This window comes from Xyrauchen texanus, chromosome 33 (assembly GCF_025860055.1).
Source record: "Xyrauchen texanus isolate HMW12.3.18 chromosome 33, RBS_HiC_50CHRs, whole genome shotgun sequence".
Lineage (NCBI taxonomy): Eukaryota > Metazoa > Chordata > Actinopteri > Cypriniformes > Catostomidae > Xyrauchen > Xyrauchen texanus.
The window spans coordinates 35,043,186-35,331,543 of NC_068308.1; the positions used below are offsets into that span (position 1 = coordinate 35,043,186).

General features: G+C 36.9%; 1 protein-coding gene across 1 annotated transcript; it reads left to right on the top strand.

Annotated features, from left to right (window-relative positions):
- Positions 1 to 96,461: 96,461 nt before the first annotated feature.
- LOC127626438 (cadherin-18-like) lies at positions 96,462 to 236,270 on the top strand. The gene is made up of 12 exons (XM_052102208.1): positions 96,462 to 96,601; positions 122,595 to 123,247; positions 148,090 to 148,384; positions 159,161 to 159,280; positions 176,753 to 176,920; positions 182,506 to 182,693; positions 189,833 to 190,086; positions 202,741 to 202,877; positions 206,171 to 206,292; positions 209,015 to 209,132; positions 225,331 to 225,582; positions 235,402 to 236,270. The coding sequence occupies exons 2-12, from the start codon at positions 123,005 to 123,007 to the stop codon at positions 235,965 to 235,967; spliced, it is 2,463 nt and encodes an 820-aa protein (XP_051958168.1). The 5' UTR covers positions 96,462 to 96,601; positions 122,595 to 123,004; the 3' UTR covers positions 235,968 to 236,270.
- The last annotated feature ends 52,088 nt before the right edge of the window (positions 236,271 to 288,358 follow it).

Sequence of the window (288,358 nt, forward strand, 5' to 3'; positions counted from 1 at the left end):
CTGAGGCTGCCATGTCTTGGTGCGGGTGGACAATGCAGCGGTAGCCTCTTACATAAATCATCAAGGAGTCCCACGTTCTTGTCAGCTGTATTTCTGACATGTTGGGTTCTCCTTAGGGCCCAGGGCAAGCTCCTGTCACTCAGGCAGTTATATCCCTGGATGCCCGTATATGGGAGCAGATTTACGGTCCAGACAGAAAATACCAACGGGGGAGTTAAGAACTCCACCCTAAGGTAGTAGTTGCCCAGAGTTCACCAGCAAGGGTTTTTGCCTCTAACTGATAGCACCGCGCCGGCCGAACAGGGCTTGGTTCTCGGAGCTAATCTCTTCCCTCGACGGCTCGCCTTTGGCGGTGCCGAACAGGAAGGATCTTCTGTCTCAGGCACAGGGCAATGTTTCATCCCTGCCCCAAATTGTGGAATCTTTCATGTTTGGCCCCTAAGGGTACCAACTGAGGGACACAGGGCTCTCTCCTGAGGTTATCGAGACCTTTTTTTAAATGCCAGGCTTTTTCCACTTGGAACAAGTTTGGGTGAGATCTTAGGGCAGAAGAGGACCTCTTCGCCTCTATGAATAGCGCAATGTCTCCTCGACTTCTCCCTGAAATCACCCAGCCCCCTTGGGTCTGGACGTTAAAACACATATATGACCCAGAATGCGTCTGTATGCGTTTCTTTCCCTGGTTTCTCTGCTCCCGGGAGTCTTGGCAATGTTCACCAGCAAGGGTCTTGCCTCCTATTAATGGCGCTGTGCTGGCTGAACAGGATATGGTTCTCGGAGATAATATCTCTCCTCGACGGTTCGCCTTTGGCGATTCCGATCAGGTAGGACCTTCTTTCTCAGGCTCAGGGGGCATATTCATCCCCGGCCCGAATTGTGAAACCTTTCATGCTTCGCCCCTGTAGGGTACCAACTGAGGTTCACAGGGCTTTCTCCTGAAGTTATCGAGACCATTGCAAGTGCTAGGGCTCCCTCCCTTGGAACTGATCTGGGTAGATTTTACAGGGCAGAAGAGGACCTCTTCGCCTCTGTTGATAGCGCAATGTCTCCTCTACTTCTCCCTGAGTCACCCAGTCCCCCCCCCCCCCTCGGGGGTGCTGTTCGTGGTGCCGCATACATGGCACAAATGCGCCTGCATGCGTTTCCTTCTAATAAGTTCAAATTACAGAACCAGCTAACTGCCAGTTTGCTTCAGTTCTGGATTTTCTGTGGAAAGAACTGTCAACGGGCACTTGCCTCGCCACTGCCAGGTTCTATGTGGCCTCCACTTCGGCTTGCCACGCCTTGGTGGGCGGGGTGCCCTCTAAGAGGCATCCTTGCTAGGACCTCTTCATAGGGTAAGACCCCCCTTTTTTAAAACCTCTAGAGTCAGCGTTTGGTAGACTTCTGACTCTCAAGATGGTTTTTCATATGGCAATTACGTCTCTAAGGAGACTTGGGTAACTACAGGCTCTGTCTCTTTTGCCGGCCTGTTTTGAGTTGTCCCAGGTAGGACCAAGAGCATTCTTTGCACCCTCACCCTGACTGCCTGCCCAAGGTGCCTTTCTCGACCCTTGGCCAGTCATTCTCTAAGCCTTCTGCTCCCTGCCGTTTGTAAATGCCGGAGCAGCTAAAGACTACTCAGAATTTGTCCAGTCTGTGCCTTCAGAATTATGTCCACCGCATTTGCTAGTGGCGTAAAGTCAGGGCAGCAGTTCTTCACTTTGAAGCCGTGACCGGGTTGTCACTTTGGGTGAGGGACCTTACTGCCCGGGCCTACTAGACGCGCGGTCAAGCTTCGCCAGTAGATTTTAGGGCGCATTCTACCAGAGGGCTCTCCTCCTATAAAGCCTTTGCTAGAGGTCTCCCTCTGCAGAAAGTTTGTGGTGCGGCAGGTTGGTCCTCTCTGCGCACATTCATTAAACTTTTATGGTCTGGATGTTCTTGCCACTCTAGGTTCTTACGCCCTTGAGTTGACACTGAACAAGTCTGTGATGCGGAAGGCTGGTCCTCTCTGCACACATTAATCAAATTCTCTTGGTTTAGATGTTTATGCTACTCTGGGCTCTTACGCCCTTGAGTCGACATCTCAAGCTCATGTCTGAGACCTCTCGCGTTTTTGTGAGCACACCACAACCGTAGGGGTCTGGACAGCCCCAAGTGTGGCGGCGTGGGTATTGCATTCCCCGTAGCGCTTAGCAGCGCAACATCGTAGTGAAGCCTTTTGTAAAGGGAACGTCCCGGGTTACATGTGTAACCCTTGTTCCCTGAAAAAGGCGGAACGAGATGTTGCACTGCTTTGCCGCACTGGGACGTCCCAGGACTGCTCTTCAGACGAAATATCTGATGATGCACCTTGTGACGCATCTATTTATAGCCACTGCTCCAGGTGCGTCCAATGATTCCAGTCAATGTTCATTGACGTGTTGCATACATATTCAGCTGGTCACACTAAGACGTGTCTCCCCGTAGCGCTTAGCAGCACAACATCTCGTTCCGCCTTTTTCAGGGAACAAGGGTTACACATGTAGCCCGGGACGTTTTAAATGGATAGTGGAAAACTGTTTTAAAGGGATAGTTCACCCCAAAATGAATTTTTTTGGCAGAATGATCAGTCACCATTCACTTCAATTGTATGGAAAAAAAAAGATGCAATGAAAGTTAATTTGTGTGTTCCAAAAAGGAAATAAAGACATTCTGGTTTGGAAGCAACGTTTAGGGTGAACTATTATTTTAAGTGGTACTCTGAAAAGTCTCATGATTATATTCATAGCTATTGTAACTCTTCTCATTACTGTTGTTGGATGGAAAGATAATTTTTTTAGGATAGCAGTTACAGTAAGAGTTTTACTTTACAAAAAGCTGATAAGCTCATAAGATTCTCTGTAATGCACTGACGTTAATGTTGCAGAATGACTTCCACAGTCATGAAGTCTTTATTTCAGTTATATGTTCCGCTGTGCTTCTCTGCTGCTAGTTTCAATGTTCTTAGATTAGTAATTAAAAAAGACAAAAAGACGAGCAAGATTTCCATCAAACCAGTAGTTTAATGAGGTACTTACTTACTCAAGACACTTTTTTGATTCCTGCTAACAGAGACACATAAACTGAGTTACAGAAATTCTGTGTTTGTTAGTTTTTTGGTACAAGGGGTACTAAAGTCTGAGATCACTTTTAAAAATGCTTTTGTTTTGTATTAATTTCTTACGGGGCGGCTGTGGCTCAGATGGTAGAGCGGGTCAGCCACTAATCGCAGGGTTGGTGGTTCAATTCCTGCCCACAGGACTCCACATGCCGAAGTGTCCTTGGGCAAGACACTGAACCCCCAAGTTGCAACCCAATAGCAGGCTAGCACCTTACATGGGAGCTCTGCCGTCATTGGTGTATGATTGCGAGTATGAGTGTGAATGTGTGTGAATGGGTGAATGGGACACAGTGTTAAGCGCTTTGATAACCTCTAAGGTTAAAAAAGGAGCTATATACCGTAAGTGCAGACAATTTAAAAAATCTTATTATCTGCATTATCAGCACCATTGAAAACTTCCATTGAAAATTGTACAAGAATTTGAGAATTATTTGGTTTGTCCATCTTTTGCTTTAATGACAACATGCATTGTTGGAATGTTATCCAGCATAATTTGAGAATGTTTTAATTGGTACGTTAATTGGCAAAAAGTGGCATTCAAATGATCACAAAGTATAGTCAGGACATTACTGATGTAAAAAACAGCACCATCACTATTTGAAAAAAGTAATTTTTTGATCAAAACGAGACAACAGCCATTACTCCAACACCTTATCCTTGAGAAATCATGCTAAATTGCTAATTTGGTACTAGAAAATCTCTTGTCATTATATCAAACACCGTTGATTTGGTTCGTTAAATGAAGCTTAACATTGTCTTTGTGTTTGTTTTTGAGTTGCTATAGTATGCAATAGACTGGCAAGTCTTACGGTCAATATTAGGTCAAAAATGCCAAAAAAGAAACAGCTTTCTCTAAACTCATCAGTTAATCAATGTTTTGAGGAAGGAAGGTTATACAATGCTTGAAATTGCCAAAAAAAAAAAAACCTGAAGGAATCATCCTAATATTCCCCATATCATTAACTTTACCATATTAGCAATAGTTTAGGAAGTTAGAGGAGATGGACTTCGACCTGACTGCAATATAAAATACTAAATGCTAAACAGGTTTGTTTTGATATGGGGAAAATGCATAATACAATGCAGAAACGCACATTATTACTTTAAATAACGTTTGGTACTGGGTTAGGTCACCACTTGATGTTCAATGTAACATCTGGTTTCCGAAGCAAGACTACTTGAGATCTAGTGTTATAGGGCATGACTAATACACCAAAGGTACATTCCAACTATACCCTCAGGGGCTTCAGTGCTCTTCTGAGGTACATAGCTGTTGAGATTATGGATTGCCTTAACGATACCTTTGCTTTGAGGGGGCATCAGGGCCATTTTCTTGGAATCAGAAAAGCACTTTCAGGCCTAGACCCTATATGACCACCCTACGTGCCTGTGACGCTCCCACCTCCTCAAGCTACGCGAGACACGTTATCTCCCTTCAGTCTGCAATTACTGAGAGGTAATTGTGTTTCTCCTCACTGAAACTGTGGGGGCCCAGTATACACCTGTTGTGATAATTCAGTGGCATTGATTTTTCACACTATAGGCCGTAAAACCTGTCTGTCACTAACGGCACAATCTTGATCTCCACGGAGGGAGGAGAGCTGGTGTCATTCCTGTGACCTAAAAAACCCTATTTCTCTCTCTCTCTCTGAATTTTTCTTCTCTCTGTAAAGTGGCAAACAACAGGTGGGTAGAGGGTCTTCGTTCTGTGCCTCGACCGAATCCATTTACGGAGTCCTTAAAGACCTCTGACACACCTGACAAAAGTCTTTGGAGAACTTGTTGCCATGGATACAGTTAACTTCAGTGACAATAGCAGCACCCTCCCAGTAGCTACAGAAGTCTTGTGCACTTTTAGAGTGTAGCGAAAAGTATCAAAACTACTAACTTAAAGTTGAGTCGTGTGGCTTTTAGTACATGCGTGTTAGTTTGAGGTCATATACAGTATATGCTATTGTACTCCTAAATGTTGACAAAATTTACTTTGCAGATATATACACATTTCAAATTTGCAGACTCTCTCTTGTGGAATTAGCATCTCTATTTTAGATGTTTATAGTGCTATTCTGTTCTGTTCTGTGGTGCTGCTTACTAACTGCTCTCGACACTGCATAATAGCTCCTGGAAAACTCTTTGACAGCATTGTTTTTTTCCTGGCAGTAATTTTCATTTGATGTCAGTGTTACATATTCAAGAGGGATGAGCCAACCTGTAAGTTCACACTATGTCCTCGAGGCAGGAAAAAAAAAACGGAGTAGAAAGCTGAATAGAAAGAAAGAAAAAACACTGCTGTTGTTGACCTTAGTATTACTCTGTTACCTGTTGGGTCGAGAAACTTCTTGCAATTATCAATATTATGTAACAAGACAGACCACAATGTAACCTTAAAGGAATAGTTCACCCAAAAATAAAATATGTTATCATCTCCATGTCATTCAAACCTGACATAACATGTCTAAAGGTGCCATTGTTTTATTAAACACAAATGCCAATGAGATTTAAGAGGGATATAATGACTTCTGAGTAAATAACAACTTACAGTTCAGCCCGTTCCTCACTTAAAGCTCTTGAGTGGCTTGTGAAGAATTATATGGTGTAGGAATTATGGACTACTTTTTTATGTTGCTTCAATTGTGCTTTTTTTATCCACTTTGTAGCTTGGAGATATAAATCAACATTCACTTTCATACGGAAAACAGAAGCTTGGATAGTCTCATTTTATGATTTTAGGAAAAAAGAAAATAATGCATGATTGGAAAGACATGATGTTAAAAAATTATTACAAAATGTACATTTTTGGGTGAACTATCCTTTAGTTGCTTTGCTTTTGTTTCATCAGCTGCTTTTCGATTCAGTCATTGTCTCTTTTCATCCTCTGTATTCATTCTCTCTCTTCATCTATCTTTCTCTGTTGTTTTTATTCTGACTAGTGTGTGAGATCATATTTACATTTTCATACATGTTTATTCATATGATAGAGGTCCCAGAGAATATATTTATCTCCATCTTTTAGCAAATGCATTTGATTTGAATAATCACATTGTGATGTTTATTTACAGGTAGATGTAATACAAAATAAGGGATTGGAGTCCATAACTTGATTTGTTTAAACCAGACCATTGTGTCCTATGAATGCAAATAACATTATTGAAAATTAGATTTAATGACACAGCAGCCTCATAGCAAATCTGTCAATCAAAGGTTAACATTGAACACGGTATCATGCAGGCAGACTGTTGACTATTGGCATACAATCTGGGCCCATATTCACAAAGATTTTTATCTTACCACTAGGAGTTCTTCAAAGAGCTCATAGATAGGAGTTTTTGCTTAAAACATATTCACAAAACTGCTAAGAGCAAGTTTTACTAAGGACATTTTAAGATAACACTAAGGCTGACTTTAACCCATTGCCATGGGTGACATCACGTTTTATTTGCACACTCTTTTAAATCGCCACAGTGACTGGTAGACAGGGAACCGCTATTTGAAAGATTAGATAGATAGATAGATAGATAGATAGATAGATAGATAGATAGATAGATAGATAGATAGATAGATAGATAGATAGATAGATAGATAGATCGATAGATCAGCAACTTAATGCAGATTAAATGCTTTTGTTGGTTTGTATATGGTAGATTTTTTCACAGTTTGAAGTTTGAATAGCATTGGCCCATTTAGCATTCCATTAATGTAACACCCTATCTACACCGTGCGCATTTGTTGACGCGACACAATGCTTAAGGCTCTCTACACTGGATGCATCAAGCAAACATCCTCTTCTAAACCATTTATTTGTCTTGTTGGCAGGAGTAGTGCCAACAAGTGCTACGCAAAATGGAACAGGACTTCCATCGACGCGACACGCCGAAATGGATACTTCCAATGTAGACAGCTTCATTGATTATAAATGGATCTATTTGATTTGATGCGACATGACGCCAGAGATTATTTAGCAGAGAAGGGCAAGTTCTATTAAAATGAAAGGCAGAAACTGGAATGGTCAAGGGATGTAGAAAGGAAGTCCTGCCTAACAGGTAAAAGAGAAAATCACCTTTTAGATAAAGACATCGCCTGTCAATGAACTTTAGAATGCACATGCGCATTCGCTATACAAGCCGGGAAACTTTAGATTTTTAAGTGTAATCTGAGGTATAAGAAGCACAATTTATGATACCCGTGTTCTCAGATTTTACTGCTCATTTAAAATATGTTCTTTGATCATAATTTTGACCAACCATTTTGGAGATTTTGGCTTTTTCCCCATTTAAGTTGATAGGAGCTGCCCTTGTATGACACTTGTTTACATAGAAAAATAGCTGCCGAGAGCATTCCAAAAATGGCTGCCAGTGGACTGACTTGCTAAAATACTTAAGCTGTGTAGACAGGGTGTATGTCTATGGGATTTATTTATTTATTTGTTTGATCATCCGTTGTACTAAAACTGTAATTCTGACAAGTTAGAAAAGTCATAACAACCTGAGTCAGAACTGTCTGAAGATCTGTACCAAGATTGGTGGATGTAGAGTTACAACTGATAATTCTGTAGGGATTTTGGAAAAGTCAGTAGAATAACACAGTATGTTGGCATTGTCAAGCTAACATAAGAAGTGACTAATTAGGAAACTCTTTGAGTATCTTTCAAAGTTTTAATGCCATTAACCTTCTGTTTCCAGGTAACTGGCAAATCGAATGACTAGTTCTTCATCAATAACGCATATTGACTAGTGACTTAGAAGTTGTGTAGCCAACTAACAGTGTAGGAATTATACTTGTATGATGCTTTAATTGCTCTTAGTTTTCTCCTCTTTGGAGCTTTTCAGATATAAATTACCATTCACTTGCACACGGAAAATAGAAGATTGGACAATCTGCCAAGATCTCATTGTGTGCTTTTAGGAAGAAAGAAAATAATGCATGACTGGAAAGACCTGAGGGTGATTAAATTATTACAAAATGTCAATTTTTGGGTTCACTTTGCACCCAAAAATGGTGCATAGTTGCTTTGCCTTTGTTGCATCTGCTGCTTTTTAATTCAGTCCTTGACTCTCTTTCATGCTCTGTTTTCAGTCTCTCTCATCTATCTTTCTCTATTTTTTCTGACTAGAGTGTGAGCTCATATTTAAATTTTTTATACATGTTTATTCATTTGGTGGAGGAAACCGAGTTTAGGGCATGAAAGGTTTCCCAGAGATTCTCTTTAGCTCTAGCTTATAGCAAAAGCATATGATTTAAATAATCACTTTATGGTGGGTTTATTTACATATAGATTTAAAAAAAGAATAAGGAGATGGATTCCATACCTTGATTTGTTCCAATTTTTCAGTCTAATTGATCTGGCGATTTTAACCAGCTTTTGACATTTTCTGTGCAATATGCATCAGACTGTCAGTGAACGGGCTTTGTGCATTTTGTGGCCTTGTTGTTTGATGTTGAGACTAATTAGTTGAAATACTGATTCAGTAATAAAACTGAAATACACAGTCTTCGAGCAGTAATTTCTGCGATATCTCGCATTTGAAGTGCACTTTTCTTGACCTAACTGTAATGTCTGTCCAAGCCAAAAGTGTATTGAATTACTGACAGAAACTGCTCAAAGGATCTGTATGTGTAAAAAGAAATGTTCTCTGCTCTGTAGCGGGTGATGCATTGCACTGGATGACTGATGTCTTTGTGTACTGTAATCTTTTGATATCCGCTGTCCTGCTCGCAGCCATGCCCCATCGTGTCAGTGTCAGCCTAAAATATTAACATGGCAGCAATCCCTCTTCTCCAAGTAATAAAAGGGTGACACAGAGAGGAGAGTGAAAGAGAGAGTGAGATATTTGACAATAATTCTTAGTCTTCCGACACAACTGCTTTGGACTTGTAGTTAGGTGAAAATTCCCCAAATTGTCCCTCTCTCTCTCTCTCTATATATATCTCTCTCTCTCAGCCCTGAAGCTGAGAGAGAGAAATTAGAGTGATAGAGTGTGCTGCTGTGATCGTAGAACTACAGGACACACACACAAAGGAAGTATCAAACAAAAGCAAATAATAAAATAAATTAAATAGAATATTATTATAATAATATATGTATATAAATATTATATGTAATAATATAGATGTGTAGTATATTGTTGATTAATGGATAAAATTAATACAATAATATCATAAATGAATATACAGTAGAGTATATTATTAGAAATTCAAATGTTGAAATTTACTGTGAGGTTCACAAGTCCACTTGAGAAAATTCTTCTATTTTACAATAATTAAAAAAATTGACATGAATTTACATTTTTTTTTAATATTTAAACTTTGTTTATATCCTGGTTTAAAATGCATTTTTAATTCCAGATTTTCAGTGTTGACTGAAGTTTTCATCATTTTATAATGTTAGATTTTTTTTTATGTCACTAATACAGTCATCACTTAGTTTTGTTATGATCATTTTCCAGAATCTGTTTTACATTTATTGAAAAATTAACATGAATTTGAACATTTCATAGTATTGGTATTACATTTTTCAAAATCTTTAACTTTTCTTTTTTTTTTTTTTCTGGATTAAAATCGATTTTTGATTCCAGATTTTGAACGTGGGCTCTGTTTACTATTAAACGTTTTTTTTTTCCTTCATAATTTTATAATATTAGATTGCTTTTAATTATGCTAATACAGTCATAATTAAATGTACTATGACCATTTTCCAGAATTAAGGCCAAAAGCATGTTTTTTTTATTATTATTTTACTTTTATTATTACTAGTTATTATTATTACTTATTTGTATATATATTTTTTGGCTTAAATTGCCATATATGTAAATGCCTTCATTGCATGTGAAATAAGATGTGAACTCTTGATCTCAACTCATTTGACCCCTTTATACATAAATTCATGAATAATTTACAAAACTTCTTTTACTTCTATTTAATGGTTAAGTGTGTCATTTCTGAGCCAATTGTATCACCAAACAGAACTGCAAAGTTAATAAGTTTTGTGTATGTTGCTAAGGTAACAACATAATTTATAAAAAAGTATACACAATATTGGGTAATTAAGTGTGTAATTTCTGTGCCACTAACCTCAACAAATGCAATTGCATAAATAATATTTTTTTCAAACGGGTTTGTCTAATGACAAACAGATAGTCCCACCCCACACTCATGAAACACTTTTTAGGGAAATTAATGTATGAATGGCAAAAATATATTAATCTCTGCTTATTAAGATTAAGGAAAATTACACCCTTCACCTTTAAAGAGTATTCACAGTCAGCATCACATTCATATCAGTGAGCTGTATATAATGGAGCTGTATAAAAATCAATGAACCTAATGTGTTTTTGCCCTTGGATTATTGGAATGTAACAGTCTGTTTGTACCAACTGCATTGTTGTTCACTGTGAATCATTTGTATGGAAATTAAATGGCGCAGTGGCACATACTTATATATATATATATATATATATATACACTGGTGGCCAAAGTTTGGAATAATGTACAGATTTAGCTGTTTTGGAAGGAAATTGGTACTTTAATTCACCAAAGTGGCATTCAACCGATCACAAAGTATAGTCAGGACATAACTGATGTAAAGAAACAGCACCATCACCACTTGAAAAAAGTCATTTTTTGATCAAGCCCCATTCCCAGCAGCCATCACTCCAACACCTCATCCCTGAGTAATCTTGCTAAATTGGTACTTTAAAATAGCTTGACATAATATCAAACATAGTTGAAATCTATTTGGTTCATTAAATTAAGCTTAATATTGTCTTTGTGCTTGTTTATGAGTTGCCACAGTATGCAATAGACTGGCTTGTCTTAAGATGAACATTTGGTAAAAAATGGCAAAAAAGAGTCAGTTTCTCTAGAAACTCATCAGTCAATCATTGTTTTGAGGAACGAAGGCTGTATGAAATACCAAAAAAATGAAGATTTCATACAAATGTGTACAATACACTCTTCAAAGACAAAGGACAACTGGCTCTAACAAGGACAGAAAGAGATGTGGAAGGCCAGATGTACAATTAAACAACAGGATAAGTGCATCAGAGTTTCTAGTTTGAGAAATAGATGCCTCAAATGTCCTCAGCTGACAGCTTCATTGAATTCTACCCTCTCGACACCAGTTTCATGTACAGCAGTAAAGATAAGAATCAGGGGTGCTGGCCTCATGGGAAGAATTTCAAAGAAAAAAACAATTTTGAAACAGAAAAACAAAAAGACAATGTTAGAGTGGGCAAAGAATCACAGACACTGGACAAAAGGTAATTGAAAAAGAGTGTTATGGATCTTAAAACCATTGAGCTTTTGTGGGATCAGCTAGACTGTAGGTGCGTGAGAAGTGCCTGACAAGACAGTCACATCTATGGCATGTTCTACAGGAAGTGTGGGGTGAAATGTCACCTGAGTATCTGGACAAACTGACAGCTAGAATGACAAGGATATACAAAGCTGTCATTGCTGCACATGGAGGATTTTTTGATGAGAACTCATTGAAGTAGTTTAAGAAGTTCTGGAAAAAAAAAACATTCAAATTGTAACAGTAACTCCCCGTCTGTTGCTCACTACACGGGACCTCCTCCTCATTCACTAACCCGCCCCCTATCGGTTGCGCAGAGCAAGGTAAGTGCTTCGAGTCTTCTCTCAGCACCAAAGCCTCGGGACGCACTTTTGCCTCCCGACGCGACACTACCAGCTCCGCCCCGCTGCAAAGCCTCGCCAGGTATGTAAAAAGCGAACGTCCCCCTAGTGCCCCTCGCACGGAGCTTGGATGTGTGGCTTTCACTGGCCAGGACCATTTGACTCGGCTACGCGATTCAGTTCGCCAGGCCCCCGCCCCCTTCCGGCAGCGTCTGCTTTACCTTGGTGCATGGCAAAGATGCCAACACCCTACGTGCAGTGATCGTGACACTCTTACTCAATGACGAGATAGAGCCTGTCCCTCCATCCAAGATGAAGAAGGGTTTCTACAGCCATTACTTCATCGTACCCAAGAAAGGCGGCAGCTTACGACCTTGTTTTCTTACCGGGTCTTCCACAAATGTCCGTTCAAAATGCTCAAGCATAAACACATTCTAAATTGCGTCGAGCATCAATCTATCTTGCCTCGACACCGACCCTTCCTACGGTTTGCATTCGATGGCCACTCAATTACCTCGACGACTGTCTCATCCTAGCCCAGTCTCGAGAGTCAGGCACCTCAGCCATCTTGGGCTTCAGGTCAACTGGGAAAAGAGCAAGCTCGCCCCGGTTCAGAGCATCTCTTTTCTTGGCATTAAGTTAGACTCAGTCTCCTGGGGTTGATGCATATGAGACTGCTTCAGTACTGACTTCAGACTCGAGTCCCGAGATTGGCATGGTGCCGCGGCACATACCGTGTGTTCATCACCCCACCTGCACTTTCAACCCCTGGAAAGACCTCTGTTTTCTGCGGACAGGAGTCCCCCTACAGCAGGCGTCCCGACGCGTTCTGGTCACCACAGACGCCTCCAAAAAGGGTTGGGGCGCTGTGTGCAACTCATATCCCGGGCAAGCTCAGCAGAGAGTGGAGGCTTCACCCCCAGTCAGTCCAGCTGATTTGGGAGCGGTTCGGCAAAGCACAGGTAGACCTGTTCACTTCCCAAGAGACTTCCCACTGCCAGATCTGGTACTCCCTAGCGGAGGCTCCCCTCGGGACAGACGCGCAGGTACACAGCTGGCCCCGGGGGCTGAGCAAGTATGCAATTCCCCCAGTAAGCCTACTTGCACGGGTGCTGTGCAAGGTCAGGAAAGACGAGGAACAAGTAACTCTGGTGACCCCCTATTGGCCCACACAGACTTGGTTCTCGGATCTCACACTCCTCGCGACAGCCCCTCCCTGGCAAATTCCCCTGAGGAAGGACCTACTTTCTCAGGGATGGGGCCCCCTCTGGCATTCGCGCCCAGACCTCTGGAACCTCCGCATCTGGCCCCTGGAGGGGATGTGGAATATCTAAGTGGCCTACCACCTGCTGTCGTAGACACAATCAACCAAGCCAGAGCTCCCTCTACCAGGCAACTTTACCTCCTGAAGTGGCGCTTGTTCGCAAATTGGTGTTCTTCCCGATCTGAAGACCCGCAGAGATGCGCAGTCGGGTCAGTGCTCTCATTTCTGCAGGAGAGGCTGGAGGGGAGGCACTCCCCCTCCACCTTGAAGGTTTATGTAGCCACCATATCGGCTCACCACGACGCAGTGGATGGTAAGTCATAGGGAAGCACAATCTGATTATCAGGTTCCTTAGAGGTGCCAGGAGGATGAACCCTCCCAGGCCATGCCTGTTCCCCTCATGGGATCAATCCGTGGTCCTTTCAGGCCTTCAGAGACCCCCCTTCGAGCCGCTAGAATCAGTCGAGCTCAAATCCCTCTCCTTGAAGACGGCCCTCCTGATCGTGCTCACTTCCATCAAGAGGGTTTGGGACCTGCAAGCTTTCTCTGTCAGTGACACCCTTGCGGGTTCAAGCACACTCGACGAGAAGTGTGGCATCCTCTTGGGCACTGGCCAACTCCCTAGCAGACATTTGCAGAGCAGCGGGCTGGGCAACATACAATTCTTATACGAGATTTTACAATCTCAGGGTTGAGTCGATCTCGTCCCATGTTCTCTCAGGTCCGAGCACGTAGACCTCTGACAGGGTGTTCCGCTTGCACATATCACCTTTCCCCTCCATTGAGGTGATCATAAGATTAAGGAAATTATATATATATTTATATGACCCTAAATCAGATGTAGTGCCATATTGCACTCTTGCTTGCGTGATATTGCTTTAATATATATATATATATATAAACTACAGATTCTGATTTAACTTTATACAGTATATTCAGTTTTACAACTATATGTCTGGCTATTTATTAGGTTGTGATTTGAACCATTGCATGCTAAATAAAAATGTTACTTCTCTAGACTTCTTCATCATACAGTTATGTAAAGGGTTAGTTCACCCAAAAATGTATTCTCTTTTTTTTTTACTCACCTCAATGTTATTCCAATTCTGCATGATTTTCTCTCTTTCATGGAACACTAAAGGAGGTGTTAGGCAGTATGTCAAGAAAAACAAAAACAGGTAGGTAGAGAGGTAAACAAAACAGGCATCATTACCCTAAACATAATTTTAAAAATAACCGATAGTTAGCAAATATGACATAAAAAGCAAATATCCAAATATTTGTCACTTCTATGACACTTTCTGCTAAAGTGTAAAGAGTGTTATCTGTAAAGTGTGTAAGTCGGTCTGTAATACAAGCGTTAAAATTTGTCATTTTTAAAATGAGTAAAATTGTTTCGATATCTCAATATAGCAATGTATGAGTTATAGGGCGAAACAATAAGTGCTTTTAAAGTCATAATCAGCCATCGTACACGTGATTTGTGTGAAATTGAATAAAACGCACAGATTTAGCACCTCTAGTGTTAATTTCACTAGCAAATTGTTGCGAAGAACAGAACGTTGCGCGTAAAACTCAGTTTGCAAAAAAAATGTATTCATTCTATGGGGCTAGGTTGTGTTTGGAACAATATGAGGGTGAGTAAATATTAGCAGAAATGTCATATTTAGGGAAAACTATCAAATTAAGTCACTACTAAGCTACTAAAAATGTATTTTATATATCTTACCTAGGGCACCAAGTTAGCCAGGACTTCCACTGTTGCCCCCTCAAAAAAAAAAAAAATATGTGCATGACACCTCTACACACTTACACACACATTCTCTCCCTCTCTCATTCGGTTTGTCATGTTCACACTTCACCAACACACGACCCACTCAGCTCGGAGAGTGTTGACAGACACTGGCAGTCTGACGGCTTCATCCACGGGAGGTTTTCAATCCCTGTCTCGCTCGCTCTCTCTATCTGCCTCTTTCGCCTTTCTATCAAGACACATCCAACATTCAATTAGCAGACACTTTGCAGTCATTCTCAACTCTGCTGTGAAGCCAAGGTCACTGTGACATTTCATGCATATTGAATTTGACTTATAGATTTATTAATCACCTCATCTGATTCCTGATGGAAATACAGTATTACTATTTAAATTAAAGTATGGAGAGGGTGAATGTGACACAGTGAGAAATATGTTTGGGATTTCCCTTTTGCTAATGCAGTTTTTATTGATTTTTTTTGACAATATTGGATTAGGCAAGTTCTGTTTTTTTTATTTTTTATTTAATGGAGCATTAACCTTAAAAAATCTGTTTGGGAGAACATTTAACTCGCTATTAGCGCCACTCAGTGGACATTTGGGTACTGCCACAATACATCTAAGAACCACATAATGTCATTTTCTACCAATTTTGTTAGTCACGTAATATTCATGAGATCAGTCTGGCCAAACTTACCAGCCAAACCATGATCCATTATATTCCAGTCTAATGATAAAAAGGCAAATATCAATCAAACTAATATAAATCAACCTCTGAAGAATGCATTCTAACAGTGTCTCCTCAAAAGTTCCCTGTCACTTTTCTAATGATAAAAGGCAAATATAAATAAAGCTTCTATCATATACCATCTGCAAATATGCTGATATTTTGTTTAAATAGATGTTTCACGAACCTCGCGAAAATCCAGAGTTTTCTTCCTGTTGAGCGCTCATCTAATATTTTCCTCTGAAGCACGTATTCTATCAGCCAGAATAAAAACATCAGAATCGGAAATTCCTCTGATTCACAAAACATGACGAAAATCCAAGCAGGCTATCCAGGCTGTTTTAACTGTAAGGGGGTTGCTGCTTGAGCTGGATACACACGAGTGCAAGTCAGTCCACTGTCAGCCATGTTTGAATGCTCTTGGGAGGCTATTTCCAGTCATGAAAGTGTCTGGAAAGACCAAAATCTACAAAATGGTTGATCAAGATTTTGATCAAAGAATATATTTAATATCAGCAGTAAAATCTGTCACATGCCATTCATGGGTGCTGGACTACTGTGTGAACTGTTATGTCCTTCTTCCTAATATATTAACAATTTATTAATATGCAAATAAATTACTAAAATTTGACAACAGAAATCAGAAGAAACTGCTATCTACAATTTAAAACACAATATAATTTGTTGTATTATTTTTTACAAATTAAAATTTTGTGTGAAATTGAGTAAATATAGTGCTAAATAAGAGTTTATTATTATTATTATTATTATTATTATTATTATTTATTATTTTTTGTTTATGTTATTTACTATATTAAATTGTATTATATATTGGCATTGTATCGGACACACTGCTCTCTGGATATTGGCATTGTGCATTAAAAAACAATCTCGTTCGACCACTATTTACATGATTGCTCAAGGGTTGACTGGATTAATCTTAATATGGCTTCCCATATTGTGATTCACTCATTCGAATGTGGTGTTGAGAGGCAGGTGCACTTTTGAGTGGGGAAAAAAGTCACAGGACGCATTTGGCTGGTAGGTAAAGTTTGGCACTCAGATTAAAGATTGATAGCAGGTGTGGCTGTAATTAAATGGTTACAAAACAGCTTTTAGTCCATTTTTATGTGGCTGTGCATTTTAGACATTTAACAAAATGTAAAAAAGAATTTTTATTTAGGAGTTATGGGCACATTATTGGGATAGTTCCCAAAGGTGAACATTTTCTCATGATTTACTCAATCTCATGCCATCCAAGATGTGTATGACTTTCTTCTGCATTTTTTTTAGAAGAATATCTCAACTCTGCAGGTCCACATAATGCAGGTGAATGATAACCAGAACTTTGAAGCTCTAAAAAAGTAATCTATAAGACTCCAGTGATTTATTCAATGTCTTCTGAAGTGATCCAGGTGGTATTGAGTCAGAAAAAACCCAAATATAACTCCCTTTTCACTGTACATCTTTCCATTGCAGTCTCTAAGCACGATTATGATTTCAAGCTTGAATACACTTCCTAGTGCTTGCGTATGCACAGAGCGCTAGATGGCGCTGCAGAAGGTGTAATCCAGCTTGAAATGACCGATAAGGAGACTGCTGCCAAGATGTACATTGAAAAGGGAGTTACATTTTGGTATGTTCTCACCCAAAACGCTTCAGAAGACATTGATTAAACCAGTGGAGTCGTATAGATTATGTTAATGCTGTTTATGTGCTTTTTGGAGCTTCAAAATCCTGTTGTGTTTTTTGTTTTTTTGCAGTTTATTGGTTTTGTACCGTTTAGGTAGCGTTCTGTTGCTGGTTTGTTTCGCTTTGCTCTGTCCAACTGTAATTGTGTCTAGCCACGTGAGACACATCCTTGGCATCTGACATTTTGTGCTGCAATGTCTTGATTGGCAGTTCCATGTGCTAGGCAGTAGGCACATGGATTAGCATGTTAATTTAGAGCACAGGCTTTGGTTCTTATTGTCACTACTAGTAAAAGACTGATAAATCAGCAAGGCTGGTTATTCTGATTATATTTTGCCTTTTTGTTATTATCAGCATCGGTCAAAAACTGTGCCTGATTGGTTGATTAACATAATGAGGGTGTTGGTTGTTCTGCCAAGTGTCAGTTCCAAAATCAGGGCTGTACGCTTAGTTTTTGAGGTGTGAACTAATAAATTCATTAGCACAAAGAGTGCAGTCGGAATTGTTTTATTCCAATTTTTAAATGATTACTATTTTTATTATGTATTACTAGAATTTACGAACTTCCACCTACTTCTACTACTACAATTTTAATATGTCATATATTAAATGAGATATATATATATATATATATATATATATATATATATATATATTACTATAAATATTTGTCTCAAGACAAATCATGGTGCTGCAACACCCTTATAATTTCCTTAAAGGGATAGATCACCCAACAGTATCTACGTTTCCATCCAAGGATTTTTTGCGAAAAAAGTTTTAGCGTATCAAAATAAAGCTGATGGAAATGCACATTATCACTAAAATGTCACAAATATCAAAATAATATTTTTCCATTTCGATGCATCAAATGTCGCAAAACATTGTTTGGTAAAACATTTTGTCAATAAAATTGCCATTAACGCAAAAATGCAGTGTCACATTACAGAGTTTGCCCCAATTGTTAGCCTGTGTTAATCATGATAACAGTATTGAAAGTCAATTTATTGTCTGTGATTATGGATTGATCTTTACGGCATATAGAGCCGATCTGCAAATGTGACACTTCCAGGAGTGCCAACACAAATATCTCATGAACATTGAACAAATTAATGGCCACTGTTTGTGATTAATTAATCACAGTATCCATCCGTTTATTTATTTGTACGTTTCTTTTCCACACCATTCAAAATAATAGACGGCAGCCATGGAATTATCCCACAGTACAAAAAAACATATAATTTCTGTGCCTAAAGATGTTTTAAATAAATACACAATACTAGGTGAAATGCTTCAGCGTGCTTTTTTTTTTTTTTTTTTTTTGTGTGCGCATGTATAGATTTAACTAGACACATTTTTACAGATATAAGTCTTTTATACAAATATATTATGAGTGAACATTCTGTATTAAAAATTTGGGCAACACTTACAGCCCAATTCTATTAAATTGTTGTTTAGTTTTACTTTTGAAAAAATCCCAGCAAAATCCCCTGTATTAAATTAAATAAATAAAATAATGAAAAAATTACCAAATGAAAAAAATATCTAGATTTTTATACCTATATATGCTTTTTATTTTCTCAAACTAAATTAGCTTTACCCTGTTCTGTGGATGAAAAAAGTCGGCTGAATGACGTTCTCAGAATGTTCTGCACTTTATTCAAGACATTAAACTATCAGAATTATTTGTCCAATACTGAGTTCACTTACAGAAAGTGAAAACTAGATTTTGAACATTTTAAAACGTTGAAATATTTTAAATCTTACCGTCTTTACCTCAAATCGCATTTACTGCTTCTTCAGAAAAATTTTATTTGCATTTTTAAGCTAAAATAAATTTTAGATGATAATCAAGTTCAGTTGGTCCTTAAAAGTTGCTGGAGAAATATTCGGGACATAATGCAGTCGTGCTGGCAATGCTTTAGATTAGATGATTGTTCCAAATATTGAATATCAGGAATGTATCAACCCTGATATTACACCACATCATTTTTTTTTCTTCAATAGCTGTGCACACAGCATATACACATCGATTGATGGTCCTTATACTGAGACAGAAAGTTTCCGCCACTACTTGGTGCAGGATGCCAGCTTGAACAGGGCCATGAAGATCCGCTTTCAAGTGAATGGGTACCAAAATTGTGAAGTCGTGACTAGCTAGATAGTTAGTTTATCCAATGATGCATCAGACCATGATGGTTAAGCAGTGAGTTACGTGGTTGTACGGAAATGCACCCCTGCGAAATCTGACATTGTGCTGTAAAAATTGTGTTCATCTCAAATGTTTGCACTGTTAATTGATTTGCATACTTCCTTTAGTGAACTGGGCACTAAAACAATGCAGACATGTGCCCATTATTACCATAATTCAGCAGTTCTGCTTCGTCATTGTGCCGTAATTGTTTCGAAACAGAAGTTGTTGGGTTCTCTCTTTCTCTCTCTCTCTCCCACCACATTGTCATGATGGGCAACGTTAGCCTTGAGAGGCTGCAGGGAAGCAAGCTAATGTAATGAATTTTAGTCCTGCCTGTCAGTTTGGGTGAAACTTACATCCGTCTATGTCAACTAGTGGCACGTCACGACTGGCCTCAAGGTTTGGCCGCATAACAATCCGCAAACATTAACGTCTTACTTAGGTGTTGTGAGACATTTTGGAGGGGAGTGGAGAAGTGACTTAAAGGAAAGTGACAAGGTAACACTACCTCTGAAACCCTGGCAACATGCTTAGAAAAGATCAGGGCATCGTGTTTCAGTTAATATAGATTGTGCAGTTCAAGTGTGGATAGTGCTTGTATTGTAATAAGTTTGTGTCTAGTTTAGATCAGGGGTCTTCAACAGCTTTTAGTCCAAGGACCCCTTGTTGGATAGATGGAGCAGGGACCATTATATCTTGTATAAAATTATCAAACATTTAGCACAAGATAGCTTCTCAACTTTAGCTTTGGTTGTAGTTAACTTTATATGGTATGTTTGCTTAACACATTACAATGTCCTTTTGTCTAGTGCAGATACCGTATATGTTTGTAAAATGGATAGCTCTGACTCTACCTCTGTTTAAAAGTCATTAAATACCAATAAATGCACAAATGTAACTGCATATTTGGCACATAGTAATGTGTCAAATATATGTTGCTTGTCATCTGTAAACACGCTTGACTTATGAATTATCTTAATTGGTGGATGAGTTATTTTATTCAGATTTTCATTAATAGCTATTTAACTTTTTATCGTATTGTTGTTGTCATTGACTTATAAAAGCAATAAGCCATCGTGGCACGGCGGAGGGCGGGGCCGTGTCTTGATTATACACATCCGGTCCCGCCCTCCATCCTGCCACAGCCATTTACCTGAACAAAAGTTGCTTATAAGTATTAAAACGGATATTGTGTTATTATATTTAATACAAGATTCCCTGAACAAATGTACATATGCTGGATAACGAAAAGATGCTTTAACCAAAAGCGTTTTTGGTTGACTATCCAATATGTCAATCACTTTTCAATATGAAATTAAAACTGACCCTATTAACTTGATTATTTAATACAAGTACACTAGGTTAGTATACCATTTGAAATTGTATGGCATATTGCAGACTAAAAATGGGTTTTGAATGGCATTTCATATTGACTTTACATGCAAGGTTTACAACTTGTTTGAGGGAAATCTGATTGAGATATGAGGATTTAGTAACAGAAATTCCCTTGTGAGAGTCAAGCTGGGGTAATATTGGGAAACGAGAAGGTATAAAAGGAGGCAGGAAAGGTTTCGGTGACATTTTAGTACATCTCAGAGTGACATCTGTGACTGTAATGAGCTCATGAGGCCATGAGAGAGAGAGAGAGAGAGAGAGAGAGAGAGAGAGAGAGAGAATAAAAAACCTTCAAAGGCCTCACCTGGCTTTCATTATGAGAGAAGCTGTGGCAATTAAGCAAACCAATCAATTAAAGAAAATTGCTTCTCGTTAAGAGAGTTCCCTCTGATGTCTCTTGATGTTCTCCTTTCCTTATCCTTATTTACACACATTATTATTAAATAAAAAAAGAAAAGAAAAATGAAAAACTGAGGAGGTTTCAGTGAATTGTTTGGAAATTAAGCTGTTGGTAAATAGCCACCAGAACACTGGTAAAGGTGTTTATCTGCAGAGCGAAATCAGGGTAATGGGTAATCGCTTTTTGCTTAACTCCGATATAGGGAAACTATTTAAGACATTAAATGAGCATAACCACAAGCATTGTTGTCTTATTTAGTATCATCATATGGAGGACTTTTATGGTGTTTTTTGGGAGCTGCTGTTGAATGGGAAATAGCAGTGTAGAGATTCATTTCACAGAAGAAATTAAATAAAATAACAGCATACATGCTCGGAACAAGGGTGTCGTCAACTGTGACAGAATTTCCATTTTTATGTGAACTATTCTTTATTCTTAGGTGAACTATTCCTTAAAAGACTGTCTGGATTTTTCATTGTGAAGTGTAAAGTCTGTCTCAGTGGTTAGTTTGGTCCCGTCTCCAAATGTCTTCATCCATCCTTCTGTTCCCCTCATCTTGCCTGTCATTCTTCAACTTCCTGCTACTTTCTTTTTCCATTCCACCTTGAACTTGTTCCATGGCCCACACAGCAACGGGAAGCAGATTAATGCCCGCTCTTCTAAATCTCAGTCACATCGTAGCCGCTTTCTGCCTTCTTCCACTCGCTAACATAAATCACACACTTCCCATCTGTCAGACCTGACTAATGTCCACTGCCAGCATCCAGACCGGATCCTCTACCTGATTCCAGTACAGAGGTAAATAGAGAAGCCGTTAGTTGGCACCTACAGGACAACTTATTGTGATGTGTGTAATTTAAATGTTAAATTACTTTCTCCTTGCCCAGCTTGACCCTTATGTGGTGTCCAGATGTGTGGGACCCATTTGTTAAAATATTCATATTTGTGTGTGTGTGTGTGTGTGTGTGTGTGTGTGTGTGTGTGTGTGTGTGTGTGTGTGTGTGTGCATGTATAGATTTAACTAGACACATTTTTACAGATATAAGTCTTTTATACAAATATATTATGAGTGAACATTCTGTATTAAAAATTTGGGCAAAATGGTGTTTTCTAGTGGACTTTTCTCAAGTGGAGTTGGTTCAGATGACAGTGAGTGAGCATTTCCGGCCTTGCGAGGAGATACGGCAGATTGCCCGTATCTCTCCCACACATGGCTCACCACTAAATGATGAAGTCTCCATTCTCAAGAAAGTAAATCCGCTCTTTTGTTTATTATGCCCGGAACATGCGGCATACAGTTGTGGCCAAAAATATTGGCATCCTTGGTAAATATGAGCAAAAAAGGCTGTCTTTATTGTTTATCCTTTTGATCTTTCATTCAAAATATTCACAAAATATTCACAAAAGTCTATCCTCTAATGTATATCAAACAATTGCAAACTTTTATCAAACCTTTATCAAATTTGATCAAAAAACTAATATATGTGTGGCACAATTATTGACACTATTATTCAAAACTTTGTGCAATCTCCCTTTGCCAAGATAACAGCTCTGAGTCTTCTCCTATAATGCCTAATGAAGTTGGAGAAACATGGCAAAGGATCTGACACCATTCGTCCATACAGAATCTCTCCAGATCCTTCATATTCCGGGGTACACGCTAGTGGACTCTCTTTTGTTCAACCCACATATTCCCTATGGAGTTCAGGTCAGGGAACTGGGATGGCCATCTTGATGTGTGTTTTGGATCATTGTCCTGCTGGAAGATCCAACCAGGTCCCATTTTAAGATTTCTGACAAAGACAGTCAGGTTTAGATTTATTTATTTGTTGTTATTTCCATGATGCCATGTATCCGAACAAGATGTCAGGGATCTCTGGCATAAAAACAGCCCCACAATGTTAAAAATCCACCACCATATTTAACCGTGGACACAAGATACTTTTCCCTATGGCTACCTCTCTGTGTGCGCCAAACCCATCTCTGATGTTTACTGCCAAAAAGCTCTTATTATGTTTTATCTGACCATAGAAATCGGTCCCGTTTGACGTTCCAGTAGTGTCTGGCAAACTGAAGATGCTTGAGTTTGTGTTGGATGAGAGCAGAGGCTTTTTTCTTAAAACCCTCCCAAACAACTTGAGGTGATGTAGGTGCGTCTGATTGTGGTTTTGGAGACTTTCTGACCGAAAGACACAACTTATTTCTGCAATTCTCTAGCTGTGACCATGGAGAATTTTGGGCCACTCATACAATCCTCCTCACCATGCGTGGAGACAATATAGACACACGTCCTCTTCCAGGCCGATTAGTAACATCTCTAGTTGATTGGAAATTCTTAATTATTGCCCTGATGGTGGAAATAGTCATTTTCAATGCTTTAGCTATTTTCTTAAAGACACTTCCCATTTTGTGAAGCTAAACAACATTTTCATACATTTTTCTTTGGCCTTACCCATTGTGATGGATGACTGAGGGCAAATTCCAATCAAAAGTTATCATCCCTATGCCCTACTCACTACAAAGGACAAAGCTCTTGATGTGGGCTCTCTAAACAGAGCATGGCATTACAGTTTGAATGTACCCTTCACTAAAATCTTGTAAACTTTGGAAAAAGCCTTGAGGGAATTTGGTTGTGTGTTACCTCATATTTATACCCATGTGAACAGGAATGTCATGTTCCTAGTCACCCAGGTGTACTAAAAAATGGGAAATATGCAGATATATTTTACTGATAAGAATTTGTAGGGGTGATAATAGTTGTGGCAAACGTGTTATCGAGAAAATATTTATTTAATTAAGCAATACTGCCATAATACATTTCCCTAAAAAGTGTAAACACTGCGGCTCTGTAGCACTTTCAAAACATTGCTCTGTTTGTTTGAGCATGCCGACCAGCCCAACATAGTAGTATTAGCTTACTAATTCCGTGAGTATGGGGGTGGACTATCTATTTTTTCGACCAATGGAGTGTTCAGAAAACCTGTTTGAAAATTCCTATTTGCAAATCCATTTGGTGATGCAAGTAAGGCAGAAATTACACACTTGCTAATTGTTGTAATTGTAACAAAAAAAATGTCCAACACGCTGTTAAAGGAATGTTCCAGGTTCAATACAAATGAAGCTGAATCGAGAGCTTTTGTGGCATAATGCTGATTATCATAAAAAAATATTTTGATTCATCACAAAAACATAAAAATCGTGGTTATGGAAAGAATATTATAATGGAAGTGAATGGGGCCAGTCTATGTTAAATAACATATTGGTTTAAAGGTATAGCCACAAGACGGTAACATAATTTGTAATAAAATCACTTGCTATCTTTATTTGTTTAAAGTTATATCCAACAGGATAGCTTTGTTGCCATGACAACGTAATGCTGTAAATCCAGTCATCAATTTTATTACATTAAAATTATGCTTAGATGCATAATGTTTATATCTTGTGGATCTACTTTTTAAAGTGTGTATTTTAACATGTGTGGTCTAGCCCCAGTTAACTTCATTTTTGTTGTTGTTGGTTTTTAAATTATTGATAGACAAGGTTTTTCAACATATCAACATTATGCTACAAATTCTGTTGATGTGGACTGGGGATGAATTTATGAGTTCTGACAGTAACTGTATGTTTTCATAGTACAATAAATCTCAAAAGATCAATGAAACTTGATATGACCCCTTTAAAGGAGTTATTTTCAAGACCCAAATTTTCCTTTCTATTGTAAATTCAACATAATTATTTGCTCCTCTTAGGACATGTTGTGCATCAGATCACTCCAGGCTTCTAATTATGCATGAGTGCTATGAATTCCTCCTTTAAACTGTTGCTTTTGTATGTTAATATGCTTGAGCAGACATGTGGGCGACATGCTCAGAAATATATTCCAGGAACTTACGTCATGCATGGAAACAAAATCAATGAAAAGAAGGATATTTTTGCCCACTCAAATGTGTCATATGACTCAATTTCGAAACATACTCCCTATATTTGGAATTTTTTAGGACATCTGCAATGCTAGAGTTTTCTTAATTGGACTCGATATGGAGTAAAGAATACAAGCATTGATATCATGTTTATCAATTTTGCCTCATAACTCCAGAAGATACGAAGATGCCAGTTGCATGTAAATTCTAAACTGATACATTTTTTATCATATTAATGAGTTATTGTCAGATATCTGTGCCATGACAATAATGAGATGCATATTGAGCTTGTCACAAATTATCAAGTGTATCAGGTTATAATTTAAAAAATAATAATTGAAAAATGGGTGACATACATTTCACATGCATTAATGAGCCTTTAAATTCGTGAGGTGCATTTAAAGGGACAGTTCGCCCAAATATATTATTTTATTTCTTTCATTAAACAGAATGTCCCAGCTTCTGTTTTCCATACCAAAAAAGTGGATTTTGATTTATACTGCCATGCTCCAAAAGTAAAACACCTCCACTCCGTGTCTCTTGCAGGATGGAGAGGAGATTCCATTGATCAGCAGGGAGAGACTCTTGCAGCTAAGCCTGAGATTTGTGAAAAGGTCAAGGAGACTCATTCGAGAGGTGAGTTGCACCATTCTACCCATCTTGGATATTTTTAGAGGATGGAGTGGCCTGTCTTTCTTGGTCTTTGGAGGATGCCTTTTCATTTATTTATTTATTTATTTATTTTGGCTGGGATGCCTGACCATTAGTTTAAACAGTAGACAGTCACACGTTCTTCAAATCTAGGTCGAGCCCAGCCACAACAGGGTTCTACTAAAACAGGGCTAGTTTAGATTTCAAAGTACATTTTTGTATACACACATACCCAGACATTTGCCCCAAAAATGCCCATAGATATGTCTTAGATATGTCATGTTATGAGATGTATATGTTTGTTTTTTTATTTATTTTTATATTATATATATATATATATATATATATATATATATATATAATTTAAGAGTTAAAAACAGTGAACAACAAATTTTTATCTTGTATTTAGTGAAATGCCTTTGGATCCTCCACAACAATTAATAAATTAAATTGTAAAACTTGTAGGCCTATAATTGTTTTTATGATTGTTTTTAGCCAGGGTTTTTTTAGGTGGCTTCTAGGGCATTGCTAAATTGTTTCTAGAAGGTTTCTAGGGCATAACTTATTGATTGCTGGATGGTTGCTTCAAAGAAACCATCCCTAATTCACTATGACATCCTCTGTGGGAACTTTTTTTAAAGGGATAGTTCACCTAAAGATGAAAATGATCTCATCATTTACTCACACTCATGCCATCCCAGATGCTTATTTTTTCTGCTGAACACAATTTATTTTATTTTTAGAAGAATATTTCAGCTCTGTAGGTCCATACTATGCAAGTGAGTGGTTACCATCACTTTAATGCTCAAAAAAGGACATAAAAGTATCCATAAAAGTAATAAAAAAGTATCCAGCCTAAAAGTAATCCATAAAACACAAGAAGTTTAATCAATGTCTTCTAAAGGAAGTGTAATCGAGATTGAAACCATCATCATGCCAAAAGACTGAAATGGCAAGATGTACAATGAAAAAGGAGTTACATTTTGGGCTGATATCACCCAAAACTTATTGGATTGCTTCAGAAGTAAAGGATTAAACCACTAGAGTCTTATTAATTTCTTTTATGCTGACTTTATGTGCTTTTTTGGAGTTTCAAAGTTTTGGTCTCCATTCTCTTACATGTATACTGTATCTACTCTTGTCTACAGAGACTTTTTTGTACCAAACAAAAACAAATTATGGAATCTTCTCACAAAACTGTAGGGTTAAGCAGGTTTTGAGCAACATAAAAACACACATTTGTGTAATTCAACCCAAAACCTCATAGATGTTGAGAAATAACCCTCCCCAGTGTGACAACTAACCCGGTCTCCTTTATACTCATACTGCTTTTGTTGTGTCCAGGTTGTTCCATTGCTTTCTTCATATGCACTTATTTCACAGTTATTTTCATCCCAACAGGAATCATGGTTTGACCCGTAGGGGTCTGAAAACATATCTTAGAATGCCAGCATGTTTTTGATCATATTTGCGCTATCTGTTGCTTTTTGATGTGTGTGTCGCAAAGTGTGACTCCCACCAAATCGATAAAACACTAATGTGCACCTCCTTTTTAATACAAACAAACCCACCTTGAGCACTCAATGTGTGGCTGGCTCCTGAATTATTTATCTGCCCTGCATTGATGTCATGAATTAATAAAGAATTGCCAGGCCTTGAAGGTAACTGAGAGTTGGAAGGAAAGGAGAAATCAAGAAAATGTCCAAGATAGGTGGAGGTAACACATGCACTGTTGTAAAATAAAATAATGATGTTAGCTAACTTTTCTTAAAATGCCTGATTGAAATTGTTGGTCTATTATAATGTTGGAATTCATCATCAAAGGATACAATATATGGTTCATACAAAGATATTCATTCCGTCAATACTGAGTCACCCGACATGTTTTTCCATACCTGAAACAGATGTGGTCAACATAACTGTCACCGTATGGAAAGAGCAGAATCCGCGATAATTTTTGTTCCACTCGAAAATACCAGCATACGGATGTGGAACGACATAATGGTAAATAATGACAGAACTGACATTTTTTCCTGAACTATCTTTTAAAGACCTCGCACACTCATTAAATTTATATTGAGAAGAGAGTAAAATAATCTGCAAACCACAGCACATTATAATGCTATTTACGAACTGAATGTGCACTGGGAATACAATATGTTCATCTGAGGACAGATTCAGATTAGTCATTCTGGCACAGGACAGAATTAGTCATGATTAGATTAGTAATGTGTAAAAATGAATGGGCTTAAAGGACAAGTTAATAAATGTTCAATTGCAGAAAGCGAATCGTTTTTACAACAATGTAGCTGTACAACTATAATTTTCTACTGGAGGTCGACCGATATGGGTTTTTCAGTGCAGATGGCAATGGCGATATCAACAGAGCACAGTGACAGACTGTCCTGGATGCTGATTGGTCAATACAGCATTCCACATTTTTTTAAATACACAATATAGTAACAGCTGTGATGCAAAACACCTGTTTACCAACTAGTGTGTATATTTGGAGCACACATAGAGGCTTGGTCTTAATATTAACCTTAGTTTGCATGGTAAGTACTTTATCTTCTAAAGGAAGAATGACACTTAAGGAATGTGTCTAATGAAAATGTATGTCCTATACATTTTCTGTGAAAATAATAACCGCAGAAGAGGTTCCAGGCAGTGTTTGTTGTTCCAAACCATAATAAAAGACAGTCTCTTGTAGCTTATTGCTTGATTGTCATTATTAAATTGACTCTTTTCACAAAACTGGGTTTGGAACACAAAAGTAAACAACTGCAGGGTATAACCTTGTGTTGATCGGAGACCATGGCAAGTAAATGTTTTTCCTTCACCATTGAACCAACAGCAAAGGAAAAACTCCACTCCAACATTATGTTTCGTCAACTTTCCAAAAATAAAAATAAAAATAAAAATAGTGGGTGGTGGATTACGACAGTAAATTGAGTGAAGATGCAACATTTTCTGTCACTCCCTCAGCAGCTGTATTAGATACCTCTCTCTCGCATCTGTGGCAACATATTTTTTTAAATAAAAAAAGTTTCTGGTAGCTAGATTTACGCCGCTAAATAAGAGGGAAAACCATCATTACAATCTGCAAAAAGGGATCATTTGGAACTGATACTTCTGATATTTTACCTTGCATATACGGTTATCAGCCGATAGTATAAAAATTATCAAATATTGGCTAATTAATCAGCCTAGTGAATATATCCAAACTAGCTCCAAGCCTGGGTCATTAACAAATAAGGATGCACACATGTCACATGTAATGGAAATTAAATTCTTCTGTTATTATTGGTTTATTTTTTTTTAAACATATATAGCATTTTCTACAAAATAAGTTATTTGATGACTTTAAAAGTGTCATGTGGTGTAACCATCAAGGAAAAGGTATTCCTTGTTCCTTGATTACATGTGTGTATGTAAAGGGAGCCAGCTGGTAGAGAGCTGTGCATTGTGTAAACCTCACTCTCCTGACCTCAAGAGGTGCACTAGCGACTTACGCTAGAGCATTTAGCCTCCTTGTTAGAGCACCCGCCTCCCACGCCGGAGACCTAGGTTCGAGTTCCGTACGGAACAGGTAGAACAAGAGCGTCACATTGGTGCCGTGACCCGGATGGGAGTGAGGTTTAGGGGGATGAGTGTAACGGGAGCCAGCTTGTAGATAGCTGTGCATTGTGTAAACCTCACTTACAATATATAGACTTTTAATTATTTTTTAGATTAAGATAACAAAATTAACTCAGGTTGAAAACATCAATATTCATGAGTATGTATTAAAGTAAATATTTTGTATTATGATTATTTAGTGTGTGTGTGTGTGTGTGTGTGTGTGAGCGTGTATTTATCACTTTGTGGGGACCAAATGTCCCCATAAGGATAGTAAAACCCGAAATTTTTGACCTTGTGGGGACATTTTGTCGGTCCCCATGAGGAAAACAGCTTATAAATCATACTAAATTATGTTTTTTGAAAATGTAAAAATGCAGAAAGTTTTCAGTGAGGGTTAGGTTTAGGGGTAGGGTTAGGTTTAGGGGTTAGAATATAAAGTTTGTACAGTATAAAAACCATTATGTCTATGGAAAGTCCCCATAAAACATGGAAACACAACATGTGTGTGTGTGTGTGTGTGTGTGTGTGTGTGTGTGTGTGTGTGTGTGTGTGTGTGTGTGTGTGTGCATATGTAAATCTTCACTGACCTGCCTATAAGCCAACAAGTGTAAGAGAGTACATATGGTGATTGGTTGAAAATAATGAGCTGGATTATGGTATTAATTCCAATCAGGTTGCAGAACGTGAATGTCACCAGCTGCTATACCAAAAGGAGTGCCGATCACCTGCATACATTCAATTAACACCAGACTGTTCCTGTAGAAACAAAACAGATTATGGATTATTACATCCTTTTTTCGAACCACTTCTCACAAGGACACTTAAAAGTAAGCAGGAAATGGGCAGCCAGACACACATGTGCTATATATACCACACAGAACAAGAAAAGATGTTTACGTGAAATATGTTGGCCATTTAACAAAGACATGATGGCTTTGATGTCTGTACATCTTCATGCAGGTGTATATAGAAATCAACTTTATGGCATATTTGATTGGCATCAACATATGGTGACATTAGTCATTCATTTGCAGATTTCTTCTTTTATTCATGTAATTATTTATTTATTACCCATTAAGCAAAGACAAAGGAAAGTCAAGCTCAAGCTCTAGGATAAGTGATACATAAACTATGACTACATATGCATCTTGAATCAGTGCTTATGTAATCGACCAGTAATAACTGAACAGAGTTTCTGAAAACATTTGTGCTGAGATGTCTGACCATGTTAAAATGCTAAATGGGGGGACATTAGTCTTGTCCAGGTGTGAAGTTTAGAGGTCACTCACTATCTCTGGGCTTGATGGTTATCACTGGAACAACCTGGGTTTTGATGGCACTTAAGATACATTTAAGAAAGTAGAAAAAGTTTGTGAAAGACAGTGGCTCTGTTCCAAAACCTAGAAAGCTGCCTGGTTTACTACAGGATTACTACAGACCTGTTCAAGATGGCGTCGCGGATGGCAGCCACGGTGTGGAGCTGTCCAATTCTTTTTTTTTTTCGTCTCGTGTTTAGTAATCTTTTTCCAATCAGGAAACAGGGACAAACTGCTGAACATTCGGCAGCGCATACCAGATAATCTTTTCCCAGACTATTTGTAAGCTTGCTGAATATTTTAGTTGGAGACGCAGCTGTGTTGTTTAAGAGACGCAGGTGAGGGGAAACGAGCTGGCGCGCTGGTCAGGCTTTGGCAGTCCAGCTTTCGAACAGTGCTACAGGGTATTCATCTAGCGAATCTCTGCTCACTTTCTAACAAAACAGAGGACCTACATAATCTTACCTGTACAAAAAAGGACTTTTCAACCTCTGCTGCATTGTGCTTCACAGAAACATGGCTGAGTGAAGCTATCCAAACAGCGCATTATATCTGCCGGGCTTTCTGGGAGTTAACGGGGAAAACGAGAGGCTGTGGAACATGCTTTTACATCAATGAAAGTTGGTGTACAGATGTAATAATGTTAAAAAATATGTGCTTTCTTAATTTGGAATCGCTTTTTATTAACTGTAAGACTTTCTACTCACTGTAGGAGTTTTCCTCGTTTATTCTGGTGAGTGTTTATATTCCACCACACGCTTGCATGAATGCAGCGCTGCAACAGCTGGCTGATCAAATCACAGACATGGAACAACAATACCCTGACTCAGTTATTATTATTCTTGTGGATTTTAACAAAGCAAACCTCACAATACAAACAGCACATTACTTCCCCAACGAGACAGAAATATACTGGATCATTGCTACATAAAAATAAAGGATGCATATCGTTATGTCTCTCTCATCACTGTCTGGTTCATCTTCCAACCTACAGGCAGAAATTAAAATCAGATAAAACTGTAGGAAAGATTTTAAAGTGTTGGACCAATGAAGCAGAGCTGGAACTACAAATCTGCTTTGATTGCACTGAATGTGAGGCTGCAGACACCAATCTGGATGAGCTCACAGATATTGTGACATCATATATCAGTTTCTGTGAGGATATGTGCATTCCTACTAGGACTTTTTTAACATACAACAACAACAAACCAGGCAGCTTCGTCAGGCAAAAGAGGATGCTTACAGGGGTGGGGAAAAAGTTTTGGACAATAAGGAAAGGAACACACTAAATAAAGAAATCAGAGTGGCTAAAAGAAGCTATTCTGATAAGCTGAAATGCATATTTTCAACTAATGACCCTGCATCAGTGTGGAGTGGCATGAAACAACTTATTAACTACAGGACTCCTACCCCCAACACTGTAGTGGACCAACAACTGGCTGACGACCTGAATGTGTTCTACTGTGGATTTGAAAGGCCCAATCTCATACCCCACACCCGCTCTGACTTTCACTTCACACAAACATCAACAAATCCTGCAACCCCCCTCCTCCTCCCTCCTGCTACTCAACCTGCACTTAAGATCTGTGAAGAGGAGGTGTGCTGTGTCTTCCAAAAACAAAAGACAAGGAAAGCACAGGGCTCAGACCGTGACACCAACTAGAATCCTGTGCTAACCAGCTGGCCCCCATCTTCACAATAATCTTCAATAGATCACTGGAGCAGTGTGAAGTCCCATGCTGCTTCAAATGCTCAATCATCATTCCTGTCCAAAAGAAACCCAAAATCACAGGAATTAATGACTACAGACTCGTCGTTCTGACATCTGCTGTCATGAAATCATTTGAGAGACTGGTGTTGGCCCACCTGAAGGACATCACTGGACCCTTTCTAGATCCCCTTCAATTTGCTTAATGAGCAAAGAAGTGTGTGGATTATGCAGGTGTGTGGATTGCATCATATCTTGCTTCTTGCATCATAACATCTGGACAGACCAGGGGCATATGCAAGGATTCTTTTTGTGGACTTAAGTTCAGCTTTCAACACCATATTAACAGCTATTCTTCAGACTAAATTACACCAACTCTCTGTTCCCACATCTGTCTGTCAGTGGATCACCAACTTTCTGATGGACAGGCAGCAGCTAGTGAGACAAGGAAATTAACATTGAACACATGTACAATCAGGGATGTGTGCTCTCCCCACTACACTTCTCCTTGTATGCAAATGACTGCACTACCAAGGACCCAAGATGATGATGAGTCTGTATACAGAAGGGAGGTTGGCTCATTGGTGTAGTCAAAACAGCCTGGAGCTAAACACGTTCAAAATGGTGGAGATGATTTTGGACTTTAGGAGAAACACCCCAACATTGACCCCCTCACCATTCTAAACAGCACTGTGGCAGCAGTGGAGTCATTGAGGTTCCTGGGCACTACCATCTCACAGGCCCTTAAGTGGGAGACCCACATTTACTCACAAAAGAATGAAAAAAAGGCCCAGCAGAGGTTGTACTTCTTTTGCCAGTAGAGGAAGTTCAACCTGCCACAGGTGCTGCTGATACAGTTCTACTCAGCAGTCATTGCGTCTGTTCTCTGTACTTCAGTAACTGTCTGGTTTGGTTCAGCTACGAAATCGGATATCAGAAGACTACAAAGGACAGTTCAGACTGCTGAGCGGATTATTGGTTGTCCCCTGCTCTCCCTTCAAGAACTGCAGACCTCCATAATGAGAAAAAAGGCTGGAAAATTCACTCTGGACCCTGCTCACTCCACATTTTTGAACTGTTGCCTTCTGGCAGGCGCTACAGAGCACTGATCACCAGAACTGTCAGGCACAGGAAAATCATTTTTCCCTCAGGCTATACATCTCATAAACAGTTAAAACTGCTCCATTGAGCAATTATTAATGTGCAATACACGGCTAAGTCTATTTATATTTATCCAACAAACCACACCTCTTCTGCCATTACATTCCCTTGCTTCTGTATATAACAGGCAAACAGGCAAGGTCAATAAACACTCATAAAGGTCAATACAATGCTCACAGCAATGACTCAAATGCACTACATCAAAGGTAGTGCCTTCTGCACCTTATCTTGTTCAGTACCAAGCTGGTGCTTTACATTTACAAAAGAGAGTCAAACAATGTGCCTGTAGTGTCTTCTAAAAAAAATAGACAAAAACAAAACTAAAGAGCTGCTACTTTTCATCAAATACCAGGCTTGACTTTCATCCATCTATAGTAAAAAAAATTGAAATAAAGAATACATAAATTAATGACCAGTTTTTGTTATGTCCTTAAATGGTGTTAGGAAAACTATTCAACTATTTAGTTACAATGTGCATGGAAGTATTGTCTTTACATTATGCCATTTAAAGGCATAATATACATTCAGCCCTGACACAGGGTGGAATGTACCCTGTAGTGGTTTATTTTGCAATAACGACCAGATGACTGTTCATATCCCATCTATAACATGGCTACTTACCAAAGAATTCATTAATGGATATTAAAAATTTGAGTTTAAATAATTTGATATGCTTACTTGTACGTACATATCAGAATGTGATATAATAAGTAGGAAAGATGACTCACAATACCCGGATGACCAGAAAATATCACTGCTGTTCGGTCGTTATTCAGATATTTCAGACCGCTGGATAATGTGATTGAACAATCAGAATTGAGTAATGATCACATTTAACAATTACATGATGGCAAATACATACAAAGGCAAAACACAGTAACTACAGCAATGCTGAAACTGAGAAAAATGGCTTCAAAGTTACTTGGTTTTTTGTGGATTTTGTAGTTATTGTCTTCTCTAAATCTGAGCGTAGTTGAGTCCATATGTCTGTCAGATGATTGAACATAGTCTAAGAATACCTGATTTTGGTCATTTCTTAATATCTCAATTAAGGAATGTGATGTTATTGTGTTGTGATTTTGCACTACATTACGGTTATCAGACATTTTTACACACTCATCGTAGCGCTTCACTGTTTTCAGTGCACTGCAAAAAACATACCCCTTCCGTTCAGTCGTTGTCACTCGGCAGATCCTTGTTCGTCCATGAACAACATGTCCCAGTTCTTTCACAAATGACAAGTCCCAGTTTTCTCAGTTCAATCATAAATTATATGCTTTGTTAATATACAAAATTCATGTCCCATTTATTTCAGTTTGTTCGAGAATTACGTTTCAGTTAGTTTACATATGTGATGTCTTGTTCAGTCTCGTTCATACTCAAAACACTGACTTTTTCAGTGAAGGGGCATATTCGTTCAGTACGGTTAGTATACTACCTTTTAAGCCCCTGGAAACTGATAAAAACAGCTTCAATGTTTTATTGATTGTCTGGCCAAATGTGCATTATCCCATTTTGAATGCCATTTTATCTGAATCTGTGGTCATAAGCAAAGCCCATCTGTCCCAGGACAGATCATTGACTATGAGACCGATATTTTCCCATATTTCCCTCCGTCCCAATTTCATTGAAGTCACTGGTTCCATTTTTTTCCCATAATAAGCAATTCATGAGCAATTAATAATTGTATTCCCAATTGTACAACAAACAATGATTTTCGAATATCTTCAATTTTCCGTTCAACACTACAATGCAAAGATCCCGTTTTCAAATTTATCCACTTGGGAAAGCATTTTTGAAAAACTCATTTTCAGTGTGGACAGAAGGCAAAAACATAGTGAAATGAATGCATTTTCGCATGAAAATGGGACCCTCTTCATGTAGAATAAAACAGCTTTTATAAGGTTACCAACTTTTGATATGACTCGTGTCTTCATCTCATCATTTCTTCATCACGTGAGTGCTCTGGATTTCAGACAGAGATTTCAAAATTAAAATTATTTTTGCAGTAACTAACTTTTTTTTAATGAGGAAAAATGTATTGAGTGCACATTTAATATTAGTTTAAGAGAGTAAAAAATCTGTAGACAACTACCCCTGAAGTGGATATTTGTGTTTTTGATTAAATGAGGCCCTCAGTGCCAGTTCTGCACAGATTCAGCCTGGTCGAAGTGATTCAACATTCATAATGTAATTAGGTCAAGACCTTGTCTTAATCTATGCCTCCGAAGTCGTAACTCAGTGTAACATACAGGCACCATTAAATCTTTAAAAATAGGACATATTAAAATTGTAGTAGTAGAGGTATAGAAGCACATCAATTGTAGTAATACATCAAAAAATATTAATCATTTAAAAATTGCAATAAAAAAATTCTGACTGCACTCTTTATTTATATAGGAAAGCAATTGGTACTTTTATTCACCAAAGTGGCTTTCAACTGATCACAATGTATAGTCAAGACACTAATAAAATGAAAAAATACTATTATAACTAAAAAAAAATAAAAAATACAGAACTTCTTAAACTACTTCAAAGTTTTCTCATCAAAAAATCCTCCACATGCAGCAATAAGAGCTTTGCAGATCCTTGGCATTCCAGCTGTCAGTTTGTCCAGATACTCAGGTGACATTTCACCCCACACTTCCTGTAGCACTTGCCATAGATGTGACTGTCTTGTTGGGCACTTCTCACACACCTTACAGCTAGATACACACACACACACTGGCAGCCAAAAGTTTGGAGTAATGTACAGATTTTGTTGTTTCGGAAGGACATTGGTATTCATTTAATTCACCAAAGTGGCATTCAACTGATCACAAAGTATAATCAGGACATTACTGATGTAAAAAACAGCACCATCACTATTTGAAGAAAAAAGTAATTTTTGATCAAATCTAGACAGTACCCATTTCCAGCAGCCATCACTCAAACACCTTATCCTTGAGTAATCATGCTGAATTGCTAATTTGGTACTAGAAAATCACTTACCATTACATCAAACACAGTTGAAAGATATTTGGTTCATTTAATGAAGCTTAACATTGTCTTTGTGTTTGTTTTTGAGTTGCCATATGCAATAGATTGGCATGTCTTATGGTCAATATTAGGTCAAAAATGGCAAAAAATCAACAGCTTTCTCTAGAATCTCATCAGTCAATCATTGTTTTGAGGAATGAAGGATATACAATGCTTGAAATTGTAAAAAAAAAAAAAATTCATACAAAGGTGTACACTACAGTCTTCAAAGACAAAGGACAACTGGCTCTAACAAGGACAGAAAGAGATGTGGAAGTCCCAGATGTACAACTAAACAAGAGGATAAGTACATCAGAGTCTCTAGTTTGAGAAAGACACCTAACATGTCCTCAGTTGACAGATATCACACTCACAATCGTGCAATATTGCCCTAAATCAGTACTGCCCTGAGGGCCATATCGCACTCTTGCTCATGTGATATTACTCGTATATATGTGTGTGTGTGTGTGTGTATATATATATATATATATATATATATATATATATATATATATATATATATATATATATATATATATATATCATTATTTTTTTTTTTTTTTTAACACCACAGCTAAAAGAACATGGTAATGGTCTGTATTTCAAGTTTATACTCAAGAATCTCTATTCTGAAGAGTCAAGCTATGCCTCTGACCCAGCGTTTTAGCTATCTTTTTTCATCCACTGATTATTTATTCTTTTATTTACCAAGGCTGTGTCAGCTCTGATGACAAATTAGAGTGCAAGAGGATAAAAGTAAGGCGAGAGATGTCAGCTGCATTTTCTTAGCAATTAGACTTCCTCTCTAAAGTATGTTCCTCCAGATGGAAATAATTGCTCAAATAAATTCTGCCACAGACACAAGCTCTTTCTTCATGGTGAGCACTTGTTGTTTTGGTTTTACTTCCTCTTTTCTGTCTTTTTCTGTTTTTCGTTTTCTTTATGGCTGATGACATTTCTTTACTTTCTATTCTTTCTGAGAAGTTCACCTTCTCTTTTTTTAACGTCTTATTTGTCTTTTAAATCTGAGAAAACACAAACAAACAAACACATACACACTTCACTTTAAATTTTACATCCTTAATTAAAAATTACAATTCTGCATCTTGTTTGTCACCTCGATTCAGATTCAGAAATTGAAGTGGTATTTCAAAGACAATGTCAGTTCAGTTCAGAATGCCGCACAACCCTGCTCTCTTCTGTCAATTATAGTTGAATTGCTTTTCCACAGCTACAAACACACGCAAGCTAGCTCAGTTTTATTAATGCTGGCATGCACATACATGTGCTAACAAGACACATATAGCTTTCTATACCCTCATGAGCTCACAGTGTTTCTACAGAGTGCAGTCAAGCAGAGATTGTGCATAGGCAATAAAGAAAGATGTAACACACACACAAGCAAACGCACACACACACACACACAATCAAATGTTTGTTTCATTATAATAGTTAGAATATCTCATGTACACAATATTTTTTTATTTAAAAAAAAATAATAATAATAAGATTTAAACATTTCAATTTCATAACAGAATTCCATCAAATTGAATTGAGTAAACAAAAAACAAAAAAAATTATAATATTTTAAGTTTCATCAACTACATAAAATATATATATATTTTTTTGTTTTTTGTTTACTCAATTCAATTTGATGGAATTCTGTTCTGAAATTGAAATGTGTAAATCTTATTATTATTTTTTTTTTAAGTAAATGTCATAGTCTTTATGCTACTAATAAATGTTTACTATTATTCATAAATAATGTAAAAGTATGGTTCATTGTGAGTTCATGTTAACTGTTGAATACCACCTTATTATAAAGTTTTACAATTATTATTATCATTTTTTTTTTTCTTTAACAACCCGGTCTCATGACAAGTCATAATAACAGTATGAGTTGCGTAATTGTACAAGTTGTCTCTGAAAGAGGAAAATAAACTAACCAGTGAACTGTGCGTTTATGACTATCAAACCTAAACCTAATCATGACTTTAATATGAAAATAACTTGTTTATTACTATAAATTCCTATGGAAGAAATAAAACATCAGAATTTTGGATCGAGACAATCAGTCTGTTATATAAAAAATGTAATGAGTAATCAAATTTCTTCACTGATGTTTCCTTTCTTAAAATAATGTGTTGAATAGGAGGCTAGCCGAAATTGTATGCCTGTATTGTATAGATTAGAAATTCTGTTTGTTGTTGGATTGGTCTCTATGGGAATACAATTTGTACCTATTCGTACAAGGAAAGTTTTACAAAATCTTAATTATATTGTGTGGTTATGAGACTATATTGACCCTAACCCTAATCGTAACCCTTACAGAACCATCTGTTGATTATCTGTAAAAGAGAAAACATGATTTAGCCAATTTATAAGTCTTTTTTTACTAGTAAGCACCCCTTCAAATGTCATTACTGCTCGGTTTTCATCACATTTCACTATATTTCTGAGGACATGGTCATTTGACCCTCACAGGTTTAGCCAAACCTGTATATACAAAAACAGACACACAGGCAACGTATTCCAGACATCACTGGGGTCTTATTTTCCTTATTTACCCACTCTGCCTTCGCCAATGCGCTCTGTATATAATCATGGAGGCCTGATGAAATGTCAAGAGCAGTTTCTGTTGATCAGGAGAGAATGTTTCATTGTGTTTTTGCTTGTTTGTGTCTAGACATGGCTTCTATCACTCAGGTAAACTCGCCATTAGAGGCTGATTGCTATGTTTCCTTTGTCGGCTGATGTTCCAGACGGTCTTACCTTTCTGCGACTCCTTACCTTTTTACCGCCTTTACAATTAACCCTCTGATGTTCCTGCTTATTTTGAGGGTAAAATGGGAGTCATTTTTCCTTTGAAGTGAAAAGAAACATTTTAACATCCTTTTTTTCACTTTGTGATTTAATAACTCATGCATCAGAGGATTGAAATAAAAATAGGAATTTAACTAGCACCAAATCAATCCCATCACTTCACATCCAAGCAAAGCTTCCTCATTTAAACGATTTGCTTATTGATTGTCAGGTAGATTTAAGTGTTTTCAACCATTTATAGTTAATCTCTGTGATAACTTGCCCCAAATGACCTTTTGTGCATCAAGGAGGTCAATTGAGAGGAGCGAATGACCTATGAAGCATTCAGCTGCAATGACTGCACATGCATTAGTGCCGCATGACATCCTATAATGTCAGGCACACATACCGTCCACAATACCGGAATCAATCACCATGTCAAATTGCCCATTCACAACGTCATAAGCGGTAAAGTCCTACTGATAGGCCATTGCTATCCAAAACACATTATAGGAATAAAAATGGCATCGTTCAGTCTTAAACGTTGAGGATCTGGTGTGTGCTGTATTTTTGATGTCAAAAGGGGACTCATATCCGGTGGATGGATGTTTATTATTAGTGTGGCTTTGGCAGTCATAAAGCACACCTGAGAAGCACATCTTAGATTGCATCTACTCAGAATACTATAACTCTTATGTGAGATCACTGTGGATGTTTCTGCATTAATCGTTTTATTTTGAAAAGGTGTGCTGGTCATGTTAACAGCATCTTTTGTCATCACTCATGGGTTATTTTTACGTGTGCGTGTGCATACATGTAGGTTTAAAGGGGTCAGACTGTCTAGTCTTTTGAGATATTTTGAGTTAAAAAAAAAAAAAAAACATATTTGCCATTATTTTTTATTAGCCCTCTGGGAAACACAATTGTGTTTATAAAACAAATACATTGTAATTGGATACGTTTTTGTAAAATTCAGATAAATGCACACTTGCAACCACATTAAAATGGATACATTGCTTTGCAACCATAAACATTTGGGCTGGGAATCGAAAGTCGACTCTGCTCAGGGGCATGACATGCTCTGTTGTCATTCATACCATGAATCACACATTGTTTGAAGTTTGCTTCATATTCCCTGTTACACTGTTTATTGTTAAATTAAAATGTGCCTCCCTTTGTGTGGAATCGATATTATGCCGCTAATTCTTTCAATTGAGCCCAGAATATTCCTTAAATTATATATGTAATTGTTTATTGAATATTGCAGCATCTTTTGAAGGTACTGCTGTTGCCACCGATTTAGTAAAGCAATAAGCCACTTGAGTTACAGTGATTTTACCATGCCTAAGGGTGGTTTAGTATTGAGAACCCCCTACAACATGGTAAAATCATTGTAATGGCTGGTCTCCAGTGGCCTATTGGTTTATTTACATCTACATCATTTTAACAGGTATCAGGCAGAATCTTTATAAAAGCCTGTTGTAAATGGTACCATACTGTATTCATATTCCACATTAAAATACTTAGGATGCAAATATAGAGGTATATAGTCAACATTACTATATACAGTACATAATCAATATAATTTTACTGAAGCATTGCATGCATTATTTATAGTAAAGACAATGTTGGTTATAAATATTATTAAATCAATTGATATTAATGAAATCCTTACATTTATATAGTGCTTTTCTAGGCACTCAAATCACTTTACATAGTATAGGGGGAATCTCATCACCCACTACCAGTGTGCAGCATCCACCTGTATGATGTGACGGCAGACATAGTGCGCCAGTACGCTCACCACACACCAGCTATTTTTGGAGAGTAGAGTGATGTAGCCAATTCAGGGACAGGGATTATTAGGAAGCCATGATAGATAATGGCCAATGGGGATGCGGTGGGGGTTGTCAGGACACCAGGGTACACCTCTACTCTTTACGGGAAGTGTCCTGGGATTTTTAATGACCACAGAGAACCTCTACGTTTTTACGTCTCATCTGAAGGACAGTGCCTTCTTACAGTATAGTGTCCCTTCACTATACTGGGGCATTAGGACCAACACAGACCGCAGGGTGAGCACCCCTTAAAACCACTTCCAGCAGCAACCTTAGTTTTCCCCAAGAGGTCTCCCATCCAGGTACTGATCGGGCTCAACCTTGCTTAACTTCAGTGGGCAACCAGGCGAGAGCTCCATGGTGATAAGACTGCTAATAGTTCTAATTAATGCTTATTAAGGGTATTGTGTTAAGCTAACACCACCCTCTATTCAAATAAATTGTGAGTCGAGTCTCCTTTGTGCTTTGTATGAGGAGAGTTGTTATTTTATGTCAGTTAGGATACTGTCTTAGAAGGCAGTTACCTATGTGCGCAGTAGACAGCTAGGCAGCTCACTAAGTTTGGAGAAAATGTTTTGTTTTGCTTTGCTTTACAGTCACATGGGGTCCAAATATAGAGCCTGATTAGGATTTCATGTTTCAGGCAGCAAAACATCTTTCTTTTTTGAAAAAAAAAAAAAAAACTTCTATTCATCCTCTGTGACAGGTTTAATGCAGTCTACAACTTGAGAATGCAACTGTATTCAGGAATCCTCCATTCCTTTATGCTTTCAATGCAGGCAGGCACGTTATCATTCAAATCTAATTATATTGAGAGTTCAAGAGACCCCAATGCTATTGATATTTAAGTGCCTCATTTTATTTCAGATAAGCACATGCATATTCATATTTACAGTAGCCCTTTTTGCATTTGCAAGTGGAATCTCATTGGATTTTCAACAGGAGGAAACTTATGCAATGGACATAAAACTATACATTTAGACTGGGTTTCACACTTGGTTTGATTTCATTGTCTAAATTAGTGTTCGATTCTACCCTTATCCTTTGCCCTCACAGGTCTCTTTTCACATTATTATATCCAGAGTCCAAACTCCTGTACAATTGTATCATTACAATTAGTACCATTGTACATACTAGCGGCAGTTTTTCACCACTATACTGTATGTATCAAGATAATGACTAACGAGGATAAAATTCCATTTTCACTCTTATTGAAGCATTTGTGTCTTTGGATTCACCTTCAAAACTTAACATGCACCACATTCGTCTTATGTGGATACATTGCAAAAGATGTGAAGAATGCAAGCTGCTATTCAAATGCATTTTAAACATGTACTGTATAACACTTGCAGGGTTGGGAGGGTTACTTTTGAAATATATTCCACTACAGATTACAGAACACATGCTGTAAAATGCAATTTGTAACGTATTCTGTTAGATTACTTAAGGTCAGTAACATATTCTAAATACTTTGGATTACTTCTTCAGCACTGGTAGATTTTTTTCACTTGTTTTGACTGTAAAAACTGCCAGTACAGTAAGACAAAACTCACATGTTAAAAATACATTCTCTGAAAAACCTAAATGTCTTATGCAGTGTTGTTTCTAAAACAAGTTGGTCGATATTTTTACAGGAAAACAATAAAAAATGATTACCAAGAATACGATTTTTAGCATTTTAGCTTAGCGTAAAGCTGACAATTTACATAAGGTTAATTTCTATTTCTTGTGCTAGAAACTTCAAATGTACTTCTCTGTCTGCTTGTATGAATGTAACACATCATAAGAAAGTGTTTCACTGCTGTTCAAAAGCATTTTTGATCGCATCATTTATATGTATAAAGGGTTCCATTCAAAAGGATTAAATTAATGAAACAAATGACAAAAAAATCTAAGTAATCTCTTCAGTAATCAAAATATTTTTTGAATGTAACTCTATTCTAATTACAATTATTTAAATTGTAACTGTAGTGGAATACAGTTACTTATATTTTGTATTTTAAAAATGTAATCCCATTACATGTATTCTGTTACTCCCCAACCCTGAACACTTGTGACCGTGAGCATGCAAACATGCAATTAAACATCATCAGTATCGGTTGACTTCCATAACTTTGGACGGATTGTGCTCATACTGAACCATACAGGATTTCATGTAACTATACAGAGTTCTCAAAATCGTTATTACACCAGCCAAACAAACCAATCTCTTAAATGGATTTAAGAACAAAAGCTCTATTGTTAAAGTGCATTTAGGGGCCGTTCACACTGGATGCATTATTGTGTTCAAAAACACTAGAGAGAGCGCAACAGAATGGAGCACAACAAAGGTTTTTGGGGCATATTTTTCACAATTGAACACAGCATCTTAAAAACATGAACTAATGCATGTTAACATAGCACAGATGGAAAACAAGAACTCATCTTGTGCGGATGACCCCCTTAAGATTAGCTGCTTTAAATGGTTAATATGTGATCTGTATTGTGAGCTATAAGACGGCATTATAATGGGACAATTAAACAGCACCAGCATATCATGCTTTTTGTGGTTTTAAGAGTCATTAACCACCAGTTTGTTAGATTCATGGTGTAGTGCAAATGACTCAAAGTAGGTGTGGTTGGATTGCACCTGTTTGTTTGTTGTGTGTATTATCCAGATTATTTATAGATTATTATTGTTTGCAAACAGAGCAAGACTGATTACAGGGGATATTATAATGGGTATAATTATGGTAGTGCTCAAGACACCTACTTTCTTCTGTTCTTGGAACACATGCTGCTTATAGGCAGTGTGTTGTTCTTGTGTATCTTTTTGTGTCAAATTGAATCCATTGAAGAGAGGTTTTGGGCAGTCAATGAATTCAGACTTTTAGCCACCAAAAAGATCATGGGTGTAGATTTGGGTATGTAGAGTTTCTACTAAAGTTAAAGGAATAGTTCACCAAAACCTCACCTTCAACTTGTTACAAGCCTGAATGCTATATATATTCTGTGGAACATGAAATGAGAATTTTTGAAGAAATCTTTATGCAGCTCTTTTCCATACAATGACAGTTGATAGTGTTCACTGCTGAACTACAAAAAGTACAAAAACAAACAAACAACCATAATAGCAGCCCATGTCACTTGTACGCTAAGTTTTCTGAAGCCATGCAATAGCTTTTTGTGAGGAACAGACTGAAATTTAAATTGTTATTCACTAAAAACGTTCCCCAACTTTCTCAGAACATTCAGAAGCTCTCAAATCTCCTTTTTTCTGCATATTCGAACTGGTGCACTCATGGGCGTAGATTTGGCTTGAACATTTTGTAACATCTCTTCTTACCACTCATGAAAACTAGGACAGTCAACACCATACACTTGTTATTTTCTTTATATGGTGTATCGAGTGAAAGACAATGTCTTTTATGAATCTCTCTGTCTTTGATCGATTGTGGATTCAGGAATGCAGAAAGCAATGGTGAAAGATTTATCTCTACTCAAGCGCTCTATGGAATTCAGTGCTGGTTTATGAGCTGAGAAAGTGACACTGCAGGGAATTTGTTTCAGGTTGTTTTTCTAAGTTCTTGAGTGCCACCAGTAAAGAATGTTTGACTACAGAAGGTTAGAGGAATAGATGTTGCCTGGGGCGTTTATAGGTCAAGATCCGGAGCCCGTTGTCTATTCATCTCTCTCCAAAGTGGATCTGATGTAATGTCTACTGGGCAAGGCCCCATTACTCCCAGTTGCCATAGATGCAATACAAAAGGTGATTTTTTTCCCCCTAAAGTATGTTGAATACATCATCAGATTAAAAATAATCAAAGTCATCCTCAAAATTGCTTCTACTGACTTTGCATTTCCTACAGTATACTGTAAATTTACTGTGGTTCCAAAGCATATTTGGACACCTAAGGCTTACGGTAAAAATGTATGCATATCATTGGATTAGCAAAAATTTGTACAAAAATTAAAGTGGCTTTCATTTTCAAGAAGCATACTTAAAGCACACTTTTCATGCTAAATATTCATAAGTTTGTCAATTTTCAAATGATAAAACAATTCACATACTGTTGAAAATGAATACCAATTAAGACAAGATGTATTTGGATTTTCTGGAAAGTGTATAATGTCTGTGCCACTAACATTACCAAACTGAGTTGCAAAAATTTTTTCAAGCAGGTTTCCCAAACACTCCCCATCTTGCATTGGTTGGTTATCTATTTGCATGCACATGTTTATTAAGCAGACATTTTGTTATCCAAAGCAAGCCATGCAAATCACCTTTGGACCAGTTGGTTAAAGTAATTGCAAAAATGACTGTTATGTGACTCTAGTCCTGATAAAAGTTCTAGCATCCTTTGTTTGCAGATACCATTTGGTTTAAAGGGATATTCTGTGTCCAATACAAATTAAGCGCAGTCGACAGCATTTGTGGCATAATGTTGATTTACCACAAATATTCATTTTTACTTGTTCCTCCATTTCTTAAAAAAAGAAAAGAATCTGGGTTACAGTGTGAAGAGCTTACAATGGAAGTGAATGGATTTTATGATTCACATCTCTGCCTTTAAATCCTCCAAAAATGGTCCCCATTCACTTCTATTGGAAGTGCCTCACTGTATCCTGTTTTTATTTATTTATTTTTTGCTTTTTAATTTTGTTTTGTTTTTTATTGTATTTTTTGCTCGCTTTTTTTTTTTTTTAGAAAAGAAGCAACTAATATTTTTTTTATTTTCTTTTTGTGGTAATCAACATGCCACAAATGCTGTCAATTGAACTTAACTTGAACCCGGAATATTCCTTTAATATTTTGTTTTGTAATGGAATAAATGCAAAAATCTGTCCAAATACTGTTAGTAGTGCATTTAGTTTTCTCACATTCAGTTCCCTTTTCTGAGCTAAAATAATACTTTACAAATGACTTTACTTTTGCCAAAAATCGGGAATTGTTTCCAGTTTGATTTGATCACATTAAACTCAGCTGCCCAGCACTTTTGGAGGCAAATTTCGAATTTTGCACACTCCCGCTATGAACTGCTCTACCCTTGTGTGATCAAGACAAATTGGTGAACAAAACAGAAAAAAAAGTTGCTAAAACAATGGTACTGTTGCCGAGAATGTCTGGCTCTGAATATTCCTTTGTTTTGTTCATACCTTAATGTTCACAACTGAGAAAGAGCGAGAAAGAGATTTTGATTTAATGTCTCCAATAGGTCACCTGAACAAACTGTACCAGATCGACCCTAAACTAATTCCATTGAATATGAGCCTTATCTCAGCCTTGGAAAACTATTTCCAAAACTCTTATCAAAATCCTCTTTTATTCATTTATCATTTGCTATGGCCTTGGTGCCAACAGTCAGCAAACTCCGCTCCACAAGGCTCCAATTACTCTTTGCCTCCCTCTGTTCCTGCAGCTCTGTTGTGCTGAGGAAAACAATTTACCTCCAGAGGATCATGTCCCCTGCTATTTGTTCCTTACAACTGAATCCAGTTTTGTTTTATTAAAGGGATAGTTCACCCAAAATGTAATGTTTGTCATCATTTACTCTGCCAAATGTGAGTCTAAACCTGTATGGGTTGTTTTCTTCAGTGACTTTTTTTATTTCTTTCCAGTGACTGAGGCATTCTGTCTGTTGCATTCCACTGAAGAATGTCATTCTGGTTTGGAACAACATGAGGTTGAGTAAATGATTACATAATTGCAATTTTTGCTTGCACTATCCCTTTTAAATGTAATTTGTGTGTGCGTGTATTCAAATATGCTGCATGAATATGTGTCACGCTAGTCACTGCTGTATGCCATAACTGAATGCGGAAAATATTACATTATATTATAGATGTTTTAACAATTCCCCTTTTTTGGGGCTTTTTAAAAGCAGTAAACTGTTGCCTGTCTGCTGTCTTTTAAGGCAGGATAGTCACTAGAAAGGTGTTTGGGACTGTGTGCATTTTTGTGATGCCATCGGTCTATCAGCATTTCTGAATGTCACTTTCCTATGGCTCTAGAGTGAATATGCACAGAGTGTGTAGGACTCAGGTGATCGGGCCACAACTAAACTAATATGGCAGATACACTAATGCCTGTGCCAGCCGAGCAACTGCCTTTGAGATGAATGGGAACACTAACCAAGAGCTCTCTCTAGGTATTGTAGGAATTCTTATGTGTATGTCAATGCTTATGCAGATATTTTATCAAATTGTTTGCATTGAACATATGGACTGGGATGTTGTCAAGGGGTTCAAATGGTAAAGGTCGATTTATACTAGTTATACTTAATTTATCAGCAGGATAATTGTGTGTACTCCAGGTAGGGAATGAGGTTTTGCCCCATGTGAAGGAGTTCAAGTACCTCGGGGTCTTGTTCACGAGTGAGGGGACAATGGAGCGGGAGGTTGGCCGGAGAATCGGGGCAGCGGGGGCGGTATTGCACTCGCTCTATCGCACCGTTGTCACAAAATAGAGCTGAGCCGAAAGGCAAAGCTCTCGATCTGCCGGTCAATTTTTGTTCCTACCCTCACCTATGGTCATGAAGGTTGGGTCATGACCGAAAGAACTAAGTCGCGAGTACAAGCGGCCGAAATGGGCTTCCTCAGAAGGGTGGCGGGCTTCTCCCTTAGAGATAGGGTGAGGAGCTCAGTCATCCGTGAGGAGCTCGGAGTAGAGCCGCTGCTCCTTTGCATTGAAAGGAGTCAGCTGAGGTGGTTTGGGCATCTGGTAAGGATGCCCCCTGGCCGCCTCCCTAGGGAGGTGTTTCAGGCACGTACAGCTGGGAGGAGGCCTCGGGGAAGACCCAGGACTAGGTGGAGTTTATTTTGTGAAGTGCACCAGTCCCTCCTGCAGCAAAGCACTCCCACAAAATGATGCTGCTACCCCCATGCTTCACGCTTGGGATGGTGTTCTTCGGCTTGCAAGCCTCACTCTTTTTCCACCATACATAATGATGGTTATTATGGCCAAACAGTTAAAAAAAAAAAATCATCAAACAGGAGGACATTTATCCAAAATTTCAGATCTTTGTCCCCATGTGCACTTTAAACTGTAGTCTGGCTTTTTATGGTGGATTTGGAGCAGTGGTGTCTTCCTTGCAAAGCAATCTTTCAGGTTATGTTGATATAGGGCTCGTTTTACTGTGGATATAGATACTCCTCCAGCATCTTCACAAGGTCCTTTGCTGTTGTTCTGTTGATTTTCACTTTTCACTCCAAACTACACTCATCTCTGGGAGACAGAATGCATCTCCTTCCTGAGCGGTATGATGGCTGCATGGTCCCATGGTGTTTATACTTGCTTACTATTGTTTGTACAGATGAACGTGGTACCACATGGTATATATTCCACGGGTCTGTTGATTTCTTGATGGACATTCTAAGGTGTGCAATTATTTTTCAAGTAAACAAATGTCTAAGAAGTAGTTCCAGTTCTTGACCGCATAACAGTTCCATATCACTTTGCCAAATTATTTCAGTTATTTAATAGAGCCCTACAGGCTACCACAATTAACCAATTAAAACAAATTACATCAGACAAGAATGACAAACATTGTCTATAATATCTTAAATTTATTACAATTGTGATTGAAAAGGACCCTTGTGCACCTTCTCTTTCATTCTCGCTCTCTCGCTCTCTCTCTCTCTCTCTCTCTCTCTCTCTCTCCCTCTCTCTCTCTCTGTCTGTGTGTGTGTGTGTGTGTGTGTGTGTGTGTGTGTGTGTGTGTGTGTGTGTGTGTGTGTGTGTGTGTGTGTGTGTGTGTGAGCGTGTATTTATCACTTTGTGGGGACCAAATGTCCCCATAAGCATAGTAAAACCCGAAATTTTTGACCTAGTGGGGACATTTTGTCGGTCCCCATGAGGAAAACAGCTTATAAATCATAATAAATTATGTTTTTTGAAAATGTAAAAATGCAGAAAGTTTTCTGTGAGGGTTAGGTTTAGGGGTAGGGTTAGGTTTAGGGGATAGAATATAAAGTTTGTACAGTATAAAAACCATTATGTCTATGGAAGGTCCCCATAAAACATGGAAACACAACATGTGTGTGTGTGTGTGTGTGTGTGTATGCTGGAGTGTTTGGGTGAGAGTGGTGTCTAGTGAGAACTGAGCTGCAAAGTTTATTTCTCCTTCCTTTTCTTTTCTTTTCTTTCCCATTCTTTTTCTTTTCTTTTCTTCTCTCACGTCTTAATTTTTCTCTTTTGCATGTTCTGGGTGTTTTATTTTTTTTTTTTAGATATCTTTTTTTTTGTAAGTGTTTTATTAGAGTGTAACAAAAGTTGTGCAATAGGATGGCGTCTCAAGAGATGCTCATCTCTGTCGTTGCAGCATGGTGTGCGGTGTGTACCTGATGATGGTGTTATGGTGGAGGATGTTCTCGTGGTAGTGGGAGAGGAGGTAGGTTTTGAAAGTATTTTTATCTGCGTCCCGAATGAATAAAGCAGTTGTTGTGTTTGTAAAAGAGAAAACCACTGCTAGCAGGTTGATTGAAAATGGTATTGTCATACGTGATAATCTTGTGCAAGTTACTCCGCTTTATGCATCTTCCAGCAAAACCATAATTTCAAATATCCCACCTTTCATTTCTAATGATGCGTTGGAATGTGAATTGATGAGATTCGGAAAGTTTGCTAGTGCTTAGAACGATCTATTTAGGTTGTAAACATCCTTCTTTAAAACATGTTCAGTCTTTTGGAAGACAAGTGTATATATTTTTGGACTCTCCAGAAAATACACTGGATGGAAGATCATATATGATTTATGCAACTACTGGTATCTTGTGATGTTTTGACTGTGGTGACATAGGGCATAAATGGCTTGCTTGTCCACATAGGGAGCATGGAGGAGCAGAAAATGCTGCTTTAGAGGGGGGTGCTGATGTTGTGATTGCCCTCGCAAATGTTGCTGAAAAATAAATTCCAGGTCCTTCTGGATTTCGAAAATCAGACACTGACACGGCATCGCATGTCATCTCTGAGCCAGTACCTGATGTGCAGATACAGGCAGATGCGACAGAGATTACTGAGTGCAGTGTCGGTGGTGTTAGGGATGTTACTCGCAGTGGTAATGCTGAGAACATTATACCTGTAACTAGTGTTGTTGAATGGAATAGCATTTCTAAATTTGAAGTACCAGGTAACAGCAATGTTGAGCAAAGTGACTGTAATGTTGAAGAATCTGATGGAATTAACCAGAGTGGGTCATTAAATTGTACAAATAATGACATGATTCTATTGAAATTGATAGTTCACAAGGAGATCTTCAAAAGGAATTTACCTCACATATCCTTTAGGAAATAAATAATTTTCTGGATGATACTTTTGGCAAACAGGTGAATGTTAAAGATTTTTTCCCAGACATTGAGAAGTTTGTTAGGTCTGTTACAGTTCTTCAAAAGGCAGTTGGCTTTGATCTTTTGAGTGAAAAGAAGCGTTTTCGGTTAAAGAAGTATCTCACCGCATTAAGAAATGAAGGAAAGGGTAAAAAGTTTTTGAGTGACTAACCAGAAATCACATGGGCTTTTCATCTTTCCTTCTTTTTGTGATATGTCTGTTGTTCTTCCTCTTTAATATATATATATATATATATATAGATTAATGTTAATGGTGGGAGGGATAGACATAAACGTGATTTGGTGTTGGAAAGCATACAGCTAAAAAGACTAAATGTTGTAATGCTTCAGGAAACTCATAGTGATGTAGATAATGAAGCTGATTCGAGAATTTGTTGGAAGTGGCAACAGATACTTAGCCATGGGAAACATTTTTGAAACTGAACTTTTAGATATGTGGAGGATCAAAAATTATTTTTCCTGACAATAAGCTTGGGTAAAAATATCTGATAATTGAGTGAGTGCTGCCAGAACAGAATTTGGACAGAATTTATATATCCAAGTGTTTTAGTATTCGGGTCATTAAGTGCTCAATTTTTCCAGTGTGGTTCTCAGATCATCATATGGTTTTTATGTCATTAAGTTTGTCTCAATTTTCTAAGAAATCTTCATATTGGCACTTTAATGCTAAGTTATTGCAAGATGCTATTTTCTGTAAAAAAAATTTTTTTTTTTTTTTGGGAATGTTGGAAAATTTGAGACAATGGTGAGAAATTGGGAAAACACAAATACAAATGTTTTGTCAGAAATATACTGTTAACTACAAATAGAATAAAAAAAAAAAGTTATTTCAAACTCTTGAAAGATCTATAGATTCAATAAAGAAAGAATTGTTGGACCGATACGATCCCGGTTTGTTTTATTGTTTACAACAAAAAAGAGTGAGTTGGGGTCCTTCTTAAATGAAAGGGTGAAAGAAGCCTTGGTGAGGTCTTGTTTTATTTCTGTTAATGATATGGATGCCCTAAGTGCATATTTTTTTTTAAATTTGGAACGTTCAGTAGCACAGCACAAACAAATGGTTTGTCTCTGTCTGCCTGATGGAAGGGTTACAACTAACATTGCAGAGATGCGTCATCATGCAGTGGATTTTTATTCCTGTTTATATACTGCAGAACATTGTGATTTGGACTGTGCTGAACAGTTATTTCAAGGCCTCCCTAAATTGGACTCTGTTTCAAAGACTGCCTTGGACTCTCTTGTATCTTTTGAGGAGCTCACATCTGCAGTTGCACAGCTCAGCTCGGGGCGATCCCCTGGTGTTGATGGTTAGACATCAGAGTTTTATAAACACTTTTGGAACCATCTTGGTATTGATCTTTATGAGATATTTTGTCAATGTTACAAAGATGTTTTTTTTCTCCATTACCTGTCGTCATGCTGTTCTTTCTTTACTTCCAAAAAAGGGAGATTTGTCTTTATTAAAGAACTGGAGGCCTGTTGCCTTATTGACCACGGAATACAAGATTTTATCAAAATGACTTTCTAAAGAAATATATACATATAATAGTGCATACATATTGTGTACCAAATAGGTCAATAATGGATCATTTGTATTTAGTACGAGACATTTTAGACATTTGTAGAACTTCTAACATAGGGGTTGGGCTAGTTGCCTTAGATCAGGAAAAAGCTTTTGATCAGGTACATCACAATTATTTATTCAACTTACTTAAAGTTTTTGGTTTTGGGGAAGGTTTTTTAAATTGAATACAACAACTGTTTTATGCTGGTGCTTCATGCATGGTAAAAGTGGGGGGGAGGTTAAGCAAACCAATTTCTGTCCTAAGAGGAATCAGGCAAGGTTGTCCGTTGTCTGGTTTGTTGTATAGTATTGCGATTTAACCTCTACATTTTAATATAAAGACATTATGTGTTTTTTCAATACCAACTGTGTTTCCAAATTAAAATGTTACTCTTACTGCTTATGCTGATGATGTGACTGTGTTTGTTAGTCCTTGGTTAGTGACAGGCTGCCCTGTCTGAAGTTCTTCAGTTATATGAGAAGGCCTCATCAGCAAAAGTAAATTGGGACAACAGTGAAGGTCAAGATACTCTACATTGTTTACCATCAATGCCAGGAAAGCTTAATTGGGGCAAAGAAGGGTTAAATTGGGAGGGTGTAATGGAGAATGTATGCACCCGATTGTCTCGCTGGACCTGGTTGCTACCCAAACTATCTTACAGGGGGAGAGTCTTGATTTTCAATTATTTGGTCTCTTCCACCTTGTGGCACAGATTTAATGAGCTACAACCACCTGCTGGATTAGTGCAAGAAGCCCAAGAAATTTTGTGAATTTTTTCTGGTTGGGACAACACTTTGTTTGTTCCTCTGTACTGTTTCTTCTAGTACAAGAAGGGGGGCACTGTTTGGTGGATATCAGGTCCAGGCTAATGACTTTTCGTTTACAAGCTGCCCAGAGACTATTATACAATAAGGACAGTGTTTGGTTTGACACCGCAGTGGTACTTTTGAAAAGAGCTGGTGGAATGGGACTTGATAAACATTTGTTTCTGATGAAGCTTGAAGAGGCTAAGCTTGCAGATCTTACTCCTTTCTACAAATCTGTTCTGGAAGCCTGGAAGGTTTTTGCTTTTTTAAGATCACCTGAAGTACCTGCTGGGATGTGGCTGTTGGAGGAACCATTGTTTTTTAACTCTTTCATGCCTTCGAGACTGTTGTCCTCAGCATTTTTGCGTTCACGTTTACTGTCTGCTGGGTGCAAAAAGCTGGGTCATATACTGCATACCAGTTTGGAAACTTTGGGCAAGAAAGCTGGGGTGAGGTCAACTCGACTGTTACAAAAACTCACCACAGAGGTGTTTGAGGAACTGGATTTTAAATATCATTCTTTCTTGGACAATCCAACTATTATTGATTAAAGGAGAAAGGGATGTGAGTATCTTTTTCCCTCTCTGGTTGTAAGAACTGCTGTGGGGGACTGGCAGGAAGAGGAGAGATGTATATTGTCATTCAGAACTCCACAAATGGATGATTTTGAGTCAGTAGGAAAGAAAGCCTGTCACCTGTGTAAAGGTGTCTAATTTACATTCTTTAGCTGGGGTTCTTTCAACAAGATGGACAGAAGATTTTGGCACTGACTCTTCCCCTAAAGGCAGTTGGAGTATCCTGTACAAACAGCCGATTGATAAGCGGACTGGTGACCTCCAGTGGAGGGTTGTACATGGATCTATAGCTACAAACAGACATGTGATGCATCTTAATCCTAGTGTTAGTATGGGTTGTCCTTTTTGTGTTAAACCTTTTTGTGTTAAAAGTGTATGTTAAACCTGAAACCTCTCTCTCTCTCTCTCTCTCTCTCTCTCTCTTTTTCATTCTTGTCTCACCCACATGCACACATATGTTGTTGCGGCTACCCTTAAAAGGACTCTCCGTAGACAAAATTATTTTTATGCTTTACGAACTATAGATTATATCCCCTAAACCTAACCCTCACAAAAAACGTTCTGCATTTTTACATAAAAAAAAACAAAACAACGTTTAGTATGGTTTTTAAACGATTTGAAATATGTGGGCCCCCAAACCCCCCACCACACACACACACTCACACATGTACCATGCATGCTACCACAACAAAATTACTTTATAAAAAAAGACACTGGTTAAAGTAAATCAGTTAAGAATGTCAAATAATGTCTATAATATCCTACATTTATTTCAATTTCGGTTGAAAAGCTCCCTCGTCTACCCTGCACTTACACACACTCACACACATACATATGCACATGCATGCACAAACACATTGAGACTCATTTCGTGACCAACAAATAGAGCCACATCCCCGGCAACTTGATCAATACAACATGTAGCCCTGCTAAAATATTTGTGTAGACCTGTTCAAATGTTATAGTGTAACCTTGGTAAAACATTAAGTTATCTTAATTGATTGTTAATTTATTTTATTTTATGTATATTATGTGTAAAAGGTGTATATATGGTTATTTGATGTTGCAATAAAAAAGAAACGAAAATTTTGATGTGAATTGAAGGTTTACCTGTACATAACTGTTAGGATGTCTGTGATTGGTTAAGTAGGAGGGGCGGGGAGGAACGAAGGAGAGAGCGAGAGAGGAGATGTGAGTAAAGTTTAGACGAGTGCTAATGCTATTTTTTAAGCTACTGTAAAGGACGCTTTTAATAGATTAGTGTGTGATTGTTTAAGCAGTGAGAGATAGCAATTTCTCTCATAAGTGTCAACAAGCAAATCGAGAGGCTGTGTTTGTTTTTTCCAGAGAGATCCCTGTGTGAGTGTTATAGACCATAAATTCGCTTAATGAATAACAAAGTAAATGGAGTTGACCACTTCTTGCCAAAGAGTCATAGGAAGAACCAGATAGTGCCCTGAGATCCAGGAAATTCTCAGTGGTTCCTCTGGCAACAATGTTTGTTCGTGATATCTGTGTTCAACGGACCGATCGCTCGTGAATTCCTCGTGGAGCGTTTGAAGAAAAACTCGGATTGCCAACAGTGAGGTATCCAACAGGCCTGCTCTTTTATTTCAAAGACATTGAGTGTGAGTTTCTATACTATCACTAAGTATTGACATTCCAAAGGGTGAAACATATTGTTATAATTATGTTTATGAGTCACATTTAAACGATGTGTGATGTGATATTTTAGTGTTTATGTTACTATGAGTCTGAAGTGAAATGTGAATAGGGTATTGTGAATACTGTAAACACTTAATGTGTTATATTTGATCATTTAAGGGTTATTTAAAAATTCTAAAAGGCTATTGTTTATTTTATTGATTTAATTGATTTAATTTGATTAATAAAAAAAAAATGTATATTTTATATATGACATTGTATTGTGTTTTATTGTCTTTTGAGGTAAAAGGTATATTACTCGAGAGTGAGAAACATGTCAGTCACCAGCATCTCAATTGGGTTGAAAACAGTTGTTACGGTTACCATCAGAAATATGGCAACACGCTATGCTGCTAAGAAGTTCTTAAACATACATCTTGGCAATTTTGAAGCGATGTTACTTCTGACAAGAGCTGTATCAAATAAAGTTAATCCAACAGCTGATCTCTCAGTTTCATAGCTTCTCTTTTTCGATCCCTCAAAAACAAACTCACAAACAAACTCTTACACACACGCCCAAATGCACTAACTTGTTGAAATATTAACCAGCCTTAACATTATCCTGGACCTTAGATGAAGGGGGCCCACTAAATTCCTCTTTTGTAACCTTTATAGTTGGTGAGAGCCGTCCCATCTTTAGACATTTTCTCTCTGGGCTTGTGAATTTAAGCAACAGCCCATTCCATTCACCCCATGAGGTTGATAATAAGTGAAGCACTCTGCATTTATTTTAGTGATTGCGATATTCTCACAGTGCTGAATTAGAGCAGATGCTATGGGGCACCCATATGTGTTAGGTCGTAAACCTCAGCTTACTAGCAAATTCCACCGGTGGCCGCCATATGGCAGCATATAGAGGTGAAGCAGAGGCTTAAATCCACCAGAACCAAACCACTGTACAATTAATATTCCAGGATTCAATTAAACAGAGCACTCAAATCATTAGTGCTTTGACGTTAATTTTCTGCTAACATAGTCAATGGCACTTTTCTGTATCAGCCTCTCTCTCTCTCTCTCTCTCTCTCTCTCTCACTGTCTGGTTTTCCGGTGTGACTGTTGAGCGAGGGTGTGTGAGCGTGGTGCAGAGGGGTGTGAGTTTTTTTTACTCTCTTTTTCTGCTTATCTGGTTTCTTTTTTTTTTGGTGTTGTTGTCTGTTTTGTTTATTTGTTTAGTTATTTGGAGGGTCGGGTACGCGCTGTCCGTCAGTCGGAGGCATGGCGGCCCAACAAACACAGGGTTTGAATACACTCAGCTGCTGATCCAAGATGGCGGCGCGGTAGCACGCAGCGGCCACTCCGGATCCACAATGGTGCTATTTTTGTTAAAAAAGCCCGACTTTTGCAACACATGGACATCGGAGCAACCAGTGTTCGTGTCTACCATCGCCAGACACTACTCAAATATAAGACTCATGCAAAAACCAAGCTGCATGATGACCTGCAGGAGGCGCTACGCGTACTCGGCTTGCTGCGGAGACCAGGCCTCCAGCCCTCGGCGTCGCCTGATGCCGGTGGCCGGGGAGAGGACGTCGTAGCGGTGTGCGAGAAAGCGGAAGTCGCGGAAAGAGGGCGGGGGTCCATGCTAGGCTAAAAACAAACCCTAGCCGGCCGGCTCTCCCGTCTATCCTGCTCTCAAATGTTTGCTCCCTGGACAATAAACTGGACTATATCCGACTCCAGCAGGCTACGCAGAGTGAGTTTAGAGACTGCTGCGTCTTTGTTTTCACGGAGACGTGGCTCAGCGACAGAGTTCGGATGCCGCCATTCAGCTAGACGGGCTCGCCTCGTTTCGTGCCGACAGAAATACAGCTCTCTCGCGGTAAGACTCGCGGTGGTGGCTTGTGTGTTTACATCAACACGGAATGGTGCAAGAACTCTATGCTAGTCTCTAGTTACTGTTCATACGCTGTTGGAGCTTGTGACTGTTAGATGCAGACCTTTTTATCTACCACGGGAATTCACCACTGTTTGCATAACCGAGTTTACATTCCCCAAGCTAACGCTAAGGAAGCGCTCTGTGAACTGTATGGGGCTATGAGCGAACTGCAGAACGCTCACCCCGACGGACTGTTTATTGTCGCCGGAGATTTCAACCATGCAAATCTCAAGACAGTGCTCCCTAAATTCCATCAGTATGTGGACTTTGCAACGAGAGGGCTGAACGGCTTGATCTTGTTTACACAAACATCCCAGGCACGTACGGGCGGAGCCCCGCCCCACCTCGGCTACTCAGACCACATCTCTGTTATGTTAATTCCAGCATACAGACCGCTAGTCAGACGCACAAAACCGCTTCAGAAGCAGGTGAAAACCTGGCCAGCAGGAGCCATCTCTGCTCTTCAGGACTGTTTTGAGTGTACTGACTGGCACATGTTCAGGGAGGCTGCAACATATGGCGATTCTACCAACTTGGAGGAATACACAGCATCAGTGACCAGCTACATCAGCAAGTGCATTGATGATGTCACTTTCTCCAAGACCATCACCACACGCTCCAACCAGAAGCCGTGGATGACTGCGGAGGTGCGCACGCTGCTGAGGTCCCGAGACTCCGCCTTCAGAGCAGGCGATAAGGCAGCCCTAAGAACAGCTAGGGCCAAACTGTCACGGGCAATCAGAGAGGCAAAGCACGCACACGCCCAGAGAATCCACAGTCACTTCCAGGACAGCGGTGACACGCGGCGCATGTGGCAGGGCATCCAGGCCATCACCAACTACAGGACAACATCAGTTGCCTGTGACAAAGATGCCTCCCTTCCAGATGCGCTGAACGACTTCTACGCTAAAGGGCATTTAGTTCGGAATTGCCCAACCAAAAATGTTGAGGGAGAAAAAAGTAATGAAGTAGTTGTACAGGGTAAGGAAAATGATGGAAAAGAAGGTAATATGGATGTTCAAGAAGAAGGTTCGGTAGTGGTGGAGAATGTGGTAGATCCTTCGGTAGAAACTGAGGCTGAAGTAGCTTCATCTCAGATTGAACAAGCAGATCCAATTCCTAAGAATTTACCTACAAGTAGTGTTTTAAGTGTTTCTGATAAGGTGGTTAATCCTTCAGAAAGCAAAAAAGGTGCAAATGGTGAAGAGTTTCAAATCAGTGTAATGGCTGAAGAAGCACAGTTGACACCAGAACAAGAGCAGTTTTCTTTTAAGACACCACAAAAAAGAAAGATGAAAAATAAAGCGCTAGATGCAAAAATCAGTAAGACAACTGAACTACGAGATGAGGATACTCAAGAGATGGAAAGTGACAGTGATTCGTCTGAATGCAGTGAGAGTTTTTCGCAGGGTGAACTTAATGTACGTAGTTATGATCTTGAGGACATTAAATTGTTTCTCAGGTCAACAAAAAATAAAAGAGGTGTAAAAGTGCAAGAATATTTTCCTGATTTGAAACAATTTGTGGATCGGGCAAAGAGTTTGATGGCTAGTAATTCATTTACCAATAAAGAAGCGTATAGGTTGAAGAAAATAGTGAGGAACTTAAATATCGCTCACAACAATGATGTTGTATAAGTGGAAGAAAAGGAATATTTTTTTCCTGTTGGTATGGCGTATTGTGTTCTTTCTCTTTCTTTGCCTTCTTTATGAATGAAATTCATATTGCATCTATGAATGTTAATGGGGCGAACAATTTAAAGAAAAGAGCATATATTTTTGAGGAAATTGAGCAGAAAAATATAGACACAACTTTTTTACAGGAAACTCATAGTAGTGTAGAGAATGAGGTTGACTGGATGAAGGAATTTAGTGGATTATCCGTTCTAAGTCATTACTCCAATATAAGTGGTGGGGTGGCTGTTTTATTTAATAAAAAGTTTAAACCAAGTTCATTTGATGTAGTTGAAGTTGTGAAAGGCAGACTGTTAAAAGTTAGAGCTTCTTTTGAAAATGTTGTTTGTGTTTTTATTTGTGTTTATATTCCAACGGCACCTATAGAAAGATTTCTTTTTTTGGATACTCTTTGTGCAACACTAAAAGATTGCGTTTCTGAAGATTTTCTTTTTTTGGGTGGTGATTTTAATTGTACTGAGTTTGATATGGACAGGAATCATGTTGAACCTCATATGGCTTCACGTAAGAGGTTAATTCATCTGATTGAGAAATATGATTTATGTGACATTTGGAGAATGATAAATGGTAATGAAAAACAGTATACATGGGCACACATGCGTGATAATTATATATCACTGGCGAGATTAGATAGATTTTCTGTATTTAAACATCATTTAAATTTATTTAACAAATGTTTTATCACGCCTTTGTCTTTTACTGATCATAGTATGGTAAGTTGTACGTTTATTTTAAATTCAGTGAAATCCAAAAGTGCTTATTGGCATTTTAATACAAGTCTTTTAAATGATAAATTATTTATTGAATCGTTTAAATTTTTTGGGAAATCTTTTAAAGAAACGAAAACGTCTTTTAAATCCTTACAGCAATTGTGGGATTATGGAAAGGTACATATAAAGCAATTCACACAACAATATACTCGGAATGTTACAAAAGAATTTAATCGTTCTGTAGAATTTCTTGAAAAACAATTAATAGATTTACAAAAGTTGTATCAATCCTCGGGTGATAGTAATATTTTGGAAACTTGTTTGAAGAAAAAAGCTGAACTTAAAGAGCTGTTAGAGTTTAAGGCACAAGGTGCTTTAGTTCGTGCTCATTTTTTAAATATTGACCAAATGGATGCCCCTTCCAAGTATTTCTTTGGTCATGAGAAGAAAAATGGGCAGAAACGTTTAATTCATGCCCTACATTCTGAGGATGGAAATTTGTTATATAATCCCAGACAGATTTGTGATGTAGCAATGGTTTTTTATCAATCCCTGTACAAAAGTGAACTCAAGCCAGAAAAAAAAGGAAAATCTCCTTTTCTAGAGGATTTACCAAAGATCTCAGAGGAGTCCAGTGAAGAACTGGAATGTAGCCTAACCCTGGGAGAGCTGTATAAGGCACTCCATGATATGGAGTCTGGGAAAGCTCCAGGTATAGATGGGCTTCCAGTGGATTTTCTGAAGGCTTTCTGGTCGGAGTTAGGAGTTGACCTGCTAGAGGTTTTCAACGACAGTTTGCTGAAGGGTGGGCTGCCGTTGAGTTGCCGAAGGGCAGTAGTTACTCTCCTTCCGAAAAAGAGGGATCTTTCGGAGATCAAGAACTGGAGGCCGGTATCACTTCTGTGCAGTGACTATAAATTACTTTCTAAAACATTGGCTAAGAGAATGACTAAGGTAATGGGACAGGTGATCCATTCAGATCAATCATACTGTATACCCGGTAGGTCAATATTTGACAATATTTCTTTGATTAGAGATGCTATACAAGTTTCCAAATTATTTAGTATCAACTGTGGTTTGTTGTCTCTTGACCAAGAAAAAGCTTTTGATCGGGTTGAGCATGAGTTTCTATGGAATATTTTAGAAGCTTTTGGTTTTAATGAGAATTTTCTAAACATGATTAAAATTCTTTATAGTGACATAGAGAGTATAATTAAGATTAATGGTGGTTTATGTGCTCCGTTCAAGGTCAAAAGAGGTATTAGACAAGGTTGTTCGTTATCTGGAATGTTGTATTCTCTTGTCATTGAACCCCTTTTACAAACAATCAGGAAGAATTTAGATGGTTTCAAGATACCTTTATGTGAAATTGATTTTTGTTTATCAGCTGATGCTGATGATCTCATAATAGTAATTAATAAACAAAGTGATATACATGTTTTAGCTAGACTGATAGAGGACTTTGGAAAATAGTCATCAGCAAAAGTCAATTGGAAAAAAAGTGAAGCGTTTTTATTAGGAGATTGGAAGGAAGGGAAACCAAGACTTCCTGAAGGTTTGTGTTGGAATAGGTGGGGTTTGAAATATTTAGGGTTTTTTTTGGGAGATGATAATTTGTTACAAAAGAATTGGGATGGTGTTTTACAAAAAGTTAAAGGACGTTTAGATAAATGGAAGTGGCTTCTACCCAACATGTCTTATAGGGGTAGAACGCTTATTGTATATAATTTGGTTGCCTCTTTGTTATGGCACAGACTGGTTTGTATTGATCCTCCTGTGAAACTAATAGCCGAAATTCAAGCAGCTTTTGTTGATTTTTTTTGGGACAAACGTCACTGGATTCCACAGAGTATTTTATTTCTACCTAAGGAAGAAGGAGGCCAGGGGTTGATTCACTTACAGAGCAGGATTGCAGCTTTCCGACTACATTTTTTACAAAGATTTCTTGACGGACCGATGAATGTGAGTTGGAGGGCAATCAGTTGTGCCCTACTTAAGACTGTTGGAAATTTCGGAATGGACAAATCTCTTTTTCTAATGGACCCTCAGTGTTTGGATCTCTCCAAATTGCCGTTTTTTTATCAACACCTTTTTAAGATCTGGAATCTTTTTCACATTGAAAGGACTGAAAATTTTCACTCAATTTTTTGGTTATTGAATGAACCCTTGATACTTAATGCAAGACTAGATGTATCTGCACCCAATTTCCTACCAGGATTTAGTAGGAGTTTAAAGGACTCAGGAATTTATGTTTTAAATCATTTATTGTGTTTAACTGGGCCTGGTTTTCAGAATGTAGTAACTTTTACTGAAAAGATTGGAATTCGATCTGTTCGTTCAGTTTCTCGTTATCTGAATAAATTAAAAGAAGTATTTACGGTTGAAGAAAAATTTATGTTGGAGGAATTCTCTTTAGGGACTAATATCCCTGATAGTGAAGATTTGTTTCCTTGTTTGTTAATTCAACCAAAAATTGAAGAGTGTTCGGGATGGTTTATTCAAAAAAGGAAGTTTTCATCTGTTGATTTATTTTCATGTGTTGGGAAAGAACTGTATAAAATGTGTGTGCTCGTTTTAAACAAAAAATAGTTGAATAATAGAGTTGATACCCCTTGGCGTGCTGTGTTAAAGTTGGGTGATGAGGTAAGACCTGTATGGAGAGTGTTGTACAAGCCACCATTATCAAAAAGAACAGGAGATTTACAGTGGAGAGTCTTGCATGGAGCGGTTGCAGTGAATTCTTTTATTTCCGTTTTAGATTAGAAGAATAACTCAGGTTGTCCTTTTTGTTTAAAAAAAAGAGACCGTGTTTCATGCTTTCATGCAATGTATCAGACTTGAACCTTTGTTTGAAATGGTAGAAAGACTGTGTAATAAGTTTAAAGAGTGTTTTTTTCCTGAGACTTTTATTTTTGGTTTTAAATATGATCAAAAAAGCGAGTTGTTTTTCAATTGTTGAATTTTATTTTGGGACAAGCGAAGTTGGCAATATACATGAGTAGGAAAAACAAAATTGAGCAAAAAAGCAATGATGATGTTATTTTTGTTTTTAAATCGTTACTTAAAGCAAGAATTTTGATTGATTTCAGTTTTTACAAAGCTATGTGTGATCTTGGTACTTTTAAATTGAAATGGTGTAGTTGGGAAGGTCTGTGTAAAATCGATGATGATGATGCGTTATTCTTTTGTTTTTAATTTAATGTTTTTTTCCCTCTAATAATTATGATGTGAATTTATAGAATAATGTGTGATTTGGCGAATTGTAAATAAAGTTTTGTTTAAAATCAAATCAGATCTCTCTCTCTCTCTCTCTCTCTCTCTCTCTCACAAGCGCACTTTTAATGTGTTGAATGTGGTTAATTTCTCCAAGGCTTTGCTGTAGACACTGTAGAATAAAAATTCATTAAACACATTTGTTCCTTAACATTTGCATTTGATCAGATTTTAATCAGCCTACTTATTTAATGTACTTTAATACAGGCACATTTACATTAAACAGACATTTATATTTAATAATGGTGGGCCAGGTCGTGATGCTGCACACCCGGCCCCTAATCAGGCTAATCAAGCCCACGAGAGGGATAAAGGCAAACAGAAGTGGCAGTTCCAGAGAGAGAGAGTTACAGGCAGGTGCCCGGCATGTGTTTGTGTTTGTCTTTTTGTTTAAGTTTGTTATTAAAATATTATTTACATTGTTAAGCAGTTCTCACCGCCTCCTTTCCATTGAACTTCGTTACTATGGTTTCTAACAATATGTCTCATTACGTTAGTGGATAACACCAGGAACTATTATTTGTTCTGAGAAAAACATTGTTATTTAACATCTGAACTTGTTGAATTGACACTTTTTAATAGTCTTTACATTTTATTAAAGCTACACTATGTAACTTTTGGCCATCTAGCAGATAAAAAGTAAAACTGCATGCGTCTTGCAGAAGAACATTGTTTTGGTAATGACGCAAGTTGTGCTTTGGCTCTGCTCCTCTGCACGGATGAATGTGGTTTGAGGCACCGGTGTACACATTGATACAGGACATCTTATCAGAGCGAATGGACAAATACATAGCGAAAGAAAGGAAAAAAAAACATTATCTGAAAAAATGTCATCTGAGCAGGTAAGTGCCATATCTTATGCTGTTGTTTTGACTTTTTGGAAACATTGATGTTTTGAAATAAATGACGTTACAAAAGTGAGGCAACGTTCGTTAACATTAGATATAACGATTGCTAGTCTGATAAGTTCAAACGTTGTAAACTTTTTACAACTGCAGGATTTTCTGGCCAAATATATCACGGTAGTAACTAATTTATAGATTGTCATTGTTACCAACCAGTGGTCAATATCATTTCAAGACTCATATGTTCTTGGCTAAAGACTAAAGGATTTATTTATGTAAATGATTGCCGATATAAAGAAAAATACACAGGTGTGCTATCAAGTGAAATGTTCTACACCGATTACAGTATAATTATTGTATTTCACTATACGTAAACCATATCAATAAAATATACCTGTTGAGAAAAAAAAAAAGTCATCTCTGGGTCACTTTTAAATCCTTTCAGATCTCGGAGTTGCCGCCACCTCAGAAATGCCAAGCTGATATTGATTTGGGTTTTATTACAGACTCTGTTGCTTTCACTTTTTCTTTGTAGACTCTGCTCTGTTCAGGGTTTCTATGTTTTTACAGCCAGTGATTCCCCGGAGGTTTGCCGTTTTGAATGATCCATGGTACATTTTTCTCATTCGTTGTGACAACAGACTTTCAGCTTCACGCTACTCCCACACCATACATGTGCTACAGTAGCCAGAGCTTATTTTCTCTGTGTACAGATTTGATGTGAACACACATGGGCGAATTACGTATGTACACAATTTCCTGTCAACCCGTCTTATCAGCTCTACAATTTAAAAATTATTATAGGTTTATCAAAGTTTATTTGTGTAAAGACATTTTTTGGAAGATTGATTTTTGTTGCACTCACTCATTAATAACATTTTGATATTTTTAAAAAAAGGTTATTTAGTGTAGCTTTAAAACCATTTTATGTAAAGTATTTGCATGCTTATTTAGCATTTAGGTACTTCCTTGAAATTATTGGCCAGCATCATCCATTCACTGCCAACCATGTTAAATTAATATTATACATTATAAATTCTGAATCTGTGTACTTATTACCATTGTGCCATGTCTGCCAAACATGTTGAGTGGTCCAAACATCTGCAACCTGAAACTTGAAATAGGAAGTTTGGATTGAATGCACAGAAAGCCATAGGATGCTCCCTTCTCTATTGCTCCCTATTTAGTTAATGACTTAACCTCTTGTGTGCTGTCTGCCTGCACTGGTCTCAGAACAGTTTGAAATTCTGCTTATGTTCATCCTAACTGCATATAAAGCCTCTGAAAGCAACATTTTCTAGTTTGTGGATGCATCCATTGATTCTCAATGTGATAATGCACAGTAAATTATAGGATATTTTAACTGAAACTGAGCGTACAGTCCACAAATGTGACCATTGTGTTTAACAGCGTGCCGTTTTACAAAAAATCTTGATTTTATTTTGAAAATGGCATATCGGATGAAACAATATTTTGACTCAAACAGGTTCCAATGTAAAAACTTAATTCGTTTTCTTCCCAGATTCAGTTTTGTTGGTGTTTCAACCAAAGACCAACTCCTTTGTGATTGCCGCCATGTTGTTTTGTCACATGCGAAGCCTAAATACAATATCCATACATGTGGACAATGTTAAAGGAACATTTCACCACAAAATTATTATTTTAAATCTCATGTTATGCCAAACTTGAATGACTTTCTTTCCTCCATGGAACATGAAAGGGGATACCAGGTAGCATGCCAGGTATCCTAAGTCACCATTTACTTTCATTTCATCTTTTTTTATTCTCCATTCTTCATTTTTGTGTTCCAATGGAAGAAAGTATGTCATGCAGGCTTAAATCAACATGAGGGTAAGTTAATGACACAGTTTTCATTTTTTGGGTCAACGCTGTCCATTTGATGGTGAACTATGTAATTTCTGCACAATTAGCGCCATGAAATGGAATTGCTAAATATGTTACTGTTTTCAGACAGGTTTCCAAACACTCCGTCCATCTACCAATGGTTGAAAACAAATAGTCCTAAATCTCTTCCTCTTTGACACAGCTAACTCTTCTTTGCTCACAGGTAAATGGTTTGTTCACAGAGGCTGCAAAGACCTGCTAATCTCTTTGTATGTATATGCTATCTGCACAAACCACACTAGATATCAGGCAATCAAATGGCCACTGTGAATTATTTGGCACAAAGAACAGTGGCTGCAATTATATCTGCTTCTAAAAACTCCATTATTTTACTGCTTGACCTCTACTTTGAAAAGATCAGAGTGTTTATGATTTATAACACAACTGCGAGTCTTTCTGAAACATCAGAATTTGGTGCAGAAGCATTCTGGGTTGAGAGAAATGCAAGTCTGTTTGCCCAAATGCAACACAGACGCTATTTGCTTTCAGGCGCACACACTGTGACTTTGTTTAAGCCTAGTTGTGTAACAACTCCAAAAGTGGAATTTTACCCAGGTCTACATGCTCCAGGGGCTTTCAGTGGCAGTTTGACCCCTGGAGGGTTAACTCTGCATGGAGACAAATGCTGCTGTGTCCTCCTCGAAGCAAAGGGCAGGGGAAAACCTGGAGAAAGACCTGAGACACCACAGAGGTAGATAAGAAGCAACACCAAAGACTTAAAGGATTTATGTGGCCTGGACTGCGAATTAACAACACTAATGATGGGGACAGTTGGCATGGCAAAAGATTGAAATATCCTTTAATATGAAGTCAATACGGACCCTATTTACTTTCCAAATCTATGTTCCTGGTCTAATTTTGCACATTTTGTTTTTGGTGCAAATTATTCCAAACTAAAAAAAAAAAACGTTTGTTCTTCATGGTATTTTAGCAGAATGTAATAACGTGCTCCACCTCGGAAAATACTTTCTTTTTCTGGATTAAATCACAAATCCGTCTTACTTTTCAACCCCAAGCCTTCAATCACAGTAATCAATTATGGCATGTTTCATCAGTTTCATGATCCAATCAGTTAGCAATGGATCAAATCAAGGCCTGTCCTGTCCCTTGTAAATATGCGTGAATAGTGATTTGCATTGTCTTTAAGGGCACTAGAAATATTTAGAACATATTTAGAAGCTACAGCACACGTATCCTCAACAAGCCGCATGATTTAAGGTATCATTTATGTTTTACTCTATTCTTGGCCATTTTTTCTGTTATAATATTGACATTCTAGAATTATAGAATGTCAAAATGTATTTTTTGGCTCTGACTTGAATTGTTTTCTCTTAGTTTTGACCTGTTTGACCTCACCAAGCCCACCTGAAAAACATCGATCCCAAATCCTTTATGAACCACTTCAACTGCATTTTAACACCCCAAAAAGCAACTATAAATGTGCATTTGAGGAAGAAACTGGCAGCTCTTTGAATGTTTGTACACCATAAAGCTCATAATTATGAGCTCATACTAAGTGCTGTGACATTAGAGGCTGTGCTGTTAAATTTAGCTGTTAAGTGCAACTTTTACACAAAACACTGGCTGCATAAAAGAAAGCTCAATAGATATGGTGAGATCTGTAAAATACTGTGACATCCAAAGAAACTGCAGGTCTCTCCACAGGCAAATGTGGAACGAGCGGAAAAATAAAACAAGTTCTCTGATTATAATGGTTGTAATGAAGACTGAAGTGGTAAGATATAGCATGTTAAAGTTTCAACACATGTAACTAGGTGAACATTTCAGCTAGGGCTGCACAATTAATAAAAAAATATCAAGATTACGATAATGGCTGATGGAATTAAACAACTGTGAAATCTTTTCATTTAGGTCTACTCCTAGACCAACTATGTTTACCCTAGTGTTGTCACATTTTATCCATTCTTCTTGTACAAAACACTTTTTTTTTCTTTATAAAGCTAAGGTTTTATTAGCTTTAACCTGCAGGTGGTGTAATTCAAAATGACATGGCCCAGACGCCTCAGCCGAGCAGACATGGTGAAAGTCATCTATAAGTGACGCAATCCATTTAATGTGATTTGTTCTCCTTAAGATGATAAATAGGGATTACTTTAAGAATTAACAGCCAGTCTTTCTGCAACATGTCACTTCCCAGAATGCACTCCTGGTCACCTCACCAGCTAAATCAGGCCACCTAACTAGCGTAAGATTTATCAACCTCTCTAAAACTGCTGTTATGGTGGTGATGGAGGAACCCACATTTTGCTAGTTTGCCCCATATTATACCCTTTACACAGGCTAATGAGGTAAGTGATTAGCATGTCACACTTCCTCTCAAACACCTCGTTAGTATGCACTGAGATTTACAACAAAAGTTTGCGTCAAGCCATCGTCGCCTGTGCCTGTAATTCATCTGAGGCAGATGCCAGCGATGGCTGAAGGGTAGATGCTAATGACTGCAATTCACAGACATTTTACAGTTGTTGTCACAGAGTCACTCTTGTTGATGATTTCAAGCTCAGATCACAAATTTGATTGGGTCATAATGGTAAAGAGCATCTTCATGAATATTAGACCTGCACGATTTGAACTAAAAACTAAACTGTGATCATTTGCACTGAACTGCAATATGATAAACATTTAACATCCCTTATACATCAAAAATGAAACATCTCCAACATCAAAACTGAAAGACGCAAAAGACATTGGCCCTGCTGCCAATAGAAATAGATGTTCAATTTTAGTTGCTAAATGGGTGTTCTCAATTGAGTCCTCTTTAACTAATTTATAAAAGTAATATGGTTCTAATGGTTCTGAGCACATGGAGTAACGGTTCCAGTAGCATTTCCACCTGAACACAGTTTGTTATGGTACAATTACAAACAGAGAATTTCTAAGCTAACCAAACAAGACAGAGAAACATGCTGGTGGAACATATTTACCATTGTGGTGACTCAAGATTGGTCACTTGATTGGTCACTTAGGTTAGACCCTATATTTTATTTCTCGTAAATGAAAACAAGACTCTGAGGGAAGGGAACCGCGTGGTGAAGGTGCACTGGTGATGTGAGCAATGCTGAAGTATGCTGTACTTTCCCTCTGAATCTCTTACCAAATCTTGCAGTTACAATTGAGCCTGGGGAAGCTGTGGATGTGTGTCGTCAAATTGTTTGATTAGAGAAGGAGATATCATGGCATCTTTTAACAAGGCTGGCAATAATTATAATGTTTTGATTATTATTGAATTGTACTTGATATTTGGATCTGATTAGAATAATTCATGCCGATGGACAAAGATCTGCTTTTGTGGTGGAAAGAAAATCCGAAGCAGTACAAGAAACTCTGAAGCTTTTCAGACCAGTATGTATCTGTGTATGTGTGTTAAATTCTTGCCGCTAGACAGCACATTTTATAAAAAGCCCATTTTCACCACTTGTTTTTCTGAATAATAACATGTGAAGTGAAAAAAAGGAGAGTGCCTTTATGTAAACTCAGAGATTAAATATTTAACCGTAATCGTAATGCTGTCATGTAAGCTCTGTGTGAGTGCAAAGGTTTTGCTGGAAACTTTAAATATTTTTTTATTTATTTATTATTATTATTATTATTATTATTATTATTATTATTAATGAATATTGTAATTTCATTAAAAAAAAAATTATAAGTAAGCTTAGTTGGAACTTTTCTTTGTAACTTTTGTGAATAAAACAAAATATAAATGTTGCAAATGTGTCATTGTTATTTTTAATGTACATTTTAATTAACGAGTAATTGATTACTCATTTTTTGTGGTATAGAGTACTCAAAATTACTAAAATTGTAACCAGGTTTAGCGTTCTTTCATCACTGTGGCAAAAACAAACCTTTGTACTCAAGGGGGGCGATTGTAACGGTTACCCTGTCTTGTCTCACTGTTGCCCTTTGTTTGTAATTTTGTCACTTTTGTTATTCCTTAGTTTTCACTTTTGTCACCCTTGTACCTCCATAGTCTTGTTTTCCCTCGTGTTCACTGTTCATTGTTTTCACCTGCCCTTGTTAATTTGCCTGTGGTTTCTGTTAATCACCTTGTCACCTAGTTTGTGTTCTGTTTGTTCATTGGCCCCTTTTTCCCATGTTTTTGTATTTATATCCTGGTTTTTGGTTTAGTCCTTGTCTGTCGTTGAATGTTGTTGTACGTAGTTTGTGCTCGCTCCCATGCCTGTGTTCCGTGTTCCAGTGTTTTCGTGTTTTGTTTTCATTTGCCCATCGTGGTAGTTTTGTTTATTCCATGCCTGTGTTCCCGTGTTCCAGTTCCTGTGTTTTCATGTTTTGTTTTCATTTGCCCATCGTGGTAGTTTTGTTTATTCATACCTGTTTGTTTCCTTTAATCAATAAACCCACATTTGGATCCTCATCCCTTGTCTGACTCCGACCTCATTCGTTACAGCGATATAGTTACCTTCTAAATATTTGTTTTTGGCACCTTTCTGCATAAAATCTAGAGAATGTTGTGTGTGAAAATCCCAGGAGATCCACAGATATAGAAATACTCAAACCAGCCCATCTGGCACCAACAATCATCCATGCAATTATCTAATCAGCCAATCGAGTGGCAGGAGTGCAGTGCATAAAATCATACAGATACGGGTCAGGAGCTTCAGTTAATGTTCACATCAACCATCAGAATGGGGAAAAATTTGATCTCAGCGGTTTGAAATGTGTCATGAAGGTTGGTGCCAGATGGGCTGGTTTGACTATTTCTGTAACTGCTGATGCAGTGTGCAATGCATACTTGTAATTAGTTATGAATTGCAGTCTGGCGTGTTTCGGAAAGCAACACTATAAGAAGTTTAGCTTGCTTAGCTACAAGAATCTGTGTTCACTTGAGTAGAGTATGTTTTGTTCTTAAACAGTACAACCTATTGAACAGATTGTACATCCATCTTAACAATTGTGCATGCCATTAGTTTGCGGAGGGGCCTCACAGATTTGCGGTACGCCACTACAAAACTCAAACTATTTTCTCATTTAATATTATGTAAATCACCTTCAAAAGCATCTTAAATTTTATTTTTTTTGTGTGAAATTCATGGATCTCAGTAGTTGAAGAAGAACTGTACAGACACCGACTACAAAGCTTATCTTGTTTACCAGGTAGCCTCTATCAAACAGTCAAGTCTCCATGGATCAAAACATTTTCCACGTCTGTTTGCTTTGAAAAACAGCATCACTCCACCTCACAAGTTATAGCAATACGAAAGATTTATTAAATATTTCATACTCCTTAAAAGAGACCAGGGGAGACTGTCAATGAAAAACCATGGAGCTCGCAGACGCGCTATCGCAAGGACGTACTGTAACTAAATAATGATGTTTTATGATGTGTGAAATTATGGGTGTGCTGAGACAGCAGGGAAGGTCCCAAGGTTATGTGTTTTTGCTCTAGATAAGGTGTAATGCTATGTTTATCGGCAAACCAATTTTGTTTGAGTTGGGAGGCAAATGTATGTCACAAATAATTACCTGTCTACAGCTATGTTCACATAAACCCCTTTCATACAGAGATCCCGGTATTAATCATGTGAAAAGTCATTCCGGCAACTGTTCTGGGACTGTTCTTTTAACTAATATTTACAATGGAAACATAAATTTCTCTACTTGTATTTACAAAATAATAATAATGATAATAATCTGAAAAAAATCCCAAGTCACACAATGCCGTGAAAGAAAAACAAATGGCAACTGTTTATTACAGCCATATGTTTTTTTAATCCATGGTATTTCTATCAGGAAGACATTTATTTGATGAATATAGAACGGAAAAGTAATGTCTCTCTTTGGCGTAGGCCCCGTTTGGTGGTCCAAATAATTTGCACTTGGAACTGTTATATCCTGCCAGAGATCGGAGGCAGGGGCGAGGAGCCTACCCCCGTGCAGCACGGGACTCAACTGGTGGTGGTGGGGTGGTGGAGGTTGCCGTGTTAGCACACTGAAACAGCAATGTGATAGATTGTGAGCAGACTTATAAAGCAACGGCTTACATGTGATTGGCTGGGAATTACCCAGCTAATGGTGCGATGTACAGCTACTAGTCTTCCCGCTAGTACTACGCTGCACTTACATTTATCGCATGATAAATACGTCATCACTACGACAAACACCCTTCATGGTATCGGCTTTACTTCTGTTCACACAGACACATCCCGGGACTGACCCCGGCAATTTTACTAGGGTCTGATCCCAAAATTATTTTTCCTGCACCAGCTTGCGTTCACACAGAGGACAAATTTTGCCACGAGTTGTCATGAGACTGTTAATTGTTCATAAAAGAGCTAAAAGTGGAAAAGTATAACATTTCTAAAATTAATACATTTAATATAATGAAATTGATAACTGAAAACTTTCTCAAATTTTTTGAGTAATTTTGAGTACTCTATCCATAAAAAATGAGTAATCAATTACTCGTTAATTAAAATGTACTTTCAAAATAACAATTACGACACATTTACAAAGTTTATATTTTGTTACGTTACAAAGAAAAGTTTCAAAATAAGCTTACTTATACAAAAATGTTTTTAATGAAATTAACAGTTGTCAGTCAAATTGTATCAGAGCACATAAATAAACATTGCACAGAATATTACAATATTTTATTTTTGTATATAATTATTTGTGTTTTTGTATAATATATCTGCTTTGTATATTATTAAACACTCAATATATTCAAATATGCTTGAATTACAAACAAATTTCAACAGTAATGTGATTTATTCATATCAATGCAATTGTTTCGAGTTATGCAACATGAAATCCAGACATATACCATTTATGCAAACAGATGTCTTAACATAAATGAAAGTGTGAATTGAGAATGTTTTAAAACAATATTTTTTATGTAAAATCACTATAAGCGCAGACTCGAGTTCTGTTGGCGTGGCACTATTTGTCACTAGTAACTCATAATAACCCATATTGCGCCCCACTTATTGAGCACTATTACATGCACAATCTTAAATCGATTATGCTTAATATGCTGACAAATTGTATGGTTATGTAAACACTTTAAACAGCTTTCCTTTATCGGGTTAAGGTCTTAAATGGCTTAAGCAAAAACTGATTGACACACATACATTTTTGCCAATTACCACAATTTTGCTGTGCATTAAAACACCCATATGGAAGCCCCGGAAAAAAAAAAACTAATAAATCTTAAATCTTAGTGCCTTCCTGAGCCTATGTCCGACAAAAAAAACACACTAATTTTTTTTATAAATATAAGGAATAGATTGTGTTCCTCCAATGCTAAAAGTGAAACCTAGTTTGCTGCCTGTTTCTATAGTAACGATTACAACATTAAATATAAAAATTTGGCATTGCATCTTTATTAAATGTTAAATTAATATTAAAAACTGTTTGTAAATTCATGTAACTCCCACTAGTTTTCATTCTCTCAGACTTGTTGATTTGTTCCTGAATGTAATGTTGTCTTTTTGGTTTATAGGATGCAGTTGTCACTTTCTAAACTGAACTGTGTAACAGAACTGTATTTAGCACTCTAAATTGGACTGACATCCATATTGTGGTGTGAACGATATGTAATGTCATTTACGCTGATCATTATGCTGTATTCATGTTGCTCTTGGTCTCTCTCCACTTGACCCAGTCATGTCATTCAATCTGCTAGAAGATTATCTGTGTGTCCAACAGGCTCCCACACACTCTCAATGCCAAGTTGCTGTTGGCTGCCAGCCATATTTAGAGCACACAAACACACACACACACATACACATACAAATGTACCTAGTTGTTTGACCTGTGGATTACAGAAATGTTTCTCGTGTTTTCTCAATCCCTCATGTTGAATAGTCCGTGAGAAATCACACCCACACTTTACACACAACCTGGTAATACCACACAACAGTGAACACCAAATATAATAGGCTTACAGTGAGGGAACAGGAATAGCCAAGGTATTGTGAGTTTGAGTATTGAGTATTGCTAGTTGTCTTAAGGGGATGGTTTTCCGAATCTGTATGACTTTCTCTCTTAGGTGAATCAAATAAAAGATGTTAAGGAGAATGACAACCTCAATCATCATTCCCTTTCATTCTATGTAAAAAAAAAAGGTTATACTGTATTTTAAAAGAAAAAGAAGCAATAAAAGTGAATGGTGACTAGCGTAATACCTACCATCTGTTTGTATGGTCCATGGAAGAGTGAAAGTCATATGCATTTGGAACAAAGTTAAGGTAAAGTTAATTTGTGGGTACGCTATCTTTATAATTAATGCAATAAGTGGTCAAATCATTGTAATGCACAGACTCAAGTGCCTTATCGCTTTAATAAAATGATGGCAACAGCACTAAAATAACTAAGCACTTTTTCAAGTAATATAGTTAGCTATACAGCATTAATGTAGTTTTTTTTGGTTGTCAAGCGACATGCGATCTTGTGCGTTTCATTTACAGCTGTCTCAAAAGCAGCTTATCCCTTCCGTTCTCAATGTATTTTAATGCATTTTAGAAAACCATGTACAACATATTAGTATTAAAAGTATATTTCCTATTTTCTTTCTTGCACATGCAATGGGCAATTTTACAACAAAGAGCAATAAACCAAATTCCCGCCTGGAACCCAAACCCTTCTCATTGGTCGAGCCAATGAGAGGTGGGACCTGTTTCCCGAGGGTATAAAATTGCTGCGCCCACTTCCTCTCATCCTCTTTTCCTCTCTCTTATTCTCTTATCTCTTACCAACTCTTATCTCTCACTCTCTCGCTGAATCATGCCACACTAGAAGGCCCCAAGGACTCCCAAGCATGTGCCAGGCTACCTACGGCCTTGACTGCCCATTCACCAAGATCCTCTGACTCTCACTGGTTCTCTCTCTCATCAAGACAACATCAAAGATCAACTGGAGCCTCAACAAATTGCATCAGGACAGTTTATTTCAAATGGGACATGCAAGTATCAAACTTAGTCTCATTATTTGATACATTAAGTATCCTTAACCCCTTTCTAAAAAGGGCGTGTCAGAACTAATATGGTAAGAGGACAGATCATATTCTAAGGCCATGCCCATACTAATATGTTATTAACTAAATATGCAGTAACTGCATTTTGCCTTTGCACATCAGTATAGCTGTCTATGCATATTAATCTGGGACAAAAGAATGTATCTTAACATTGCAAATGTGCACACTTCACCTGCAAGGAAAATAGCAGCATGATTTGAAAAATTGTGATTGGAGTTACACATATAACTCACTGGTCCAAAATGGAAGGACATTTAAAGCTACAGTTCAGTTCTGCTCCCACAATACAAAATGAGGGAGACAGAAAGTGAGAAATAACAAAGAGACCGGGATAAAGAGGTGTGTGTTTGTGTGTGCGCACCGAGGCAGAAGAGCTCAGAATTTAGCCCACATGTGGATCCACAGGCAGAGAACATTTGTGATCCGCCTCAGTTCACCGTGGGAGAGCTTTGCTAGCCCTGGATTACCGAAGCACATTCAATAGACCAAAGACACTTTGTGGGAGTGTGTGTGTTTGTATATATCAGTGGGAGATAAACACAGTTCTGTGGAATGTTTATTTCTTTCTGTTTCAGTAGAAATTCCAGATTCAGTCACTCTTGCTAACTCTTCCTGTGGAAGTCCATGTTTGTTGCCAACCTGTTTATCTCTTAACATGAAGTCAAATAGACTCACATTAGCAATTAGATCTCCATTGTACACACTGCGTTGTCTGCCACAACATACCAGTAAAGACTCTGTGACCTCACATTGTGGATTTGCTCATTATGAAAGACAGATCCAAATGGGTTATAAGTGATCATATAGAATCAAGTTAATATACATTCATTTTTGCTATATATATTTTTTTAAGTGGCTCATTGTAAGTTTTACAGCAGTTTACTGGTGACATAAACGTTATAGAATCATGTTACTTTACATTTTTTTTTGCAAAATAGTTTTTATGTGGCTTTATTTTACATTTTGCAGCAGTTTACTGGTGAAATAATTACTAGAGAGATGCTACAAAAAAGACCTTTCAAGCCAAGTCATTTATATCTCTCAAGGGAGCAGCTTGGAAAATGGAGCGCAAGTGGAAGAATACAAAATTAGAGGTATTTTGTGGTGCATGGAAGGATAGTGTCTGTAGCTACAGACAGGCACTAAAAGCTGCCAGGTCAGCATATTTTAGCAAACACATAGAAAATAACTACAACAATCCTAGGTGTGTATTACTTTTATTTATTTATTATGTACAGTGGCTAAATTTGTTAGGAATATAGCATTGACTGAACCAGATATTTTGTCGCAGCACAATAGTAATGACTTCATGAATTTCTTTACTGATAATATAGAAATAATCAGAAATAATATAGGAATTATGCAATCAACTGTCACAGCACCTTAGAAAACAGTATCTCATAATTGTCTTATATCTCATATATCTCATAACTTAAAACTTTTCAAAATATCAAAAGCCACAACATGTATGTTAGATCCAATACCAACTAAGCTCTTAAAGCGGTATTCCCTGCAATCTCAGAACCTCTTCTTAATATTATTAACCCCTCCCTATCACTTTGGTTTAGGGTATCAAGGTAGGTTTTGATGATTTACTGTAAAGCTCTATGCAGCTTTAACGTTAAAACCCTCATTTTGTTTGGGAGAACATTTTTCTCGCTTGTTGCAACACTCAGTGTAATTTTCACATCTGAACTGCCGTCATACATGTAATGAACCACTTAATATCACTGTGTTAATATTTCGCCACAGTTAGGTGATTTTGATGAGATCAGGCTGCTGTTAGAAACTATTATGAACACCCTGGAAACCACATAACATTGTGCTAAAAAACACTCAGAAACCCAAAGCAACTGAAAAGCCGTTGAATCAGCAACCACCCACAACATGCTAGCATCATGGCGGCAAGTTTTGCATAGGCAAGGACATCTCACATGTTCTGCAGAAAATATAAAAATCTAGCCTATTTCCAATTAGGAGCCTATTATAAATTGTAGATTGAAGTATTTAAAGATGTTTCTCTACATTCAATGTTCCAGTTTGAATAGATTTCAGTGTCTTATCATGAATGAATGCTTTGGTTTTGCAATTAGTATCTTTTACTGCTGCTGGATGACACAGTGACCAAAGAAACATTAACTATGGCCAGCTTTACTTATTTTTATATGTTGTGTAAAAAAAAACAAAAAAAAACACAAACTACTCTAGAACATTAATGTCAATATAAAAAAAATATTTGAGCAACAAAAACAATTTCCTAGTGGATCTACAGTTTGTGAAACTGAACAACTAAAGTGTTCAGTATGATCTCAAGAAAATGAGTTAACTGTGGTGACACTTTTGCAAAATTGTGGTACATTACGAATATGGTGTCAGTTCTAATATCACATATCCACTTAGTTGTGCTAAAAGCAAGTTAAATGTTCTGCCATATGGATGAGGTTTTTAAGGTTATTGCTCTAACATGTTTTAAATCAACAAAACCGACCTCCCAACCTTAAACCTTAAACCTAAACCCTAAACCTAACCAATAGTCATAAAAGCAAATGAGAAATGAAAAATGCAATTACTAGTACAAATGTGAAGCACTGTAAAATTCCTTAAAAAGGACAAAATGTTTTTAACACAGCTTGTGAGATAGAGATAGACCATATATAATATAATATAATATATATATATATATATATATATATATATATATATATATATATATATATACACAAACCACGGGTCTGTTGAATACTTGATTCTTATTGGTTGACAGACTTTCTAAGGTGTGCAATTATTTTTCAAGTAAACACACCGTTTTGAAGTAGTTCCAGGCCTTGACCACATAATGGTTCCACATCACTTCGTCAAATTATTTAAACGAGCTGTACAGGCTACCACAGCAAAATAAAAAATTTAAACAAAGACAGTGGTTAAGTACATCAGATAAGAATGTCAAACAATGTCTTTAATATCCTGAATTTATTTAAATTTCTGTTGAAAAGCGCCCTCTCTCTCTATCTCTCTTTCACTCGCACCCACAACAACACTGACACAAATATGCATGCCCCTGGACTTGCGCGCACACACACACACACACACACACACACACACACACATGACCAAGTCACGACCAACAAACAGAGCCACATCACCACGACTTGATCAATACAATAGTTTCTATGTTATCTGAAACATAATTTTATATCTATGGAAAGAACCCTCGTGCTCCCCTTCACATACAAACACACACAGACACATACATACATACTCGTGACTCACGAGCAACAATCAGAACCGGCATGTCAGTGCACCCCAACTCAGTGTGGCTGTAAACAGTTGTTTAACAACGGAAAATGTATATACAAGAATGCCGACACGACCACACTGCTGCAGAAAAGTACGCAGAACTGCCGATCACTGTTTTTTGGCGCCATTCGGAATAAATTCTAGATATTGCTGTGTGTGAAAATCCCAGGGGATCAGCAATTACAGAAATACTCAAACCAAAAGCTTCAAGTAGTCTTTATTAAAAGTGAAGATTGATGGAAATGTATTTCTTCCTGGTCATTCTATGAAATTGGATTTCATTTTAACATGTTTCAATTGTTTTCCTATGTAAACCAGCATTAGGGAACATGTTTAACCGTTGTCTAGCATCTTACACCAGAGCCTTGCAAAAAAAAAAAAAAAGTGAACTGAATCTTATTCATCTTTTCACCACTTACATTGTAGCTTGAAGTAGACATTATCTATGGCAAGTAAACAAATCCTGCCTGTTAGCTTGTAACTGCATTAGGAACATTATATGGTTTAAATACAGTAGAACAATGATAATGTAATAATCTTACTCTCGCTGTTGTTTGTGACTTGCAAGTTCTTTTTAACAGTTAGTGTACTTTGTTACTTAAGGAGACAGCTGTGTCAGTCAAGAGTATGCTTGGTGTGAAATATGAGATATGATATGTGTGACGAGTTCAAGCTTGGAGATGGAAGGGAGGAGACGGAGAGCAGTGATGCAGTCAAGTAAGGCTCTTTATTTCTCTGCCTTTAACACTCTGCGTGCACTCTTCTCTGTGCTTTTCTCGGTTCAATCAGATCAGTGCAACAAATACTTTGTCAACATAAATTGTATCTGAGTCTTCAGCTTCACAACAAAATACTAAACTCAGTAAGACTCGCCAGTCGTTGGTCACTCGTGTCGTTCTCTCTCTTCCGTCTGGCGATGCGTCTCCCCATAGTCACTGGAATTAGAGACAGGTGTTAGACATAATTTAGCTCAGGTGCAAGTGCCCTTACTGCTTTCTCTCTCTCCGGACGGGCGCTCGACCACGCCCCCGCTGCCACAATATGTTTTGAAAACAAAGATAAATCAAAAGTCAAATATATCTTGTGAACAGAATATTTAATTTTGTCATTTTCAGTCAATATGTAAATTTGTCAAATTTTGGAAAAAGAGTCAAAATAAATTTGTATTGTGTTTAGTTCCTGTAGATCTATTGGAAGAGTGTGGCACTAGCAACGCCAAGGTCATGAGATCGATTCCCGTAAACACACAAACTGATCAAATGTATACTTTGAATGCACTATAATTTGATTTGGATAAAAGCGTCTCCCAAATGCATGAATGTAAATGTAGTTAGGATGCTTAAAATATGCTAGCTATGAAAATAGCAGCACAAGGGAGTGTAGGCGTTTATTTCTAAAACATTTCAAGTGCCATTTGTGCCATATAATGTTACCAAACTAAATACATAATTTGAGACATGATGGGAATGACCTCTGCTGATTTATAAAAATTACAGAATTATTCTGTGATGCATGAAAATAAACTGCTCAGTTTTTTTAGAAGACAAAGTAGATAAACAATTTAAAATGTGTTGTAAGGGAGTTCCCATTATGGAGAAAAAAGCCCAGGGATAAAAATATTGTAAAAAATACATAAAAATCAAATCACCAGTAATGGAAACACAAATCAGACCACATGTGTCCACCAGCTTCCATTATCTTTTCAGTGTTCTGAGCAATTCTCCGGGAAAGAGACTTAAGGTTGTCTATGAGAGTTGGTAAACAGGGAAACATGACAGGCAGGCTCATTTTCAAGAAGCAAGGTTGAGGAAGATTATAAGCTGTACTTCCAACTAACCGAGCAATCATTTGCTGCCAGGCACAGACAGTCTTGTAAAATGACAAAAGTTTCATTTACTTGTCAAATAAAATGAAACAGCAGAATTTTTGTTTTTTTCTATCATTCTTCTCTTCTCTCGTTTGGAACATTAGGATGGAAATGTCTTGCTTTGTCAGTTAATCACTGACTGTGAGTTTTTTGACAGATGAGTTGATATGCAAGGGAAGAAAAACATCACAACACTTTAAATGTTGTGGGTGGTTGATAGACCATTGCTAGTTGGTTGCTAGGTTGTTCTGGGTGGTTACAAACTGCTAAGTGATTGCTTAAAAAGCCCCACCCCCAAATCTCTACTATATAATGGTCTCTAGATATGGCTCAGGCGTAAATTAGATTTTTTTTGTTAAATTTTCTAACACAATTAATTCCTGATTCCCATTTGACCAGAACCTTTGTCTCTCATAGACTGTAAAAAAAGATGGACGACGTACCTTCGCTCTTTTCCATTGGTGAGAACTGAAGCCGCCAGTGTCCCGATATGGCGCTGACATCTTGGGACTTGAGTCTGCGCAGTTGCGATTTCGGGACCAGACCTCAGAAGTAAAGCCGCAAAATCAAGGCCCCGCCCTCACTCTCGCTGAATCAATCGCAAGCACACGCCCCTGCACTTTTGACTTATGACGGTGTGAAATAATTAATTATAGAAATTTTGATATAAAATTTAAAGCTCCAATCTCCTCAGTCCTCCGAAGATCCTGAAAAAAAGTCTGTTGGTGCTTCAGTGACTACTTCGCTCAGAGAACCTGTCAATCACAGCTGTCAATCATGATGTCACAGCACGTTTTTATAGCATCAAATAACTAACTAAAAACAAACTTATTTTGAAAACAAACACTTGAAATTACATCAACGTGATAGAAACTACAGTAAATGACAGAAACTATCTTTGGAAAAAAGATATGTGAAGTGTAATTTAATTGTTTAGTTGGTCTCACGTCCCGTTGAATAACATGGGGAGGCGGGGTTTATGACCTATTCTAGGACCAGTCACCGGGGGGTGATCAAGACGTTTTGGCTTCACTTTTGAGGGCTTGTGCAGCACCCGGTGTCTCTCAGTAGTGCTTGAGGGAAATGTATACATGTTTGAATTTTTGCTGATTGGGGATGGTGCTTGTCAGTAATTTAGCGAATGGGGTTGATTTTAAGGAACATTAACTTCTGGAAGTAAAATGTTGTTTTTCCGTGTGATTCCGATGTCACAAATGATGTGATTGGACGGCAGCTGCAGCCGTGACAAGCAACAATCAACCAGGTTTCTATTTCCACAGCATTGAACATCCCCGCCCACAGTGAAATCTCACAACTATTTATTGCATCACTTTGAAATCTCACAACTATTTATTGCATCACTTTGTGGGCAGATAAATTACTTGACCCTGAATACATCATGTAGCACTGTGTCAGGACATAGAGTTGGGGTTAAGGGTGTGTTTAAATCCCTTGCCCTACATATGGACAGTAGTAATCCTGCTGTTTGCCTAAGATTAAACCAGTTTTAGTAAATGTGTAAATAAGTGTTGCAGCTTAGTAAAGCTGATTAGGCAGGTCTGTTTTATGGGGTTTTATGGAGACCAGGTGGTCAACAAGCCAAACCATATTAAGACTTGTAAACCAGCTGGTTTAAGCTATTTTTTTTACAGGTATAGGTTGTGTGTGCGCATGTTTGGGAACATGTGAAAACAGATCACCCTAACAGCACTAAAGATATTTTGTCAGTGTGTCTGTGTCTTTGTGTCCGCTCTTTACTCACTTTCTGTGACTGTGAATCTAGTCCTCTGAGACGTGGCTGTCTGCACCTCTACAGACACTTCACGTCACAGCAAGGGGGCCGTGTCAGCTGGAATTAGCTCCTCTGTCACTGTGAAGACACCAAAAGCATGCAGGTGGATCTGGAGGTGACTGCTCTTCCCACCAACAGCACCTGATAGACTCACACAGCAGAGACTGGTGGGATAAAACAATGTGAGGTCAGGTTAGTGCAAAAATGCAGTTTAGCTTCCATATAAATGTTGTTATTTTTAAGGTGGTAGGAAATATATGATGTGATTAAGTGTCTTTTTTTATGTTAACATATTTTCTCATATCCCATCTTGATGTGACAAGTAAGACTAACACTGTCTAAAAGTGTAAAAAGGTGGTTCTATGATGCTATCAAAATATTGCTATGTTGGTTTGAGCATCCCAACCAGCCTGGCAGAGCAACACTGGCTCAAGCTTGGGATAGGACTGTTTGTTTGTTCCAGCGGTGTAATGTAATGAAGTACACATACTTTGTTACTATACTTAAGTAGATTTTTTCAGAATTAATACTTAGTTTTTTCCCCTTTTTCTCCCCAATTTGGCATGCCCAATTTCCAATGCACTCAAAGTCTGTGATGTAGTGACTCGCTTCAATCCGGGTGGTAGAGGACGAATCTCAGTTGCCTCCGCATCTGAGACTGTCAACCTGCACATCTTATCATGTGGCTTGTTGAGCGCATTACTTCGGAGGCATAGCACATGTGGAGGCTTCACGATATTCTCTGCGGCATCAACTCACCACGTGCCCCACTGAGAGCAAACCACATTATAGCGACTATGAGGAGGTTACCCCATGTGACTCTACCCACCCTAGCATCTAGGCCAATTTGGTTGCTTAGGAGACCTGGCTGGAGTCACTCAGTACACCCCTGGATTCAAACTCGTGACTCCAGGGGTGGTGGTCAGCATCTTTACTTGATGAGCAACTAGGCCCCAAATATTCATTTATTTACATGGATGTGTTTACATTATCTCTTCAAATACTGTTTATTACAGATAGTTATATATTTTGTAGTAAAGACAACTTCAGTGTCTTTAATTATTAATTATTATTAATTAATTGCGTTAATACAACATAAACCAGCAAAAACACTGGTTTGAACGGCAGAATCTTTTAGATGTTTCCACCTGGATTCATTACGCTGACGTGCACACCACAAATACAAACAGCAGTGATTCAGTGTCAGTGATAAAGCAATGGTTAAAGGAGCTCATAAAGCTATTTGTTGTACAAAACAAGCCCATGATGTTGAGACTTTTTTTGTCTGCAAGCGCTTTTCATGTGGAGTTTAAAGCGCCGCTTAACGTTGGCGTCCCGAACCGAATCATGAACGTGGCTTCATGATTGCTGTAACAAGCGGATACTCACAGTCTACCTGCAGATTCATTTAGTGGAGGATGAGCGGTTAAGAGATTTAATATGCACTGCAATGAATATGCTACCTGTGGAGAGACTAGTTCTTTCAATAATTCAAACTCCCACTTTAACTTTGAGAAAGGTTTATTAAGTTTATTGTTATCCTTGAATTTGTGCTATTTTAGTGCATTTCTATCTTTATACTGTGGATGGCTTTGTGTAGAAAATGTTAATATTGCATTATATTGTTACATACTGTTTTTACACATTTGTTTTATTTTTTGTAAGAAGAAAATAAATGCATTTTGACATAAAAAAAAAAAATCATATTTTTGAAGTCAAATTTAAGCATTTTCAATATCTGCATTTAACTACGGAAAATTATGCGATTAATCACAATAAAAAAATTATCTATTGACAGCAATACTTTAAAGTTTACTTTAGTTTAGGTTGTGTTGATTATTATATCTGTTAAATAAACAGCAATTTAACTCCACAGTTTGGGCCCTGTTATTGTTCAGTATATTATCATAATGTACCATGTTGAAAATATATTTATATGTAAGGTAAATGGGGGACATTCTAAATTAAATGTACCCAAATGATTAAGAATTTAATTAAATTGTTTAAAAATCGATTTGAGTGCTTGTGAATCAAATCAATTGAGACTAAATTACATTGTTCAATTGCAAGGATTTACCGTAACGCTGCCATCCTGTATTTGGAAATGCTCATATAAGGTTAACTCGGTTACAATCATCCTGATATGTTTACATGCACATTTATTGACTTGGCAGGCATGATTTTGTTAAAGCTAGTCACCAGTTATGAAAAAATATTTTTAGTTGGTAGAAAAAGATTTACAGCACACAATTGACACAAAAAGATGCTTTTGTTGTTGTTAACAAACAGAGAAAAAAATTAAAAACTGGACAATTATCATACTAGAGCTAAATCCAAAACTACTGGAAATAATGCATGAGTATACACTCCTTACATAAATTCCATGTGGATTTGCTATTTATGTATGGGTAGTTCAGAGTAAGGTCAGAAAGAGAATTTTACCTTTAAATACAAGTATTTCATACTCACTACAGTTTAGATGTAAGCACACACCCAGTCCGTTCAGAAGGTTAATGTTCAGTCTTCTCATGCTATGCTTTTGAAGTCAGAAATATGCAACTCCAATTCCGAAAAACTTGGGACAGTATGAAAAATGCTAATAAAAACAAAAAATAGTGATTTGTAAATGATAATCACCCTTTGCTATATTAAAAGCACTTCAACTACACATTATATAATGCTTTATGTTGTGAATTTCATAGATTTTTTTATGTATAATAATTTCAAATCAGTTGATTGCGACATGCTCCAAAAAAGTTGGGAAAGTCAACTGTTTACCACTGTGACACATCATTATTTCTTTTGATAACACTTAACAAACTCGTGTCTTCAGTGACCAAATGCTAAGTTTAGAAAGTGGAATTTTCATCCATTATGCAGGTCTTCAGCTGCATTACTATACGGGTTCTTTGTTGCCATATTGTGTGCTTCAAAATGTGCCATACATTCTCAATTTGTGACAGGTCAGGACTCCAGGTAGACCAATCTAGCACCCAAACTCTATACTTACACAGCCAAACACTTAAGTAATCTGGGCAGTATGTGGTTTGAAGTTGTCCTGCTGGAAATGCAGGGACGTCCTTGGAAAAGACATGTTGGATGGCAGTATATGTTGCTCCAAAATGTTTAAATTTTTGTCTTCTTTAATGGTGCCCAATTTATGCATGCCATGGGCACTGACACACCTCTGGCCCATACAGACACTGGCCTTTGTACCTGACGCTGATAACAGCTTGGATGGTCCTTTTTCTATTTGGCCCAGGGAATACTTTTCAAAAACGATTTGAAATGTGGACCTGTCGGACCAAAAAACACAGTTCCACCTTTCTACTTTCCATCTAAGATGAGACAGAGCCCAGAGAAGTCAGCAGTGCTTCTGGACAGTGTTGATGTATGGCTTCTGCTTTGTTTAGCAAAGTCTTAACTTGCTTCTGTGGATGCAGTGGCGAGTGGTGTTGACTAACAAAGGTTTACTAAAGTTATCCCAAGCCCATGTTCATGATATCCATTACAGATGAATTATGTTTTTTAAGACAGTGATGTCTGAGGGATCAGAGATCACGCACATTCCTTTATGCACCGAGATATGATCAGATTCCTTGAATCTTTTAACTATATTGTGCAATGTAGAGGGTCCTTCCATTCCTTCCAATTAGTCTTTGGGGAACATTGTTCTCAAAGTGGTGGATAATTTGCTGAGGCATTTGTTGGCAAATTGACATGTCTCGAAATATCCTTGCTCTTGAAGTACTAGGCTGTTTTTGGAGGTTATTATATAATATGACACGATTGTCTCACGTAAAAGTGTGATTTTGTACAATTCTTTTAGACAACGCTAGGGCATCAATCGTATGCTTTAATTATTCCCCAACAGAGGAATTTGTCATTGATGTTCATTGAACCAGTGTAAAGTAATTGGATGGGAGCTGACAAGGGATTTTGCGAGTACTCCCCGAGCTGTTTTTATGCTTGGTTTAGATTTTAAAAGTAATCCACACAGGGGAAGGGGAGGATAAATGGAACACCAGCTCTGCAGAATACAGAGATTTGAAGCCTTTGAATGTCCAGCAACTAATGATTTGGAGCTATCTACTGTAGTTTTGGAAAAAAGTAATAGTTTTTGCTCCTGTCTCAAAGGTCTGTGATGTTGCAAAGCATTTGACTTCTTGAAACATCTTAATGACTCAATTTGACAACTTATAGGCAGTGAAGAGTGTCAAAAATTATTTTGCATCAGGGACCAAGAAACATTTTTGAACATTCAAAGAACTGTAATTTTAACCAGGTTCGTTTTCAGCTGAGTTCTGCATAAGAAAGAAAGTCCTACATGTTTAGATGAGTAAATAATTTTTGGGTGAACTATTCCTTTAAAAACTGGCAAATCAAAAGCCAATTTGCCCCCGTTGTACTGGCAGCCTTGGTTACAGATCTTTTCTCGTTTTTAGGTCACCATATGCAAAATCCTTAGAAAAATAGGTGGACAGCTTATTCCCCTGACTACTGCATCAGAGCTTCTTTGACATTGTCCACATTGTCTAACGTCATTCTGATATCTTGTCAGACTAACTTGGATGTGTTCAGTTTCATCGGCTGGGTTGCTTCTCCGACCCTTTGATATCTGTGTCAGATTTCATCTGCAGACATAAATACTGCTTCTCTCAGTGAATATTGATCTTGTGCATCATGTACTGGCACAAGACTCCATTAGTCTTCTCATAATAATCTCATGAAGGCATACAGAGGGAGTATTCAATGAGAGGAAGGTCGGCTTCTGCTCTGTGATGTTAATAGGGGAACCTTGTTCTGGGCGGTTTAATCTTACATGCTGATTTAGTATGATGGAAATGACACTGCTAAAAATATTACACTGCTACTGACTGGTGAATACCTTGCACATGTGACACTATATAAGGTAGCAAGTTAATTAAAGTTCTAAATTGAAATGAACTAAACACCTGAGACAGACATTCATAAATACACTTAATATTGGCATTATTAATATTGGCATATATACAAGCATTATTATTGCTTGTATAGTAGCCCTTTAAAATAAATCAACATAATGTATACCGTTAGGTAAAAAAGTTGAATGATTTCAGACTGTAAATAAATAAACACCGGGTTAACATTCTTAATGGCATATCTATTAGGTTAATATAATTTGATCAATTGATACTTTGATTTGACCAATATTGCAGCAATAACTGTAATAATAAATGTGCTCTGGTTGTCTTGAAATTTTGTAAACTTACTACAAAAAATTGAAAAAGATTTAGCATTGATTAAAAAACACAAAGACAATGTTTAGCTTCATTTAACGAACCAAAGAGCTTTCAACTCCGTTTGATATAATGGCAAGTGATTTTCTAGTACCAAATTAGCAATTTAGCATGATTACTCAAGGATAAGGTGTTGGGGTGATGGCAGCTGGAAATGGGGCCTGTCTAGATTTGATAAAAAATTATTTTTTTAAAATAGTGATGGTGCTGTTTTTACATCATTAATGTCCTGATTATACATTGTGGTCAGTTGAATGCCACTTTGGTGAATAAAGTACCAATTTCCTTCTGAAACAGCAAAATCTGTACATTATTCCAAACTTTTGGCCGCCAGTGAATATATATATATATACCTGTGTATATATATATATATATATATATATATATATACATACTCGTTCAAAGGTTTAGGGTCACTTATTCTTTTTTTTTTTTTTCACATTTTAGAGTAATAGTAAATTCATCACTACTACGGCATATTAGAAATGAAAATATGGGAATTATGTTGTGTCTAAAAAAATCCAAAATAAATCAAAACTATGTTATATTTTATCATCTTCAAAGTAGTCACACTTTGCCTAGAATTTGCAGACATGTACTCTTGACATTTTCTCAACCAACTTCTTGAGGTATCTCAGAATAGCATTCTGATTTGATATTCTTCTCATCACAATTGTACAGAGTGGTTATCTGAGTTACAGTAGACTTTGTCAGTTTCAATCAGTCTGGCCATTCTCTGTTGAGCTCTCTCATCAACAAGGAATTTCTGTCCACAGAACTGCCACTCACTGGGATTTTTTATTTATTTATTTTTGGCACCATTCTGAGTAACCTCTAGAGACTGTTGTGTGTGAAAATTCCAGGAGATCAGCAGTTACAGAAATACTCAAACCAGCCCATCATGCCATGGTCCAAATCACTGAGATCACATATTTTCCACCATTCTGATGGTTGATGTGAACATTAATTGAAGCTCCTGACCCTTATCTGCATGATTTTATGCACTGTACTGCTGCCACATGATTGGCTGATTAGATAATCGCATGGATGATTGTTGGTGCCAGATGATACACGGTTAAACATTCACTGGAATAAAACGTGAGACAACTAAATTACTAATTGTAAACGTAAATTTACTAGTCCCAGTCTCCACTAAATACATCCAAAATAAAGATAGTATTATTTATTTCCATCTAAAATAATTTAACTTATACCGACAGTTAATGAAAAAGAAAACACAGATGAATAGAAACTTCCCTCAAGCACCAAAATCAAGAGACTTTGAATGAGAGTGAGATGAAATGGTAAAGACTTTTAAAGACAATGTGTCCTGCTAAAGTGCCATTGATTATGTGAAGGGGGGCTACTTTGATTAAAATCTTATAATAACTGAAGGACTCTTTCCCTGCAGTTATAATTGTTATTCATCTGTTGCTTAGGGAGATGGTGATGAAGGTCACAGGAGCGTCTTGGAAAGGATGTAATGGACTCCCATTGGGGGACCTTTGACCCACAGCCTTAAGCTACAATAGAAATGTGAGCAGTGTGGTGCAGATTTGGGAGTCTACTGAGGAAAATGTCAAGGTCGTGTGATGAGACACCTCAAAAGCAGTATCAGATATTTGCCCAGGTTCCACTTTGTTCTGGGAAACCATTATATTTTCCTTCTTAAATGAAAACTGGACACGGATATAAAAGAAGCCCATGATATAAACTTAGAACCAGTTCTCTTGGAAAGCAGGCTATAAAACCAACATTCTGGTCAAACTAAAGCCACGTCCATACTAACACATTTTGTTAGAAAACACATTATTTTGTTGACACCTCTGGAAAACGATGACTTTAGGATGGTGAAAACTGAGGTTTTTATACTTAAATGGATAAGTGTCATCTTGGCATTAGAAAACTAAACTTTCTGGATAACGATTGTTCTAAACCTCTAACTGTTCTTCTTTAATTAATTTCTCCTAACCCAACCTAACCCTAAAAAATTGGCAAAATAATGGAGTGACTCCATTTGTTTACCAAGCTGTTGTACTATATATTTAGCTTTTGTAAGAAACTATTAGAAACTTAATATTAAAGTTAAAAATCTACCTTTGACTCAAATTGACGCTGCATTCAGAATGCAACACAATAATGATACCATTCAAATATTTGAATTATGGTTTGTGATTGATCTTTCTGTTCATCTATTCAACTATCACTTTATCTTTTTCTCTCTTCCCCTATCTTTATTTCAACTAATGTCTATAATTTGGGGTTTACAACATTTCTAACTATCATTTAATGCTGTAACTTCTTTTCTGCCTCACAAGAGCTGATATATCCCTCAGGACATGCAAATCTAATTTTAGTTTATTTAATTTAATAATGTTTAACTGCAAACCTTAATAATTGCTCAATTTTATTCACAAGCTAGATCTGTTCTACATGTGTTCCGAGAGTCTTATCCTAGATTGATCCTTTGATTTTATTAATTTATAATTGGCAGATACAGGATTATTATGTTGTCTCTGTTGATTTTGCATGATTGCAATGGTTTATTTGGCCTAAATTCCCCTCTTTCCAATTAAAAGTAACCACATTTCCCCTTTCCTTTTAAGACAAGTGTATGTGAACACTCTGGCCTACTTTTACAATGTTAAATCTCATTTTCAATCATGGTTGTTCCATATTTATCATCAAATTAGTTCGACCTAGTAGTGTGCTCTTGTACTGTGCTTACTGTACCTAGATATAGACTGCTGTTTGCATGGGGAATTTAGTTGCCTGCAATTATTTTGGTTCTTTTTGCTGTTGTATGTTTTGCCACAATGGATGCAGAGTGCTCTGTATGCTTTGTAATGATTTGTGATCAATTGTTTGTAGTCGAAAATGAATCACCCCAAGTCAAAGCTGGAGCAATTTTAGAAGTATACTACACCAGCATTGTATTTTATTAAATTAACATGGATAGCATAACTCAGATAATTTGGTTTTGGAGAAATTTGATGAGAAATGTTACAGTTTATGTTGACACATCTGACTTGTGATTGCAGGCTTTGGTATCTTGGTACATCTGAGCACAGTTTGAGACATTGTTGAGATTTTAGCTGAAACTCAATTGGAGACACATGTAAGAAAACTGAGGTCTTTTTCTGGGAGAGACGAAGTGAAATAACTAAAACCTGTTGGCTTTTTAAAATGAATGAGGACAACTCATTCAATATGTCCCACCCAGACATCCTGTTTCAATAGGAAATACGTCAACCTGGAAAAGAAAACTGTGCTTCTCATGCAATTTCATGAGACAATTCCATTTGTTCTACATTTAATCTCATTGCTGTCTATGAGCTTGATATCTGTGGCTATTTTAGTATGCAGTTCCCAGATCCATTTATCAAATGCACAATGCATGTCCCTCATCATTTTGATCTTATTTTCAACTGGTAACAAATCAATTTTACATTTTCTCCTTTAGAAATGCCAGTACATGACTTGCTCTGCCAAACAAGTTCTACATATAAATGGATTTACAGCCAGCCAACCTCTCTGTACTTCATCTCAGGGAGTGATGGTAGAAAGATTGGATGTTGGCGGTAATTTTCAGCACAAGTGCTCCTATGATTTGTACTTACACTAATATAAAAATATGGTGGAAGAAGAAGTACTGCTTTATTCCACTGTCAGACAATGCACCTGTTTCAAAGTTTTAAAGTCAGTTTCCGCCTCTGGCGAAGAAAGCAGTGGTTTGTATGAATCATGTGACTAGTTTAATTGCCTGAGTGTCTTGCTAGGCTGTCCAGAGGGAACGTACTTCCTGCTGGGAGACTTTTGTCACCAGTTTGGCAGCTTCTGTGCATATGCATGAAGGGAATTGTGGAGATATTGCCTCTGTGTTTCTTCTGTTGCATTATTACTCATAATAATTGAATCACTCGTGTCATATTCTTGTTTCACTCTTGTCACATTATGGGAGAAGACTACAATGGTGCTTTTAGAGAAGATTCGTGACTAGTTGACAATGTTTTGTATTGTATTTTGTTCATGTGGCTTTTGCATTTGTATTGTTTTTTGTTGTAGATTGTTGAGTTATTGGTAATGCTTTACAATGACATCGAATATATTATCATCTGTTAATGCAATAGTTAACAGGTAACAATTTGTACACTGCCTGGTCAAAAAAAAAGTTGCATACCCTAATATTTTGTTTGATCGCCTTTACCTTTGATTAGAGTGTGCATTCGTTGTTGCAATGTTCGACGACCTTTTGCAATGTCACAACATTTATTTCCATCCAGAGTTGCATTAATAATTGACCAAGATCTTGTATTGGTGATGGGAGAGTCTAACCACTCCGTAAAGTCTTCTCAAGCACATCCCAAAAACTTACAATGGGGTAAAGGTCAGGACTCTGTGGTGGACAATTAATGTGTGAAAATTATTCCTCATTCTTTCTAAACCACTCTTTTACAATTTGAGCCCGATGAATCTTGGCATTGACATCCTGTAATATGCCCTGTGCTGCCAGGGAAGAAAAAAACTCCATTGATGGCATAACCTGGTTATTCAGTACATTCAGGTTGTCAGCTGACTTCATTTTATTGTTGCATAATGTTGCTGAGCCTAGACCAGACCAACTGAAGCAACCCCAGATCATAACACTGCCTCTAGAGGCTTGTACAGTGGGCACTATGCATTGCGGGTACATCGCTTCATGTGCTTCCCTTCTTACCCTGACGTGCCCATTGCTTTGGAACAGGGTAAATCTGAACTCATCAGACCACATTAAATTGCTCCACATTCCAATCTTTATGCTCCCTAGCAAATTAAAATAGTTTTTTCCAAGAAGCCTCACTAACAACTGGCCACACACAGCTGTTTAGTTCCAATCTTCTAAGTTCCTGTCACACTGTGTGTGTGTAAATGCTCTTACTTTCACTATTAAACACAGTCGTGAGTTCTAGTGATCTCCAATCATGATCATTCAATATTTTTTTCCTCCACATTTTTTCCACGAACCTGATGGGTCACGACTGAGTTCAACAATTTCCTTAGTTGTTTTCTTTGCTTGATACAGGCCAATAATTTGCCCTTTCTGAAACACAGTAACATAGTTTCCATGAAATGAGGAGCTACACACTGCACCAGCTGAAACATTAATCACTGCAATACATCCAGTCTTGGGCTGTATATACAGTATATATATATATATATATATATATATATATATATATATATATATATAATTTAATTAATTATGGATATGTTACTATAGCTTCACGGTTAGAGCCAAAGTCAAGTGATAAATTCCCAAATATGGGTGAAATGGTTAACCAACAAATTATAATTAACAACACAATGCTGTAAATAATCATTGTTCATTGTTAGTTAATGATACATTTAGTCTGCTGTATGGTCTATGGATATATAATCAATGCAGCAAACTCTGATTAGCATTTACATTTATGCATTTGGCAGATGGTTTTATTGAAAGCCATTTGTAGTGAATTTAAGGTATACATTTTATCAGTAAATTTTCCTTAGGCTTTAAACCCATAACCTTGGAGTCAGCATTGCAATGTTCTACCAGTTGAGCTACAGGAACATTAGCCTTTGTATATTTAGTCAGCTTGCCTCCTCTATTGTAGTCAATAGTAGCAGTGGGTTTTGTACTTCTACTGAAGCCATACTTGCTGCCCCCTTTGTTTCTTCAATCTCCTTCTCATACTCGCCGCTCGCTGGTCATTTGTCTTTGTGTCATGGAATAGCCCACGCATACTCTCCCACCAAGAGCAGCAGCTTGAAATGAGATTCACTTGAATGCATAATCTCTTTCCGTTGAGCTCAATACAGATTAATTGCCCAAACGGGCAACTCTCTGCCCAATCACACTACCAATCACATACCCCAACCTTTCTCACAACCTTTCCACTAGTTTCAAAGACGAATGATGACGTAGCTGGCTGTGTTATACCATGCCTCCTTGTTTACAAGTCTTAGCCCTAGTTTAAGAACATAGTTTAACATCCAGTAATTGAATTAAGCATTTTAAGCCATCACTAGCTGGCTTTCATGTAATGGTTTGAAGATCTTAAAAATAGCATTTAGAGTAATTAATTCACACATTTGATATTTGTAAACAAAATAACTTTTTTTTTTTCTTTCAGACAGACATCAAACGTACAGTAGCTGGAGTAATGACAATAATAGTAGTGGTTGGCTATTTAGTTCAATTGAATGTTGTATCATTCCGTGTTGAAATTAATTTTATTTTTATTTATTTTTATTGCTGAAAGTAATATATAATGATCAAAGCCAAAAATAAAATGTCATGGATCAATATTTACTGAGTAATGCATTATTTTGTTGAGAAGGGTTCAAAATGACACATTTCGCAAATTATTTGGAGCAAAACTACAGGTCAAGAAATAACCTTAGAAAGGTGGCAGTGTTATTATTTTATTTTTAAACAAAGATTGGAAGGTTTATAACTAAAATCAGTTGACTTCAGCACCACATGTTGCATTATATGCCAATGGTGTTAGTCCAAAAATGGGGGGAAACACTTTTTTGTGTTGTTTTTACAAAGTTTGTTTGCCTATAACTCCAGAAGTATTACATATATTTTAATGTACTTTTAGATTCTGGTTCAGAACAAACTTTTCCTTTTGTGTCCAGATTTTTAAGGCCCTATATGATTAAATCTCAGATATATGGGGCTCTCAATGCGGCTGCTTCCATAAATGGTTACATTTTACCTGTTTTCTATTGTTGAAAAACAAATGTGGGTCACATTGTACAAAGCTATTCTTGTCCAGCAAAATAATGGTCTGAAGTACAAATAATGTTGAAACTAGAAATGTACTTATATTTATTGACACAATAATGAATACAATATTATAAAATTGTCCGGGTGACAGAGACCATAAATAGTAGAGGTACCAAACCTGGTTTCTACATTTTGGTTGATTTGACATGGAGTAACCATTTTGTGGCACGTTTGAATCTATCAGTTATTATTCAATTTTAATGATAGCAATATTGAATATCTTTAAGAGAGTTCATATCAAAACGTCTGGCTTTTGATTGCAGATTTGGGTGTCATGGCAAATCTGAACACATTGGAGACATTGTTGAGTTCTCATTGTTAAGATATCTACTAAAATTCTACATGTGAGATATCTAGGATCTCTTTCTCAAAAGAGATCCTGAGATCTCTTTTTTAAATCTTTATATGCTGTTTACTGCTAGGAAAAACAGTCGTGAGATTAAAAAGATCTTATTTGTAATTTTTCTTCCCAGCAGTATGTGTGATTGACTGATGTTAAATCATTAGTCTTCAGTGTCGTTATTTGAAAACCCTGGAGGAAGAAGCCTTTTTTTCCAGATCAATATGTCAATCACATTCACCGTAAAGCCGTATTTCAGTACTGAAGTGCTGTCGTGCTTAATAAATCAGAAAAGATACGACTAAAGACTGACCACATCAATATGCCAAGCAGTCATTCCATGTAACAGCATCCAAATAAGGATTATAGTGTGAGTAATGTGTTTTAGACTTGAAGGTTTTGAAGTTTCACCACCATGACACCTAACAGTCATAGTAAAATGGTCATCATTGATTTTACTATACAAACATGTGTATGCATTTAAAGGGATAGTACACCCAATCATTATTTAGCTTATTCACCCTCATGACACTCCAAACATGTATGCTACATACAAGTACATATGGAAATAGTCTAATTGGTTTGAAACAACATGAGGTTGAGTAAATAATGACATCATTTTCGTTTTTGGCTGAACTATTCCTTTAAAACACAGCACTCTGACAACCCTGCTTCATGTGTGGCAACTTAACATATGAACCCCAGGGACAAGGCATGTAGCCTTTGGAAATGATAAATGGTAGGAATGAGCGAAGTTGAGAAGTCAGTGGCTGTCTCCTGTCCCTGCTGTCTTTCAACAGTCCTCCTCTGCTCAGCCTTCACCTCTCCTTCTTTCTGGTTTAATCGTCCGACACTTCCCTCCTTCCACACCTTCTTCTGCTGTCCATCTAATTGATGGCCGGACACACTGGAGAGTCCTTCACTCTTTCTTTTCTATCCTTCTTTTTAATATCTTGCCTTCCAAAGATGATGGAGACTTAAGAAGGGCCTCTCAATCCCACTGCCTATCTCCTCAACTCGTTTTTTTTTTTCACTCCATCCTTCACTACGTCTCTTCTTTTCTTTATTATTCATGAAGTTTTCTTAGCACCAGAGAGAAGATATGCCAGCAGACTTAAACCCACCTGCATGAGGGAGAAAAAATTAGCGAGGGATGGAAAACATGGATATATAGAGAGAGAATGTTTGAAGGGAGAAGCATGTGGGGGTGTTACGGAGGGTTGCAGGTGTTAAATTGGCAGAGGATACATGTGAATCTCACATAAACATTCTCAGTTGTGATTATCATTAATATAATAAAGTCAATTGTACTCATAAATACTGCAGTGCATTTTTTTTTTATTAATCAACAAATAAAATTAAAAGCAGTCAAAAAATAAATAAAAATACAACCATGATGTATAAATACTTTTAGATTGAAAGAATATACAATTATTTATTAATTTTGGCATAATTGTAATGAGAATCTCATTATTGTAATTTGTCTGGACATTTTATTTTTGAGATTTATTCACACAGTAGATGGCTGTATTTTTCTACTTATTATTTCATATCAGCATAAATTAAACACACAACACAATAAATGCCCACAATGTATACATCAGTTTTGATTTAAATAATAAATTATTTATTATTTATTTAATTTGTACTTTTTGTGTGTGTGTAAGTTATGAAATTTGATTTTTTTTTACTTAATTTATTTTTAATGTAGATTATCTTTATTCTAATGCAGTATTGTTTACTTATTTAAGCCATAATGTATAGTGCATAAATAAACTTAAATATTCTAATTTCTACTGTACTACAGTACATTATATTTTGAATGATTTTATTTAAATATAACAAATGGTAAAACACAAATACTAGCATGATGGGTCAATTATTTACACATACGCACACACACACACACACACACACACACACACACACACACACACACACACACACACACACACACATATATATATTTGTATATAATTTTTTTTTTTTTTTTGCTACAGTAATGACTGACATTATAATAATGAAAATGGAGGGGAGAGGCTTAATTGTATCAATTGATTAATTGTAATGAAAATAATGACCCCCCCCAAAAAAAAAAGGAATAGTTCCTCAAATAGTCTCCTTAACACAAGATTGTGTCAGAAGGAAATAAAACAGGTTAACATAAAAGCAGACCCTACAGATAAAAAAACACAAACAATGCAGAGCAAGAAACAAACAGTGTTATGAAGTAAAAATGAAATATTAGAGATCATAATATTAATATGATCTAAAAAAATATTAAGTTGAGATAGGAGGTAATCAAAATAATGTCAAACATGCATTAATAATAAATAGTGTGTGAATGCTGTGTGTTTGTGTGTGTGTGTGTGTGTGTGTGTGAGAGAGAGAGAGAGAGAGAGAGAGAGAGAGAGAGAGAGAGCTAGCTGGCACAGGCATGACCGACACTCAGCGAGCTGCAAACTGGCCAATCAGAGTTATCGACTCGTCTGAGCCGCTGCAGTGGAGGGAGTGAGCGAGAATTCTCCCACACATATGCACACACACACACACGCACACACTCACCCGGAACGGAGCAGAACGACACACGCTCGACAGGGGAGTGCGGACACGCAGTAACAATGTTACGCATGGGACAGCGAGTCTGTTTGGAAACTTTACCACACACAGAGAAAGCACAGAGACAATTATGGACTTGCTTTATTAGGTAAGGCAGAATATTTTCTATTGTTATCACTCCTATGGGGCATAGAGTGCTTATTCTGTAATGAAGGAATGTGTTTTGGATAGTCGTATGCATGTGTGCGTGGGGAGAGAAGTTATGTGGCATAATGTTTCTATTTCTATTTTATTATTGGTTTATTATTTACATTTATTCTAGATATGTAATGTTAATTCTTTAAATTGCAAGCAATGTGTTTGTATAATTGTGGATGTTTTTAAATGATGTTACCAAATGCATTGGCAATGTGAAGCTGTTTGACCATGCCAATAAAGCTTGAGTCTGAAAATAGGGGTTTAAAGCAGTTAAATGGAAAGAATAGGGTAGAGTGAAGTTATGTGCATCAACCGAATATGATGACATTTTATTTTAAATCATGCACAAATCAGAGACTAAGTGAACATGATGTGTGTGAAAGAGATCTGTATTCAGAATTCAGTATTGTTGAGTGTACAGCTGGGTTCGCTGTAGATCCCCAGCTGTGCTGCGTGAACTAACGCTTCTAGTCACTATGCGCTTGTGTGCGCAGATGCAAGCTTCATCAGATTGCATGTGCGTTAACCAGCGAACAGAGGCAGACGCAGTTGAGGCAAGCGTGTCTGCAGCTTAGAAGGCTTATCTTCTTACAGCCGCACTTAAAATCCACCGTGAGCCAGGGTCGAGCTGTCATCCAGACGAAAGGAGATGAGAGAGCGATTAGGGGCGGTAGATGAATGCTAATAATGTTAGGGTGGATTCCACTGCTGGAGAAGTTATTGGAGCACGGACTGCATGGTGTGGCTTCAGATGCTTTGTAACATTATCAATGGGTCTGTTGTTTCTTCAAGACATGTTATTTTCTTTTTGGTACACTCTGAACACCCACTCAATGTTTAAGACATAATGTTGCTTTTATTACTGAGTGTGAATGGATGGTTGTATATGGTTGTAGTGAGATACAAAGTGTGTGCAGTTAGACTGCCAGTGAGTTAAATGGATGATTTAAAAAAAAAAAAAAAAAAGAGCTGTAGATAGAGTAAGAGATAAAGAAAGCTTTTAAAGTCTGCCCTGAATGGAAAACATTATTTTTCTCTGCTCTTGCTTCTTGTATGATTCAATTTGGAGCACTTTGCTGAGTTGGTTGTGGGATTCAAGGCGAATTTGATTTTCTCCAGAGAACAGTAGCGTTCTGCCTTATGATTCACCCTCAGTCAATCGACATACAGGCCTAGTTATACATATAGCTATAATGTGACATCCCCTTCAGGTCTTTATTTGGCAATGCAAGGAGAGCTCTTGCTCCTGAGTCATTTCATTGATACAGATTTTTACTGATTAAAATAGTAGAGAGTGAACAAGATATTATTGGGTACAAAGAAGACATTGTTAAGATGTAATGAATGACAGAATCAAACCTATAATCCCTGCATGAGCACCATGGTTCAACATGGAGATTATGGACAACCACTAAACCATAGCTGCAGCACAATATTTGTAATATCAATTATATGCAACTGTACATAAACCCATACATTGATGCACATTTATATTTCTCCTTCTCTTACTATCTATCTATCCATCCATCCATCCATCCATCTATTGACAAAGTATTTATATTAATAGATAGCTGTCCTCTTTTCCATATATCTTGTTTAATGTCTGTCCAATCACTAACAAAAGAATATCATGATATTAACCTTGGTTTTTAGATCTGACAACATGGTAATTTCATGGTTGTTTTCACATGCTCTAGTAAATTGCCGATGCTCAAAATGGCAGGCATAGAAACTTTGGGTATCATTTGACTCTGTGTGCCATCAAGGGTTCTAAAGAGACCTTGATTTTAGGCCAAACTATTCAGAAGTTTTAAGCAAAAAAAGTAATGTTGCATACTTCTTGAACAGTAGGGGGCACTGTGTCAAAACTGCACATGTCTGGGGTGCTGCCAAGATATAGCTTAACGATCTCTTTGGAGAGCTGGCCATTGAATTTGTTGATGCATTGTAAGTGAACAGTTTGGTCTATCAAAAAGCTTTTGATAACTTTTTATCATGAGTGTCTCTAGACGATACATGCCAAATGTTGTGCAAAATGGTCTTACAGCCTAGGAGGAGTTTGAAAAAAAAAAGGAAGATTTTCCTGAAATTTCTAAATGGTAGAAGGTTTGCAACCATGGTAGAGTTTAGTTTCTAAGCCTCATGATTCAAATGTTATTAACATAAACATAAGTTCAACTTTGAGCTGTTGGTGGCGCTAAGGGCTTAGAGATAGAGATCCCAAATTTGCTATGAAATAAGTTCAGACTATCCCTTATCAGTCTGCCAATTTGCATAACTTTCTTCCAAACTGTTCTATGTGCTGCCATAAAATTCAATCATGTAGAATAAGAAGAAGAGAAAGAAGACTTATAGATACAATAGGTTCCTACATACCTTTGGTGCTTTGCCCCTCATAATAATTATGATAATACATTGCATTTATATATTTCCCAAGATCAAGGTCAGTTTACAAAACCATCAACAAATGATAGTCACAATATTAACATTTACATGCGTGTTCACTGTATATTCCCCACTAAAAACAAGCAAATATGGAATCCTTGACTTCATACTGTCTATTCCAATCCCATTTTACAACATGTAGATCAGTCTGCAGACATCAGTGTCTATGCTAAATGGCGTCAAAATTAACCATCTTGGATGGGTCATCCCATAAGACCATGCAGTGTTAAATAGAGGTCACATAATAAATCAATCTATGAACCTTCACCTTGTTAACCTCGGAAAGGCCTTTTGTACCAAAACATTCTGAAAACCAGTATGTCAATACATGAATCAAACCCTTGAGCCATCTTAACCTTTAAACATTCAATATTGTTTCTCTAATTTATACTCTGCACAACGAGTCCTTCTAATAGAGAAGAAATACTCGGCTATCTCGCCTAGATGTTCACAGGCAGACGTAGTCTGTACGCTGACAGCTCATTACTTCTTGTAGCCCTTTAATTAAGCTAATACTCTTATGCTAAAAGCTGGCAGTGTCACAGTTCACAGAAAGTCATTAATACCATGAATTAAACTAGCAATGAAGGAGGCTGATTTGTCTGTGCCTGCAGGAGGCTAATGTTTAGACCTCTCTGTTTGTTGTGTTACAATGTCTGTTCAAGACAAATACGGCATAGCTTATTGCTGAGTGTTGACGGTGATTTCAAACAGCTCTTCGAGGATAGGGAAACGCTTTTAGGAAGACAAAAAAGCTTGCAATAAAGTGATTATCCTGCTGTGCAAGATTGTTAAGGATGCTTATTGTTGTCATGAAAGTAGCGATTTGTCTCGGTAAAAGAGACGAATGGATAATGAAACATAAGTGGGGATAACAATAAGTTTTGATGGCATATCTTCATTTACTCCTCTTGTACTGTTCATTCAGTTTTTCCTCATTTCTTCCCTTTGATGTTTTCTTATCACCCTCTTTCCTCCATACAGTAATCCTCCCATTCCTTTCCTTACCATTGCATCCTTTTCTTTCCCTCATTTCACAACACCAATTTCGTCTAGAGCTATTGGGGAGTAGCATTAAATGACATTAACACATATCTGATGTGCTGGATAACAAATGACACTTAAAGAAATATGGTTTTACATAAGTAATTTATTATACAGGTGCTAGTGCAGGGTGAGCAAGTGGTAAGTGGAAAAATATATATATATATATATATACAATATTTACAATACCTGATAATACCAGGACACGGGGGGGGGGTGGGAGACTGACTTGAGTGGTGCCAAACAAACGCAATAAGCAAAAGTCCACTGACTACTTGTAAACCTCTAAACTGCCTAGAAATAAAAAAATCTTCAGCATCCAAGACGCCCTAATTAAACTACTCTTCCTAGCCAAAACATACAGAGGGTGGCACTCACTCCTAACCTAGTGTTAATATACAGTCGCAAAAATACCTATGTGTGCTCAATGTGTCACGTTACCTTCTTACCTGTCCGTTTTCCCTAGTATCATGATAACAAACAGAATAATGAAATAACGAAGACCAATAGGGGAAAAAAAATCAGACGTAACAAAGTCAACAAGAACACAAATTAGGTAAGTTAGTACAGACAATGTGTAACTTTAAACAATTCACGACTTTAACATTTGACAACAAGCTTCCTCCTCAAAAACAAAAACTTCCTCTCGAATGTGTTTGGGGTGGGCTTTATTTAGGCGGCGGTCTGATGACATAATCGGGGATTCCAGCAGGAACAACCAATGGAAGGTCTCTGTATGGTGACAACACACAGACAGTGGCAAATAGCCACACACACACAGGGACGTAACACCTTGATTAGCATTACTTCTTTTCTTTTTCTCCTTGAACGCCTTTATTTCCTTTCTTACCCTTATTTACCTTCCCTCCATTCCTTTCATTCCCTCCCTTTCCTTTCTTGTTGTTACTACCTTTCCTTATCCTCCTTGAGCCCTTACAATTTGCTGCATAACATTCCTGCCTTTCCTTTCCTCGTTTCCTGCAGCTTTTTTTGTTCTTTCTATTCTATGATGTCTTCTCCTCTCCCACACTTAACCACGTGAATCTTTCCTTTCACTACCATTTCTTCATTTTCTTCCCTTTCATTTTATTTCCTTTCCTTTATTAACAGTACTTCCTTATTTTTTCCTTTTCCATATTTTGTCCTTTTCTTTCTTGTTCATTCAGTTTTTATTCCTTTCTTTTTCTGATGGTGTCTTCTTTTCTCCCTCTCTTCTCCATGTATATCATCCCTTTCCTGTCCTAACCATTACTTCCTTTTCTTTCCTTTTCCTCCTTTCCTTTATTAACATTACTTCCTTCCCTTTCTATATCCTAAGTATTATATTCATAAAACTGATTTGTTTACCACTCCAAAGGGGATATCACCTCGTTTATCACTTGCACCCTCTCTGGCATTTCTGAAATCTCTTAGCATTTGTCCATCTTTATCTGGTCTCTATTTCTTTCCTCGTGATTTCCCATGAGCTTCCCTCCCCTGTCAATGTGCATGGCAGAACAAGTTATTAGAGAGATACAACATAGTTAACCCTTTCATGTGTAACATCACACATATGTGCTTCTGCAACAGCCAGTTACATTACAAGCTTCGGATTAAAATCGGCTTTCACGCCGATATAGGCTGTACTGGTCAAGCGTCTGTGAATAATATTCGGTTAAACAGTTACTCGTACAGCCTTTTAAACCACAGAATAAGTATATTTTATATGCATAAATCCAACTCCTCAAAAAAGTATCATGATAAAAAGTTTACAGCTCTTATATGCACAGTCAGTACAAAAAAATGTGATCTTCCTCCGATGCGTGCTGCCATTTGTTAATATTAGTAGCGGTTGTCATTCGTCAAACAGACAGCTACTCAAAGAGTCTTTTCAAGTACATAATATGTTTATTTTATGTATCAAACAGTCAAATTGTCACCAAAGTACCACGATAACAGTTTGCAGCTTGTATATGCACAGCCATCATATCTAAACCAGAAGCCTGCGGTCGGCTAAGGAACGTTGCCTTGTCGTACCAGAACAAAGAGGCACCAAAACACTTTCCCGGACTTTCAGTTTCATCATACCAAGTTGGAGGAATGACCTTCCCAACTGAATCCATGAAGCTGACTCACTCTCTATCTTCAAAAAACTACTTAAAACACATATTTTCCATGAGCACTTAACCGGTCACAAAAAAAAACAAAAAAACATTCTTATTGCAATTCTTGTTGCACTTAAATCTGTTTTGTATACTGTTCTGATGATAGTGAAACTTTGCAGTATGGCACTTTTCGTACCACTGTCTCCTTAAGAAGATTCGCTCATGTTCGCTTTGGATAAAAGCATCTGCCAAATGAATAAATGTAAATGCGATCTTCCCATGCACTCAGCCACGTCTACTTATTAGGTGCAGATGCGGTTTTCATTCACACAAACAGCAACTCAAACAGTCTTTTGAGGCATATAATAAGTTTGTTTTCTGAAACTGACAGCCAAACTATCACAAAAGCACCACAATAACAGTTTAAAACTTGTATACTCACAGTGAAAACAAGCTGATCGATCATGATTATCCAACGCACAAAGAAATTCTGTTTTCATTTGCGCTTGTCACACACACACACACACACACACACACACACACACACACACACACACACACACACACACACACACACACTGTCTGAGATGTCAAACAGTGCATTGGCAAACCAGACTGCTTTTATGATTTGTTTACTTCTTATTTTATAGCTATAAAAATTAAATAAATATAACAAAAAAGTACAGCAGACATAACTCATTTGATCACATTTACTATATTATATACAGTATTTTAAATAAAATAAAAATATATATATTTTTTAAATACTCACACTCTGCCCCCAGGTTGTGCAGTGTCATATGCACAAATAACGTACTCCAGGGGGCACTGCTGGGGAATTTAGATCCCTTTAGATTTATGTTCCATGCTGTCCCATATGCTTTCCTTTCTGTTTTCCCTTTCGGCTCATTGTCCTTCTCTTCCAGTTTCCAATGTGATGTTACAGCGTGTTCCTCTCTCTTATTTTTTCCTCTTATTTTCTTTTTCCTTTTACAATGTGAAGTCACATGTTCCACTGTCATACTATTTCATTTTCCTTTGCTTCCCTTCCCTTCACTTCCCTTTTTCTTTTCCAGTGTGAAGTCACAACATGTTACACTCTCATAGACCCATACAAATCCTTTCCTTTAATTTATTCTACTTTACTTTATTTCCTTTCCTTCACTTTATTTTCCTTTCCTTTCTGTTTTCTTCCTTTCCTTTTCTTTCCTTTCTCTTTTCTTCCTTTCCTTTAACCTTTCTCTAACTTTCCTTTTATACAAGTCTGTACTCTTTCTCTCAAACACAGAGGTGTCAAATAGTCTGATGATGTTTTTTCCCTCATTATTTCAGAGTCTTGTCAGAGTGGTGTGACCTTCTGATTGAGGGTACAGAGGAAAAAGGCGGCCATGATAAACATTTCATTACTAAAGCTAAATAAGATCATCTGTACACACACACACACCAAATACTCTCCCCATACACTCATGGGATGGAAAAGCCACTTCACACATCACACAGTAAATTACACTGCAGGCGAAACGTGCATTCACACTAATTACTTTGTAATAACACTCATCCATGCACACAGCCAAAACACATACACACCATGACTACAAACTGTGGAAGATCAGAAACAGATAGATAAAGCAACAGTGATACATAAAGGCAGTTTTGAGAGTGCTAAAGTGACAAAGGGAGAGGTAGTTATTTTCTGCTACTGTGAACCTTGAGACACTAAACACACAGTCTGCCATGCCACTTGGCCTTTTGGTAATTATTTTAGGAAATTATTTATTCATATTTACATTTTACAACTGTACACTCTTCAAAATAAAGGTTTTTCAATGGTTCTTTGAAGGGCCTTTGGTTCTCTCTTCTCATTTTAAAGGATTCTGCCCTACAAAGCCAAATGCAAATGCAAAACAAATAAAATAATATTTAGAATTATATAATAGTCTCCCTTTTTTTTTTTTTTTTTTTACCTGATCTTAGCATAATTGAGCAAAACCTATCTGTCACAGGAGATATCATAGTCTAAGAGACCTGATTTCAGTCATAACAAAATTTTGAGAAAATGTGTTGATACTGCATTTTGCCTTAGCAGTGCATCATTTTTGCTATATTTTGTACTATAAAATGTATTCCTTAAATGCACGGATTTTCACTTTGGATGAAAGCATCTGCCGAATGTATAATTGCAAATATAGGGTTCTTGAGCTTTCTATATAGCACTATACAGTTTCTTTGGTGATTCAATAGTTATTGGCGTTTTCATCCATTAACAGGGAAAGAGTTCCACCAGAAATCTTTTTGAAATCTTTGTTTATAAAGGAATAATTCACCCATTTTTTTTATTTTAATCATTATTTGCAAACCATATGATTTTCTTTCTTCCATGGAACTCAAAGAAGAAGGGATATATATATATATATATATATATATATATATATATATATATATATATATATATATATATATATATATATATATATACATATATCATCTTGGAGATTGATGGCCCCAGTCTCCATTTAAGATAAAAGCACTCTGCCTATTCTGAGGGTGAGTAAAATATGACATTTGAAATCATTTTGGGGTGAATTATTCCTGTAAGAATGTACTGACACAGTCTATGACACATCTTTTCTACAGACAGTGGCTGTGTGCAAAGATCATTTTTTATTTCTTAAATGTTTTATCTGGATTTTAAAGGATGCAGATATATTTTATGTTCAGTTTAGTTGTAAGACATCAGTTCACTTTTCATTCACAGTTTTGGAACCCATTCAACATAAATATTGTTAGAGGTTTTAAGCAATAATAATAATAATAAATGAATACTAAATGATTAGTATTATTATTATTGACTTTTATTTCTCAATCGTGCCCCTTTAACTTTAAAACCCTCTGGCTTTTATTTTGACATTCTGAACTCTCCAGAAATTCCTGCATGTGTCTGTTTGTAGGCAAGTTCACAGTTGTTTAATTCGCTTCTTATTCAAATTCTGGTTAAATGCACATCCAGTGCTGTTGTAAATGCATAATATAAGTGAACCGAACAATTGCATCTACACCTGAGAATTAGTTCGTAAGTAGCTCTCAAATATTGTGCATGCTAAAAATAGCCGCAAGTGTTTGTGTGTCAACAGAGCAGCGCCATTTACTGTGCACTGGCACAATGCGTGAATTTAAAATATTTACTTTTTTTAAAATGTATTTAAATAATACATTAATATTTAATTAAATGCAGCCTTTTGTGATTCACAGAGTTATCACATGTCTTCAAGTGGCTTTGAATAAAATGCACGAGTCATATTAACTACTTTAATGGTGTTTTTATGGTTCTTTTATGTCATTGTTGGAGCTTGACAGTGACGAACATGTCTAACACACAGTATCGGATTTGGATCGGGCTCGTCGGACCGATACCTGATCCGTCTAAAAACATCAGTATCGAATGGGGTTGTGCCAATAGACGATATCTCGGGGATCGGCATACCGGTTTTTAACCGGCATACCTGTGTTCGTCGGTTTGAACGTAAACCCCCCATGATCATATCAGGTATTGCAATCTCACAGGCTGACGATAGGCCAATCTGACTATGGAGAACCCTAGTATCGGAGCCGGTACCAATCCAGGTATTGGATCGTGCCATCCCTAATCAATAGTATCGTTCCTGATTGTTTTCATTTGACTTCACGATGCGACTTCACAGTTTATATATGGACCTCTATGAATCATTAGGATTCCAAAGGGCACAAGCATGGCGAATCTAACAGTTCACGGGCTATTTCTATGTTATGTTTGATACTAAGCAGGACATCGGGGAGAGGTCTTTACAGAAAGCCACCACCTAAGGCTGGGCTACCCAACTTAGGTATGCTCAAGTGCCCCAAACCAGGATCCCTTCAGTCACACAACTCATACTTATTAAAGTAAAAAAATAAAAAAATAATTTAACAGTATTTTTCATAATAATAAGTAGACTATGTGTGGTATGTGGTATATCCAAAATATATTGCCATGCAACCTGTAGGGCACATGTTGGGTAGCACTGACCTGAGGCGATATGTGTGTTCTCTTTACTTAAAAACCAGCCACACTGTTTCTATTTCCACAGGCACAGATCGGATGCCTCTTGGAGTTTCCCTGTGGCCCAAGCTGAACTCTGAGTAGCTGAGAGAAAACAAACCTGAAATCAAATATTCTTTAGGCCTGGGAAAGTTCGCCACCCCAGGACACATCACTGTGTGTAGTAATAACCTATTTTAACTTACACTGATATATAGAAAGACACAACTTGCAGTGTTTCAAAGATCTGAGGATGAAAAATGCCTCAGTGTATGTTTAATTTAAAGGAAAAACTATACAGACAATGTTTATTTGACAACTAAATCAGGAGCGTGTTTTAAAGAGCAGTTAATCTATCTATCTATCTGTCTGTCTGTCTGTCTGTCTGTCTATCTGCTGTTCTGTTGTTCGTTCTGTCATTTTATATGTCGTTCTGTGTCTGTCTATCCAATCCGTTCTCATGAGAAGTCGTACATAATTTTAGAGTTGGCTATTTCGTATGGTCTCGCACAATATTATTCGCATAAACTCATACGACTTCATCAAATGCAAATTCTCGCATGTCTAATGCGGAGGTAAGTGCGAGTTCTGCACATGAGGAGTTAAGGACATACTTATTAATATTATGCCCTCACCCAAACCCCTTATCTAAACTTAACCAATCAGTAGAGTGTGTAAACATGATGGGAAGCTGTTGTGTGTCGTGTTAAAGTTATTGTCACGTATTAGTTGGAAACGATGTCCAGCAAAAGTCGTAGGAATTCAGTGCAGTCGCACGATATCATACAAATTAGCCAAATTTAGAAAAGTTGTACGAATCCTGAGGATTTTGCCATGAGAGTGTGTTGGTCTATAAGTCTAGACAGTATCTATATCTATCTTATCTATATTGTCATATTATACATCAAACATATTGTCATATTATACATCAAATTGTATTTTGCTTGAATGAGCATAGCTGAGAATGCTATTCTGTTTCCTAGCAACCTGAATACAGTGTGAAAGACCATACAACACAGCAGGCAGCTCAATGTATGTAGTAAAGCAGAGAAGAGAGAGAGGTGCTAATTCAGCCCACAGACAGGAGAACAGGAAGTTAAATGGATGAGTGAGGTAATGTGAAGGAAAGAGGGAGATTTCATTGAGAGAGAGAGAGAGAAAGGTGTCATTGACGATCATTAGCAACATACCACCTTCTTGTATAGCTTTATTTCCACTGTGGAACATAAAAGGAGATGATATATAGAATGTTTGGCTAAGACAAAATTGACTTTGAATGTATAAACAAAAGATACAATGAATGTGACTGAGTACAGACTATAAAAGTGTACAAACCACCGCAATGGAAACGGAGTATAGTGACAAAAGACAGGGAAAAAGGTTTTGATGTAATTTGTCACCCACTGATTCTTTCTTCTTTACTATCAATGACACTTTGTGTCTGTCCTTTTCAAAACTGCATTCACTGATTCTGTATTTGGCCAGAATTTGTATTTCTAATGGACTCAACTGTCAGACCAACCGAGACTCGTATATCAAAACAAAATATGAAACAGCATAGATAATATTTTTTCATAGAATATGTAATCCTTATATTCCTCTCTCTCCTTTGCACTCATACACATACATACAACCACACACATACAGCACTTGTGCTTTTGGGAGATCCTGGGCAGAGTTCTAAGCGCAATCTATAGTGAATTTGTAGCATTCACATGGGGCAATTCCTACTTTCTGCACAAATTTAATCTGAACATCAGAAACTACAGTACCACCTTACTGGACGCCTGAACATGTACTGTAGGCATAGGTGGGTCTGACCCCCCCCCCCCCCCATCTGAGGGTTGTCCCCCCCTAAAATATCATTAAAATATGTGTATTGTAAATAATATAATGATATATTCTTAAAATAATTGTTTAAGAAATAAAATAATACAAATGCAAACGGGGCAACAACAAAAAAACCCTTGGTGTCCCCTTCAAAAATTGCTCTTGAGAATTGTTATGTTTATTGTCCCCCCCAACATTTTGATGAAATTTTCACCCCTGACTGTAGGTATTCTTAATTTAATCTAATGCATTCATAATGCTTTATAATGCACCTTATATAACAGTTAGTTCCAGTTCTCTAATCTAATTGGACAAAGGTTGAACATTGTTCCAAAAGTGTTGATACAACAGTATTGGGACGCTTTACTGTTTATATCAGTCCGCTTGTCAGGGTTTGTGGCGTTCCATACAGGCTGTCAGTCTGTGTTGCTCAGCAATACAGTGATTGATCCTGCTTTGGGTTTGTTTGGAACAACACTCACTGAACACTTCATTAGGAACACTATGGTCCTAATAAAGTGCCCGACGTGGTCTTCTGCTGTTGAAAGCCCATTCGCCTCAAGGTTCGACGTGTTGTACATTCTGAGATGCTATTCTGCTCACTACAATTGTACAGAGCGGTTATCTGAGTTTCTGTAGCTTTTGTCAGTACAAACAAGTCTGGCCATTCTCCATTGACCTGTCTCATCAACAAGGCATTTTCGTCTCACTGGATGTTTTTTTGTTTTTGGCACCATTCGGAGTGAATTCTAGAGACTGCTGTGTGTGAAATTTCCAGAGGATCAGCAGTTACAGAAATACTCAAACCAGACAGTCTGGCTCCAACTATCATGCCATGGTCAAAATCACTTAGATCACATTTTTACCCCAATCTGATTGTTGATGTGAATATTAACTGAAGCTCCTGACATGTACCTGCATGATTGTATACATTACACTGCTGCCACACAGTTGGCTGATTGGATAAATGCAGGAATAAGTAGATGTACAGGTGTTCCTAATAAAGTGGTCAGTGAGTGTATTTTCATTAATGAAGGAAAAATAGACTAACCTGATGATATGGTGTCTAAAATACTAAGAAGTTAGTTATCGTTAACTTTAACATAAAAGCAATATCACACTATGGGGGACAAACAGGAACATTTGGAATATATATATATTGGAATATATAGTTGAAAATCTAAATACATATTTGTAAATCCAAATAATGGATGATTCTCATTTAACCCCAAATAATTAAATAAAAAAGTTAAAATATTCAGTATACTGAGTATAAAACAAAAAAAGGACACTTTTAATTTTTAATTCAGGTTTTGAGAGAATCACCCTATTACATTTGCAAAAATAAATTCAACATTACTGTGCTTTGTACACAGAATGTTGTTCCTGTATCATGCAAGCCACATAAGTGGAGTTTTACTCCTAAGAACTCTTGGCTGGGCCAGCATTACCCAATAAAGAGCTTTTTTTGTTGCTACAGGATATAAGTGAAACCATAACTCAACGTGTGCTGCAATGCAGCAAGGGAATGAGAGAGAGAGAGAGAGTGGGAGAGAAAAAGAGAGATGAAGAGAGTTTTAAAGGTAAATAGACTGTCAGAGTGAAAATGGCTCTCTGCAGAGAGTAACAGATGGATTTTGTCTCAGAGGCAGTGTCCTCCTTCTGTAATGAGAAAGACAGGAGATTCCCTTCTCTCTTTTCCTCCCTCCTTCCTTCCTCCTTCCTCCCTCCATCTCTCCCTCTCTCTCTCGCTTGTTCCCTTCCATCACCATCTCTTCATCAAATGTGTACCAGATGGAAGGCAGCAGTGATTTAGACCACTAAACTTGTGTAGAGAAGTTCATCTATACTCGTGTTCAGAGATTCATGTTGACCTCCAAAATGGCTATAGACATACCAGAAGAGAGAAAAGATGGATAAAAGAGAGTCAAGTGAGTGAACTACCCCTTTAAGTTCTCTTCTGAAACTCTAGAGGAGACACATGTGAGATTGCTAGCATCTGTTTCTCTGGATAAAAATCTGAAGCTGGAGACTTAAGCAAAACAATAAAGTAGGATCTTCTCACTTTTAACCGCATTCCGATATCAAAACTGTAATTTTCCGCAGGTGCTGTGCGATCGTTCCTGACACAACAAGCAGGCAACCAGAAAACATCATCTCTGAGTCGCCCTCGCACCTTCAGCTGCTAAAGAATAGTGAAAATTGGCTCGCAACACTGAATGAATATGCATGAGAGTTTAGAGGGACTTGTTTGCATTGTAATTGCGGCGGTATGAGTGTAATTTTAGCCTGTCTGTGACTGTGTGCGAGCACTTTCATGGGTGAGTGTCTGATCTTTCCAAACTTTTATTTATATTTCATGAAAACATAAGAGAGGCTGGCAGAATTTTGGCAGTCATGTACACGCATTAGTTGAGCATTCAGAAAAAACATTCAGGGAACACAGAAAGCAAACATGTATGACACCTTTCTCGCCTCTTTATTTAGTGTCGTGTAATGACAGTACACTGCTTTGGGTTTAAGCTGGTCACACACACTCAATTAGACAAAGTAAGAGATGAAATATCCACTTTGTGGTGCTAAAATCAAGTTAAATGTTCCCCCAAACAGATGAGGTTTTTAAGTTAAATGCTCTATAGAGTTTTAATTCAACAAAACCTACCTTCCTACCCTAAACCTTAGACTTAAACCTAACCGATAGTGTCATAAAAATCAAATGTGACATGGAAAAACTCAATTGCTGCAGCAACTACGTCATTTTGTTGTGATTCTATGACACTTTTGGTTCACATGCCGACTCTTCAGGACTTGTACTATGTTCTTTTTCATTCCAAGAAACTTGAAAATTCTCTCCATTGTCACATCGAAAAAGTTCGGAAACTGAAAACGAGTTTTCAAACAAAAGTAGACTATTGTGAACGTGGCCTGAATGTATGAATTCATTTTATATAAACCACATTTTATGTGAATGAAATTTAAGTCATTATTCACTCTCAAATCAAATCATAGATGAGCTGAGTATGTGGCGGATATGTAAACACTATGGCGCTGGTTGGACGTTAGACAAGCAAGAACCAATGATGTTTGATGTTACTGATGTCTAACCTGTGCCATAGTCATTAGGGTGAGTACATAATAACAGAATTTTCATTTATCTGTGACTAGTTAAGCCTGGTTTATACTCGACACAGCAACTGTTCATGAGGGTTTTCATGCACAATGTGATGTCATCACTGCATTCGCCTGGCTTCTGCAAAGCTCCTGTTTCACACGGCCATGCACATGGCATTTTTTTTTTTTTACTTTTCATGTAGTGTGCACTAGGGCTGAGCAATATGTAAAAAATATATAATAATTGCCTTAAAAAATATTGAGATATCCGATTATATGAACAGTTCAGATGAAAGAAATAGAGAAAAATGAGTGAAAACTCTTTGCATGCGCCTGCTACACGAGAACTGTTCCAGCTCGCGCTGCACGCCTCTGAACAAACAGCGAATCAGACACAAGCAGTAGTATGTTTCCATCCAAATTGTGGATTTAATTTATTTAAAAAATCAGAATATCGCAAAAAACATTGTGCAGGTAAAGCCACGTTTCCATCCCTTGCATTCAAAAGAACAAAATTGTCACTTCTGGGGAAATTGTAGTGACTGTGTGTGTCTCTTTTTAATAAAACAGACAAAACAATTTAATAACTCATTTCATGACTGGACTGCACGTCATACAGTTCTGGGAGTGTGTTCCACCATCATGACTTTGCGATGTGGATCTATAAGATATTCTTTAAAAGTATCAATAGACCTTCGGGAAAAGTGCAAGTTTGTATTTAACTTATTTGCTCTTCAAACTCTATGCAGGCTTTGGATTTTTAAGGCAACAATTCAGATGCGATGATTCATCCAGTTATTGAATTATTCAGTCACCTGTTTGTTTAATGTGCATCTTATATTCCTGTTCAATTCAATAGGAGTGTATTCTGTAAATGTGTTTCCATCATAGTTTATGTGCATTTATTCTTATAAAATAAAAAATGTATCCACTGCAAGCGAGAGTATATGTTTTCCATGTGCATTTTGCAGATTTTATTCACATCTTGGTGTTTCCATCCAGCAGATTTTATGCAGTATCCTAAAACACGTTGTGGCAGTGCGGAGGGCGGGGCCGGGTCGTGATCCTACACACCCGGTCCCGTATTAGGCTAATCAAGCCTCCCGAGAGGGATAAAGGTCGACTGCAGAGGATCGTGCGGGAGAGGGAGATAGTTTACGGACATGTCCGTCATGTGTGTGTTTGTCTTTTGTTTGAGTTTAAAATTAAACTATTATTTGTATCGTAAACTGAAACAAAAGACCCGGCCCCGCCCTCCGCCCTGCCACACGTTTAAAAAAGCGTTGATGGAAACACAGCTATTGACGGCTTTTCTTTTATCCGTTTTTAAAAATATAATAAAGTGTGTTTCTTCAAGTGCATGTCTTTGTGACTAACACCATTTCTTGTCATGTGTCTCTCTGAGACGTCTTGTAGCAGGTCGCCCGCATGTTGCGGGTAACAGTGTTGGGTTACTCTAAAAAAGTAATGAATTACTAACTACTAATTACATCTTCTACAGTGTAATTATATTCCTGTACTAATGACTTAATGTCTGAAAAGTAATTGCATTACTTATTACTAATTACTTTCTAAAACTCTTATCAAGGATAGACATGAAATTGTTCTTTTAATTCTTTCAAATAAATCATATAAATTCAAATAAATTGTTCATGAACTGGCCAAAGAATTTAAAGGGGTAGTGTTAAATTAGAAAACATATATTTGAACTTTAGATGTTACATTTCAATTGTAAATAGAAGCCTTTATTTATGGAAGCCTTTATTTTGATCACACATTATACATACATTTTTGCATATATACAGTGAAATGTATTTGTTTTCCACATATCCCAGCTAAGCTGGGGTCAGAGTGCAGGGTCAGCCATGATACGGCACCCCTGGAGCAGATGGGGTCAAGGGCCTTGCTCAAGGAAGGGCCCAACAGTGGCATCTTGGCGGTGCTGGGGCTTGAACCCACGATCTTCTGGTCAGTAACCCAGAATTGTAGTCTATAAAGTATTTAACATAATTACATCAGAAGTAACTGTAATTAAATTACTGAAAAATTAAGAGTAGTTCCTTTACTTTTTTCAATGAAAAAGTAATTTACAGTAATTAATTACTTAGTAATGCATTACACCCAACACTGGCGGGTAGATGAGCAAAATATCCCATGCATGAGATACATTGGGATGAGGAGCTCGCAAACTGGATTCAGCCTCCTTGCATTTGGCGGGTGGCGGGTGCTAGTTTCGCACCCTGGTCACTGCTTAATATATTTACCGACTTCCCAGATCCATGGTTTTGCATTTCCTGATATTGTCGAACATGTCTGTTCAGAATCGGCATTGGGATCTTTGTAAGACCTCGTCGATATCATCCTATCCTCCAGCCCTAGTGTGCAATTCTTCAATCCCACTGGATGAATACGAGGAAAGGTGCAGGGCAGATGTGTGAAGAGTTAAACTACTTCAAATAAAAGGACAACGTTTTCATAGTGAAATTACTTGTTGCAGCTCCTTAGTTGTTCTTGTGTTGAAAGACAATCAAGCCTATTAATCCACTACCTTTTGTTCACTGAATAAAAAGGTCTAAACAATACATTAAGTGGTGGGTGGGGCCGGGTTGTGATTCCGCGCACCCGCCCCCTAATCAGGCTAATTAGCCCTCGAGAAGTCATGTATGTGTGTTTAAATGTAAAGTTCATAAAGTTCAAATATTTTAGATGTCAAAGTTTTAATACTGAACAGGCTCTAAAATATAAAACTAATATCTTAACAGTAAACTTAGTGTTTGAGTTTAGCCACAGACAGTGTAAAAAGCCTATAAATAGTTCTTTATGAAAGTTTGCGTTTTGTTTGCCTCTTTCATATGACCAGCGACATTTATTATCATACCTGCCTTGGTGTGTGCATCCTCGTTTCCTCACTCCTACGTCCTAGAGCCTATGACCCAGACACTGGACGAATCAATTCTCTAAATGCACTATGAGAAGGTGAGGACCGAGGATGGATGAAGCTTCCCAAGGATGCTTGAGCGAGGAAGCACTTTTTGGCTGAAGCACCTGACACACGCACAAATTCTCCTCCCCCTTCATATCTGACACAACAGTTTTAATTCATATTTCACCTTTGTGGTTTAAATCAACCACAGTTGTCAAATACTTTAACAGTGCATCTTGAATTATTAGGTTTTATTATGAAAATATTAATGAATCAGCTAGGAAGCGAGGAAAGGAAATAAGGAAAGGAAGATGCACAATTTAAGAAATGAGAAGCACCCTTGGTATATGTAAAGTTCAGCAAAGCACTTCTTCACTATTGTTTCTTGCTGGATTAGCTGATATTTTCTCTGCACTGCCACCTGTCATTTGGAGAAGAGCGCAACTGCGATGTACGTCAAGGATAAATGTCTCGAAATGCTGAGATCAGCGCACACAAGACACGTTGCGGTGCCAGGTTAAAGTATAAACAAGGCTATATTCAGGCAATCCACAGACTAGTCAACAATATGTAGTTCTGTCATTAGACAGGAATATATTGTATTGAATTGCAACATATTGCAGATAAGATAACACTCTAAAAATGATGTGAACATATTAAAACGCACATGCCGAATAGAAATTATAGACAATGTACAAGTTTTATCAGGGTAGCAATTTTTTCACCATTATATCTATTATACAGTATCTTTGTCTATAACAATATAGACCGATTATCATTCCATACCGCAATGTGTTCTACTTAGTTGCTATTATTAGTGTCCTCTTTCTATCTTTTTTGTCTCTCTTTTGCCCTGGGTTGTTTGACCCACTGTTTCCCCATCTCTCCTTCGGTAGTTTGATATCAGCAGAGGGTCCACACGAGAAATCACAGCAGGCCATGAAAATACTCGCTTCAGGCAACACAAGACCTCATTCTCTTTTTGCTATATCATTTCTATGCTCTAATGTTATCATCCCCCTGTACTTTGTCTTACTTTATCTTTTTCTGTGGTATGTCAGTTGTCTCGGATAGGTTTTATTGTCTTTGTCTGTGATTCCCAACAATGCTCCATTGTGTGTATCTTCAATTATGAGCACTTTTATCTCCCAGAGGTTGGTTTTGATAAAATATTTTAAAATGAAGCATCATTTTTTCCTCATTTTTGTTGTTAAGGTCACATTAAAACTGTGATGACAACTTTTTACCATGCTTTCATCGTGTTTTTTTTATAATTTATATATATATATTTACCACTATTATACATAAATTAGATTTTTTTACCCTTGTCCTAGATCCATACACTTCATCTTAAAATATGAAACTTAATTATAAAATATTACATTTTTAAAACTACCTCAAGATGAATTTTGTTTTGGGAACATTATTGTTCCATTTAATTTACATTTATGCATTTGGCAGACACTTTTATCCAAAGCGACTTATTACAGGGATAATCCCCCGGAGCAACCTGGAGTTAAGTGCCTTACTCAAGGACACAATGGTGGTGGCAGTGGGGGATCGAACTAGTGACCTTCTGAATAACAGTTATGTGCTTTAGCCCACTACACCACCACCACTCCCGGTGTTCCCAAATGGCCTACTACATACTTTTAAAGTTACATTTATAAAGTCTGTTTTATTCCTCTGGGAAAAACATTAAATACAAATTAAATTAAATTTTGTCTCCTAATGGGTACAAATGTCAATCCAAACCAAGAGTGAATCCAAAACTACCCCAGTGACGGCCTTGAACAGTACCCTTATTTTTAGGAGAGTGTTGTCTAAAATTATTTATATTAGTTTTTACAGAAACTACGACAATTGTGGTGTGTAATTTCCACCACACAAATTATTTTTCTACTAATAGTCCAATCATGTTTAAATAGTTATTTCCACCACATAATGTTATTTATTGATTTATGCATTTTTTTCTCCCTTTTTTCTCCCCAATTTGGAATGCCCAATTCCCAGTGTGCTCTGAGTCCTCATGGTGGTGTGGAGGACGAATCTCAGTTTCCCCCACGTCTGAGACCGTCAATCCGTGCATCTTATCACGTGGCTTGTTGAGCTTGTTACCGCGGAGACATAGTGAGTGTGGAGGCTTCACATTATTCTCTGCGGCATCCACGCCCAACTCACCATGCACCCCACCGAGAGCGAACCACATAATAGCGACCACGAGGAGGTAACCCCATGTGACTCTACCCTCCCTAGCAACCCGGCCAATTTGGTTGCTTAGGAGACCTGGCTGGAGTCACTCAGCATGCCCTGGGATTCGATTTCCAGGGGTGGTAATCAGCATCTTTACTCGCTGAGCTACCCAGGCCCCCCACCACAGAATGTTATTAAACACAATGCATAAATTGAAATTAGTTGGAAATGACATTGTTTGGCCACCATGAGTAGCATTTCCACTTGAGCATGGTTTGGCATGGTTAGCTAATATTGCTTAAAGGAATGTTCCAGGTTCAATACAAGTTAAGCTCAATCAACAGCATTTCTTGCATAATGTTAATTACCATTGAAAATTATTTAAAAAATCGAGGTTACTGGGGGCCAATTTTTGGAGGGTTTAATGGCAGAAATGTAAAGATTATAATTTTATGAAAACACTTACACTAATTCTTCTGTTAAAAGTTGTTTGAGCTGTAAAGTTGCTTAAATTGTCACTTTTTACAGCCGTTAAAGGGTTTTAGGCTTTATTGACATTACATCGTCATGGTAGCGAAGTTGTAAAACTGGCTATAACTTTACACAGAAAAGGTTAGTAACTGATTTTATCACACTAAAATCATTTTAACCACGTTTTGTGGTTATACTTTTGAAAAAGTGAGTATTTTAATGTGAAAAAATTGGCCCCCATTCACTTCCATTGTAAGTGCTTCACTGGAACCTCAATGTTTGCTTTTTTCAAAGAAAAGGAGGAAGGAGTTGAAATTTTGTGGTAATTATCATTATGCCACAAATGCTTTCGATAGAGCTTAACTTGTATTGAACCCAGAACATTTCTTTAACTTTGCTCAACCATGTTGGTGAAATGGCTTTAGCATGTGTCAACGCCAAGGTAATTTTTTTGTTTCTAGGTAGCTGGCAAAGTTCCCTATGGTGAGGTAAAACAATTAATAAAAATAGAGTATGTTTGGTGGATCTTCATGATTTTAACTAGCATAGTAGTATATTATTTCTACACACATTTTTCATCAGGAAGGTAGATTACACTAGATAGCTCATTAAATCTCAAATAATATACCATAATATTATTCAATGATAATATTTTGTCAATAAATGTCCTTGTAACAGTTAAAGGCTGAACAGTCAATGTACATTTTAAAATCAAACTCAACCAACATAAACACACATATGCATCTCTCTCTCGAACTGGCATCTCCGAGCCCCCCCTTATCTCGCACTCCCGCTGATCATCTGATTAAGCGCCGGCTGTGCACCCTCATGGCCCGGCCACGCCCTCCTCCTCATCACAGTCCTTCTTAGCTAGGTTAGGAACTTTGACATTTCTGTGCATTTGAGTCCTTTGGCATACACAACCCCTCAGCAAATGATGGTAAATCTCTCGCCTTTTTCTTGTTGCTTTCCCTTTTGCGACAGAGGACATGACTTCCATGTGCTTTAGCAGAGTAAAAACCAGTGAAAACAAAAAATCATCCACCATAATGTATTCACTCAAATGTTTGCTTCTCACGCTGTCGCCAACTGACTTATTTGTTACACTACGTATATTATAGGGTCACAGTGAAAAAAAAAACGGAATTGTGCCAACTGGCCCGGATTGGCACCGAATGGCTCCCATTCAGCCCAATTATAGTGGAAAATCAGATTATGTTTTAAGGGAGATTCGTCTTGAGTTCACACTGCCAAAAATGCCCATAGTTAAAGAAACATCCCATTATTATTAGTTTTTCTAATGTAAATATAATGTTCTAATAATTATATTTAACATTGCTGCTGTGCTGTAAATAATACAGATTTAGGAGCAGAAGTCAATGCTGATATTTTAAACCTAAACCATTATGATGTGAAATCTGTAGCCTGCTGTTCTTCGATCATACAATAAAGAAACTCACAACGGTGTGTGAATATATCGCTATTGGAGACCAGCTGCCATTGATTGAACACAGCTGTGAGCCAGAAGCTATGGACAGAGAGGGGGTGGGGGGTAAATGGAAGGGGTGTTTTAATTATAATCAGGAACACAATCATAACATCAACACTCTGATTGAAGAGCAACTCTCTCTCTCAAATCCAGTGTAAAGCCTAATATCCCTCTGCACCGCCTCAACAGATTCATTCAGAGTCATTGACGACCATAACCATCTTTTTATATATATATATATTTTTATTTGCATGTTTAAAAATCCATAAATGGGAATTATATTTACTAAAATGCAATCAAGCTATAGAATAAAGGCAACAATACCTTACAAATTAAATATGAATTTCAATAATGTCCTTATAGCATTGTAAAACAGCAGTTCTCCCCAACTAAGTGTTACCCTAAATGTTAAACCTGAACCTATCCAACAGTGTCGTAAAAAGCAAATGTGAGAGAAAAAAAACACAATTGCGTAATTGTATGGTGCCTCTCTGACACTTTTGACTCATTTGCCTACTCTCGTGTTTTTAGGATTCGTTGCATGGCAAATTTGATTGTGCTTGAACAAACTTGTAAATGTAGTTGGTTGTGTACAGTATGCAAATGTTTTAGTGTTTCACCTTACAAGTCATGCACTATAGTAAAAGTGTTTAGATGTCATAAGATAGCTGTGGCAGGGCGGAGGGCGGGGCCGGGTCGTGATCCTTCACACCCGGTCCCGTATTAGGGATAAAGGTCGACTGCAGAGTATCGTGGGGGAGAGAGAGATCGTTTACGGTCCGTAAACGATCTCTCTCTCCCGCACAATCCCCTGCAGTCGACCTTTATCCCTCACGGAGGCTTAAGTAGCCTAATACAGGACCGGGTGTGTAGGATCACGACCCGGCCCCGCCCTCCGCCCTGCCACATTAGCATTGTGTGAGGAACAGGGCAAAAAGCAATTGTTGATGAACTGATTATCTGCCATTTTCTTTGTGATTTGTGTGAAAGGCAATAAAAGGCATTGTTGTAGTGCCTCTAGTTTTCATTTCACCAGTAAACTACTGTGATGCATACAACAAGCCACATAAAAACAGATTAATTAATTAATAAAAATGTGTCCAAATATAGGTATAGGACCTTTTTTATATATTTTGTGTGTAGTCCTTGGGTGCATGAAAACAATTGAAGGGTTTACCTCAGGTTTTAAAATGAATTATTAAGATGTGCCACCAGAATCATGTGATTGAAAATGACAAAATCCCATCCTTGAAGTGCCCATCGGCTTCAGCCTTCAATATCTGCCTTTAGTTATTTTTTGTTTGGATTGGCCCCTCTAATAAAGCCCCCTTCCCAAAGTGTCCTTCAATGGTGCAAAAATGCAACTCGGAATTTATTCAATTTATTTACAGAGTAAAATAATAAATCATTTCATGAATATAAATACATGCAATGCATGTGTGTGGACTATTTTCTATCCAACCATTTGATTGAGTTCAACGCATATGACTGTTCAGATAAAGGTGTAGTTGTGTTTGGGTTAGTTGTTTCCTCGGGTGAGATTGCTGAAATTCTTGAATTCTTGTGAGCAGTCAATCCTAACATAACTGGATTCACAGTTCTCATCTGTTGTTGGGATTTCAGTCCATTGATAGTATTATGAATTGGAAGCTTCCATGCTGCTGTTTTTGTGGCATTAGTTGAGATCAAGTGCATTCCCGAACACTGGTGTTTATTTGAAATTTATTTGGTCTTTAAAGTTGATTAAAAATGTATATAGTGACGTGAGCTGATCGGCCATGTTTGGAATACTCTTGGGAGGCTATTTCCAGTCATGACCGTGCAGCTCCTATCTACTTGAATGGCGAAATTTCCAAAACAGTTGGTCAAGATTATGATCAAAGAACAAATTTCAAATCAGCAGTCAAATCTGACAACACTAGTATCGTAAATTGTACCTCAGATTGAATTTTTTAAAATGTTTCCGGGTTGTATAGCTAATGCGCATGCACGTTATCAAGTTGATTGACAAGTGATGTCTGTATCTAAAAGGTGATTGGCTCTTTTACCTTTAAGGCGGGACTTATTTCTACATATGCTGATTGTTGGCTGCCGTTGGGGGTTCCAAATCCTCCAATTTTAATTTAATCTCTGCTAAATAGTCTCTGATTATTGCCACACAAATTAAATGATATGCATGTTGTTAACATGATTTTATTGTGATTAAATCACTTACTAACCTTTTCTGTGTAAAGTTATATCCAATTTTATAATTGCTCTTTACCAGACAAAAACACTTCATATTGACCACTGCTGTCAAGGTCCAAAGAGAGAGAGAAATGGTATAAAAATACCATAAAAGTAGTCCATATAACACATAAAAGCCCAGAAAGCCCAGAAAGCTTGCACTTGTCATATGGATTACTGTTATTATGTCTTTATACTGAATCTTTAATAGTGCTTTATAGGATTTGCCCTTTATGATGCTTGACAGCTTCTGCTTACTAAAAACTGTTATTCTATGGAATAGAGCTCCTAAAGAAATCTATTTTTATGTTCCAAGAAAAAACCCAGCATATGGGGTTTGAACAACATAAGGGTGAGAAAATGAGTGAGTAAAAGTACATTTTCCATTTTTAGGTGAACTACTCCTTTAACTGGTGGCTCATTTTTAAAACACAGACCTGACAAGACATACTCACGAGGTTCCGGTTAAGTGTCTTAAACTTGAGTCCCACCTTCATCGACGCAATGTTAGACTACTGTGCACGCTAAAAATTGTACTTTTTTAAAGCATTATGTTATTCCTGCAACAACTTAATTACTTTTTAGACAGCTGTGCATAATGGACTGCAGCCATGCAGCAACAAGGATATCAATTATTGGCGGGGACAATCCATATCTGATTATTTGGGGGGACTTGTCCTCCTCAAAGTATACTGTGGTTACGGCCCTGCATATATGTATATATACAGTATATGTTTGTATATGGCCATTTTTTTTTATCAGACATACTGTACTGTATTAGCATGAGACATTTTACTGTTTGTTTTTTACAAACTGAATGTGTCAAAGAAATTGGTGGTATATGACTACATTTCCCTATAATATACCTGTAGAATGCTCACATTTTATGATATTTCATAACATTTTCTGACCTTTTAAACTTCGTTGAGAGCTGTCAGATCACAGAAAGGGATTAGCATTTCCATGTGTGGATTCATTAAACTAAACATGCTGCTCACGTCTCTTACACCTCGACTCTATGATCTTTCACAGTTCATGATTAAATAGGCCTCAAGTCGAACCTGTTTGTCTTCTGTTTATTACCCAAGCAGAAATAAAGTACCTTATGCTTGCCTGGCTTAACACCCTCCTAGATCACCAAAAACACTTTTTCCTTGTCGAAAAATTGTAATTCAGCTTACAAAAGCAGAACTCATTCTTCCGTGTACTATATTCGAGCAGAACAGATCATCATTTTATATTAGATATGCTTTTACAGCTGTATATTAATCTCTTCTACATGCTGTTAATTTAATATGAGAAACTGTCATTGACTGCACTGTAAAAGCCACTCTGTCTTCACTCCAATCTCTGCAAATGATCGAGAATGAAGGTACTACATACTGGCAAGCCTTGTTAGACAGCAAAATATTGATTATAACTTGGTGCTAATTAGTTACAGGCTTACTGTGCCAGGCATCTTTTGTTTATGTGCCTCTGCAAGCAAATATCATAAATTACTTATTTAAATGAGTAGTTCACTTACTTTAAGAGACTTGTGTTGTTCAGACTCAATTTATTTGTGAAAAATGCGACTTTAGGCAGAACGTATGAGCTGCTCTTTTCTATGCAACTAAAAATGGAAGGTCATTTATGCTGCTAATCTACAAAAAAGTACCACTGAAGTGCAATAAAAGTAGTCTATATGACTTGAGCTCTATATTTCAATTTTGTTGAAGCCTTAAGGTGACTTTGAATGAGGAACAAACTGAACTTTAAATAATTGTTTACTGATTATCATGAAAATGTATTCTGTTCATCACAAAATTGTTGGATGGTCTCAGAAGACTTGGAATATAGCACATTTGTATGGTCTGTATGGTCCTTTGGAGCTTGACAATACAAAACACCATCCACTTTCAAAATGGCAAAACAAAAGCTCATGACAATGAGTAAATAATGAGAAAATATTCATTTTTGTTTTAACAATTATTTTACTTCACAAAGAGGCACAATTTCCATATGATAATGTACCAAATGTGTAATCAAATCCCTTCAAACATTAAATTGCTTGCATCTCTTATCTGTTTTCAGAAGATTCATGATGGCTGCCGCTGGCTTCTCACAACATTTTTGCATCTGGGCTTGAATGCAGCTGCGTTCCACTTCGAGAGCTCTTAGAGTGCATGATGTAAATGCATTTCTACAGCCTCTTTAAGATTAACTTCTGAAATATGAACCTCATTCAAGCTCTCTGGACCTCCGGTCCAACTTCTGATTAAATCAAGCCCCTCCAAAACACCATCAGAGGAGGGGGAATCAAGAGCAGAGGTGGCTGGTGTTTTGTGGTGGTGGAGGACGAGGAGGAGAAGGGTTTGGAAACCATCTACATCCTTTGGAATATACCATTGCTGGAATACCACTGTGTATATGGAGTATTGCAGAACCTTTGGGGATTTTCGGGATCATTTGGAATACTGGGAATTTCACGTTTGTTCGCAGTCATGAAGATGAACCCGAGCTCTTGTTTGTGTCCTGTACTTTTGTGCCTGTGTTTTCTGGAAAAGGGTTATGAGGCGAGGCATCACAGCCAGGCCAAAGTCATCTCCAGGAGCCATAATGCAACACACAACCAGACCAAGGACGGGGAAACAGAGGTCCACCATCGGCCCAAACGGGGATGGATATGGAACCAATTCTTTGTCTTAGAAGAGCACATTGGACCAGATGCACAATATGTAGGAAAGGTATGAGAATATTTGCTCGTGAAATTTCCTAGTGAGATTTTACTGTTATATTACAGACTTGGTTTAGGGTTTTTTCAAAATCCCTAAACCAAGACCAACATTTTGGACTGTAGCTCATCCTAGAGCTTTCAAGCTATATCCACCCAACTTGCACAGTCCTTCAGCATGTTCTGACTAGAATTTATATGTTTGTTTTTTTTATTCTAAATGTTCGGTTTTCCCGTAGCAGACAATCAGAACTTGAAGGCCACGTACACACTGCAGCTAAATACGGTTGTCAGTTCACCTTGAAGTGCATAATCCTGTTCCTTACACACACAGTTCGGTAATTAACAGCACAACCGTATGTGACTAACACATTCTACAACCAAATTAACTCTCAGGTAATATTCAGGTAGTGACAACCTCATTTTCATTAATTCCACATAGTGTGGATTTAAGCTGGTAGCTGTGTTTTGTAACACGGTAGCTGGTTTCTAGATGGTCATTCGCTGGTCAACCAGCCACCACGTTTCAACAACCAGCATAACATCTACTGTTAATTAATTGGTAACTGGTTTGTTGCTGGTCCAAGATGGTCTACAAGCTTTTGATCAGATTTCAGTAGAGTTTGAAACAATAATGCTCTCTATAATAAGAATGTCTCTTCCTCTGACTAGCAATAACAAGCAGTAAATCATGGTTCAATGATTTGACAAAAACTAAAGCCCATTGGGACCTACCAAACCCTACCAAATCTGTTTTAATATAAAAAAAATTACAAAAATAATACAGGTAGGAAAACGGCATTCATCAAGCCATTTCAAGGTGTCTCGAAATACCATTTTAACAGAAGTCTTTAATGGAATTCTAACATATTTTAGAACCTCATGTTCAGCATAAATTTCTAAATCAAGTAGTGACCCTTTGGTCTTATTCCTTCACTCATCTGTAACCGTTGGCCTTGATCGATAAGTTCTTTGCATGGAGTTAGCTTAGCACAGCAAAACTGTGCTCAGAACTGCAGCTTGACTTATTGGTTTAGGTCTGAGATTTGACAGCTTTCGTCATTTTGGAAAGACTCATGACTGTTCACTGTATTTGCCTCACAGGCTAGTCGATCTTGTAAAACATGAATTTTGTCTCCATGCCAACTAGTAAATAGAGCAATGAATCTATTAGCATCTTGATAAGTCAGTCCAGAGGCAATGTTCTGAATCAATGCTTGAACATTTTTGGATATATATTCCTTGGTGAATGGTAAAGGTTAACTTCTGTAATTATATAATTTACATGCAGGGTGAACTTCATGAATGTTTGCTTCTTAATACTGATGAATTACTACAGAAATCAGAACATCAACTCAACTCAAAAGCAATGCTGGTGAGGATTGGATCAGGACGACTGACCCAGATCCTTTTAGTGAGGACAACAAGGTTATTTAAATTATTATTATTATTATTATATATATTTTTTTAAATATGGCTGTCAATCAGTTCCTTTTTTTTTTAAATCAAATTAATAACATGCTTTGCCAAATAATCATTTGAATTAATCATAATTAATCTCATATATACATTTTGAATGAGAAAGGCACTTTAATAAGAATAATTCAATATCTAATAAATTATTAGTAATATTTAAATAATTACGCAAAATATTTAAATATTTATATTTAAATACGCAAAAACGTATTCTGTGTGAACAGCCCCTAAGGCTAGTGTATAATTCGTGCTGTTTCATCTCGGGCACGGTAAAGTGCTTAGCCTTTCAAAAGTATACTCTTTTGACCGCTAGCCCATGCAGATGCGTTCAACGCATACTCACTACATCTGCTTTTATTAATACTCTTTTAGTAGTCAACTGCAGGCACATGTGCTGACATTGTGCACAGACGTGGACCAGAAAAATCTGTCTGGGCAAAGACAGTCCGCACGTGAGGTGGAAGTGCCTAAATTTGACAAAAATTACGAAAAGAGTGTCACACGGAAAACCGAAGTGTACTTTGGCATTTCCACTGTTATAGTAAACTCTCTCCATATAAATCTGTTATAATGATCAGACTTTGAAAATATTATCAAAAAATAAATAAAAAGAATCTAATATATGGAAAATACAACACTCTGACTCTATTTGTGTATTTGTGCAAGATCCAACATTTCAGTAGGAAATAAGAAACACTGTCACTTTAAAACCTGTCCTTGAGATGTCCTGTGGCTGAAAAGCAGCTTTGCTCTTTATAAATTGATTCAATAAAGGTTTTTAAACAGCTACTGTGAGACTGTTAGCGGGGGGCACTGCTCTATCCCAGTGTCACCCTTTTATTCTCTTTATGTATCCTTTTTTCTCTCTCTGAAGCTCAGATCGATTCAGCTGGTCATCTCCACGTGCTTTACCATCTCTTTACTGAACGCTACACAATGACACCACAGGGAGCTGGTTAAGTTGTCTGTGTGCAGACTTTCTTCTCTTATTTACAGAAGTATGGAAATGTGTGGTGGCCGATCATTATTCAGGGTACTCAAGCGTAGACTAATGCATGAAAACAGAGACAGTCAGAGTGAGAAGGGGAAAGAAAGACAGGGACAGGACATTGCAGGAAGAAAATACAGTATTATTGCTCAGAGGTTGCTTATTCATAGAGAAGTCAAGAGACTGTTTCATTTAAGCATTTTTTTTATCAGATGTTTCTCACAAAATTCCTCATGTGAAGTAAAACTAGACACAAATGAGTCAGTTGTTTGTATACAGCAGAAGTACAGTGGTACAAAAAGAACATGAACCATATACAGTAGTGCTGATCATTTGGATATTGGAAGAATTTGATGAGAAATTATCAGTTAATATTAAGATCACTGATTTTTGAGTTCAGACTTTTGAAATGTGGAAAATCTGAGCACTGTTTTTTACATCTAATTTAAAACTTTTTGGGAGATGTGTGTCTTTTTTAAGTAAAAGTAGGATAGTTAAAGGAATATTTATTTTTGGGTGAGCTAATCATTTCAAAAAGTCTCCATTTGTTCTCAAAGTATAGGGATAGTTCAACCAAAAATATATTTCTCTCATCATTTACTCAACCTAATGCTATCCAAGATGTGTATGACTTACTTTCTTCTGCTGAACAAAAGCAAAGATTTTTTGAAGAAAATTTCAACTCTGCATCATTTCATGATGCAAGTGAATGGGCATCACAATTTGAAATCTCCAAAAAGCACATAAAGGCAGCATAAAAGTAATCCATATGACTCTAGTGGTTCAATCAATGTCTTCAGAAGCGTTATGATAGGTGTGGGTGAGAAACTGTGGCAGGGCGGAGGGCGGGGCCGGATTGTGATCCTACGCACCCAGTCCCATATTAGGCTAATCAAGCCTCCGAGTATAAAGGTCGACTGCAGGGTGTCGTGCGGGAGAGAGAGATCGTTTACGGACATGTCCGCCCTGCCACAGAAACATATCAATATTTAAATCCTTTTTTACTATAAATTATCCTCCCTGACCAATAGGTGGCGATATGCATGAAACAATGTTAGGGTATTGCCAAAAACTACTAATGTGAAAGTAAAAGTGGAGATTTATTGCAAACAAATTACTTAAATATTGATCTGTTTCTCACCCACACCTATCATATCGATCCAGAGGATATGGATTTAACCACTGGATCCATATGGATTATGTTTATTCTGCCTTTATGTGCTTTTGGAGCTTTAAAGTTTTGGTCACCATTCACTTGCATTGTATGGACCAACAATTTTTTAATTATTTTAAAAATATGAATTGGTGTTCAGCAGAAGAAAGAAATTCTTGCTCATCTAGGATGGCATGAGGGTGAGTAAATAATGAGAGAATCTTCACTTTTGGGTGAACTAACCCTTTAAACTCATCGCTTTCCAGAAGAAACAATTGAGATATAAAGAGACCTATTCTGTGTATTGTATGTCTTATTTATTTATTTTTGTATTGTCTGTAAACTGTAATGAATTGAATTGAGATTAATAATAATAATAATAAGTATTTGCATCCTATGAGGATTAAACAGAATCCCTTTTCAATGAAATATGGATGACAGAACAAAGTAAATGTGAATTATACCTTCCTGAGCCTTTATATTGATTGAAAATACCCTGTCTGTTCAAACAAATAAAACACTGACAGTACCAAGCCTTTAAAATGCTTGAGTGAACTTTAAAACCACAGACAGGGTAGAAAACATTATTTTAGTGTGGCCTGACATGGTTGCTGAAGTGCTACAATATATTAACCAGACAGCACCAATTGAAATAGCATTAGCCTACTTTAAAATAGAGCCTTATCAGGTTGCTAATTGCGTTAAATAATAAATGCGTTTTGGCCACCTTTATAGGCACATCTGCACGACTGGCTCTGTAGAGCACTGATTGGCTAACTCACTACACCGGGTTAGATTAAGATGCCCCCTCTACCTACCGCCAAGCTGTGTACTCAAAAAAATTTTGAGTGTACAAAGTCAACAAAATATGCTAATCCGCAACGATAAAATGCCATAAAGAGCAAGCTGTTATGAGGGATTTCATTTGACATGCTTGTGCAAAAGGCAAGGTCCCAAGATCAATGGAGTGGCTAACTCCCTCATATTTTTACTGCACCTCTATCACAGGGGGTGGGTTAGGGTTACAATATGGCCATGATGCAAAATGACCCTTAATTAGATCGATAAAGAGTCGAGACAATTAATCCTCCAGCCCCTTCATTTGTGCTTGTGTGTTTGTTCTGAGTCTTTGTTTAATTAAAACTTGCAGACGCTTGCTATAGTCCAGGAAAGGCTCCCGTGAGGGATCACAAACTCTTTAAGATGACAGACTCTGCATTCATACTGATTTTTATTTGTAGTTGTGTGGCTGAGAAATGGGGTTTGCTGTACTGGTGGCATCCTTATCTTCAAATATAACTAGTTTTGTCAGTTTTTAGGGGTCAAAGTACAACATGATTAGAGTAATCACCTCATCAACGGTCCAAGAAGCAATTTCAGAATTAACATACAATGGGTAAACAAGTGAAACAGGATTAAGATAATTTATTACTCTGGAATACTTAATTCTGATTGGTCAACCAAGTCATTCTGCAATCAATGTTTGTGTACAATGACCACTAAACTGTATAATTGACTAATGATCATTTTGCAACATGTCATTTATCTGTAATATTATGTTGAGGTAGCAGATTTCCTGCTAAACTGTGCTAGTTTCAAGTATCTTGTATTCTTCCTCTATTTTTTCAATGTCTAATAAATGGGATAATATACAGCTAGTGCATTATTGCAAAAAATACATTCAGAGTGATACAAGATCACCTGACCACCCAGTCAGGGTTATTTTGCGATAGTGACTGAATGCATATATACCTTACAAAGACCTTGTCTGAGTTATAACACCTGGAAGTAGTCATTTTTTTAGTCTGTGTTGTTGTAAGCGTGTTCATCCTCGGCATTTGGAGATTGTAATTCTTCATGGCCGACATGAACTGACACGTGTGTAACATGTATGATATATTGTGTTTGTGCATGTGAGGGAACATTCAAGGTTGTGGAGCATTATACTGTATATTGTCAGACCTTGAAATGGTTTTGGTAGCTATAAATCAGTGTGTCTTTTAAAAAAGGAACCTACATGTTTGGCATAGCTGACACTCACATATGGGCTGAAATATGTGCCACCAGAAACTGAATTTGAACCATTATATTTGAATTTGAATGGCTAAACTTGAATAATTGCATTGAAAAACTGAATTTGAATCACATCATTTGAAATTGTATTGTTTAATTAAAATTGAATTTATTCAAAAACTGAATCTGAATTGTATCATTTGAAATTGAATTTATTCGTTTGGAACTGAAGTCCAATAAAATTTGATCCTCACTGAAAATTAAACTCTCTATATATCTTCACATTCACTTCTCACAATTCAGATTCAGTTCTCAAATTCAATTTCAAGTTACTGAGACAGACATCCGGGTAGTTGGAGGATGAAGGAAGAGCAATCGAGCGCAGATCGATAGATAGCGTTCATTGGCGCACAGGACTCCTCTTGGGCCAATCAGCACCAATGTTTAGGAGCACAGTACGTTACCCGCCATGAAACTATGGAATTACGATTGTGTCAATAATAATGAATTTAACTTTATAAAACTGAACGTAACTTTTTCAGAAACTATCAAAAATATTCCATTACAAAAGAAGAAAAACACAATTAAAATGAAACAAATGAACTCAGTCGCACGAATTTAACAGGCTCTTCAAATATGCTTCATTTTTTGTTAATGTTTTTCAAAGATTCGTTTTCGCAAATCGTGGATTCTGAATACATTGCCACAGATTTCGCTTACGCTTCGCAGTTTTTCGTTTGCTGTTTTGAGACAAACCTCTCGTGGGGGTGGGCTTAACAGTGATCTACTCTGATTGGATAGTGAGCTTTTGATGGACAGGCGCTCTCTGACCCGGATGTACAGACGTCACTCAGTGGCGCGCATATTGGAAAGCTCTCGCGGTGATTTGTAGTTATGCAATACGTCGTGCTTTGTTGTATTACTTACTAACAATATGTAAATAATATTTGACCTATAATTATATAATTTAATATTATATGAGACCTTCGATCGTCTAATAATCGTCTTCGATCAGTCTGTAAAGATGAGCTTTCAGGAGAGACATGGAGCGGCATCATCTTCCTCTTATTTATTTAAAAAAAAAACTATATATATATATATATATATATATATATATATATATATATATATATATATATATATGTTTTTTTAATGCAAAGAACAGGAACATACAAAAGAGAAAGCATACGTACATCACATAATATCAACCAAAACAATAAAGAAGACAAAAATAAATAGAAAAAATAATAATAATTAAAAAAAAAGATAATAATAATAATGTATATAACAATAAAAGAAGAGGTAGGGCATTACATCACACAAAAATGTTCACATGAAGAGATCAAATGCAGTGCAGATTCTAACAGTCCTTATGGCTTTCTTATTAGTAGATACTGAAATCAAATTTAGATAATTTTCTATTTCTTTTAAGAAGACAGAGAAGATAGGTTTACAGTTTAAAAATTTGCATTTGTGAATATAGAATTTGCTTAAGAAAATAATTAAATTAATAACAAAACAGACATTTTCGTTTGTGGGGTCTGAATCAAAATACCCAAATATAATGTTTCTCATATGTATTGAGAAGCCTGGCAAAATCTTACACTTGATAAAAACATCAATTTCATTCCAGAGCTTCTGAGTGTAATGACACGACCAAAATAAATGAACCACTGTTTCATCAGAATTCACACAAAAAGAGCATGTTAGCTCAATGTCAGATTTAAATCTTTGTATAAATTTCTTAACAGGATAGAACCTGTGTATCAACTTAAAGGACATTTCTTTCACTTTATTTGTGAGAATGAATTTCTGCTGTAAAGACCAGATTTTTTCCAATTAAGGTTACCAAACAAATTATTCCAAAAGGAAATAACAGGTGGAACAGAAATCAAATCCTTAAGAAATAAAGATCTTATAGTTTTTAGCTTTCGACTCAGAAAAACAGATTTGACCAACAGAAGTATCACAAGGTTTAGGAAAGGATGCAGTAGATACTGGGGTGAAGTAATTACGGTTTTAAAAAGCATACATAAACCAGAGGGAATAGCACCCATTACTGTAGCAAATTCTTTTGGGGTTACTGGTATTTGGTATTCAGAAAGAAATTCTGAATATCTGAATAAAAGACCTTGCTTATTAAACAAATGCTCCACTCCTCCTCCTCTTGTCCTTCAAGGCAGCTTGAAGTAAGTTCGTGTTACTGAAGTAACCAATAACATCGATAAAATTTTCTAATTTTACAGAAAACACTCTAAATTTCAACACAGTGGTGGAATATTGCATATATTTTATTATATTTATTCACAATGTTTTGATAAACACATATAAAATATCATATTTGTATATATTTTTTAATAATTTTTTTATTGTCATTCACAAGTTTGCAATGCACTGATGTCATGTCATGATGTTATGTAGTTTGATTGTTTGCTCTTTTGCACAGTTATTATATTCAAGGACGTGTCAATGTAGACAGTGCAGATATCAAACTGGTCTTTATTCTACAGCAAGGCAGAAATCTTGGTGCAGATGCTGCATCTGCAGCTGTACATAACAACCTTGAAATTCTTAACCAGTCGCTCGGGAATACCAGCACAAGGCAGGGTCAGCAGCAGTCCGTTCAGCAGTCGGGGCAGAGTCAAACAGTGGACCAAGATATGGCCAGGTTTCAGTTTTGCAGTCATGACAACGACAAAACAGCAAAATTTTATTTAGCATGCATTTACAATACAACAATAAATTTGCAAAATAAAGCCAGAACTGTTGCACACTGTAACGTTACATGAATAAAAGTTTTATCGATGTTATTGGTTACTTCAGTAACACGAACTTACTTCAAGCTGCCTTGAAGGACAAGAGGAGGAGGATGATGCCGCTCCGTGTCTCTCCTGAGAGCTCATCTTTACAGACTGATCGAAGACGATTATTAGACGATCGAAGGTCTCATATAATATTAAATTATATAATTATAGGTCAAATATTATTTACATATTGTTAGTAAGTAATACAACAAAGCACGACGTATTGCATAACTACAAATCACCGCGAGAGCTTTCCAATATGCGCGCCACTGAGTGGCGTCTGTACATCCGGGTCAGAGAGCCTGTCCATCAAAAGCTCACTATCCAATCAGAGTAGATCACTGTTAAGCCCACCCCCACGAGAGGTTTGTCTCAAAACAGCAAACGAAAAACTGCGAAGCGTAAGCGAAATCTGTGGCAATGTATTCAGAATCCACGATTTGCGAAAGCGAATCTTTGAAAAACATTAACAAAAAATGAAGCATATTTGAAGAGCCTGTTAAATTCGTGCGACTGAGTTCATTTGTTTCATTTTAATTGTGTTTTTCTTCTTTTGTAATGGAATATTTTTGATAGTTTCTGAAAAAGTTACGTTCAGTTTTATAAAGTTAAATTCATTATTATTGACACAATCGTAATTCCATAGTTTCATGGCGGGTAACGTACTGTGCTCCAAAACATTGTTGCTGATTGGCCCAAGAGGAGTCCTGTGCGCCAATGAACGCTATCTATCGATCTGCGCTCGATTGCTCTTCCTTCATCCTCCAACTACCCGGATGTCTGTCTCAGTAACTTGAAATTGAATTTGAGAACTGAATCTGAATTGTGAGAAGTGAATGTGAAGATATATAGAGAGTTTAATTTTCAGTGAGGATCAAATTTTATTGGACTTCAGTTCCAAACGAATAAATTCAATTTCAAATGATACAATTCAGATTCAGTTTTTGAATAAATTCAATTTTAATTAAACAATACAATTTCAAATGATGTGATTCAAATTCAGTTTTTCAATGCAATTATTCAAGTTTAGCCATTCAAATTCAAATATAAATGGTTCAAATTCAGTTTCTGGTGGCACATATTTCAGCCCATACTCACATCCCTGCTGAAAAAATAAATAAATGTAACAGCGTTCGTACTTTATGGGTAAGTGGAGGGGTCTGGAGGCAGCGAAAACAGTCAACGTGAGTATTTTATTACTCTTCAGCGTCGTTCAAAACTCAAAATAAAAGGGCACTCAGTGGCCAAATAAACACACACAAATGAGTCAAGCAGTCTTGTCACACACAGGAACCTCGACCCTCTCTTTCTGCCGACTGATGCGCTTTGTTGGCCTTTTCAGGTCTCCCTCCACCATCATTGTAACAACATACATGTTTTAATGATATTGACAGTATAGGTGACAGGCCTTACAGCTCTCCCGCAGATAGACACACGACTACACCCCCATCCCCACATACCCCATGGCCCGACTCAGGCTGGGGCAACGTCTTGCCTGCTAACCCCCACCCCCCCATTTATGGAGAGAAAGTCAGCCACAGCCATGTGCGCTCCCGGTCTGTTGATCACCTTGAATTTAGATGGCTGAAGTGCCAGGTACCAACGGGCGATCCGTGGGTTGGCATTTTTCATGCGGTGGAGTCATTGGAGTGGGGCGTGATCTGAGCAGAGGGTGAAGCCCCCCCCCAGCCCACTTGATCGCAAGACACTCCTCGATGGTACTGTAATTTGTCTCCCTTAAGGAAAGCTTGTGACTTATGAACAGTACCTGCCGTTCCTTCCCTCCCACCTCCTGCGAGAGCACCGCCCCCAGCACCCTGCTGGATGCATCCATCTACAAAATAAAGGGGAGAGAGAAGTTAGGAGCATGTAAAAGTTGCCCCCCACAAAGCACAGGCTTTACTTTTAGGAAAAAAATTGTCCATGAGACACTGAAACGTGGCCGGGGCCCCGAACAAACCGATTGCACGAATCAAAAAGTCGGGGAAAAAAAAATTTATTCTAGGGAGATTGGAGTTTAAGTGATCTGCCAATAACCTTTGTTAAATCCAGTGTTGAGTAAAATTTAGCAATTTTTTTTTGCCCAACCGATCTAGCAAATTGTCAAACTGAGGCATTGGGTATACGTCATATTTGGACACTGCGTTCACTTTGCGATAGTCTATGCAGAACCGGACCATCCTGTCGCTCCAGAACCACTGGGCTTGACCAATCACTTTGTGACTCTTCTATTACGCCCATATCGAGCATTGCCTCTTATTCTTCCTGAACAACATTTTTCTTGTGATTAGGAAGGCAATAGGGGCGGCTACCCATGGGTTGGTCTCAATATGGTGTTCTATGAGGTTCATGTGACCGGGGAGAGGCGAACACATCCGCAAATTCCACTTACTACTTGGCCACGTCTGTGAGCTGCGACGTGAGAGGTGGTCTCCAGATGGGACCAGAGTGAATGAATTTGGATTGAGTCACCTCCGGCCCAAGCTCGTCTGGCACCAACAATCATTCCACGATCAAAATCACTGAGATCAAATGTTTTCCTCATTCTGATGGTTGATGTGAACAATAACTGAAGCTCCTGACCTGTATCTGCATGATTTTATGCACTGCTGCCACACGACTGGCTGATTAGATAATTGCATGGATTATTGTTGGTGCCAGATGGGCTGGTTTGAGAATTTCTGTAACTGCTGATCTCCTGGGATTTTCACAGACAACAGTCTTTAGAGTTTACTCAAAATGGTGCCCAAAACAAAAAAACATCCAGTGAGCAGCTGTTCTTTGGACGGAAATGTCTTGTTGATGAGAGATGTTAACAGAGAATGGCCAGACCACTATCCGATAACCGCTCTTTGCATTTGTGGTAAGAATAATATCATCTCAGAAAGTTATTCTGAGATGTGGTTTGGTGCTGTTTTGGCAGCACCATAGTGACCTACACAATACTAAGCAGGTGGTTTTAATTATGTGGCTGATCTGTGTATATATAATCATAAAAATTAAGAGTGTGGCCCTCGAGGGTACAGGGATCCAGCTTTGCAGCCACTGACCTTCCTGAAGTTGATTAGCCGTGGTCTAGCTGGTCTTCAGATGGCCTAGCTGGTCTCTCAAATTGGCCAAGCTAATGTTTAGCTGGTTTAGCTAATGTTTAAGCTCAGCCTGTCCAAGCTGGTCTGCAGCTGGGCTTGCTTATCTTCCAGCCTGACCATCTTACAAGTTCCCAAATCCCACTTAAAACCATCAATCTAGGCAAAAGACTGGGAAACCAGCAAACTAGCTTTCTTGACACCCGCTGATAGAAAAAGTGTTTGAATGTTTTATATATTCATAGTTATAAATGGATGCAGCTCTGACACATTCAGGGAACCATCTCCATTTTGAATAGCTCAGGATGAGGAAATCAAGGTAGATAAAAAGAGTTCAAGATAAATTCCAATCTTTCTTTGTGCCGTTTCAGTTAAGATGCAAATGCTTGTCATCTAAGTGAATTCTAATTACAGGTTGAGAGGTAATTTAAAATAAAATAAAATGCAGCATTACAGTTTTTCTCCTCTAGAAAGCATCTGGCATTCTCAACAAAATCAGTCACAGTAGAATAGAATAGCAGTTGCTGGGTTTTTCTTTGAACAATCCATTTTGAAGATTAGTTTAAGCTACTTGGTTGTTTTATTTATTAGTGTGACAAAGGCTTTCTTGCGGTACTGAAAACAAGCACTAAATAAAGTTAAAATAAATAATTGAGAACATATCCCATTTCAAAAGCTTTACAGTTGCTATCATGAAAGGACGGCCATTTTTTCATCTAAATAGCAAAAGATGTCTCATCTGCTGTTCTCATCAATATGGACTCAAAAATCATAGATGAGGGCTCTTTAATTTCCTAGTATGTTTCTCCTGAACAGAAGTTAGATTCAATGGGGAGTGAATGGAGACTATGCATGTCTACTGCTTCTCAGATTTTTTTCCTGAGAAAATATCCCAGTAATTTCACTTTTCGATTTTCAGAAGAGATCTCGACAGCGACAAAAACGGTGTTCCGGTTTTGAATGTGCATCATTCAGCAGTAAGAAAAAATATAAGCTTTGTCTTTGCAATAATTTACCAAAATGTAATACATTTCTCCGCAATCTGGTGACACCCATTTTATACAATCCAATCAATTCCCATTGGATTGCAATCGAGTCCCTCCCTACAATTAATTAATTGATTTATTTTTGAGCATACTTTTTAACTCAGAAATGCCGATCACATCAGATTATATAAGTAAAATTGGTGGCAAAAACCATTTCATGTTGACTTTAATTTTATAGCTGTATGGTGGCTGTGGCTCAGGTGGTAGAGCGGGTTGTCCACTAATCACATGGTTGGTGGTTTGATTCTCAGCCCACATGACTCCACATGCCGAAGTGACCTTGGGCAAGACACTGAACCCTAAGTTGCTCCCAATGGCAGGCCAGCGGTTGGTGTGTGAATGTGTGTGTGAATGGGTGAATGAGACACCATGTAAAGTGCTTTGAATACCGCTAAGGTTAAAAAGGTGCTATATAAGTGCAGACCGTTTACTGTTTTTAGGAGAAAAATCCACCCTGATCTCACAGAATCACGTTACGCTACTTATGTTTTTCACACTGAACATTTAACCTTGTAAATGCTGTGATATGTGTAAGGAGCCATGTAATAATATTTTGTATGTTCATGAAATCAGGCTGGAAACATCTTTGACAACGTTGATAAAATAACTTAGCACTTAATTAAGTATCCTGAGCGATGATAGAGCAACTTCTGAGCAATACGATTTTCATCTGGACTTAGTCTGTACTAAATAATTCGTTTGGTGCAGTGTCAACCAAATGGTCCTGATTAGGAAAGTGCTGGCCAGGGAAAATTACATGATTATTGAACCATTAACAAAAGAACTGTGCTAACACACACACGCACAAACACTGATTAAAAACACTTCAGAGCTAAAAAAAAAATAAAAAAGGATACGTTTAATCAAAGACAAGACCACCTTACTAATAATGAGTATAGCGCTCATTTGTGACTGATGAGTTTATTTAACTCTCTGACCTCATTCTCCTTCACTCCTCCCCCACATCACTCCATATATCTCTCATCCTCCCTCTCCTCCTTCATTCTGCTGTTCCGTCTCTCCCTCCCACATCTCAATGACTTCCTGTCCTGCCATTGAGTGTTTTTATTTTTTTTAAATATCCATCCTAACTCACACTTAATGGGATTCATATTAAAGGAATAGTTCATCTGGCCAGTACAAAGCTGCATACTGGTAGTTTATTTTCCCCATGGAACACAAGAAGAAATATCGAATAATCTTTAATTACCATAAAAACACTGCAAACGTAGTCCATTTATGATTTGTGCTCTATGTTCTAAGTCTTGTGAAGCTACACTATAGCTTTGTATGACAAACATACTGAAATATAAGTTATTCACCATTTAAAGGGTAACTAAACACCTGCTCAGAGTCCACTCCACCCACTAGAAATATTTGAAAATGCTGGAAAAGTGGGCAGACCCCGGCGGGGATAGAGGGAACGAACCGAGTGCGGGGCTGAGCGGGGGGCACCTGAGACTCGTAGTGACGGATTAATTGACAGCTGCTGTCAGACTCTATGTTATTATTATTCCTCACACGGTCGCAAGACGACATGTACATGAATCTGGCGTGGTGAGCTGGAACCTGCTTACGTCAGCTGTCACCGCTTACGTCATGAAGTACCGCAACAGCCAATAGGAAAATTCAACTGCAGTAGCCACCGTTCAACCTGAAGAGGGCAGCACTCAGACGTTTTTACACCATATATTGTAGAATTAAAACACTTTATACACAAATGTCAAAAAAATTACATGAATCAATGACCAGTACTAATAAAGCCCCATGCTTACAGATCATTAACTAAAAAAAGTTGGTATAGGGTTTAGTTACCCTTTAACAAAAAAATTCTCAAATAAAGCCTAGTGCCTTTAGACCTGTCAAAATTATTTTTAATCTTTGATATTACGTGGTTCCTCACACATATCGAGACAGTTCCTTGGTGAAATGTCAACTGAGGGCCACTAAAAGAGTGTAAAATATTTGCCACAAACAAATTACGTTTTTTAAGGTTAATGCTCGGTTGAGTTTAACCCTACCTAAACCTAAACCTCAAACCTAAATCTAACCAGTAGTGTCATGAAAAAATGCAAATACTTAAGCAACCACATCATTTTGTGGGACTTCCACATAGTTCTAGATTAAAATCATTGACTTGGGAGCCATTGGCTCCTAAGTTTAAACATTATGGACCCAAATGGCTGTTTTTAGTAGCAAAATCCCAGATTTTTTCGATTTAGATTGCTGTTCAGAAACAAGATAGAGAGCCGAAGAAAAGGCAGCTGATAACCCCTTCATCGAAGGTTTAATAAAAAGTATATATAGTTGAGAAGATAAGTTTGCATTCCCTTTTGTCTCATAAATGTTCACACCTCTTTTATAATTTGTAAAAATATAAGATTAAATATATATTTTTTATTTAGTACTGCTCTTCAGAATTTACATTACAGATATTTACATACAGTATAGTATGCATATAGCAGTATGTTGCCTTCTTGAGCATCAATTAATGTTTGCACCCTGTGTAATAGTCCTTCAATTGTACACAACTATTTCACAAAAGTGTCAAAAGCTTGATTATTTATTTATTTATATATATATGTACACAATACGGGACTTTTAATTATAAATAAGCCCGAAATACACATGGGACTCTTATTTTGAAATGTGTACACTCCCAGTTGTGAGCTCACTGACGGCTGATTCGTTGAAAATGTGAATCTGATTCAAACTGCTGACCTGAGCTCCTGATTTCAAACCCTCAGTTCTTTTCGAGTGATTCATGAAAAAGATCCGGTTCAAAAGAGTCATTTTTTAAGACTCTCTTGCACTGGGTTTATTGTTGTGTGCGGTCAGTGAGCTTATCAGAAACAGAACAGGAGAAAAGCGGCGTGAGACACTGGTTGTGCGCGATCTAAAAATATATTCAGATACTCGCAAGATGACATGAAACCAAACCGCATATGAACGCAGATAACATGACTATCACCAGTGGCGACTAGATTAATAATTATTGTCCCAATCAAGTCTTTTTGGTCACATTTGCGACCATTTTAGTCTGGAGCCCTGTTCTATTACATTTTCGGCCCACGTGTCTTCACACATACTCTTCAGGACTCATATCAGGTCTTTTGCATAGCAAGTGCAATGTTGAGCCACCATGCAACTTGATTGTTGGTTATGTTGTAGTTGGTTATGTAACACAAACTTTAATATACCACCTTACAAGTCAAGTGCTATAGTAAACGTGTTTTGATGTCATAAGATAGCATTGTGTGAGGAAGTCGTTGTTGTAGCGCCTCTAGTGTTCATTTCACCAGGAAAGTGCTTTGATACGTCCAACGGGCCACAAAAATAATTTTGCAAAAAGAAATATTACTGGGTTGTGTCTAATACAGAAGAAACATCATCTCCAGTTCTTAAACAGTTACCATTTTGTTTGTTCCTTATAATGATTACAAAACAAAATAACACCCATGAATTCATGCCTGAATCAGGGTGATGTTGTCTGCACAAAGCACAGACTGAACTAACTCAATATAGAGAAAACCCTGAAGAACCATTGCCTTTCTTGTGAAAGAAGAAAAGAAAAGAGGAAGAAGTTGATTTGAAGAGTCTGCAAGGTTACAAGGTTACTCTGACCATTATTGAGAGGCAGCAGTCACTCCTGTTAATGGATGTTGCAGTACAAGTGTTAGGCTTTTGATTCAAGGCGTCATTTTAGAGGATATTTTAAGGGCAGATAATTAAATCCAACAGAGGTGAGGTCTTTGATAAATGAGCAACTGAAAAAGACAGCATTTAGTAAATAGAAATACAAGTAATAAGTAGACAATGCAATTATTTTAAAATTTTAGGCATCACATTGCAAATTGCACATTATGTTCTTGTCTTTTTTTCAAGTAAAAATACATAAACATCTCTAAAACATGCTACATTTACTCGAGAAGCAATATTGTGTAATATTGGTTTTCAGAAGACATATTTTCAAAGAATCTACAGTTTCTTGAATTGCATTAAAAATTACAATCTAATTTAAAATATAATGAGGTTCATGCTTAAAAGAATAAAAAAAAACTATTTGCCAATGTGATAAGTAAAATTAATTTTATTCAGGATATATTTTATGAAAACAAATCTAATAATAAAGAATAAAAATTAATTATTAATCTTATTTAACCTTTTAAGCTCTGAATGCATTTTTAAAGGTGTTCTGTTTCAGTGGCATGTCCAAAATGAAAGGCTTATAACTTGACAAAAAAATAAAGAGGGTCAATTGTTTGGTATCATTTTAAAGAAAACATTTCAAATATGCTATAAATTATGATAAATTATTAGATTCTGGCCAAAGAAACTGATGAAAAATCACAAAAAGCTATCCAAAAATTATCTCTTTTTCTTATTTTTGTTGACATTATATATATCAGAGTGTAAATAATGTACCTCCAAACAACTGTTTTTTAATTAATTAATTAATTAATTTAAAATTATTATATTATTATAGCACTGCAAAATGTATTTATCCTTGTGTGCAAAAATCCAAGTCTCAAAAAGCCTCTCCAAACAAATACAAAATAATTATTGTGCATAAGAACTAATTACACATGCTAATACAACTATTTCTAAAGGTATGCTCTCTCTCCAAAGCATACAGGCACGAGTAAAGAGATCTCATTCAGTTCCATTCTGTGTCATTTGAGCCATCATTGAGTCATGATGTCATGTACTTGGCACCATCTCCTGGTTGCCATATTATATAATTAGAGTGAACGATCCTCTCTGCCCATATTTGGATGACTTCCACCTCTGGTTGCAGCAATCTCAATCCTAATATGATTGGTTTAGCATTAAGTGACGCTTAACAACGTACTATATTGTTCCCGATTAAGTAATCTGATCCAGGAAAGCTACGTGTTTTAAGCCAGATAGCACATTATGTTCTGGGTGCACTTTGTGCTTCATGTGGATCATGTATTATTAATGCATCCAATTGTGTGTGGGCTCGTTTTAACAGGAATCCCTTATTCTAAGTAATGGTGTGTGATATTTTATGTTCTGTTGCCTTATAAGCAAAATATGTTTGTAACTAACATTCATGTCAAAGGCATTTACCTTGCTATAACTTGCTTTATTTTTGTCTCGGAGTAAATAAATTGGGCTGGTTGTATTCTACGCTTTGAGAGCTTTCCAAAGACATATGACAAATGGCTATTTAATCAGTTTTATGTTTTTACCGATTACAATATTATTTGCAGTGCAACGTTATTAATCATATATCAAAACGAAACACTTCTGATTTGTCTGCAAATTTCAAAGCACTTGTTCAGTTTTGGTTATAATGCCTACAAGCCTTGTAAATGTACAGCTTCTAAGCTTTAAAACAGTACCTATTTTGTGTTGGTCAAGACTGAAGTTTTTAATATTTATTTATTTAAAACAATGTTTGGTGGGCTAATCCAAGCTTAAAGGGCTAAAGGATTTTTACATATTTTAACTTGAAAACAAGACAAAAATAGTGATTAAAAAAAGATCAGAGGATAACAGACCCTTTGAAACAGTCTCTTGTTAAGAGAGCTGGTTTCATCTAAGAGACATTTCATCTCAAAGGACACATTGTTCTCCATGTCACACTTGCTTGCCTTTTAATGGCCTGAAATTGGAATGGCCTTTTTTACTTCCTTTGTTTGGAGGGCTTGACATCTTTGTATTTGATACAGTGTTATAGACTGGATTCCGTCTTATATGTGGCACTTAAATTTAATTAATAAAGTTAATAAAATGCACCCTGGTATCACTTCAAGAATGATTGCCCACCCTCTCTGGTCTCAGCTCCATTGACCTAATGCCACTTTTATTTCCCGCCATTAGTAAGGGCTTGACTGAGCGTCACTGGAGCCAGTGCTGAGACAGAGTGTGATATATTATCTTGTGCCCAGTTAAGTCAGTGGCCAAATTAGAAGCCTGACTGCAGGTTAAGTGAAATTTATGTTCCCTTGTGGAGCAGGGACCAGATTTGAAAGCAGCAGAAGCGGAGTGTAAGAATGGGTTGAACTCTACAGTCCTAAAGGTAAAGCATTTGGGATTTTGCAATGAACACTGTTAATTTGTCATGGGGTGAATGTGTAATCCCAATAGTGCCCAATGCCATAACTGGAACAGGTGCAGAAAGTAAATTACACAAACTGTAAAAAACGAAATGCATTCGTAACTCTTTCTTGAATTTTCTTTATCAGTATTTATGTCCATAAAACAAAATATTTTTTTTGAAAAACAAAATTTGTAAGCTTTTAAGATTTGTTTTCAGAGAATATATCTGATAGATAATACTGTATTAAATTGACTAAATTCACAAAATTGTATTAGATATATGTTTAAAACAAGAAAAACAAAATAATTTCCAATGGGGTAATTAATTAAATTGAATTTAAACCTGTTTAAGAGAATATTAAATTACATTAAAATTGGTAATTTTTGGTAAATATTTTTAGAGAATACATATTGGATGAAGTTTATTTTTCTTTTTTATCTTGTTAGTAAATTTATCTTAAGGATGATTTTATCTATCTATCTATCTATCTAGCTATCTGTCTGTCGTTCTATCTATCATTCTATCGACTGTCTGTCTGTCTGTCTATCTGTATAATATATACAGTATATAGATATATAATTAAATGCATATATTATGCATATATTAATATAATAAAAGTTTTTTTTTTTTTTTTTAATCTAGTATTGAGTTAAGTCTATCATATATATATAGATGTCTTTACTGACAAAAATACTTGTTTTATTTTTTTGCAGTTTGCTTGTTTTAAGCATAAACCTTATTAAATGGATTAAATTTATGAACTACTTGAGTTATATTAATTACTTATATTTTTTCTTTATATGATTTTTGGAGCTGCAAAGTCCATTCACTTGCATTGTAAGGAACAGCATAGCTGATATATTCTACTGAAAATCTTTGTTTGTTATAAATATGTTATGTATTTTATTTTTCTTCATTTTCTAACTTGTTTTAAGCATAAATCTCTCAATTTTGTTAGTCTTAGTAAATTTATCTTAGGGATGTTTGATTAAAATCATTGGGGAAAAAAATCTCAAACAACATACACTTATATTAAAGATACATTTTTGAAAATTTGTCGATAAACACAAGTTAAACCATAAATTAGTTTTTGGTTTGTCATTAATAAAAAAAGTACTATCAATAAAATATTAATGAATAAGTATTTTATTTTAAGCTACTTTGATAAAAAAAAAAAGGTGGTACTTTGTTGGGTTGCCACTTGATTTTCAAAGCAAAATATGGGTTTTAAGGCAATTTTGTTTTTATTTTGGACCTTTGCATATTTTTTACTTTGATGTTTGAGGAGCATAAGAGCATTAGTTATAAAGAAGATAATGTTTTTATATATATACATATTTTACAGCCTTCTAGTATAAAGTCTCATTAACTTGCACTGACTCTATTCTGATTGGAGAGGCAGTAGCTTCAGTCTGAGCTCTGACCCTTCAACTAATTACTGACTGCTTGCATGTGTACTGTTTACAGACAGAACGTACAGTTCACTCACACAGTTTGTAATCAGCTCCCGCTTTCCTTTAATAATGAATTCATTTGATCAGCAATGTTTGTATTTCCACCAGCCATGGTTTGTACATTCCATGGCCTCAAACAGTCACATAACACAGCAACACATGATTTTTCACCCCTTTGTGCGATTCTTTGATTGAAGTGTCGGATGTCGTTAGCATTGTTTTTCTCTGGTAATTTCCATCGCCTGGGCTGCAAAGAAAATAATGTGGCCTTGTAATACTTTTTCATAAACTTGAAACTTAAGTATCAGTAACTGAGATCTTGCTTGATAGCTGTTAATGTGTTTAGAGTCTTTCTTGCATGGCACACAATAGGATATATAAGGCAGAATGGTTGCATCAATGACCGTTGACTTTCACGGCAACTTTCATTCTTCCATTCAACATATCCTTGTGTGTTACAAGGAAGAAAGTCACATGGGTTTGGAATGACATGAGGTTCTGTAAATAATGGCAGAATTGTCATTTTTGGGTGAACTGTCCCTTTAAGTTCTTGAGAAGTATCTAAATGTTTTTGTTTACTTTAATCTGTGGTCGTTAAGATTGAGAGGATCAGAATACAGCACACTGGAAAGTGTAAAAAAAAAAAAAAAACCCCAGGAGAACTGGGGTTTCAGCGTGTTGCGTTCTGTCAATGTTTTGACTTATCATAAAACCAATGAGCCTTGGGGCACCATGCATTGAGCATACAGCTGAGACACCAGCACACTGGTTTTCCATGGGTTAAGACTGGGTTGTGTCTTCCTGAAATGTGAACTGTTCTTGTCACTGTTCTTTGCTTCAACAAAGACAGTATTTTCATGTATTGCTCATGCAGGGCTGGACTGGGAAGAGAAATTGGCCCGGTATTTTACATAGCTGTTCTTTTCTACATATCGCAGCACCGTTTTGTGGTCCGTTGTGCATAACGTGGCGGCTCATTTTAGCTTTTCGCGGCCGACCCCTGGCCTGCTCGGTTCTCCCGATGGCCAGTCCGCCCCTGATCGGCCCCAAAGTGCGTCGGCCCACCGGGAAAATGCCCGGTATGCCTGATTACCAGTCCAGCCCTGTTGACATGATAGCTTTGTGTAGGTAACAGTCAGAAATGTACAATAAGTCAATCACTGACAATATTTGCTTCCAATGATCTGTTAAGCGGAGTCAACTCAAGAACCGGATCAGTCTGATTTGTGATTTTTTGGTTAAAGAAGATCCAACTCAAAAGAACAAATTAATTCAAGTTTTACAGACTAATTTTAAGATACTTTTATAGTGCTTTTGCATCCCATATAAAGTCATTTTGTGGTGCTTCTATGACACTTTATGCTCGTGTGCTCTCTAGGATTTGTACCCCGGTCCTTTGTTTCACAAGTACAATGCTCTGTCAGTTGAGCTGCCTCCAAATTTGATTGTGCTCGAACAAGCTTGCAAATGTAGTTGGTTATGTAATGCAAATGTTAAAATGTATCGCCTTACAAGTCTTGTGCAATAGTAAAAAGGTGTAATTGAAGATTTGCAATATATGAATGAAATCATGACTCCAGTCATATCAGTAACCGCACATGGGGGCAAAGCAAGGCAAGGCAAGTTTATTTATATAGCACATTTCATACACAATTGCAATTCAAAATGCTTTACATATAATCTTAAAGAAAATACAAGATACATAAAAAAAAAATTAAGATCATGATATAAGAATAAAAAGTTATATTCACATTGAGAAAAAGTTGTATAAAAATAAAGTAATAAGAATAAAATAGCATAAAATAGCATAAAAATCAGGAGAACAGGTATTAAGAAAAAAGCTGAGAACATGAAATTATCCAAATCATTATTGAATTTCTTTTCCTTTAATTTCAGTCTCATTGGCAGATCTCAGTATACCCATGATCAACCAATATCTACACTGTGTATATAAAACAAGAAAATAAAATAAAAATGAATATCTAATCTGAACTAAAAGAATCTGCTATCTATCTTTTCCTAAACTCGGGGCGCCCCTGTCTGAGAGGAGACACCAAGAGAGACACCAAGAGAGAGGAGGTTTTCCCATTCGAAGTCTGCAGATGTCTCCGATGCGAAGGACATCCTCACATTCTAATCAAGATATCACTACATTAGAATCACATGTTTAGCCAAATACTACTCACTTAATTTCAGTAACCATCCTGTTATTGGACACTTTCACTCATTGATTAAAGTAATCATGGCTGACTGTGAATACAACATTTCTACAATGGCATCTGAAAATGAAAACTAATAATTTTAATTGATGCTGCATCCAAGCCACTAGGTGTCAGTGTATAAGTGACACATAAGAGACCTGTCTCCATATGTGTTCCATTGAAGAAAGTGTTACTGTTTCCCAAATGCATCGTTAGCCAACTGGTTGCGAATTCCATTATTGCCAGCATAGTTCAACGATTTGGTTTTTCCCAAAAATGTAGTTCCAACGAACATTTGCAAACTCCACCAAAAATTTGTGGTTGGAACTGCTGCTCTCCACCTGTGGCTAGAGGCATATTTCCATGTTAGTTTGCTGTGTGGACATCATTTAACTTCACTGAGGCTTCTGTATATGTTATTCCATATATATATTTATTCTGTCAATCCTTTTTTTTTTTTGGCAGAAAGCGTAGTTCTGAAACGTCACGTAAACTCAAGTGCAAGGGATTAAGCGCTGTTAAGAGAAAGCACTTTATCACGTGGTTTCAATCGGAAAGAACAGCTTTTATGTGTTTGTTAAGGCTTCACGAACATTAATATGTTTAAAAAATGCACATCTGCATTTGTTCAAGTGAAGCCTAGTGTAGAGGGAAAACCCCACTATTGCAGCGCAATGCAACTGTTGCATTGCAACCTGTTGCCGCTTTCATATCTTCAGCAGCTTTCTCGCATTAAAAGGCTTTCTGGTGTACGTGTAAATTAGCTATATTAATTTAATATTTGCAGAAGTTATTACTCCACCCCCTGCGTAACGTCATTAACAACAGCTCAACCAACGTGTTTCTATTTATGGATGTGTGACATAGTTACTACAGTTTAGGGAAACAGTCATCACTAGCTAGTTAATTTCTCTAATGATGCATCGTACTATGGTGATTAAGCAGTGAGTTACATCGTTGTATGAGAATCACACCCCAGAATAGGAGTGACATGAGGGTTAGTAAATTAAGAAAATAAGAAATTTTAAGTGAACTATCCCTTTAAATATAATTTAGTGCATCTAAAGGACACAAACACCAGTTAGGGATTCCCCATCTCCCATGGTGTAGTTTGTTTTCATATGGACTCTTTTTCAGGTTCCCTTAGAGAATTAACTGTAAGTCTTAACAGTGCTGATTGCAAATGATGGTTTAAGTGTTGTCTGCTGGGACCACAATGCTGAGATTTCCGAAGCATTTTTTGACATGCATTTTTCACAAGCTTTAACTGAGATGGCAGCCATTGGCAAGAGATCTGTGAATATTCTCCTTCTATTAATTAAGAGTGAATCATGATTTCCTCTCTCTCTCTGTCTATGGGACTATTTACATTTAGTCACTTCCAAGGAGTTCTCTCTGCACAGCAAAAAACCCAGGTGGAAAAACTCTACAGAATATACTCCAATATTCAAGATTTTTTCATCTTATTCAGTATTTTTTATTTAGATTTTTTTTAATGTTTCTTTTAGATATTCTTACTGGAAAAACAAGGCAAAAGAGGCTAATTAAAAACGAATCACATGTTGTGTGGATATGTACATTCCATTTTCACTTTGACCAAATAAACGTGTCTATGTTCTACTTTCCCACATAACTTGTATTCTTCTTATATCGGATTGCTATCCATCTCAAATGAGTCTTTGAGGGTATTTACACTTGTTCTTTTGACCCCTTGAAGGACATTTATCTGTCCGGGCGGCTGTGGCTCAGTTGGTAGAGCGGGTCGGCCACTAATCGTAGGGTTTGTGGTTCGAATCTCGGCCCACATGATTCCATATGCCGAAGTGTCCTTGGGCAAGACACTGAACCCCAAGTTGCTCCCAATGGCAGGCTAGCACATTACATAGCAGCTCTGCCAGCATTGGTGTATGAATGTGTTTGAATACTGTTAAGGCTTAAAAAGGCGCTATATAAGTGCAGACCATTAAAAAAAAAAAACATTATAAAAAAATACACAAAGAAAAAACTGTATCACTTTACATACAATAATGTTGCATTTGTTGACACTAGTTAACAACATTACAAGAAGTGACGATGAACAATACTTATTACATCATATAGTAATATTTTATTAATCAAAAGTTGTATATGTACTAATTAATTAATGCACTATGAACTAACATGAACAATGAACAATAGTATTTTATATTAACTAACATTAATAAATATCAATGCTTTAACAAATATATTGTTAATTTTTGTTCATGATACCTAATGCATCAACTAATGTTAACCAATGGAACCTAATTGTTTTACCATAAAAAACATTTACAAATTATTTTTGCAGTCTTTACAAACTTGTTTCAAAACAATCATTATTTTTGCAATGTGGTTTGGTGCTGCTAGTGGTGAATAAATTACGCACTGTACCTTTAAGCATCTTCATGCCGACATGGAACTAATAAAGTAAATAAACTGTTTCTAGCTCAAGGGTTTGTGGGGAATTACGTGCTAAATGAGGCTTGATTATTGAATGTGTTGATTCATATCAGTCGTCACACACCTGTTTTTGTCTCTCATTTCAGCTTCATTCAAATTCAGACAAAGGTGATGGCTCGGTACAGTACATCCTGAGTGGTGAAGGTGCGGGGACTATCTTCATCATCAACGAGGTTACGGGTGACATCCACGCCACCAAGAGTCTAGACCGTGAAAAGAAGTCACATTATGTTCTTCATGCGCAAGCCATCGACCGCAACACCAACAAACCCCTGGAGCCGGAGTCAGAGTTCATTATCAAAGTTCAGGATATTAACGACAACGCTCCCAAATTCCCCGATGGACCTTTTGTCACATCTGTACCTGAGATGTCAGAAGTTGGTGAGATTATCTTGTTTTTCTGTAATGTGTTATGGCAAGCATCACTATTACCAGTTTGTTTAGGGATTTGAACAAACCCATAACCCTAAATATTAAACTTTGGTTCCTAACTCTATCACTGAAATAAAAATTGGAGTTTTGTGTCTTTTATATGCTAGTGTACTCCTAAACATTGCTATTTCATATTTCAGTCATTAAAATCCATATATATATTTAACACAATCTTTGTTACAGTAGTTCAAAATGCAGTGCCCATACAGGTACTAAATTGTCATCAGTAAACCTTCATTAACATGTGAGGTGTTTAAACTTTAGATTTTGTACAGTAAAATATGAACAAATAATTAATAAAGATAGTAAAAGTATGTTTGCATACATTAACAAACAAACAGTATATTTGTGGCTTTTACAGAACTTAGTTACTAATTAGCTGAACATTAATAATTAATTAGTAAATATGAATAGTGTTTGAAGTGGTGAAAAATACTAATCATTTCTGAAAACATTTAAAGATACATGTAAGCATTAAAATATACATTAATAAATGATCTGCTCATCATTATGTAACATTTGTAAAATAATAATAATAAATAAATAAATAAAACATTTGTTAATAAGTGTAAATCCATATATGAATGAAAGCCTTATAACATTTGTAACTATTTGAAATTATATTAACTAATGATCTATTAAGAATTATGTAATGTTAGTTAAATTCATTAGTTAACAAGTGCATGATATCATATTTCTAACTATTTGAAAATACTGTACATTAACTACTGATCTGTTAATCATTAACGAAAGTTAAGTGTTACAATTAAAAAGGATTTCAATAGTAAATATGTCAAAGAAAAGATTTGCTCACAAAATATTTATTGAGTCTATACTATTAGGAAGTCCACACCCATTTTATTGAACGTTTCTCTCAGGAAGAATGGATTGCATCCATTTCAACACTCCAGTAGAAGAGTTATGTACCTGTCTTAAATGTTTATGTCAAGTTTGGGTGTTTCGGTTCATTCCTGTCAATGGAAGATGTTGTGGCGATATGTACAAATTTGAAAATTTAAATAGCTTTTCAGAGAACATAGCTGTCAAAAGCGTATTATAACCAGAGGCATGTACTGCTGCAAACTTATAAGCTGTCACCATCTGAGATCCATCACTTCTAATTCAAATCTCATAGCTTCACTTCGTTCCCAAGTCAAATGGATTTTCTCTATGTACCCCATGGCTTCTATCCTCTTGTTATGTGTTTTTCGGCTCGAGTTCCCTCAGGAACTCAAAAGCTCTCAGAGAGCACTATGTGTCCCTGCACGCATCACGCATTCACCGAAATTATCCATTTCCATGAAGAGACAGAAAAAGAAATGGTAGAAAGAAAGAGATATTTCTTAGATGAATGTTTCTCTTGCAAGCTCTTCCTCATTCAACTTCCATCCCACGCACAGTTTTACCGCACTGATGTCATAGACAGTCCTACAAGGACGGGTCAAAATGAAAAGATTTATTTGGTCTGATATGTACAGGTATGTCATTGTGATTTAATCGTGATTGGTGCCACTCTTTTTCGATGTTAAAATCTTTCTCCTATCCCAGCTTAATATGCAGAGACACAATAAGTAAGCCATTTGTAGGATGATTTCCTGAAAAATGTAAACCCAGTGGAAATGTATCAACACTACAAGTCAACCTTATGCCCTGGCATAGCCTTAATGGAACTCTGCCTTCCTTTTTTAAGTGAAATATTCAGTTAATTGCTGCTGTTTGTATCTATATGTAATCTCAGCTATATAAAGTAACATTTGAAATTGACTTGACTTGAATTGACTATCAACATATTTGTATAGTTTGAAACACATCTCGGTGACTAATGTGTCCTTAAAGTTGAGAAGTATGGTGGCCGAGAAGTGCACAACACAACCAAATTAGCAAAAAAATTATGAACTGAAAACAACAAAATAAGCCACAACACAACAAAGTTAGCAACAACACATTGACATAAAGCCTCAACACAATTAAATAAGCCACAGCACAACAAAATTAGCCACAACAATTAAATAAAGGCACAATGAAATTAGCCACAACACAACAAAATAAAACAACAACAAAACACATTAAACTACAACACAATGAAATAAAGTCACAGCACAACTAAATAGTCACAACATAACAAAATAAAGCCACAACAAAATAAAGCCACAATGAAATAAATCCACATCACAATTTAATAAAGCCACAACACAACAACAATGAACTAAAGCCACAACACAATTAAATAAAGCCACAACACAATTAAATAAAGCCACATCACAATTTAATAAAGCCACAACAACAAAATAAGCCACAAAACAACAAAATAAGCCACAACAACAGTGAACTAAAGCCACAACACAATGAACTAAAGCCACAACACAATTAAATAAAGCCACATCACAATTTAATAAAGCCACAACACAACAAAATAAGCCACAACAACAAAATAAGCCACAACAATGAAATAAATCCACAACACAATGAACTAAATCCACAACACAACAAAATAAGCCACAACAACAAACAATAAAGCCAAAGCACAATGAAATAAAGCCATATCACAACAAAATAAGTCCCAACACAATGAAGTAAAGCCATAGCACTATTAAATAGTCACAACACAGATAAATAAAGCCACAGCATAACAAAATAAGCCACAACACAACTAAATCAAGCCACAACACAACTAAATAAACTACAACACAATGAAATAAAGTCACAACACAACTAAATCAAGCCACAACACAACTAAATAAAGCCAAAGCACAATGAAATAAAGCCACAGCACATTAAAATAAGCCACAACACAATGAAATAAAGCCACGACTCAACAAAATAAATCCACAACATAACAAACTATAGCCAGCCAGCATACAGCCCATATTCACTGGAGCATAATCCTTATAAGAGCTGCCAGTATGCAAGAATAGTTGCACATACTGTAATGTCATTCTCGCATCATTGTAAATGTTGTTTATTGTTTATTTAGGTCCCCATTTGCTGTTCCCATAGCTTACATTTACATTTATGCATTTGGCAGATACTTTTATCCAAAGCGACTTACAGTGCACTTATTACAGGGACAATCCCCCCCGGAGCAACCTGGAGTTAAGTCCCTTGCTCAAGGACACAATGGTGGTGGCTGTGGGGATCGAACCAGCGACCTTCTGATTAACAGTTATGTGCTTTAGCCCACTACGCCACCACCACATTTTGAAGGAGTGTGTTATTGCCTGGCTGATGTCCATTACTGTTGGCAATTCATGAACAAAGTGGGTTAAAAATCCCAATTATAGATTTTGGAGAACACGCTGTTGTTCAATTGATATGTTAGAGCTGTCCCGTCTACTTGACCAACACAGATTAGTTTTCTTTGTAATGTCGCTCTGCCTTTATTGGAAATCACCCTGATCTGATAGAAGCTCTTACTCATAAAAATACAATTCAAATATTTGAAAACCAGATGGATCCGGTGTATTGGGTTTGAGTTCTGTAAAAATTTTAATTGCACAAGCAAAGAGTGTTTTCCCTCTCCCATTTCTGAATATTGCTGTAAGGGAACAGTATGTGTGTTAGGAATTAAATTAAACTGTCCATATGCCCAATTATAATGGAATTAGTTGCGTTCGACAACCATTATAAGAAAGATAAAGGACAAATAATTGGATTATTTGTCTGAATAAAATTCTCCACCATTAAAACTGTAATACAATGTCTCGTTGTATGCGCTCATAATTTATATTTTAAGGAATAAGCTTTAATAAGGAATGATGATTAATTCACTTACTGGAGTAATATTGTTCTCATGGCTTATTGAAAATAAAGTCACAAATATTTTAGGTATAGTTTTAGGTTTTTAGATCTTTGAAAAAAATAAAGTGACAAGATTATTTATCAAAATATACCACAGTCAAATTATCTTTTAAATAACAAGACTTTATTGCTAACCTAAACATAAAAATTCTAACAGGTTGGTGAGTAAAGTGAAAGAGTGACTTGGATAGAAATGATCTATACAGAGAAAAGGAACTTTATGGAGTCTGTAGACAATGCCTCGAGAACCATTAATACTAAATTCAGTCGAACTCGATTTGCAATGGGGTACCCAAATTATATTAGAGAGACACCAGTACTTTCAGCAAAGTCTGGAGATGTACTTGGGTGTCATTGCATTTCCTTGTGTTGCTTGGTTCTTTGGCTCATTGTCGAAAGTTTGGGTGGTTATGTCGATGTTTTGGACATCTGTTACGATACGTGTATAGTTGTTGTCTTTTGCATTGATGGATGATTGCTTTGAAGCGAGGCCTTCCACAGAGAGGGCCGTCACGTGTGTGTGTTATAGTGCAGAGAAGAGAAGGGCTTCTTCTGAGGTTTATTCCGAGCCTTCCTGGACTTCTACATTGCACGGAGGCTGCTAGCAACGAGGGCCAAAGCGTGTAGTTGAAGAGGAGCACGGGGCAAGAGAAGAACTCAGAACTCAAACTCCACTGGGGGTTGTTCAAACTGGCCTTTAAACCCATTCGGTTTGTTCACACCCAGTGAGGCTCTAAGCCAATCAGAGGCGTTATTTCAGAGTCACATGGTCAATTTGTCTGTCATTTTCAAAGTTCATTTACAATCTTTTGTGTTAAGGTTTCTTAAAAATCCCAGCTCAAAATAGTACATGTTTTAACCATACATTTTATATCTTGGATACAACTGAATATATACAATTTCAAAGACAGTAAACATGAGGTGTTTTATCCTGAATAACTACCATTCGTAGTAAAAAATTACATGGATAATGCAAGATTAATCATCAATTTGTCATTCTAACTTGATTACAAATCACTACACATATTTTAAATGGTACATCAGTCGATAATCATTCAATTGTCAGTTATAGAAGTGATCACAGGTCATAAAGTCATTTTCAGAATTATCTAGCAATGCTAGGTATTGTGTACATTTTGAGGGTTAACTCAGCAAAATACTGTGACTTTGGGTGAAATGTTCCTGGATTAAGTTGAGATGTCCTGAGAGACACTTCATGTGTGCATTTGAAGTTATGAGCATTATTTTGTCCTCCTAAAGAAAAGCTCAACAGATCATATCTAGTCTGTTCAATCTCTGTGTCTTGAACAATGTTGATAGTCATGTGATACAGGAAATGTCAAAATTTTTACTTTCATGTGTTACTAAATTAATGAATCCAAGGGACTTCTTTTTTAGCTTCTGTTTGCAGAATACTGATCATAGAGGATGTCTCATGACTAATTTGGAGCCTAGAAAATTGGTTATTGTCCAGAATAAAGAGTCATAGAACTGCCGTTGTGATGTTCATTGTAATTCAGGAGGATCTGTGTCTTTTATTGTCCCTCTCCTCTGCCCTTGAACCAGTGGGTGTACTCTCTAGTAGATCAGTCCTCCAGTCATGTGAAAAATTTATCAGTCATGAGTTTTAACAAGTATGTGCTATCTGGACAAGTCTCTTTTGTTCCTTTTATTTCTGGACCATGCCAGACTTTAGGGAGCCATTTTGTTAGCTCTTAGTTGTGTGGCTCTGACGAATTTCCGGTGCTCTTGGGCATCTTGGTGAAATTCTGTTTTAATTCTTCCCAATTTCCTTCTGCCGGGCTACTCCGAAACCTGCATTTGATCAATTTAACGTATATAGTATGTATTCCATGTATTTCTATATTTTTGTTTTGGTAAACAAGTTTATTTTGATTGTTTTCTTGTAAACAAAAAAAAAAAATCTGAAATTGACACTAAGTTAAAATAAATGTCCATGAGGATAAAAATGACTCACTTGCTACCTATTTCATTATCATGCCTGCTAAGAAAAAAACAACTTAATCCAGCCTAAATTGGTTAGGCTGGTCTGTTTTGTTGGTTTCAAAGGGGTTTTGAGAAGTTGTCCACTTGTCAGCCTGGGAGACAAGCAAGACCAGCTTAGATCAGCTTGGCTGGGAGACCAGCTAAACCAGATAAGACCAGCTAAAACCACTGTAGGCTGGTTTTTCAGCATGTGTTTTGCCTACAAATGTAAAACAAACAGTTTTTTCCAGCAGGACATCATCACCTAAGGTGATTTAACTGATCTCCCAGCCTGGCCAAGCTGTTCTTAGTTGGTCTTGTTTGTTTCCCAGCCTAACCAGCAGACAAGTGCCTAAAACCCATCTAAAAGCACTAAACACACATCTTAACCAGCCTTAGCCAAACTATAGACCATCTTTGCAAAGCTGAGGGACCAGCTAGCTCAGCTGAAGATTAGCTAAACCAGGTTAGACTAGTAGACCACTATATGTTAAAACCATCAAAACACATCAGCTTAACCAGCTTTAGACCAGCTGAAGGCCAGCTAAACTAGTTCAAACCAGCTACGACCAGAGAACCTACTCTTGGAAATGTAAGAAAAACAAGATGAAGTTGTCCAAAAGTCTAACTACACAGCATCAGCTGGTTTCCAAGCCTATCCAAGCTAATCTTGTTTGTCTCCCAGCCTGACTAGTGGACGGGTGCCTCAAACCCCTCTAAGCTGGTCTTAGCTGGTCTTGTTCATCTCCCAGCCTGACCAGCAGACAGGTGCCTCAAACCCCTCTAAGCTGGTTTTAGCTGGTCTTTTTCATCTCCCAGCCTGACCAGCAAACATATGTCTCAAACCCCTCTAAAACCATCACAGTAGAGTAGTCTAACCAACCTTAGACCAGCTTTAGAACAGCTAAACCACCTTAAAACAGCTAAGTCCAGAAAACCACTTTGGTTGGTCTAAGCTGTCTTTTTAACCGGCATTGCTCTTGGAAATGTAAAACAACTAAGGTAAACTAAAGTTTATCCAACAGCCCAACAACAACACATCAGCTGGTTTAGCTGCTCTCCCAGTCTGGCTAAGCTGGTCTTAGCTGGTCTTGTACATCTCCCAGCCTGACCAGTAGACAGGTGCCTCAAACCCCTTTGAAATCATCAAAACAGACCAGTTTACCAGCCTTAGACGAGCAAACCAACTTAGGCTGGATTTTCAACAGGTATTGCTCTTGGAAATCTAAGACAAACAAGATAAACCTAAGATTACCAACAATTCAACAGCAGAGCATCACCTCAACTGGCTGTTTCAGCTCTAGGAACATGCTCTCAGTTGACTGATATTGAGAGTGCTGTAGTAACAGGAATCAGCACAGGTAAAAGGAAATGTATAATTAGTCGTCGTGTTTCCTCTTATTTCTATGGTTGGGCATTCAGAGGCGTTTATTAATAATCATCTATGAGCTGAGTGACCTCGTCTGGACTGTAACACTTAATCTCTACACAGCACTAGTCCACTGGTGTCAATTTTCTCTGTGTGTTTGGGACCTGCTTTCCTTTGTGTTCTGGATCTAATTGTGTGTTGATGGTTTGTCTCTGCCAGTTTGAATTGATTGGCTGGATACGAGCCAGACACTTCAACCTCTCAGCTTTGAGAGACTGGTGAGTTTGATAAGAGAGACTATAACAAGACCCACACATGCACACATTTGTTTTTGTCTATCATGGTGGGGACTTGGGGACTTGTCAAATTGTGTAGGTTACTTAAGCAGTTTTCCATGTAGGAACTGTTGGCTGGTCCCTGTATGTTATTTAAGGTTTTACTGTGCTTGCAGGGAAATTTGGTCACCACAATGTAGGGAAATCCTTAAATTACAGACATATTAGCGTAGATAGATGCAGATATTGTTGTACACACATACATACACACATACAGTACATGCATTATTTCCCCCCTACCATACTGTATGCTCTTCTAGCCATTTAAAAACATGTATTAGAAGTGGGTCTTTGTTGCACAATAAATATTAGTAACTGTAACTGTATCTTATTGCACAAAACTGTCATATAAAAAAAAGAAGAAAGGCTTCAATACAGAGTGGCACAAAACAAAATGTGCACATCCTGAATGCGGAATGATGCGCTTCATGATGCACTTAATGTAAACAGAGAGCTTGGGAGTCTCAAGGCGATCCTCGCTGCACACTCAAAACTGCAGAGCTGCAAGATAATGCGGGTACACATCTAGTTCATGACATCAAGCAGTTTAAACATATTGTAATGCAACTTTTTATTTAAGCAGTTTCAGACAGAATCAGCAAAAGTTTTAATCTCCTAAAAATCACCTCTAATACAGAAACATTACTCACCACAGAGTATTTAATGTCCAACAGTGATTGTCTGGCAATGCATTGTTAATGTGGTGCTTTGATTGCTGTAACAGCGGTGCATAAATTGACTAAACTTAAAGAATTCAAGAGATGGAAGTTCTCGCAGAGGGTTTTACTGTGATGGCTATGAATCACTTTTAAGCACAGAAAAACGCTCTCCAAGAAGTTGCGCCGCTCAATATGAGAATAGTGTCTCCCATTTAAACCACCACCACCAGTAAAATATTAATGTTAGTAGTTGACCCCACTAATTGACTAGTCAGTTGTTGGACGACTATTTGAGTAGTTGACCACCGTGGCATATCCCTATTTTTAAATAAGGAGTGTGATCTTTTCTGTAGTATCGAAATTGGTATCAAGAATTGTGAAATTTCACTGGTATTGGAACCAACTACTGACATTTTTATATTATGAAAACCTTTTTAGAAAGGTGTTCGTTCTTAAAGCGGAAGTATGTACTTTTTTCACTGTTAATATACTTTATTCCATCCCAGCTTAATATGCAGAGATCACTCCAAGTAAGCCATTCACAGGTTAATTTTCTCAAAACCTATAAACACGCTCTGTGGCACTATGAAAATTCCGGTGTTTGTTTTGTGCAACCCACTTAGAGCTGCCCCAACAACGTTACTCAACTATTGGCTTTGTTTGATCAATTAAAGATGAGGAGTGTATTCAGAAAGCTGTTTTGAAAACATTGTTTATTTTTGCAATTCTATTCAGTGGCGATAGTGTCGCAGAAATGACTTGCTTCAGCTCTAAAGGAATAGTTCACCCAAAAACGAAAAATTCCGTCATAACTGTCGAAACAACACAAATTTATCCTCTCATGAACGTGCAACGGACGTCAAGATTTTCACTGAAAATGACTTAAATATCAGGTTGTTTCTCATCAAAAACTATTCTATGCCTCGAAAAGATTTGGAATATGACAAGTCGCATAGACTATTTCTATTATACTTTTGGGTCATTTTTAAAGCTTTAAATGGAGCCACTATCCACTGCATTGAAAAGACAGACTGTGATGTCATCTCATTTTGTGTTCCACTGAGAAAACAAATCATTAGGGTGAGTAAATTAGGGTGAACTATCCTTTTAATTAAGTGGCCACTGAGTGTATATGGCCATGTTACATCATTTTTCTTTAACTATTACAAAGCTTCTCACTTAGATGGAAATGCTTGACTTGCACTTTTACTGTATTGTTTTAAGGGCAATATTTTGATTAGAAGTTTGTAAAAGTCAATATCTTTATTAGTGGTGCAGAACTATTACTCCCTTTACACACACATATTTTATCCACGGCTCCTGGGAGTCAGCCCTGTCAGAAAATTCTAGACAAGCTGTTTCAGAAAATTTGCACCAACTAGAGTCTGATAGAAATGCTTGTACTGAAGCAGAGAGCTGGATACAGTGCAGAGAAAAAAGAGATAACTAATTTAACCCTCTACACCTAAATGATTATAACTAAATTATGCTTATCTGTAACTATTCAGATTGCAGCTTTAAAGTTTCATTATGCTGATTAACTATGAAGAAACAAGTTAGCATTAGTTATTTTCTAGAACTCTATTGCACTGCCTATAAGCAGCATTTAAAATGGATAGTTCACCCAAAACTGAAAATTTTCTCATCATTGACTCACCGTCGTCCTATCCCAGATGCATATGACTTTCTTCTACAGAACATGCACAAAATGAATATTGTTAGAAGAATATTTATTTCTGTTTGTCCTTCCAATGCAAGTGAATGTGTACCAACATTTCTAAGCTCCAAAAGCACATAAAGGCAGCATAAATGTAATAGGGAAGACTCAGTTAGTACCTTTGCAGGCCATAGCCAGTAATGCAACTCAGTAGGTTTTGAGACAGAGCTGATGTCTTTGTGAATTGAAAAGCTTTTAAAAATTCTTAAAAGAAGAACATGGCTTTTTGATTGTTTTATGGCTGCTTTTCACCATGAGACAAGTTGAGGGAAAGAGACAAATTGCTACTGCAAGAAAGTGAGAAAGAGAAAAGGAAATTCAAGATTCTGCCTCCATAATCGTATTTTACGCCTGAGCCCTCAAAACTGCATTAAATGTTTTGTGGTGTTTGCAGTGTCAGTAAGCAACCGACAGAGCAGATAGATGGATTGAACGCTGTGAGCTGTAATTAATGTGAAGAAGTGCAGCTGAGAAATGAGACCTGAGCCAGTGCAAGGAATGAGAGATCTACTGTCTCAGCTGAAAATAAATATATAAGAAATAAAGGACTGAAATCAAAAAGAGAGCGATGATAAAGGACACTAAGCCGGTCAACCTCTGTCATGAGTCTGAGTTGGCTGACCAATTGCAGATGAGGTGGAGTGTTCTCTTCTGATGGTAGAACCAGTTTCATGTATTTGTAATTTTTTATACCGGACCCGTGTGATTTTCATGACTTTCGGTTCCATTAACGTTTTCCGAACAAGCAATTTTCCACCTATGCAGACATTATCTACAGCATGAAATACACAGCGCAATGCATTTTAAATAAATTCATTCCTCCATGCACACACAAATGCTCAATTCTCTCTCTTTCTGCAGGTACATCAGTTTTTCAAGTCACAGCGACAGATGCAGATGACCCAACATATGGAAACAGTGCACGGGTGGTTTACAGCGTTCTACATGGACAGCCGTACTTCTCCGTTGATCCCAAAACCGGTAAATTCACTTCTTTTGTTCATTTTCTCCTGAACTGCTCAATCCAATACAAAGGACTCATTATTTCTTGGCTGTTTAAAGCTACTGGTGAATTTTGTTAAGTGGGTGTACATATAAAAGCAGACAATTCACCATTTTTTTTTTTACAGTTTTTATTCAAGTTAAACTCTGAAGACCATTTTAGATGATCCGCTGGTAAAAAATAAAAAGACCCCATTAACCTCACGTGTGTCTCATGTGGAGTTTTAGACAACATCCAACAATGCTCAGATGTGTCTACTAAAGATTTTAATCAAAAGTCCGAAATTTCAATATGAACTCACATTTTCGGAGCAATTTTTTTCCACAAGACATTTTATGAGAAATATCTGTGATAAAACTGATACTTCTGACATAACTGACAAATTGTCTTGACGTACTGACAAACCTCTAGGGGGTCTTGTCTGTCAACTTTACCAATAAATACAAAGCGCTCTTTTGTATTGACTCTTTAGAGCTGCTGCCGCATTTTGTCGAGTAGGTGTACAATTATAAACGACATGCTGGAAATTTACCATAGCTTTTGTCTGTTGCAGTTTGTATTAGTCTCTGCAGTCTGCTCCATAGAAAACAGCTGTGAACAATACAATACAGCACTAGAGCCCTTTGCTGTACAGAAATAGAGCTTGACATGTGTGCTGTATTGTTTGGATCTCAACTCTATAATGGAACGCATCCCTGGAGAAAGAGGTGGAGAGAATATTGTGTAAAGGCTTTTAGACGCTTAAAGAACGACAGTAAAAGTGAGAAAAGTGAGCCTGAGTGCTTTCACATGGATTTAGTGTTTATAATAGGTGGACATTGTTTGGAGGGTTTTACAAGGAACCATTACATTTTAATAGAGCTGCTGTGTGTATTGTATCTGTGTGGAAAGAAAGAAAGAAAGAAAGAAAGAAAGAAAGAAAGAAAGAAAGAAAGAAAGAAAGAAAGAAAGCGACAGCAGGTGTTGATTTTAGTATTTGAAAGATAGCTTGCATGCATTTAGGGGTGTGTCTATTCCTGCACATATAAATAGACTTAAAGAAACTTGTCATTATTTAGTCATTCTCATTTCATTCCACCCCCAAATTATTTTCTTTTCTCTGTGAAATGCAAAAGGAGATTTTAGGCCCTCATGTTGCGCCATTCCATACACTTTGTCAAGCTGACAATTGTTTCACTCAGAAATATATCAGATTACATATGTAAAATGGATTCCTGTTGAATTTACAGCAAGAAACATTCTTCTAAACCTGTGTTTCCCAATTCTGGTCTTGGAGGGCCCCCAACACTACACATTTTGGATGTCTCTCTAAATGAATACAACTAATTCAAATCATCGGTGTGTTAGTAAAGGCTCCAAGAACTAAATTGGGGTATTCCAGGACCAGAATTAGAAAACAGTCCTCTGGACCACATCATCCTAAAATCTAACAGTGGACTGAGCCCATTCATAACTAAAATCCTAGAATCACCCCTGACATGAACTATGTAATATCTTCAAATATTTAAACAGTGTTGGTATTCACTGTGTCATATTAGAGAGGGAACGTTTCAGAGTGAGACATTGCTGTGCTGCCCTTGGTGCTGAATAGCTATACTAGCCAAGACTTCAATATGGCCTTTGGTACCATCCATGGTTCTGAAAAGTTTGCTATAACAGCCGTATCTTCAATATGTTATTTGGTGCTGTCCATGGTGTTGAAACGATTGCTATACTAGCCAAGCCTTCAATATGGTCTATGGTGCTGTTCATGGTTCTGAAATGAATCACAATTATAGCCTTTCCCACAGGATGTTCTTGGACGCTGTCCATGGTGCTGAAATGATCGCTATGCCTTTGGTTTGTTCTATGTTGCTGTTCATGGTTCTGAATGCATCCTACAGTTTTTTATTTATGCTGTCTCTTGAATACTTACCTTTTCTTACACACACAAGCGCCTGCATTTCACCCAATGTAACCATCACCACAATCACATTGATTATTAATAATATTTAAAACACAATGAGAATAATAAATCTGGTTATGTAGTCTATAGAATTGCTGCAAAATGTATGTTGGCAGTTAAACCACATAAAAAAAAAAATTATAAATATATTTGCATTATGTAACAAAAAAAAAATCTAAGTGGAATTCAGTTTAAAGAATTATTGCACACTTTTCAAGAAAACATTTCACAAAAAGAAGTGTGCTATTTTTCAAATTATTATTACTTTGTGCATGACACAAGTAATTTTTCCAACAATTTACAGTTTACAGACACATTGTTTCATTGGATGTGTACCTGTGGATGTATTTTAAGGCCCAGTGCCTCTTTGCTTGACATCATGGGAAAATCAAAGAAATCAGCCAAGTCCTCAGAAAAAAGTTGTGGACATCCACAAGTCTGGTTCATCCTTGGGAGCAATTTTCAAATGCCTGAAGGTACCACGTTCATCTGTACAAACAATAGTATGCAAGTATAAACACCATGGGGCCACCAAGCCATCATACTGCTCAGGAAGGAGACACATTCTGTCTCTTAGAGATTAAGTTTGGTGTGAAAAGTGCAAATCAATCCCAGAACAACAGCAAAGAAACTTGAGAAGATGCTGGAGGAAACCGGTAGACAGGCATCTATATCCACAGTAAAACGAGTCCTATGTCAACATAACCTGAAAGGTTGCTCAACAAGGAAGAAGACACTGCTCAGAAACTGCCATAAAAATGCCAGACTTCAGTTTGCAAGTGCACATGGGGACAGAGATCTTAATTTTTGGAGAAATGTCCTCTGGTCTAATGAAACACAAATGTAACTGTTTGTCTATAATGACCATCATTATGTTTGGAGGAAAAAGGGTGAGGCTTGCAAGCCGATCAACACCATCCCAACTGTGAAACATGGGGATGGCAGCATCATGCGTGGGGTTACTTTGCTGCAGGAGGGACTGGTGCACTTCACAAAATAGATGGCATCATGAGGAAGGAAAATTATGTGGATATAGAAGCAACATCTCAAGACATCAGCCAGGAAGTTAAAGCTCATCGCAAATGGGTCTTCCAAATGGACAATGACCCCAAGCATACCTCCATACATAAGTTGTGGAGAAATGGCTTAAGTGTAACAAAGTCAAGGTATTGGAGTGGCCATCACAAAGCCCTGACCTCAATTTGACAGAAAATTTGAGGACAAAGCATGTGCGAGCAAGGAGGCCTACAAACCTGACTTAGCTACACCAGTTCTGTCTGGAGGAATGGGCCAAAATTACAGCAAATTATTGCGAGAAGCTTATGGATGGCTACCCTAAAAGTTTGACCTAAGTTAAACAATTTAATAGCAATGCTACCAAATACTAACACAGTGTATGTAAACTGAAGAAAGAAAGAAATACAAGCTGAAATAAATCATTTTCTCTACTATTATTCTGACATTTCACATTCTTAATATAAAGATGTGATCCTAATTGACCTAAGACAAGGTATGTTTTCTACAATTAAATTTCAGGAATTGTGGCTAAGGTTTATGTAAACTTCTGACTTCAACTGCATATATTGTTAAAAATTAAGAAAAAAAGTGTCTGGACACTTTTTGGTTGGCAGACATGTCCATAGTTAGTGTTATGAACTGCACCTGTGGTTATTCATCTAGGACACCTGTGTGAACTTAAATCCCCTTGACACCAGTTGATTAAAAATTATTTAGCAACAATAGCTCAGAGAAGTGCATTTTTTTCATTTGCTTACAGATGCAACATATTTTTGTATCTAAATCAATGACATTCTTACATTTTTAAGTATGACGTATGTGTCCAAATGTCTCTAAATGCATTTTGTATCTGAACATTTTACCAGCTGTTAATTTTTAAGGGAATTGTGCATCATTTTGTAACGTTATCTGGATCATGCAGGCATATCGAAGACTGTGTTAAGAGTTTTTATAGATGCTTAATGGAATTGTGTGGAGAGACAGTATCAGTATTGCACAGAGCCAGACTGAGTTTATTTTAGATTGTGTACAAGGGCTTAATGCATTCAGACAGGAGACATGAGAACTGATTCAAGGGGATTGTGTGTGCAAGAAAGAGAAAAAGACAGATACATTGATTCAGTCTTGCTTTAACGTATTGCCTGTTTGAGATACTTCACTTTCAATCACTCACAAACGATCTTTTGGAACATTTAATACTGTCGACACAAATAACCCATCTTGAGACAAACAAACGATTATTGATTATTTTATTTTCAAGTCAACATGAAATAAAAATTTAAACTATTTACTTTTTCATGCACATTTCTGGTCTAACTGTGCATGGTTCATTAGCGCATGTTATTCCAAAGAAGAAAAAATGGAAGCAAGGAAATCTAAGATGCAGAAGATTGCGGAATCGTATTAATTTTACATCATAACATTCCTTTGTTTTAAATATTTTTTTTATCCTCAAACTTTATTATGTTTATTATTTCATATACTGTATATTATATGTGTTATGTGTGTATATGTGTGTGTGTGTGTGTGTGTGTGTGTGTGTGTGTGTGTGTGTGTGTTATGTTTATTATATATTATTTAACCTGATACAGTTGCCACTATTAGAATTTTAGTAAAACCTTTATTATGTATATTTCAAAAAATATATATTTTTCAGTTTCTGGTGGAAATCATAAAACTTCTAAGACTCTTTTAAACCAGTACACCATTTGCTAATGTAAACATGGCAACTGTAATAGTTCTAAACCTCCCAATCTTCACACATATGATTAGATAGAAGAATTGGTGTTGTATTTCACTTGCAACTTGAGACAGATGCCAGTCGCTTACATTTAATTTTGTGTCTGTGACATCTGTGAAAATACAAAGTGTGTGAACTGCAAAGATGAGACTTAGAAGCATTCTATTTATAGAGTTTTCTACTTGTGATGTGCATGTTAAAAGTTTTGCAACTGCATATGGAATTCTAGAATTGCATTGCAAATTATGTTATAGAGTTGCATATGGTTGCTAAATTCTTGACCCCGGTTCATGGTATGGGTGAATATGAATATTCTACTGTATGAGTGTATTTAAAGATTTCATACTGAAAGGAAAGTTTTATTCCTGATGCCCCAGGTCATGTTAGCAAGACTTTCTAGGGATTGTTCAATTGTGTATTATCCCTCAAAGGCAACAAATATATGCATCATTTTAATAAACTCTGACAGGCAGTAGCTATAATGTATATCTGATTCATTATGTATATTATGAATACATTAAGAATGCATTTGTTGATGCATGTGTTCTGCTGTTAACAGCAGTTTCAGCTCTATTTTATGTTTTTATTAATAAAATACCATTAATTACAAACAATATATATAATTATAATGTATAACTTTATCTACACATTGTTATAAAAACAAACATGTAGTTGTTACTCTGAATTCTTGTTTCATTTGGTTAATTTAGACTTAAATTATTAAATGAATTATTTGGTAGTTCGTTAGGGAGCGTTTTTTTTGTACTTTTAGATTCAAAAGAACCGACTCATAAGAGTCATTCGTTGGGAATTGGACTTCTGTATACTGGTCGTGCTGTACTATATGTTTTGCATTGTAGATTCAAAAGAATTGTGTTATAGAAGTCATTCGTTCGGGAATCGGACTATACTGGACTGGTTGCGCTATATGTTTTGCACTGTAGATTCAAAAGAACAGAGTAATTTTTTTCAGGAATCTGACTATATATTTGTTACATGCTATAGATTAAATTTTAACCGACATATGAGAGTCATTCATTCAGAAATCGGTTATACTGGTCATGCTGTATATTCAAAAGAAACGACTTTTATGAATCATTCATTCGGAAATCAGACGACCCGGGTTGTTTCACTGTATGTTTCATGCTGCTAGTAGTTGAAAACACTGTCAGACTATTTTAGTGTGGTGTTCTGTATGCACCAGCAGATGAATGCATGTTCCCAAACTGTAAACAGATCCAAGTGATGTTGTTGTTTTCAGTGTACAATTCACATGAAATTTGACATCCAGTCAAGCAATGCTCATTTCCTGCACACTTAATTAGAGCTAAAATCTGCAAGCAAGCTCAGTTCATCTCTTAGAAATGAGATCCTATCACCTTCAGTCCTGTTTAATGTGCTATCGAATGGCTACACTGGTAATTGCTGGTTAAATGCTTTCACTCAGGATGTCAGGGAAAACAAATATAGATGACACGTGTGGATTAAAAACTTGAGATAAAGCACCCAAGAAGATAGAGGAGAAGACCACATAAATCTATTCCACAGAGAGAGCATTAGTCAATACTCAATCTTGCTTTGATTATATGGTAAGCGCAGCACCATTGTTTTGTGTTGGATGAGTTGATTGTGGTCATTAGGTCAATAGATGCACCCCAAAAGAATAACAAAGTAATGGCAAGAAAAGGACGTGTCATTTATGGGGAAAATGCAGTACCATTAATATACAGTTTAATTTAGTCCTGCTCTGACTCTTTGGTGGTGGTTTCAGAGGTGTAATAAAAGACCGTTTAATGCAACGGTTATGGCTTTTGCTTAACAATCATCTCCATTACAATAAATAACTGTATTATTATTATTTAATTATTTTGTTAGATAATTTTTATCAACATTTTAAATAGTTGAGGATGGTTGCTAGGGTGTTGTGTTGTGGTCGCCAAGGTATTCTGAATGTGTTTAGCGTTGCTACATTAAGGGGTTGCAAGGGTGTTGATTAGTGGTTGTTAAGGTGTTGTGCTGTGGTTGCGAAGGTATTCTGAGTGTTTTTTTGTTTTATTTTTTTGCATTTTGCTACTGTATGGGGTTGCTAGGGTGTTCTGTGTGGTTGCTTGGGTGTTGCCTTTTGGTTGCTATGGTATTCCGAGTGGGTTTTTTTGTTGTTTTTTTTACATGTTGGCTCAGTACGTGGCTGCCAGAGTGTTTTGGGTGTTACGTTGTGGTTGCTTAGATATTCTGTTTTTTTTTATTGTTTTTTTTGTTTAGTGTGTTGCTATTGTATGTAGCTGCTGGGATTTTCTAAGTGGTTGTTATGGTGTTGTTTAGTGGTTGCTTGAGTGTTGTGTTCTAGTTGCTAAGGTTTTCGGAATTGTTTTTTTTTTGCATGTTGCTATAGTATGTGTTTGCTGGGATGTTCTGGGTGGTTGCTAGGGTGTTGTGTTGTTGTTGTTGAGTGTTTATTAGTGTCTTGCTGCAGTATGTTGTTGTTAGGGGGTTGCTTAGTGGTTGTTAGTGTATTGCTTAGTGGCTGCTAAGGTATTTTTAATGTGTTTTAGCATATTGCTACAGTATGAGGTTGCAAGGGTTTTGTGGTGGGTTTGCTAAGGTATTCTGAGTGATTTTTTTTAGCATGTTGCTACACTTTGTGCCAGCATGGTGTTTTGGGTGGTTGTTAGATTGTTGCGTTGTGGTTGCTAGGGTGTTGCGTTTTGGTTGCACAAAAAACAACTTTCCTTTTTTTCTGACATCACAAATCTCTCTTTCTTTTCAACACCTCCCCTCCAACAACCTGGCTCCATTCTGGAATATACCACCCACTTATTGTGATCCAGTCAATTCCTGACAGACACAATCATGTCCTGCTCCACGTTTTTTCATGTTGAATATTTTGTTTCACTTGGAAATACGTCAGATTACAGAAGTAAATTAGTTTGCGAATGAACGCCTCTGTGTGAACGGCCCCTAACACTCAACCAGGAACAAGGCCAAAGGTAATCTCCCATAATCTCTTTTGCTCACCAAGAAGATTGTCCTCCTTTTGAAAGGTTGAAAGAGAGAATAAGATGGAGCAATAGGTGATAAAGACAGAGAAAAGATTGCAAAGATACATGAGTTAAAGGCCTACAGTTTTGTTAGGTCAGGCTCGCCACTTGGTCTTGGATGACTGCGTGAAATTCGCTTAGCTGGTTTCTATAGAGACCTCAGGATTGTTGTTCTGAGAAAAGGGAAAAGAAGAATGCATTGGGATTTTTAATGGTGCTTGGCTAGGGGTGGGAATCAGCACAGACCTGTGATATGATGTACGAATATTGAAACAGTATCATGAGGTCAAATATCACAATAATTGACCCCCACCACCTCTAGTTAAAAGTGGCCTTTTAGGGCTTTGGATGGAGGGATGGATTCATTCATTCATTAGGGTTTTGTTATTTGGTGGGATTTGTGTGCGTCCTAATAACAAATACTACACTGTTCCACATTTACAGCATGCCTGTTTCATACTTCCTCAAGTGCACTTACCAATCCCACACAAAAATCCTGAGTGATAGCCATGGAGAGACATTCCCTCAGCCCTGATGGATGTAGGAAAGGTCACAGCATCAGTCTTTGTGTTGTTTTAATGGAGTGAATGGCTTTGTGCCAGAGACTTTTTTTTTGCCTTAGGAGTCCAGGTTAGGTAATACTTTAACTGTAATAATATCAGGGCTATGTCACTTGGACAGAAATTCAGTTAAAGGAGGGAAAATTGTTTCATTACAGAAAATATACATCTTTTATACCATTGTACTGGGCTTTTGTTTGTTGAGATGCATCCGGGTAACCTTTGATATTAGGAGATAATTTGCATATGTCTTACTTTGCATTTGATTTACTTGTGAGTCCTTCCATCCACCCGTCAATTAATCTATATATCTTCAATCACCTTAATTTTCACAGGAAATTGTTATATTTGTATTTAATTTTGAGTATTGCTGTCAGTCGATATTTTCTAATATCATGATTAATCGCATACTTTTTGTAGTTAATCGCGATTAATCGCATATTTTGAAAATGCTGAAATTTGGCACCATATATATTTCTTTTCCAGTCAAAATGCATGTATTTCCATCTTAGGAAAGAAAACAAAACAATATAATGCTTTTTTAACATTTTCCAAACAAATACTTCAACAGTATAAAGATAGAAATGCATAAAAGTATCACCAATTCAAGTAATATTAAATATTTCCCAAAGTTTAAGTGAGAGTTTGACAAATTTAAAGGGGTCATGACATGGTTTTTTTTATTGTATTATTATGTTCCCTTAGGTGCAATTATAGTATTAATATATTTTTTTTTTAAGAAAAACTTTTAAAATCTAGTGATTTATGACCTTTTCCCACCCTGTTTCTCATCCTCTGATTCAAACAGTCTGTTTTGGGGGCGTTTTCCATTTAAGACTTCAGTGTTAACGCCCACTGTTATGATTGGCTAACGTCAGTGCCTATGTATCAATTATTGACGCCTCCAGCCAGAACAATATGCAAGTAAACTAAGTAAAAACACTGTGATTATTCATAATGAATGAAATTGCGCTTTAAAAAGTAGTTTAAAGTTTAAAATAGATTACTTACAGTTTGCGTCGTCGTTGTTCCCAGAATATTCGGCACGGACTTATCTTTGAGCAACAGTTTTCTGGCAAAGCCAGCATCATATTGAGATTTGTTCTCAAAACAGTCATCCTTAAAATGTACAGAACAAACGCTTAAGTTAACACTGCCGTGACTGGAACGTCCGCAAAAAATAAACTGCATCCATTTTTCCCTGACGTCTGGATCTTTCGGCAGCTTATTCAGAGGTTTTGTTTGACCACAGCCAGGAACAGCACATCTGTGTGGCATCGTAATTTTCCTGTGCACAAGTAGTCTCTGTCAGAGCTCGCTGTCCATCGACTGAACACTTGTGAGGCGCACGGCGATACGAAATGAGCGTAGTTGTCTTGCGCTTAAATCGTAGTTATCTTGTGCTGGAGGCGGTCATATGCAAACGCTGTTACGTCACTTCTAACCGACACGTCACTTCTAACCATGAATCCAGAACGAGCTGTATTTTGAGCTTGATTAAATAAATGATTCGTTTAGAATGGGGAGGACGTCTTAAAATATTAAACTTGCAGGACGTTTTAATGATAAGGCAAATTTGGTTTCTCATGTCATGACCCCTTTAAATAACTAGTCCCCACATAGGTTGCATATTCATTGTAATGCGCATTCAATTTCTTAAACTCTCATCATTGACAAAATGTATTTGCCGATAGACTGTGGCTTCTACTTTCCTACAGCAATTGTAAAGCTGCGTTCATGATTTTGTCAGAGCGAGCGTCAAGCCTCGCTTTGAACTCCACAGGAAAAGTGCTTGGAGACAAAAACGCATTCTGCATTTTGGTGATAGTTCTGGCGTGCTTCTGTGGTAATTAAAATGCACCCTATTTAGGCTGAAAAATACTTGATTTCCATTCTGGGCTTGTTTTGTACAACAAATGGTGTTAAGAGCTCCTTTCTCCATCATTTTATCACTGACAGGGAAGCGCTTGTGTGTGTGTGTGTGTGTGTGTGTGTGTGTGTGTGTGTGTGTGTGTGTGTGTGTGTGTGTGTGTGTGTGTGTGTGTGTGTATGTGTGTGTGTGTGTGTGTTGTGATATGTGCATCAGTGTAATGACTCCAGGCAGAAACATCACAAAGGTTCCGCCCTCCCAACAAGTGTTTATGCTGTTTTATGTTGTAGTAACGGTAAATACATTAATCACAATTAATGCATTAAACTTTTTTATTAATCACATGCGTTAATGCATTAATTCGAAAAAAAATTATAATATTTTTTTAATCAATTGACAGCCTTATTTTTTCTACATTATCATGAGGAAAATGAATTGAGCATGTAAATAAGAGTGTAAAATTTTCAGTGTAAAACAGAAAACCAACCCTTATTTGTGGTCTGAGCTAGGGCTGACTGATTAATCAAAATAAAATGAAAATCACAGTATGACGTAGTGTGAATATCAAACCACAAAGGCTGCTTTTAATGAATAAATAAATAGTCTGCTTGACCTGCTTGCTGCACTTACTGCATGTATGCAGCCTTTTATCTCGGCAATGTTACACATTCTCAAAGCACACATGAGGCTAATGAGCTGAGCATGTTAAATATACAACGCTCTAGATTCACTAACTGCTGTTACAAACCAACCGGCTCAAGGCAGAGTAACATGAAGGGGAGGCCACAGAATAGAATTTAAAATGAAATATTCAGTAAATGTTTATTAATTTATATATATATATATATATATATATATATATATATATATATATATAACATAATTAATTAAAAACAAACACAAAAAGTAGATCCAGGTGCTGGTGAGAGCAGGCAAACACACTGGGGAGAAGGTCCTTTTTACGGTCTGCTCTTTCCAGCTCTCATCTCAGGTAATTTATAACACCTACTCCTAAACTCCACCCTGGAAGAGTCAACACCATCTTGTGGTCAAAATATAACATCAGTGCCCAGGGCTGTAACACCTCTCCATTTAAAACAGAGGCTCCTCGAAGAGGGACTCTGTAACTTTGGATAACTCCCAAAACCCAAAAAACAAAAACAAAATTCATAAACATTTTACTTAATTCATTTAATACAAACTGAAGACGTTTGTACAGTCGCCAGAACACTCTCAACCAGCAGACGACGACAACACAGTCCACTGAACCAATCCAATCCATAGCCCCATCCTCCAGATGGGGCTATGGCGCCTTGAAAAATACCAAACTAATAGGACATGTGAAAGCAAAGAGAGGGAGAGAGAGAAATAGACAGACAAACTGGCAACATCATTCAGTCAGGAAATGGACAATGTATCAGCCATATCATTGTCCACCCCCCAAATATGATGGATCTCCAGACTCTATGAATAAGACGCTGATTTAAGCTTTGCAAAGAATGTAAGAATGTAATATGTGGCAATTCGGTCAGGAACAATGTTTTTAAATAGTTCCAGCGCTATTAGATTGCAAAGACTCTCAAAAGAATTTATGCCAACAGACGTACACCAACTGGAAAATTTACCAGTAAGCTCTCTAGCCACCTTGATGTGAGTTTGTTTTTACCCCTTTTTCCAACCCCTAAAACACCTTCGTTAAGCTTCAGAGATGAGCTCATATGCATTTACACTGCTTCTTTAACACTCTTATATACCTCCATATCTGCTACTGACAGTTCAATAAAAGTCTCTTGTGCTTTACCCTCAAAAAACACTTTGCAATAAGATGCGCTCGGCATCATCCCATGCTTTATCATCAGCCACATTCTCAAACAAAGACATAAAACACGTCTGGATATTTTTCATTAAATTCACGATTCAATTCTTCTTCTTGTTCTAATTTAGCTTCTTCAATCCTTTCCTGAGATTTAAACTTTTCCAATTCTAGTTCACACTCTCGTTGCCACTCTCGAATTCTTACCTTTTCGAATTCTAATTGTTGATCTAAATCAAATTCCTGACTTTGCATTTTCATGAGTTCCTTTTGCTGTTCAAAAGTTAAACCCTTTTCAATACAAGCAAACATATGCAGGGTTGAGTTGGCTTTAGGTGACAGCACTTCCTTATCAGTCTGCGTATCTAAAGTCAACATTAACCTTTCACCATTTTCTCTTTAATCACTTTCCGAATTTGTTTTCATTTTGTACTTATAGTTAAAGATACTTCAAAGTTGTAATGTTCTATAACACACCACAGCTGATCCTTTGTATGACAATCAAATCTGTCCTCCATAGGCATGACAAAAAACTCTTCCAACATATCCATTTTGTAATTTCAAAAACTCACAACTCCAAATTTCTACTGAGCCAACCAAATTTCCTAAAATGAGTATCAACTGAGAAAGAGCCCAATCAAACAAATGACTGATCCCCACTTACCCAAATTCCTTTGACTGCACCCAACCAATGGAGCAGTCCAGACTACACTAAGATGTCGGAAGAAAACACACGTTCCCCTTCTGTCGCTCTCTCCACGTTGTGTCAGAGAAGCGACACTAGGTGTCTCTCTTGAGCGCCGATATATACCTCTGTTCTATGAATAAAGGCCAATGAGAAGTTGGCAGACGGTATTTGCATATCCCGCCCCCGGACATACGGGTATTTAAGCGGGGCAAATACGGGAGTTCATTCAGGATTTTTCTGAGGAGCCGAAATGGTCCGGCCACAACAGTGGCTTCGGCTCAGCGACATGGCGGGGAAGACACAACATCTCGTTCCCTCCATCGGGGAACAGAGGTTACATACGTAACTTAGACGTTCCCCTTCTGTCGCTCTCTCCACGTTGTGTCAGAGAAGCGACACTAGAAGACACTAGGGGTCTCTCTATCAGCGCTCAAGAGAGACCGCTAGTGTCGCTTCTCTGACAAAACGTCTCGTTCCCTCTATTGGGGAACAGAGGTTACATACATAACCTAGACGTTCTGGAGCTCCCCCATGTCTAAAGTAATAGACCAATTAACTAAATCTCAACCCTAGTCTTCGGTATGCCCATGTGCTGCTCAACTGCTAATCAGTCTACCCGCATACGACACACCAAAACAATAAACTAAAATAACAAACAGCTCTACTGGTCTTAACCACGCTTAATCTTTCTCCAGCAAATGCAGGACAGTCTCGCACTCACCTTAATGGGTCATGAGCCGCAAAAGCTCTGCCCCGTCAAAGTACCAGAACTTTGACCACAGGATGATGACATTCCCGTCTCCAACACCAGGAAAAATTCCAAAATATTTTTAACTATAACCCAATTCTTAAAGTTAACCAAAATATGATTTCCTCATAATCACATTATCAAAATCCATGTAGCACTCCCCCGAACACTACATAGACCTAATTGACAGTCAAACAAATACCAATAAATGATTGACTGGCCAATTAGTAAACAGGCCCACGAAATATTTCAAACTAACACAATACCTCTCACAGACTGTGTGACATACATTCCCAAGGGCATTACTGACCTGATCCCAGCTATAATCTCAGATGACGAGCCCCCTTAAGTTCCAAACCACCCGGCTCAAGGCAGAGTAACATGAAGGGGAGGCCACACGTGGATACAATTTAACATAATTTATAAATGTTTGTTAATTATAAAATTATAATAATATAATAAATCCAAAAAGGAACACAAAACGCAGATACAGGTGCTGGTGAGAGGAGGCAAACACACTGGGGTGAAGGGCGTTGTCTTTTCCACCCTGGAACAATCAATGTCATCTGGTTGACAAAAAATAACATCAACGCCCAGGGCCATAACATTGCACATTTGTGTAATACCACATATGCTTGGTTGTTTAAAGTTACTATCCAAATCTAAAATAACCTCACAATACTGAGTTTATGTTGCTAGAAGAGTGCATGACTGCATTTCTCTGCATTAAAAGGTCAATGTCAACAAAAACGTCTTCCTCTACCGCCAAAATAAATGTTTCCGTCAAAATGGCGGTAAAAGGTCATTGTCAACAAAAACGTCTTCCTCTACCGCCAAAATAAATGTTTCCGTTAAAATAAAGGCCTGTATACCTATGCTGCATACAGGTTAAAAAAATAATAGTACTGTTTTATAATAATAATAATAATAAGAAGAAGAAGAAGAAGAAGAATAGTTGTTGTTGTTATACAAAAAATATATATTTTTTAACTTAATAATTTATTGGGTTCCAAAAAAATTATGAAATGTGGGCTTAGACCCCATCATATCACATCAATGTGAAGATGATGTGCATATGTTAATCTCCCTTTATGTTTCACTGTATTTCTTTTTTATTGTTTTATTTATTATTATTTATTTAGCGTGGTTCTTGTGTGAACTCATCCTTTCTTGAACAGTGAGCTTGTATTGGCAGTAGAACATGGCTTATTTTGGTCAAACACTAACTAGCTTTTTTTTTAATGTTAATAATCATATCGCAGTTCAAATCATCAAAATATTTTTTCCAAATAATTGCAATTCGATTTTTTGTCCAAATAGTCTGTGGAAAACCACTTTTCAGTCTAATAATGACAAATCAATATTTTCTCTCTGTTTGCAGTCCATAAATTAAGGTGCAAAATGAATCAGTCAATTACAGGGATGTGAATGCTATACTGAATCTGTAGTCTGTCTAATTATTCACAAGTATTTAATCTATTCTTTAATGGCTTGTGTGTATTGACTGTGTGTCAAAGTCTAAACCCTCTATCAAAGCAAGCCGCAGGCTACCACAGCTATTGTTTTCAAGCTAATATAAAGCAGTATTTGGATCTTCTGATAGCACTTCCATTTTGTAAAGAGTGATTGTTTCTGCCATTCCACCTTGAGTGAAGATTTCTCAAATCTGACACAAATAAAATCTAGCGTTCTGAGCATTCTGAACATTTTCTGCCTGTCTGTGTGAGTTTCATTGGCTTTCTTGATGTTATCACAGAAAAAGCAAAGCATTCTGACTTGAAAACTGATATATTTGTTATAAGCAAATATAACTTTGTTGCTTTTTATAAAACTGATTTACATTTCAGGGACTATATCTTCTAGCAGAAGGACATACTGAATTTGCTTAAAGGAATTTCTAGTGTCACTAGTTTCTGCAGTCTTTTTTTGGCTATAGTGATGTTTTAGTCTGCTGATGCCTTTGTTACTGTCTTTGGTGTCCCCACCCATCACAGCGACACCACAGAACTGTATGTGGGGTAATAATCATGTAAAAACTCATTAAGATCTGAAATTAATGGAACAATAATGGTGTCATTAAATTGAACTAAACTCTCAAAGGTCATTTTCTATGCTGGTTTAAATGGAATAAGACAGGTTTCTCACTTTTGTAAATTTTCTTGCTTTCCATTCTGTGCACAAGTATGTGTGCATGCATTTATGAACGTGTATGTGTGCGCGCATGCTTGTGTAACTGCATGCATGCGAGTATAGTATAGGCTGAATTTACTTCAAGATTCTGTTCTCATTTGAAAGCTTGTGAAAGCGTCTCAGAAAATCTGACCTTGAAAAGACGCTAAAGAAACATCAACACATACTTTTTTCTTTTTTTATTACATGCATTTTATTAACTTTAATTCAAAGTTTTTTGAATCACTCAAACATTTGTCTTGACAAATACACTGGATACATATTAGAATGATATATAGATATGATACATCAATGTGTGTAAACATTAGATTTATTTATACCTACTGTATGTGTTTATGTTCTCATGTTATGTGTAATGATTACATGAGCAAGTATTGATGCAAGTATGAATGCTCTTTTGAAAAAGCTCTTTATAAAAACACCTTTAAGGAGATTCCTAGGTGTGCTGCTCCTATTCTTTACAGTACGTGTGTGGGCTATTTTTGGATTCTGGACCTGTATTTAACTTTCAGACTATAATTTAGCAAATTTTACAAACCTGAGGCCTTGTCCACACAAATACAGCTTTGATTGAAAATGCATTGATTTTGCCACCTTGCACCTATAATCCACACTGGAACAACATTTATAAATAGAGACTTTCGAAAACTCTATTTAGTACGTTGACATTAGGAAACTGAAAATAGGCTTTTCAACCGGATACATGCAACACATTGCTATATTTCTTGGCAACTGTAATCAACCTACATTAAGGATAATAAACATTATTATTTGAATTATTTATTCAGACTATTATTGTTGTTAATGATGATAATAATATTATTATTATTGTTATCATTTATAATATTTCATACAGTAATAACAACAAAAACAATAATAATAATAAATAGTATTATTTAATACAGGAAATACATATTTAATAAAGTAATAACAACAACAACAATAATGATAATAATAATAATTATTAATAATATTTAATTTCATAATTAATATTATTATTCATTCAAATCGATTATTATTAATAATAATAATCATGGTAATACTTTACAATAAGGTTCCATTTATTGACATTAGTTAACAACAATAGTTAACATGAACTATGAATGAACAATACTTTTACTATTTTACACATTTACAGCTTTTACTAATCTTGGTTAATGTTAGTTTCAACATATACTAATACATTTAAGTTGTATTATTTAATGCACTATGAACTAACATGAATTAACAATGAACAATTGTATTTTTATTAACTAACATTAACTAAGAACAATAAATGCTGTAAAAAGAAATATATTGTTCATTGTTAGTTCATGAAACCGAACACATGAACTAATGTTACCATAATCATGTTTATTCAGATTTTAACATGAAGGAATTCTAGAATACTATAATTTATTAATTATTCATTCATAATATTTATTGAACCTTAATTCAATAATAGCAATGTCTGTTTTCACATTGCTTTTATCACTGGTTTCCAAAAGCAACAAATGGCCTGCACTTTTATAGCATATTTTTTAACCTTAGTGGTTACCAAAGTGCTTTACTTTGTGTCCCAATCACCCATTCACACACACACTCACACCAATGGCAGCAGACTTGCCATTGGGAGCAACTTGGGGTTCAGTGTCTTGCCCAAGGCCACTTCGGCATGTGGAGTCGCGTGGGCCGGGAATCGAACCGCCAAACCCTGCGATTAACAGCCGACCCGCTCTACCATCTGAGCCACAGCCTCTTTTTGCAGTGTAGTTCATTGCCTCCTGCCTTATCCTTTTAGTAACCTTTGAATTTAAAGTGCAAATTACCAACGCATGTGTGTTTGTGTTTGTTTATTCAGGTATCATCAGAACAGCCTTGGGAGACATGGACCGAGAGGCAAGAGAGCATTATTCAGTGGTAATTCAGGCCAAAGACATGGCAGGCCAAGTGGGTGGGCTTTCGGGCTCCACCACGGTCAACATCACGCTCACTGACGTCAACGACAACCCACCCAAATTTCCTCAGAGTGAGTATTGTCAGCCATTGTTGCATTTCGATAGGAAAACAAAAAAGGTACCATATTGCTTTCATTGGAGAATCTCTCCTGCTGAAAACTGAAGAATAAATAGGTCGCCTGCATATGTTGTCTGTGTTTCAAAGCTAGTGAGCTGCCTACGTAGGCAATATTTCAAGGTTTTAAGCATTTTAATCATAGGCTTCACACTTTTTTAAGGCTGTTCTAAAAAGTTGGCTTCATAAGGATTTGGTACGCAGATTCCTTGATATTTTGGTCCACCGGCTAGACCAACACCATATCAGCATAAACCAGCTTAAACCAGCCTGTAAATTCAGGCTGGTCTTTCCATGCTTCTTTTTTTTAAGGAAACTACTAGTCTAATATCCATACTGAGTAATTTATTCAGACTTAACTTTCTAAAGCGATTAAGTGAGATGTTGAAGGACTCCTGGATTAGTATGCTTCAGATGTTGGCAAAAACAAAAAATAACTTGACCTCGCTTTTTCATTCGTCATCAGCCTCAGATATCCTCATTACTACTTGAAGGTTAACCGTACAGTATGCTGTTATAATGCACTTCTCCTCAAAGTGGGCTTTCTCATTTATTCAAGACATTCATTAGGATGTACTGTTAAATTTCTCAAGGAGTGATTATGGACACTATATAATTAGCCTATAGAGGTAGAAAATCTACCTTATGTAAATGCAGTCTTGATAACAGATGACTCATCATATAAACTGTATGCCGCAGTTAGATATTTTACTATTAATTAGCATGCAGAAAACAGAGGAGTGAACAGCATGTTTTTTTATTGTGTAAGCATCAAATTTTGTGTCTTGGATCTTGATTTTTTGTAGTTTTATTTTTATCCTCAGAAACAGAGCACAACAGACGAGTTATTTTCTTCATAAAGAAATGGATTTGAACGTTTATCATATAAGCCTTTTAAGACAGACCTACTTTTAGCTTCAAGGTTGTGAACCTGTGGGATATGCTTCTGTAGAAACCACAAAGCAATTTCAATTTAACTTTTTTATTGCGTGTAATTTCCATATTTTGTTGTGAAAAATGACACTCCCAATTATCCTGCAAAAGAATTAACCAATCAGGGCCTCGTTTCCAAATAATGTTTGATCTTAGTGGTTAAGAATGTTTTCCAAGAGCAATTTTACAAACATTCCTAATTTTTTACGAACCTTTTTTCAAAGCTGCACTTAACATGAACACGCTAGGACACACATTAAGTGTTGCTTAACTTCTTAAACTCTGTGGACCTGCCTCGTAAAAGATTACAATAAAAATGTTAAAGTTTCCGAATGCATAAGTCAGACATATGGGGTATTATTTAGGGAATCTTAACTTATAGATAACCATCACTCCTGCATTCATGTTTCACAAAATAACAAAGTAAGGCCTGAAAACATTAACTTCAAAAATCAGCGCATTTTCAAAAGAATCACAAGGTAAAATACGATATCTGTTAGACATCAAATACAAACATCTCTTTCATGTGCCGATCATTGATGCTGTAAGCCCCAAATAGCTAAAAAGCTTATATCTGCTATTACGTTAAGCAGCTTTCTAAAAACAATAGACATTTTTTACTTGTCTATGAGCTTGCTTGTGTATACAGCCATGGCCAAAAGTATTGGCAGTGACATAAATGTTATGTTTTGCAAAGTTTGCTGCTTCAGTATTTGTAGATTATTTTTCACATGTTTCTATGGTATACTGGAAAACAATGATAAGCATTTCATAAATTTGAAAGGCTTTTATCTGCAAAACCATTCAATATATGCAAAGAGTGAATATTTACAGTGTTGAACCTCTGCAATTCGCTCTGGCATGCTGGATATCAGCTTCTGGGCCAAATCCAGACTGATGGTGATCCATTCTTGCCTTATTAGTGCTCGGAGTTGATCACAATTTGTGGGCTTCCGTTTGTCCACTCGCCTTTTGAGGATTGACCACAAGTTCTCTATGGGATTAAGATCCGGGGAGTTGCCTTGCCTCGGATCCAACATTTCAATGTAATGATCTCTGTGCCACTTCATTATCACTCTTGCCTTGTGACATGGTGCTCCATCATGCTGGAAAATGCACGGATCATCACCAAATTGCTCCTGGATCGTTGGTAGAAGTTGCTCTTGCAGGACATTTTGATACCATTCTTTATTCATGGCAGTGATTTTGGGCAGAATTGTGAGAGAGCCCACTCCCTTGGATGAAAAACAAACCCACACATGGATGGTCTCAGGATGCTTCACTGTTGGTACGACACAGGACTCATGGAAGTGTTCACCTTTTCTTCTCGGTCTATCCGGACTATCGATTTTCCAGATGTCCCAAACAGTCAGAAGGGGGCTTCATCAGAGGAAAATAACTTTGCACCAGTCTTCTGCTGTCCAATCCTTGTACTTCCTGCAGAATTTCAGTCTGTCCTTGATGTTTTTCTTGGAGAGAGGTGGCTTCTTTGCTGCCTTTCTTGACACCAGGTCATTGTCCAAAAGTCTTCGCCTCACTGAGCCTGCAGATGCACTCACACCAACCTGCTGCCAATATTGAGCAAACTCTGCACTGGTGATGACACGATTCCAGCAAGCGGTCCTGGCGCTTGCTGGATGTCCTGAAGCCTTCTTGATGATTTGGTAAATGTTTCTTTCAGGTGCAATATTCTTTGCAGCAATTTCCTTACATGTGAGGCCATTTTGATGCAAAGCGATGATGGCTGCTCGTCTTTCTTTAGAGGTAACCATTGCAAACAAGAACAAAATGATTGGAAGCACTTCTTCCCTCCTCTTATAGCAATCAGTCTGCTCTTATAATCCAATCAGAATGATAGAGTGATTTCACCTGACTAGTACTCGTTCACACTTTCCCAGATGCTGATTATATGATTAGTGAAATTATGTTGGCTGGTCATTTTGTGCCAGGGCCAAAAAACTGTGAAAGTTGTTTTTTGTGATAATGTTTTTTTGGCCAATTAAGTTTTTTGCAATTATTTAAAATGCATCTGATCACTCTGCACAATAATCTAGAAACAATGTGAATCAACACCACAACAGCTGAAGCAGAAAACTTTGTGAAACACAAACTTTATGTCACTGCCAATACTTTTGCCCATGGCTGTAGTCAGAATCAATGTCAGAATTATCAAGTATGCTTGCACATACAAGGAATTTGTTTTGGTGACAGAAGCTTCCAGAGCACAAAAAATACAATATCAGATAATAATAATAAATATATATATATATATATATATATATATATATATATATATATATATATATATATATATATATATATATAATACACAATAAGACAAAATAATGTGTGTGTATTTGCAATTAGTCTGTATTATGTGTGAATGGTGAGCTTATTAGTTTGAGTGTGAAAAATTGCCCAAAATTTGCCAGCAGCACAAAAAATGCTCCAGAGATGAAGAGATTAAGAGAGTAACTGTCTTTATATGTGAAGAGCTGAAATGTGACAGTGTAGTGTCACTCATCATTAAAACCTCATTATATTTGTATTTAGCATTAGACAAACTATTAGTAACATTATTTACCTAGCTGGAAAAAAAAATTACATTTATTTTCTTAAATACTCAACCAAATAACTACTTAAGCTACTTAAATGTAGTTTGTGATAATTTTGTGCAGAATGATCTATTACATTTAGACAATCACTGCTTTGTTCTTTTCATGTGCGTTTGCAATGATTCATTTTCACAAATGTTGTGGGTCAAGGTGCAATTGCTTACAGGGTCAGTAAAGATGTGCTAGTGGGCTGTGGTAGCCACTGAGGATCTGTGAATGATCCTGACAATGATCAAGCACATACTGAATATAACGAGGTTCACCATGTTGTTAGAGGAATGTAAATGGGAGACTGGAAGCTGTGCTTTAGGAACATTCACCAATCAAGCAGAGGTCTGTTCGTTGCACCCCAATGTGATAAGGGTCAATTTTTTTATAGGCGATGTAGCCTATAGCCAATTCGTTGTTACCTTTTTTGTTACCAACAATGTGGCTGTCCACAAAATTCAATTTAATACTAGCTTATTTATCTATTTGCTTGTTTATCTATTTTATGTATTTATTTATTATTATTTTACATTTTTTGTTAGTTTTACTAATAAGTAATCCTTAAAAGTAGCTGAAATTAAATTATCATTATATGCTGCAGAAAGTGTAATCATCATACAATTACATTGTGTTAAGTGTATTAAGTATAATTTTGCAATTGTTCTGCTGTTGACTGCATAAATCTGTCTCCTTACGATGCTTTTAGCATTCTTCGTTTACTCCAGAACACTTGTAAAATACGACCATTGTTAAGTAATACTTAAGTTATTGCATTGGGAAAAGGTCTGAAAAACTAAGATGAATTGTAAGATGGATTCTACCATCTACTAAGATTAATTATGCTTTTGGGAAATGAGGTCACTGTTAGTATGAGCTTAGAAGTGACCAGCCACCCCTATGAAGCATGACAATATAATATATTAATACTATAAATACTAGATATAAATACTTTCTAAAAATGTATGGCAACATATGTGGACAAATAATATTAAGCTATAGAAATATAAATATATATATATATATAATATTATTATGTTTCCAGGGTGTTGGTTATTTATGTTTTTGAGACATTACATATATTACATCAGAAATTAGCTAAATTAATTCTGATTCAAAGTATTGGCCAGCATCATCCAATCACTGCCAACCATGTTAAAATAAAATTATACATTATACATTCTGAATCTAAGTAGGGCCTACTGATTACCATTGTCCCATGTCTGCCATACATGAGTGTTTCAAACATCATCAGAGAGACAGTGTGCTGTCTGTCTGCACTGGTCTCAGAACAGTTCTTAATGCACCTTAATTTCACCCTAACTCCATATAAATCCTTGAAAGCAAGATCTTTCAGTTTTTGGATGGACCAATTGATTCTCAATGTGATAATGCCCAGTAAATATAGGATTTCTAAGGAAAAAACTAACTTTGCTGTGATTGGCGCCATGTTGTTTTGTCACATGACTCCGTACATTGAAAGTTAAACTGTTAACTGCCAGTTAAACTGACAGCCCAGAGTCTCCAGATCTGAGATCAATCGATTTAAATGTATTTAAATTATGTGTTGTTTATAGCAAAGCCAAAATCCAAAGTCCACGCATGTGTACACGGGATTGCACAAGGTTAAAATATAGTGTGAAGACACAGTCTTAACTCGAACACTTTTTTACAGTGTTTTTTAATGTTGTGATTCATCTTGGAGCTGGTTGGTTTGATGCAGAGAGTTCATAGAACTCTTTACTGGTTTTTTTTGTAACACCTCAGGAGAAAATGTATTGGAAAAATACTGAAAAAAAAGTGTTATGCTCTGTTGCATTCAGGACTTTGTTCTTTAATCGGGATGTTTGGAATGTGGGCAAGGCTTTCTTGTGAAATAGCATGGTGCAGTTTGGCTTGCTCCTAGACCACAACATCACAACCAAACATGGGCCTCATGATAGATGCTTCAAAATAACATCCAGCCAGTCGAACAAACCACTAAGTAAGCTTTTGTGTGTGTCTGCAGAGAATTACCAGGTGTTTGTTCCCGAGTCGGCACAGGTGGGAAAACCGGTGGGAAAGATCAAAGCCAACGATGAGGACATCGGAATCAATGCAGACATGAAATACACCATCCTGAACCCAGAGGGTGCTGGAATGTTCTCCATTTCTACTGACAAAGACACTGGAGAGGGCATTATCACACTGAAAAAGGTATTGAAGTAATTTTTAGTAGTGTGTTACTATTGCAGATACTCATATATAGGATTAGGGATTTGGTCAAACCCTTAATCCTACGTATTAAACGTTTGGCTTGTCCTTGAATTGTTTTCCAGAGTTGTTTCTTTTCAACGAATTTACAAAACTGAATGATCTGTTCTGAATGATTTATTAGTGAATTAAATCAAAATGTGAATAAGTGATTTTGAATCAAAATTATGTATTTAAATCCTTGTTCAGTAACCACAAAAGAAACGTCTTGGAAGTTCCTCTGTTGAAAACTGCAGGAACCCAGTCGATAAAATGGAGGGGAAAATCCCATAGTCTTACATTTAAGTAGCCATATCTAGGGACCAGAATATCTTTGAAACTTGGAAGTGGGCTCTTTTGGCTTAAGCCAGTAAGCAACTACTTTGCAACCCACAGGAACACGCCCTAGCAACATGCTAAAAACTACTCAGGAAACTTTAATAAACACATAGCAACACCCTGAATCTAGTGTATATTATTTTTGTAATGAATGACTTAGAATTATCCGGGTTTAGATAGTGACACCAAAAGAGACACAAATAAATATAGAGCTACAGTATATAGAAGCCAAAATGTGAAAGAAAAAGTTGCAGTTGAGCCTAATTAACAGCTCCAGTGAAACTAAACAGCCTCTGAATTGTATTAATGTTTTCAGTTTTTCACACTTTTCACTTGTGTATATTGCAGTCTTTCAACATAAAAACAAGGAAAGGGGCGATATAATTATCCTTGTCAAGATATTGTCAAACTATCACAATATCTAATGTTATACACTTATTAGCTCTGTTCCGAAACCAATGTAGTCTACATTTCAAAACACCATAGACTTACTCGAAACGTTATGGTAATATATTTATAAAATATTTATATAAATTGATTATTAATGTCTAAATTCAGGCCTGAAACTCTGAATGGCTCAAGGTGATAAGTTGTTTGAACTTGGTATGTGTTAGCCAATCAGCTCGTTCACATGTGATATGTCAAGCCAATCGACTCACATGGTGAAAGCTGATTTGAAGTGTAATCGGGTTGGCAATCAACTTGCATACTCTCTCTTTGGCTAACATTTAAACTTGCTCAGTTTGCATGTACGCCAGTTTTAATGCAGCGCACTGTGAGAGTTTTCACTGAAAATGCTGTTTGCTCAGGTGTTTGCTGGGCCTTTTTCTTATGTCAGCTTTCACGGTAAGATCTGCTTTTAACCATGTCACATATAAGCGTGTTTTTAATCAAGGAAATCCATAGACAAATCAGGCAATTGCATACATCACTATCTTTGGTCATTAGTTTAAATTAATTCACACATAGCTAGGCTAAGTCACTAGTTAAATAAGCTTTGGGCTTTCCAGGTCCAGGTTCAGATTATGAGCCAGGTCACTAGATGTTTCAGCCAATCTCTATGTGTAGCCCAGCTACACATAGAGATTTAATTAATTATAAATATGCCATTTGGCCAAGCAGGCCAAGGCACATCTTGCTAGCATACATTCTGCACAAATGGTTCTTCAGAGCAGCCGCAGTCTTGTGGTAGGTCTGCTTATTTGGGCTTTGTGTTTTGTGTTATGCATTTGTGCAGCTTCCCTGCTTTGTTGGGGGGTTGTATAATGCCTAATTGTGCAGCAGTAGCAGCATGTTCTCTTGCTTAACTCAGTATGTCTGTGTATGTTTTAGCAGAAGCAAGTCTCTGTAGCAATGTAGCAGATCTAGTCTACAAAGAACAATATCATATCAAAACATCATACTCACATTAACATGCAAAACTTTTCCGAGAGAATTAAAAATACTTATGACACATTCAATACTAAAAGGTAAAAGGCAGCTCGCTAGGTCTAGACTCCTCAAATACACTGATAGATATATATACTCGGAGTGCAGATGCTCATTAATTTTTATCAACTCTGCATTCTGAGCTTATTCAATTCCAGTTCTAGGTCCCAGAGTTCAGGAAAGCTTTGAAATTAATGAATACAGAGTTTTACAAAAGCCAGACTTTTTGATAAATGCCCACCCGGTCTGTCAGATGAGAGGTCAGGAATGTTTCATAGTGCATACTATAGTGACCTAAACTAGGGAATGATTTAACCTCTATGCTCTGGAAATGAAAAAGACTGACCTCAATACATTCCCAAGTGTTTGCCACTAGAATTCGCAAAGCAAATGGCTGAAACTGACTGAGACAATTTTTTTACAGAGATAGTTCTGCCAAAAACGCATAACTATCAACATTTACTCACCGTCAATTTGTTCTAAATCCATATGATAGGTGAATAAAAAAAATATATATATATTAGGGCTGTCAATCGATTAAAATTTTTTATCGAATTAATTACATGGTGTCCTAATTAATTAATCGCGATTAATCACATTTAATCGCATATACAAATATTTGCTGAGAAAGCCACTCATATAAATATAATTAAATATATAATTGTCACGACCCCGCTCCTCTGCTTCTCCCTGCATCGTCTAGCACACACACGCACACTCCCTCGCTCCGCCCCCTCAAGCTTTTCACGCTCTTTTTGCTCGCTCGAGCCCTCACGCCCACTTTGCTCCTACTCGCTCACATGCTCGTAGGCAATCTCCCTTCCTCGAGTTTCTCACGCGCTTCCAATCCCCCAGAACATTATGACCACCTGCACTCGTGTCATCTGCACTCCTGCACATTAGTTTCACCTGCACTCGTCTCATCACCTGTTCATTGTTTACACCTGCACTCGTCACTATATATATCACTACCCTTTCGTCTCACGGAGGTTGGTTATTGTATTTAGTTTCACGTGTCTTTGCCCCCGCTAGTCTCGTCTAGTTTTGATCCCCCCTTGAACTCCTCTTGATTACCCCCTTAGCTTGCCAGCTCCTCGTTCCCCTAGTACCCCTGTCTACTCCCTTTGTTTAGTTTACCCCCCCTCGCTTTGCCAGCACTTGTGATCCTCTAGTTCCCTTGTCTTTTCCTCTCGCTAGTCCCGTCTAGTTCATGCTTGTTTCCCGGCTTCGACCCTACGCTCCCCTTGACCACTCTCATCCGGATTTGCCCCTTTTCCCTATTCTGATTCCCCGGCTTCGACCTTACGCTCCCGTTTACCACTCTTCTCTGGATTTGCCCTTTTTGTACTGTTGACTGCTTTATCGATTAAAGCAGTTTACTCTGACATTGTGACTCTCTCGTCTTGTGTGTTTGTGCGCGACAATAATGATGAAATAATGATACATAGTTATCTTTAAATATAAAAAAAATATCAGGGCTTGGGTGCATTGCATCATAAAAATAAAATTTTTAGGTCACTATGTCAAGTTAAATATAGTTTAATACTTAGAACACATCTTGAGTTCTCTTAGTTCGGATTTGCACTCCATCAAGTGTTTTGAACGCAAGAACGTAAGTTTTACTTACTGCCGTCTGGACTAAACAGGTGGTACTACAAGCTTGCATTTCTCAGGAATCTTCCATATCAGGGTGGGCAGTGCGATTAATTGCGTTAACTTTTTAATGCATTATTTTTAGTCAAATTATTCGCACTGAAATAACACGTTAAATCGACAGCTCTAATATATATATATATATATATATATATATATATATATATATATATATATATATCCCAGGTTAACGGAGAAAAAATAACCTTGGGAGAAACCAGACTCAATGTGGGGGCCAGTTCCCCTCAGGCTAACATCATGAATATAATGCCAATATTATTATGTATAGTGCAAATCATGGTTTAAAATGATTAAACTTAGTAAGTGTTAATGGCCAGTGTTTAAACAAGTAGTTTGTATGAACTGTAAGATTAATGACTAATGTCTTTGTAGTCCATCCTGTATTTACTGGATTAAGTTTTGTTGTCAATTAATTGATAATTGATGTATTCCATTTCAAGAGTGTAGTCTATCTTTAGACCGAGGTGATGCAGGCAGAGATCAGTGAGGTGCATCACAGTTCAACCAACTGGTAATTACTGTGAGGTCTAATCTAAATCCAAGGTTCAGACAATGGCATATGAAGTATCCCATGTCTTATGTTGGAGTTTGCATCAGTTCTTCCTCTGAAGTTCATCATAATAGACTGAAGTGATGTTGCAACACATAGCAGTGGAGTCCAACACGAAGCAGGAATCGAGCTGGATCCAGCCGGTTCAGGTGACCTCAGGATAGGAGTCCCAAGGCTGAGACAGGGAAACAAATATCTATTAGCATAGATATCATTCAATTTATTGTAGTGTTATAGATCATGATCACTGTTTCTTGTTCTGGCAGACCTAACTAAAGCAGCCTAATTGTGAGTTGAAGTATAAATTAGGTGGATGCCTGGCTAAATAGATGAGTCTTTAGTCTAGACTTAGGAGATTATTACATAGTTTAGGAGCCAAATATGAAAAGGATCTACCTACTTTTGTGGATTTTGATATACTAGGAACTATTAACAGGCCAAAATTTTGCGATCGTAATGAACGTGATGGAATATAGCATGACAGAAGGTCACTAAATTACTGCGGAGCTAAACCCTTCAAAGCTTTGTACGTAGTTAACAGAATTAAAAAATTACGAAATTTAACAGGTAGCCAATGTAACAATGATAAAATGGGGCTAATATGATAATATTTCTTGGTTCTCGTCAGCACTCTGGCTGCTGCATTTTGAACCAATTTAGGTTTATTTATTGATCTTGTTGGACATCCTCCCAGTAATTCATTACAATAACCTAGTCTTGAGGTCATGAACACATTAATTAGTTTTTTGGCATCAGCAAAATGATGAGAGCATGTGTTGTAATTTAGCTATATTTCTTAGGTGGAAGAATGCTGTTCTACAAACATTGGTAATTTGATTTTCAAAGGACAGATTGTATCAAATGTAACACCCATGTTCTTCACTGTTGAAGATGATGTAACAGTAAATCCATCTAGGGTCAAATTATATTTTAGCTGCTTATTTTTAGAGGTTTTTGGTCCAATAATTAGTACCTCTGTTTTGTCAGAATTGAGTAGAAGGAAATTTCTGTCCATCCAGTCTTTTATTTCATTGATACACTCTGCTAATTTGGAGAAGTGTGAAATCTCATCAGGTTTTGAAGAAATATAAAGTTTGGATATCGTCAGCATAACAGTGGAAACATATTCCACGATTCCTGATAATATCTCCCAGGGCATATACAAGGAGAAAAGCAGAGGCCCTGAAACTTATCCCTGTGGCACTCCATACTTTACTTTTGTTTGATTTGACAATTCCTCATATAAGTAGACTAAGTGGTAGTGGTCTGCTAAATAAGACATAAACCATGCTAATGCAACTCCACAAATTCCAACATAATTTACTAGCCTATTCAAGAGAATGTTGTGATCTATCTTGTCGAATGCAGCACTAAGATCTAAAAGCACTAGAAGTGAAATGCAGTATCGATCAGATGATAAGAGCATGTCATTTGTAACTCTGATAAGTGCAGTCTCTGTACTGTGATGAGGCCTAAATCTTGACTGAACATGTTCATATATACTATTTCTCTGTAGAAAGGAAAATATTTGGGAGAATACTAAATTATTTAGTAAATTCGACATAAACAGGAAATTTGAAATCTGTCTATATTTAGCCAGTTCTCCAGGATCAAGTTGTGGCTTCTGAATAAGCGTTGATAACTGTCATTTTAAAGTTTATTGGGACATGTCCTAAGGATAGCAAAGAGCCAATAATATTAAGAAGAGGTTCTGAAATTACTTGAAATACCTCTTTTAAGAGCTTAGTTGGTATTGGATCTTACAAACATGTTGTGGCTTTTAATGTTTTGAGTTTTGTTAGCTCGTTATGACCTATGATGGCAAAAGATTGAAGTTGCACGTGAGGAAAATTATGAGACACTGTTTTCTGAGGCGCTATGACAGATGATTGCATAATTCCATTATTTCTGATTATTTCAATTTTATCAGTAAAGAAATTCATGAAGTCATTTCTCTTGTGCTGCGACGTAATATCTGGTTCTGTTGAGGCTTTATGACTAACCAATTAAGCTACAGTACTGAATAAACATCTAGGACTATACGCTGACATGGTCTGTAGCATCTGTAGCTACAGACACTATCCTTCCATGCACCGCAAAATACAAATTTTGTATTCTTCCACTTGTGCTCCATTCTCCAAGCTCTTCTCTTGAGAGCATGAGTGTGATCATTATACCATAGTGCAGGTCTTATTACTGTAGCAAGGGTAAAAGATGGCAGAATTTTTTTATTTATATCTGATGGTGTCACATTTACCATAAATAGTTCAAAAGACTTAAATGTATACCCTGTCCTCTGAGTAACACCAAAATCTTCACTGTAAATTGTAGCAACACCTCCTCCTCGAACCTTCAGACAAGACTCAGGTTTATAACAATAAACTGGGGGAGCAGATTCATTTAAACTAATATATTCATCTGGTTTAAGCCAGGTTTCAGTCAAACAGAGCGCATCCAAACTATGATCTGAAATAATAAAATTTTCTATTAGTGCTTTGGTAGAAAGAGATCTAATGTTTAGTAGACTTATATTCATATTATGTTTATCTTTAATTTGTTTGTTTTGTTAAAGTTTGACCTTAATAAAAAAGGTCTAAATGATTTAGTGAGGGTTTTGTGTTTGGTAGTTCAGGGAAAAGACACAGTCTCTATGAGATATCTAGGTGATACAGTCTCTATGTTTTGTAGTTTATGTGACCTGTGTGTCATCTCAAGGCAGCTAGCAGAGGTTCAGATTAAGTAGTTTGTCTTCAGAAGGCTTGGAATATACTATATAGCGCACTAGAAAGCACACTTGGAATACAAGACATATGCACACATCTTTTTATGTTTTTTTTTTGGTGCTTTTTTATGTCATTTTGAAGTTTGAAAGTCTCACACCCATTCCCTTTCATAAAATAAAAAAGAGCAGCCAGGATATTCTTCAAAAAGTCACATTTTGAAAAAAAAGAACATTTAAACTGTTTTGAACAACATTTTTTGTGAGTAGATGGTTGTCAACTATTCATTTAAAGTCTACATCTGTGCTCTAATGTAGTAAATAAAGCTTTTCTACAAATCAAGAAAGAAAAATATGCTTTGTAATCTAATTTATTCTCCGCTCTCTTTTCAGCCTCTTAACTACGAAAAGAAAAAACAGTACAGTCTTCACATTTCTGCAGAGAACACGCACCTGGCTCCACACCTCTCATATCTGGGCTCATTTAAAGATGATGCCACACTCAGGATTACAGTCGGAGACGTGGACGAGCCGCCCGTTTTCACAATGGATTATTACATTATGGAGGTTTATGAGAACACCAAAATCGGAACTGAAGTGGGAGCTGTCACAGCGAGAGACCCGGACAGCAAAAGTAGTCCTGTCAGGTGAGAAAGTGAAGATTTAAGGGTTAACTGCCCTGCAAAGGCAAAACACAGTAACTACACGTTTTATTGACTTACAATGCAAAAAAAATGTCTTGCTTACAATTTGTGTCTTGTTGTCCAGTTAATAACAAGATACATTTACTTGAGAAGCTAGTTGTCTGGTTTTCAGAGAAATAAAAAAAAAAACTGTTTGATCTTATAAACTACTGTATTTAAATTTATAAATACTAAAATACAATTTTATTATTATTTTAATTTTACCCCATTGGCAAATAGTTCCCTTATGATTCAGTACACTTTACATTGCATCACTAAGCTATTGCTATGAGGAGTCTCCTTCTACGTGATACAGTTGAAACCTTTTCACAATAACGGCAGTATTGGCTATAGTGTTTAAGCCACACTCTTTTAGGCGCAAAGCTGTCCAGTATAAAAGCGGGCGGACGAACACCATTCATTCCGAAATTTCTTCCTTCAAGACAACGATTCATCTCTCATCTAGAAGCCTTCTACTACTTCGCCGTCAACATACATGTGTCAGCGGGTGGGATATTCATGGTAACAAGAAGACTCTGCTCACTTGCAGTATTCAGCTAACATTTACTGAGCCTCGCCGCTTGACGCTTCGCTGGTGAACAGGCTGCTTCAGCATACTGATTTTCCACAGCGCTTTGGCAGGAGTTTTGTATCCTTATTATTGTGTATATATATCTATATGTATACTTTATATTACTAAAAGGTCTATACCTTGTTTATATATGATCCGTGAGCACACTGCTGATGTGTTCACGTCTTTTTAAAGATGTTGTTCCGTAAGTGTCCCTTATGCGAGGGACACATCCCGCCATCAGATCAGCGTGAGAGCTGCATTCACTCTCTGAGCTGCGCCCATGCAGAGACAGCTCTCATAGAGACAGACTGTCATCACTGAGAGGACATGAGTCTCAAGACGCTTCACTCACGAATCGCCCTCGTTCTGAGGGACGATTTAGCTTCCCACACCCTCCCATCTGCCTCTTCTGTGACTCCCGAGGGACCACACAAGGAGGCACCGTGGAGCTGCGAGGTCGAGCAGGATAAATTTGAGGTGGACCTCGTGCTGGTACACGCCACACGAGCGCCTCAATCTCCATATACTTTATCTATGCCGATATAGTATGTGCGTGATGAGCACGTTCGGCGGTTCTAATGCTGGGGATGATGTTATGTCTCTCACAGCATCTGGCAAGTGGTCAATGGAGGAAATTGCCGCCCCTTCCCCTGACGAGGAGCGTGCACACGCCATTGACAAGGAGAAGCTTCGATTCCTTTCATGGGCGTAGGAGGAGGTCGGTCTTGAGTGGTCTCCTCCAGAGGAACTTAAAAAAACTCACCTTGATGAATGGCCCCGTTCTTCTTGGAAGTTCATAACAAATTGACAAAATCCTGGCGGAGGCCCTTTTCAGCTCGTTTGCACTGTGATTTCACTCTCCTCACTAAAATGGACCACGTGGAAGATAAAGGTTATGCCCAACTATCCCTGTAGTTATTGCTCCTGTAGCCTCGGGCACATGCGCTTTGGTGGCAATAGGGTGTTATGCTGGGTCAAACTTTCAGAAGGAAAGTGCTGACCACAGATGCATCCAACACAGGTTTTCACATGTCCATGTGCTGAATGTGGAGCATCCATCATACAACGTGGCTAGAGCTACTGGATGTCTTTCTAGCTTTGAGAGCTTTTCATTCTGACATCGAGAATCACCACATTCTGATTCATTCAGACAACACAACACTGGTGCCATATATAAGTTGCCAGTACACGCTAGCCCATGTATGGCTGGCGAAATGCAAGTATGCGTTTCACCTGGTGCGCCTCCTTCATTCTGTCATCAGCAAATTGTGCCGAAATGGCCCAGTCAGTCCTTGTTTCTGGTGACAGTAGAAATACTGGATGGGCCTCCATGGGAAATACCGCTGAGGAGAGACCTTCTCTCTCAAACACAAGCCACGATTTGTCATCGTGCCAGAGCTGTGAAGCCTACACATGTGGCCTTTGATTGGAGCACAGAGGACGAGCCAGTTGGCTCAGTTGGTTATGAACATAATTTTACCAGCTAGAGCACCGTCCACAAGATGCCTTTACACACTGAAATGGAATATGTTCACTAATATTTGCTTTTCACACAGCAAAGACCCAGTAAACTAACCCATATCTGAAATTCTTAAATGTCTTTAAGATCGATTGGATGCAAGGTCCACTCAATACTCAAAGTCTATGTGGCGACTACATCTGCGTATCATTCAGCTGAAGCGGCACCTCTATAGGGAAAAATGATTTAATCATAAAATTCTTTAAGGGGGCGGGGCGGCTAAATCCCCCTCGCCCAGCTACAGTCCTGACATGGGACCTAACTTTGATCCAAAAAGTGCTCAACAGTATTGCAGTATACACAACTTAATCCTGCAGCTTGTGATGTATAAGACATTCGCAGCCGGCAGCTTCTAAACCTGGAAATAAAGTTTTAGGTGGTGCGATTCACCGAAAAGGGCTAAAGAGTGGAATAGCTTGTGATGCGTGAATGTCTTGCACATGCAGGGCGAGTCTCGCTACATTCCAGTTCAGCTTATGAAAACACACTTATGTGTGATCATGAGGAAGGATTGCATCAAGATGTAGATTGGAATGCAGGTGCGGAGAAACGTCATATAAATAAATTAGCCTGCTCCTCTCTTGCTGTGATCAGTAATCAAATTAGCAAATTTGTGACATAACTGTGTTAACTCATTTTGTATAAAAGGACAGGTTTTTGTTCATTTAAGCAATTTAAGATGCTCTGTGAAAATTCACATGCAGGATCATGACTATAATAATCATTGGGTTTTACACAAAATATTCACTCAAACTGCTATGTTTCTCATTTGTTATGAAAAATAAATGATTGAATTTGAAAAATGTAAAATAGAAACATTTTCACAAATGGACTCATACATTGCAATGGCACAGCCATTGACAAGGAAAATAAAAAATGGCACTCCATGTCAAATAGGTTGCCGATCCCTGCTCTGGACTATGTTGAATTGCATGTGCTTTCTCTTAAGACCGTATTATTGCTGGCTTTGGCCAAAATGGGTTGGTGATTTGCAAGCTCTGTCAGTTGACAATTTATGTCTGGAGTTTGGTCTGGGTCTTTCAAAAACTACTGCCAAACCCAGGAAAGGCTGTGTGACTAAGGTTCTAACAACACCCTTCAAAGCGCAGGAGGTTCACCTTCAAGCCATTCCCCTCCAATTAATTTGGATGAGGAACAGTCCGTGCATTTGTGAGCCCTTTGCGAGCACTACACACATACGTTGAGCGCACCCGCCAATTCAGACTGTCTGACCAGCTCTTTGTGTGCTATTTAGGTTGAACAAAAGGAATGTCCGTCTCCAAGCAAAGACTTTCTCGCTGGATCGTTGATGTGATTGCCTTGGCTTATGAGTTGCAGGGTGCAAATTGCCCAATAGCCAATCGCCCGCTTTTATACTGAACAGCTTTGCATCTTAAAGGGTGGGGCTTAAACATCATGGCCAATACTGGCGTTATTGTAAAGGTTTCAACTAGGTCGTGTAGAAGGTGTACAATGTCTCGTTCCCTTCATCTCAGGGAACTGAGGTTACATACGTAACCAAGACAATGTATTGCTTGTGACCAAAGATTTAAAGGGCACTCAAATTTAAAGTGGCTGGCTCCAGAAATGATAAACCCACCGCTGCACACAGGAAGTTCTGGAACACAAAGTTCCTGTGCAAAAGCAATATTATAACTGCTGCACTCATCACTTTGAGGTAAAGACTCTTTTTTTTTTCTTTCTGTTGTCTTTAACCTTTCTCTCCTTCTCTTTCTCTCAATATCTCTTTCTCTCTCGCTCTCTGTAAAGGTTGAATTTAATAGGATGACATTGAGTTGATATGATTTCCTGTACAAGGATCTTTTACTCTGCTTTGACTCTCTCTCTGTGGAGGATAGTGTTAATTAGAGCAGTTAAGGCACCCCATGTTTTTGTGTTAGTGTAACATTGCTATAATGATGTAATTACCTGAACACTCTAATGAAAGAGGTGTGTGTGTGTGTGTGCGTGTGTGTGTGTGTGCGTGTGTGTGTGTGCGCAGTCCAGTTCATACAATCATGATTCATATGAACATGAATCGCTACATTTCATTATTTTACCTGACTAACACATAACACACTGACTTCAACAAAAAGTCTCAAAAATCCCTTTCTTGGTAGCATTTGTTTTGGTTTATAAAATTGTTTACACATCCTCATGTCATTCATGACTTTCTTCTTAAAATAGCTATTTACAGTGACTTTCTTTAAGATTTAAAGAAGCACCAAAAGTCTCATAAAAGTAGTCAGTGTGAATCATGAGTCATAAATAAGCATTTTTGAAGGTATATGATTGCATTGAATGATGAACAAACAGAAATGTTAGTTGTTATTCACTATCAAATCAAATCATTAACAAAGTCTGTAAATCAAATACAGGGCTTTATGATTTCAGAGTTGGGGAAAACACGAAATGTCACAGATTTTGAGATATTTGGGATAAAATAAATGTATAAATGCACAATTAATCAAATAAAATTGTGATATGTCCTTGTGTGAAGATTCAACCACAGAAGACTGAGTTTTATGGTTTGCATGGGCTGCATGCTTCAACAGTAAGTAAAAGACACTGCTTATACACAAACAGCATCATTAACATCCCTTGTGCTCTGTGTGTGTTTAAATGACAGCTTAAAGGGTCATGAAACACTACAACACAATTTTTGAGATGTTAACAGGTATATACAGCTCTGGAAAAAATTAAGAGACCACTGCAAAATGATCAGTTTCTCTGGGTTTACTATTTATTGGTATGTGTTTGAGTAAAATTAACATTTTTGTTTTATTCTGTAAAGTACTGACAATATTTCTCCCAAATTCCAAATAAAAATATTGTCATTTACAGCATTTATTTGCAGAAAATTACTTGATTCATGCGTCCTTCACAAAGATGAATCTGCCCGATTCCAGCCTTGCTGATGCACCCCCAGATCATCACCGATACTCCACCAAATTTCACAGTGGGTGCGAGACACTGTGCCTTGAAGGCCTTTCCAGGTCTCCGTATAACCTCCAGGTGGAGGATTGGTGAGGATCTGGGGGTGCTTCAGCAAGGTTGGATTCGGGCAGATTTGTCTTTGCGAAGGACGCATGAATCAAGCCATGTACAAGTTTATCCTGGAAGACAAATTGCTTCTTTCTGCTCTGACAATGTTCCCCAACTTTGAGGATTATTTTTCCAGCAGGACAATGCTCCATGCCACACAGTCAGTTCAATCAAGGTGTGGATGGAGGACTACCAGATCAAGACCCTGTCATGGCCAGCCCAATCTCCAGACCTGAACCCCATTGAAAACCTCTGGAATGTGATCAAGAGGAAGATGGATGGCCACAAGCCATCAAACAAAGCTGAGCTGCTTGAATTTTTGCACCTGGAGTGGTATAAAGTCACCCAACAGCAATGTGAAAGACTGGTGTGCCAAGATGCATAAAAGCAGTGATTGAAAATCAGAGTTATTCCACCGAATATTGATTTCTGTACTCTTTAAAATTAATATGAACTTGTTTTCTTTGCATTATTCGAGGTCTGAAAACACTGCATCCTTTTTGTTATTTTGACCAGTTGGTGATTTTCTGCAAATAAATGCTCTAAGTGACAATATTTTTATTTGTAATTTGGGAGAAGTGTTGTCAGTACTTAATAGAATAAAGCAAAAATTTAAATTGTACTCAAACACATACCAATAAATAATAAATCCATAGAAACTGATAATTTTGGAGTGGTCTCTTAATGTTTTCCAAACAAGGGCAGAGAATTTCAATTATGGATTTTACGGGCTATTTTTGTCTTCCGAGTTTGAAATGAACATTGAGTCAATGTCACAGGTCGTGACGTACGTGGTTTATGCTTTCCATTGAATTTCAGCAAGTCTACGTCATGGGTGTTCTCGATATTATTGATGAGATGGCGTGGCCTTTACCCTTTGACAAGTGAGTCGTTGCCATGCACGTGACCAGCGCTTAAAACAGAAAACATAGGATTTGGGGAAAATGGAAAAAACTAATTTGCATTTAATAAGGCCCTACAAATATGATGACATATCAATAATATAACAGCTTATTGATTCTTGTGTGTTGAGATCATGATGTTTGATTAAAAGAAAATATATCCTTTTTGTGTTCTGCCGAAGAAAGATAGCATTTAGGTTTGGCGTGGCATCAGGGTAAGTAAATAATGACAAAATCTTCATTTTTCAGAACTTGCTTTGGATGACGCGTAAGTGAACATCTATGAGAAACAAAATGACAAAATGTTCCATTTGTCAGTGGTAAAGTGTAAAATCATCATTGTTATTTGTCTCTCAGGTCTGATGCAGCTTTTTAAAAAGAAAATAAGTCTACTGTCAAGGACGGGACACATTTTCTTGTGGTAATGAGATATGACCTCTATGGTTTATTAGCATCTGTACTGCTGGTTTGGGAACATGTGTTTTCAAGCAATTTTGGAATGAACGTACATAGTCTGTGCATGACAGACCAGTTATTCCTCTCACAATTATGCAAATGCAATGACTCTCATTGGTTAAAGGGAATGAGATCGTCAGTTTCAAAGAAATGAGTTTTACATCCGCATTTATCACAGACAAAAAATACTGTGACAACAAATAATTGAAATACATAAAGACAAAAGACTTGTAAATAATCCCTCAACTCCTTTCTAGTCTATGTGGAAGGATAACACATTTGAGATTGTATTCAGTCCATTTGCATTCCCATTCCCCTGAAGTAATCTACAATCACCATTTCATTCCAGTTCAAGATTTTATACTGCCATTTTTTCCATTAACTTTCTTAGCATGAAAATAAAATGATATACAAGTTGGAGATCAGCATTAGTGATATAGATAAATGATAAACAAGGTTACCGTTATCTCCTTAGTTTTGTTCTAAACCTTTATGGTGCATTTGATCATTATCGTATTTCATGTAAAGCATTTGTTTTATGAGACATTTAAGTGAAAATAGGTTTTTAAGGGAATATTCTTCACAATAGACACCTTGGTGTCGCATTAAAAGGATTACAGAAATATCATTTCAGAGTGTTTTGGTACATTTTTCTTTCCTGTTTTTCTCATTTTAAGTAAACAGATGATGAGCATTGAAAATGGAAATTATTGGTTGACGGTGGAGCTCATTTAGGTTATTTCATGATTTTTTTATTCTCTAACACTTTAATGGTCCACAATAATGCACTAGTTAAGCATGAATAAGACAGTAATTAACAGTTAATGAATGTAGGCTATCCTGTCCATAATTTACAACTTTTAAACATTGTATTTTTGTAATTAATGCTCTATTCTACAGAAATCATACTTTAAGTACTAAATAATACTAAGCTAGTAATTAAGGCAAATTAGGGGTCAAGCCCCGAAGGGGCCATTTTGAATTTTTTGAAAAGCCTACTTTTTCGAACTCGTCCTAGGCCGTTAGTCTGATTTGAATGAAAATTGGACTATTTCATCTGAAGGCACGCACGAAAAAAAGTTATTCACAGAATTTTGATAAACCATACCGTTTTGAAATGGCACTACAATGAATTTGACGAAGAGTACGCCAAAACGGACGTTGGGGCATTTCACCGTAACGCTTTAGCGTATTCAGACCATACTTAGTATTTGTCATAGGCACCATGACTTGAGGGTGCCTGCTCTGTTTCGGAAAAGTGCAACCTAGTGGTCACGAGATATGAAAAAAGAAATCTTTTGCTTATAACTTCTGAACAGTTTGTCATAAAATCATCAAATTGTCTCATTAGATTCAGTGGGGTACAGTGAGTCCAGTGATATAAAAAATCCCTATGTCGGTTATTTTAATGGCAGCCATTTTTAATTTAGGCATAAAATGCTGTATTTTACGAACGACTTGGCGTATCGTTACGAAACTCAGTATGTCTTTTGCACCATGCTCTGATGGGACTCAAAAAGTTTAGAGACAGAGCCACCTTGTGGTCAAAAATTATATTGCTATTCTAAAAATGCTAATAGCTATTGACTCCTTTTGCCTACTGGCCTGCATCATCTAGAGGCACTAACGACATTCACAGAATTTTGATAAACCATACCGTTTTCGATTGGCGCTTCAATGTATTCAAGCAAAATTCGCAAAATTGAACTTGAGGCTGTATCTCTGCAACGCTTTTAGGGATTGGGACAAAACTTGCTATGTGTCATCAACATTAGGCCCTGAGGTTGCATGCAGCATTTTGGCCCACTGCCCCCTTCTGGTCAGGAGATAGAAAAGTTGCTCTTTTGGTTTATAACTCTTAACTGCTTTCCTGCATGACAACCGTAATGCCCAGAGTCTACCTGAGCAATTTTAGAACAGCGCCACATACTGGACAAAAATTCAGAGAACTAGCTATTTTGAGTTAATTTTTAAATAAATTTGGTTCTTTTTTGGATTGAACTTTACTTGTCCTAACTACTCATACACTGTTCATCGGAGTCTAACCAAAAACATGTCACAAAGTATCTTTTGCTGCTCATGGTGCCGATAATTGGCTTGACCCCGGTATTGCTGTTTGTAACTATATTTAGTATTGGCTTTACAAAGCTGTTAATAAAAAAATACTAAAATCTTCTAATAACACTTAAATGCATTAAACGCATACCTCGGGTCTTTAGAGACACGAGACCTCATTCCACCCCCTGTGCCTCATCCATTTGTTGGGAGTTGTGCAAACACCTCTTTAGTATTCCTCAATCTATCTCTTGTAAATTCTGTAAAACCAAAAAAAAAAAAATATAAAAAAATTCAAAATTGCACAAACAATAATATAAAATAATAATCATAATTATAATCATAATAATAATAATAATATATATATACAGTGCCTTGCAAAAGTATTCAGACCCCAACCAATTCTCTCATATTATCAAATTACAAATGGTACACTGAAATTTCATTCTGATTGATATTTTATTTTAAAACACTGAAACTCAAAATCAGTTATTGTAAGATGACATTGTTTTTTTTGTTATAAAATATTTTTATGAAAAATTAAAAACATTAATATCTTGCTTTAATAAGTATTTAACCCCAACATATTCATATTTGGTCGAGCCAACTTTTGCTGCAATAACTGCTTTCTGTATGTACCAGATTTGCACACAGTGACAAAGTTATTTCGGCCCATACTTCTCAGCAGATTTGCTCCAGGTTGTTCAGGTTGGTTGGGTGATGCTGGTGGACTGCAATTTTCAAATAGTGCCACAGATTCTCAATAGGATTTAGATTAGGACTTTGACTGGGCCACTGTAGGACATTTATCTTTTTGTTCTTGAGCCACTCCAGTGTTGCTTGGAATCATTGTCATGCTGAATTGTAAATTTCCTCTCAAGCTTCAGTTTTTTAGCGGACTGAAGCAGGTTCTCTTGCAGTATTTCCCTATATTTTGCTCCATCCATTCTTCCTTCAATTCTATCAAGATGCTTAGTCCCTGATGATGAGAAGCATCCCCATAGCATGATGCTGCCACCACCATATTTCACTGTAGGGATGGTGTCTCTTGAGGTATAGGAAGTGTTATCTTTGCGCCACACATTGCGCTTTGTATTTTGGCTAAAAAACTCTATCTTGGTCTCATCTGAGCACAATACCTTCTCCCACATCGCAGCTGGGTCACACATGCTTCCTTGCAAACTCCAGACATGCTTTCAGATGGTACTTTGTGAGTAACAGCTTCTTTCTTGCCACCCTCCCAAACAGGCCAGCGTAATTCAGTGCCCTTGATATGGTTGACTGGTGCACCATTACTCCACTCCCAGCCACTGAAATCTGTAGCTCCTTCAAAGTGATTGTTGGCCTCTCTGCGTCTTCTTTCACAAGTCTTCTTTTTGTTAGAGTGCTGAGTTTTGAGGGATGGCTTTTTCTTGGCAGTGCCTGGGTGGTGTGGTACAGCTTCCCCTTCCTGATTATTAACCCAACTGTGCTCACTGGGATATCCAAACATTTGGATATTATTTTGTACCCTTTCCCTAATCTATGCGTTGTTATTTATTTATCACTAACTTCTGTGGAATGCTCTTTGGTCTTCATTTTCCTTCAGATTCACAGCCTGACCAATGATCCTTCAAAAATTGTTTTTTATCCAGAAAATGTGATTGCAACTTTAATGATTCACAGGTGGATGCCAATGGGAAATTAACTGTGTCCTCATTAGGGCAATTTCTTTCATCAGTGTAACCTGGCAGCTTCCATAGCACAGGGGTTGAATACTTGTGCAAGCAAGATATTTCAGTTTTTATTTATTTTTTAGATGTCATTATATTTTTTATAATTATTTCAAATATTTCATTTTATTATCACAGGATATCTATTTGTTTGTGTATTACAAGAGGAAAGAGTACTATATTCATACAAAAAACACTATATCACATTGCCTTTCTGTGCAACAATGAACAATCAACAATTAATTATCAGTATTTTTTATGCATATACACATACATATTATACATGTTAACATATTTCTGACTCAAGGTGGAACTGATGTTTCAGTGATTTACTTTTAACAATTCTATTTAATGATGAAACAACACGTAAGTAAACTTAAAACAAGTACAACGCATGGAAAGTACAATATGACTATTGTAATTTGGGTGTACTGCTGAAATAATGTAAGTTGTGTATCTATTTAGACTCAACAAGTGCCTGAGAAAATACATGTAAGATACACATACATTACACATGTGTAGATTATGTGTTATGTGTAGCTCAATATGTGTTTGACAGCCAGTTGCTTCTCATAAAATTTCAGTGTGAAAAGTAATTAATCCTGTTCTTTATTTTTTCTGATTTGTTATTGTAATTGTCTTGATTGTCTAATTTATTTATTTAATTTTAATTTTACACTGACTGGGCATTTTGTACATACATTTTTGATAGATATGTGCCAGGTCTCTAAAGATCCGAATATGTAAGAGTGTTTGAAAAATGACCATGCATTTAAGGTTTAAAGACAACTCGACCCCCTATGAGTGAAAGTTTAACCTACTCAAGCTATTGGTTTTCTTTGCACATGTTCCAATAACAACAAAACAAATAACTAAGTGGACGTTAATTATGTAATTTACATCATACTAGCTGTTGATGTGTTATGTTTTTAGCTAATAAATTCATTGTTATTACAAAGACAATTGTAAATGGCCTATAAAGCAAAATAAGAAATCAGCCAATAAAAGCTTGATACTTACTTTATAATGCCAAACTAGTCCATAACTAGTCACTTACAAGTGTAATTATTAATCATGAATTACTGTTTAATGTATGATCCCTAAAATAAAGTGTTACCAAATGTTTTAGTAATTTATTAGTAACAATTTGAGCTTTATTTGAGCTTTAAAGTTGTTTAAATTTTATATTTTAGGGTTTAAATTTAAATAGTCATTTTAGGGTTTGCTGACATTGCATCATCATTGCAACAAAGTTGTAAAATTGGCTATAACTTTACATAGACAAGTTTAGTATGACATTTATTCACACTAAAATCATGTTAACACACATATTGTTGATGTATTGTGGCTCTTCTTTTAAAACGGATTGGCCCCATTCCCATATGTATTACATATTGGTATGCAACTTATCCTGCAGTGTTTCTGATATGGACATTAATGATACCTGAAATCATATGACTTGTTGTGGAGAGCACTTTTTCATTATTTAGGATTTTGATCTGACAGATGATAAAACGGGCAAAAAAAGCCATTTGTAGAGAATACAATGTCACAGAGACTTGTGTGTGCCCTTTTTACCTGCAAGCAACTAACACCCAGAACACACTAGCCATAGCAACCACAAAGACCACCCTAACAACTGCATAGCAATGCCTTGGCAACACCTCAGAGCACCCTAGCAATGCCAAAGCAAGCATCCAGAGCATCCTAGCTCACATTGCCTAAAGAAAATGCAAAAGTTGTTATCTATCGAGATGTTTTTTGTGTCATTTCAGCTGAAATATTAATGCACATAGTGCATGTGAGGAGAGCTATGAGCTAAAACTGCTCATAATCTCTCTGAAAATCCTGTTCCTCTTCAGCCGGGGTGATCAATCATTTAGAGACGACGAATGAACAATATTAACTTATATGAACAATATGAGCTACAGGACACGATTATTACTAAGTACAGTACACACTCTGTCAGACTAAAATCTTGGCATGCAAATTTAATTAGAAACGGCAGAGACAAGAGTTTTGTTGGAACTGCATTCTTCTTCCAAATTAATGGATACAACTTTTCATCTTCATGTTTCAAATTTTCATTAAATGATTGGGTCTCATTCACAATGAATTGCATATTTCTTCAACAATCTGTCACTGAGCTACATCAGAGGAACCATTGATCCATTACTCTGACCTTAAGGCATGCCACACCTGAAATTGGCAGGGTTTCACGACCCAGCCCAATACGAACACTCACATAATCATGCATATCCCAGCTGTCTTTGCTCTTTATGTCAAAGCAATGATGTAGAGGGGTGAAAGATGGAAGGGCTCATGCAATATTCATGCTCTCTCTCCTATATTTAGGTATTTCATCGAGCGGAGAGAAGACAAAGAGTTGTATTTCGATATTGAATCTATCAGCGGAGTCATTAGAACTACTCAGCAATTGGACCGAGAGGACACGCCCTGGCACAACATCACTGTCATGGCAACAGAGGAGGGTGGGTACCAGAAATTATGTTGCTGGTTGAGCATTGCCACTTTAATACCTCACAAATTACTTTGATAAAATTGTCCTAACAATGATAGCAACAAATGCCTCGTAATCATAAGAAACAAAGATTGCCCCCCCCCCACCCTTGCGATGACATCAACTATCCAGACCTGCTAATAATCAAAGATCACACCTCTTAGCATATTTAACACAGCCACTCGTGCAAGAGAACAAAAATAGGTCAAAATGTTCTAAGGTTACATAAACACTGCAAACTGTGTGTACATGGAATTAAATTGATGTTGCTTTGATGTTTGTGCACATTTAACAGTGTCGCATGCAATCCAAGATGCATTGGAGGGAGAAGTAATGCGTTTCTTTAACTAATGGCATGTTGTTTGTTGCCATGGTGATGGTTTGCCATTGAAAGCCTTGTGAAATGTTCATTTCCCGTCCCGCTGTGGGTGGGAAAGTGTGTTAGAGTGCTCGTTAGTGAGGATGGCGAGGGACCGGACCTCGTTTGGCCTATGTGCTTGTAAGACATCTTCACAATTATACACACATTTATTGCATTTAACAGTAACTGTACCACTGGCAGACGTTATGTTTATTTTATTAGCTTACTTCTAGTAATGATCCGTGAGGATTTTGAATTGTTAAACAGATAGAGCTGGCTCTAAAATGTGATTGAATGAGGCACATTCAAAGCCATGATAAAATAGATGATAAATGCACACCTGCGACACATCAGTTGAATATTAGATTCGTTTTTACGATGCTTGGAAACTGTAAATAGGATATACTGTAGTAATGTTAAGAAACTATGTCATGTTATTTTGCCATAGTGTGCATGAGTGGCCACTTTTTCAAAAGTTTTGTTTTAGATTTATTTATTTATTTATTTTTTCACGATTCAATCAAATCAAGTTTCTCTCAGAGGACTCGATAGTATGGAATAACATGAGTAAGTGATAAATTAGTTTTCTTAGGATAAGCCGGCATCAGAATTCTCGCTAGAATCACCAGGTCCAGAGTTTACCCCAGACCAGGATGGGACATAAACTTGTGGTGTTGGGGTGGAGGTGGGTGAAATCCCAAGGCCTTATAAGGCACAGGCTAGATCATGATAGGAGGAGATGCTCCACGAGAACTATTGCTTATGCTTCCATTTCTTGATGAATATATTGTTTCACTCTGACATACGGCACATTAGGCAATTGAAATAGGTTTTAAAACATCAAACTATTTGGCTTTAAATCATTTTTGAGCAAGGAAGGTTTTTTTTTTTTTTTTAAACCAAAGTTATGTGTGTGGTATTGTTCTACCTCAGCTATGCTTAATTAAAGTTGAATAACCAACAGTGTGGAAAATTCCCAGAGGGAGAAATTAGGTGTTATTCATTTGAGCAAGGCCCACAGTTTTTCCTCCTATATTGAGTAGATATTCTGCAACACAGTTTAGCAGATGATACATGGCTAACACATGCACCTCTACTAGAAACCGTTTTAAAACACACATATGAAGGTATCTAATCACAAACAGTACACAAAACACACATTTTAATGGGTTTTTAATTTTAATTTTCCCTCATATTCTCTCTGAAATACTTCACTGAGCTGCAATGAAGGAGAAAAGTGTAAATAATCTATAAAATGAGAGAGAGAGAGAGAGAGAGAGAGAGAGAGAGAGAGAGAGAGATTGAAAGGAAAATGAGAGGCAGAACACAAATATGGTTTGAAATAAATATTAAAAGCAGTGAACAACAAGAGTGACAGGAAAGAAAGGAGGTGTAGACCAGGCAATATGTGACAGTGGAATAGAGAAAGTATATTTAGGCAGCTCCTATATCTGTCTGTCTGTCTATCTACATACCTATCTGATGCTATATTAGTAACAGCAGATTTTACTCCTCGAAAACATGAACAAATGGTGCTATAAACTGATTCTTCATTTTAAAATGTCATTATTGGTCAATTAAAAACTATGCTAAGTGAGTCTTAAATATACAAAATGCATTCAAAATCAATCAAATGTGTGTAAATTAATCAAAAACATGTAATCAAACTTAATATTTATTGTTTGTTAGTATTATTTATGAGCATTATTATACCTTGGTAATTTTAGCATTTTTTGCATTCATTGTGTTTTGACTGTAATGAATTTAATCAGTATGGCTTCAAATGATTCAGAGGCAATTTAGCCAATTTGTAAACTAAATTAATGGGTTGTCATCCAGGGATCATGGGATTTATGCAAATCTACCTTTTGACTAATAAATCATGGTTCCAAGATTTCTTTTAGAGACAAACTTATAGGAATTTGCATAACCTGTGTTTGTTAATCAGAAACTATTTGGTCATTGGCATGTTTTTGTTTATGAAATGTAATATTCAGCAATATCATTATGAGATTTGTTGAGGAGAGATGTTTATAAGGAAGGAAAGAGAAGAAGGAAGATGGATGGATTGATGGATGAAAGGAAGGAAGGAAGGAAGGTAGGAAGAAAAGATAGAAGGAAGGAAGAAAAGATGGATGAAAGGAAAGAAGGAGAATAATGAAGGAAGGAGAGGAAGGAAGATGGATGGATGGATGGATGGATGGATGGAAGGAAGGAAGAAAGGATGGATGGATGGATGGATGGATGGATGGATGGATGGATGGATGGATGGATGGATGGAGGAGGGAGAAGAAGGAAGAGATATGGATGGATGGAAGAAAATATGGATGAATGGAAGGAAGGAAGGAAGAAAAGATGGATGAATGGAAGGAAGGAACGAAGGAAGGAGAAAAGATGGATGAAAGAAAGGAAGGAGAATAATGAAGGAAGGAGAGGAAGGAAGATGTATGGATGGATGGATGGATGGATGGATGGATGAAGGAGGGAGAAGAAGGAAGAGATATGGATGGATGGAAGAAAAGATGGATGAATGTAAGGAAGGAAGGAAGAAAAGATGGAGGAATGAAGGAAGGAAAGAAAGATGGAAGGATGGATGGATGGATGGATGGACGGATGGAAGGAAGGAAGGAAGGAAGGATGGATAGAAGGAAGGAAGGATGGATGGATGGATGGATGGATGCAAGGAAGGAAGGAATATGGATAGATGAATGAATGGATAAATGGATGGATGGATGAATTTCATTTAAAGGAAGAAATCATTGATGTATCTTCCTTATAACATTGTCTTCTATATGTAAGCTGCTTGTATGATGTTCATGAAAACTTCTTGTAGTTCAGATATTCATTCATTCTGTCTTTTTGACATTTTTAAGTCACACTCAAATATATTCTTTATTTTTCAGACAACCCCAGTCTTCAGAGTCATGTGCCCGTCACTGTGCAGGTTCTGGATGTGAACGACAATCCTCCAAAGATCAACAGCAATGAGGAAGTCATCATCTGTGAAAGCACCAGACCAGGACAGGCAAGTCCCTCAACAGCCTGACACCTTAATTCCCTGCAATCAACTGCTGAGGAGTGAGAGAGAGAGTAGGAGGGGTGCATATTTAGAGACAGCAGAAATACAAAAAATGGAATGGGGGTTCGGCTAATGCTAATCATCTTTCAATGAGAAGGAGAATTTGATCAACAAAGCGTGACGGCTCTGACTCACTACAGCACACTCCTATTATCTACCCAAAATATTTCCATTTAATTTATAAATGCTGTTTTTTTCACCAGCAGACCACAGAAAGACAGGGATGAAAAAAAGAATGACGAATGAGGTTAAGCTCATTTCAATATTTCCTCTGTCCCCAACATAAAATACTGCATTCAATTTTACCAAATTAGCCATTAATGGACCAAAACTTAATGAACAAAATATCTTGTATGTATCTTTTATGTTAATTTTGTTTGTCATGTTGCATGTGCTTTGCCAGGTTCTCAAATATGGGATTAGCTTAGTCCTGGGCCAAATTGCACACTAAATACCAAGGTAGTGAACCATCATATTTTAATTGAGATAAATCTGTCTCTCCTTGTGTTTTTTGTATACATTTTGGAATTTGTAAAGTGACCTTGAGTTAGCAGAAAGACACTAAATAAAATAATCTTTATTATAGTAAAATATGATGATGATGATTATTATTATTATTATTATTATTATGCATTTTAAATATAATAAATAGATTAACATTTTGATATGATATTTATTCTAATAATTATTATAATAAGTTGTATTTATTAAAAAGTAATTATACAAAAATATATAATTTATTATATCGTTTTTAGAAAACAATATAAGGTGGATATTGGTATTTTATTCAAATGAAATCTTGTTTAGAAAAATCAGTTGAATACAAATGCATTCAACAGCTTAGGGAATAAATATGGATAATTATTCAAAATCAAAGAGAAATTATTAATGTTCTGTTTATGTTGAATTTCTTTAAATAGCAATTCCATTATTCCTGATTAAACTAAAATAATAATAAATTAAAGACCATTTAAATTAACAATTTGTACACTGGAACTATGCATACTATTAACCATTACTACTAAAAATAAAAGCATATAGAATAAGCATAATAAATGTAAGGAATGTAAACCATCTACTAGCCTGACAATAAAGGGCACATGAACAGTATAACATTTTCAAAATATTAAAGAATTACAGTATACTGCTAATATTAACCAACAATGTTGTATAATACAAGTATTAACCCAAACAAATTACAGTGTGAAGTTGATCTTTTACCATTTCTGGCTTCCCACAAGCAAGAAGCATTGCAGTACACTTGAGGGTATTTACCTTTTGCAGGGAGTAATGATGGACTCATAATGGACCGCACTGAAGGAAACAAAATGCCTATTGGGTTGCCAGGACAACACAAGCCCATGAACCAGCTGGTTTAACACAGAAAGCACACCGCTTACTTGAACTGCTGAGATGCCAGCAGAAATTTCAAAAGAATTGAGTTCAATCAGACAGAGAGGGGAAAAAACAACAAAGAATAAAGGAAAACTTTATTCTGAGCCTTAATATCCACATTGTACTGAAACCACATTTGGGAGCAGATGTGAGAGTTGTACCCTGCTGAGAAGACCTGCATGGTTGGTCACCAGCATAATATGTGTTTTTCAGGTTGCAGATGTGCTGGTGTCCCAGCCAGGCAGCTTAACTACCTTAACCTGCAAGACTAAATTGGTTGACTAGCTCCACTAGAGAGGTCCAAAAGAACTAATTCCAAGCTGATAAAGCTACGCTTTGCTGATCAAAAGAGACTAGGCTATGTTGGTTCTCTAACCAGACCAGACCAGCTCTAATCGGTAGTATTGTCGTCAACCAATTTGGGTTTTGTGGCCAATGCTGATAGAATACAGAGCAGGGCTAGAGAACAGATATACACTCACTGAGCACTTTATTAGAAGACCTATACACTTACTTATTCATGTGACTATCTAAAAAGTCAATCATGTGGCAGTAGTGCAATGCGACACATCAACTATCAGAATGGGGAAAAAAATTTGATCTCAGCGATTTAAATCGTGGCGTGATTGTTGGTGCCAGATGGGCTGGTTTGAGTATGTCTTTAACTGCTGATGCTCTGGAAATTTCACACACAATACTATCTATAGTGAGTTGCAGTTCTGCGGATGGAAATGCCTTGTTGATATGAGAGGTCAATGGAGAATGTCCAGACTGGTTTGAGCTGACAGAAAGGCTAATGTAACTCAGATAACCACTCTGTACAATTGTAGTGAGCAGAAAAGTATCTCAGAATGCACAATACATCGAACCTTGAAGCGGTTTGGCTACAACAGCAGAAGAACATGTCTGGCAGTTTGTTAAGGCCATAGTGTTCCTAATAAAGTTCTCAGTGAGTGGATATGGAGGCCCCTAATACTCTTAATAAATCAACAATCTGATAATTATTTAACCAGTAATTACATGTACATTAAATAATTAAATCAATAATAAAATGTACCCATTTATTCTGTAAAATTACATGAAAACAAATCATGTATTGTTTAAAACATTTTGTTATATCCACAAAAAATAAATACTATTGCATTAAAATCTTTTTCTTTTTTTAATGCACTATTTCCAAAAGTCGTTTTTACTAATAATAGGCTGAATTTCCAATTGACACACAATGGACAAATTATGTTTTGTTTACCCTGTTCTTTTCTGTCGATGGCAGGTCATTCAGACCATCACTGCTGTGGATAAAGATGATTTTGCCAACGGAAAGGGATTTTCCTTCTCTTTTCCAGGAGAAATTCCTGTTAACCCCAACTTTACAATTAAAGACAATGAAGGTATGCAATGTTTTCATGGTGTATATATTTTTATGTGTAAATGCATGTGTCACGGATTCCTCGGGCAAGTATCAGGAAATATGTGTTTTCTAGGCCTGAAAAAGAAAGTAGAACACAAAATGAGATGTTAGGCAGTTAGCCTCAGTCACCATTCTCATTCAATGTATAGTAAAGAAGCTATTAATAGTGTTTGAGGCTAACATTTTGCATAACATCTCCTTTCGTGTTCCATGAAAGAAAGAAAACATACAGGTTTGGAACAACATGAGGGTGAATAATTGCTGAAGAATGACAGAATTTTCTTTATTTGTGGAAACTTTTTGTTTAACATAGAAAAAAGTTGCACACTTCAGCTTTGAGCTAACATATTAGCAAAAAAACAAAATTATAATAATAATAATAACATTCCCAAATTGATGTTGAGCAACATTTAAGATAATTAAATGTAGGCTGCATGTTTAAGTGAGACTACTGATGACAGTTTACATGCAGGCGGTGGTAAAATCTGTTATGCATGATTAATAGTGCGACTGAGAAGTTAAATGAATGAGCTGTATTGGCATTCCAATAATCAATATCACCATAACACCTTAGATTGATTACAGAACCTGTGTGGTCTTGCTGTCAGTGTGTTTTTGCCATTTATAAGAGGGTGCAATGATGTGAAGAATATTGTTTTTTCTGGGGGTTTTTTTGTTTTGTTTTTCCCATCTTACAGACATCAACAGAATGTCTCGTCAAATTAATTATAGATGTTTTATGAACTGTGAAGTTTTCTGTAAAATGTGCTTGAGTGATAAAAATATAACAGAAAGTATAACTAAATGGATTAGAATGAGATGTCAGATTAAGGATGTAAAATGCTGTTGCATGTTGATGGGTTCGTATTCATCATTGTAACTTGACGTGCTGTTACTTTGGCACCTCATCCTATGGGAAGAAAATATTGGTTGTTCGGTAGAGTTTCTTCTCGAAGTGTCAATTATGTTTGGATTTTATGACTGAACCCTGGTACTTTTAATCGTTTTAGCACTTCCTTTGTATCATTGGTACCTCGTATGAACTTTAAAGCAATTGTTGGAGCCACCATACTTTAAAGCACTTCCAAAATGCAGCTCAAGTCAGCCTGGTTGTTTCCCCCCTTCACTGTTCCTCACTGTCAGAAAGAGCTCGTATTCCATTTGAGGGATTATTGGTCTAACCGCACACAGTAGTTCAGTCCCTGTTGCTGTCAAACGAATTACCAGCTCCCTAAACTCCTGAACCAACGGCCTTAATGCAATACTCACACAGATGCCTGCCGGCTGAAGGTTACCATGGAGACTGTTCTCATTCCTGGTAGGCCTGGCCAATATAGCCACACACAAAAAAAGGAAATATATATATATATATATATATATATATATATATATATATATATATATATATATATATATATATATATATTTTTTTTTTTACTATTTGTCTGGTTTTAGCTAGTCTCCATGGATGGTCTGGCTGGTCAGTTGCCTGGTTTTTGAGGGGTTTTGGGCACTTTTAATATGGTCAAGCTAGATCTTGGCTGGTCTTAGTTGGTTTATGCTGACCTCCGAGCCTTCTCAAACTGGTGATCAGATGGTTTTTAGCTCTGAGACCATTTTAACCAACTAAAACCTATTTGTATTTTTTTCAGCAGGGAGCCCTAATCCTAGATGTGGTGTTCTCATGTCCAGCTCTGTACTCCAGTAGGGTATTGGAACTCAGAACCCCCCTCGTATGGTTTTTAGGGGTTGAGATTGGTTTTGGAAGGGTGCCTGGGCCATGAGTGGGCCGATCGATGAGATAATTGAAGAGAAAATGATTTGGGCTTAGAGAGTATCACAAGTTTCACTCCTTTTCTATCAAGCCCACTGCAGTCTGGAGTTTACCCAAATACTCACTGGAAGTCTCTCTCTTTATCTCCCACTGTTTCTCTCTCTGTAATCTCTTTCCAGTGGGACACACCACTATTTACCAGTCTAAGAGGCCATTCAGCCCAAATGTGGCCTTGCACTAAAAAAGCAAAATGGTGCAAAATGAATAGAACAGAATACAGTTCACAAACCTGTTGTTCATTTTTTAATCGTTCAGAATCTGCATACACCTTTTGCATTCGCCGGTCAATTTTCACCCAGTGGAATTCAAGATTATAAATGATTAATAACCCGATGGTATACATATTAAATTATATTTCATTAAGTCATTAACAAGTTCTTAATTGTTCATACATGTAAAAAGATTGGACAGTTTTGGTATGTTAACTGACAAATATAAAAGTTATTAGTTAATATAACATTTGTAATAAAATGTAGAACTTATTTGACATTTCATAATATACATTAACTACAGTAAAACCAGTGTGATACATGTGAAGACATATTTGTATCAACATGTCTGTGAAATTTTATATGAATTTAACCTAATATGCAATTTATATTAACATCTAATATGAGAATTACTAGTAATTTGAGTGAATTTCCTATTACTCATAACTGCTCAATACAACTTGGTGGTCAAAGGTTCTGAAACAAACATATTCTATTTCAACTAAACATCATCAACACAACTGTACAACTAAAGTTTACAACATTAAAACTTCTTTACTATGTTTTTAAGCAAAATCGATTCTATTTACTTGCATGAACAGCTGACATGTTGATGCATAAGTATGCTGTAAGCTGGCTCGGCATCAGATGACTGCAGAGTAAAATGTGGACAATTTCCTCTTTTAACCCATATTTAGACTAATGTGTTTGTGAATAACATCTTGTGGCATTTGGTCTTTTAGGCTGTTGTACCTTTGATTTAGTTAATTTGTTATGTTTGTTACATCTGTCATGTCTATTTTCATGGTCATAAATGACCCGTGAACGCAAACAAATGTAACATGGTTATATCTCTTAAACAATTTAATTAACAAATCTGAAAATAAATTAGTAGGTGTATTTTGATAGTATTGACAAAGTCCCAATGTTTGGTTCCTGTACTGAAAACTATATGGTATTTAAAAATTATTATCTACCACTCTTGAGTCAGAAATGTCCCGAATGCAATAAGAGGGTTAATTTGACACGGCATCTAAAAAACATGGTGCTCCTGCATGAGATGCTGAAAAACAGCGAAACACCTTGCAACATCCACCACCATAAAGATGTCCCTCAAGTGCATGTTTACATAGGAAAACAATTGAAAAACTGCATGGATGGACACAAAAACAGCCTCTAAGAAATATTAGTTGTTGATGTCAGCGTGTGCTTTGTCACAGTTTCTGAAGAGATACTGGTTCTTATTCACTAATAATTGTGTTTCATATAAGTGTTCTTGCATTGCAAATATATGCACATAAAGTTGTTCTTACCCTCTTTTAAAGCTGATAAATCTGGATTATAATAGATTAGGAGCATGGTTTGATACTAATAAATGTGCACTTATTAGTGCATCATAATTTATGCATAAAAATGAGAAACACATATGTATATTGATCACACATGTAGCCCATCTTCTTGGGTGTAAACACAAAAAAATATATAAAAAATAAAAAATAAACGGATTCTATACTGGACTGGACTGGAACTTAAAGGAGACCTATTATGCCCCTTTTTACCAGATGTAATATAAATCTCAGGTGTCCCCATAATGTGTCTGTGAAGTTTCAGCTCAAAATACTGCCCGTATAATTTATTATACCATGTTGTAAATGCCTCTTTTTGAGTGGAATCAAAAAACACGCTGTTGTGTGTGTCTCTTTAAATGCAAATGAGCTGATTTAGTACATGAAGACTCTTATGTTCACTTTTACATTCAACAACAGAACATTTATGATGCTTTACAAAGCTGAGACATCTTCTCACTGTATTTGCTCCAGCTCGGAATAAAATGATGAACACACGGACTGTGTGTAGATCACTAAGGGGAGGATCTATGATAATAGGGTGGAGTCTGTCACCAGTCTTGGGCTAGGCCTGCTCTAACGTGACGTCACTTTAGAGCAGAAACGAAAACCATTCATTTTGACACAGTTTTTGATTAATAGAAATATAAGAAAGAGGAGTGGGTGGACTTTTAACATTGTAGGGTGGTTGTGCACACACTGCCGACTCACATTTATGTACAAACACCATGTGAAGGTGAATTTTGCATAATAGGTCCCCTTTAATGTTTGTGCATCTTATTTGGATACATAGAAATAACTTCCAATGTACAAGTTTGACTTGTAATGTATTGTATGTTACAAGTTTATGTTATGGCTGTTTATAAGATTTTGCTTTTGTAACTTTACTTAAAGCTGGCAAAGACTACTCATAATATGATAACATCATAAAGCCGTTTGACTGTTTACACTATACAGCCCTTATACCATTAACTTTATTAGCCTCTGCTGTGTTAAGATTTGATTTTGCTTGTATTATAATGCAGTAAACTCTTAAGTATAACTATAAATAGGGGAAGTCTAATAATGTATTATAAATGTTGTTATAACATATTATAAGGTGTATTATGAGATATTATGAATGCACATTGTAATGCATGTACTGTATATTGCCTTTACAATGCATTATATACATGGGCTTCATAAATAGTGTTACCGGAAATGTTAATGCTTTAGAATTAGCTTTTTGTTTATTTATGTATCAACTTTGTCTTGGATGAAATGTTTGAGTTCATTTTGAAATCTCTAGAAAACTCTTGAGGAGACGTGTGAGACTATTTGGGGCTTATATCTCAAGAATACATCTAAGAAGCAGGATACTTGCGTAAAAGTCTCAATTAGTTCTCCGTTTATTTCCATTGCCGTCTAGAAGGGAAAAATCTTTCCTATGGGTGCTTAGTAAACAAGACCCATTGTACTATATGTGTCAGTGAAGCCTTCTTGTCTGTAAAGACGTACTGTAAAGTGCTTCAAATTTAGCAATTGTACCACTTTTCCATCTTTACAAGTGCTCAGAGCAAATGGGTCTTTATCTAAATGACTGCTTGGCAGTGAAAAGTAAACATTTATGCTCATAATGTTTACTTATATTTTCCCCCTTTGACTTTAAAGACGTCCAGTGGAATTGGCCAACTACTGCAATCTAAAAACTGTAAATTAAATTAGAGCACAGTGAAACATTTAAATGTATTTGGAGCACAGTGAAAGGAAGGATAAATGACTTAATTCATGTCTGTTTACGTAGTACTTTATAAACGCAGCTCCTCTGTTTGAATAGCAATGTCGATTAGACTATGTAGTGGAGCCGAGGGTAATTGCAGAAGTAATATTCATGAGTGAGCTTACAATGATGCCAAAGGCGACAAGGAGGCATGCTAAAGACATGCACACACGCAATCTCAGATGCATCACTGTGCTAATAATTTCCACACATACTCACAAATCCATTAATTCACACACCCAGAAATAGTTACATTTTCACAACCTCATGTTGTTCCAAACCCATGTGCTTATCTCTTTTTTTTGTTTTTTTTTATGGAACAAAAAATAAAATGTTGAAATATCTTTATTATACTTTTATAATATTATTATTATTAGTATTATTATTTTATTTATTTATGTTTTCATAAAATTAACGCAACTCTCCAGCTCCAAAAAGGATAGCATAATTACAGCAATTATACAGTACCTATTTTTCATAAAAACATAACACTGTATTATTTAATATTGTTGCTTACTTAAATCACACAATGATCACATCAAAGAAAAATGTGCTTAAAAATCAAGATTTTACAATAGACTGCCCTTGGTTTTTAAGAGTCACACAAAATTCACCTCAAAACAAAATATACTTTCAAACCCACGTCTCCGACATGGGAGGCAGGTGCTCTAACAAGGAGGCTAAAGGCTACAACCTCTAGCGTCAGTCGCTAGTGCACCTCTTGAGGTCAGGAGATGGAGGTTTACACACTGCACAGCTATCTACCAGCTGCTCTAATTTAATTTACAGTTTTGAGATTGCAGTGGTTGGCCAATTCCACTGGACGTCTTTAAAGTCAAAGTGACCCCCATAAACCTACTCCCATCCGGGTCACGGCACCACTGTAACCGGTCCTACTCGCACCGCTACGAACGGGACTCGAACCCACATCTCTGGCATGGGAGGCAGGTGCTCTAACAAGGAGGCTAAAGGCTACAACCTCTAGTGTCAGTCGCTAGTGCACCTCTTGAGGTCAGGAGATGGAGGTTTACACACTGCACAGCTATCTACCAGCTGGCTCCTGTTACACTAACCCACCTAAACCTACTCCCATCCGGGTCACGGCACCATTGTAAACGGTCCTGTTCGCACCGCTACAAATGGGACTCGAACCCACATCTCCGGCATGGGAGGCAGGTGCCCTAACAAGGAGGCTAAAGGCTACAACCTCTAGCGCCAGTCGCTAGTGCACCTCTTGAGGTTAACACACTGCACAGCTATCTACCAGCTGGCTCCCGTTACACTAACCCCCATAAACCTCACTCCCATCCGGGTCATGGCACCATTGTAACCGGTCCTGCTCGCACCGCTACGAACGTGACTCAGACCCACATCTCCGGCATGGGAGGCAGGTGCTCTAACAAGGAGGCTAAAGGCTACCACCTCTAGCGTCAGTCACTAGTGCACCTCTTGAGGTCAGGAGAGCGAGGTTAACACACTGCACAGCTATCTACCAGCTGGCTCCCGTTACACTAACCCCCCTAAACCTCACTACCATCCGGGTCACGGCACCATTGTAACCGGACCTGCTTGCACCACTACGAACTGGACTCGAACCCACGTCTCCGGCATGGGAGGCGGGTGCTTTAACAAGGAGGCTAAAGGCTACAACCTCTAGCGCCAGTCGCTAGTGCACCTCTTGAGGTCAGGAGAGTGAGGTTTACACACTGCACAGCTATCTACCAGCTGGCTCCCGTTACACTTGGGTCACTGATGGTTAAAGAGCTTTTCTGAAGTCTTCTGAAGTCATGGGATAGCTTTGTGTAAGTGAAAAAACAAAATAAAATGTAAGTCCGCTGAAGCTCTCAAATCTAATTTGCGATCATGGTCAAATCAAATAATAGTGCATAGAAATGTCGCACCTGAATTGGCATCTTTTTATTGGATATCTTTTAATATCATTGGTTCTTGCTTATAAGTGAACGAGACTAAAAGCAGCAGAGGAGAAGATTTTCAGTTAATAATGACTAAAATTTCAGCCCTTTCCTCTCACAAAACTTCTGGAAAAGGCGTATGTCTTCCCAAAATGGCTTGTGAAATAACTTTATACACCTTTTTTCCACCCACCATTTCTCACTCTTTTGCAAGTACACCAATTCTCTTTCAGCCTATTGTTAGTTGTTTCTTGTGTTCTTCTCTTCTTCACTCTCTCTCCTATATTCCCATCAGTCTCTGAAAGACTCTCATTCTTTTTCTGAAGGCCTTTATAGCGACATGTGTTTTTTTTTTTTTTTTGCACTGGCTTGTTTTAATATGCAGTGTGTGTCAGAGTGGCATTTCTTATATTTGTTGCCAGTCAGTGTGTGGGTGTCTGGACAGGGAACCAGACAGACTATGAACTTAGTGGAATCAGGACAAATGAGTCATTTTCCGTTGATAATGATGATTATTATGATTATAAACATGATAAAGACACTTCCTCACAGGAGGATGATTATGATGGTAATGAATACAGTCTGAAGATATCATATTGAGTTATAATGTTATCCATGATTGTGATAAACAATTGGGACAGGTCAGACAGTTGTCCTGGTGAGTTATGCATACACCGGTTGTGATTTTATGTGCCCAACCCAAGTTAGAATCGGGCCTGGTGTGATTTAAATTGTGTAATGTTGCTATTGCTTTAATCACATGCATTCAGTCCAGAAGCACAATTAGTATACAGTGTTTTGTCTAAATGTGTGATATTTAGCAGCATGGAAATAAATTACGGTGGTCTGGATTACTCAAAGAAAAGAGCTACAGGCATCTCTGTCTCTCTCTCTTTCTCTCTCACTCACACATATATTGTTTGCCTTAGCTCTAGATTACCCTCAGGCAAACACTGTGAACTTTAGGCCTGCCCACACTGATTTCCTCTAACACTTCTTCCTATTGATAGAGTGTTTTGTTCAACACCTGCCAATGGGACTCAGAATGGAGGAGCTTTGCTTATATACTGTGCAGACAGTCTTCGTGGATTGATACATACATTAATAGTAATAAAAAATATAAAAATAATAATCATTCTGTTTTTACCTAAACACTCAATCCAGATGTGAATCGTAAGGAATTCTGATTCCACTTTATGACTTTGGGGCCAGATTGACAGAATTCGTCTTAATGGATTATTCCGGGTTCAAGCATTTGTGACATAATACTGATTACCACAATCATTTATTTTGACCCTCGTTTTCTTAAAAAAAAAAAGCACAAATCTGAGTTCTTGTGAAGCACTTACTATGGAAGTGAATGGGGCCAATCTGTAAACGTTAAAATACTATTTCAAAAGGACATAAACAATATGTGTGTTAACATGATTTTAGTGTGATAACATTGCTTACTGACCTATTCTGTGTAAAGATATATCCAATTGTACAACTTTGTTGCCATGACAACAAACCCTAAAACTCTAAAATGACTGTAAAAATGACAATTCAAACAGAAGTATTAATGTAAGTGCTTTTATAAAATTAGAAGCTTCATATTTCTGTCTTTAAACCCTCAAAAAATTGGCCCCATTCTCTTCCATTGTAAGTGACCCACTCTAACCTTGATTTTTGCTTGTTTTTTTAACCGAAGGAGGGACGAGTTACAATTATTTTTGTGGTAATTAACATTATGCCACATATATTGCCAACCAGGGCTGGACTGGAAATCTGGCATACCGGGCATTTTTCCAGTGGGCCGACACACTTTGGGGCCGATCGGGGTGGACTGGCAACTGGGAGAACCGAGCGAGCAAGTGGGTCAGCCGCAATAAGTTAAAATGAGCCACCGATGCAGAATGGACCACAAAAAGGTGCCGGGATGTGCAGAAAAGGACAGCAAACAACTGTTTCAACTAGATAAACTATTTGGATCAATTGACATGTAAAATCCCAGGCCGATTTCTCTTCCCAGTCCAGCCCTGCTGCCAACTGAGCTTAACTTGTACTGAACCAGGAATATTCCTTTAAGAAAAAAAAAATATTGTTGCTCAATGTTTCTAAGTGCGTAATAGAAAAATATAAACATTTCAAAAGGAATATTTTGGGTTCAATACAAGTTAAGGCCAAACGGCAGCATTTGTAGCATAATTTTGATATTTTTATAGTTAGGCACTTACAATGGAAGTGACTGGGGGCCAATTTTTGGAGGGTTTAAATGCTGAAATGTGACACTTATAATTTAATAAACCACTTACATTAATCCTATTACAATTTGTGTATTATTTGAGCTGTAAAGTTGTTTAAATCTTAATTTTTATGTTCGTTTTAGGGTTTAAAGTATTAGGTCATCAAGGCAGCAACGTTTTAAAATTGGATATAACTTTTTACTCTCACTAAAATCAAGTTATCAAACATATTGTACATGTATATTGTATACGAGTATTTTAACATTTACGGATTTGCCCATTGACTTCCATTGTACTGTATATCTATAAGTCAAAATTGATTTTTGTGGTAATCAGTTTCACAAATGCTGTCGATTGAGCTTAACTTCTATTGAACCCAGAGCATTCCTGTAAAGGTAAAATGTGTCATTTCTACACCCTTAGTGGCACCAAACAGCATTACAAATATAATGATTGTTTCCAAGCCTGTTTTCAAGGTTCACCCTGGTCTTCCATTGTTCAGGTAACACCCCTTTAGGATGTGTAAAAAGTGCCTCTTAGCATCAGTGTTTTCACTTTTCAGGGACATCAACTCACGAATGGCCTACTTAAAGTTGTCTCTGCATATTAAAGGTGCTGAAAGCGATTTTAGCCATTCTAGAAGTTCCACAAGCTGTCAAGCTGAGCCGTTGGATTAGACACATTTTTGTTTGCTGTTTACAGAGTCTAGAGCTGTCACAGATACATGTGTGATATCTTTCAGGGAGTAGTAAAAATGTTTGCTTAACTTTACATGAAAAAAAATTGCTTACAGCATCTTTAAGCTGGAATAGCAAAAAATATTTTAACAGAAGAAATTACACACCGCTCCTTTAACATATAAATAAGGTTTCTGGAGACTGTGTTCCTGTATAGTACCAGAAGTTGAATTTGTGCAAGAAACATGCCCCACTTTTATGCAATTACTCTTATAAAAATCTGACTTCCCTTGATAATTCTCGTGGAAATAATCTTGTTGTACCTTACAATAACAATAAAGACCTTGGATCATGATTTCAAGGGAAGAAAACTACCTTACATTGACAGATAAATAAATAGGTCTTTGTTACAAATGTACGTTTTTCTCTTTTAAGGCTCCACAATACCTGCAATCGCCAGTGTTTTAAAGCTTAATTAGGCTGTTGATTCTGTCTTAGAGACCCTCTCATCTCTCCGTAGGGCTTTTTTTAAATGTAGTTACGCATTTATTTTCTGTTCTCCCCAGGCCTTAGATGCTATTAGAGAAATGTTCTTCGCCACTGACAGAAATGGTCGCTCTCAGCAGTTTGTTGTGTGTCCAAAAGGCTTTTAAATGTAGAATTGAAAGATGGCTAGTAATGCATTTTTCAAGCCCTGTAATATTTTTCTTGTTACAGTGAAACCTTTGATTCTTTGATGTGCCGCTTTTTTGCTATGTACTTCAGATCATCTGGAGTCTTTTAAGTGTTTGTCTCAAAAGATAATTTGACAAAAATTGAAACGCTCAACTAGAACAACAAATGTACTGCTTAGTCATTCTTAGAATAGTCTTGCATGGCTAGACTTTTGACTGTCAGTACAAAGTCTGGTCCACATTGCAGATTATTCTGGTCAAGAACTGCCCATTTAGACAGGAAGAGAGCATATGACTGACATGGAAAGCGACCAACCACAGTTTGTTTAGTTAATGCACTTCCAGCCACGCAAGTTGGATTTTGTATATTGTTGCATTCCAAAATGTGTCCAACCGCAGTACATGTTGCATTCTCACCTTTAGCCACAAGGGGCACTATAGCAGACATTTATTTAAACTGTCCACTTACAGTGAGTCAAAGACAGGTTGATGAGAATATTGATGAGAAAGCAAAGTAAAGTCAATATACAGTGGCAAGAAAAAGTATGTGAAACCTTTTGAAATTAGCTGGTTTTCTGCATTAATTGGTCATAAAATAGGATCCCATCTTCATCAAAATCACAAGAATAGACAAAACACAATGTGCTTAAGTGAACAACACACAAACAGTGAACTCTTGGATTTAATAACTGGTCGATCCTCCTTTTGCCAGCAATAACCTCAACCAAACATTTCCTGTAGCGGCGGATTTGACCTGTTCAGAAGGAATTTTTGACCATTCTTTCTTACAGAAATGCTTCTGTTCAGCCATATTCTTAGGATGTATGGTGTAAACGGCTCTCTTGAGGTCATTCCACGGCATCTCTTTTGGGTTAAGGTCTGGACTCAGACTGGGACACTCCAAAAGGTGGATTTTCTTTTTTTAAAGTCATTCTTTAGTGGATTTACCTTGATTTTTAGGGTCATTGTCCTGCTACATCACCCAGCTTCTACTGAGCTTCAGCTGGCACACACCCACCCTGACATTATTCTGTTGGGTATCTTGATAAATTATCTCTTGATGATGGCAAGCGGTCTAGACCCAGAAGCAGCAAAGCAGCCCCAAATCATGATGCTCTTTCCACCATACTTCACTGTTGAGATGATGTTTTCATGTTGGGATCCAGTGCCTTTTTTAAGCTATACGTTGTGCTGCGTGTTCTTCCCAAACAATTAAACCTTAGATTCAGTCCATGAACAGTCCAAACGTTTTCCCAGTAGAGTTGTTGAACATTATGGTGGTCTTTAGCAAACTTCAGGTGCGCAGCAAGGTTTTTGTTGGACAGCAGCATCTTCCTTCGTGGTGTACTGCCATGGACATCATGCCTGTTAAATCGTTTCTTTATAGTAGACTCATAAACAGAGATGTTAACCAGTTCCAATGATTCCTTCAAGTCTTTAGCTGTAACTTTAGGGTTCTTTTTTACCTCATTGAGCATTCTGCAGTGTGCCCTTTGAGTCATCTTGGCTGGATGGCCACTTCTACAGAGAGTAGCCACATTACTAAATCATCTCCATTCATAGACAGTTTGTCTAACTTTTGAAAGATGAATATCTAAGCTCTTCGAGATAACTTTGAAACCAATGGCGGGCCGTGCATTAAAATTCTAGCAATTCAATGGCCAAACGCTTCAATCAACATACATGTTCTCATGTAATCTGAAACAGATTATGCAACAATAATAGACCTGCAGCGCAAGTCAACTACTGTGGTATAATTTCAGATAAACCCACCCCTTTGATTGGTCAAGACTAAATCTTAGCATTATAGGATGCTGCTCAAATCGAGCTAGTTTTTGTCCAAACAAAAATGTTAAAGCTAAATTAAGTCTCCCAGGCTTGAAGAATAATTTCATAGAGATAATCTTCTTCATTTATTTATTCAAAACTGAGCTTTCTTCAATAGAATGTACATGCCCTAACTTCACAATTACTCAATATTAGGCTTCCTTGATCCTTCTGCTGGTGCCAAATCATCATGATGACATTTTATTTTTCACAGGCAATTAAACGGGTGCTCAGATCTCTAAATGACCCAGTTACTTTAATAGATGAACAGATTTGTGAAGGCATCTTTCAGCATGTGTGCATACAGAAAGACCTTTCCAGAAAAGCCCCTCATCAGACAAGTTGAAAGCCATTGCTGTCAGACTGATGATATTTGAGAATTTTAATTAGTCAGAGTGCGTACGAAGCCCCATACGCAACAAGATGTGATGCACTGTGTGTTCTGACACCTTTCTGTCATGGCCAGCATTTTTTCAGGTATTTGTGCTACAGTAGCTCTTCTGTGGGATTGGACCAGATGGGCTAGCCTTCAATAACCGGTTTACCGGTTGTCCTTCCTTGAACCACTTTTCGTAGGTACTCAATACTGCATCCCGGGAACACCCCAACAAGACCTGCCATTTTTAAGATGCTCTGATGCATGTCAAAGTCACTTGCTGCCTAGTATATCCCACCCCTTGACAGGTGCCATTGTAACAAGATAATAAATGTTATTCACTTCACCTGTCAATGGTTTTAATATTGTGGCTGATCAGTGTGAGTACATATAATATGATTTCAACTTATTTTTTTATTTTTATTAAATACTGTTGTATTGACGAATTCCTAAGTTCCACAATTCAGAGAAGTTGTTACAATGCAAATCGGTGAGTTAGCAGTGCATTCAAAAAGCCCTTCATTTTTTTTCACATTTTATGTTATCCTTATGCTAATTCTTTTTTTTTTTCACATCAATCTAAAATCCAGATTTTGATAACTTTGCAAATGTATTAAAATCGAAAATTGATGTGTAAAAAAAAAATGAAATATCTCATTGATATAAGTATTCAGACCCTTTGCTAGGACACTTGAAATTTAGCTCAGGTGCATCCCATTTCTCTGGATTATATTTGAGATGTTTCTACACTTTGACTGGAGTCAACTTGTGCAACATTAAATTGATTTGACATTATTTGGAAAGGCACATACCTTTTTATTTAAGATCTCACAGCTGAAAATGCAAAAACCAAGCCATGAGGTCAACGGAACTGCCTGCACAGCTCAAAAACAGGATTGTGTTGAGGCACAGATCTGGGGAAGGCTACAAAAAAATGTAGACTGCATAAAATGCATAAATAAATGGAAGAAGTTTGGAGCAACAAAGTCTCTTACTAAAGCTGGCCGCAGGCCAAACTGAGCAATCAGGGAGAAGGGCCTTGGTCACTCTGTTTTAGTTCCAGAGATCATGTGTGGAGTTGGGAGAAACTTGCAGAGGGACAACCATCACTGCAAACACTCCACCGAACTGGGCTTTATGGCAGAGTGGCAAGAAGCCTCTCCTCAGTGCAAGACACATCAAAAAAACACCTAAAGGACTGTGAGAAACAAGATTCTCTGATCTGATGAAATGAAGATTGAACTGTTTGGCTTCAATTCAAAGTGTCATGTCTGGAGGAAACCAGGGACTGCTCATCACCTGCGCAATACCATCCCAACGGTGAAGCGTGGTGGAGGAAGCATCATTGTGGTGTTTTTCAGCAGCAGGGACTGGGGGACTGGTCAGGGTTAAAGGAAAGCTGAACACGGCAAAACACAGAGATATTCTTAATGAAAATCTGGAAAACCACTCAGGACCTCACACTAGGCTGAAGATTCACCTTCTAACAGGACAATGACCCTAAGCACTCAGCCAAGACAACGCAAGAGTGGCTTAGGGACAACTCTCTCTCTCTCTCTCTCTCTCTCTCTCTCTCTCTCTCTCTATATATATGTAAAATGTAATAGATTAGATACACCAAATTAGAACCACTATTACCTTCAAGTCAACATCAACAATATTTAATCCAATAGAAGGTGTAACTAGGCCTAGAATTTAATATTAATAATGTATCAGTTACAAATTAAAAACAGAGGAATTTTTACAGTGGCCTTTTTGCCATCACATTTGAAATTCGAGGGCATTTGTGTGCGTGTGTGTGTGTGTGTGTGTTTCATTTGCATTTTTGCCCCAAGTTCCTATTCAGTTCTCACCCTTTGAACATATCCCTGTCCCAAATGGTGCACTCGATGTGTACCTACAGTCTTGTGGACTTGTGATGACCACCATATTCAAGTGTTCGTGAAATCCTAGCAACAGTGGGGCGTAGTATTTGTGGCTCCTATGCATCTTCGATGAGCCCTTTTGCCAAGCCCTACTGATGCAGTCTCCACAGCAGACTACTACCCGACAGTCTATGCAGCATTGTGGGCTTAGGGTTCCATTTGAAACCGAGCCCTTGATTCCTTGTGTCATGTAATGCCTGCCATGAACAGGCTGGCGAGATTCGTACAGAAGAAAAGCTTATCTTTCAAATCTCTCCTTCTCTGTCTCTCTTTTTCAGTGCAGTGTATTACATTTTAGGAATGTTTTGGTTTTCTCTTTTGTGAGACTCTGTGATTATTTATGGGCCACAGTTGGGTGCCAAGAGTGACGGCTTGGTGTCTGTGCAGATATTTAATGTTTCAATGCGGGAAAATGCTGGTCATAACAGTGAGACACATCCCCAGCTTCTGTCGTGACCATTTGTGTGCATCCTTAAATGTGCTTTATCCATGTATAATTTCATATGCATACACACTTTACATGTTGCGAGAATATTAAGAACAACATGTAATGGTGGCATGATTTTGTCTAATGCCCTTCATTGTGTTTAACGCCATTAAGTGTGGGGAAAAAGTGTGTTTTTGAGAGAGAGGAAAATAAATATATTGGCAACACATCATAATTTAAATGTTTTAAATGTTGTGTTCTGTTTGACGCATTTATCTCTCATTCTATCGCATACGATTTCCCCAACTCCTCCTCCATTCTGCATCCCTCACTTACTGTAGAATTTGTGAATCACTCAGAAACTTTGCTGGAGGATGTGATAATGTTAAGAGAGAATGAGCGATATGGAGACTCATTAGGTTGATTCTTGGGTTAAGAGCTCTGCTCGCGGCGCTTCGGGCTGGTAGTATTAGACCAAACTTGTCGGTTTTGGAGTCTGAGAATGTGAGTGCTGTCTTGTAATTCTCCTATTAAAAGCCAATCTTTGGGAATGGAGCTCCTAAATGCTTTGAAATGGCACACACGGGCAGGCAGCCGTGATAAAAGTGGCCTGTGCTCAAACCAGACTAATTTAATATAATGATCTCCTCTCAATCTCTTTCCCTCCCTGTTTTTACTCATTCTCACTTTGTCTGTGTCTTTATCTTCGTCTGTTATCCCTCTCTCTCATTTTTCCTGCTTTTCACAACAGATTTTCCTTGTAATTTTTGTTCACTTTGCTTAAATTTCACTTCTTATTTTACATGCTATCCACCTTTATTATTTTTCTTTGATCTATCCCTCTCATAGTATCATATTTGACTGCTTTCTCTTCTTTTTGGCCCAGTTTATACCTGATATTATAGCTGAAGTGTGTTATTTTTGTGCTTCTTGATCAACCAGTCGAAATATAAAAAAAATAGTGACATCTCTCTCTTTGTCCTCAGACAGCACTGCTAGTATCATCGCCAGACGGCGGCGATTCCATAGACTGACCCAGGACCTCTACGAGCTGCCGGTAGTGGTGTGGGATGATGGGGAACCTGTTCTGAGCAGCACTGGGACCCTCACACTCAGAGTGTGTTCCTGTCAGAAAGGCACCAGACTCAAGATCTGCCAGAACGATGCATTTCTCTCGTCTGCAGGACTTAGCACAGGCGCTCTAATAGCCATTCTGCTCTGTGTGCTTATCTTACTAGGTGAGTTCAACTTGTAATTGATGCCTCAATATTTGCATATCTATAGCATTTAATCTTTAGTCAGTGCCCCCATTGTCTTTTTTTAATCAAACTGTTTTAAAGAAATATGAGCTCTATGAATCCCATTCACACCTGGTTTTAAAGATGTGTCTCGGGTGATCTGATCACAAATGGTCAGGCGAGACACATCGCTGTTTACACCTGCTCACTTAAATGCGTCTTTTGTAACCACTTGTGTTCGAACACTTGTGTGGAGGGGTCTCTGATTTCACGATGACATACTTCTGTCACTATTTTATTGTGTTACTGCATGATTTTAAAGAGCAACAAAGTCAGAAAAGACAAAGAAAGAGCAAAAAAAAATGTCTCCTAGATGCAGCTCAAATTGAATCTCAGCACAAACGCAACATTTCGAGCAAATGTTTCCATTATTTTAGTGGATTTCCTATGCTAACCAGACTAGAAGATATGTGTGCTTTTTAGGGCTATTGTATTGTTAGGGTATTGACTCAGATTTACTTATTAGATTCCATTCCATGCTCTCGATTCAGTTCAATTTGGATTTCAATTCAATTCGATATAGGTTCACATGGGTATATTACAGCTATGTAGGGAATTTGGTTGATGCAAATGTAAACGGTACTGATTAAAGTGCACGCATAGCTCCACCATCATGTGTAGGAGCAGTATGTGTGAGCTAGGAATTAAAGTAAACTGTCCTTATTCTACATTATTATGTAAGGAAATTTATAATGGAATTTGTCATGTTTGACAAGCATTATAAATTATATAAATGACAACTAACTATATTGATTATTTGTCTGAATAAAATTCTCCACCATTCAATTTGTAATACAACATCTTGTTGTATCTGCTCACAATTTATACTGTAAGGAATTAGCTTTAATAAGGTAATTATGATTAATTCACTTATTGGAGTAATATTATTCTTACGGCTTATAGAAAATAATATTACACATATTTAAAGCACAGCTTTGAAGCAAAATCTTTTAAAGAGAGGGATGAGATTATTTATCAAAATATACCATATTATCTTTGAATACAAACAAACTGTATTGCTATTCTAAACATAAATCTAAATTAACACACACAACATGAAACAGGTTGGTGAGTAGTGACAGAATGTGAAGTAAATGATCAATACAGTGAAAATGAAATGTATGGAGTCTGTTGACAATGCCTTAAAAACCATTTATCCTTCTTTGAGTCTAAATCGATTAGCAATCATATTACCCAAAGAATTTAACTAATACACCAGCACTTTGAGCAAAAGTCTGGAGATGTACTTTCGTGTCATTGCGTTTCCTTGCATTGCGTTTCCTTTGTTGCTTGGTTTGTTGGCTCTTTGTAGAAAGTTCGTTATGTTGATGTTTTGGACTCTGTTATGATTGCGGATAATTATTGTCTGGATGAAGCAAGGCCTTCTGCAAGGAGGACTCGTGACTCCCGTTGGGTATGTGAACTGTAGAGCAGAGAGTGGGAGGCTTCCTCAGGACTTTTGGTGACCCGATTTTTCCTTGGACTCTACATGGAACGGAGGATCTGGTATATGCAAGAGATGCTTCCAAATGGAGCGTTGCAAGAGCGAAGTTCAGCAGAATAGGAAGATCAAGAGAGAGAAGAAGAAGAAGAGGCAGTTGTTCCTTGGGTAGGAACATTTTTAATTGAAATTGGCCACACCCCAAAGGTGTCATGGGCCAATCAGATCTGACTTTCCAGAGTCACATGGTCAACTGGGCTGTCCTTTTCAAAAGTTGATTTATGATCCTTCATGGAGGATTCTTACAAACTCCCGCTCAAAAATGGTGCATATTTAATCATTTACTTTTATATCTTGAAAACACTACAAGAGACATGACATTCGTTGTCATCAACATTCTCAACGTAAACAAGCAAGCATTTACATAATAAATATGACATTTTTTTGAATATTATACGTGTAAGTAACAAAACATGAAAATCCCTGGTTACAAATCATACTGGTTAATTCATTAGTTTTACAACATGGGTAATACATTACACGTTATGAGAAACCTGATTGTTGAGGTATAATATCCAGATGAACCTTGAAGTTTCCATACACGATTAAAGATTATAATCAACGATTTGTTAGTTAGAAGTGATTACAAATTACTACACGTATTTTAAAAAGGTACATCAGGCTATAATCATTAATTTGTCAGTTATAAAGGTGATCACAGGCCAGAGTCATTTATAGAATTATCTAGCAAGGCTAGATATGGTGTATATTCTGTGGGTCCATGTGGTCTCTGCTGAGCTAAGAGAGAATGTCCTTGGATTCTGCAGAGAGGGAGAAACAGATGTCCCTGTTTTAGGTCCATGTTGATTTCGGGCCTTGGGACTGCCTTCACGAGTCTCCGTTTCCTGATATGGTTGTGGATTTGTTCATTTAAAGTCATAAGGTTTACTTGGCCATTTGGTCTTACCAAGGGTTTACGTTTTTGGAACAAAGAAGGATCTTCTTTACTGGTCAGCTCTGTCATTACAAACCCTAATTTGAGATTAAACAGGCATGGGAGAGACGGTCTTGATCGACAACTGACTGTAGAGAACAGAAAGGGTTTTAAAATAGACATTATTCAATGACAAATGAGTCATTTGTATCTCGTATTTGGACAAAAATTACATGGAACAACTTTCACTCTCATCGTTTATGAGTAAAATGTAAACATTTACCAGCCAGTTGCCAAATATATACATTTTAGTCGCATAGCACGAAATTCAAATGCAAGTGATTTCCTCATATTGTAGTAGAGGGTTGTGCATAGAGTAAAAGATCAATCTTGGGATTTAAGAATCGATATTGAGATCGTGTGATGGATCATCTGGGCCTGGGTAGCTCAGCGAGTATTGACGCTTCCAACCACCCCGTGAGTCGCAAGTTCAAATGCTGAGAGAATCCAGCCAGGTCTCCTGAGCAACCAAATTGGTCCAGTTGCTAGGGAGGGTAGAGTCATATGGGGTAACCTCCTCATGGTCGCGATTAGGGTTTCTCACTCTGAAGGGGGTGCGTAGTAATTTGTGCATGGATCGCGGAGAGTAGTATGAGCCTCCACATGCTGGGAGTCTCTGCGGTGTCATGCACAACGAGCCACGTGATAAGATGCGTGGATTGATGGTCTCAGAAGCAGAGGCAACTGAGACTTGTCCTCCACCACCTGGATTGAGCTGAGAAACCACTACGAGGACCTACTTAGTAGTGGGAATTGGGCATTCCAGATTGAGGAGAAAAAAGAATAAAAAATTAAATGAAAAAAGATCACGATGGATCAGAAAATCTGTATTTTTTTCCACCCCAAATGCTTGTCATCTGTGTCGCTACAGTTTGATATCACACACTAAAGAAGTTCTTTGAAGTTCTCATGCTTGTGTATGTACTTTCTTTTTCAAATTTTCAGATCGGATGGTTATTTCCTTTTAAAACCTCACATAACTGGCAAAGTTTAAGCGCAGTGGTTGATTGACAGGTGAGGGGTGGCACTTCACTGCTGTCCGAGACGCATTCAAGAAAGATAGCATTTACACTTCAAAATGCGTTGTAATCACGTGTTTTTGACTATCTCTGTGTGTTTTTTGTAATCCAATCTCATAATGTTTTAGACCTAGTTTAGACCTTTATTTAGGGCTGACCACTTGGGATTGGATCACCCGAAGTTTGCGATGCATTTATTGTCTATAATGTGACACATTATGTCCATATGAAACATAATATTTAGTAGGAAATTATGTAAGGCGGGACTTAATTTATCTAAAAAAAAAAAAACAGAGCAATATTATTAGATTTAGCAACCATTTTGTTTTCCAAATTTACCTAAATAACTATTTTATGACAATTTTGTAATTTTTGTATACATTTGTTGTTCAATAAATCTAAATCTGAAATATAAATCTATATTTTCTAAATATAATTTTTTATATATATATATATATATATATATATATATATATATATATATATATATTTAAATTAAATAGTTACAAATAATAAGTAGTTTAAAATAGTTTTTCAATTAGTTAATTTAATAAGTGTATAAAAATGGGAAAACATAAAAATAGGGTGGGATTTTATCCACAATAAAGACCAATATTATTAGATTTATATACAAACAAAGTTTAATTTGTCTAGATCAAATGTTTCTAGATATAATAATTAGTAGTTTAAAATATGTAATTTCATTTAAAGTGTTTAAATAATGAGACAAAAAAATAGAAAATGGTTAAGGTAAATCTGACAAAATGTGGGCATTTTTCAGACATTGTAGTATTTTTACAGGCATATCAGATGCAGAAATATAAATTGTTTATGAAGAAAAAATATATAAATCAGAATATAACATTTTAAACCATTGGTCTGTTTTTGGCTTAAATCTCTAATACCTTAAATAAAAATTTTCTGTTTTGAAATCTCAAATTTCTGCCGTCACATTAATTATCATGTGAAAGACAAACCTATTCTTCTTCGACTCTTGTCCATTTAAGAGCATTACAAGTTTAGTATTCACAGCAGGCATCCAGTATTAATTGTCATAATGACAGCTGATCCGGCTCTGTTTAACTCCTGACTTTTAATCTTTAAAGTTCTAAACCAGCAGATCAAAGGGATAAGACCGGATTTATATTATTTTACTAGTCCCATTATACCAGGTTAAGAGTCATGACAGCATCAAAATTCCACAAACAGTATTGCAAAAAACTGCTTCACTGTCTCGTCTTTCTTCTCATATGTGAAATTGTTTTTATAAGTTGTTAATACATTGATATTTTACTTCTCTTTTTCTACCTAAGCATAAAAAATATGTGTGCTAGACCCTCAATTTTATATGCCTACGAATACAAATGAGATCACGTTGTACAGAAAGCACAGCAGAAAAATGTCAAGACAAAAAACTATGTATAATACAGTTGAAGACAACAGATGTGGGAAAATAGCATTGAAATTTGTTGACAAAAACTGGAGAGAGGGATGCAGGGTGAGCTGTTGACAGGCTTGTATTAAAGGTGTGAGTTCAGGAAAGTGAGTAGAATATGTTATATGCCACCTTGTAGAGGGGTTCGAAAAGGAAGGACACGGGAGCCGGTTTCACAGTCCATGTGATGAGTCAGCTTTTAATGCAGTTGCAGAATTGGCTTTTCACTCTGGCGGCCTTTTAAAGCCTGTCTCCATCGTCACTGAAACAAGACACAGGTGTTTAATGTTAACGATCACCAGGTGATGGCCCTTACCGCTTCCTCTCTCCCCAGTGAAAGACACACGACCATGTCCCACTTCATATACCCCCACCGCCTAAGTTTTCCACGGTATGGTTTCCCTGATGGTAAACCAGTGTCTTCCCCTGGGCAGTGCTCTGCTCTGCCAACAGTTGCTTCACATGTAGAGCTCCTCCCTTCCAGGTAGGACCTACCGCAGGGACTCCTTTCCATGTGTGGTACGTCCTGGTTGGTAAGTCCATGTGTAGTGCTCTCCACATGTTAACCTCCCTTCTAGCAGGATGTGGTCTCCTCGGTGTCCTTTCTCCGTGGGGGAAAAGAACACCTTCCCCGGCACGAATATATCTTGGTCCCAGCTAAGTGAATTTTCATTTTCAAAGAGGAAAAAAGAGAAAAGGTCAAAAAACTGATGCAACCTATTCCCATTGTAAGTATGTCTTGTCACCCCCTTGGGGTACGAGGGACTATGCGACTTATGTGGGGCATTGGGAAGGTTACGATGGGGCTGTGTGCACTTGTTACTAGGCATGTGGTAGCCTGCCTGCATCTGCACCACCGATCGATGTAACACAGTTCAGCTGGATGTAGCATTTTGTATAGGGACCCCTAGTTGACGTGAGTGACAGGGAACATCTTGGTTATTGTTGTAACCTCCATTTCCTGATGGAGGGAACAAGACGTTGTGTACCTCCTGCCACAACACTGAACTACCTGCTGAAATGGCCAGGACACTGTCTGGGCTCCTCAGCACAAATCTGAATTGGTGGTGCAAGCCGTCTCCTTTTATACCCGTATGTCTGGGGGAGTGGCAGGCAAATTCCACTGGCTATTGCTTATTGGCCTTTTCTCAAATATCAGAGGTGATTGGGGCTCCCAAGTTCGACTCCTTGTGTCATCACCCAGTGGTGAGGTGTCCATGGCGGCCAGTCATCTTCATAATTCCTGGGTTTCAGCACCAGTGTAGAGGGGTTGGAATAGGAAGGACACGGGAGCCGGTTTCACAGTCCACATGAGTCTACTTTTAATGCAGTTCTCTTCAGCTTCACAACAAAGTATTAGCTTTTCAGACACACATAGCATCTCTGGTCTCTCTCTTCCGGTCTGTCGCTCCGGCGGCCTTCTAAATCCCATCTCCATCGTCACTGAAATGAGACACAGGTGTTTAATGTTAGCAATCACCAGGCCCTTACCGCTTCCTCTCTCCCCAGTGACACACGACCACGTCCCGCTCCACACACCTGTAATATTACCACCTCTCTCTCTTCCTCTCTCTCATCTCCTGATCTAATCTGTTTCTTCCCTCTCTCCAGTACTGGTTGGATGGGTTAGGTCTCACCTCACGAGTGCGATGCTCTCTTCTTTTCAAAAGCGAGAGATTTTCACTTGTGTTGGGTTCGAGGCCACCTTAGTCGTGTCCGAGTCAAGTCCATGTCTTCAAACAATCGAGTCCAAGTCCAAAAGTGGCCGAGTAGGGCTCAAGACCGAGTCCGAAAGAATCTGTTCAAGAATCTGAATTAAAATTGTAAATGTATACTCAACGTCAATATTTTAAGCTTATTTTAACCCTCACAAATAAGAAAATTAATTTGTCAATATAAATGCAAAAAACTAATTATTAGTATCCTGCTGAACAAATTTCAAAGTGGTTTCAGAATGATTTTCAATTTGTCCATTCAATTTAGTTTAACATTTATATACTACAAACATTTATATACTACAGTACTACACTTCACACTTTTCAGTCCTCCTGTTGTGTACAGTTGTAGCCTACTTCCCTAAAGTCAAGATAAAATTTTTGACAAACTCACCTTGGGCTGACATTTCGTTCTTTTCACATTATATTTAGTATGGATAATAAGTGAACAGAGACATCTCCCCTAACTTGTGTTCTTCATTATATTTTCTGACTTTTTTGCCATTGAAATGCAAGTGCCAGCTTTACAGGTATCCCACAGAGGTTGTGCTACAAATACGTGACTAACTGAGTTGTACATTTTCCATCATGGTGCATTTCACCCTTCATATTAGTTTAATTGTCCTTGATACATAGTAAATTAGATTTTGTCTCGATATAGTCCACATTTTCAGTTAGAAATTACTTTGCATAGTAAGCGTAAGTGTGATAAAACATGTGTTCTATTTAATCATTTGAAGAGTTGGGGAACGTACTTTTTAAAGTGTACTTACATTATTGATATCCAAGTCCAAAAGGCTTGAGTCTGAGTCAAGTCTGAGTAAAAATGTATCCAAGTCCGTGACAAATCCATGTTCATTAAAATTAGACTCGTGACTCGGGCTCGAGTCCGAGTCCGAACTCGACTACCACAACTAAAAATTTCACTGCTCACCCGGGCAGCTGCTGGGGCTAAATATAGTTTTGAACCGCATGCTTCCTGTTGCACTAGATGGAGCTACATTCCTGCTCAAACATGGCTCTATTTGCTCCTGGTAAATTGTACTTGTTGATCAAATCTACCTCTTTCCACTCTGGTTTTGAAGATTTACTGGCTTTAATGAAGATGATTACATTGAGATAAGTAGATTCATTTGTTTGTTAGCAAACACTTAACAGAATGTGTCACTTTGTGGTGCAGCGGTTAGCACTGTCGCCTCACAGCAAGAAGGTCGTGGGTTCAAACCCTGGTTGCCCCGGCCTTTCTGTGTGGAGTTTGCATGTTCTCCCCGTGTCTGCATGGGTTCTCTTCGGGTACTCTGGCTTCCTCCCACCATCCAAAAGACATGCAGGCTAGGTTAATTGGTGTCTCCAAAAAAATTGCCGTGGATGTGGATGTGGATGTGGATGTGGATGTGGATGTGGATGTGGAGGTGAGTGTATGTCTGTCTATGTGTGGCCCTGCGATGGATTGGCGACCTGTCCAGGGTGTCCCCCGCCTTTCGCCCAATGTTAGCTGGGATAGGCTCCAGCCCCCCACGACCCTGTACACAGGATAAGCGGTTGACGATGGATGGATGGATGGATGGATGTTTACCAGTGTTGCTAAATGATTGTTACACAGTGAGAATTACACAGTGTTAGCTGTTAGTGCTCTATCGACATTCTGTCTACTGGTGAATCATGACTGTTTGTTTGCTTTTTTTATGAATTAATTAATTTATTTATTAAGATTGCACTCACAAAGAACAATTTCTAGCCAGTTTATTTATTTATTTATAGAGATTGCACTTACAATGAACAATTTGTAGCCAGTGGATTTATTTATTTAGATTGTAATCACAAAGAGCAATTTCTAGCCAGTGGATTAATTAATAAATAAATTAATTAATTATGGCCATTGAAAAGGGGTATTTATCTTGGACATGCTTGCTTTCCATTATGATCAGTGTATATTAAATATAGAACATGATACACATTCACTGAATCAACATTAGCGTTACTGAAAACAGTTGAATGAATAGTGCAGGACCAATAGAGCAACCCAGTCGGTTCTAAATGGAATTCACCACGTAAAAGTTACTTAACATATTAAAACAGTCAGGAAAAAAACAGGTAGACTAAACCAAATCTACGGAAAAAGTTGAGCGTATTTCACGACATGCAGTCATGCATTAGTCATTAATCTAATAATGTATGATAGCTGTTCAGTAAAGAACATTAACCAATAACAGTTACAATGTAAAAAAAATATTAATATTAACTGACTAGTACTTCCAGTGTCGACTAGCAGCTTCAGAACCGTTTAGTCGACTAGTCTCACACATCCCTATGTATATATATGTGTAGGCCATTGGTTGAGCCATTGTTACTATGTTGAGCTGGTTTTGATAGTGCCACAGTAACACAGTGTTTTCAGATACACCCCACCCCCCAACCCTACCATACCCTACCCTTAGAGCTGGCCATCCCTTTCACCTTTAAATATTCAACACAAGAAAATGTTTCACGTTAATTACAAGTGGCGTAGTGAAAGTTCCTTCAAAACCCTTCAGTCACTAATTGTGCATTAGTGAAAAATAATCTACACTGATGTGTGATATTGACTTCCCCAGACTCACCCTGGCTCTTTACATTCTACATTCTCTTTACATTCTAAAATCATAATTCTTATCCACAGATCTCTTGGGCCTTTATGTGTTTGCTTCTTCATGCATTGATGATGCTTCACACATGCTTCTACTGATTCCCATCTCAGCTCCTGCTGTGTGATGCATTTGCCCTGCTATAAAAGTCCCCTGGAGAAATGATTCACTGTTAATAACACAGATTAATTATTTTTAGCTAAATTTGTATTATATTTTTTCTTGAAATGATTTTTTATGAGCCTTCTACCTCTTAGCAAAATTTCCCTTGCCTCTTGATATTTAATAATGCCAGTGCAATAATATTTCATTCCTATTTATTTTATTATAAAATCCTTTCTCTTTTCTCATGTCATTTTTCCAGGGAATGATACGTGTTCAGTTTGGAGGAATAGTTGAACCAAAGATGAACATTTAATTATATTTCACTTTAAGTTTATAACATTGTCTTTTTACAATTATTTATTGATTGTGCCATTTTTATAATAATGCTGTCACTGTAACTAAATATTTTTTTCTTGTTCCTTGTAGTTATTGTGATTTTGTTCATTGCATTGCGACGGAGCAAAAAAGAGCCACTGATCATCTCCGAGGAGGACATTCGCGAGAACGTTGTGACGTACGATGATGAAGGTGGCGGGGAGGAGGACACAGAGGCCTTTGACATCATCGCTCTCCGGAACCCAGCTGCCGCCGAGGAACTTAAATTCCGTCGGGACGTCCGACCAGAGTGTGTCCAGTCTGGGTTGTCAAGGAGACCGCCCCGTTGCATTTTAGGTGACCACATTAACCCCTCATCCCTAGACATAAATGTGGAAATGGATGTAGGGGAGTTTATCAAACAGAGAATGGTGGAGGCGGATCAGGATACTAGTATACCACCCTATGATTCCTTACAAACCTACGCCTACGAGGGTCAAGGCTCACCGGCGGGCTCCATCAGCTCACTCGGATCAGCTGGTGAACATTCGGAACAGAAATACAAGTTCCTGGATGACTGGGGCCCGGAATTCCAAAAACTAGCAGAACTTTACTGTGAGGAACTTGAAACGGAGTCGGAATCAACTGAAATGGCAAATTCGGAGAAACAGACATAAATGTTTGTCGATGTTGGAAAACTGGGAACGACTAACTATTAAAAAGAAAGCTTTGCTCTTTTTCGACATCCAATCTCATCGATAAAACGAGACGCTCTCGGAATGTTACGCCGCCGTAACGGTACTGCTGTAAAGACAGACTTTATTGCAGATTTTGTTCTCTCATTTCATTTGGATGTTCGGAGCTTGGAATAACAAGACGAATGATTTTGAAAAGAAAATCTATAAAAAATAAATAAATAAAAAAATCTAATGAAAATAAGGAAAATATTTTAACTGGTGTATATTTTTTATTGCTCAATAAAGTCCTGAATTCCTGACACATGGATAAATGTGAAGTTATGCGTCACTAGTTGCTAACTTTTGTATTTCATTTTTTTCTGTTGATAATATTTTTAAGCTGGTCAAAAAACCCAGTTCAAGACCCCATTAAAGCAAAATGGGACTTGTGTGGCTTATAATCCAAATCTGTTAGCTTTGAGGCCATCAAAATGTTAGTGTACTCTTAAAAGTTGATAAAATTTGCGTATAGGCATTTAAAATTGACTTTTTCTCTTCTAGGAAAATGGAACAAAAATGTTGATGACTCATCTTGCAATGAGGAGCACATGCACATTTTTATCCAATGAAATGAATGAAAATGTCCCTCCCCCATTACCACCTGCAAGAAAGAGCAGTAACAAGAGTGTAGTTGAATATTAGGCACTTTAGTAAAATATATATATAGTTTTATTAAAAGTGCCTAATATTCTATTTACTGAAACAACTACCCACCTACACACTTTATTTCCCAACATCACAAGACTGACAGGACACTGAATGTTACCTACAGTATGTCTTCTCTACACCACTGCATCATTCAATTTTAATGTGACAGAGTCGGTTCTAAAAATCATCTTCAAAAGACATATTGACCCAGATTTGCCTTGAAGCATTTGGATTATTGCATATATACAGTTTCATAATTGCTCAGTGTTCACCTTATGAAATGGGCTCTAAAACCTAGCGACCTGCATCGCTGCCTGCTGCCTAATAAGGCTGCTTCATAACCTTGATGGAACCTCATAAATGACTGATTTGGAAAGCTCTTCATAGAAAGCAACTCCCCATTGCCACACAAAGAGTGCTTCGCAGTTGAGACTTCACTTTGTTGCAAAAATTATGTTAGCATGTTGCTAGCTAACAACTTAATACTCTAATAGCATAAATATACATAACACGCACAAATATTGGGTAAAATAATACATTTTTAATTACAGTACATTAAAATGTTTGTTATTATACTTATTAAATATTGAATGATTACAGGGGAGACTGGGGCTAGTTGTCACATGCGAAGTTGTTACAAGTGCTGTATCTCAGCAGTGCAAAAATGTGGTCAAAATGGTTTAATATGTTGGTTTAAAAAAAACTAGTTCAAAGCGTTCTTTATATTATATTAAATATTAACTTAATATTGTTTGTTTATTCAATGCTAAAGTGTCACTATCTTCATATTTATGTTGCATATCTAAAGGAAACAAGGGAAATAATCAAACCACACTGTTTTAAGTCAAGGGTCAACTATATTATTATGGCATATTGAAATGGCTTATTTCAAAAGGTTTAAATGTATTCTTAGGATGAATAATGAATCATTTTGTGTCTCATAATTGTTTTAATTCCTAAATATAGCTAAAAAGCCTAATGATGGCTGTTTAATGCAGGTGTAGTTTCAAACAGATTCAAACAGAAGAGAAGATTTTGTTTTGGTGTTTGTGATAGTGGGGAAACGTCACCCTTCAACTCCCAATGTTCACATGAAACACTGGTTTAGTCGTAGGTTCCATTGTGACAACTTGCCCCATTTAGTGTGAAAATATTCCCTGCTATTGGGGCATCTTGTCATAAATGGTCAAAGGACAATTAGCTGTTATCTTTTTTCCTAGGTAAGCACGTAGAAAACACTCAACATCTTGTCTGTAGTCAAGACATTGCAGGAATTGACTTTCAGAAATAAATCTACCCCTAGAAATATTCACTGGAGTAAAAATTTGACAACTAGCCCCGATCTCCCCTTTATTTAATAAACATTTCTTTCTTGAATTTGGCCAAAACTAGGTTTTTGTAGATCTTGGAAGAAAATGTAATCATGCCGCCCCTTGGAACAGTCTTCTCGTCTGGAGCATGCCTGAGATGCTTTAAAATGCTGCCAACGTAGGACGTTTACTTGGATTTGGAACAGAACAATGGATTCTATTATAGGAAGTGCATACTGCCTCTAGACTGTGATTACAGGAGCCTGTTTATTTTTGCATGGGCGATCCTCTGGGACTCCCGTTGGGCACTTAAGATGATACATACTATCTCTCTCTCTCTCTCTCTCTCTTGCAATATTCCCCAGATCATAGTTTATAGTGACTACATGAATGGAGTGAGAAAGTTCTGACTATAAATGTGTGGATATGTGTGTGTATGTGTGAGTGAGTTGGTTTTTGTAGTTTACGAGGACATTTTTTTAGGTTAGACACTAGTAATTATGAGGGTATTATGCTATAAATGTGGTTAATGAGGACACCCCTAGTGTTCCTGTAATTCAAATGGCTTAAAAAAAAAACAACAACAACAAAAACCATACTAAACAATGTTTTTTTTTTTTTAAATGTACAAATTCCAAAAGATCTCTATGAGGGTTAGGTTAATGGGGTAGGTGTCAAGTCAAGTCAAGTCATTTTTTATTTGTATAGCGCTTTTCACAACACGCATTGTTTCAAAGCAGCTTTACAGGAATTCGTGCATTAACAAATAAACAAAACAAAAAAATTCAACTGTAATTTATGTTATTAAATAAAGTCTTAGAGATTATTGTGTAGTTTGATTAAATATTATTTTAAATTGTGTATAAAATGTAATAATTAACAATAATTGTATTTACAACCCCTGTGAGCAAGCTGAAGGTGACTGTGGCAAGAAACACAAAAATCCATAAGGTGTTGGTTAATGGAGAAAAATAACCTTGGAAGTAATCAGGCTCACTGTGGGGGCCATTTCGACTCTGGCTAAACAACATGAATATAATACCAATATTAGTTATTTCTGTGCAGAGCAAGTCATGGATTATGTAAGCGTTAAATCCAATGTTTAAAAAGTTTAAAACTTTAAGACTAATGACTAATGTCTCTGAAGAACATCCTGGATTAACTGCAGAAGTTCACATAGATGAATTGTCCTTTGTTAGTTGGCTGATGAAGGCTTTTGTTGGCAATTCAATTATAGTTTATGTATTCCATTTCAATAGTGTAGTCCATCAATAAACAAAGGTAATGCCAAATGCAGGTAGAGATCAATGATGTGCACTGCAGTTCAACCGGCAGGTCATTTCGGTGAGGTAAGGTGGGGTCCATCCTAAGTCCAAGGTGGCATATGTAGTTAGCACTCTGGTAGCTGCATTAGTAACCAATTTAGGTTTATTTATTGAACTTGCTGGACATCCTCTCAGTAATGCATTACAATAATATAGTCTTGAGGTCATGAACGCATTAATTAGTTTTTCGGCATCAGCAACAGAGAGGATGTGTTGTAACTTAGCAATATTTCTGAGGTGGAAGAATGCTGTTCAATAACATTGGAAATTTGATTTTCAAAGGACGGATTGGTATCAAATATAACACTTACGTTCTTTGCTGTAGAAGATGATGTAAGAGTACATCCATCAAGAGACAATTTATATTTTAGCTGCTTATTTTTAGAGGTTTTTGGTCCAATAATTAGTACCTCTGTATTGTCGGAACTGAGTAGAAGGACATTTCTGGCCATCCAATCTTTGATTTCATTGATACACTCTGCTAATTTGGAGAATTGTGAATTTTCGTTGGGTTAAACCATGCTAATGCAAGTCTACTAATGCCAACATAATTATCCAGCCTATTCAAGAGAATGTCGTGATCTATCGTGTTAAAGGCAACACTAAGATCTAAAAGCACTAGAAGAGAAATGCCATCATGTTAAGATGATAAGAGTAAATCATTTGAAACTCTGATAAGCACAGTCTCTGTACTGTGATGGAGCCAATGTCCTGACTTAAATTGTTAATATATTCCATTTCTCTGTAAAAATGAACATAGTTGGGAGGAAATTGGCATGAAATAAGACCTGTATCTGCAATTTGTCAGGATCAAGCTGTGGCTTCTTAATAAGTGGTTAGATAACTGATATTTAAAAGTTTCTTGGGACATGTCCTAAGGATAGCGAGGAGTTAATAATATTAAGAGGAGATTCTGATTGGTGTCCTGGGTAGCTCAGTAAGTAAGGGCGCTGACTACCACACCTGGAGTCACAAGTTCAAATCCAGGGCATGCTGATTGACTCCAGTCAGGCTTCCTAAGTAACCAATTGGCCCATTTGCTAGGGTGGGTAGAGTCACATTGGGTTAACCTCTTCGTGGTCACTATAATGGTGTTCTTGCTCTCGGTGGGGCACATGGTAAATTGTAAATGGATGCCGCAGAGAATAGCGTGAAGCCTCAACATGTGCCAGGTCTCCACGGTAAAATGCACAGATTTACGGTTTCAGATGCAGAGGCAACTGAGATTCCTCCTCTGCCACCCGAACTGAGGCGAGTCACTACGAGGACCTAGAGTGCATTGGGAATTGGGAATGTCAAATTGGGGAGAAAAGGAGAGAAAAATCCCCCCCAGAAAAGAGGTTCTGAGATTACAGGGAATACCTCTTTCAAGAGCTTAGTTGGTATTGGATGTTGTGGCTTTTGATTTTTTTTTATAAGTTTTGTTATCTCTTCATGACATTTGACATTGAAGGAGTGATGTTGCTCATGGGGGAAATTATGAGACATGTTTTCTAAGGTCTGCGATGGACTGGCGACCTGTCCAGGGTGTCCCCCGCCTTTCGCCCAATGTTAGCTGGGATAGGCTCCAGCCCCCCGCGACCCTGTACACAGGATAAGCGGTTGACGATGGATGGATGGATGGATGGTTTTCTAAGGTGCTGTGACAGTTGATTTCATAGTTCCAATTTTATTTCTGATTATTTCAATTTTATCAGAAAAAAATTCATTAGTCATAACAAATGCTTTACACCAAGGATTGTTGTGGTTATTTGTGAAAGTTTGCTAAAATATGCTGACCTGGCAGCTTTTAGTGCCTGTCTCTCATGAGATCACATTCATGCTCTCAAGAGAGCAGCTTGGAAAATGGAGCGCAAGAACACAAAATTAGAGGGATTTTGCGGTGCATGGAAGGATAAGCATGGTCTGTAGATACAGACAGGCACTAAAAGCTGCCAGGTCAGCATATTATAAATTCTGCATGACAGAATAAAATCTAGCGTACAATTATGGTGATGAGTTGGTGCTGTCACATTTTGTCTCATTTTGTCTGACTTCAAGAGAGTTGAGAATATCGATAAATGCTAATCCCAATGTGTCATTTTCATTATCTATGTAAATGTTGAATTCACCAACAATTAAAGCTCTATCGGCAGTAACTACTAGATCTGATAGAAAATGTGCAAATTCACCAAGGAAACCAGAGTACAACCCAGGTGATCTGTATACTGTAGCAAGTGCAAAAGATGACAGAGATTGTTTTATTTATATATAACGATCACATTAAGCATTATATTATAACTTATATCCTGTCCTCTGAATAACACCAAAAACTTCACTGTAAATTGTACCAACACCTCATCCTCAACCCTTCAGTCGATGCTCATGTTTATAACAATAACCTGGGGGAGTAGATTAATTTAAACTAATATATGAATCTGGTTTAAGACAGGTTTCAGTCAAACAGAGCGCAACCAAATTATGATCTGTAATATTTTAATTTACAATTAGTGCTTTGGTAGAAAGAGATCTAATGTTTAGTAGCTACCTTTATATGATGTTTATCTTAATTTTGTTTTCTTTGAGTTTGATCTTTATAAAAAAAATTCTAAATGATTTAGTGAGAGTTTTATGTTTGGTAGTTCGGGAACAGACACAGTCTCTTTATGATATCTAGGTGATGCAGTCACTATGTCTTGTAGTTTATTTGACCTGTGTGGTGTCTCACAGCAGATAGCAGAGGTTCAGATTAACCAGTTTGTCTGCTTCCTGACCTGGGCCCCAATTAGTCAAATACTATCACTATTAAGACTATGAGCACCTTCCCTGGAGGGATGCAGACCATCTATTTTTGCAGGTCTGTTCTTCCTCAAAAGCTCTTTCAATTGCCTATAAATCCTCTGCTATTCTCCAGACACTACTCAGACATCCAGCCATTCAGTGACACTAATCTACTATAAACCTCATCACCACGATGAGCAGGAATGGGTTCAGAGCATATTACAGTGTCTGACATAATTTTTGCAAGTTCGCACACCTCCTTAACATTATATTTTGTGATCTACGACTGGTGAAGATGGATATCGTTAGTGCCGACATGAATAACAATTTAGGAAAGTTTATCATTATCAAGCACTTGTAAATTTTATCTGAAGTCAGATGCCAGATCCCCCAAAATGCATTTAACAATGGTGGCTGGAGTCTCTATTTCCACGTTCCTTACAATAGAATCACCAATTATTAAGGCCCTTTCTGAGTGGGGAGAACCGATTGGAATCCATAACAGGAATGGGAGAGTGGTGTCGCTTTGCTGAGTGAAAACACAGTATAGTTTGTACAGTATAAATATCGTTATGTCTATGGAGAGTCATCGTTATGATAGGAGTTCCAACATGTGTGTGTGTGTGTGTGTGTGTGTGTGTGTGTGTGTGTGTGTGTGTGTGTGTGTGTGTGTGTGTGTGTGTGTGTGTGTGTGTGTGTGTGTGTGTGTGTGTCTGTGGTAATCTTGACACGCTGAACATTTTGCTTGGGCAAATATGTTGTGTTTTCAGCTTTCTTTACTTTAGTTTCTTCTCTTTAGCATTTTCAGGTCAGAAACCTAAACTGAATTTTCTGTATTCATCTCCGACATATGTTGTTATCACGGCTGAATATACATTTTGGACAGACAAATTCAGTTGACAGTTGAGCTACCTACCTAGACTGCATTTTTGACAACAAAAGTAATAGCACACCTTTCCTCAGCGAACTGCTCCATTTGAGGAATCCTTCATGTCCATAGCACAAAAAGTGTATGATGAATTTTGCACCAAAGTTGATCACTTAGGGGTTTGTTCATATGCCTAACATACAACAGTTATAGTAATAGTGTATAATACACTGCATAAAGTATTTTCTTACTTATTATGTTTGGTCTGATTTGAAAATATCTAAACATTCTTAAAACAATAAAAATAAACTTAAGAAGCAGACTGACAGTATATTAAATCATGTTTATGTAAAAACAAGAAAAAAATAGGGATACCCATATGCAATAATTTTTTTTTTGTCTTCACACAATAATTTTAAAAACAATGGCAGTTTATAGTGACGAATGCTGTCAAGCATCAAAAAGGACCAAAAACACCATAAAAGTACTTTACATGACTACTAATTAAATAGTTGGATGACAGCTATGTGAGGAAATCCAGAGGGATAAAATATATATATATATATATCTGTTTATATACAGTATTTTTATAAGTGTAGTATTGCATTTGTATGAGTGTACACTTTTGCAGTGTAGTAATGTTTATTCTGGCCTAAGTAAGCACCAGTAACTTATTTAGGTCAAAAAATGGGCTACATATAAAGTAAATATCAAAGTCAAGGGTGGAGCCACACTGAACATTCAATCTTCAAAAATGAACTTAAGGATCATCAGCTGTACAACATCAAAGACGGTGGCTAAAATGTTGAACCGTTTTAGAGGAAAAAGAAAATGTGTTGATGTACAGACTATTGTATGTGTGTGTGTGTTTGTTTAAAACAGTGCTTGTCTGAAGTTTATTTAAATATTTATAGCTGTATAACATTTATGTATTTATATAAACTAAGGTTTATATTCCAAATGTGCACATCCCCATGGGTGCTGGGTGCAAAACACCCGGTATCTGATATCATCCTGTTACATAATCGCCAGCGAGCAGTTTCACTTACTACTTATGTTTTTTTATTACTTCATTTCAACTTGTAGGTCACCCTCCAGCAACTTACCTCTCTTACAGGTGAGTTTCAATGCAAAAATTGCTGTCATGAAGTCATGGCTTATTTTTTTCTAAGGGCCTATGTATTTAAGTGTATCAAACTGTTATACCAGTTGTTTGTTCTGTATGTCAGTAATTATAGTCTACTTTTTGGTTGATTTTAACTAATAGTTCAGCCAAAAATTTAAAGGTTGCTATTACTTGTTCCAAACTTTAAGCTGTTTTTTTTCTGTCAAACACACAAAGCTATATATATATATATATATATATTTACACACACATATATATATATATATATATATAAACATAAACACACACACACACACACAACAGTTAGTTCTGGTCCTTGAATCACATTGGATGAGAGATGTTCCATGAGCACTGATGGTCTGACACCATCAGCACTCCATCGCTTCAATGCGTGTGTATCACTCCACTTGTGTTCGTGCTGTTCTAAGCTAAAGTGTAAAAGCAGTGCATGTGAGTTAAGAGTTACTGTATAAGTGTCTCTTTATATATATATATATATATATATATATATATATATATATATATATATATATATATATATATATATATATATATATATATTACAAATGTTAGCTAGAGGTGGTGGCAAAAAAAAATTGTGTGTGTGTATTATGAACCACTTAGGTTGAAGCCAATCCATGTCAGTCATTCTTTACACACAACATCTCTTCAGTGTTTGCTTGTATTACTACTACACAATTAAAGCTAGAAAATAGTTTTAAGCCACTTTAAATTAACAGCTTCAGCATTACGGCTCATCACAGCTGAGACACAAAACAGACAGATTAGTTACAGAACTCAAGGCACTTACCTCTTACTGGAGTTTCCACGTTGGAGAAAAAGTACTGTTCAAAATGGCGAAGAAGTTTGCGGTTTCTATAGTGAATGACTCATGTGCACTGGCTACCGCAAAATAGTGAGAATTACCCCCGCTTGGATGGCTATTTTTCCACTGAGAAAGCTGATCTTCAGTAAGCTGACAGCATCTCTGATTGGGTGTGGCAACAGGTGATCACAGACACTCCGTGTGTCTCTCTCTTTTTCTCTCTCTCTCTCTAACACACACACACACACACACTCACTCTCACACACATCCATCCATGTTTATCCAATAACTTGTTAGAAACAGCACAAGCTGTGATACTATTTCTGAAGAAACATTTTTTAATTACTAACAGAGTAACATTACATTATTGTAACTAGTAAGAAAGCCTTTTAAGACATATTTAATACTAATATATATATATATATATATATATATATATATATATATATATATATATAAAGCATTATCACACTCGCAATCATGCTATATGGGTCTAACTCTGCACTGCTGTGATTACCTACGGCACTCGCCTACGGCCAAATCACAGCAGTGCTAATGTAGGGCCATATTGCACACTTATGAGTGTGATATTGCTTTATATATATATATATATATATATATATATATATATATATATATATATATATATATATATTAGTATTAAATATGTCTTAAAAGGCTTTCTTACTAGTTACAATATGTAAAATTAACAATGCCACTAGTAAAAATCTAATTATTGATATCATAAATGAGCACTTTTACTAGTTTTTCTTCAAATGTTGATATCAGGAATAGAATTTTGTAAGTAACAAGTAACAAAGTGATTATTTATTTTGAAAAAGTATATTTTTTAATAGTAAGAAGTACATTTCTGATATGTGTATTTTGAATATCATCTAGCAAGAAATACATTTTTGATATCGGTAATTAATTTTTGAATAGGTATGAATGAAATTCTACAAGTGAAAATTCAATATATATAAAAAATTACTAGTTAAAATAAAATTTTTGATATCAAGAATGTGTATTCCCATGAGAAATTACTTAATTATTGATATCAATATGTTTTATTTTTACTAGTGTAAACATAATTAATGAAATAAACAATTAGCATTTGCAACAGAAGAAATTCCATTGATTTAGCATTTAACTAGTGAAAATTTAATTATTGATATCTACTGTATAATCCAAATCCTGCACATGATTAAATGTCGAAAGGGCTTGCAATGTATCACATTTGATTATGTCAAATGTTGTTTTTCTGTCAATCATATCAGACCAGACCAAACACGTTGGCTTGCCATTTTTAAATCTGACTGTGATAGCAAATGAGAGGGGAATATTAACAGTGAATAACTACTTTAATTTCTGCCATTTCCTCACATAGCTGTCATAAAACTATTTAATTAGTAGTCATGTACAGTACTTTTATGGTGTTTTTGGTCCTTTTAGATGCTTGACAGCAGTCATCACTATAAACTGCCATTGTTTTTTAAATTATTGTGTGAAGACTAGAAAAAAAATTATTGCATATGGGTTTGAAATGACATGAGTGAGTAAATAAAGATTTGAAGTTTTGGGTGAACTATTCCTTTAAGAAATGCAATACAATAACAGATGCAGACATGCCCATACAGTGTAATACTATCAGCGATAGAAGGTATATAAAAGCTTGACTTCAAAAAGGAAAGCACATTCTAACCTAATTATCTTTGCCTCTACGTTTTACTGAATGTCACGAAAGACGCTGTTTGTGCATTTGGAATTCCAATGGCGTGTGCACTGCCCTCAATGCTGCGTTCAAGACATTGGATGTCATGCTGTGCAGCCGTGGAAATAAGGATTAGATCTGTTGGTCTTAAAAGGGCGAGTTCTCTGAAGCTCACTGCCTCCACCTTTCAACGCAAATGTTACCTTCTAAGTTTGATTTCTATTTCAAAAGGGAGGGGGGAAAAATATTACAACATTTATAAAAAAAAAAATATTAAAGTTATTTTTTGGAGGAACACACACACACACATACAAACATGCAAACATCAATATAACATAATGGGAAGGTTTATAGGTTTAAGGATTGGCATTTGTTATAGGAAAACAAGATTTTTTAATGTTTTGATTAAATGTGAGTGGTGCTTACTGGTACAACACTCGTCAGCATGGTGCTAGGGTGTTGTGTGTGGTTTTCAGGGTGTGCTATGCAGTGGTTGTTGTCCCATTTATTTGTGGTTGCTAAGGTATTCTGGATGGTTTCTAAGTGATTTCTTACTGCCCTCAAGTCTCTATGATAAGCTGGTCTCTGGTTTCGCTGTTCAGTAAGTCTATGGGCTTTTTTCTATGGGACTCGTGTGTGATTCAGGGCTTTTAGCCCGTTTCTTTGAACCGCAAACTTTGCTCACACTTGAACAAGATTGAATATGTAGTTGGTTATGTAACGCATATGTTAAAATGTAATTCATGTGCTATAATAAAAGTGTCTTTAAACTGATAAGCTACTGATTAATTGTGATGTGTGAGAGGAAATAAAAGTCATTGTTGTTTTAGCACCTCTAGTGTTCATTTCACCAGGAAACTGCTGCGATACGTACAACAGGCCACATAAAACTTATTTGGCAAAAATGTAGATGTTGTAACATGATTATATGAGACCAGGTTAAAGATGTCAAATCGTTGAGTAGAGGTGTGCTATTACTTTACTATTACTAAGCATTCATACCAACATGAATACATTGAAATTCTGCATGATTTTTGAGAGTTTCAACACCCTAGGATACCGACTCACTGACAAGCGCCATCTCCCATCAGACATTTTTGCATCAGAAGCATAGGAGATCCAGGTTCTGATCCTGCACTGAAACCAGGAAGTAATGGCGTTCACTTAATCAGTGACGAGTGTGATTTAAAAGTTGCGTTTTTCCCTCGAACTTGATTCCACTGATGGTTAGGTTTAGGTTTGGGGTTTGGGTTGGGGGATATAGTTTATAAAGCGGTAATATCAACTGTATTTTAGCCTATGCAGCAAAAAACTAATTGCTTTATTACTTGCTTTTGGCACCCATCCATGGACAATTCACCTAGAAAATGCAGGATATAGCTGCAGGCAGAGCTCTAAAGAGAGGCGGGAGCTCCAAACCACCATTAAGCTATAGGGAGCCGCCAACCTAACCCTTTCCCTAACCTTAACCATGTGTCGAAGTGACACCCTATTTTGGAGTTGACGCAAACCCTTTTTTGGAGTATTCACACACTCTTTTGGAGATTATGCCCCCATATAGAGAACTCCGGCCTACATCTATTCCTACTTGGGAAAGTTGAGCTCATGCCCAATACGCCCAAAAACACTTACAGCTTTGGCCCCTGGGGGCAGTGTTTAGAATTTCAGTAATTACAGTCAAATTTTAGCTGAAGAAAACTCAACTTACTGTTTATGATTTCACTGCGAGGTCAGGTTGTTCAGACTTACAATTTTGCCTGCCGGAATATACAATTCTGTACAATTACATTGAAGGATAATATGAGTTTGTACACTTTTGAATTAGGCCAGTAAGCAACGGCTTAACAACCACCCAGAAAATGCTAGCAACATGCTAAAAAACACTCAGAACACCTTAGCAACCATATAGCAATAACCTGGCAAACATCCACAACACTCCAGCATTGTGATGGCAAGTTTTGCACAATTAAGTGCCACTCACAAATATCAATAATGTCAATATATAAACCTAGTTTATGGGGCTTTCTAAGGCAAGAATCACTATTAGGATACTATTGCTCATACTGTACATTATATAGATCTGAAGAACCACTAACGTAGCAATAATAATGTTTGCCTCAGCAACCACCACTAATGAACTCTAATCTCTCTCTTCTTCTTTCGGCTGGTCCCACCAGGGCTTGCCACAGCAGACCATCTGTGATCCGCATATTTGACTTTGCAAAGGTTTTATGCCGGATGCCCTTCTTGACACAACCCCCAGTGGCTGGGTACTCTCACTCACACCTACAGGGCAATTCAGAGTCTCCAGTTCACTTAACCTGCATGTTAAACTTCGCCGGGACCTTCTTGCTGTGAGGCAACAGGGCTAACCACTGAGACACCGAGCCACCCCTGAACTCTAATCTCTCTAATAAACTTAAAGAAGTTACTGCACTAAGATTAACTTCTCTCCCTATGAATACTATCAGAGAATCTTGAAACTACTTTAATTTTTGTTCCTGTATACTTGCTTTTCACCAAAAAAAATTTCACTATCCAATCCAAACTCTCCCCGCAAAGAGAGATTGAACAGTTTATTATCACATTTGTGAATATTACAGCCACAGGTCTGCAGGGATATAAAGACAAAAAAATAAATATATTTGAAGAAATGGCTGGCACTGATGTATTATTTAACACTCACTAAATAATGCATTGTGTTTGAAGTATTTCTTTTAACAGGGTGATTTGTTGAGGAGAAATGACTTTTCTTAAAGGAAGCAATTTACAAAGCAATAATGCCCCAGTAAAGCACTATGTCGCAGTGTTTGCTGAATATTTACATAATGCCAATAGACTGTCTCGTCCAGTAAACACAGACACACCCACTCTTGCTTGTCTTCCAGAGGTCACACATCACCAGAGAGCAATGTAACTCATTTTGTATCACACACAGAATGATAAACAAGAGCATCAGATGGTTTACATTTTTAAAGCTGTCCAGTGGTCTGCATTTAAAAACAGCTGAAAATGAATGAGGTCACTAGTTTCTTTGGCATGCATGAATATTTTATTGAGCCGTGTACATTCTCCTCTGCATATTTGTTCAAAGGGCCAGGATAATAATTTGAATAAGTCAGCGTGGAAAAATATCTCAAAATGAATGCTCTGAGCCAATGACATTTCTATGCAAAGGACATTTTTGATTAATGGAGCCTGTGAATATTCGGATGCATTAGTACCAATAGAGGGCCTGATCAAAAGGCTTAATGACTACAAACTGCATGCTATTTTACAGGTTATAGTTTCCATAGTTTCCATTTTTGTGTCCATCCACATGACTGGAACATAGAGTAAAAGGCACTCTAATCTAATCTGGTGGTGTTTAAATAGTGACAGTTAATTCTGATTTTACCATAACACACTTTGTTAAGCAAGCAGTCAATAACGTCTATAATATAGTGAACTTTAGTATCTATATTACATACATGTATGTCCTATTTATATACTATATGCACTATTGGTCAAAAGTTTTAGAACACTAAGACATTTTTGCTTTTGAAATAAATTGATGCTTCTACTCACCAAGAGTGCATTAACTTGATCAAGAATTACAGTTAAGACTTTTATAATGTTACACATGATTATTCCTATAGTGTTTTTAAATACGGTTTCTTAAGCTATTTGCAGTTCTGCCTGTAATAATCTTTTAAATCTGACAGAACTGGCATTTATCAGCACTCTTTTTATATTTTTTTCATCTCGGACAACCTCATGTTACTCATGCTGTGCATCTGTTATTATTGTCAGGTTTTACCCACCCATTAAGGTTTTTTCTTACTTATAATTGAAACCAAATTTTGCTCAAATGTTATGTGACATTTTTGGCCGCTTTAAGAAAAACTACCAGATAGACATTTTCAATGTTTCTAACAATGTTGATACAACATTTTAATTTGGTTGTATAACTTCATGTCATGTCTTGCTTACATTTGTTTGGTTCATATCAGGTGTGCTTTCTTGAAAGTTTTTAACACAGTATGATATAGAAACGAAACCTATCTGCAACTAAACTGCAATGTTAAGAAAGCGTTTTGAGCTTGCTGGAAAAGACATATTGACATTTGCATAGACATATTCAAATTAGACTGATTGGAATGGTTTCTCGCATGAGAAGCCAATAACTCTACAGTATTAAAACTCATGTTTAGTTAAATCATCAAATGTATTCTGACAGCTACTTTAAGCTTTTTTTTATGAGGAAATGGACTTAATGTCATCAGATCTGAGCACAGTCAGACACAGAAGAGCTTAAATCAAATTCCACAATGTCATATCCAGTTCCATGTGGATTTCCTTCCGATGAGAGCACAACAGGATTGTCATATTGCTCTATATCTGATTGGACATTGAATCTTTTCTCTGTACTGTGATATTGAGTAGAATCACCTTACAACAAGGAGAAAAAAAAACATTAGGGACCTTTACATTCTTCCAAACATCTTTTGTGAGTAAAGGATATCACAATATAATTTTTTTCTTGGGGGTGGGTGTTTGCAACATTACCTGGTTTGTATAATTCCAAAATTCTGAATCAGGTGCTAAAACAATGCAGACAGCACATTCAAATAAAAGACCATGTCAGGGGCTGCAATTCCAAAATCCACTGCCATTTATGAAGGTCCTTCTCAGCTTGCAACTGTGTCCCCAAAGGGGCATTTGTTCTGCTGATGGCAGGTCCATCACATTTTATCTCCTTGTTAGGGTTGTATCGTCATTCCAGATCATTCCACTGACTTGCATTATGTAATCTTTAATCAAACAACCACTGCTTGACGATTGTAGTTGGAAACCATGAGAAACTCTGGGAGAACTATCCAAGCCCATTTACCTTGTGAATTATGTGGACAAATTTTGTGTAGATGGCATTGAGGCGGTGATGTGATCTACATTCACATTGTCCTGCATGATACATTTCGTAAGCACAATATGAAGAGACATCAGCCAATTTCGGACTACTTCACAAGTAAGCAGACAAAAGATACTAACCCCACAAGTTCCAAAAACTCTACCAACACTTCTACATCGAGATCTGATGCAGATTTGGATGATTCCAGCATATGAGATGCTCGCCTGGTTTCTCCTCCTCAGGAGTTCCCCTGCACCCTCCCTCTTTCTACATCCAGTACAGCCAAAATCCACTCTGCAGGGATCATACAAGGGCTAATCAACCAACCAATCCTGCTTTGTTGAAGGAAACTCAAAAGGTGCATGGAACTTTTCTTCACAAAAAACACAGTCAGTCCAACCACTGTGGTGTAAAGATTTCAGCTGACATTGTGCGAAACCCGTGGAAAACATTTCTGCACACATTGTTGCCTTTGTACAGTCTGGGATTAAACAAGAAAATCTAACCAGCCTTTCCTCTTGATGGTTTCCATAACTGGAAACATGCATTAATGTCATTTAAAGAGCACACAAGAAGCAAACATAGCAGAGTATGTGCCACAGTTTCAAATTTTGGTATCTCAGTAACCTACTGTGGCAGTGCAGCTAGACTCGCAATTAAAAGCAAACCAGAAAATCTGCCGATAGATGCTAAAAAAACAACTAAATTCTCTTACTTTTCTGGTGGCCAAGGCATTGCTGTAGATGGTCAAGAATGCAGAAATCTTTACAAGTTAATGTTGCTCAGATCTGATGACTGTCCAGAAATACAACGCTAGCTCAGTGAGCAATATGATATACTAATGAGATTATTTCATTCGATATACTTCGAAAGGTTTTGTCATCCATTTGTGACGTTTTTTTTACACAATACTCACTGAAGAAACTAGAGACATTTCTGACAAAGAACAGCTTGGGGCTTTGTTTCTCTGGGTGAATGACTTGTATACTATTCGTGAGGATTTCATTGGACTTTTTGACTTGCTAAAACTGCAAATTTAAATGTGCTTAATGACATTTTGACACAATGCAATATTGCCTGGTTTATGCAGAGGGCAAGCATATAACGGCGCTGCGTACATGTCAGGCCAATTGAGAGGTTTTGCTACAAGCTTTAAAGAGAGCAATCCAGCAGCCATGCATGTGCATTAAATGTATGCCTTCAAGACACTGGGAAACAATGTAAGGTGATTCAGATGCTCTGGATATCGTTCTGGAAGTGACTCATCTGATTAAACAGTCCCTAAACGAAACAATGCATATGAAGAATTTAAAAAAATAACTAAAACACAAACACACAGAATCTGCTAACTCTCTGTCCAATGCGGTATACTGTGTGCAGTGGCACTGTGAAATCAATCAAACAACTGATCCATTCTTGTACTGCTAATGACAGAAATTTCAAAAGCATCTCATGACAAATTTGGTCGGAATGCTGCTGGCATTTTGGCTCTGCTAGTGTTACATCCCATCTCAGTCTAGGGTTGGGGAGGAGTTCTAGCTGGCAATGGCAATGTGTAGAACCCAAGTGCAGTTTTATTAAATAAACATGAAATCCAAAACCCTAACTTTTAATGAGAAATAAACTAGACATAAACATGACTAAAACATGGCCTAACCTAAACTAGACTTAGCATGGCTTAAACATGACATGCTACCAAACAAACATCAATTCTAGACACCAGACAATGACAAAAATACACAGATATGGGGGAACATAAACCAATGATCAAACAGAACACTAAACAAGATAGCAAGACTAATAACCTAAAACCAATTACAAACTAGAACTAATAAGAAAAGGTAATGAAAACAAGACACGTGAACATGGGAGGAAAACAGGACATCACATGACTAGGGAAACACATGACATGAACTTTTCAAAATAAGAGACATGAAACAGGAACCAACAGAATAAACATGACAAGGAGTAACAAAATGTAAAAGGTTTGGGGTTCCACTTTCTCCCATCCCAGCACTCAATCACTTGAGTTTAAAATCCAAAACTTATTTAATCAAATCAAGAAAAGGAAGTCAAAAAGGCTTCAGGAAGGGGAAAAGGCTTAAAAAAAAATAAAAAAAAAAAAAAAAACTTAAATATCGGTTGGGGAGTCAAAACTACCTTACCTATCAAAGCAAACATAGCAAAGAAACAACATTAACTTCCCTACCTCCCTCACTAACCTAAACACAAGAGAAAAGATAAAAGGTTGAACATAAATGGCACCAATCTCTCTACAGCTTCCACACTTAACTAGTATTTACAATATTTATACAATGATTAAGGTTAACTTCAACAACAGTTACCTTCAACTAACTATTTACAACAATAGATGATGACCACAAAAACACTATGTAGCAGCAATACATCAAACACAACTGTCTGGGATGGGGGGGAAAAAGGGAAGCTCCATTGCAGTGAAGAGCTGCTTGGGAATTATCCTGTTCCCTCTCCACACCAACAAATTTATACAGGGGAGTGATTGGTAATCATCAATGCAGACACCTGATGTAAATCAGCCTGCAAGGAGGCCGGAGGAAGGAACAGGAAAACCACAACACAAAGTGGACAAAATCTCCAATTGCAATGAGGCCAATGTCATACATCTATAGATGTAATTTAACAAAATAGGTTGACAAAGGAACCAACCAACAAATACGTCCTGGGATGTTACAGTTAGAAAAGTTTAGCACATATTTCTGCCTGTGTCTTCCTTCAAAATTGCAAACAACTGACACGATGCTACAAGATGCTCAAAGTGCAGTCACTGTGACACAAAGTTTTATTCAACGGCAAAGGTCTCAGGAGGCATTTCATTTGTTTTCTAAGTCGGTTACAAAGGCAAGGATTTGACAGACACGTCCAAGTTGCCCCGGCAACAGAGAAAGCCCAAAAACTTGGCAGAAGCGGTTCAGATCTTGTATTTGACAGTCCTTCAGAATATTACAGAAAACAGTACTTTGAGGTATTGGACCTGATGAACGCTGAACTTGGTCGTCGTTTCAATCAGGAAGACTTCAAGGTAGTTGTAGACTTGGAAAAGCTCTTTGTCACAGCTACTTCTGGAGAAGAGGTAAATCTCCTGTCCTCTATTACTTCTTTATACTCCAAGGATTTTGACTTTGACAGTCTGCATGCACAATTGATCATGTTGCCAGACGTTATCAAGACATCCGGATTTCAAGCTTCTGGACTTTCAGTAAGGTTCATTACTGAGGCAATGAATACTGTCCCTGGGGCCAAAACGCCACTAACAGAAGTGCACATATTGCTGAAACTGTTTTTCCACAATTCCTGTCACAACAGCATCAGCTGAAAGATCATTTTCAATACTAAGACATATTAAAACATACCCACCTTCGACAATGACACCGAGAAGACTTAATGACCTGATGTGCAGCCATACACACAGAGAAGTTCTGGCCGAGGTGGACATGATTACCATTGAGGAAGAGTTTATCCAGCGCAACAAACGGAGGAGATTATTCTTTAGGAAATTCAAGCACTAAACAAGTGAGTCTTATTTTTTATAGTTTAAATATATTAAATATAAATGTATAGTTTTATATTCTCTTATTCTACAGAGTTAGTGATATATCTATCTCTGTGTGTTAATTGCCACCTCTTGTTTTGATGTGTTCTGCGATCCATGCCTACTTCAGTGCACTATATACACTACCAGTCGAAAGTTTGTATGCATCCACTTATTCTTTATTATTACTTATCCAAATATTTTAGAATACACTCTCTGAACACTTTAATAGGAACACTATGGTCCTAATAAAATGCCTGACTTGGTCTTCTGCTGTTGTAGCCCATCCGCCTCAAGGTTCGACGTGTTGTGCATTTTGAGATGCTATTCTGTTCACTATAATTGTACAGAGTGGTTATCTGAGTTACCGTAGCCTTTCTGTCAGCTTGAACCAGTCTGGCCATTCTCTGTTGACCTCTCTCATCAACAAGGTGTGTCCGTCCACTGAACTGCCACTCACTGGATGATTTTTCTTTTTGGCGCCATTCTGAGTAAACTCTAGAGACTGTTATGTGTGAAAATCCCAGGAGATCAGCAGTTACAGAAATGCCACAGTCTAAATAACTGAGATCACATTTTTCCCATTCTGATGAAGTTCCTGACCCGTATCTGCATGATTTTATGCATTGCACTGCTGCCACACGACTGGCTGATTAGACAATCACATGAATATTTAGGTGTACAGGGGTTAATAATAAAGTGCATTGAGTGCATATCCACACAACGTATGTACTGTAATGATTAAGGCAATTTTTATAAGATTGCAGAGCAATGAGCAACATGAAGTTGAGAAAATACACAAACCTCTCAAAATGTATCCCTCAACTTTAATAAAAAATTGTCTTTTTAAACCTTTAATATACCACAATGAATAGACTCTATAAATGTTAAACTTTGCAAAGACTAGGTTTTCTCTAAACCTCAAAAATCAAACACCAATTTCCAGAATCCTGTGGCTTATTTGCTGCATGCTGTGGCAATAATATAAAATACTCCCCTACAAATGTTCTGTAAACTTGCTGTATTTCAGCAGTAAATATATTATTTTCTCTTGTTGTCTCATATCCTGCAGGAAAGCACAGTGGAACAGATTATTTAGCCAAGGATACGCAAGTCGATTTGTCCTACATTTTAGTTTGAAGAACAAAAATCTCAGAGCTAATCCTTTCTTTATTTGACAGAAGAAAGACCCGAGGGTAAAGACGTAGACACTTCCATATGTTTACATTAGCATGCGCGAACTAGCAATTTCCTCAGCCTTTTTATGCTTTCGTAATTCATGTTCCTCGGAAAGAGAAAGGCTTCCTGAGAAGGAAATATTCAAACTCAATTCCGCCGACGAATCCTGACCTGCTTCCTGTGTAGGCCACAAGACAATATATCCGATTACTTGCCTAGCAGGAGTTTTAAACTGAGGTACAGAGATTGCACGAAGCTGAATCTCAGAGGATGTTTTATTTAATATGAAGGTTTTCAAGAAATAAAATGTAACCAGGAGGCTGTTTTATTTTCTCTTGCTCTATATTCCCGTTGCTAACTCTGATAAATCCTGTTCAGATCTTGTCTAACCGTGCAAATTTGAAAAGAAAACAGAACCACAGAAGGAGGTCCAAATCATAACACAACCTGTGGACAACAAATCAACAGAGAGGTCATATCACTTTTCACTTTCATATCAATTTCAAGTTTTACTTAATTTATTTGGACATTTTATTGTTCAAATGCATAACTTTTATCTTGGTCATTTGCCTTATGTGCATAGCCCTTATGTGTCTAGACCAAAATTCTGATCAAAAAATGAATGGCAAACCAATTTATTTATTTATTTCTTTTGCTATTTTTCTGTGTTTTCTCTAAAGAATTAGCAAAATTTGAAAATACGCACTATTATTTGAAGACAAAAAATGTACACAGAGGTCTATTATTATGAAATATGAATGGTTTGCCAGAGTAAGCTGCATTTTGGACCAGATTTCTTCAGCGGACTGCACTCTCTGAAAACATTTTTCATAAAAAATACAAATTATCTCATCATTCACTCATGCCATCCCAGATTTGTACGACCTTTTTTCTTCTGTAAAATGCAAACAAAGATTTTAGAAGTTTTGTCAGCTCTTTAGGTCCTCGCAATGCAAGTGAAGCTCCAAATGCATTTTTGAAACTCCAAAAAGCACATAAAGGCAGCAGAAATGTAATCCATAAGAATCTTGATCTAAAGATCTGAAGTGATATGAAAGGTGTGGGTGAGGAAAAATATCAATATTTAAGTCCTATTTTAATATAAATTCTCCTCTCTGCCCAGTAGGTGGCGATATGCATGAAAAATGTGAATTGGCAAAAACAAACAAAGAAGAATATGAAAGTGAAAGTGGAGATTTATAGTAAAAAAGGACTTAAATATTGATTTGTTTCTCACACATCATATTGAGTTTGAAGAAATGGATTTAACAACTGGAGTCATATTTAATACTTTTATGCTGCCTTTATGTGCTTAAAAATGTTGGTCACAATTTACTTGTATTGTGAGGATCTACTGAGCTTAGAAATCCTTCTAAAAATCTCAGTTTCTGCTCTGCAGAAGAAAGAAAGTTATACACATCTGGGAGGGCATGAGTGAATGATGAGATAATTTGTATTTTTGGTTGAACAATCCCTTTAAGGTACAAGAGCTAGAGTTAGTATTAAAGTTAGGGAAGTAAACAGTTATGAAAGTTTACGAGATAGCAGCCAATGATCCAAAGGAAGGCGATCAGGCAGAACTCCGTAATGAGATCCTAAAGGATACTAATGCACATGATCGAAATATTTATTGCGTTCAACACATGATGGCCTTTGGGAAGCATTTCCACCCTCTCAACTAACACAGTTTGCTTCTGTTTAAACCAACATTAAGCAAAGAAAACAAGGAGATTGCTGAAATCATTGGAAATGGGTTAATGTCTTTTCCATTGCTTTATTAAAACCTGGAAGGCAGATTCACGGAAGAAATGTGGTCGGAAAAACATCTTGAGTGATTGTGATTGAAGATCACAAAAATGCTTGGTTTAGTCACATCATTAAAATTCGACAGTAGAACTCACGTCTATGTTTAATAGTTAAAGTAAGAGAATTTCCACATGCACAATGCAATGAGAACTTACAGAATTGGGACTAAACAGCTGTGGCCACTAGAAAGCCATTAGTTAATGAGGGTAATCGGAAAAAATGACTTTAAATTGCTAGGGAGCATAAAGATGGAAAAAGGTTATGTGGACTGAAGAGTCCAGTTTTACCCTATTCCAAAGCGATGGGCGTGTCAGGGTAAGAAGGGAAGTGCATGAAGTGCGTCACGCATAGTGCCCACTGTACAAGCCTCTGCAGGCAGTGTATGATCTGGGATCGCTTCAGTTGGTCTGGTCTAGGCTCAGCAACATTATGCAACAATAAAATGAAGTCAGCTGACAACCTGAATGAACAGATTATCCGATCAATATATTTTTTCTTCCCTGACAGCACAGGGCATATTCCAGGACGACAATGCTAAGATTCATGAGGCTCAAATTGTGAAAGAGTGGTTCAGAGAGCATGAAGAATCATTTTCACACATGAATTGACCACCACAGAGTCTTTTAACCCCATTGAAAGTAGTTGGGATGTGCTGGAGAATAATTTGCAGAGTGGTTAGACTCTCTCGTCATCAATACAAGATCTCGACCAAAACTTAATGCAACTTTGGATGGGAACAAATGTTGTGATGTTGCACAACGTTGTCAAAACAATCCCAAAACGAATGCACACTGTAATCAAGGCCCAAGGCGTTTTTTCTTTCGGTCAGGCAGTGTAGATATCCACAAGTGGAACTGTACTTTCAGCATTTTTGGCCAGAATAATTTCCTATTTTTAGGAAATTTTGTAAATTGGATATGATTTCAGAAGACTTGTACATAGTGCACAACTTGCATGGACTATTTTTATGATACTTTTATGGTTCTTTTGTGTCCCTTTTTGAAGCTTTAAAGCTCCAGTCCCCCAAAATGTCTCAGTTTTTGTTCCTTTCCCCACCTATATTTTATGGTAAAATATACCTTTAAACAGACAGACACTGAGCTAGAATGCCATATGTAGTCTTTCTGTAGTATGCAATTGGTTATATGCTGCACAGGTCTCATTCTTTCAGACTAGAAACACTGCAGCATCCATAAAGAGATTTGCGCTTGTAAAGTGATTTGTGGTGCAGTGCCGAAGCCTACGGCTTATAGCATTATATACGGTGAATGTTTTGAATTATAAATATGTCAAGAGCTGCCACCTCAAATACACGTCTAGTAATTCCAGTAATTAGAAATCTACATAACTATTCCAAGCTTACTGATATTTTAAGGAATATACATTCCATGACAAAAATGCAATGAGGGAGATGTGAGTTTTGTGCGGTTGTTAATAAGCTGTGAATGTGTTCTTTGAAGTGCGAGGCAGGACTCGATTGTAGCCTCTGGCGTTGGATGAGAAAGAAGGTGTCCAGCCACAATTATCCCTGCAGCTGCACATTTAAGAAGATTACATTATTACTATAATAAATAATGAGACAAAGAGCAAATTAATCGCCACTTCCAGTCCTCATTCACTTTTGTCAGGTTATTGTGTGTGAAAGAGAGAGAATTTTTTATTGATGTTATTTATTTCTGGAAAATTATGGCTTAAACTAACCTAAGATTTAGGCTTGCTTTAGGTTTTATGGTCTTAGCCAGTTTACACTAGTCTAGCTGGTCTCCCATCCTGGGGAAGTTGGAGTTCAGCTAGTTTAACTGGCCAGCCAACTAGTTTCCCAGCCTAACCAGCTGACAAGTGAAGAAATCCCTCTTAAACCAGACCAGGCTGGGACACCAGCAAATCAGCTGTCACGCAATAACACAATGTATACGTTTTTATTTTTGTCACACAGCAGTTGCGTTTTAACATAATTAACATTTCCCATAGGTAAGGCTATCTGCCATGCATTAATAAACCCATAATGGCTTTTCAGCTATAAGTGTGTGCACTCTTATCTAAAAAGAGCAAGTAATTAAATGGATTTTAGAGTAATTTACACAGCATGGCTGCAGATGCACCCAACAGGTGAACACTTACTATTAAGTTCTGAATTTCTTATTAATCAAAATTGTTTTACTTCTTTTTTACTTGCGCAAAAAAGAATTAAATAAGCCGCGTGCATAAATGCGTGTAAACGGGTCAGAAATATTGACTGATTTGAAGATATATGGAATGAAAGATAAAAGTTGTGTCCCAAATGACATACTATGCACTTACAATATACACTTTGCACACAGCCATGTAGTGTATTCATTTTCAAAAAGTAGTATCGTCCCAAATGGAACACTTAACATTTTTTTTAAGAAAACGAAGCATTCACTGTTTAACCACTAGCTTTAGCGTGTTAGCCATTCTCAGTTCAACACTTGTATCTCAAACAACGTACATATTCACACAGTGTAGGGTGAGGGTAAAGGGTAGTTGCTACATTCCCCATTTATTTACAATTGTTTTGTCAGACCAGCAACGTAGCCAGGTAACTCTGCCACTTCCGCTACGTACGGCAAGCTGCAAGCACTGAATGCACGAAGTGCCCAAAATTCCACACTCCCTTTTCACAGTTGAAGAAGGACATCATCCGGCATCATCATATCATAGTACACTTCTTTGTATTGCATTTTCAGTGTTAACATACCACACGTACTACAAAATGACGTAGACTATTGCAGAAGTGCAGTTTGGGATGCACCTATAGAAGCCTCATCTATTTCAAATGATGTCAACACCACAACCTAAAATAAACTATGCTTCTTACCATAAGTGGAAAGCTGTAGTTCCAACCAAACAACTTTTCAATGCTGTTTGCGAATGTTTGTTGGAACTATGGTTTTGGGAAACACCAAATGGATGAAATATGTTGTAACAATGGATCTTGCGACCATAGTTGGCTAACTATGCTTTTCGAAAATGCATCCCTGGGCAACAAAATATTTTTCTGGGTATCTATTTCTCTCCAAAAATGTCACAATTTTTCTCAACCGCATTCCTCTTAGCCTCGATTTTTGCCTTTTTTCTCACTTTGAATTCCTCACTTCACTCTTGCATCTTGCTCTAAACTTTCCCCAAATATACCTCTCCTCCCCTGATCCCTCTGACTCACATTCCTTATTAATTCTGCTCTCCATCTCGACTTTTCTTACTTCCCTCTGCTCTCATTTCTCTATTCAGACGTCTTTACCACACATCTACACCTCTTCCCTGCAGTTACATCATGGTCCAGCATGTCATTTCTCTGCTGTTTTTGCTTCAGCCTCCTCTTTTCCTCCCTCAATAACTTTAAATATTATCTCTATTACCTCTCTAAGGAGGTATTTTTCCCAATTGTTTTCTCCATAAGCATTTAAAAAATGTTCTTCAATAAAGCGTTCTAACCCATGAACCAAAAAATAAATAAATAAATAAAACCAACATCTCTGAGATGAATTGCAACCTTTGATTTTATGCTAATTAGTATTTGAAAATCGGACAAAGGTACAAAGACTGTGATTACTCTGAATTAAGACAGATTTTTTTGCTAATGAAAACAAGGCTTTGAGGGATAGATGTACTTCTGTTCAGTGGGTTGTTTAATACATTGGTGTCATTTGTTCAGCTTACGAAACTTGACTTAAATTAAGGCAAGATCACCAATTTCTACAGAAGCATATGTGCTTCTTTAACAAACTCTTTGCACATGATATGTTTTATAATAACGTTAAACATCAATATCTCTACGGACAAAAAAAAATGGGATTTTTACTTCTGGAACCAGACTGTTGTGCTCTATTGCACAACTGTGTGAGTCCTGTGTAGTGCTCTGGAGCAGATTGCTCGATAGGGGAGGGAGTGTTTTTCTCTGGGTTTGGCCCGGCAGCAACAAGACAAAGACATATGCATTATATCAAGTATTTGGCTGCCGCAACTTCTCTTAAAAAACCAGACTGTGGTACATGATTATTTCAGTAGCACTGAGAGCTCAATTGGGCTTCTGGATGAATGTTTCATATGAAGTTGGGATGGGAATCTCGAGGAATTGGCTTGACTTGCATTATTTTCTTTCCTACGTTGATGTATTTCATATTTCATGACCCATTAATTGCGACTTGCTAGTTGGTCGCAGGTGGTATTGGGGGAGGGACATTCTCATTCTATAGAGCATTTGATTGGACAAAAATCTGTATTGTGCAAGATGAGTCATCAATATGTTTGGCTTATTTTCCCATAACAAATATCAGTCGTCTGGAACCAGTTCTGCTCGTTCGTTCCTCCGGGGGACTCGAAAACGCTTCAAGCCGGGAGGAGCCACCCTCCCCAGACTCTCGGGGGTGTTTGCAGCACGTCACCTGGCTCTAGGCACCCGCCAGAGCATCCACAGGCCGCCCTGAGTGAAGGATGTTCAGCCACTACCTTCCCCTTTGATCGCATATATATATATATATATATAAATATTAGGAATCATATCGTGGCATTACTCGATAATTCGGAATTTGCAACATTGTTTTCTGTCCATTTGATCATAAGTGAAATGACTCTTCAAACATCATAATCTCTCTATTGCTTGATTATAGCACTACTGAACTTTTTTCTATACTGTAAGGGCTCACACAAGCTCATTTAAGTGCTTAAAGTGCTTCAATTTAGGATATAGAAATGTAAGTACTGGAATACCTGGAGAATTGCCTAGTTTTGTTGAAAAGTGCTTGAGATTAAAATGGATAGTTTTCTCCGTCTAATGAATGTCCATCAAAGATGAGGTGCACCACTTTCATTGAATAATGTCTTAATATCCTTTATTTTATTTATAGTCAGATAAAAAAGTAAAAATAAATATAAATTTTAATCTCACACAGTATGGATGCCCTAAAGAAACCGAGAGATTCTTGCTGATGTTGATGCAACTGAAAAATTTGCCTTTTTTTTTACATTTTTAATACAAATGAATGTAAACTTATTGTCCGGTCCTCTGAGGAGCTCTGTATACTTTCTCTTATTGCAGCTTCATATATAGAGACAACTATAGAAAGACATCTGTAGGTTGATTCGTGACGAGTGTAAACACTATGACTCTGTGGCACATTAATGCTTATTATCTAAACATTTGTTTGTGTGGCGTGATATAGCAACAATGGCTCATCCAATGGTGTGAGTTTGGGGCGGGACTATCTGTTTGTTCATTTGACATGAAACGACAGATGTCTTATGTTAATGATTGCTCAAAATCAAACATTGTTTCGAAAGGGAGAGAAAAAAGACATATGCCCAAGCATTTGGCGGATACGTCTCCTTTTTAAAACACCAAACTGTGGAATTATTATTATTTCAGTAGCACTGAGAGCCCAGTTGCCATTCAGGATCAATGTGCAATTCACATCAAAACATCTTCTGTTTATGAAACTGGGCTGCTGAAAACATTCAGTTTTTCACCAACCACGTAATTAGCAGGAATCATCAGTTAAACGTGTATTATGAGATATATTCCATGTTATAATGTTGACACCTAAACATATGGCCAGGTTATGTTTGTTTATTTGTTTACTCTTAAACAAAACAGCATAACGGTAGAGCTAATTCCGGTGTGTTTGTATAGCCAGCATTTAATTCGCTCTGCCATGAATATGGCATGATTAAAAGCCAGTTTCATTGAAAGCAAAAAAAAAGTAGCCATTTTATAAAAAGGTAGCCTGGCTACTTTTGCAAAAAAGAGAGATACCATCCATCAGTTCATTATCACCTGAGTCTCCAGCTTCACACTGTCCAAATGAAGCTCAAAAAACACCCACAGCAGACAATTTCCCGCACGTAGAGCAAACAAGTGCCAATGGACCTGTCAAGAGCTGATACGATTGCATTCAAACCGTTCACTTCAGAGAGAGTGAAAGAGAGATGGTTTGAGAGGAAAAGGTCTGCACTCTACCTCTCTCTCTCTCTGCCTCCCATCCTTAAGCTATTTTTGTTTTGATTCATTCCAGTGACTTTTGATTGTGTTTATCAAAAAGATGTTCAGATCCATTAATTGATTTATACAGTGACTCTTTTTTTATTTGAATTAGTCAAGTCAGTGAATCATGTAATCAGCAGATGTGTTCAATTTGCTATATTAGATTTATTTAGTCGATTAGAGACATTCTCGATTGAAACAAGTATTATAATCCCTTAATAAAATTGCATGTCTACCAAGAGACTTTAGAAATAATTTGTGGTGTTAAAGCACTATAAACATTTTCTCCACAAATTACAACAATGAAGATGTATTATTTTTTTCTCTGTCTTGTCAACTTCTGGGCTCAGGCAGAAATCAGTTTTCCCTCTGTTGTTGAACGAGTTTGACTCGCATGATGTGTTACTCGTCAGATCCTCATTGGGACACTATGTCCCAGTTCATGTTGTTCTTTCATGAATTTGATGTTACGTTCAGTGCCACCTTGAATTTCATTCAGACTCAACAGGGACTTGTACATTTCAAGGTCCAACCACTTAAAATATTTCTTCTCTTAAAAGATCTGTTCACTTACAAAATGCTTTCTTAATAGCTCCATTCGTTTTAAAATATTTGTTCATTTGAAAGCTCTTTTTATTATTATTATTATTATTTGTTCAATTAAAAGATTCATTCTCATAAAAGATCAGTTTTTTTCATGTAAAATATTTGCTCTCTTAAAAAGTTATTTTAAAAGATTAATTCATGTAAACAATTTGGTCACTTAAAGATTTGTTAATGTAACATATTTGTTCATTTTAAAAGTTCCTTTCTTTCAAAAAAATAAATAAAATATATATATATATTGTGAAAGCTTTATAAGATTTATTCAATCAAAAGATTCCTTCATTCAAAATATTTTTTTCTTTTGAAAGATTCACTCATGTAAAAGATTTGTTCATTTAAAAGATTAATTCTCATAAAAAAAAATTCTCTAAAAAGATCTGTTCTTTAAAAAGAGTTGTTGGCTTAAAAGATTCATTCTTTCAAAAGATTTGTTCACTTGATTTGCTAAAATATTTGTTCTCTTAAAGATCTGTTCACTTAAAAGATCTGTTCACTTAAAAGATTCATTCTTTCAAAAGATTTGTTCACTTGATTTGCTAAAATATTTGTTCTCTTAAAGATCTGTTCACTTAAAAGATTCATTCTTTCAAAATATGTGATGTCCTATAAGTTTGGTTCACTTAAAAGATGTTCATTTTAATATTTTTTCATAAAAGAGTTATTCATAAATCAGATTCGTTCATGACCAATACTACTATTCCACAGTATTATGTTGGTGGACAGTTCTGCATTTCAAATGCCTCTTCACACTAGTGGGACAGGGAAAAGTGCTTTTGTACATTAATGAATCTTCTCATTTGCATGCACAAGCTGATTTGAAGAGTCTATAGATGCAAATTGCTTTATCTGAAGTGAATGTGACCCCGGCGAGCTGGTAGCTTTTGTAAATAAGCCATTATCCTTACAAAAATGTAATTACATGACTAATGCCTGTCGTGGATGAGGCCTTGACCACAGTACGACACAGAGCAGTGGTTTAATTGATAACGTTATCACGGTCCAGCATCCATGCAGAAATGTTGCATTGGGGAAAGCCAGTGATGCTAAGGGTAACAACCTTGAAGTAAGAAAGAGCGAAGAATAACTGTAATTAACGCTTATTATAAAAATTAAGATGTTAAAGGTTGTTTATCTTAGCACACAGAAACAATAAAGGGTGTGTCAAACATCAACAGAGTGAGATGAAAGTGCATTAGCTCATTTAGGCGGAACATTGTTTTTTCGGTTATTATCAGCAATTTCTCAGGGAACGGGACATCATTTTTATACGCCTCTACAATGGACCTCTCTGTTTTAAAGAGGTGAGGGAATGACCAAAACATGATGTCTTTCGATGTCATTCAGGCCAATCAAATCCCTTACTCAATTAAAGATAGAATGATGAAAATCCAAAGAAAAAAACTGAAATTTGTATATATTCTCTGCATACTCTGAGGAAGAGAGCACAAACATCAGAATTAATTAACAGGATATTCAGAACCTCCATTCAAATATTAATTTATGTTTATTTTACCATCAGCTCAATAGATGCCTTGGAGGCAAATACATTTTTATTTTGTTGTACCCCCGGGTATTTAAAAAATATACTGCATGTTCTGACATTTCATACCAGTTATTAATTCATCTAAAAACCTTACACAGCATCGTTTCCTTGAGACTTGATCCAGCAAAGATTTGACAGTATTTTTTACTAGTCAGAACTTGTGGTACATTTTAAGACTAGTTCACCCAAAAATGAACTATTATTTGGGTTTTACCCACAAAACCCAACAATGCTGAGAGAGATTAAACAAAAGAGGACAATGGGCTCATGAATGAATTGTATTATGCCCATAAAAAAAAAAACAATTCGCCCCCTAGCCAACTGAGATGAAATTGTTCCATGATGATGCTGTTCTTTTGTCAAGAGTGAATGAGAGAGAGAGAGAGAGAGAGAGAGAGAGAGAGAGAAGAAGAAGAGATGAGTGTCCCGGCTTTCATTTTATAAACTGAACGTAATTATGTCTGCACTGTTCTTCACTTGCATTTTGTGCATGCAAACAAGCACAAACTATGAGCCAAGTCTCTCCCCAAGGGCACACTTTAAAAACATTTTTTTGTGCCAGTTTTAGTGAGAGGTTATTTCCTCATTCCACTACAGTCTAGTGATCGAGGCATGTGGATCCAAAGTGCTTTTGTATTAATTAAATCCCCTTCCCCATCTAGCTGGTTTAATCTGTGTTGAATGACAACTCCTACACTCCATGGATGTGTCGTATTGAAGTTTATTCTGATGGGAAGATATTTTCAGTAAAGCCAACATTTAAATAAGAATGTAACCTATTTACTTTCTTAATGCATACTAACAGTCTAATTTTATAGGATTCATCCAGCATGATCACAGAGGAAATACGAATTTGAAAATAACATATTGCCTCATGTACCATGATATCAACCCCATTCAGCTGAATTACTGACAAGCGCTATCCTCCATCAGAGGTTTCTGCTTCAATTCCAGCATGAACACATTTCTACGGGTCCTGGTCCCATCGGAACTAGGAAGTAATTGTGTTCACATAAACAATGGCGTGCACAATTCCGAGATTACATTTTTGCTCTAAAATAAAAAAAAATGTCTCTGTACATCAGCACACACGTACACAGTTCCACTGCTCCAATGTGCAGTTCCAATGCTCGTCTGCCCATTGTAGACACTTTCAACGGTGGACAGGGTTCATCATGGGCACTCTAACTGGTCTACGGTTACACAGCCCGATAGACAGGCAGCGTACGATACAATGTGATTAAACACATTCCTTCCATAAACGTTATTAAAGGGTTCATGAAGTGCTTTTTTTATATATATTTGTATTATCTTCCCTGAGGTCCAATAATAATGTTATAAACGTTTTTTGCAACAGCCACAATTTAGTATATATTACTAATAATATACCCCCCACCCCCGTTTTTGGACCTCTGTCTGAAACACCTGTGTGGTGATGTGGGCATGACCGAGTGACATCTGTGGAGAGCGAGGCCAGGAGATGAAGAACTGTAAGGATGGACACATGTGGGAAATCACCACTAACAGCTGTTTTGTGTTGCAGTGAGAGCTGGAGGGGGATAAAAGGGGACTCCAAACCACCGGTGGGGGGAGAGAGAGAGAGAGAGACGCACGCAGCAGTTTTGATGTGTGCATTCAGTCGCATTATGCTGAGAAGCAAACAGCATGTGAGGATACTGAAATGTATTAAAACTAAAGATTTACTTTGGATTGTTTGCCCGGCTCCTGCTTCCTCCTTCAACGAGATAACCTGTAAACTGTCACAGCTTGGTTTTGGCTTAAGTGCGTCCTTAAAACCTCAGCATAAATGCTGTTATGATTGGCTAACATCAACAAGAGAATTAACCTCCAAATTATAAAACAAAATTGCATGATTTACACATAATGCACATCCAACACATTGCATCTGAATATATGAAATTGTTAATCTCAAGCACAACTGTTAACACTCAGCACAGTCATGACATTTGAAATATTCATGATTGAAACGGTTTACTTACGTTTAACTGCGCCATCCTTCAACAACATTTCCTTTGCAAATCTTAATCGTATTATGACTGTTCACAAGCAATCCATGCTGACATGTGTCGAACAAAATCAACACATCATAGTCCAAAGACCTGTAAAATTATGTGCACACACACATACTGAAGGTGCACTTAGGCGCACATTGCTGGAAACACACTGAAACGGTCAAAGATGTCCATCGTCCATCATCAAAGATGTCTGTCGTCAAAGTGGTCCTATGTTTACATACACCAACAATTAAAAATGGCGCAGATGGGCGAAAGAACACGTCCATGACAGAGGCAGCAGCTGAATGAGAAAAATGCTTCTCCCTTTCAGAGTTGTAACTTGACACCGCATCTTTTAAATGTGGCGAGATACATGGCAGCGGTCAAATAGTCGGTGTAGTTCATATTTATATACAAAATAATTAAAATTTGTCCAAATGGGTCTCCTTTGGTGTTCAGGAATAGTTAGCCACACAAGGTCTGCTCTCTTGTGGTGGTTTCTAAAGTATTTTCAGATTATTCCATTGTGGAACGTTTCGAAGAATGTTTACACCACATTTCATTTTTTTATTTTCCTTGCATTTAGCCTGAATGGTATTTGAAATTACATCTTTCCACCATAAAGGAAAAAGCCTCACTGCTAGGCCTTGAGTTTCTTTAGAATGAAACGGAGCAATATAAATATAGCTATAACAAATATGTGATGACTTTAGCATTTATGTTAGCATGGGTTGCGTTGGCGCACATTTCCTTGGATTACAAGTTGATATACTCAACTTCTCTGAAGGTTTTTGTATTAAGGAAATATAGGTGGCTCTTACAGTGACAAAGTGATTAATTTAATAAAGCAGTGATCATACTGAGGTCGGTTTGCACTTGACTAGCTAATTGAAACTCCATTTTTTTAGTCAAATCATCAGGAGAAAACCTAAAACCAAATTTTTTCATGTTCCTGTGCTTCTTTGCCCAGCTAATAAAGTCTGTATTACAGGAAGACTGATATATCGGTTTTACCGATTAATCGGTGTCGATTGTTGCTTTTTTGGAACTATTAGTTATCTGCAAAAATCCATGCAGATAGTTTTTTAATAATGTCATAATCAATTTCATTTTCACTTTAAAATCAGAGGAAAAGGGACCAAGACTAGATTCATTTTACTCATACTTCTAGCAGTTAAATAGCATTTTTTTTCACTGTGTGCTCTTCAGATTTAAAAGCTGTAGTTTGAGATCAGTGTTAAGGTGTGTAATTACTGGGTTGTGCAAAGTAAATTAACCCTCTGGAAGCTGATTTGACATGCTATTTAACTGTTGAGCTTTCAGGGGTGAATTATCCAACAGGAACATAATTTCAGCTGCGCCATTACTGAGCTTTGATTTCAAAGGTTCACAATAAAATAATAATGGCTCAGTGTCAAACCCTGTGTGTAGGTTCACATTTCAAATTCAATTTAAACTGGTAATAAGCAATTTTATTTGGATGATGAATAATATTTAAGGTAAGAAGACCACCAGGGCATAGGGCAGAATCACATGGGTGGAACAGAATTAACTGCTGACACGTGCATGTCACAATGACTACATGTAGCTTTTTGTCATGCTAACTGTATATGTTACCTTAATATGTTGCCTTAATGTCCCACTACTTCTACAAAATAAAAAAATTAATAATGTGAAAATAGATATTTAAAATTTGCCAGATTCTTACCTGTTGAACACACTTCAATTAATGTAATATTTAAATAAGTTAATTAATAATGCAGATTAGCGCTGTGCTGTGTTTAATCCAATTACAAAGTAATTAGTAACTGTAATGTAATTACTTTTTAGTCAGAGAAGTAGTGTAATGCATTACCTTTTAATTCTTGTAATCAGATTTAGTAACTGACTTTCAGATAAGTATATTAAAGGGCTATGCTTATTTCTAATATATTTCTGTTTAATGCATGACTTATTGCTCTAACGAGTCATTGTGAAGGATAAATGTGAGGTGCTGAGTGTACTGCTTCTCGTTGAGAGTCACGACAGTGAACAAAGAAATATAGACCTTATTTAGAATTTGTTGAGTGGAAAAGTGTTTTAGAAAGTAACTTAAAATTAAAGTAATTAGTAATGTGATTACTGTTTCAATTAAGTAATTAGTAAAGTAATCTGAGTAGGGGTAGTGGTTTGCGTGATATGAGCATGAAGCGATCATCTGTGTTTCGCAACTGCTTTCGGGTCCTTGAATAACGTATAAGGTGCGAGTAAGGGCAGCCGGTGGACTTTCTGGTGCCCTCTTAGGGTAAGATGATGCCCCCCTAGGGAGTTGGTACCCTACGCAGACTGTGTAGTATGCATGTATGGAGCGGTGGTACTGGTAAGAAAGGAGGAGGCGGGAACCAGATAAACACTCAACAAGACTTTAATTATAACATAACATCAAAATGGACCATAAAGACGTCAACCCTAAATGTTTCAATTTGTTAAATTTTTGTATGTTTTTCCTGGGTATTAACTGTGAAAATGTTCAGTATCGTTTTTTTGTAGGCTGTGCTGAAGTTGACTTTCAAAAATAAACCTGCCTGAAAAACATAAAATCATAGATCTTTTGTCTCAAAATAACATTTTGGGGCTTTTTGTTAACTACATAATTATATACAGTCATACATTCAATTACCTTGGTTGCAATGACCTCATGGATTAAGGCAATTTTGAATTCTGAGAAATGTAAAATGATAGAAAAGAGCTATGTGAAGTTATTTGTAACTAAATTCAACTAATATCAATTAAGAAACTTATTTACAAATTACTTTCAAAACCTGTCATGAGCACAAGATAAATTCTTCAATTACTTTGCAAATGACCTTTTAATCACTTCACAGCAGGCTCTGCATAAGAGTACAAGTGTATTAGTATACTACTCTTACTTTTTTGCAGTATACAGTATGCATACTGTCCACATTAGCTATGCACATTTTATTTTATTAACATTTTTTGTATACATGTAGTACCTGGAGAACCACTATTTGACAAATATTGCAGTGCATCTAAAGCACAGTGCGGAATACTTAATCCTACAATGCAACGTGCTTGACTTGACCTTCCATTAACAGTATGATGAATGAAATGCAAGTAATATATCAGGGGTGATTTTAACATTTTTTTCTTGACTCATTACTACATGATTGGACAAAATATATATTTAAAAAAAATGTGAATTACAAATACAAAATAATTTTTAGTTTTTTAAGATAGGCCTCATGACTTGACACCAATCCCATGCAGACCTGCAACATGATGAGGTGATGTGACATCAATGCTGCTTGAAGTATTTATTGTGGATTAAAGCAGTGTACAGTGTTTGCTCTGCAGTATTCATAAGTATTAAGCTTGCATTCCATTGCGAACATAAGCTTAATTCGGAATTGCATACTACCTTAGTACTCTTACCATTTCTGCCTTTAAAGATTTGGCCGAAAAAGGAGTAGTAGTATGCAATTCCAAATTTAGCCATAAACTACATCATTGCATATTGCATAGGCCTTCCGAACATAATGCATATTTGAATGCAGTTTCTTTCTGGCTCCATCCTTTAGCTGAACCTGATGAACAGAAGCAGAATCTCTGGAGGGCTAGCCAACGCTCTGTAAAACGGCCAATTAAAATCTAATTTTCAGGTGTTTCACCTGTTAAAATGACTGTCACCTTCACCTCCTACACCTCCATTACTCATTTACACATCTCTTTATCTACACAAACTAATTGATGTCATTATGTCTGACATGCTGCTTTTTTAAGGTATTATGTAATACCCTGTTGTCACATCGGCAGGTGGTTTGCTTTCTGAGACAGTTTTTATATCTAAAATGTTATTTTTATATTCATATTTTTTTTTTCATAACATTTGTTAACTAATTGTTTCCTAACTATTGGAAATATTCTGTATCAGGCAACAGAGGACACTTAAAATACGATTGTGGTCACACTCATTTATTAAATAACAGATTGAATAGTGTGGCATTTCAGTTGAAAATGAATCTTTGAAAGAATGTGAATAAACTGTTACCCTTCTGTTGTGTCCTGGTAGAAATGTACCGATAGCCTAAAATCTTGTCTGACATGGCACATCACCTAATATTGATGTGAGAAACATTTTCTCTGACAATAGGCAATTTTTGGAGTCATTGCCGTGTTTCCTGTCAGTTGTTTATAATCAAACAACATTCCCGATTCATGAATGAATCACTCATTTGAGTCGAATCTTTCAAAGAATTGGTCTTATTTGGGCTTAGCAAAACAGTTTGTATTGGTTCACGATCCTAAATTATTCAGACAGTTTACTCACGCACTGAATCATTTGCAACGGTTTTTCTCACTATAAAAGTACTTTTTGTAAAACACAAAAGTAGCATGATACTTTAGTGTTTAGTGTAGTGGAATATTTACTTACAATCCATCGAAACCAAACCTGGAAATGCATCCTATCATTTGCCAGTGTCTGAGAAATTCTTTAATGAATTTATCCCATCGTGAACGACTCACTGCAGTAAAGACATTTTTTGGAAGAATCAAAACACTAACAATTCATGAAAGCAATTAGAGTACCAAAAGTACTAAAGCATTACTGTGTTTTTTGGACAGTGGTCATGTAGGCTACCAGTACCATGTAAATACCATATTAATACAGTAATAATTCAGTATTGTAGGCCTACATTCCAATTTCTTACATGTACAGTATATTAGCCATATATGAACATTGTATATAAACTGATAGTTCATATAATTGGTACATGTGTAAACATAAAGCAGAGAACTATTTAATAGACATTCATACATGTGATATGTGATATTGTGTCTTATAGCCAATGTGTGTGCATTTGGGAAAATATATGTTACATACAATAAAACTGCCATTTTTGAAGTATTTTGAAATATATGCTGCATGCATATTCATATAAGAATGTGACCTTTTTATAATAGTGAAAACCATACATTAACATACAGTACGTACTATGTGGTTTAATACTGTATGTATTAGCATGTCAGATTTCAGTACATATTGCGAGGTATTATGTGCTATCACCATCTAAAACCATCATTGTTCCATCCATTGCATCAGCACGCTACTTATTAATGTAATTTTGAGGAGCTTTAAATAGTGATGTGTATTGCAAGTCTTTTAGTAATACTTTGTAGCCCATAGATACATTAATGCCACAAAGTAGGACTCAAATATTAAAATGCTTCTTCCAGACGTACCACTTGTTCTACCACACTTTAATCTAATCTGATCACATTAATCCATATTACACATTGAGAAAATAGAGAGAGAGTCCATTTTAAATGAGTTAAATGAGAGAAAGAGATTACAGACTAATGCCGCTGAAGTATTGACTGCTTGACTCCATAGTGGTTGCTGTTGGTTCTCAAGTGGGAATGATTATCTCAAGCTTCAGTAAAAGTCCGATCAATGGCACGTGTTGGTGGTTTGGCATGGCTGCTGTTTTTTCTGTTATGCAGCTGGAATATTTGCTTACTGAACCAACGCTCTAATTATAATGATTTGTATAACACAAATCTGAAGTTTTATTGAGCCGTATTAGCAAGCCAAGGCAGTTTTGTTGCTCCCACAATACAATAATATAGCCAAAGTGATGACAGAATAAAATGACATTAAAGTCTGAGCTATAACAGATAATTTCCCACAATACTTCGAAGAGTAAGGCCAATAAAAATGCATTGAAATAAGTAGTAGTTCAATGCATTGAAATAAGTAGTTCAAATGTTTGTATATATATATATACACACACACATACAGACGTGGCCAAAAGTATTGGCAGTGACATCAATTTTGTGTTTTCTTTGCTGCTTCTGTATTTGTAGATTATTTTTTCACATGATTCTATGGTATACTGGAAAATAATGATAAGCATTTCATGAGTTTTAAAGGCTTTTATTGGCAAAAACATTCAATATATGCAAAGAGTCAATATTTACAATGTTGAACCTTGTTCTTCATAACCTCTGCAATTCGCTCTGGCATGCTGGATATCAGCTTATGGGCCAAATCCTGACTGATGGTGATCCATTCTTGCCTTATTAGTGCTCGGAGTTGATCACAATTTGTGGGCTTCTGCTTGTCCACTCGCCTTTTGAGGATTGACCACAGGTTCTCTATGGGATTAAGATTCGCTGAGTTGCCTGGCCACGGATCCAAAATTTCAATGTAATGATCTCCGAGCCACTTCATTATTACTCTTGCCTTGTGACATGGTGCTCCATCATGCTGGAAAATGCACGGATCATCACCAAATTGCTCCTGGATCATTGGGAGAAGTTGCTCTTGCAGGACGTTTTAATACCATTCTTTATTCAAGGCAGTGTTTTTGGGCAGAATTGTGAGAGAGCCCAATCCCTTGGATGAAAAGCAACCCCACACATGGATGGTCTCAGGATGCTTCACTGTTGGCAAGACACAGGACTCATGGTAGCGTTCACCTTTTCTTCTCCAGACTATCGATTTTCCAGATTTCCCTAACAGTCGGAGAAAATAACTTTGCACCAGTCTTCTGCTGTCCAATCCTTGTACTTCCTGCAGAATTTCAGTCTGTCCTTGATGTTTTTCTTGGAGAGAAGTGGCTTCTTTGCTGCCCTTCTTGACACCAGGCCATTGTCCAAAAGTCTTCGCCTCACTATGCCTGAAGATGCACTCACACCATCCTGCTGCCAATATTGAGCAAGCTCTGCACTGGTGGTGACACGATTCCGTAGCGGACTCCTCAAGAGGAGATGGTCCTGGCGCTTGCAGGACACTCTGGGACGTCCCGAAGCCTTCTTCACAGCAGTTGAACCGCTCTGCTTGAAGTTCTTGATGATCCGGTAAATGGTTCTTTCAGGTGCAATATTCTTTGCAGCAATTTCCTTGCATGTCAGGCCATTTTGATAAAAAGCGATGATGGCTGCACGCCTTTCTTTAAAGGTAACCATTGCGAACAAGAACACAATGATTGGACGCACTTCTTCCCTCCTCTTATAGCAATCAGTCTGCTCTTATAATCCAATCAGAATGATACCTGAATAGTACTCATTCACACTTTCCCAGGTGCTGCTGATATGGTTAGTGAAATGATGTTAGCTGGTAATTTTGTGCCAAAAACTGCGAAATTTGCATCTGATCCCTCTGCACAATAATATAGAAACAATGCGAATCAACACAACAACAACTGAAGCATAAAACTTTGCGAAACACAAAATGTATGTCACTGCCAATACTTTTGTCCACGGCTGTATATATAACTTTCATTTAATAGACTATTGTTGAAAAACACTTCCAATTAGTGATTGACTGATAAGGGTTTTTTAATGGCCGATGGCGATATCCAGAGAGCAGGGTGGCCAATAGGCCAATACAATGGCGATATATCACACAATTTAATAAAGTAAGTAACGTAAACATAAACTTGCAAAATAAAATTATAAACTCTTATTTAGCACTATATTTACTCAATTTCGCACTAAGATTGAACTTATAATATAAAATAATACTGTATATTAAATGGTAGATAGCAGTTTCTCTGATTTCTGTTTAGTCATATTTTAGTAATGTATTTGCACATAAAGATCTTGTTAATATATTAGGAAGATGGAAATAACAGTACACACAGTAGTCCAGCAACCATGGATGTCATGTGTGCATTAACCATCGCATTTTCTCAAAAAATACAAAATCAAACCAATTACATGGGTTACAATGTTACACTGTTACATTGAAGTTGCACTCACGTGCTCGTGCGGATCCAGGAAGAGCAGCTGGAATCTATTGACAGTTTAAACAGACTGGATCGCCATGTCATGATTTGTGAATCAGAGGAACTTTTGATCCTGATGTTTTGATTCTGATATAATATGCGATTCGGAGATATTAGATGACCGCTCGACTGGAAGAAAAATGCTGGATGTTCATGTGGTTCGTGAATTACATCTGTTTAAATGAGAAATGCGCATATTTGCAGACTGTTATATGATTTTAGTTTTATTAATATTAGCCTTTTTATCATTAGACATGAAAGTTAAAAGTTACAGGGAACTGTTGAGGAGAGAGAGGGATAATGGCACAGGCGAGCACTCAAACACGTCTGGCTCTGATATGCAGACCATTTAAATGGCACTGTGTTGCACACTGGTCTATTATTGTAGTAACAAAATAAACTGGGACTGGTCATTTACAAGCCTGTCGCTTCACATGCAAGCAGGAGATTTTCAGCACACTCAAGAAACATATTGGCTAAATGGGAAAATGTACCAGCAGATGCAATAATTGAAGAATTCTGAATATCGGCTGATTTATCGGCCTCTGCGATATATCGGTCGACCATTACTTCCTATACCTGTTTTCATTTGAAACCTCCATTTCCAGTTTCCGAAAATCTATTTTTGGTGGAGGAAAATGCAGTGAAGTCGATGCGTTTTCAAATGAAAATGTAGTAATGTGGACAAGGCCTTCAATTCAACATCCTGTGGCCAACTTACATTCCACAAATACCAACGCATGAACTAAAAGAGTGCCAGTTCTGAAATTTGCCCATTACTACTACACCGATGTGCTGACCGTTGCACTTATTCATTTTTAAAGATTGAAAACCCCTTCACCTTCAATTCACAGCAAGTTCTCTGTCTGTGCCGTGACCCTGATACACGCTGATGCCGTTAAGATTGATTTGTCCATCAATGCAGTTGTGGTTTGAAAAGGTGTAAAATAGCCCAGGAAAGGGAGTTCTTAAGGTTCAACAGCTATTGACATTAATGAAAACATGCCAACAGCTGAGACTACCACACTGCCACTGAGGTAATGGTTAGTGATACTCTGAAATGAAAATTCTTGGCCAAAACTGAACATTCTGGACACACTGGAGCGATAACCAAATCTGAAAACCCAAAAATATTATTTTAAATTACACTTTGTTTGGAATAATTAAATTCTAAATGTTATTATTAGGGATGCACCAAAACCACATTTTCTATAACTACATATTTCTTAAAAAAAATGGAGTAGACAGAAAAACAAATGTGTAACCTATTAAGAAAACCTTTATTATTTAATACTCTACTGGATAATGCAGCTGCAAAATAATCAGTAATTCCAGTGAAAATGAAGCCAGTTCTATTGGCAGTAGGACAGCAACTAACGATTATTTTGATATTGAATAATCTAACGATTATTACAATGATTAATCATTGGCTCTAAACCGATTATTCAGCTTGTGTCCCAACTTAAAAAGGTTGCATTAAACGTGCTTACTAACAATAAAGAGGACAAAATCATCTTTTAGAAATACCTCTAAATGACATTCACTGAATTAAAGGGGGGAAAAAATACTTGATTTGTTATTGTTTAATTCATGAAAAAATTCAAAGCAAAAATAAATCAATATATATATATATATATATTGTTATCAATTGTTTTTGTCTTGTTTTCCATTTAAAATTGTCTAAAAATCCTTAAAACAAGATACATTTACTTGAGAAGCAACATATATGGTATTTAGACTTGCTTTATGAGAATGTATCTTGAATATAAGTGTATATGTATATGTGTATTTTTTCACTTGGTTATAATTCTAAGTGCAGTAAAGACAAAATATACTGATTTTCAAGATCTATTCTCTAAAAGCAATTCTAAATATATAATATGCTGCTTCTCAGGTGAATGCATCTTTTTTTTAAAGGATTTTTAGATGTTTTAAAATATTAGTATTTTTAATATTATATTCAACATTCTCGGATATCATTTATTTTATTCTGCAGTATAGCTGCTAAAGTAAATGTTGCTTTAAAGGAGTATTATATATTTATATTGGAAAACAAGCCAAAACAAAAACAAATCAAAAACATATTTTGTTGCCGTGTACAATGGGGCGAAGACTCTCTTACCTTTCTGCTCCCTTCAATCCATCTTTATTTCTCCAAAAAAAAAAACCTCTCTCGTATTAATAAAGTGGCGAATTGCTATGGCTCATGTGGTAGAGCGGGTCGGATGCTAATCGCAGTGTTGGCGGTTTGATTCACGGCCCACACGACTCCACATGCCAAAGTGTCCTTGGGCAAGACACTGAACCCCAAGTTGCTCCCAATGGCAGGCTAGTGCCTTGCATGGTAGCTCTGTCGTCATTGGTGTGTGAATGTGTGTGTGAATGGGTGCATGAGTCACAGTGTAAAGCATGTTGAATACCGTTAAGGTTAAAAAGGCGCTATATAAGTGCAGACCATTTACCATTCATACTTTGCGATCTACATCACCTGAAGCTGTCTGGAAAGTTTAGAGTTCATCTGAACTGTGAGCTGTTTAATTCTTCCTCTCCTCAGTCAGGCACGAACTACCAATGCTGCTCTCGCATGTCATCATTAGAGTTTAATTTGATCTCATGTTAAGATCAAAGACTATTCTTGACGATAACGTCGACTAATGATTTCAGCCCTAAATGGCAGTTCTATTAAATAATAACTATTATTATTATTATATAATACAATTTGACTTTTTATTTTGGCAGAACACTCCAGGAAAAATTTTGTAGGTCAAAGTTTTAATATGCAATAAAAAGCTCTTCCGGTGCCGTTCTCTTTCTCAATGCATGTTTTAAGCAAACCGAACCATAAAGCATATACATCTGAGAGAGAGAGATTGTGGAGTGCTCCCATATTGTGAGTGGCAGCGCATCACAAGCTACGTGCATACTATCTGTGTGTGTGTGTGTGTGTGTGTGTGTGTGTGTGGGTGGTGTTTGTGTGTGTGTCAACAACAGAGCAGTTCTCAGCACTGAAGCATGCTGCGCATGCACACTGTGTATTTACTTAATAAACACATTATTTGTGATTCACAAAAATGTTATATGGCTTCAAGGGACTTTGAATATAATGCATGAGCCAAAAGGACTACTTCAATGGTGCTGTTATGCTTCTTTAATGTCATATTGGGGCTTGACAGTAATGGCTATAACACACAATAAGATATATTATCAGAGCACTGGAACACGCTCTTCATTAATGTGCTAATAACCGAGAAAGCTTCACTTTTGGGGATTTGTACTATTATGTTCAACATAAACAAGGCTTTTTGTACGGTTTCTGTACAAATTTTCGGCCAAGATTTAATGCCATTTTCGGCGACCGAAATTTCAGCGCATCCCTAGTAATAGGTATATTATTTATTTTATAAGAATACACTTTTTAATATAACTTGAGCGCAATGCACAGGAAAGTGATTCAAAGCAACTCACGTTCTCAATCTAGCTTAGAGCTCATTTAAAAGCATTACACTTTAATAGGAGAAAATAAGAAACATTCAAATACTTCCATGAAACAAAACAGAATCAGCCTAACAATCTCAGTCACCATTCACTCTAAATGCAGCTTTTTTTCCTCACAATGAAAGTGAAAGCTGACTGAGGCTGAGACTGCGTACACCTTTGCCAGATGCAAACATCTGACTCAAATGCAGACCCAGGCTTACCAACAAGACTTTCATGGCCAGAAAGTGGAGAAAATCAATTCATACCTCATCTGAATTCAGTCGAGCAACTATTTCACAACTCTAGACAAGGCTGCAGACAAACACCCCCATATTCCCAACACAGCCCTCCTCAGTTCAGCTAATAAATTGAGCAGTGCAGAACTGAGAGAAAACTGTATCACCATAGAACACATCTCTGACAACGTCTACATAGATACAAACATGAAAAGTCATACATTCTAAAGAATATGAAATGAAGTATTAAGAGTATTTTTATTATTATTATAATTATGCAGAACACATGTGCCTGCCATATTTTGGTACAAGAAACGTTTAAGCTATAAGTACCAAAAGTAACTGTACCATTAGTAGACTTACTGTATAATGAGAAAACATAATCAAAATATTACATTTTATACAATTCCGTGGGTTAAATGTAATTATCTGACGTAAGTACATACATTTTAGTAAAATGTATTGATCAACAATGTTCTTGATGCATTTGAAAGATTCAGTCTTTTTTTTTTTTTTTTTTTTTTGTCAATTCAGTCATTCTGGTCTACTTTTTGTGACTGAGAAATTAAATGGACCATGTGCAAAAAGGTGCCATTGTTTGTACTCTATTTACTCTATTTGTCCAATGCAGGAAAACGTTACCCCTCAAAAGCTGACAGCCTGAACTTAACATGCAACATTACAAATCTATAGTACACAATGTATAAGCAAAACAACGGGAATGTCCTAATGCTTTTAAAGGTTGTATTTTCTTTAAACCTCACAAGGATGCTTTAAAATAGGTTAATGTCAGGCAGAAGTGAAACACAAATTCAGACTTCAACTTGGCAGCAAAACAACTTATTTGGGATTGATGTATTTCTTGGTCAGCAACCATTAAAGCAACACAGCAGTAAATATAGAAATAAACCATGCATGATGGCAAAAATGTCTCCAGTCACAAGCCATTTCCCCTTTGCATCCAGGCAGCAGTGCTGGTTTTGGCTTAAAGCGCACAGCAAATAAAGAAGCAAAGTCTTGTTTTCTCGTTTGTGGATAAACCCTGGGCTTACTTGCCACTTGAGGATCCATCATGAATGGATTTGGTGGCCTGGAGATGCCAGATATTACAGGTTCAATATATGCAATCTGAGGATATTGCCTCCACAGTCACGACGGCGTCTACTTAAGGCTCAGGTGGTTTCTCCAATATACATGAGCTATGTTGTTTTATTTGGTGTCGGAGCGGAGAGAAAGGTCATTTGTGATTTTCGTGCAGCATCTCCTTTTTGGTGAGGATGTGTGTTCGGTAATAATGCTCATAATATAGCCGGGGGTCAGAGCCTGATTGCAGACATAGATACTACGATACCTGGGGATTTATAAATTTTTTTGTTGTCACAGTGACAATGCAAGTGTTGATGGATAATCGTCATATGTATGTGAGCTCCAGGGAAGTTCTGCTATTCATTGGTACTAAGAGACACTGCTGTCAGTGACTAAGAGACACTGAAAGGAAGCTCAGAATTTAAACCTTTATCAATACTTCAATATTGTTTGAAATATATTGTTTTGTGGTACTAAGATTTAGGGCTTTATGTTGTGTAATACCAGAGATCCCCAAAAAACAAAAAATGTCTAAATGTGGTCTGAATTTCAACTAAGTAACTATAACAAGGTAGTCTCGCTTAGCCAGAGTTTTAAATGTCGCCATTGAGTCTGGTCCAGATTGTAGCTCATTCTGGCAACAAATCTCCCATTTAAACTGTAAGACTGTTTAACTGAAATGTTAATTGACCAAGCAGTTTGTTTTGTTAACGTCATTTAGGGGTGAGTTTATCAGAAATAGATTATCCTACAAATAGGATAGTCTCAATTTTTACATAATCATCTGATCACAATTATTGGATCTAACCGCCTTTATCGTGCATTTCAATTTTCAAATCACTTCCCAGTTTTTACTATTTTACTATGACTAGAAATGCCAGGTTTTGTGTCTCATTTTCCAGTGCTAAAGTGCATATAATATGAGGACTTCAAATGAACCGAATTCAGAACGGCCTCCTTTAGAGAAGGGCTAGAACATTTAAATGATATCTGTGTTTGCACGCCATTTGTGGTGGTTCGTGTCGAACTGACGCAAAAATGTAAAGAAGGTTTTTGAAAGTGAACGCATTAACATTCATTTTATGTTCATGTTGTGGCAAATGTTCTTGGTCATTGTGAGTTCATACACAGACTGTTAAATCACAAGCAGTGAGAGGCAGACTTGAGCCGATTACTCAAGTTTCTGTAGAGATGTTAAAATTAAAACACTTTTTTTCAAATACACACAAAAACTCAAACATTGTTTATTTAACAAACATTTAAATTAAAATTATTATGTCTGTTTTGTTCTTATCACTTACAGTGTAAGTTTAATACACATCCACATGTATAACAATTATAAGTGTATCAATTAATCACCAAAATTCCATAATTGTGACAAGCTCAAAAATAGACAAAATATGAAATTGTTCATAAAATTCATAATCGTGACAGCCCTACACATATATTACATAATCAACATAATGCATTAATTATATCTACAAACATTTTTACAGAAAAGGCTGAAGAAATATTGGAAAACATTTTGGCATGTAGATTTGTGATCAGAATTTCTGTCCATCCTAAAGTAAAGTACTGATTATAAACTAGACATCTATGAGCAGAATATCTAATGTAATAAGTGCCTCAAACAAAACTGGGTCTCTTTTAAAGATTTGATATTACTTACCTGGCAAAATTTGGCATTGAGTGATTGATTCTTCCTCACTGGAAGAATTGACCAAAGTTGTGTGAAGTAAAATAAATACATAAATAAAATACCCCAGTGCATTTTTAGATATTTTCTGCAAATGTTTTTTTGCAAATCCCATGTTCTACACCCTGGGAATGTTGAAATATAAATTGAATTAATGTTATGCCAAAATTACAAATTAAGTGGGCATCTTTTAAAGAACATGCATAGCAAGGCCAATCAAGGCCTTAACCGTGATCTAGGGCTGGGCGATTTGACTTCAAAAATTGTATCTTATTTTTTCTCAGCCTATTCGATATACATATATCTTGATAACTATGTGTTTACCTTGAAATGGCTCAAAGAATATTTTTAATCAGAAGAACTAAAATGTCATGCAAACAGCCATTGTAGCCAAGTAGATGTGATGTTTTAAAGGCATATATATATATATATATATATATATATATATATATATATATATATATATATATATATATATATATATTATATTTATTTTTTTAAAGGCATGTTTCCCTACAGTTTTGAACTAAATGAACATGGAGAATGAGATCTAATATTTTTTATTGATATGCACTTTAAGATTTTTATTTTGTATACAGTGATATACATAGTAGCTTAATAAAAAAGCATTGATTACCTTAATATACAGTCGTTTTACTAACAAATTTAAATGAACAAGGTGTTCAAAAACTGTTCTTTATATTGTATATTCAATTTTGTGCAATGAATATTAGCTTAATAAAAAAGGATTATTTACCTTAATATATTTTTACTAAAAAATTGTTTTATAAATGAACAAGGTGTGCAAAAACTACATATGTTTTTAAAAAATCCGGTTGATATTGCATGATACTAAATAATTACAACTTTATTATAATAATACTGAATTATCATTATTTTTTTAGATTTGTTTTATTTAAAAGTAACATATTTCTTTCCTATTTAATTCACCTTCATCTGGAGCTTTTATTTTGACGCTTCACATGGAGCTTTTATTTTGACACCGAAAGTGCAGTGTGTAGTTTACAATGCACCGCATCTAGTGAAACGCTGTTGTCCACTCGTTTTCTGTTATACTGTGCAGCCTTTGTAGATTAGTATAATAATTTGTAGCAGTTACTGAAGTTTGTAATTGTGTGAATGCTTGAACATTCATTAGTTTATTTCTTTCACAATTAATGTAATCTGCTCTAAAAGCGCTAAAAACACACGAGTCCCGCACGTGCACAGAACAGCCTGTCACCCATTCTGAAGCACACACAGACCATGTTATCTGTCTTTTATAGCAGCCCATTCCAATTTCATAATCAAATATGACCATATTGCCATTTTGGTGTTTTTTTTATTAACTGTGCTACACATTAGTGATAGTGAATTTAGTCTGCTAATGTGCTTTTAATAAAACTTAATGGCCAAATAAATTAATTTTATATCAGCCAAATCATTGTGAATATATTGTGAACATTCCATATTGCCTAACCCTACTGTACGGAAGACCTGTACCGCAATGTAAAAAAAAAAAAAAAAAATTGTAAAAAAAATAAATAAATGCTATTATTTCGAGATTAAAGTCGAAATGTTTCGAGATTAAAGTCGAAATGTTTCGAGAATAAAGTCGTAACATATATTCTGAATATTCTCTTTCCGAAGTATGCTCCAAAAGCTTTCGATTCTTTGATTATGATGGCTTGAACCGTATAAGAAACTCCGGTTAAAAGCAAATTCATCAGTAGCATTTCTTCGAAGAAAGATTTGCATCTGCTCCATAGCAACGTTTTCAGTCCCACGATCGGCACGGATTCTTCTAGGACAACCATCTCTATTCTTTACTGTCTCAATGAAATATGTTGCAATGACTTTCGGGTCATTATTGGTGAAATACACTTTCAACCACATCACATTACGTGAGAATCCATCAACACATCCATTAATGCAGAGGCCGTGACGGTTTAAGCTTGTCATACGAGTCAACGTGCCACATAAAGTAAAAAGCTACTATTATGTTTAGATCCATGTCAGAAGCAGTTTGACTTCACTAACAATATATGTTACGACTTTATTCTCGAAACATTTCGACTTTAATCTCGAAAAGCTTCGACTTTATTCTCGAAACATTTCGACTTTAATCTCGAAATAATACCATTTTTTTTTTTTTTACAATTTTTTTTTTTTTTTACAATGCGGTACAGGTCTTCCGTACTACTGTGATCCCATTGGGCTAACAATGAGTGGAACCTTTACATATTTTTGTCATACAAGATGTCAATGCCTTTCTTCTGTTTCTTTTTTTTTTTTTTTTAATTCACAATTTAACAATTTAACACATTACACACAACACAATCACAGAAAACACCAAGAAGAATACCGCTAAGTATATCGACAAGACACACAACAACAAAAAAAATAAAAATAAAAAAAAATAAAAAAATCTACACAGTCTGTGGGTTATCCATTATTCCATTTAAGTTGATAATTGTATAGTCTCTATATAATTTAATACTAAGGACCATGTGGTTTGGAACTCTTGCAGTCTTGAATGCTGTTTACTTGTAATTTCTTCAATGGGCAACAAATCTATTATCTGATCCAGCCATTGACCCAGTGTGGGTCCTGACTGGGAAATCCATGCAGTAAGTATGCATTTTTTTGCAAAATAAGAAAACATTGTAAACACACATTTTTGTGTAAAGGGAAACTTATTTTCAATATCATAATTCAATAAATATAACATAGGGCATAGCTCAAAAGTACAATTACACATATCTTGAATTACTTTATGAATCTTCCCCAAAAAGAAAAAATAGCTTTACAATTCCAAAATAAATGCATGAATGTTCCTAATTCAATTCCACATTTTCTACACATAGGAGAGTTTGTGTCATTAAATTTATTAAGCTTCACTGGAGTTATATAGTATTTATACAGAAATTTATAATTAGTTTCTTTAACTTTAATGTTCACACTCAAAGGTAAGGTCAAATTAATACACAAAGTTAACCATTCTTTTTCGCTGAACTTCCTTTTAAGCTCTAATTCCCAATTTGTTCTCAGAGAAAAAAAGAATTTGGGGAGCTTTCTAACAGAATTTTATAAAAATGAGAAATCTTCCCTTAACCGAAGTAGCAGAAATAATAAATTTTTCCAACTCTGTAGAATATAATCTAAGTTGTCCCTTTTTATGTAGAGATGTAATAATATGATCGAACCTGCAGATATTTAAAAAAATCTGTTCTAGGAATTTGATATTCAACACAAATAGCAGTAAACGATTTAACAGACTTAGAGTCTTCATCAAACATATGCGCAAAAATTTTCAGCCCATGAAGTGACCAGTTTCGAAAATCAGTTTGGGAAAGTGCTAAAAAGTCAGGGTTAAATGCAATAGGAGAGTTTTTACTTATATGACCTTTTGTGCTCAAATACCTATTACAATCCTGCCAAGCTTTCAGTGTGGCTTGTAAGGGGCAGCCCTCTACACTCATCAGAAACTTCAAGTTATTAACATAAAGTGTTGATGTAATCTCCAATGGATAGCATACTAATGATTCCAAAGTTACCCACAGGGAACTGTTTTCCAGCTTCCAACCTATAATATTTCTAATTTGGCAGGCCCAGTAATACCACTGAAAATTTGGAAGTCCTAAGCCCCCTTTTAAATCTAATTTTGTTAAAGTGGACAACTTAATTGCAGAGTCTTGTTGTTCCATATAAACTTTGTTAAACATCTATTAATTAGCTTAAAAAAGAAAAGAAATATAACATGGTAACATATTAAAAGCGTAAATAAACTTAGGGAGTATACTCATTTTAATAACATTAATTTTCCCAATAAGAGATAGTGGGAGGACAGACCAGGTCTGAAGTTTCTTTTACAAATCTCCAGTAAAGGGTTATAATTGTCCTTAAATAGTTTATCCAAAACGGGTGTCACTTGAATTCCAAGATATTTAAAACCATATACAGACCAGGGAATGGGGCATTCTTTCTTGACATTATTTTCATTTGGAATATTAAGAGGACAAGCAATTGATTTTTGTAAGTTAACCTTGTACCCTGAAATCGCAGAGAATTTTTGAATATCTGCCAGAACATGGCGTAAGGTTAACATAGGTTCAGTAACAAATAATAAAGTATCGTCCGCATAAAGTGAAATTTTATGATATTGCGTGCCTGTAGTCACTCCCTTTATCATAGGATTATTTCTAATCAACTCAGCAAATGGTTCTAAAGCAATAACAAATAATAATGGAGAGAGAGGACAGCCTTGTCTGGTACCTCTTCCTAAATACATTCGAGGAGATTCTACATTATTAGTGTAAACAGTTGCATTTGGAGTATTATATATTGCTTGAATCCATTGAATGAAGTTATAACCTAATTTGAATTTATCTAATACTAAGAACAGAAAATCCCATTCTAGACGATCAAACGCCTTCTCGGCATCAAGAGATATTAATAGTGAAGGTGTTTTTTTCTGATTCAAATAATGAATAATATTGAACAGCCGTCTAGTATTATCAGATGAATGACGGCCTTTAATGAATCCAGTTTGGTCTAACTTTATTAACTTAGGGAGAATTGCTTCTAATCTCTTTGCTAACAGTTTTGTAATAATTTTATAGTCACAATTAAGCAAACTTATAGGCCTATATGAGGCACAAATCTGAGGGTCTTTACCTTCTTTCAAAATAACAGAAATTCTAGCCGTTTTCATAGATGCAGGAAGAGCATTATGACTAGCGAAGTCATTAACCATTAACATAAAAACCAATTTAAGTTGTGGCCAGAAAGTTTTATAAAATTCTCCAGAAAACCCGTCTGGGCCTGGTGATTTATTTGCTGACAATGAATTAATTGTAGAGAGCAGCTCTTCCTCAGTGAAGTTTTTATTGATGGTTAGTTGATCTGAGACTGTAACCTGAGGTAAATCCAAACGATCTAAAAAAAGCTGTTGCCTCAGGGATTGAAATATTTTCTGATTTATATAAATTATTATAAAAATCAAAAAAATGTTTTATTAATTTCTAATGAATCGTATGTTACATCATTTTCAGTTTTAAATGCCATTATAGTTCTCTTAGCTTGTTCCTTTTTTAAATAATGTGCCAATAGTTTACCTGGTCTGTTCCCAAATTCATGTATTTTTTGTTTCAAATACATACTTTTTTGCTTAATGTAATTTGAATGGTCTAAATTAAAATTTGCTCTAGCTACAACTAATTTATTCCAATTTTCTTCAGATTGATCTTGCTTATGTAGCGCTTCTCTAAACAACAGTTCTTCCTTTAGACCTTTAGTAATTGACTTTCTTTCTTTATTTTTATAAGAGGAATATGATATAATATGTCCTCTCAGAGTAGCTTTTTCTGCATCCCAAAGTATGGATGGGGCTATCTCAGATGATAAGTTAAAAGTATTAAACTCTTCAATCCACTCTCTCATTTTCTTACAAAACATTTCATCTTCTAATAGCAAGTTATTAAATCTCCACACTTTAGATTTGTGAACTTCATTTAAGGTCATTTCCAAGGAGACCATTGCATGATCTGATATTGAGATTTCATGTATTTCACAAGATGAAACAAGCTTCATATAGTTTTTGGGGAAAAAAATAATCTAAACGAGAATAAGACTTATGCCTATTGGAAAAATAAGTATAGTCCTTTTTATAGGATTAATTTCTCTCCATACATCTATTAACCCTGTTTCTAATCCCAAAGCACGTAACATTTTTGCAGATTTAGGGTTAGAACCTGCAGAGTGTGAAGATCTATCTAATTTTGAAAGAGTTAAATTGTAGTCTCCTCCCATTAAGCCAAATGTTGTACATTGTGTATTCAGAAGAGAAACCATATCAGAA

Bases quoted from the DNA above. Each gene is read 5' to 3' on its own strand.
- LOC127626438 (XM_052102208.1), top strand. From the start codon at position 123,005: ATGAAGATGAACCCGAGCTCTTGTTTGTGTCCTGTACTTTTGTGCCTG. The intron at 159,281-176,752 runs GTAAATTCACTT...TTGTTTATTCAG, and splicing joins CTCCGTTGATCCCAAAACCG to GTATCATCAGAACAGCCTTG. The intron at 206,293-209,014 runs GCAAGTCCCTCA...TGTCGATGGCAG, and splicing joins AAAGCACCAGACCAGGACAG to GTCATTCAGACCATCACTGC.